The sequence below is a fragment of the Lepus europaeus genome, chromosome 1, assembly GCF_033115175.1.
Source record: "Lepus europaeus isolate LE1 chromosome 1, mLepTim1.pri, whole genome shotgun sequence".
Lineage (NCBI taxonomy): Eukaryota > Metazoa > Chordata > Mammalia > Lagomorpha > Leporidae > Lepus > Lepus europaeus.
In genome coordinates, this window is record NC_084827.1 from 116,879,994 (window position 1) to 117,150,117 (window position 270,124).

General features: G+C 40.6%; 1 protein-coding gene and 3 pseudogenes across 1 annotated transcript; 2 read left to right on the forward strand and 2 right to left on the reverse strand.

The window, feature by feature from the left end:
- Positions 1-46,433: 46,433 nt before the first annotated feature.
- Positions 46,434-230,623, reverse strand: OLA1 (Obg like ATPase 1). The gene is made up of 11 exons (XM_062187970.1): positions 230,492-230,623; positions 229,086-229,186; positions 211,070-211,213; positions 199,286-199,413; positions 121,444-121,619; positions 99,110-99,190; positions 98,688-98,785; positions 53,548-53,688; positions 52,772-52,868; positions 50,616-50,738; positions 46,434-46,936 (listed from the first exon to the last, which is right to left on the reverse strand). The coding sequence occupies exons 2-11, from the start codon at positions 229,184-229,186 to the stop codon at positions 46,835-46,837; spliced, it is 1,191 nt and encodes a 396-aa protein (XP_062043954.1). The 5' UTR covers positions 230,492-230,623; the 3' UTR covers positions 46,434-46,834.
- On the forward strand, positions 74,629-75,318 carry LOC133766766 (small ribosomal subunit protein uS3-like; annotated as a pseudogene).
- Positions 150,323-156,232, forward strand: LOC133750548 (large ribosomal subunit protein eL30-like; annotated as a pseudogene).
- An 11,213-nt stretch (positions 230,624-241,836) lies between the features above and the next one.
- LOC133766770 (S-formylglutathione hydrolase-like) lies at positions 241,837-242,652 on the reverse strand (annotated as a pseudogene).
- Positions 242,653-270,124: the final 27,472 nt, after the last annotated feature.

Below are 270,124 nucleotides of genomic sequence, written 5' to 3' on the forward strand. Positions count from 1 at the left end.
TCTCTCCCAGGGCACCTTCTCCTCCACCCCTCCATTTGGAATCCAGGCCCTGCTCCTTCACTGGCTGCCCTTGTGTGACCTTGGGCAGGCGGCTCAGGCAGCCTCGGCCCTTCTGGGAGATCTATGGCTCCCACAGGATGGGCGCCAGGGCTACTGGGTGTGGCCGAGTCCTGGACTCCAGCTTACCATCCCTTTCCGTGAGGGCGGCCTCATACCACACATGCCCAGCAGGACCTGGGGTTTCCCTCTGCCCCACTCCCCACGTGGCCCTGCTGCAGCACCAGCCAGGCCCTCCACCACCCCCATTTCTATGAGGGGCCTCTCCCCCCATTGCTCTTCCCCAGCCCTCTCTATCCACGTCTGTCCCTGTAGATGTCATCTCCGCCCCCATCATTTCCTGGTCCCTGGACGGTGTCCCCTGTGTTGGGGGGGGTGACTCCAGGACACTGTGGACACTAGGAGCCACAGCATCACCTGTCCCCCAGCGTCAATAGCGTAGTACTTGCATATCATCAAAGCACACCTGCCTACACGTTTGAGAGGGCCGTCGCTTACTTACATTACCCAATCCAATGTAAATGCTGTGCAGTCCTTATGCTGTATTACTGAGGGAACAGTGACAGACAAGGAAAGAAGCCTAGACATGTTCAGCGCACACTCAGTCATGGTAGCCCTAACTGCACACAACGTGAGGGAGATAAGCCAGGCCAGCCAGGACTGCAGAGAAACTAACATCCCAGAAATGCAGAGGCTGCCCAGCTACCCTACCACACTGCTTCCTTCACATGGACTCAGCACAGGACTCAGGGCACAGCAAATTCAAGTGTTGCTTTTTGGAACTTTCTAGAATGTTTTGTAAAACGACTTTTGCTTCATCCGTGGTTGAATTCAGAGATGTGGCACTTGCAGATCCAGAGGATCCACTGAACGGAACATCAGCCCCGTCTGCTCCCTCCAGTCCTTCCTTTCATCACCCTGGAATGTGGACAATGTTAAACAAAGATCTCCAGGATGCATCCCTCCCCTTGGGCTCTCCCAGGAGCAGAGGCAGATAATTACCATGCTAAGAAGAAAGTGGTTTGATAAAAGGAAGCCCCGGACTTAGGCTAGCAGGAAGGAGAGGGACTTACCTAGCCTGGAAGGCCATAGGGCTTCTCTTAAGGGAGCTTGAGGACCCAGGCAAGATCTTTGGAAGGTTGGGCCCAAATGTTTATTTTGAAGCAGAGGCAGGGTGGGGCTCATTGCCTCAGGAAAGAAATTAGGGTGTAGGACTTGCATGGCCTCCCGGCCCCAGGTGCTCTCCCTTGTAGATCCAACCACCAGCCAGGCCTTGAATGCACACCTATTCCACATCCAACCTAATTATGCAAGTCTTGCTGTTACTGTGAGAGCTGAGACTCTGCTTTTTAAAATTATTTGGCCATAAGATAAGTAATTTAGTATATACTGACTATGATTTCTCTCAAGGTCATGAATAGTCAGACACTTTTTTTTTTTTTTTAAGATTTACTTATTTATCTGAAAGAGTTACAGAGAGAGAGAGACAATCTTCCATCCACAGGTTCACTCCCCAGATGGCTGCCACAGCTGGGTCGGGCCAAAGCCAGGAGCCAAACAACTTCTTCTGGGTCTCCCATGTAGGTGCAGGGGCCCAAGCACTTTGGCCATCTTCCGCTGCTTTTCCCAGGTGCATTAGCAGGGAGCTGGATTGGAAGTGGAGCAGTTGGGACTTGAACTGGCACACATATGGGATGCAGGCAGCAGCTTTACCTTCTACATCACAGCACCAGCCCCTAGACACTCTTGTAAATGAGGAAAATCTAGCCTAGAAATTGCTCTCAAAAAGAATGCCAATTTTGTGAAATCAAAAGTTAACAAGGGAGTTGATAGAATTTACCTTTTGCAGTCTTTGTAATAAATATTTGGTAATTTTCATCTTGTCCTTTTCTCTCTGCATTCTGGAGCCAATACCCTCCATCTGTCGCCCAGGCTTGAGTGCACAGAGGACCCTGGCCAGCGTCAGGTCCTCGTGATGAGCTTAGGTAACTGAGTAGGTAACAGGGCCATCAGAGCCAAGCCTGTGTCCTGCAGGAAACAGAGGATGGGGGCATGGGAGAGATTCAGGAGACAGAAATGACAGGAATTAATGAAAGTTTGGGTGTTGGTGCCAGTGCGCAGTGGGTTAAGCTGCCGCCTGTGTGTGACGCCAGCATCCCATATGAGTTCTGGTCAGAGTCCAGCTGCTCCTCTTCTAATCCAGCTCCCTGCTAATGCACCTGGGAAAGCAATGGAGGATGGCATGAGTACTTGGGCTTCTGCCACCCATGTGAGAAAACCAGATGAAGCTCCTGGCTCCTGGCTTTGGCTTGGCCCAGGCTTAACCATTGTGGCCATTTGGGGGGCGAACCAGTGGATGGAAGCTCTCTCTGTCTCTCTCTCTCCCTCTCTCTGTAACTTTGCCTTTCAAATAAATTTATTAATTTCAATAAATAAATCTTAAAAAACAAAATCAGGTGCTTTGTAGACAGAGGACCCCTGGGTAGCTCTGAGAGTCCAGGCAGCCGTTGGGCCGTTCCCCAAAGACCAACCGAGGGGGATAGGAAAGTAAGCGTCGTTTGAGGCCCATGAACTCCAGGCACCCGGTGAGGACCTTCTGGTGGAGACAACCAAGGCTGGAACGAGAAGAGATCCAGGCTGGCCAGTAGCCATTACATTAATAGTGACACACACGAGGGCCCTTAAAAAGTTCATGAAAATGTGTCTTATGAAAAAATCGTGCCTGCATTACAATCACACCAAAATAAATGTAGATTTTAATTCCATGAACTTTTTGAAGTACCCTCATATTGCAACCAGAGGAAGGGCCAGTCGTTGCACAAAACATCTTGTCCTCTCATCAGGCCCAGGGGATAGGCGCTCCTGCCCTCTCAAGTGACAGATGAAATCGAGCCACAGGGAGGAGACGGTCTCGTGTGGCTGTAGGTGTCGGCACCTTGTCCATACCCTGAAACCCTGAACTTGGGAGGTGAGAGGAAGCAGGGGGCAACACGCTATGGGAACTGAGAGAGTGCTCAGGGAACACAGATAAAAAGCCTGCTTCCCAAGCCAAGGCCCACAATCCGCGAAGGGTCCATGGAGGAGAAGCAAAAAGATGAGGACGAGGAGACCCCGAGAGGGTTAAGCTCCCTATGTCTGTGCCTGGGGATTCTGGGAAGGAGAAGGCAGAGCCATGAGTGTGAGGGGCTGCCGAGGTGGAGTTGAAAACCCACTGGACAGGGGCTGGCGCTGTGGCACAGCGGGTTAAAGCCCTGGCCTGAAGCGCCAGCATCCCGTATGGGCACGGGTTCTAGTCCTGGCTGCTCCTTTTCCAATCCGGCTCTCTGCTATGGCCTGGGAGAGCAGTAGAAGATGGCCCAAGTCCCTGGGCCCCTGCAACCATGTGGGAGACCCAGAAGAGGCTCCTGGCTCCTGGATTCAGATCAACGCAGCTCTGGCTATTGTGGCCATCTGGGGAGTGAACCAGCAGATGGAAGACCTCTCTCTGTAGCTCTGTCTTTAAAAGGGAAGAAAGAAAAAGTAAACCCACTGGGCAAGCTGGATTAGCAGGGCTCCAGCAAGGGTTGTGGGAGTCCACGAAGGCATCTGATCGGAGTGGGGCTGAGGGCTAACATCTTGCCAGCACCAGCATCCCCGTTCCCAGGCGGGGCTCTGTTGTGGAGCTCTTGACCCACCCCCACCCACCCAAGTCCCACATGGGCCCGAGCAGCTCAGGCTCAGGGGCCCCACAGAGACAGGTTGGAGACAGGAGAGGGATTTTGAAGAAGTTTGTCAAAGAGTTGCCTTGCAAGTTGTTTGGCTGGGAGGAAAGAAGGAAGAAAGAGACACCTGGAGAGGGAAGCAGGTTTGCACGGGTGCTGTTGAGCTCGGAGGGCCGGCCCACAAGGAGAAAGAGAATGAATGAACTGGGCGCTCCTGGTCAGCCTGCAGGCACCTTCCCAGCGGAGGATTTGCTGCAAGCCACAAGAGGGAAAGCTCCATGGAGAACTCCCTGTGCCTTCTCCACTGTGAGCCCTGCAGGTGGCAGCTTGCAGTCAGCCCTGCAGGAAGAGGGAGGCCCTGCAAGCAGTTTGCTCCGGTGACCTTAGGCACCAAGGCACAGACTGCCCAGGGCGTGGGGGAGGCAAGGTTCACAGCTGTGGCTGACTCTCCTCTCCTCCACCAGCCCGATCCGGCCAAAAGCACAGGAAAGTGAATGAAAGGAAATAGATCACCCACAGCCCTGTTATCCAAACACAAGCATGTCTCACTGTTTCATCCTTTGGTGATTTGCTCCGCATAGCTGTCATCATGTCTACGATTTCATATCCTGCTTCTCCTACTATCGCCAGCTTCCCCCGGTCCTCGCTCACTGTAATGAGTGTCCAGTGAATGGATCTAAGTGTGCTTAGCCTTGGCCTTACAGCTGGGCATTTAGATTGCTTCCAATGTCCTGGTTTTGTAATTTTTTGTTATTACAAATTATCTTCCAATGCACACATGCACATAACCTTTTCTGGTATTCAGAGTTAGTTCTTAAGACATAGTCTCAGGAGTGAAATTATTGAGCAAACTATGAATGAACGCTTCTAAGAGTGTTGAGCTCATATTGCTAAAGGACCCCCAGAAGAGGGCTGTATTGATGTACCCTGTGACCATCAGCAGGTGAACATTTTCACTTTAGGACAACTTCAATTGCACAGGCTACTGTCCTAAAAAAAAAAAAAAAAACTCTTTATTTTTTGCTAACAATAGGTGGAAAGTGAGCTTGTTTATTTACAAATTTTTATTTATTTTTATGAAAGGCAGAGAAACAGACACAGGCAGGCAGACAAAGCTTCCATCCATTGATTTACTCCCCAACTCCTCAATATCAGGACCTCACCCCCCCCCCCCAGTCAAAGCTGGAAGCCAAAAACTCAACCCCAGTCTCCTCTGTGGATGGCAGGGAGCCAACTACTATTGCCTCCCGGGGATCTTGTTAGCCGGAAGCTGGAATCAGTAGTGGATCCAGGACTTGAACCCAGACACTGCAGTAGGGGACACCACTAGGCCTACCGCCCACCCCCTGGGCTTCCTTGTTTATGTCAACCTACAGTGAGGTTTACCTCACCTTCAGAAAAGTGCACAACTCAGAAATGAATTCTCTTGCAGGGAGCACCAGAGTAAGCAGCACCTAGATGAAGTAACGAAGCATCACCTGAACCCCGGAGGCACGGTCAGCCCTCTCTGCCTCCATGCCACCAGGGTGGCTGCTGTCCTGACCTCTTACCCACAGACTGGTTTTGGAAAGTGGCGTTGTGATCACTTTCAGGTCCTGGATTGCTAGGGAGCTAACCAGTTTTCCGTATCTTAGTCAACGAGTTGCAGTTCCTCTTTTGCAAATTATCTTTTCAAGTCCTTTGTCCAGGAAGTGGGTGATTCTGAAGCAATCTCCCAATGTGGGGTTTGACTCAAGTTGGGGGTAGCCGTCACGACACTGTTCAGAACTGGAGCAGAGCGTTGCTCGTGTGTCTGTGTGGGAGTGAGCGCTCCTGGCCTCCCCGGGACAGTCTGCCTCTTGCTTATGCCTCCCTGCTGCAAAGCAAGATGGTGCCTCTCTGGGCACCACCTGCCAGGGTTCGTTTTTCGGTGACAGAGCCGAGCCTAAATAGACTCTGCTGTTCTTTCGGTGTCTATGAGAATTACAGAAATAGGTCACTGAACCTTTTTAAAAATAGAACTGACACATCGGGGAAGGCGTTTTTTTTTCTGCTGAGATGGCACACAGGATAAGATGAAATGATCTCCAGAGAGTAGACGGATTTAGACATTTGGTGTTAAAAATAAATAAATATTCTTAGTGATAACGAATGACAGGAAATACACCATGTTAACTAAGAAAGGTCTCTACACTTGTTCCCTGGACAGCCCGCAGGAGGGTTTCTCCCTGCAGTTCTATGTGGGCTCTTTCGAGGTATGCATGGTTGCTTGTGAACCCCTGCCCAGCCACATCTCGCAACAGCTTTTGATGGATAGAGAACGAGCACCCTATTATGGGCCACATTTGCTCCCTCTCCAAAGCCAACATCGCCTGTCTCTCAGGGTGTGCTTCCTCCTCTCTTAATTTTCAACACAACACACCAGCTCACCCTTGGGCAGTAACAGGCAGGGACAAGATTATGTTGCCCTGGTGAGCAGCTCTGTTCTAGCTCTTTCGAGGTGGCCTGATTTGTGGCAGACTGGCCCCAGCATCTCTTCTCCAAGGCTCCCTGGGACCCCAAATCTGCTCTGTGCAGGGCCAGGTACAGGCTGCCCCTGAGTCTCCTCTCTCTGGCAGTTGCCCCAGGCCCTCCTTATGTGCCCACCCTGCAGTGCTGCCTTCAGAAACGTTAGCCTGGGGTGGGGACACTCCTGTCTCCACCTCCCTGTTGGCCTCCATGCCTGAGATGAGCCGGGGCCATGGGCTGGAAAAGCAGAGCCTCAGATCCCCGTGGGCAGACACTTTGATTCAGCCCCAGGAGTGGCAGGTGAAGCCACAGAGGGACCTGGCCATCCCAGGAGTGGGAGGTGAATAGGAGCACGGGTGGACCAGGGCTGGGGCAGGGCAAGCCGAGCTCTAGGAAGCCCTGACAGCCACGGAAAAGATACAGGTTGTCACTCCTTGGGCATCCGAGCAGCATCCTTGGGGAAGCACAGAGTAGGAGGGGCAGAGGGGCAGGTGCGAGACCTTCTGCAGTGCAATGGACTTGATCACTTGGTGATGTAAACATTGGCACCGAGGGGGAGAGAGAGAGAAAAAAAAAAAAAAAAAAACCTGAGGATGCTGACTCAGCACTTTCTGGCAAGCCATGGTCCCTTCCTCTCCACCCGTCTGTCCAGGGTACTCTAAAAAGTTGATTAAAAAAATGGAATTACAAGTTCATTTTGAAATTACACATACATTACATTACACTTTCATGGAAATGTGCATTTTGAAAACATGCATGAATTTAAGGAAATTTTGCACCAGAACAAACATGTCTTTTACTTCCACTCGTCCACGAATTTTTCAAGTGCCCTCATGGTGTGTGCTGGACACTTACTGTCGGAGACCCAGGCGGACTCGAGGAATAACACCATGGCTACTGCCCAAAGGGTATTTTCATTCTGTTGGGGGCAGGCAGCGTGCACCACATCCAAGGAGACAGAAAAGCTGATCTCCCATGGTACGAAGTGCTCTTGGAGGATAACAGGCTGGAGGGATGTCTCTGATCAGAGGGGATTTTTCTAAGGAAATGACATGGGGCTCAGACCTGATTAGAAGAGGCAAGAACATTCTAGATCAATAAAAGACCCTGCAAAAGGTCCGAGAGCAGGAGCACCCTGGGCACAGAACGGAGAGAAGGCGGTGATGTGCAAGCTGCAGAGGCTCCTCCTGGTTCCTGCAGCCCCCGCCCACATCTCCTTCTTCCCCTCCAGACCCACGTGGTGAGAAGTGAGACCCCAGCCATCAGACCACCTGCAGGGCTCAGGGAGGAACTAGAACCAGCAGCCCGGGGGCGGGGGTTTCTGGCCCTGCTGGGCTGCAGTCTCCTGGGCTGTGGTTCTCAGCCCCCTCTGAGCCATGAGCCCCTTGAGCAATCTGATACCAACTGTGAGACCCTCGCTGGCAGCCTCAGGGGCCCCGGGCAGCTCCTTGTAGATCCAGTCCATTTTCTCATTAAGGATGTGTCCTTTCCACAGAAGACAGAACACACAGACAAATCAGCTCACAACCAGCAAATCAGCCAATAAGTACAAGCACTTAGGATGACTGCGTCTCTCAGGGAGGGGGAGACCCACATGTGAGAACATAGGGCCCCCAGGAAGGGAGGAACGCATGGGCACAGGGGTCTGCACTGGGCAGCGGTGCACAGAGGTGGGTGGGGGAGGCTCCAGTGTCCCAGGCTGCAGATGACCTGAGGGAGAGTCTAACTGCTATGGCTGCAGCACGGGGGCAGGGACCACGGCCTTGCCACTCCTGGCCCGGCTCCTTCTGGAGCACAGGTTGGTGTAGTGGCCTCTCCGGGCCATCCTGTCGACTTCTCACGCCACATCAGAGACACTCCGGGCATCAGCCATCTGTGTACACACATACGGCCCACACCGCCTCCTGGTGGACGTGGGCACGGAGGCACTGATACTTTGTTACGTGGGGACAGCAGCACGGTCCTGCTAATGTCTACCCTAGGAGGCAGCAGATGATGGACATGGGTTCCTGCTGCCCACATGGAAGATCCAGATGGAATTGTTTTTACTATTTTTTGTTTATTCATTTGAAAGGCATAGCATCTGAGAGGGAGAGAATGAGAGAGACAGAGAGAGAGAGACGAGAGATCCTCCACCCACTACTTCGCTCCGTAAATGGCCACAACCATGACAGAATACACAGACAAATCACCAGGTGTGGGGGCCATGCCAAAGCCAGGAGCCAGGTACTTCATCCAGGTCTCCCACGTGGGTACAGGGGCCCAAGGACTTGGGCCATCTTCCACTGCCTTCCCAAGTGCAGTAGCAGGGAGCTGGAGAGGAAATGGAGCATCTGGGACTTGAACAGCACTGACAATGGGATGCCAGCGTGGTAAGCAGAAACTAAACTCGCTGCACCAAAAGACTGGCCCCTGGTTTAGAGTCTAGGCTCCAGCTTTGTTGTTGGCATTTGATGAGTGAATGGAAGATTCTTTCTCTTTTTCTCTTTCTCTTTCTCCTTTCTGTCACTCTGCCTTTAATATCAATAAATTCATCACTATATTTTTTAAAAGAAGTAATATCATATAACTTCTGAGTTATTCTTGTTTTGTGAAGCAAGTCACCAAAGTCTGGCCCACACACAAGAAGAGGGGCCTCTTTAAAAAGTGTTGATATCACAAAAAAGAAAGGAAAAAAGGGTTTGAGGTTACAGAAGACTAAAGAGACAAGCAAACTCAATGAAATGTGTGCTTTTTATGGGATCCTGGATCAAACACGGTAAAGAGCTATAAAGGACATTCCTGGACCAATTAGGGGCTTTGAATATAGGCTGTGTTTTAAACTATACAGTGCACGTTGAATTTGTTGGGTGTGATAATGGAATAGTTACTAGGGAGGGAAGTCCCTTTCTCCTAAAAGAAATATCCTGAAATATTTGGGTGCCAAGGACTATGACATCTACCTATTATTTTCAGTATGCATGTTGGGCAGGGGGCGTCTCAATATATAAATCCATATATAAACATATATATTTGCAAGAGTGAAGGATATAGTCTTATTCCTCTACCTTTGCAACTTTCCTCTAAGTTTAAAGTTTTCCAAATGAAAGGTTGTAGAGTTAGAGGGAGAGAGTGAGGTTCAGGAACTCAACCAAATTTCCCTGGGAAAGACCCCTTAGTATTTGCTGGGCTGGCTTGAAGATTCCAGGGAATTCCTTGATGGTCCCTGGTGACCTGTATGTGCGTGGGGACTCTTTGAACCAGCCCCATTCCGTCAGGTCAGGTAAATAGCAGGTGTCTTTGTCCATTTGGGCTTCTGTAACAGAACCCTCCAGACGGGGTAAACCATAAAGAACAGCTGCGCATTGGGTCACAGTTCCGGAAGCCGGGGAATCCAAGATCAAGATGCCAGCCGTTGGCAAGGGACTTCTTGCTGTGTCATCACATGATAGGACACAGAAGGGCAAGAGGCAAAGGGGCTGAACTTACCCTTTTATAACGGCATTCACCCCAAAAGGGCTCTGCCTATCACTGACCAAAGGTCATCACCATGGCAACAAAATCTCAACAGGGGTTTTGGAGGGCACAAACATTTGAACCACAACAGGTGCTTTGAGGAATCAACACCTAGATTCTAACGCTGGCTCTGACCCTTCCTAACCACTTTGGGCAAGTTACTAAACCTCTCTGACCTTCAGTTTCCTCATGTGTAAAATAAAACAGATGATGCCTAAGCTGCAGGATTGTTGTAGCGCATTAAAGAAATAGTGCTTCCCTTGTCTTCCTCTCTGTCCCACTTCCCGTTCTGCCAATTCATTCATCCATTGCCCATTCATCATTTTTCTATGCAATGGACAAGGACTGCAAACATGAATGGAGCTGCTTCAGAGCACTTATGACCAAATTGGGGAAATCCAGCGTGGTCCGTGCTAAAAGAGGATTTCATAGGGGGCAGCCGGGAGGAGTCTGGAATGGGGCAGGTGGCTCTGGTGTCAGGGGAGGGGACTCTGGAAGAGTGGGTAGGACCAGGTCAGGAAATGGGCTCATTTTCCTTGCAGACAACTGCGGGTCATAGGCCAGGATGGCTGTGTGTCTCTGAAGGAGGCATCTCCAAAGGCCATTGGCTCCTGTCCTTGGCAGCCTTTGACGTGTGGCTCAGTGAACAGTGCCGGTGGAGCCAGCCATATCGAACTGTCACAGTGGGTCAGCCAGGCACCTAACCTTTTCCTTGGGACCCTTCTCCCAGCTTTCCTCCTGGAAGAGGAGGTGGGAGCCTGGGTCCGGGACAACAGGGCCTATTTCTAGGAAAGCAGATGGTGCTGGCAAAGAGTAAATCTCACCTGTCACCTGTTGCCACCTGATCCAGTCTCTGTCCCCTGGCTTCTAAAGCCCCACCACTACTCCACACCGCAGAGACTAGCACTTTCTCAGTCACACAGTTTTGTAACGCTTCGATTTTATCTTGTGGCAGGTGAATGATTTTGTAATCTGAAAAACAGAAAGTTATGAGACAGAGCCCCCAGCACCTACTTGGCACACTGATCTCCGTGTGCCTAAGATCTGCTTCTGCTAGGAGCCCTGCCCTCCCCCCTTCTTCTAGGTGGCATGGAAGTAAGAGAGGGAGAGGGTCTGGCCTCTCGCGGGGAAACACAAGGACCACGGCCGGATCCCTGCTCCTGCCGGCATCTCCGTGCCTCCACAGGGACCTGGCGGGGCGGCCCCCACCCCAAGCCCAGCCCGCCGCACGCAAGCAGAAAGGAGCTTCTCGCCTCGTTCCAAATCATTTTTCTAAGAACAAAAACTATGTACAAATGAATATTTCCATCTTTATTTCAAATTCTAGGTTTCAACTGCAATATTAATGCTACTCCACAGTGTAATTTACTTGTAATAATATATCATTATTTCTATTTTACAGTTCTGTTCTTAAAGTAGTAAAGCAAATGTTTAAAACAGCACAGATCTGCAGCCCCACAATTCTCCATTCAGGCTCAGAATTTGTGCTCCTTTCAGAATTGCACATAATTGAAAACAATGAAAACCCCCGATGTGCTAAATGCCGGAGTCATTAAAGCCTGTTTTTAACGCTGGAATAAAAGACCGTTCTTGTGGTCGTGGTTATTATTTATTTATTTATTTTGAGACGCCCCAAACACGCTGGCTTCCTGTTCCCAGACTGACATCTGCTGGGGACGCCGGGCTGACCGGCTTCACCGCGGGCCCTCAGCCGGCTGCCAGTCGGCGGAGCGACCCCCCGGGGGACCAGGGCTGGCCAGGGCCCGCCCAGGGGCCTCTGCTGGCTGCTTTCCCTGCTGTCGGGATCCAGGGGCAGCGGGCGGCCTCCGGGCCCCCGGCAGCTGGGCTCGGCTCCGGACTACACCGGCACAGTGGCTCGGGTCAGGGGCTTAGGGTCCCGCAAGAGTTCCTGCGATCCCGGCCTGCTCGATGCCCCGGGGCAGCGCGGCCAGGCCCGTGGGCTGGCGCCAGGCCCGCGCGGATTCTGTGCTTGCCCCAGGACACCTGCGGGTGCGCGGCTCCCGCTCTCTGTACCGGCTCCTGGGCCTCTGATAGAGCAACTCCCGGCACAGACAGCCCTGGACATGGCTGGGTCCTCGAGGGAGGCTCTCCGACGTCTTCTCCTTTAAGAGCCACGCTTCCTTCTCCAGCTAGAATGAGGGAGAATGCGGGGCCCTCTGCCTGTTTCCCAATTTGTAGGAAGCCCGGGTTGGATGTGAGGGCCGGGGGAGGGCGGGTGTTCCCTCCCTCTGCTGATGCTCTGAATCCAGCACAGTCCACAGTCCGCGTCGCGGGTCTCCTGCTCACCCCCAGCCGCCTGGTCTGCCCACCGTTCTTTCCCTTCCCTCCCTGGCCAAACTGCCCCTCTCTACCTCTAAACAAGGTCCTCCAAGCTCTCCCCAAACCATTTAAATCCCTCTGGGGAAGCTCACTGCCAGGGCTGGAGCCCAGGCCCTGGTACATGGAGCAGTGTGGTCCAGGCCAGCAGAGCCAAGGTTTCTCAAAGTCTGGGAGCCTCCCCTGGGGGCGGGGCGGTCCACCAGCGATTTCAGGGGTAAAGAGAAGGCATTAAAAATGGAGTAAATGAGGGGCAGGCACTGTGGCACAGCAAGTCTGGAGTCCCGGCTCCTCAGTTTCCAGTCCAGCTCCCTGGTAATGGCCTAGGAAGGCAGCAGAAGATGGTCCAAGTGCTTGCACCCACGTGGGTCCCTGCACCCACGTGGGAGACCCATTTGGCCTGCTTGGCTCTGGGGTCAGCTTGGCCCAGCCCTGGCTGTTTTGGGCATTTGGGGAGTGAACCAGTGGTTCTCTCTCTCTCTCTCTCTCTGTGTGTGTGTGTGTGTTTCTCTCTCAAATAAGTAAATAAATAATAAATGAATCCTGCACAGCGTCCCTGGATGTCCACACCCTGTGCCATCGCTAACACTGCTGGGGGAGGCCTGGTCTGCCCAGCAGCATGGCGGTGTCAGGGCCGGCCCTCGAGAACTGGACTCGGCCCTGCTGCTTTGCATGTGGACAAGGCATTCTCCCTGCTTTCCAGTGTCAGCAGCGATGCCACTCAGCTGCCTTCGAAAATCCCCAAAGCTCGGGGAAATGACGGGTTTTCTGTAAGTTTGAAGCCAAAGCTCATTTGAGGCAAGCTATCTATAGCCTTTACCTCCATGGTATAAATGTTCCTACGTCTCCTGGAGGATTAACCTTTAGGAGTGGTCATGTCAGGTACATGCTCTGTACCATCTTCTTAAATCGAGAGAGAGAGAGAGAGAGAGAGAGAGAGCCAGCATTGTGTAGTGGGGTAAGCTGACACCTGTGGTGCCGGCATCCCATATAGGCACCGGTTCAAGTCCCAGCTGTTCCACTTCAAATCCAGGTCCTTGCCATTGTGGCCATCTGAGGAGTAAACCAACAGATGGAAGATCTCTCCCTCTGTCTCTCCTCTGTAACTCCACTTTTCAAATAAAATAAATAAATCTTAAAGAAAAAAAAAGATAGACTGTGCACCTCAATACACATCTGACATTCTGAGCTTTCCGTGTATGCTTGTGATATAAATATATTTTTAAAGATTTATTTATTTATTTGAAAGTCAGACTTATACAGAGAGAGAAGGAGAGGCAGAGAGAGAGAGAGAGAGAGAGAGAGAGAGGTCTTCCAATCCGCTGGTTCACTCCCCTGTTGGTGGCAACAGCCGGAGCTGTGCTGATCCAAAGGCAGGAGCCAGGAGCTTCCTCCGGGTCTCCCATGTGGGTGCAGGGGCCCAAGGACTTGGGCCATCTTCTACTGCTTTCCCAGGTCATGTGAGAGAGAGCTGGATAGGAAGAGGAGCAACTGGGACTTGAACTGGTGCCCACATAGGATGCCGGCACTTCAGGCGGCAGCTTTACCCATTACGCCACAGCACCAGCCCCTGATAAAAATATTTTTTAAACTTGTTCAAACGTTTTAGTGAAACACAATATACACACCAAGACATGCACAGCAGTGTACAGATAAATGAGTTTTTGGTCCTCTGAGCACTCAGAACAAACACCCAAATTAAGGACAAACATTACTACTGTTCTAATATTCCTCACTATGGAAAGTTTCTTTTAGAATTAAATTTAAGTAAAAAATAAACAAAGACAAAAAAGAAAATAATAAGTGAATTGAAAGGACAGTTGGCATACATCTTTGAATTTCTCTTCCATTTTTCCCCCAACCTTCCTATAAGCACACAAATAATTGATACCAGAAACAAATATCTGCATTGCCTCCAGGAGCCCGCCCAAATTCTCAGCAGTATGCTCCTCTGTACTTTGGACATCCAGCCATACCTCGGCAGCGTCACCTACCCACCCCCGGATACAGCTCCCCAGCCCCGAATACAGCAAGGCTTGTTCAAGCTTCAGGCAAAGGCCGTCTGTCCCCTCCCCTTTCCCTGTGTTTCTCTGGCAGATTCCTGGGCCCTTCCCCGAGATTCAGCTCAGATGCCACCTCCTGCAGGAAGTCCCTCCACCCCTGATTGTATCCAGCTTTGGTTAAGTGGTTATCCTGTGTAGTCCTAAAGTATCCTGCACATAGTAGTGCAGTTAAGGAAGTGAGTTGACCCCTAACTTCACCCCTTTTGTGCTGGGTGATTTGGGTCACTTACTTATGCTCATTAAGCTTATTTGGTGAGATTAGTGATGACAGCTGCTGTTCACTGAATTCATGCACCATTCTAAGTGCTTTACAGGTGTAAATTCATTTGATGCTCCCATGACGCCTGAAATTGTTGGAATCCCATTGAACACATGAGGACACTAAGGCCTACGGAGAGTTACTCCTTCCTGCAGATCAGAGTAGGCAGAGGCGGCCAGGACTTCTTTCCTCACTCTTGCTCCCCACTGTAGAGCCATGAGGAGAGTTCCCACTTGTCAGGGCTACGGGAGTCGAGTACTGAGCCTCATCTCTGCCACTTGCTGCCCGCAAGTGGGTGCTCAGTACCCCAGACTTGGCAGGCGCTTGCTTCTTGGCTTCTGAGGTCGGCTCCGCTGGGGACTTGCGAGTGGCTGTTCTCTGCTGTTCATCTGTGCTCTATCGTCTCCTCATCCGCTCGGGCCAAGCTGGTGCGCTCTGCCCACGGTGCTCGCCGCTGTAGCAGGATTTACAACTGTGGCCTCTCCCTTTGAGCTCAGCAGAAAGAAATGTGCACAGCTCATGTTTGTCTTTCATCGAGCACTCTGCCCAAGGTCTGAACCAAAAGAGCTTGGTAAACATGAGAAAGCTAAGTGATGAACTAAAAGCAGGAATGGCTAAATGGATTGTGTGTGTGCGTGCATGTGTGTGCGCGCGTACGCGTGTGTGTGTGTGTGTGTATAGGGATGGATGGATGAACTAACACGAAATGGACACATTTTTGTCCTTGGAATTTCTAGCATATTTGACCTGCCATGACTGAAAGAGAGTGAAAACTAACATTTTCCAGATAACACTTTCCTAGCCAGATGTTCAGAGATTGAACAAAAAAGAAGGAAGCCAGCTCTTCCCAGTGCGCTGTCTGCTTTCTAGCTCTGGTGGCTACATCAGCCTTTCTGACCTGCACTTGCTGTGGAAGCTGGAAAAGGAACAGTTGACATTCAGGAGAAAGTTGAGACACATTAACCAGCGTGGAATGCCTCTGCCTGGATAAGGGTCTCGGTGAGTGAGTGGGAGGCACGGGCTAAGTGGCAGCCCTGATGCCTGGGGACAAGGTGTCAGACGGGGCAAGGCAGCTGAGTCTGGATGTGAACACTGGCGGGCACACTGGAGCACTGGGAGGGTAGTGCCTTATGGGAAAACTGTGTCGATGACCCCAAAATGGTCCGAGATGGAGAGACTGTGCAGGCCGTCCTCTGGATCCAGGGGTTCTGCATCTGTGGATTCAACCAACCATAGATCAAAAATAACTGAGAGGAAAAAAAATCACATCTGGACTGAACATGTGCATTTTTTCCCCTTGTCATTAGTTTCTAAACATTACAGCACAGCAACGACTTACATAGGACTTACACTGGATTAGGTCTGATAATTCATCTAGAGATGATTTAAAATAGAGGAGGCTATGCACAGGTTACATGCCAGTTCTGTACCGTTTTGTGTAAGGGACTGGAGCATTAGCATGCTCGGGGGTCCCAAAGCCAATCCCCTGCAGACACTGAGGGGAACCATATCTCAGCGCTTGCAAGGGAAGAAATGCCACTGCCACTTAGTTTACGAGAATACTGTTGGGTATCTTTGTCCCTCTTTTATTTAAAATTTGGCAGTAGAAGAATAACATGTTCATTGCTAAGTGCGGTTTTTAGAGGTAAACATGTCTAATTATAGGAGAAGAGGAAATTATTTTGCTGGGGAGTACAGACCAGTCCCTGAGTCTGGGAATGGCAGCCCCAGGCACTGCTGTTTAATTTATAGGCTGTTTATTTCTTACCGACAGTTAGCACTTGGTTTCTCTTTTTTTAATTTTTATTTTATTTTATTTTATTTTATTTTATTTGAAAGAGTTACAGAGAGGGAGAGAGAGAGAGGGTTAGGGAGAGAGAGAGAGAGAGAGAGAGAGAGAGAGAGAGAGAGAGAAAGTCTTCCATTCACTAGTTCACTCCCCAAGTGGCCGCAATGGCCAGAGTTGTGCCAATCCAAAGCCAGGATCCAGGAGCATCTTCCGGGTCTCCCATGTGGGTGCAAGGGCCCAAGCACTTGAGCCATCTTCTACTGCTTTCCCAGACTAAAGCACAGAGCTGGATGGGAAGAGGACCAACTGGGAATCGAACTGGCACGCATGTGAGATGCTGGCACTGCAAACTGCGGCTTTACACCACAGTGCTGGCCCCAGCACTTGGTTTCTGTTGATTTCGTGAATAACCTAGGCTGTGTTATCACAGGTGCCACCACTGTTAGCGCTATACCATGTCAATAAGCAGTTTAGAACAGGCTAGCTGTTAAGTCATGTCCATTTAATTGATCTTCATCTGGTAGAGTCTTCACATTTTGACGTCATTTCTGAATCAAGGCATTCATTTTTTGATGGATTTTAAGATACTTTCAGAGCTGTGTGTCATCACAAGGGGGATCAGAGACTCTTTTTCAAGAGACCAGGTCCCTCAGAGAGCAGAGCCCGTGGAGCTGCAAGCACAAGGGGGAGGACAAAGACACATTCTTGTAAAAGGTTTTCAGCTCTCTGTCACTCCCCCTTTAAGTAAATGAAAGGAAGTGTGAAAAAAACCCACAATTTTTTAAAGGGAGCAGGTGTGGTGGTGAGGCAGATTAAACTGCCGCTTGGGACACTCACATCCCACGTCAAAGTGCCTGGTTCGAGTCCCAGCTACTCCACACTTCCTATGCAGCTTCCTGATAATGCCTTCTGGAGGGCAGCTGACAACGGTTCAAGTGCTTGGGTACCTACCAACCTCGTGGGAGACCTGGATGGAGTTCCAGATTCCTGACTTTGGCTCGTCTAGCCTGGCTGCTGCAGGCATTTGAGGAGTGAACCAGTGGATGGACTACTTATGCCTTTCAAGTAGATGAAAATGAACATCAAAAATGTTTTCAGGAAGTCACCAAGAACAGCACTGTCTCTATCCCTTTCAAATAAATAAAACAAATTTAAAGGAATCAGCTTTCTAGTTCATTCCAGTATTTCTACCTAGTTGGGTTCTTTTAACTGATCATATCTGTGCCAAAATCTATCATCTACAAGGCATAACATAGAGGATGAAGCCCAGGCAGGCCCCCTTCGTGGCCAGTCTCTAAGATGACCCCAGATGATCCCAGCCTCCTGGTATTGATGGCCTTGTGGAGGGCGGATCCATGTAACCAACAGGATGTTCTGGAAATGACAGCATGTGACTTCTGAGCCTGTGTCACAAAAGACATGGCTTTTGCCAGGCTCTTTGTTGGAACAGATGCCCATCAGGAAGACTCTCCAGTAGCTCAGTTGGAGCAGCTCCATGGCAGGGTCCACATGATGAGAACCCAGCATTGATTTCCTAGCCAGGAGCTGTCTCCAAAGCACAGCTTCCAGCTCTAATCAAGCTCTTGGACGAATGCAGCATAGCTGAGCTACTCTGACTCTCTGGCTTGCAGGATCTGTGCTAGATAGCAAATGTCATTGTTGTTTTCAGATGCTTCATTTGGGGTAAATGCTACACAACACTACAGAACTCATTCAGGATCTAATCTACAGGAGCCTTCTAATTTAGCAGGCAAGAAAAGATGGATAGTACATGCAGTAGGAGTGAGAGGCAGGCCGCACAATCAAAAAACAAGGAGTAGGAGATTGGATTAAGATGGCATGATGGAGCAGGGAGGGGGCTTACTGCTCTAGTTTAGACGATAGTTTAAAAAAAGTCGAGAGTGCAGTCTCAGGGAAGAGTTAGGGAGAAAACAGCAGACAAAACTCTATGCAAATTTGAGGGACACAGTGGACCTACGTGGAGGGCATGAACACGCAGAAGTCAGGATCCCAGCAGCTGAGAGCCTCCACACCAGCATTGGGGAGTGAGGTGAGACCAGACTGCAGCGGCCCAAGCCACTGGTGAAAAAGCTGCAGGAAGAGCCTAGAGGGAATCTGGCTTGGATCTCCATGGGAGATAGTGTACCCACCAAACCACAGGGGAAAAAATAAAGTGGAAGGGGGCACGTTTTCTCCCTCCCAGATCACTCTGCAACAGCATCCTGTAACAAGCTGATAGAGAGCAGGTGCCATTTTGGACATACATAACAGCTGCATCAGCTCATGTCCATGCCCAACAACCAGCCAAGCAGAGACTCCTGAGTCTGGTGGGGAGAAGAGACAGGGGATTCGGTGCTCGTGACAGTGGTAGACTTGTGTGCCAGGTCTGTGGCTTTGTGGGAGGATTCACAGTGTGGCTGGGACTTTGGGCAGAAACTGTGGGAGCCTCCATGCATTCAAGGCTCCCTGGTTACCTGGTGAGGGACAGTGCTTGGGAATCTGAGCTTACACTGAAGACTGCACAGATCCTTTGTGTGGTCCTTGTGGCAGAACAGAAGAATAATATACCCACTGGGGCTAGAGCCCAGGCACTGGTCTCCTTTGAGAGGAGCTCAGCTGAGTCTATGCCAACAGACAAGAACAAACTTCTCCTCTGATAAAGAAAAAAAGAGAGAGAGAGATTTACCACGCCAAACCTGGGTGTGTCACCTCAGATATGCCCTTCACCCTGGAGAACTGAACAGAGCTCCCTGGCCACATTCACCACACACCTCTAGATATTTACTGAAAGCAGACACTCCACTTATCTGCATAGGCAGAGTCCAAAGATAAAAGCCACCACAGCAAAAAAACAAAAGAGAAACCAACGAATATCTCCGCAATGCTGAATAGCAAACACACCAATTCAAGAAACAAGAATAAGGAAGACAACATGGCACCCTCAAAAGAACACAATACTTCAATACTAGACTGTGAAGATGATGTGATTGAAGAAATACCAGAAATGGAATTCAAAATATTGATCATGGGATTACTTAGAAGTAATCAGAAGAAAATGCATGAACTAATGAAATTTGTACATGACATGAAAGAAAATTACTCCCACAAAATTGAGATCTTAAAGAGAAATCAAAATGAAATCTTGGAAATGAGGAATTCAATAGAAAAAATAAAAAATGCAGTACAAAGCCTTAACAACAGAATCAGTGAAGCAGAAGAAAGACTATCCAACTTAGAAGACAAAGCACAGGAAATTATATGGTCAGACCAAACACAAGAAAAAGAAATTAGAAAACTAAAAAACACTGTTGGTAATCTACGAGATACTATCAAACAACCCAACATATGGGTTCTAGGAGTTCCTGGAAGGCATGGAAAGAGAGAAAGGATCAGAAAGCCTTTTTAGTGAAATAATAACAGAAATTTCTCCAACTTGTAGGAAGGGACATCCAAGTACAGGAAGCACATATATCTCCTAATAGACACGACCAGAAAAGATCTTCACCACGACACACTGTAGTCAAAGTCTCCACAGCAAAACATAAAGAAAAGATTCTAAAGTGTGCATGAGATAAATGCCAGATTACTTTCAGAGGATCTCCAATTAGACTCATAGCAGACTTCTCATCAGAAACTCTACAGGTTAGGAGAGAATGGTGAGATATATTCCAAGTCTTAAGAGAAAAGAACTGTCAACCCAGAACACTATACCCTGCAAAGCTCTCATTTATGAATGAAGGTGAAAGAAAGATCTTCCATAACAAACAGAAATTGAAAGAATTTGTCACCACCCATATAGCCCTGAAAAAAATGCTTAGGGATGTGCTGCACACAAAACCAGAGAAACATGGCCATCACTATGAAAGAAGGTTAAAGGAAGAAAATCTCCCAGTAAAAGTACAAAGGAAATCCAAAGAGAAAAATAGGAATATTTATGGAAAAATGGCAGGACAAAGTTGTTACTTATCAATAGTCACCTCAAATGTAAATGGTCTCAACTATCCAGTTAAAAGACACAGACTGGCTGAAATGATTCAAAAACAAAACCTGTCTATTTGTTGCCTACAAGAAACACATCTCACCAAAAAAGATCCACAAAGACTGAAAGTGAAAGGATGGAAAAAGATATTCCATGCTAACAAAAGCCGAAAAAAAGCTGGTGTAGTCATCCTAATATCAGATAAAATGGTCTTTAACACAAAAACTGTTAAAAGAGACAAAGAAGGGCACTATATAATGATTAAGGGGTCAATTCAACAGGAAGATGTGACTATCAAAAATGAATTTGCACCTGGCTGGCACCGTGGCTCACTTGGCTAATCCTCCGCCTGCGGCTCTGGCACCCCGGGTTCTAGTTCCAGTTGGGGCTCCGGGTACTAGTCCTGGTTGCTCCTCTTCCAGTCCAGTTCTCTGCTGTGCCCTCTGCTGAGGGCAGAGGAGGATGGCCCAAGTACTTGGGTCCCTGCACCCACATGGGAGACTGGGAGGAAGTACCCAGCTCCTGGCTTTGGATCGGCACAGCGCCAGCTTTAGTGGCCATTAGGGGAGTGAACCAATGGAAGGTAGACCTTTCTCTCTCTGTCTCTCTCTCTCACTGTCTATTTCTGCCTGGCAAAAAATTTTTAAAAAATGAAAAAATGAATATGCACCTAATTAAAGGCACCTGGCTATTTAAAAGAAATATTAAGGGATAAAGGGAGACATAGACTCAAATACAATAGTAATGAGGGATTTCAGTACCCCACTTTCAGCAATGGACAGATCAACCAGACAGAAAATCAACAAGAAAACAACAGAGTTAATCAACACTATAGACCTAACAGATATCTACGGAACTTTTGATCCTATAGTTGCAGAATACACATTCTTCTCACCTGTGCATGGAACCTTCTCCAGGATTGATGATATGCTAGACCCTAAAACAAGTCTCAGCAAATTCAAAAAAATCAAAATCATACCATGCATCTTCTTGGACCACAATGCAATAAAACTGGAAATCAGCAACTCAGGAATCTCCAGAACATATATAAACACATGGAGACTTAGCAAAATGCTCCTGAATAAACAGTAGGTCATAGAAGAAATCAAAAGAGAAATCAAAAGATTTCTGGAAACAAATGAAGATGACAAAACAACGTATCAAAACGTATGGGATATAGCAAAAACAGTGTTAAGAGGTAAGTTTATAGCAATTAGTGCCTACATAAAGAAATTGGAAAGGCACCAAATAAATGAGCTACCAATGCATCTCAAGGATCTAGAAAAACAACAGCAAATCAAACCCAAAACTAGTAGAAGAAAGGAAATAATTAAACTTAGAGAAGAAATGAAATCAGCAAAATTGAAACAAGAAAAATACAAAAGATCAGCAAAATGAAGAGCTGGTTTTTTGAAAAAATAAACAAAATTGACACACCATTGGCCCAACTAACCAAAAAAAATGAGAGAAGACCCAAATCAATAACATTAGAGATGAAAAGGGAAATGTAACAACAGACACCACAAAATAAAAAGAATCATCAGAAATTAATACAAAGAGCTGTGTGCTAACAAACTGGGAAACCTGGTAGAAATGGATAGATTCCTAGACACATACAGCCTATGAAATTGAGCCATGAAAACATAGAAAACCTAAACAGACCCATAAACAAGATGAAAATTGAAACAGTAATAAAGACCCTCCCCCCAAAAAAAGAAAAGCCCAGGACCAGATGGCTTCACTGCTGAATTCTATCAGACATTTAAAGAAGAACTAACTCAAATTCTTCTCAAGTTATTCAAAACGATTCAAAGGGAGGAAATCCTCCCAAATTCTTTCTATTAAGCCAGCATCACCTTAATTCCTAAACCCAAAAATGACACAACAGAGAAAGAGAACTACAGACCAATTTCCCTGATGAACATGGACGCAAAAATCCTCTGCAAAATTCTAGCCAATTGAATCCAACAACACATCAGAAAAATCATCCACCCAGACCAAGTGTGATTTATTCCTGGTATGCAGGAATAGTTCAACATTTGCAAATAAATCAATGTGATACATCACATTAACAAACTACAGAACCAAAACCATATGATTATCTCAATAGGTGCAGAGAAAGCATTTGATAAAATACAACACCCTTTCATGATGAAAACTCTGAGCAAACTGGGTATAGAAGGAACATTTCTCAACACAATCAAGGCAATTTATGACAAACCAATGGCCAGAATCCTATTGAATGGAGAAATGAGATCTGGAACCAAACAAGGATGCCTACTTTTACCATTGCTATTCAATATAGTACTGGAAGTTTTAGCCAGAGCCATTAGGCAAGAAAAAGAAATCAAAGGGATACAAATTGGGAAAGAGGAAGTCAAACTATACCCATTTGCAGATGACATGATGATAAATATAGGCAATCCAAAAGACTCCATCAAGAAACTTTTGGGACTCATAGAAGAGGTTGATAAAGTGGCAGGATATAAAAGCAATACACAGAAATCAACAGCCTTTGTATACACAGACAATACCACATCTGAGAAAGAAGTTCTAAGATCAATCCCATTCACAATAGCTACAAAAAAAAATTAAATACCTTGGAATAAATTTAACCAAGGATGTCAAAGATCCCTATGGTGAGAATTACAAAACATTAAAGAAAGAAATAGAAGAAGACACAAAATTGGAAAAATATTCCATGTTCATGGATTGGAAGAATCAATATCATCAAAATGTCCATTCTTCTGAAAACAATGTGATACTAATCAAAATACTAAAGGCATTCTTCTCATATCTAGAAAACATGATGCTGAAATTCATATGGAAATACAGGAGAACTTGAACAGCAAAAGTAATCTTATACAACAAAAACAAAGCTGGAGGCATCCAGATTTCAAGACACACTACAAGGCAGTTACAATCAAAACAGCCTGGTACAAAAACAGATGGATAGACCAGTGGAACAGAACAGAAACACCAGAAATCAATCCAAACATCTACAACCAACTTATATTTGACCAAAGAGCCAAAACCAATCCCTGGAGCAAGGACAGTCTCTTCAACAAACGGTGCTGGGAAAACTGAATTTCCACATACAGAAATATGAAGCAAGACCCCCCACTTTATACCTTATACACCTATTCAAAATGGATTAAAGACCTAAATCTATGACCTGATACCATCAAATTATTAGGGAACATTGGGGAAACCCTGCAAGACATTGGCACAGGCAAAAAGTTATTGGAAAGTATCCCAGAGGCACAAGCAATCAAAGCCAAAATTGACAAATGGGATTACGTCAAGCAGAGAAGCTTTTGTACTGCAAAAGAAACACTCAGGGAAGTGAAGAGGCAACCAACAGAATGGGAGAGATTATTTGCAAACTATGCAACTGATAAAGGATTAATAACCAGAATATATAAAGTAATTCAGAAACTCAACAACAAAACAAACATCCCAGTGAAGAAATGGGCAAAGGACTTAAACAGACATTTTTCAAAAAAGGAAATCCAAATGGCCAACAGACACACGAAAAAATGTTCGTGATCATTAGCCATCAGGGAAATGCAAATCAAAACCACAGTGAGGTTTCGCCTCACACCAGTTAGAATGGCTCTCATACACAAATCAACAAACAACAAATTCTGGCAAGGATGTGGGGAAAAAGGTACCCTAGTCCACTGTTGATGCGAATGTAAACTGGTAAAACCACTATGAAAGACAGCATGGAGATATCTCAGAAATCTGAATACAGACCTACCATATGACCCAGCCATCCCACTCCTGGGAATTTACCCAAGGTAAATTAAATCAGTAAATAAAAGAGTTATTTGCATCCCCCTGTTTATTGCAGCTCAATTCACAATAGCTAAGAGATGAAATCAACTTAAATGTCACCAACTGAAGATAGACAAACTATGGGGTATGTACTCTATGGAATAATACACAGTGGTAATAAAAAATTAAGTCCAGTCATTTGCAACAAAAAGATGGATGAATCTGGAAAACACCATACTCAGTGAAATAAATATCATATGTGTATGAAGTCAATTGAAAATAGATCTCAGTAAAACATAAGAGTGGGAATAAAAGAGGGAGGAGGAAGTTTGAACTGTAAAGCTGTACAGTTTTGCATACATTCCTACAGACTTACTTCTAAGGGTACAGTTTAAAAACTTGCCATGGGACCCCAAATTCCATTAAGCTGGGTGGTAAAAATACCATTTTAATTGTTAAAGTGATCATATTAAGTGTTAAAGTGATCATATAGATAGGATAAAGTTTTAAAGGCATCATATAAACCAGATCAAGTGTCTGGCAATAATAATAGATAAAATTAAAAAGGAGAGAATGTTCCAACATGGGAAGCAGTCCACATAGCAGACTCATAGAATGACAATTGCTTTAAATAGCACTGTGACTTCGCAGTCATTCCTGAAGGCATTCTGGTCTGACTGAAAAGTCCATGAGAGCATTTCAGGCATGGAAAGCCAAGGCACTATGGTAAAACATGTTCTATGTGAAGGATCTCTGAGTGAGACCCCAGTGGAAAGAAATGGCCGTCAAAGTAGGATGTACTTTTCTCTGAAGGGAGGGGAGAACTTCCACTTTGTTTATGGCCTTGTCTAAATACTGATGGAGATTGTGGACTCAAAAGGCTTCCATAGCCTGGGCTGCTCATGTCAAGAACCTCGGGTGATCATTGATGTCATACAAAAAAGTGTTAATTGTTAAATTAACAACAGGAGTCACTGTGCACTTACTTCCCATGCAGGAGCTCTATCCTCAATGAGTTGTACTGTGAGAATTAACCGTAAAATTGTTATCAGTTTGTATATGTGTGCGCAAATTGTTGAAATCTTTACTTAGTATAGAGTTGATCTTCTGTGTACAAATTTAATTGAAAATGGATCTTAATGGAGAAAGGGACTGGGAATGGGAGAGGGAGGAGGAGGTGGGGTGGGACTGGGGTGGGAGGGTGGGTATGGTGGGAAGAATCACTATATTCCTAAAGTTGTACAAATTATGAAATTTGTACTCCTTAAATAAAAGGTTTCTTTGGGAAAAAAAGAAAAAGAAGGAGCCTCATTTAGGAAGCTTTCAAGAAGTCAATTTTGGGGGTGGGAGGGTGAGGCTACAAAAAGCCAGTTAGGTTCGCCCCTTTTTGGAGAAATCAGATTCTTGAGGAGTTTATACAAATATTCTTTGAAAAATGTGAAATTTACCATAAAATCACAAATACATCTTTAGAACAATATATGAATTGACCTATATTTAGCAAAGTAGGCCAGCCTTACATAAAGTGCAAAATGTTCACTAATACACAGATGTGGTTGCCAGCCCACTCTCTACCACCATGTATGCTGGGCTGAGAAATGACAGGATGCTTATCTATTAGATGGGTTTAAGTGGAAGAATAGAAAGATTCTGTTCTGGGTGGGCTGGTTCTCGTGCTGGAGAAATGGATATACGCTGAAATAAAGGGAATGATTTCTATTTAGTTGAGAGGAATAAACAAACAAACAAAAGCCCCACAATCAACCAGAGAAAATTAGTACCTCTTCCCAGTCTTCATTGTTTCCCATTTTGCTTCGCTTTGTTTTTTTTAAGGAAGTTTCAAACCATCGAAGTCATGATGTTATGGAAATGCTGGCTGGGAGAGCTTCTTGGAATCTTCTCATTTTCCTGATTCTCACTTGAGATACCAGTTTCGGATGACATGGCTAAGTTTGTTAAATAAAATAGAAAATTAAAGCACATTTATAAATGTCTGGAAGAAAAAGTTCTCTCACTAGAAAAAATGTATATATAAAAAAGATGGTCAATCACTCAAATAATGAAAGAAATGCCAACTAACCTACAAGACTGAATTTTAAATAACCTGTCAGTTTGGTAAAGGCTAAAAGGTCTGATAATGCCCGGGAGCTGGGAGTAGAGCAACCAGGCATATCATAGGCTAGGGGCAGGGATTTAAGTTGGCACAACCATTTTAGAGAGCAAATCGCACCACGCAGCAAGATGTTAAACACACGTGCCCTTTGACCTGGCAAGTCCATCCCTAGGAATTCATCCTAGATGCGAATGCATATGTGCAAGCTCAAGGATATTCCTTGGAGACTTGGGAATAAATGGAAGAACAAAAATCTCAAAATGTACACCACTGAGGGCTGGCTAAACAACAAGGAAGTCATAACAGACACCTGTGATGGCTGCTTATTCCGTGCCAGCACTATGCTAAGAGCTCTATGTATGTGAAATCATGAGACCTCACAAGACCCCTTAGCCTCGGGTTCTTGGCATATGATAGCTTAGCCACAAACAAACACCCCTAAACCCAAGAAAGCTCAGGGGGAGGCAGGCTTTGGCCAGCAGTTAGGACTCCCAGATCCCTCATCTGAGTTCCTGCGTTGGATCCTTGGCTGTGGCTCCTGACCCCCGCTTCCTGCTAATGAGGACCCTGAGAGGCAGCAGTGATGGCAAAGACACGGGGTTCCTGACACGTGGGGGAGACCTGGATTGGATTTCAGGCGCTCAGCTTTGGCCCACCCCAGTTCCGGCCATGGTAAGCATTTGAAGACTGAACCAGCGGGTCGGGTGGGAGGTATCTGTCTCTCTGCTTCTCAGATACATTAATTAATTGATTATTTTTTAAAGTTCAGAGGTAGATCCAGATGTACTGACACAAAGAATACTCATGAAATAGAAGTGATAAAAGGAAGTTTCCAAGCAGACTATAGAGCATAATTTCATTTTTTAAAAATTTACTTATTATTTGAAAGGCAGAGTTACAGAGAGGCAGAGGTAGAGAGAGGTCTTTCATCTGCTGACTCACTCCCCAGATGGCCGAAACAGCTGGAGCTGGGCCAGTCCGAAGTCAGGGGCCAGGAGCTGCTGCTTCTTTTTCTTCTTTTTCTTTTTCTTCTCCTCCTCCTCCTCCTTCTTCTTTTCTTTTTTTTTTTTTTTAAGATTTATTTATTTATTTATTTGAAAGTCAGAGTTACAGAGAGGCAGAGGCAGAGAGAGAGAGAGAGAGAGAGAGAGAGAGAGAGAGAGGTCTACCATCTGCTGGTCCACTCCCCAGATGACTGCAATGGCTGGAGCTCTGCTGATCCGAAGCCTGGAGCCAGGAGCTTCTTCCAGGTCTCCCATGTGGGTACAGGGGCCCAAGGACTTGGGCTATCTTCTACTGCTCTCCCAAGCCATAGCAGAGAGCTGGACTGGAAGTGGAGCAGCTGAGACTTGAACTGGCGGCCATATGGGATGCCGGCACTGCAGGCGGCAGCTTTACTGCTAAGCCACAGCGCTGGCATAATCTCATTTAAGACTTAAAAAATAATTGTGCATTATAGTAAGGGTGTATATATTTTCATATTTATGTAGAAAATGTCGGTTAAGATAAACAAGAAAGCAAGAGTTGCTAGGGAGATCCTCCAAAGAAAGCCAAGGAAGAGAAAAGAAACTACCACTTTTTACTTAATATTTTATTTTGGGTTCAGAGTCAGCCAAATTACAAAAGTTGAGGTCGCAGTCCCCAAGCCTCCCTTCACTTCTGACATCAACCGAGCATTTGGGGGATTCCCCAAACCACCCTCAGATTGGATATCTCAGGAGCAGACTCACAGGACCCACAGAAGCTCTGACACTCACGGTGCAGTTAGTGCAGGGAATGGCCCAGATCAGAGCCAGCAGCAGGCAGAGATGCACGGCACAGAGCCTGGGAGGGTTCCCGGCACGCAGCTTCAGTCGACCTCTCCTCGGGAGGGAACTCCCTCCTCTCTCCAAGTCTTCATGTGTCAGCAGCATGGAGCACTACTGCTCACCAGGGAAACTCATCCAGGTTTCAGTGGTCGGAGCTTTTACTAGGGCTTCATATTGTAGGCATGATGGATTGGTTGATTGACTGCTCTCATGGGGGATCTCATTTGAAGGCAACTGATACCCTAAGACCAAAGCCTTACCCTAAATCACATGGCTGAGTCTTTCTCTGACATGGCCCAACCCTACTCCGAGACCCAGAATGGTCTTCCCCAACCAGGTGTCATGTAGCTGAATTCCAGAGCTGGGGTCAAAGGCCAGGCCTTTCTTTGGGCAAACCCCAATTCTACACTACACACTCGTAATTCAACCCTAGGACTGCCCTTTAGTGCCCAATGTAGTTTCTCTGCTGTATTTTTAAGTATTCTAAGAGTATTGATGTGCAAGGAGACTTCTAATCATGCCAACTTCTGTCCTCACAGTGTTTCCTCCCTCCCTCCCTCCCTTCCTCCCTCCCTCCCTCCCTCTCTTTTTTTTTTCTTTTCTTTCTTTGTTTTTTTTTTTTTTTTTAAGATTTATTTGAAAGTCAGAGTTACACAGAGTCAGAAGGAGAGAGAGAGAGAGAGAGAGAGAGAGAGAGAGAGAGGTCTTCCAGCTGTTGGTTCTGTCCCCTAGTGGGCTGCAACAGCCAGAGCTGCGCTGATCTGAAGTCAGGAGCCAGGAGCTCCCTGCCAGTCTTCCTACACGGGTGCAGGGGCCCAAGGATTTGTGCATTCCTCTCACAGTGCTTTATGAAATTCTATAGTTGTTGGGGCTGGTGCTGTGGCGCAGTGGGTTAAAACTTTGGCCTGACCAGCTCTCTGCTGTGGCCAGGGAGTACAGTGGAGGATGGCCCAAGCCCTTGGGTCCTGCACCCTATGGGAGACCAGGATAAACACCTGGCTCCTGCCATCGGATCAGCGCGGTGCGCCGGCCGCAGCGCGCTACCGCGGCGGCCATTGGAGGGTGAACCAACGGCAAAAGGAAGACCTTTCTCTCTGTCTCTGTCTCTCACTGTCCACTCTGCCTGTCAAAAATAATAATAAAAAAAAAAAAAAAAAAAAAAAAACTTTGGCCTGAAGCGCCGGCATCCCGCATGGGCACCGGTTCTAGTCCCTGCTGTTCCTCTTCCAATCTAGCTCTCTGCTATGGCCTGGGATAGCAGTAGAAGATGGCCCAAGTCTTTGGGCTCCCGTACCCACACGGGAGACCCGGAAGAAGCTCCTGGCACCTGGCTTCAGGTCGGCGCAGCTCCAGATGTTGCGGCCATCTGGGGAGTGAACCAGCAGATGGAAGACCCCTCTCTATCTGTCTCTACCTCTCTGTAACTCTGTCCTTCAAATAAATAAAATAAATCCTTAAAAAAAAATTCTATAGTTGTCTATGTAGTATCCATTAGTTACAAGGCTAAACTACCTGGCAAATTTGTTTGTATCTCTCGGGCAATCCAGTTTTCAAGGATGCACAAAAATCAAACTACAAACTCCCAACCAATCCTGAGTCCATACCCCCAACCACGTCCTAAGCTAACTCACACTCTACTCACCCAGCGCCTCCCCTGCCCTACAGCCACCCAGGGCCTGGTAACAGGGCACTGGTGACCACCGACCGCCCACAGCCTCCAGAAATGATTCACAGCAGCCAGCCCTCCACTGTAGGCCCTACCTTGAGCTGTCTTTCCCAGGGAACACACAGTAAGGGCTCCGGCCCAGGCTTCCTCTCATTCTGTCTGCCTCCTGACCAAACCTGGTGCTTCCCCACGTGGCCCTCTGTGGTGTGTGAGTCTTGATTTTTTGGGAAATGTAGGTGATACATTCTTCTGTCAATGGTATTGAGCTCTCCAACTTGTCACTCTATCACCTCCATAAACTAGACTCCTGTGGGTAAAACCGGGACAGGGTGGAGCCCCTTCTGCACTGGGAGAGTTGGCAAGGGGCAGCAGCCTCCCTCCTGCAGGGGGCGCAGGCCGGGCTCACACCTGCTGGCCAGATTTTAACGACTGGATTTTCTCACTACCAGTTTTTGCTTCAGTGGTGCAGGAGATGAATTATCCAGCTTGCTTGACACAATCAGGGCTCTACATGAATTCAAAAATAAGTTCAACAAACCACACACAGAAATGCTCTTTGGCCTACCAATCTACACCGACTGAATTTACTGGAGGTGGTTCTGTCCTAACTTGATCAGTGCTCTCTTGCCACCCTCCCTCTTCCTTCTCCATCCTCCCCACACTGCACTCATTCCTTTAGTTAAGCAAAGTCTATATCTCCCACCAATAACTAAATCTGCCTTGGGCATCTTAAGGAAAACCATAACCAATGGGTCAGCGTTGTGTTATAGTGAGTTGAGCTGCTGTCTGTAATACCCACATCCCATATGGGTCAGTTCGTGTCCTGGATGCTCCATTCTGATCCAGATCCCTCCCTGCTAACGAGCCTGGAAAAGCAGTAGAAGATGGCCCAAGTCCTTGGCACCCTGCACCCATGTGGGAGACCCGGGAGAAGCTCCTGGCTGTTGGCTTTGGCCTGGCTCTGCCCCAGCCATTGTGGCCATTTGGGGAGTGACTCAGAGGGTAGAATATTTCTGTCTCTCTCTTTAAAGATTTTATTCATTTATTTGAGAGGTAGAGTTACAGACACTGAGAGGGAGAGGGAGAGAGAGAGAGAGACAGAAAGAAAGGTCTTCTGTCCGCTGGTTCATTCCCCAATTGGCCACAACAGCTGGAGCTGAGCCGATCTGAAGCCAGGAGCCAGGAGCTTCTTTCAGGTCTCCCACGCAGGTACAGGGGCCCAAGAGCTTGGGCCATCTTCCACTGCTTTTCCAGGCCATAGCAGAGAGCAGGATCAGAAGTGGAGCAGCCAGGACTATAACCGGTGCCCACATGGGATGCCGGCACTGCAGGTGGAGGATTAACCTACTATGTCACAGCACCAACCCCTCTCTCTCTCTCTCTCTCTTTAAAAATTTATTTGTTTACTTGAAAGGCAGAGTTACAGAGAGAGAAAGAGAGAAAGAGGGAGGGAGAGAGAGAATCTTCCATTTAGTGGGTCACACCCCAAATGACCAAAACAGCAGGAGCTGGGAGGATCTGAAGCCAGAGGCCAGGAGCTCCTCCTGGGTCTTCGATGTGGGTGTCGAGGACCCAAGCACTAGGGCCATCTTCTGCTGCTTTCCCAGGTGCATTAGCAGGGAATTGTGTTGGAAATGGAGCAGCAAGGACTTGAACCAATGCCCTTATGGGATCCTGGTGCTCCAGGTGGGGCTTTACCCACTACGCCACAGCGCCGGCCCTGGGGAAGATCTCTTTCTTGCTATCTCTGCCTTTCAGATAAATAAATCTTTTAAAAAATTATTTAAAACCAAACCATTATCCAGAATAAAGGAAAAGCTGTGCTTCTTTCCTTTAGACTTGTAGCGTGTCTTATTTTAGGCTCCGAGCAAGTTGTTAGCTTATGATTGCTTTTATTACAAAATATCATTGATTTCCAGGAGCTGATTTTAACCTAACCATCTTAATTGTACTCTCAGGCAAATATATTAAAAGCAGAAAACCTGGTAAACCAGAGATGCACATTTGGTACAGATTCTAGAAATGGCCACCATGTTGTCACCTACCTGGTTGATCCAGCAGTCCCCAGATGGGGTTTGACTCTGGTCACACATTTCCAGGAACAAAAGGTATAAAGATATGAAGGACTGGAAAGGAGAAAAGCTGTGCTAAAAATATCAACTCCTGAAGAAATTTAAGGCTCTGATGCTAACACTGGGCAGAACGCTGAAGTTATCGACAAATAAAGTTAACAAATGCCCAACCATAAAGAATGAGGACTATCTGGGGTTTTAATAATGCAGGTGAGCTTTTACAGCAATTAAAAACTAAAACCAAGCACGCAAATGCCTCAGGCAATAGCAAAGGCTGTTTACAGTGGGTTTCCAATAATTTCCACAGGCTGACTCAATTAAGGACTGAAATTCTGAACAAGAAAGGTTCAAAAACATTCTTAAAGAAGCAAATTCTAAAATGGCTATTTAGGAACATTGACATATTCTCTCATATAGATCAGTTATTGAAAAATCACTGCACACATTCTATCCCACTGAGCCAATGTGCCCTGGAGAGCCAGAAGAACTAAAACCCTTTGTTTTATAATACTCTTGGATATTTAACAGTATTTAACAAGCCTATTAAAGAACCATGGCTTAGCAGCCAAGTTCGGGCGGGGGCTGTCCCTGTTGGGCCAGGCAGCAAGCTGTGTGAAGTCGGGCGTATCTGGAGGCGGTTTGCTGCAAGGAATATGTTACTCAAGTAAAAGCGGCTAAAAGAGGAGGGCATTTAATTCCATACCAAACAAGAAGTTTGGTGGGAGGCTGATCCAGCCAGGCTAACGAAGTCCCTCTCTGGCTTTCCCTCTCCATTGCTCCAAATGCAGCTTTCTGTGAAGTCTGTTTTCAAATTTAAAAAAAGCAATATTGTCCAGAGGGCACCCAGAAAAGAACAGGTGTTTCGGTGTTTCTTCTCTCTCTCTCTCTCTTTGTATCAGGAAAATTTTTAAAAATATGTTTTAAATTTATTTGAGAGGGAGAGAGAGAGAGAGAGAGAGAATGCTTGCATCTACTGGTTTACTCCCCAAATGCCTGTATCAGCCCTGGCTGGGCCAGGTTGAAGCTGGAAGCCAGGAACTCCAGCCAGGTCTCCCACATGACTGGCAGGGTGGCAGGGACCCGAGTGCTATGCCATCCTAGCTGCCTCTCAGGGTGAGCATTAACAGGAAACTGGAATTAAGGAGCAGAGCTGGGATTTATTTATTTATTGAGAGACAGAATTATAGACAGAGAGAGGTAGATAGAGTCATCCATCTGCAATGGCCAGAGCTGGGCTGATCCAAAGCCAGGAGCCAGGAGCTTCTTCTAGGTCTCCCATGGGTGCAAATGCCCAAGAACTTGGGCCATCTTCTACTGCTTTCCCAGGCCATAGCAGAGAGCTGGATAGGAAGTGGAGCAGGCGGGACATGAACTGCGCCCATATGAGATACTGGTGCTGCAGGTGGAGGTATGCCACAGTGCCCAGAGCTGGGACTTGAACCCAGGTGTTCTGATGGGACTCTGGGTGTCTCAAGGGTCATCTTAACTACTTCACCAAACATCTGCCCCAGGGAGTTTTTTTTCCCCCTTGAAGTCCCCTCCCCAGGCCTCCTGGTATTTCCCAGGCCAGAAAGAGCTGGCTCACCTGCCTGGCCCTATTGTTGGCAAAGTAGAGGCAGGCATCATGCTGAATTTAGACCAGTAGTGACTCATTTCCTGGGTACACTTGCTCTCAAACAAAATTGAGATTTGTGTTAGCAGGGACAAAGGGATGAGTACATGAGATGGTTATGAGTAAACAGTTGGCCCTGTTTGCGATATTTGGAGGCATTAGCAGGTGGAAGGTGGCACATTGGGCCGGATGCCTGTGATGATCATCACCACTGAAACGGTGCCTAACAAGGAAACGCAGCTTTCCTGTGTTGTACGGTTTGAAACAGATAAGGATCTCAGTGAAACCGGGCACCAGGTGTGGCTCATTCCTTAGAAATAAACTTGGACAAGCCCACTCCTTAGAAATGCAGAGCAGCACTGTGACCCAGCACCAGCATCCCACATAGGCACCGGTTGGTGTCTCAGCTGCTCCACTTCCCATCCAGCTCCTGCTAATGCGCCTGGGAAAGCAGCAGAAGATGGCTCAAGTCCTTGGGCCCCTACACCCACATGGGAGACCCAGAAGAAGCTCCCCTGGCTCAGTCCCTGGACGGCAGTTGCGGCCATTGAGGAGTGAACCAGCTGATGGAGGATCTCTGTCTCTTGCCTGTGCCTCTCTGTAACTCTTTCAAATAAAAAATAAAAATAAAAAAAGAAAAAAGAAAAGAAATAAGAAAAAGAAATGCAGTTCTTCATTACGTCTATTTTCACATAAAAAAAGGAGTGATGTCCCCGCGTCCCTGGAATTCACCCCCAAATGACACAAATACAATACACCTGACAACGGAAACCACACCAAAGCCAATAAGCTTGCTCTCCCGCTGTGATCAGAAGGGCAGCAAACTGGAAGCTTTGTTGGAGCACAGAGCACACTGCATGCAAAGACGCGGGTCCTCAGGGGGGCAGAGACAGAGCAGTAAATGGGGGTGGTGGGGTGGTTAATTCACTCAGGTGAGTGCCTCGGAAGTGCAAGAGGTTGCCGCCCATGGGCACGTTCAGGGGGTTTCAAAGGCTCCCAGCGAGGGGTTGGCAGGCGTGCCCACCCCGCCCCTCGGCACCACGCTGCTTTCCGCTGCTTTCCGGAGGAGACCGGAACTTCGCCACAGGCCCTTGAGAGCCTGTGGGATACTGACCAAACAGCCCCCCACGCCGCCTGGGCCTCTCCCCATCTCCCTCGTCCACACCGACTTGGCCACCCAGCACAGCACAGCACAGCACAGCTTCAGCCTCCGTGGCGGGAATCACAGCAGCGTGGGCTTCCTCTGCTGGCTTCTCCTGACGGCCCCTCTTCCTTTCCCCAACCTCCACATCGGGCTCCTTCCTGGGCCCTGGCCTCTTCTAGACTCTAGCTCTGTCTAGATGATCTCTGCTCCCCAGGATTTTATTATTTTTTCATTTGAAAGGCAGATTTTGGCGGGGGGGGGGGGGTGGGAGGGAGAGGGGAGACATTGATTCCACCCACTGGTTCACTTCCCAGGTGGCCACAACAGCCAGGCTGAAGCCAGGAACCAGGAGCTTCATCCAGGTCTCTCACGTGGGTGCATGGGCCTAAGGACTTGGGCCATCTTCCTCTGCTTTCCCAGGTGCACTAGCAGAGTTGGATGGGAAGCGGAGCAGCTGGGACTCGAACCAGCGCCCAAATGGGATGTTGGTGTCACAGGTGGTGGCTTTACCCACAATGCCACAATGCCAGGCCCCAGTCCCCAGGTTTTAAATAGTCATATGTTCATGATTCTAAATCTCCACACCCACATTCTCAAACTTTGAGCACCAGACACATGCTATCTAGCGGACAACTTGCTATCTACTGAAGGGTGTTTAATGGCCGTCTCGAACTTACATTCAAAACACTTTTTAATCTGAATTGTTCATTTTCTTGTTCAGCTTTAAGAATTCTCTGTACATTTTGAATAACAGTTGTGTTTTCACATATGTCCTTTGCAAATATCTCCTCCCTATGTCTTGTCTTCTCATTCTTGAAAAGTCTCTTCCACGGAAAAGTTTTTCATTTTAGTGCAGTCTAGCTCATCAATTCTTTCTTTGAAAGAGCCTGCCTTTGATATTTTATCTATAAATCATCACCAAACTTAAGGTCATTTAGGTTTCCTAGGATTACCTTCTAGGAGTTTTATAGTTTTGTGTTTCATATTCAGGTCTATCATCTATAGTGAGTTACTTTTGGGTAGGCTTGTGTCTATACACTTTTTTCTTTTCTTTCTTTTTCTTTTTTTGCATGACAATGTCTAATAATTCCTATTTCAACACCATTTGTTGAAAACAGTATCTACGGGGCTGACGCTGTGGCATAACTGGTACAGCTGCCACCTGTGGGGCCGACATCCCATATGAGCGCCGGATGGAGTCCCATCTGCTCCATTTCAGATCCAGCCCCTGTTAATGTGCCTGGGAAAGCAGTGGAAGATGGGCCAAGTGCTTGTGCCCCTGCACCCACGTGGGAGACCCAGAAGAAGCTCCTGGCTCAGATTGCTCTAGTTCCGGCCATTGCAGCCATTTGGGGAGTGAACCAGTGGATGGAAGTCCTTTCTGTCTCTCCTTCTCTCTAGCTCTGCCCTTCAAATAAATAAATAGATCTAGGGGCTGGTGCTGTGGCATAGTGGGTTAAAACCTAGACCTGTAGTGCCATCATTTCATGTGGGCACTGGTTCAAGTCCCGGCTTCTCTCTTCCGATCCTGCTCTCTGCCATGGCCTGGGAAAGCAGCAGAAGATGGCCCAAGTCCTTGGGCCCCTGTACCCGTGTGGGAGACCTGGAAGAAGCTTCTGGCTCCTGGCTTCGGATTGGTGCAGCTCCTTGGGAGCTGAACCTGCGAATGGAAGGCCTCTGTCTCTCTCTGTAACTCTTTCCAATAAAATAAAGCTTAAAAAAGATGCTTTTTAATAAATAAATAGATCTAAAAAAACCTGGCAATTTTGCTCCACAGTATTGTCTTTGCTCCTTTGTCAGCAGCCAGTTGACTATATTTATGTGGCTCTACTCTGGGCTCTCCATTTTGTCGTGTTTATTTTTTCACTAATACTGCACTGTCTTGAAAGGAAGATTTATAATTTTTAAAAATTTAGTTATTTTTTTTGTGGGGGAGATGGCAGGGTATTTTCATTTGCTGGTTCCCTCCCCAAATGCCTGCAATAGCTAAGGCTAGGCTGGGACCTGCGAATGCAGTCCAGGTCTCCCACATGGGAGGCAAAAACCCAATTACTTGAGCCACCACCACTGCTCCCCAAGGTCTGCATTGGCAGGAAGCTGGAGTCAGGAGCTGGACCCGGGAGTTGAACCCAGGCACTCTGATGTGGCATGTGATTATTTTAACTCCTAGGCTAAACAACATCTTTAGGGGCCAGCGATGTAGCTTATCCGGTAAAGCCGCCGCCTGCAGTGCCAGTATCCCATATGGGTGCTGGTTCAAGTCCCAGCTTCTCCAGTTTTGATCCAGGTCTCTGCTATGGCCTGGGAAGGCAGTAGAAGATGGCCCAAGTCCTTGGGCCCCTGTACCCATGTGGGAGACCTGGAAGAAGCTCCTGGCTCCTGGCATTGTATCAGCTCAGCTCCAGCCGTTGCAGCCATCTGGGGAGTGAATCAGTGGGTGAAAGACCTCTCTCTCTCTGCCTGTGCCTCTCTGTAACTCTGACTTTCAAATAAATAAGTAAATCTTAAAAAAGAAAAAAAAATTAGCAGGAGGGATTCAGAACACATTTCAAAAAAAGTCTTCATCCTATACTTATTTACCCTTAAATGGAAATGAGCAAAGTTGTTTTTTTGTTTTGTTTTGTTTTATTTTAATGAGATGTTGAAATCACATGGGGGCGAGAGTTGAGGCTAACTTCTCTTAGCAGAAAAGGTGATGCCCTGGCCGTGGCCTGTCCATTATGTAGCCAGAAGCCTTCCAAGCACAGCCAATGTGGCTGGTTTGAACTGAGATGTGCTCTGAGTATAAAATACACCCTAGATTTTTAGGACTTTAGTATGAAAGAAAGTAGTCTAAAATATAAGTAATTTTTAGGTTGATCAAATTCTGGGTTTATTGGGTTAAATCACACATGGCTAATAGTAATATTTTAATGACAGGCATGGCCTCCAACATATTTCTACTGGACAGTGCTGCCTTGGAGAGGAATTGTATTAGTCAGTTCTTTGTTACTATTACAAAATACCCAAGGAAGGTTAACTTTTAAAGTAAAGAGGTCTATTTTCACTCATAGTTCTGGAGGTTCACAGTTTACCATCAGGCGGGCCTCATTGATTTGGCTTCCAGCAATGGTCTTCTCACTGGCAGAGTCCCAGGTAGCATAGGGCAATCCACAGCAAGAGATAGGGAGTGCACATACCTGTCTCTATCTTTGTTTCTTTATAAACCCACCGGTATTCAGCCACGGGGGCTCCACCCTAATGACCTAATCAGATCTAATCACTCCCCAAAGGCCCCACCTGTCAACACCATAATGGATTGAATTTCCACCCTCTCAGTACTATTAACTTTGGGACTGAACCCTGAGTTCGGGGGGACAAATATTCAAGCCATAATTGTCACGCACGTCTGTCACAGTTCTCTGCCTCTCCTCCATCTCTTGTCCACTCAGCCAGCACAGTGTCGGGAGGACTGGCTCACGTGGTGGGTGGGCCAGGATGCCTGCTGATCATCCAACTATCAATCAGATGCTCGGCCGGCGCCGCGGCTCACTAGGCTAATCCTCCGCCTGCAGCACCGACACACCAGGTTCTAGTCCCGGTCGGGACACCGATCCTGTCCCAGTTGCCCCTCTTCCAGGCCAGCTCTCTGCTGTGGCCAGGGAGTGCAGTGGAGGATGGCCCAAGTGCTTGGGCCCTGCACCCCATGGGAGACCAGGAGAAGCACCTGGCTCCTGCCATCGGATCAGCGCGGTGCGCCGGCCGCAGCGGCCATTGGAGGGTGAACCAATGGCAAAAGGAAGACCTTTCTCTCTGTCTCTCTCTCTCACTGTCCACTCTGCCTGTCAAAAAATAATAATAATAATAATAAAAAATAAAAAAAAAATCAGGTGCTCTTCCATGTAATGGCTACTCCTTTCCATGAGAATAAAACCCAAGCTCTTTTCCACACACGGTGCTGCACGCCCTAGAACCAGTCTCCTTCCTTCAGGCCTCCCGTCTGTTCCTCCAGCCTTGTGGCCTCTGCATGGGCAGCCCCTTCTGCCTGGGATGCTCCTGCTATCTTGGTTTACTGCCTGGCTCCTCCTTTTCACTGCTTAACTCTTGGCTTACATGGATAAATGTAAATTCTCAGATATGACATAATTATAGAAGAAGTAATAGAGTGCCTTCAAATCTTTAGTTCAGTTCCTAAGAGAAAAAATTCACACTATGTACAGGATGACCCATTTATGGGAAAATTTATGAAGAAATATCCATACATGTATATACACTGATAGCTATTCAAAAGCACACAACTGAAGTTACCTGTGGAATCATATGCTATTTATTGTTTTGCAACTTTTGCACAAAGCAATATGAATAGGAAATCTTTCTATGCTAGTTCATACAGATGTACTTCTTTTTAACGGCTGGCGGTCTTTGTATGAATGCGTTATAATTCGTTTCACTATTTTCTTATATTGATGGCTATTTAAATTGTTTCCAATTGTTTTTGCTATTACAATGGAATCTTATTACAGTTGATATGGATTTCAATCCGTTGGAACATAGAAAATAATTTACCTTCCCATCTATGGCAGCTAGTTTTTTATCACAGTCTCTGAAATGATTTCTCCTGTTTGGCTGTGAAATGTGGCCATTTTAAGCATTACAAATTTTTTTATATGCAGTTTATATATTGATATAAACTACTTAACCAACATCTTTAAAATTTTAATGCACCAAAGAGCACTTTGTGAAGATTCAAATTGCCAGTAATGAGTGGATAGGGATTCTACCAACCACACGCCTAACTGAGTGAAGGGTACATTTTTTCTTTTCTTTCTTACACTGAGGTATAACTTATATGCCGTAAGGTGCAATCTTGATTGTTTAGGCTGATGACGTTTTTACATCTGTAGACATCTGAGTAACTGCTCCCTAGAGAGAAACAGCTGGCATTTCCTGCACCAGCAGGCTGAGGGGCAGCACATTTTGGGCAGGATGCTTTGAAAGTCTTTCTTTTCCCCAAATTTCCACAATCCTCATTCCTTCAGAATGAATACACTATTATGATTTTTACGGTGCCAACGAGTTGAATAAACTGAACCACAAGAGTCTGTTTAGGTATTTTCTCATCCCTATTTATCTTTTTTTTTTTTTTTTAAAGAAACTGTTCATGGGTGTACTAGGCTGGACTTAATGGGGAAATCACGGATTGCTGAACCTTTCAAATTTATTTAAGGCTAATGGAATTTTCATTTCCAAAATGTTTACATTCAGAAGACCAATATGAGTCATTTAACGCAAATAATGCTACTCCCTACTGATTTTAAAATTATAGACAATCATTTTATTTGTTTTTTTGGGTAGACGCAGGAAATAATGAACTGTGATTTTGGTTAAGAAATTTAATGTTTCTATATCTCTACAAGAAAAGGAATAATGGGAGAGGAAACCAGAGAAGGCTGGGCCAGATCCCTTATGAGTGGCTTCCAACGTGTAGCCGAGATGTTTGTACTTTCTTAGCTTTTTTTTTAGTCTCGTATTTCAAGGTTGCCAAAGAACCAAGTGCTAAATAGGATGTCGTGGCTACTTTGAAAGTGTAATCAGAACTTTTTTGTGAGAAAATTACTTCCAACTTCCAAATAATTAATTCATAAATCAATTACTTGTCCTTCTGGTTAGCATTACTTAATCTGTGTGATCTCAGGTAAGCCATTTGTCTTTCTGGTCTTCAGTGACTTCTGATGTAGAGAGAATAAGTAAATTAAGCAAGATATTCTCAAATAACATTTTCAATCTAAAATACATCAAGTCCTGGCATGTTATTAGAAAGATGTCAACATCTGTAAATGCAAAATTTTCCTTCCAGAATATTGACATTAAAAATTTACAATTCTTCTGTAAGCTACATCTTTTAGTAACCACAGAAAAACATGCTCTGTGATTTTCCTGTGCATAGTATTCAAAGGTTGGGCCTGTTAATGGTGCTCACTTCTAGATGTTAAAGGAACTCCATGGGTATTGACATTTATTGAGTAACTATCATATATGTGGAAAGTTCCTTAGTCCTTTCATACCAAACGATTTAATCTGTGCATCTTCATTACACGTATGAAGACTCTAAGGCTAGAAGAGTTACTTGCACAAGGTGACATCTAAGTAGAATCTACACCTGATCAAAAGCTCTTTGCACTCTATAAAGCTGTGCTCCTAACTCAGAACAGGAGCTATAAACTCCAATAAGGTATAACGGAAACAAGCACAGAACATGTATTTGCTGGGATAAAAGCTAAGCGGTTTGACAGAAATATGGTAGCTCAAATGTACTTAGCTTACGGGAACATTCAAGCTGACTTGCCCTTCATGTACCAATCTCAAGGAAAGCTGTCAGCTCACTGGGTAGCTGTGCTCCCCAGAGTCATTCCAAGGTGCAGGTTCTGGCCATACAGTTGCTCCACTGTCCCTAGGGTGTTGTCCTTACATGCACGGTTAACGCTGAGTTGTCTGAAAGAAATAGCACAAGAGGGAAGCATCCGAGTTTTTAAGGCCCACTCTGGAATTGGCTCAGCTCGGCTCACTCTGTTCACACAACACGGACAAGACTTTGGTCACGCGGCTTCGATCTAACTAGCTATATGGAGGCTGGCTAAGAGTGTGCAGCAGGAGACCCATGCTCCCAGCTCTCCTCTATTTAAATTGAGAAGAATTCCTTCTGATAAACAGCAGCACATTCTCACATAACGTCCTTTTGTCAGCTTTAAATCGACACAGAATGGATAACGTAACCTGCAAACATCGCCCTTAAACAGACAGGCGTTTATTGTCATCATCTCAAGAGTAATGTTTTGTTCTAGGAAAATATGAACGTAATGTAATTAAATGAAGATGTGACTCATTCCGCGAACTATAAGGCAATCAAGATGGGGTTTCACCAGAGGGGAAAAAAAGGCAATTTGCATGAGGATCAGGAAAGTAAAAAAATATGACATGTCACTATTTACCCATCTTCCCCACATTCTGCAGTATGGTATACACAGACTTGACTGGCTGCGTTCCGTGGGCTCCACGTGCAGGCCAGATATACAGGCACAAAGCTTATGAAGGTTTCTTCCCTCACAGCTGCTTGTCAGAGTGTGAAAGCTACCACAGTGCCCATAAGATAGATGGTAACAGAAATGCTCCCTAGGCTGGCATCAAAATAAGCCATTCTCCGGTTTGGGAAGCATAAGCTAAGGTAAGCCATGAGATGTAAGAGATGGATCTGAGAGCCCCAACACCAATCAGTGTCAAGAGCCAAAGGTTGCTTATCCTCTAGCTGCTGGCCAGTGATGCTGAACGGGCAAACGGCTAACCCCTGTTGCCATGTCCTTAGAAGAAACCCCATCACTAGTGATGCCCGTCTTTCACAGTGACCTTACAGAGGCAAGCCTAACAAAGTGACTCACTGATAAAGTAGACAGAAGGGTGTCTGGTGCTGTGGTGCAACAGGTAAAGCCACTGCCTGTGATACTGGCATCCCATATAGGCACTGGTTTGAGTCCTGGCTGCTTCACTTCCCATCGAGCTCCCTGCTAATGGCTTGGGAAAAGCGGTGGAAAATAGTCCAAGTGTTTGGGCCCCTGGAAGAAGCTCCTGGCTCCTGACTTCGGCCTGCTCAGCCCTGGCACTGCAGCCATCTGGGGAGTGAACCAGAGGATGGAAGATCTCTCACCGCCTCTGCCTCTCTTTCTCTGTAACTCTTTCAAGGTAGATCAATACATCATGGAAAAAAAAAAAAAAAAAAAAAGGTAAGAAGTATCCTCAGTGGAGGACATCCATCATTATCTATCCCTGCAAGTGACTGCGTACAGAACGTTTATGTTTCTGTCTTCTAATTTTACACTCCCCAAGCAGCTTTCTGCTCTATAATCTTGGCTCTTGAGTGGACACAAAGAGCCCTCCAAACACATTCAAGGCATCACTGACACTGAGTACTTACTAGATGCTAAGCAGCTTTGGCATTTTGTGTGTATAAATTCATCCCCACAAAAATCCTATGAAGAAGTCCTATACAGATTCAGAGTGGTTAAGTAATTTGCCTAAACAAGGTCACAGAAATTAGGAAGTGGAAGTTAGGATGCAAACCCTGGCCTCCTGACTCCTGAGTATGGCTGGGCCATAAGCCCCATTAGGAATCCTCATGTGAATAGGAGCATCTTTTACAGTAAATGAAGAATCTGGCTTTCTAGTTCAAATGAGGGGACTTCAAAAGGTCCACAGAAAAATGGAATTAGAAGTATCAGTTTATTTTGGTGCAAAAGAAATTTTTGGTACAAAATCCTCCCCCATTCAGTATGTGGAAAATGTGTATAATGAAAAAACTATGAGTGAGTGGCTTAATTTATTTTTTGGCAGGGACATAAACTCATACTTTTAATTCCATTTTCCCACAAACTTAAAATTTTAGTAGTTTTATTTATTTGCAAGAAAGAGAACAACAGAGAGAGCTCCCATCTGTTGATTGGCTAGGCTGAAGCCAGAAGCGAAAAACAATCTTTGTCTCCATGTCAGTGGCAGGGACCCAAGTAATTGACTCTTTTTTAAAAATCTCCACCCACCACCACTCCACCCCATTTTAAAATTGTTTATTTATTTGAAAAGCAGAGTTAGAGGGAGAGACACAAAGAGAAAGATATCTCCCATCTGCTGGTTCACTTCTCAAATGACCATGACCATTGGGGCTGGGCCAGGAAGAAGCCAGGAGACTGGAAATACATCTGCATCTCCCATGTGGGGTCTGGGGCCTGAGCACTTGGCTTATCTTCCACTGCTTTTCCAGGGATATGAAGAGGGAACTGGATCATAAGTGGAGCAGCTGGGATGGGAACTGGAGCTCAAATGGAATGCTGGTGGCACAACTTTGCTGGGAGCAGAGCTGGGACTCGAACCCAGGTACTCCAATATGGGATATGGGTATCCCCAGCAGTACATTAACCACTGAACCAAACATCCTCCCCTCCACAAACTTCTTGTAAAGTGCTCTTATAAATCATTCTGAGAAATGTGGACCTGCCAAGACAAAGATCAGATGTGAGGTTTGAGAACTCTGGAAAGTGCTGCCCAAGTGGCCAAGCAATTGCATTTTTTCATATTCCCCAGTTGCAACATAAGGCTTTTGACTGAGGAGCTAATTCACAAAGGGTCAGGATATTCACAGTCCATGAAGACAATTCAAGAACTGTCCATTTTTATAAGGGTTCCCAAACCAATTAGGAAAAATTTTAAAAAGTCACTCAAAAGTCAAATCTAGCTCTTTTATTCTGTTGCCATAATGCATCTATTTTCACGAGCTTAAAATAAATTGAGATCAATTTTCCCAGCTAAAGCAGTTTGCCTATAGAAATAACCAACATTCCTGAAGTCTCTGGAAAAATAAAGACAGCATTATGTGAAAGATGTTAAGAAGCAGCCAAGGAAATTCTCCGTTTCTCACTGTGAATGAGAGGAGACGGTGGTTACGAAGGCTCCTTGGGAATATCAAGAGAGGGGTGACAAGGGCCGAGTGTCCATTTGGAACTGTCACACAGGAACACTGAGTAATCCCGAGCGCTGAACTTCACCATGGAGCTGGCAAATTACACGTCACAGAGCTTCCCTCGTAACGAAGTTCAAGAAGTGTTCATGCTTTCCTGGGAGATGTGACCTGGTCCGAGCCATGCCCAAAGTGCAAGTCATAAATGTGATAAAACTCAACTAAATGCTATCACAAAATTTTTCAAGCCTTGGCCACAAATATAATCTCTTTTTATTTTAATAATTTTTTTATTCAAAAGGCAGAGTTACAGAGAGAGAGAGAGGGAGAGACAGAGTCTGAGAGAGAGCTTCCATCTACTAGTTTACTCACCAAATGGCTGTATCAGCCAGGGCTAGGCCAGACCAAAACCAGAAGCCAGGAGCTTCATCTGGGTCTCCCATGTGGGTGGCAGGGACCCAAGGACTTGGGCCATCTTCCACTACTTTCCCAGGCGCATTAGCAGGGAGCTGGATCGGAAGTGGAGCAGCTGGGACTGAAACCGGTGCCCATATGGAATGCCAACACTGCAGGCAGAGGTTTAACCTGCTGTGCCACAGCACTGGCCCCTGGAATCTCTTCTAACTACAAATCTGATTAAGATGGACCTACAGATAAGTGTTAAAACCATAATCCTAAAAATACATGAATTATCATTGATATTAAAGGAGGGAAAAACACTCAGATACAGACACATACTTCTTGGTTATTTATATCCAATAGTGCTTGGAATTGGAATTCTGAAAACACAACTTTATATATGAAATAAAATGTTGCAGAGCTTCTAACCAAATTAAACATTTTTAACATTTAATTTCAGCCCCTAATGAATGCAATTACCTCAAACCAATTTCTTTCTCTAATTAGTGGTTCTGTTCTGCCCTGTACAATTGTCACATTAGAAATTAGAGAAAAATCACACCATCTTAAAGGTTTTCTAATGAAATCTCAAATATTTTCAAGATGTCTATGTACTTTGGAGAAGACTCAAAAGCAAGATTTATTTGATTTCTTCATATATTGCTGAACTCCCTAACAATCATTTGTATACACATTATTCCAACACAGAAATTTAACAAGAATTTTTCACAGCAAACTTGGTCAACTACACCTATAACTTAAATTATATTTTTATTTAGTTATTTTTTAATCCTTCCTTTATTTCTGTGCTACAGTTTAATCATTTTTATGTTAACATAAAAGATCACTTTTTGATACTCAAAAAGATCATATGTGCCAGAGAACTTCTAAATTATATTCACCACTCAATGGAGTGCTTAACATTTCTTAGGTACAGCCAAATCTCCTTTAGAAGTCACCTATTTTCTTGTCTTTTGTACTACAATAGGTAACTTTCAGTATTAGGTTTATTTGTTTCTTTAATATTTCCTCATTGTTATTTATTTGCTATTTATTTATTTGAGAGGCAGAAAGATAGATAAGAGTTCTCATCCATTGGTTCACTCCCCAAATGCCTACAATAGTCAGGGTTGGGCTGGGAACTCAGTCTAGGTACCTCCCAGGTAGGTGGCAGGGACCCAAGTTCCTGAGCCATCATCACATGCGAGTTCCCACAGTCTGCACTGGCAGGAAGGTGGAACTGACAGCCAGAGCTGGGACTCAAACCTAGGTATCCTGATACGATGCGGGCATCCTCATCAGCATCTAACCATCACGTCAAACGCCCACCCTGCTTCCTCAATTTTAATGGGACAGTAATACAGCAGAGGCAGAAGCCGGCCTGGGCATGAACGTGCATCCCATGGAAATGGTCCTCCACTGGTAGAGGAGGAGCATGAAAGGGTGGTGGTGGTGGACGGGGACAAGGGAGGTCTCGCTGGAGTAAGAACATGGGGAGAAAAGGAGAGCCTATGGGATGAGCGACTCTCAGCTCGACAGGAGAGAAGAAGGCTAAGCAGCAAATGGTCTCCAAACAACTAATTTATCATTGTTCTTCCTTTCAGAATTTTCTGCTGCAATTTTAACAAGTGCTTAACTTATATATCTAAAATTTCAACTGGCTCCAAATATTTGAATAGCAAGTATGAATACAAGTTTTAAAAATTTTCAGTCTAATCAAAACCAGTATATGGGCTTTTGCTGGCATTGCTGAACTGACACAAAAATATAATCCACCAGGCACCAGTGGTTCACTTTTCACAATTTAATATTTTCAAAGGAAGATTAAAAACATTCTTTTTTTCAATATGATCAGTACAACAATAACAAACAGAATTCCTTAATTTTGGAAACAGATTTTTTTCCTTTCTGGTCAGAGTTACCTATTTGATATCCTTTGTAATATCACTGCTATCATCTTTCAATACATGTCCATCTACAAATTAATTAACTTTTCTGAGACAAATCCCTGGTATACTATTCTTCCGATTCCCATGAAAGACTCACTTTTAAGATAGGATTGCAGCTGCCCCACACTGCCAGTTTCTGTGTCACCCACACGCCTTCAAATTCTGTAATCAGCAGCCACCAGGTGCCGTATCGCACTCAGCACACCACAGCCCGTCAATACAGACATCCCCAAACACACCAAGGCTGGTTTTGTCAAATGTTTTATTGAGTGTAGACATCTGGAGTACTGTAAAACATGCATTATCTGTAGATTCAAAAAGGAGCAAGCCACATTGTCCTCACTGTCAAATGTGTCAGGCTTGGCGTACATGATGGAGATTAATGAAGTATCATGAGAGTGATATGGTTCCTGAAAAGCTTCTACAATTTGGAGTAGGGTCTTAATCATGTGAAAAGCAAAGCTGTTCACATTTAGTGAACTCCCATTTTACTGGAGCTACACAGTATTAATTTTAAAACAAATAAAAATAATTTGTTTGTAGAAGATTCCCATCACCCAACTTTATTTGTCCCTTCAGTTTCCAGAGAATTTAATTTAAAAAATGCTTTTGGAAGTTGTATGTTTATCAGAGCAATAGCAAAAATTTATTTTTTCTTCGGTTGTTGAGGCGTATTAAATTTGAAGAAGATAATATCTCCATCTTCAACAATATAATTTCTGCCTTGTTGTCTGTATTTCCCAGCAGCCTGCAAGCAGGAAATACAGAGGAATGAGTTATTATTTTACAATTAAATTCACAAGGTAAAGTAAATGGAAAGAGCAAATGTTAAAAGCATTATGCTACTGGGTTATACTAAAAAACAACAACAACAAAAGGAAAACAAAACCCAGGAAGGTATACAAGTTCAAAACCAGACTTGGAGAGAAGCAAAGTGTTCCTGATTTGGGCAGAACTAGATTTTCCATATATACATAATCATAATGTATTCTCCACTAAATTGTTGGTACATAAATGTAATTATACCAATATCATTAAGTTTCATTACATGCTGTTTATGGTACATTTCTGATGTGTCTGCAAACATCCGGCAAGTCACTGTAATAAAACAGATCAAACCAGGCAGAAAAGAAGACTACATAACTAGTTAAAAGCTGCTTTACTGGTTTAAAGAAATTCTTTCCTGACACTGGTGATGGCAAAAAGATAGCTGGCTTTAAGGAAAACTATGATCAGTTGTAGTGCACAGATTTTGAACTATTTTTCTATGCTTTTTTACTGATTCTCAACAATGACTCTATGTTGCAGAATCCACAGTGAGGAAGTTTACTAATGGCTCTGGTTATAAGCACATTCTAACAGGTTGGAATGCAAAGACAGATAATTTTTTCTACTTGTAGATCAGTGAGAAAAGCAACTGATTCCCCCTGCTGGTATGCACACCGAGACACGTGATCTGCTATAATTTTAATACAAACAAAAGGCAGTTTCAGAAAATGAGGTTCACCCAAAGGCACAGCACACACCATCCACCCTAAGCACAATGGGCTCTTTGGCACCCATGTTTAACACTGTACACATGACACAGTCCCATATGATCCTACTATCAACTGCTCAACAATGAGAACTTGAGGATCTTCTGGAAAAATTCTCAAAAGTGATTTCTTTCTATTAGAATTTATTGAGAACATAAGATGTTTGCCCAGAAAGATTAGTATCTGGCTTTGCAAACAATGATAGTAATGTTCAAAGTCAAAAAATTATACTAAATTAGCCGGCGCCCCGGCTCACTAGGCTAATCCTCCGCCTTGCGGCGCCGGCACACCGGGTTCTAGTCCAGGTCGGGGCACCGATCCTGTCCCGGTTGCCCCTCTTCCAGGCCAGCTCTCTGCTGTGGCCCGGGAGTGCAGTGGAGGATGGCCCAAGTCCTTGGGCCCTGCACCCGCAAGGGAGACCAGGAGAAGCACCTGGCTCCTGCCATCGGATCAGCGCGGTGCGCCGGCCGCAGCGCGCTACTGCGGTGGCCATTGGAGGGTGAACCAAGGGCAAAAGGAAGACCTTTCTCTCTGTCTCTCCCTCTCTCACTGTCCACTCTGCCTGTCAAAAAAAAAAAAAAATTATACTAAATTAGTAACAAAAACATTCTCAAAGATCATGGATCTCAGTTTACAATCAACAAACCAGATCCCAGAGCCCTAATAAGTGTACTGTCAATTATCTATACAACATATAAAATAGCCTAAGAAGATACTAGAAAGCAGCTTAATTTTAAAAAGTCAACATAGCCTACCACTGTAAAAAGTATAAACATATATGTAATCATTCATATGATTTTTGCAAGAACACGTGATGTACTGAGGGCCAAATGCTACTCATTTCTAGATTCCAGAGCCCACTGTTATAAAACTAAGACAATCTAAATCAAATACATATTGACATGACATATTAGTATAAGTTTATATACTTTGTTACCATTCAAGTTTACTATTAATAGTGACAGTATTCCTTTAAATTCTCTAGAGACCATTTAATCCATTTCCACTGCTATCAGAAACACTGGTTGAAAAAAAAATCAATACCCATTTGTGAATCTTGAGTATGTATTAAACAAGACACGTCTAACCAGTTCATTTGCACTTGAAAGCAGCCATCTGTAGAAGCCAGCTTTGCCTAAGCAGATATGATTGCTAATAATGTGATATCCCTGTAGACTACAAAGCCCACACAGAGCTATTCAGTATATAGTTCACAGCACCGGCATTAAATTAGTTATGCTGCACTGATGTTAGAAATACATATACACACATACACACACATATACAGAATCTTGCTCTCAAATCTAAAACCTGCTTGGTAGTAACACACAAGTAAACATTTATTGAATAAAGGAGCAAAGAACAATTCATAAATGCTTCCTTTTACTTGGAGTTCAAATTTGAAATGCTAGTTTTGGAGGTTAAAAAACACATAATATTTACTGATATTCTAGGCTAAAAAAGCCAGAGGCTAATCTTTTCCAATTTATAATATAAAAGCTCCCTTAGTGTTAAATATTCTTACAAGCAAGAAATATTATTTTATTGTATGTTAATGTTTCTCTGAATTGTTAGAGGAAGTATTCCTAATTCATGTATCTTTCAAGTTTATTACAACACACAATCATTAAGGATTGGTAAAACAAGCATAAAACATCTAAGAGCAGAAAAAAGTATCTAATTTCTGAATTCTAGTAATAGAAAATATCCTCATTTTTATCTTCTTTACCCTGAAAAAACACATATACTAACACGATGTAGCATATTGACAAGTAATTTGAGATTTTTTAAGTCTAATTCATATTCTTGACAAAGTTCTACCTCAATATTTGCATATCTATTTATAGATCCAGATGACACCATGGAAACATTAATGACTTTGTATAGTTTTAAACTGTAACTTCTTCTGCTCTTTTTAAAAAACAACATGGCTCTCATTCAACATCAAGCCAACAACACCAAGTACACTTCCGGGATACTTCTCTCTCCTCTTCCTGGGGGCCCAACAGTTTTATGAAAGCCACACAGCTCAACATGATGTTTCCAATGATACCAATGAGAACAAACTCAACTTGAAATAAATGTTTTTTGCATTTCATCCACATGATGAAATACTAAACACAAGAGAATCTTCTTTAAGTTCTGTAACAGTCTATGATAGTCTTCAAATACTAAATTACACTAAAGAATCCTTCCTACCATGTCAAATTTTATATGCTGACCTATCTATTCATTGGGAATTACTGAATTTCTCTAAATAAAATCATATAAGCCAAACAAAATTAATTTTTGAACAAAATTTACATTTAAAAATAACTTACTACTTATGTATAACACTGCTTCACTATTAGTGTCTACAAATCAAATTATCCTTATTAGCTAAAATAAAGCAGAATTTTGGACCTGCCCTCTAGTGTTGAGAAAGCAAATCAAATTCTCTAAGATCTTTGAACAAAAAAAAGTAAAACCCTGAAGTATCAGCAGGGACGGGTTTCCTTTAACTGAGTTCTATCCCTTTCTTTGAATTAAATATAAGAATATACTATTTCTATTTCAGATATTCAAATGTAAAATGCACAATTTTTCACTGGCCATCAGTCAACAAGTTCTTTGAAATTATTTGCAGTTACTTCAAACTACTTTATTTTTATGTTCAGTTATAGAAAAAAACCCTACAAAACTCCTCACAACAATTCACACATTTAAAAAAATTATCTAAAAGCATATAAACATCTATAGCTTTTTAATCAGTTGATTGTAACACTAAACTCTGATAACATGACTATTTTATTTTGGGCTGATGGCTCAAAAGGTAACTATCATCATTTTGATCATGAATATCTTCACATCAGAGCAGGCATTGTGAAATGAGTATAAAAAATAATTTCTTACCTTGACTGCATTTTCAGAACCTTCCTCTTTAAAATCTTCATATTTCATTACTTCAGCCATAATGAATCCCTTTTCAAAATCTGTATGGATCTTTCCTGCAGCCTGAGGAGCCTTCGTCCCTTTCTTTGAAAAGAAAGACCAGAGAAAACTAATTGCATGTAAGATGATTGATGGCAGTAAGCATAGAGTTTCTTTTCTCTGATCTGTAGTTGGGTTCAACTAAAACTTAGTTTAGTACCAGTGAAGATGTCGGATATACAATTAGCACATTTTCAACACGAGGCACTATCTGTGCAGCAGATTTAGCACAGACAGATCAGTAGATATTAAAGAAGCATGGCTTTGTTTTTCCTAACAGTCTTCCATGGTTTTATTGATTTAGATGCAGTGGTCTCGTTTTGGTGTAGGTTTCATTTCGATTTTCTATTCTTTACAGTGGTAAAAAAAATAAAGATTTTTAAGTAACTTTCAAGCTGAATTATCAAAGGTTTAAAAAAGATAAAAAGCTCTCAAAATTTCAGCTCATTTAAAGAACATATAAAAATCAATTTATGAAAGGACATTTAAAAGGTATTTCCAACAAATCTTACAATCTATGTTCAGCAAATAATTTTGAAATTTTAATACAATTTTTGAACATTTTGCATAATACTCCCTGCCTCTAATAATTCTGAAGGAAATTCAGTGGACATAAGAAGAGAAATGTCTCATAATTACCCCATATGTTAAATTACAAGCACATACATTCCAGACACACACAACCACAGAACGAAATTTGAGAAATAATGGTGACCTAAAGGCTGCTTAATAAAGCATGTTAAAGTGATAAGAAGTCTGACACTATAAAGCACAGTTTTTACAATAAAAGATGTATTGGGTTAATATGGCTACTCACTGATGCTTACCTGACTAAATATCTGAGCACATTAAATCACAGATACTTACAATCAGTCTTAAGATAAACCAGCTTTCACATTTTCAAGCCCAGAACATGCTATCTTTCTCTTTTCACACACTTAATTTTGGAGTTTAAAGATTTTAAAATACATCTTTAAAATATATAGCAAATCAACACCAGCAATTTGTTTAGCACCTTGGACTTGCTTTGACATTATTTTCAAAGACTTCTGGTTAGAAGTCAATCAAAAAATTTTGTTTTACAAAGAGGAGAGGAGATAACAGAGTGTATCTTACATTCACACAAGCATTTAACATTATGTTGAACTGCCTCCATGTTTCTATCCATATAAATTAAAATAAATGTACCAATAAATTACAGTAGTCACTGAAAACAGAAATCAAAGCAGCATTAAAATTTCTCATGCAGCATATTTCTAAAAAGCACAACAAAAGACTGAACAAGACACTGAGTCTAAAAGTTCTGGTATTATTTTCACATTCTGTAACACTCTATTTAGGGCTATATATATTTCAAAATATTTTCCAGTAGTAACTGTGTATTATAATATATTTACATTTAAAAGAAAACCATTACAGTTCACTTTCTATTGTCCTCTGGGAAATAAATTAGTCATTCTCTCTGGTTGTATTTAATATACACCAATATTTAAAAGACATATCACAGTTTAAAAGAAGACTGAACATATAACATTAAAAATAAATATTATTTCCATGAATTCAAATAAAAAAGAGCATGAATTATTACACATTGACTTCAGCTTTTTGAGCTCAACTGTGTATCTATGAAGAGCATAATGATGTCATATTGCTTTTATTGCTGAAAATGTAATCCGAGCAAAGCAAAGGAGGAAAGAACCACCCGCAACCCAAACAAACTTAGTGAATGCAAAATGAAAAGCAACATCAATTTCACTGCAGACAAACCCAGTCACACAGATTAAGCAAGCACAATACTGGTGCGTCTTATCTCTGACCACAGGAGGAGGGTAGACAGATTCTACAGGATGAAGAAATTCAGACTATGTAATAGGCAGAATCAATTGTTACCTGCCTCAATCAATGCCGCTCCACTTTCACTGTTCAGCAGCTCACAAATAATTAAAGTTATCCTGGACAAAAACCTCATCTGTAATGACTAGCTAACCGCCACCATGACAAACTTCAAAGTCAGTGATATCAATCTGAATTCAATAGTGTGGAACTGGATATAGCTGATGAATAAGTATGAATCTTACCCTGATGGTCCATGCACGCACTTCATCTGGGCCTGCAGTGAAGAAGTATTCTAGTTGGAGTGCTGCAAACCCAGCCTTAATGATCTTTGGCAAAGCACTGAAATAAAATGAAACAAATTCACTCAATACTTACATGAGGTGACTGTGGCCAAAGATCGATATAGAGCTAAAATTATTCATTTCATGCGGGACATGTTAAAGATATGAGTAAATGATCATTCATCTTTCATTAAAAACAAAGAGGTCGGAGAGCAAGTCAGAGCTCTTCTAAAATTGGTTTTAATTGTATTAGCCTGAGGACAGCATTCTGAATTGTTTACTATAAAAAAAGAAAAATTAGATCTACCCACCCTATGGCTATTTTCATTCAATATTAATTATACCTAGGATGTGGGCCATGAAAGCAAAATTATTTGACTGAAATCCAATATTTAAACAATATGTTACTGTTACTCAGAAAAAATTATGGCAACTGATTCACCCTTTACCCTCCCCCACTCAACATGACGAAAGAGTTTTGGCGATCATCCCTCCGCAAAAATATACATAACTAATACCTATGTTATAATTAAAACACTGTACGGAGATGACAGATGACAGTTAAAAACTTAATTTAAAATAAATCTTTTCACTCTGTCTCATGGTAAAGAAAGGAGAAGATTCCCTCTTTATAATGGTAATTACTCTGTCATTTATTATTCTATCAGCGCAAGCAATTAAATTACTGCAAGGAAATAGTTGATAATAAAGTGTAGGGAAAATGAATGCTAATTAACCTTTGTGTCATGTTCGCTTCCAAATACTTCTGTCTCTCCTCAGCACTCAATTCTTGCAACTTGAGTTCCAAGGCCCCACTAAAAGGAATGACCAAGGCACCTGGGTCATACTTGTCCACCCACTCTTTAATTTTTATCAACCTGTAGACAAAAAAGGGCACAACATTATCTTGTAGTGCATGCATGACTGTACCACATTCATTATTATCAAGTAGCACATACATATTCATAAGAATTGCACGGTTTTATGATGCCATCTTTTTGTGTATAGCTTTCCAAGGTCAAGGCATTAACAGGCAGCAATTGCTTCAGGTACACGCCATAATATTTTACTGTAATCTAGTTTTACTTTAGCACATTATGTATAGGAACTATTATACAAATATTTTATAACTTTTTTAGTTACACTAAATTTGTTCAGCACTAACACTTAGATCCTTGAATAAAGCCTCTATTTTATAATTTCTTATCTTCCTTATTTACAAGGCAGATCTGAAAATGGAAAAAAACACAAAGTTCAATTTGCATAGGAGTCATGTTTAAAGCCACCAGCTAGTTTTGAAAAGTCTTTGACAAATAAATATAATTTGTTCCACCCAGATATCTATATGCCAGGTTTAGTTCCTTCTCGGACTAAAAGAAGTTGTAGTTGTCACTGGTTTTTAGGGAGATTTTTGCTAATCAAAACAGATGTGCAGGAATACAGATTTACAAATATGGCCAATCCTATACACACTGTTCTGATGCACCTGACTTTTGCAGTATATGATGAATGACAGAACAAATTTCCTTTCATCACAAAGGATCTGGAAAGTCACATCAGTTGGGAAATTGATATTAGTTGCAACCTGAAAAGATATTATTGAGTCTTTTTTTTTTCTTACTTCAAAGCATGGAGTAATTTGGCAAAGCAGTAATTAGAATATAAGTGAAATAAGCGTGGAGGGTATACTGAATAGGTTCCAATCCTACTTCCCAGTTTTTCCTTCCCAGGCAGGTTACTGACCCTTTCTAAATCTTAGTTTTTTCATCTGTAAAAATGGAGCAACAATAATACATGCTACATTGTCAATTAATAATAGAAAAATAATGCCTGTAGAAAGGAAACAAATTATTAATTTTCATTCTCAAATAATCAGAGCATATACTCATGCGATTCCAGAACTGAATTTAGTACAGGATTGACAATAGATTTATATTACAAATTTTAATGTATGCCATAGCCTTACATAAATACTAGCCTGCTAGATTTACATCAAGGTTTAAAGCTATTATAGCAAAATATTCTGGCACAAATTCCTTAAACAATAAATGTATGGGGGCCGGTACTGTGGCATAGTGGGTAATGCTGCCACCTGCAGTGCCGGCATCCCATATGGGGGCTAGTTCATGTCCTGGCTGCTCCACTTCTAATCCAGCTCTCTGCTATGGCCTGGGAAGGCAGTAGAAGGTAGCCCAAGTCCTTGGGCACCTGCACCCACGTGGGAGATTCTAAGGAAGCTCCTGGCTCATGGGTTTGGATCGGCACAACTCTGGCCATTGCAGTCAAATGGGGAGTGAACCAGCAGATGGAAGACTTCCCCCCACCCTCCTCTCTCTGTGTAAGTCTAAATTACAAATAAATAAATAAATCTTTAAAAAATGTAAATGCCACTTTAGGGGAAAAGAAACCAGAACAAAGTCACAAATCTATCAATACTCAACTAAAAGATGTAAGCAAATCACAGTTACTAGAAAATTAAGAATATGGCCCACTGAACAGGATTTAGGATAAGAGAAAGGAATGAAAAACTCACACAATAGTTTGTACATGTTTGCCACATAGGGGTAACTACTTATTTAAATGTTCTTAGTGGGTTTTGATTTTCATAATAGCATTTCCTCATTTTGTTCACATTCTAAAAATCGGACCAACTACCAAGATTTATTTTGGAATAAAGTTTGTAGACTTTAAAATGTGATTCAAACCAGCCAAAATAAGGAGAACAGGTCAAAATATAAAGAAAATTTAAATTGGCACTTCTGCCCACAAAAATATCATGAGAGTCTAAGTTACCTTATAGACTTAAGCATCAATGGTTTAGTAATATACTTTTATAAGTTAGAATCAAATATGTAATTTCAAAAAGCAGATCACATATCAAATACAGATTCAATGAAAGCGAAATAAAACATGTAAAAGGATAACATAAAAATATCATACACACATTTTGTTTCATAAATATGGTCAACATAACTAATATGACTAGCATTGTCTTAAAGCAAGATAAGAAATAATTACTTTGGTTAAAATATCAATTCAGAATAACAATAGTTCTACCCTGTGATTTTAACAGCCTCTCCTGCAGAGTCCTCAGAGGGATTATTTGCATTCCTCAGGTGTTCTATTGTACAATTCAGATGAATAAAGACTTACAAATCATTCCTCTACCGCCAATGTGAGACTTTGATCTGGTGAATACACCATTGTACCTTAACTATAATTGGCAAAAAACCTGACAGTGTAGAGCATCACAAGCTTAATAACAAAGGAGAATATCTCAAAGTGTTGACAGATGATCTTCATAATGCAGAAGCAGAGCTGGTACATTTTAGCAGTAAATGAGCACTGAGGTCTAAAGGTCTCTAAAGTGACTGACATCAGACCTGCTATAGCCTCACTAAAAGAAAAAGGTGCCGTAGCACTCTCCGTCAAGTGAGTTAGGCTCTCTGCCGGCAAGCTTCACTTTTGTGACTTTCACTGTCACAGAAAACACAGGGAAGATGAAAAGTGCGTTAGGTTCTTTGGCTGTCTGCTTTACTTTTGTGACTTTTACTATCAAACAAAAGTGAGAAATGTCCTGAAGTGATTTTTAATTACAGATTTTGAAGTAAGCCTTGGGTGATTAAAAAAGCATGCCTCAATTTAAAGATTACAGACTGAGATATATACAACATATCTGTTAGGTCTGATTATCAAAAGTGTGATAATGAGGGAAAGATCACAAGTTTGAACCCCATAGGGACCAGTTACCTTTTGCAGAAAATGTCTATTCTCTTACTACAAACCATACCCCAAACTCTAGAGCTAGTCATCTAAAAAATGTGTGCCATTGGCATATGAAGGATATGGGAAATTCAAGTTGAGCTCGGTACCACTACTAGAGAACAATTCTAGGCATACTCCATCAAAGTGACTGATTAACAATCTCCATGTATAAATGTTAACAAATGTGTAAAGAGAGCCATCCATCCAATTGCTAGTGACCAAAATAAGGAGCTGAAGCCACATTTGATTCCCTCAAACTCTTAGGAGTGATGAATGCGACCAACAGCTGCTATTCGCTGTAGTTTCCCTCCTTGGCAATGATGCCAAAGCAAAGGAACAAAGCAGGACAACCAATTTTAAGACTAAAAGGGTGATGTTTTGAGAAACACTGGCAGGTTATAATTTGTTGTATTCTTTGGCAGAATGAGTTCTTTAACATTAAATCACAAAAAAAAAAAAAAAGCCTCAAATTCATCTTTAGTCTTTTAATCTGATCTTCTTTGCCTGACTTGAAATTCCAGATTCCAAAATTTGTTTTTATTAGGGTTAGTTTCCACTACTAATATTTCTTTTTCTAGTTCCTAATATTACCACTAAAATTTTAATTATTTCTTTTTCAAAACTAACCATCTCTTTTTTGGTAATATTTTACTCTTATTTAATGACTTCTTCATCTCTTTCAACATTAACTTCAGAGTTGCTTTCAGACTTTCTTTTTTTTTTTCTTTTAACTTCTAGTTTCTTGAGTATAACCACCCCCCATGCCCCTATTTGTCACCTGCTGAAAACCTCTCTGAACTGCTGGCTCCTGTGTATGTGCTTTGTGTGTGTGTACAGTTGGTCATTTTGGCAGAAGTTTACCAGTTATGTTCCAAGGCAATCTAGTGGTCCCCTGGGATGGGATGTGTTGTGGGCTAGTTTGTGGTTGCTTCTTTCAGGGAGTGTTCTATGGAGGGTCCCAGGTCTACATCAGCTTTTAAAAAATTTTATTATTTAAGGAATACAAATTTCATAAGTACAACTTTAGGAATATAGTGATTCTTCCCACCATACCTACTCTCCCACCCACACTCTCACTCCTCCTTCTCCTCCCTCTCCCCTTGCCAGTCCCATTCTCCATTAAGATTCATTTTCAATTAACTTTGTACACAGAAGACCAACTCTATACTAAGCAAAGATTTCAACAATTTGCACACATACACACACACACAGGAACTGTTTGAGAACTAGTTTTACAGTTAACTCTCATAATACAACTCATTGAGGACAGAGGTCCTGCATGGGAAGTTAGTGCACAGTGACTCCTGTGTTAACAATTAACAGTCTTATGTATGATGTCAGTGACCACCCAAGACTTTTGACATGACCTGCTTAGGCTACGGAAGCTTTTCGAGTCCACAATCTCCATCAGTATTTGGATAGTATTTGGCCATAAGCAAAGTAGAAGTTTTCTTCTCCCTTTAGAGAAGAGTGCATCCTTCTTCGATGGCCACTTCTTTCAGCTGGGGTCTCACTCAGAGATCCTTCATGTAGAACAGTTTTTGCCATAGTGTCTTGGCTTTCCATGCCTGAAATGCTCTCAAGGGCTTTTCAGCCAGACCAGTAAGCCTTAAGGGCTGATTCAGAGGTCAGAGTGTTACTTAAAGTGATTGTTATTCTATAAATCTGCTGTGTGGACCTACATCAGCTTTTTGTTTTCAGACTTAAAACATGTGTTTTTCCACTAGCCTATGGGCAATACCTCTCACAGCGCAGGCCTTGTCCAGACAATAAGTTACCTCCCTTATCTGGAAGGGTGGCTATGGTTTGGACATGGTTCATCCCCCAGTGTGGTGGTATTATGAGGTGTGGCCAAGTTAAAGCAAATTAGGTCATGGGGGCATTGAGCTCAAAAAGTGCTGGTTTTGTGAGCCAGACACATATTTCCACTAAGAAGCCACCTTCTATGTTGTGATGTGGCCAGAGTAGCCTCACCAGAGCTGAGGAGATGTAGCTGCCCAATCTTGAACAATTTCTAAGCTTTCTGATGAGCTTAGTTCCAGTAGCTATATCTTGGAGCCCACATCTTGACCATTATTCCTATATGGACGCTAAGGTCTCTAAACCACATACCAAACCAGTTTCCCCCAAGACCCATGCATTGTCAATTCTATTATGTACCGTCATTGCATTTCTTCCTTCTTATTGAAAGTTACAGAGTGCCTTTTTTTGCCTTTAAGTCCTGTTGTGTGTTCGAAAACGACTACACCACCATCAATGCCACCCATTTTTGGCTATTTTATCTGGTGTTTATATATATTAGGAAGATGAAGGAAGCTTTTCATATTGGCTCAGTCCACTTTCTTAACAGGAAGCTCTCCATACCAGAGTTAAATCCTCATTTTACAGTGTTCTACTGCAACATTTTTCAAACTTTTTCTGCCCAACACCCACTATAATACATTTTTTGCTTTGACTCAAACTACATTGTACAGATATACTATTTTCAGATACATATCCAAATTGAGACATGTTTCACAAACAATAGTTGGCTTTGCAAAGGGAAAATGGTACCATTCGACATTTTGCATAAACACCACATCCTTGAAATAGTTTTCTCTAGCATGCTTTTGATAAGAATCTTCCAGAGTTCTTTTGTATATCTCAGGCACTTTGAGCCTTTCAACTCAAATTCTGATTGTATTTTTTGAGAATCTTTTAAAGATGGGTCAATCCAACACTAAAGCCAAGTTACACTAACATTTATGAATCTTTGTTGAACATTAGAGCCTCTCAAATTTGCATTGTTCTATTTTGCAACATTCAAGCATATAAAAAGTCTTTAAAAAATGTAACATTGGGGCCAGCATAGTGTGCACAGGGTTAAGCTGTGACATCTCAAATGGGCACCAGTTGAAGACCTGACTGTTCCACTTCTGATCCTGCTAGTGCACCGGGGAAAGCAGCAGAGGATGGCCCAAGTGTTTGGGCCCCTGCACTCACGTGGGAGACCTGGATGAAGTTCCTGGCTCTTGGATTTAGCCTGGCCCAGGTCAGACCATTGCTTCCATTTGGGGAATGAACCAGAAGATGGAGGATCTCTCTCTGACTCTCCCTCTCTCATTTAATAATAAATAAATAAATCTTTATATATATAAAAAGAAACGTATGGTATTACTAGAGCCTCATATAAATCTTATATTGTTTCTTGTGTAAACTTACATAGTCTCACTTTTTAAAAAATCAGCACTGACATCTTTCCTTTTTTTTTTTTTTTCTTTTAAAGATTCATTTATTTGAATGGCAGTTACAGAGAGAGAGAGAAAGAGAGAGGGGGGGGGTCTTCCAATTGCTGGTTCACTCCCCCAATGACTACAATGGCCAAGGTTGTGCCAGGTGGAAGCCAGGAGCCAGGAGCTTCTTCCAGGTCTCCCATGTGGGTTCAGGGGCCCAAACACCTGGGTCATCCTTTGCTGCCTTCCCAGGTGCATCAGCAGGGAGCTGGATCAGAAGTGGAGAAGCCGGGACTTGAACCTATGCCCATATGGGATGCTGGCCTTGCAGGTGGCAGCTTTACCCGCTATGCCACAATACCAGCCTCTGTATCTTGCTTCTGACTGTACATAACTTGTAGAAAGAATCAGATGTCAACATTAAGCATATACTACCACTTACACAAAGGAGGCCCCAAGGCTGGTTAATTCAGTGATATAACATTATTCAATTAATGGCATTGAGGACTCGGCCTTTACTTGGCTAGCTTCTCTCATGTTGCCCATGGTTTAAGTATCCCATTAATCCAGGGGGCACTGCTAAACACGCAGCTCACTTCTATTCTTCTCCCTTGCAAGTTTACTTCGATTTCTGTTATAACTGCTCAGAGTCCTGAAGAATGACTTCAGGATATCAAGTTCTCTTTTCCATTTTCTAAGCATCATGACTGGAAATAAACATCAGTTCACAGTATTCTAAAAACAAAAGGCATGATTCATGGAAAGTAATGGTGTGTTCTAAAGAAGACATGCGTTGTTTAATTGTTCCACAAACAATATAAAACTGAAATACATGTCACAAATAATGTTCTTTCAAAGCAAAAAAAAATAAAATAGCTCTAGAAAATCTGGTGTGGTTCATTGTGACAAAGATATGAATATGAGATCTTAAGACAAATGGGATGAGGGGTATATGAGAACTCTCTGTATTGCCATCTCACAATTTTTTTTTGGTAAAATTAAAACCATTCTTAAACAAAATGTTAATAAATAAAATTACTAAAATGCACCTTTACTTTCATATTATTTCTTCTTGTAAACATTTGCTAACAGAGGTTATTAAGGAAGTTTGTGGTTAAAACCAAAAAACGAACAAACAAAAAACCAAAAACAACCGAACCTAAATTCTAGTCTAATTGATTAATATCTTGAAATAGAATCTCTCTTCAAAAGAACACATCTCTAATAAATGTAAGAGACTTCAAATTTCAGTGTTGTGGTTTGACAGCAGGGAGTTGTGTGGAATGAAGATATATCATATCACTTGAATGTTTGCAAGAAATCCAATCTTAGGTTCTACCCCAAATCCAAATCTGCATTTTAACAAGATCCCCAGGAAATTCATATGTCTATTAAACTTTCAGAAGCATGGAACTAAAAAGACTTTGGAAATAATAGCACATTAACAGAAAGCATGACATCCAAGATAACTGTATTAGCAACATTTTCATCACTACAACAATTACATGAGAAGAACAAATCATGAAGAAAAAAAGGTTTGTTGTGGCTCATAGTTTTGGAGTTTGTAGTGTGAGATCAGGCATCCACAAGGTCTGGAGTCTGATGAGGGCAGAGGCTGGCTATTGTGGAATGTGTAGGGAGGAGGGATCACTCCAGGAAGCAGAGGGGGACAGGGAGCACATCTGTCCATGTGGCCCCTCTTTTTAAAGCCATCATGACTCAATCATGAGCTCCACTTGGCAACCTGGTGCAATCCTTGTTCCAAAGCCCCACTTTCAAATACTGTGGCTACAGTTAGTTTCTATGCTCTCAGCACCGATCATGTAAGACATTGGGAGTTAAATGTCTGCAGAGTTGGGGAGCCAAATCATACTCAATCTATAACAATGACTATGTACACCAACTCTCAGCTAAGCAGATGGTGGCTGCCTATTCCACAGACATAGGAATAGAACAAGCATGTTGGACAAATTCCTGCTTACATTCCCCTGGTACAAAACCAGAGAAGGAAAAAGTCACCAAAATTTCAGCAAGTTAAGAAAAATATTTGTGGGGCCAGTGCTGTGGTGTAGGAGGTAAAGCCATCACCTTTAGTGCCAGCATCTCATGTGGGTACTGGCTTGAGTCCCAGCTGCTCTACTTCTGATCCAGCTCCCTGATATGGCCTGGGAAAGCAGTAAAGGATGGCCCAAGTCCTTGGGCCCCTGTGCCCACATGGGAGATCTGGAAGAAGTTCCTGGCTCCTGGCCCATTTTGGCCATCTGGGGAGTGAACCAGTGGATGAAAGACCTATCTTTCTCTACCTCTCTGTAACTCTGCGGAAGGAAGGAAGGGAGGAAAGAAGGAAGGAAGGAAGGAAGGGAGGGAGGGAGGGAGGGAGGGAGGGAGGGAGGGAGGGAGGGAGGGAGGAAAAGAGAAAGAGAAAGAGAAAGAGAAAGAGAGAGAGAGAGAGAAAGAAAAGAAAAGAAAGAAAAAAAGAAAAAACACATTTACTCTGAATCCTCTACAATGTCAAAGTTTCAGATCACAGTAAAAATTTATTTAGACAGAATTACTATGGTCAACCTTTTTTTTACTTTATAAGACATAATCATGTCTCTTTTATTCTTTTTTTTTAAACTTTTATTTAATGAATATAAATTTCCAAAGTATAACTTATGGATTACAATGGCTTTCCCCCTCCCATAACGTCCCTCCCACCCGCAACCCTCCCCTTTCCCGCTCCCTCTCCCCTTCCATTCATATCAAGATTCATTTTCAATTCTCTTTATATACAGAGGATCAGTTCAGTATATATTAAGAAAAGATTTCAACAGTTTGCCCCCACATAGCAACACAAAGTGATAAAATACTGTTGGAATACTAGTTATAGCATTAAATAACAGTGTACAGCACATTAAAGACAGAGATCCTACATGATATTTTTTTAAAATTAATTAATTTTCTATGCCATTTCCAATTTAACACCAGGTTTTTTTTTTTTCATTTCCAATTATCTTTATATACAGAAGATCGATTCTGCATATACTTAGTAAAGATTTCATCAGTTTGCACCCACACAGAAACACAAAGTGTAAAAATACTGTTTCAGTACTAGTTATAGCATCACTGCACATTAGACAACACATTAAGGACAGATTTCACATGGGATGTAAGTACACAGTGACTCCTGTTGCTGACTTAACAATTTGACACTCTTGTTTATGGCGTCAGTAATCTCCCTAGGCTCTAGTCATGAGTTGCCAAGGCTATGGAAGCCTTTAGAGTTCGCCGACTTTGATCTTATTCCGATAGGGTCATAGTCAAAGTGGAAGTTCTCTCCTCCCTTTGGAGAAAGGTATCTCCATCTTTGATGGCCCCGTTCTTTCCACTGGGATATCACTTGCAGACACCTTTCATTTAGGTCTTCTTTTTTTTCTTTTCCATGGTGTCTTGGCTTTCCATGCCTACAATACTCTCATGGGCTCTTCAGCCAGATCCGAATGCCATAATGTCTCTTTTATTAAAATAGAATTCAATATCTGGAGAAACATCTGTAGTGGTTTCCCTTCAGAGTTTAGATTATTTTGTTTAGATTTAATTTGAAAAAGAGAAAGATTGATCTTCCATTCTCTGGTTCAATCCCCCAATGCCTGTAATATCTAGGCCAAGCCAGAAGTCCAGAATGCAATCTAGGTCTCCCACATGAGTGGCAGGGACCCAACCATCCAAGTCAAAACCTGTTATCTAGCAGAATGCATACCAGCAGGAAGCTGGAACAGGGACCTGAGACAAACCCAAACCCAAGAACTCCAATATGGCATGTAGGAGCCCTAGGTAGTGACCTAGCCGCTGTGACAAACACCTGCCCTTCGGAGTCAGCAGAGAGGACTTTGTGAAGTCTGAAGTCATATCAAGTGGAAGAAATATTATCACAAATTGTTCCCTATTAGGACCTCACAGAACCACTGTCTGAAAAGTCATATTCATTTTGTAATCACTGTAATAAGGCAGGGTGTATGTGTGTGTATGCACACACATGCAAAGAAATAAACTCTACAGAAATGGGCATTTCTGGTGTAGCAAATGAAAATCCGATTTCACACTTTCTCTTTAAAAGATCAACCAAGGCCGGCGCCGCGGCTCAGTAGGCTAATCCTCCACCTGCGGCGCCGGCACTCCGGGTTCTAGTCCCAGTCGGGGCACCGATCCTGTCCCGGTTGCCCCTCTTCCAGGCCAGCTCTCTGCTGTGGCCAGGGAGTGCAGTGGAGGATGGCCCAAGTGCTTGGGCCCTGCACCCCATGGGAGACCAGGAGAAGCACCTGGCTCCTGCCATCGGATCAGCGCGGTGCGCCGGCCGCAGCGCGCCTACCGCGGCAGCCATTGGAGGGTGAACCAAGGGCAAAAGGAAGACCTTTCTCTCTGTCTCCCTCTACTGTCCACTCTGCCTGTCAAAAATAAAAAAATAAAATAAAAAAATAAATAAAAAATAAATAAAAAATTCTAAAAAAAAAATAAAATTCTAAAAAAAAAAAAAAAGATCAACCAAGTTTCTGACTACTGGTAAATGGAAGGCTATCACAAAACTGAAATAACAGATGTTATGATAGGCAGACAACTTCAAAAGAAAGTTAGAAAAACTGGACTACAATCCCAACATTTTGGGCTCTCTGTGACTTTGAGATTTCTTTAGTCCTCAATATGCTTTAGAAAAGAAAATGTGTACAATTCATTTCTATGTGATGACTGTGTAATAACCATATGAAAACTATGTTTATGTTTAGCAAAAAGGTTTTATTTTTTAAAAAAGTTATCTGCAATGAATGACCACACGGAAAGGAAACATCAGAGTAAATCCTACTTAATTTGAGCTAGACATAGTGCTCCATTTTTCAGTTGGCAAACAGTTTCAAAGTGGGCATGTGAAATAGTTCTGGCTCAACAGAGACAATGAGGGGGTGGAAGAAGCTTGCTTGGGGCTTTAGGAAAAGGTTTCAAAAGGTGCCTCTAGCTCTTAAAAAGAAAAGAGAATCTCTGTTAGACATTATTGTGGCTCATAAAACTCTTGCAGCCATTCTGAGACTATGAGAATAGGAACAGGGGAGTGGGCATTTAGCCCAATGGCTAAGATGCTGGAGTCTCACTTCGGAGTACCTGGATTCAGGTTCCTGGCTCTGGTGCCTGACTCCAGATTCCTGCTAATACAGATACTGGAAGGAAGCAGTGACAGCTCAAGTAACTGGGTTCCTGCTACCCACATGGGAGACTGAATTGCACCCCTAGCTCTTGGGCTTCAGCCTGGCCCAGCACTGGTTGCTGCAAGCATTTGGAGAGTTAACCAGCAGACGGGAGCATTCTGTTTCTCAAATAAATAATTTTTTGTGTGTGAAAAGAGAACATTAGTGAGGAAAACCTTTATTTTTTTAGGAAGATATTATTTTAAAAGAATCATTCATTGAATTGAAAGGCAGAGTGACATAGATGGAGGGAAAGAGAAAGCGAGACAGACTTCCATCCACTGGTTTATTCCCCAAATGCCTGAAACAGCCAGGCTTAGAACAGGTTAAAGCCAAGAGCCCAGAACTGCTTCCAGGTCTTGCATGTGGGTAGCAGGAACCCAAGTACTTGGGCCATCACCTGCTGAGTTCTCAAGTACATTAACAGGAAGTTGAATTGCAAGCAAGGAGTAGCTAGGATTTGAACCAGGTACTCTGATATGGGATGTAAGTATCCCAAGTGGTGGCTTAACTCCAACCCCACTGCACCACAACACCCACTCCAAAACCATTTCGATATTGATGAAATCACACTGGAACACTGGAAAAAACATGGGAAAAAAATACATTGAGTCTTATTATGTATAGGAATTGTCTTTGCTATTTGTAGCTGAAAGCATCCTAATACCGATAATGACATTTTAGGGGTTATTCTCACTTTATTGTAGCTCCTCTTAACTAGTATAACTCCAATTTGTTCTTTAAGGCACAGTTTTTTCTAAAGCTGTCCTTGAGTTCTCAAATTGTTAGGCACTATGACCACATTCTGCTGGACACTATAAACTGCCTGGCACACAGTGGATGGTCAGGTTTTTCTGTATAGGTCTGAATTGGGTAGAAAGAGTTTTAGCTAATACAAGCTGACCATCCCTAAATCGGAAAATTTAAACCTAAAACACCATACAATCTGAAACTTATGAATGTTATGACATGTTATGTATGTTATGACATGTTATGACAGAAGACTTTTTGAGCACAGAACATGACATTCATGTCAAGTCAGATTTTCAAGCATTTTGGGTTTTCAATTTACGGATGAAAATCTACAAAATTTATCAAATATTCTAAAATCCAAACAACTTCAAAAGTTGAAACACTTCTGGTCCTGAGCACTTCAGATAAGGGGTATTCAATCTGTAAACCGCTGTATGACTCCAGTTGGTTATTTAAAATCTCTTAGCTTTAATTTACTCATCTGTAAATAGATCTTGACTAGTAGTTTTCTGACTCTAATGGATTTCCCAACATGGCAGGAGGAGAAAGGGTGGAAGAGCAATGGGGGAACAAATGGTGAGGCTTTGGACCCTCCACTCTTGTATTTCAAACAGAGTGGTTTCATTTTTTAAAAAAAGACTTAATTTATTTGAAAGAGTGACAGAGAGTGGGACGCACACACACACACACACACAATCTTCTATCCACTGGCTCACTCCCCAGATTCCAGCAACAGCGCAGGCTGGACCAAGCCAAAGGCAGGAGCCAGGAACTCCATCAGGGTCTCCCACATGGGTGGCAGGAGTTGTTATTGCTGCCTCCCAGGGTCTGCCCTAGCAGAAGCTGGATCAGAAACATGGAGCAGGGGCTGGCATTGTGGCGTAGTGGGTAAAGATACCTGAGTCCTGGCTGCTCCATTCTGATCCAGCTCTCTGCTATGGCCTGGGAAAAGCAGTAGAAGATGGCTCAAGTCCTTGGCACCCTGCACCTGCATGGGAGATCAGGAAGAGGATCCTGGTTCCTGGCTCCGGATCAGCACAGTTCTGGCCATTGTGGCCAACTGGGGAGTCAACCATGAAGCAGCTCAGACTTGAACCAATCACTCTGATATGGAAATGTGGGCATCCCAAGTGGCAGCTACATCCACTGTGCTACAACATCTACTCCTACTTTATTTTTATATGTTGGTCTTCTGCAGGAGAATTCACTGTAAGGCAGAGTTTTGTTATTTTTATGCACTCTGAAGTTCACTCACTGAATGGTCCTCTTCAGATGGAAAATTCTATCACTTTATGGCATATGCCAGAAATTGAACAACTACAAGTGCTAAAATCTTCAGGCACTTCATTCAGACCTCTCCCTAAAAGCTACTTTCCAACACCTTTATACAAAACAGCCTCTACCTTCCCATTCTCTGTCACTCTTTTCCTTTACCTTGACTCATTTTTCTTCACAGCACTTACTGCATTACATACTTCATGTTTATTTTTTCCACACAGCACAGGTTGACCCTATTGACTAGTTCCTAGAACAAGGAATTTTTGAATATTTTGTTCACTGCAGGATCTCTAGCACCATCTATATAATAGGCTGGCATAAGCAGATGCTCAATGAATGTTGGGTGGATCAATGAATATGAATTAATTCAGTTGAAATTTACTCTAAAAATATGAAGTAAAAAAGAACATTCAAAAACATATGTGACCCTTACAGACCCTATCTACCTGTGTTTTGCCAAACTCAACATTTAGAAAACAATAAGCTATAGTTGCCTTGGCTACTAGAGCCCACCTGTTTTTGAACTAGAATGGAAAATTACAACAGAACCTAGGAGGAGTATACTTAACAGCAGTAAGGCTACAAAAATTCATTGTACAGTGGGGTTATTTTCATTTTCCAGTTGTATCTGTGATATGAACTACTACAATTCATCTCTAAACCATCAAACTACTAACATCTCAAGGTTCACTGTGAATGTTCCAAAATGAGTACCTCCAACTTTTAGATGTTCTCTGAATCTGAGGCTGTTTACCTCTTTCACTCTTTTCCACTCCATCTCAAGGCTGCCAAGTTAAGATTTGTGTTCTTGCTATGTGGCCCCAAGAAGGGTACATTTTTGAGATTTTAGAGTAGCATTTCTCAAAATATAGCTTGTGGGTAACCTGTGGATCTATCACTTTACCAAAAACCCTGAATTTATAATCTCTGGATGTGGGAAATTACACATAACCATTGTTAACATTTTGCACTCAGATTCCTGAGAGTCACTATTTTGAACACATACCAACTTTTTGTAATGCTACATTCTGGTCTTAAGCATTATACATAGAAATATTCTGTAATTACAGTTATCTTCAGGTTTGAAGTCAATATTTGTATCTTGAGACTATGAAATTTTGTTAGCTGTAAGAAAATTTCCCAACTATGTTATGAACCTATACACAAGATGAAAATATTTCTGGCCAAGTGGCCCCAGGATAAACTCTTTCTTTTCTGTTTTTGTTCAAAAACAACAATACCAGGTTGATGCAATCTATAATCAAAACATAAATTTATCTGGAGAGCCACAAATCTTGATTTAACATTAACAGACATTATTTTACAAGAATGTACTGTATCAGACATGGGACTTCCATATCCAGACTATGAAAAAAAGAGACGCAGAGAAGATAATGCCAATGCGTAGGGCAGAGAGCATGTACCGCAGTACGTGCATCATAGCTATAGTATGCTAAAGAAACAACATAAAAAATGATGAAAACATCAATACCTAGTGTTTTGGAAATTGGCCGAAATTTATGCAGGGCTTAGAGATGATAAAAAAACCAGACCTGAGATAGAAATATACTTAATAAAGTAAGTGTAAGACTTGTACAAGGACAACTACAAAGCAATATTGAAAGAAATTAAAGACCTAAGTAAATGGAAAGACATCCTGTGTTAGACAATTGGAAGATTTAATATTGTGAAAATGGCAATATTACCCCAACTGTACTACAGATTCAATACAATCCATATGAAAATCCTGGCTACTTTTTTTTTTTGCAGAAATTGATAAGCAGATCTGAAAATTAGTATGAAAAGTGCAAGGATCAAGAATAGCCAAAACAATCTTAAAAAAGAACAAAGTTGTGAGACTCACCCTTCCTGCTTTTAAAACTTATCTTTTTGGGATCCTTTCAATTCTCTTGGATGACTACTCATAAGTGAGACTACGGGATCATAAGGTAATTCTGTTCAGCCTTTTGAGGAACCACCAAACTGTTTTCCACAGTAGCTCCACTATTTTACATTCCCATCAATGCACAGGTTTAGGATTTTTCCACATCTCTGTCAGCACTTGTTATTTGCTGTTTTTTTGATAGTGGACATGCTAATGGCTGTGAGATAATACATCACTGTAGTTTTGCTTTGTATTTCTCTAGGATTAGTGATGTTGAGTATCTGTTCATAAGCTTGTTAGTCATTTGTATATCTTATTTGGAGAAATATCTTTTCAAGTCCTCTATCCACTTTTTAATTGAATTGTTTGTTTTGTTGTTGAATTTTACTTATTTATTTTTTTATTTTTGATAGGCAGAGTGGACAGTGAGAGAGAGAGAGAGAGAGAGAGAAAGGTCTTCCTTTGCCGTTGTTTCACCCTCCAATGGCCACCGCAGCCGGCGCACACCGCGCTGATCCGATGGCAGGAGCCAGGTGCTTCTCCTGGTCTCCCATGGGGTGCAGGGCCCAAGCACTTGGGCCATCCTCCACTGCACAGGGAAGCTGGCCTGAAGGGGGGGCAACCGGGACAGAATCCGGTGCCCCAACCGGGACTAGAACCCAGTGTGCCGGCACCGCTAGGCAGAGGATTAGCCTGTTGAGCCACGGCGCCAGCCTTGTTGTTGAATTTATGGTTGTTTTTTAACAAGGTACCAAAATAATTCAATGGGTAAAAAAATGGTGCTTAAACAATTGGATATTCACACATAAAAATTAAAATGGGCCAAAGATCTAAATGTGTTAAAAATCTAAAATTTAGGGCTGGCGCCGTGGCTCACTTGGTTAATCCTCCACCTGCAGCGCTGGCATCCCATGTGGGTGCCGGTTCTAGTCCCAGTTGCTCCTCTTCTGGTCCAGCTCCCTGCTGTGGACCGGGAATGCAGTGGAGGATGGCCCAGGTGCTTGGGCCCCTGTACCTGCATAGGAGACCAGGAGGAAGCACCTGGCTCCTGGCTTCAGATCGGCGTAGCTCCAGTTGTAGCGGCCATTGTGGGGAGGGGGGGTGAACCAACAGAAGGAAGACCTTTCTCTTTGTGTCTCTCTCTCACTGTAATTCTATCTGTCAAATAATTTTTTTTTTTTTTGACAGGCAGAGTGGACAGTGAGAGAGAGACAGAGAGAAAGGTCTTCCTTTTGCCGTTGGTTCACCCTCCAATGGCTGCCACAGCTGGCGCGCTGCAGCCGGCGCATTGCACTGATCCGATGGCAGGAGCCAGGTGCTTCTCCTGGTCTCCCATGGGGTGCAGGGCCCAAGCACTTGGGCCATCCTCCACTGCACTCCCTGGCCACAGCAGAGAGCTGGCCTGGAAGAGGGGTAACCGTGACAGAATCCGGCGCCCCGACCGGGACTAGAACCCGGAGTGCCGGTGCCGCAAGGCGGAGGATTAGCCTAGTGAGCCGTGGTGCCAGCTTGTCAAATAAATTTTTTTTAAAAATCTAAAATTTTGTGTACCACAAGACATTATCAAGAAAGTGAAAAGATAATCCAAAAAATGGGAGGAAATATTTGGAAATCATATATCTGATAGAATGCCAGCGTCCAGAACTTTTAAAGAACTCTCATAACTTAAGAATAAAAAGAAATTAAAGGATTTGGAGACATTTTCCTCTGGAGGATATACAAATGACAATAACATATGAAAAGATACTAATCATTAGTCATTATCAGAATGAAAATCAAATACCACAGCTAGATACCATTACACATGCAATCAGAATGGTTATATTAGAAAGACAATGATAAGTGGCAAACCACACCAACAAGTACTATTCAGTCATAAAAAGAAATAAAATACTGAGGAATGCTTAAACATGGATGATCATTAAAAACATTACGCCAAGTAAAAGAAACATGCAAAAGGCCACATACTATAAGACTCAATTTATATAAAATAGCCTCAACAGGTAACTCCACAGAGATAGAAATCCACAGAGATAGCTTAGTTAGAGGCAATGAGTGCTTGTTAAAGAGCACGGGCTTCCTTTCCTAGTGGTGAAAATGTTCTGGAGTTAGAGGTGATAGTAATGCAACACTGTGAATATACTAAAAGCCACTCAACTGTGCCCTTTAAAAGGGAGAATTTTATGTATGTGAATTGTATTTTAAGAAAAAAAAAAAAAACCTAAAACTAAACTGAGAAATAACCTAGAGATAAAAAATAGAAATAATGATATTACGCACATTATTATCCTATAATGTCCGATCTTGTGGAGACAGGGCGGGCCAGTAGAAAAACCAGAGGTTTTAGAGCAGGACACACATCAATTCAAATTGCAGCTCCTTTGTGTACTAGCAATAAGGTCCTGGGAAAGCCATTTAAGTTTCTCAAGCCTTAGTTTAATCAGGTTGGTGTTAGGATTAAAGGGCCTTGAATACAGGAGGTCTTCAAATGTGACTCCAGTTTTGGTCATCTCCTGTCACTTACTGGGTCATTCTCAATAGTTACTGTAGAGTTAAAAAATACTGTGAAATGACCTGGGAGTAAAGAATGGTGGCTCTTTATAAAAATCAGGTCTCCATTTCTAGGAGGAACTCTTGCCTAAGTGAATCTTTACAGATAGGGAGGTAACGGGAAAGGAAAGAAGTCAAACCTAAATATGTATGAAGCAACCTTTTGTATTAATGGCATTATGCTAGATCCTGGGGATGCATCTCTGAAAAAGTAGTGCAGAGACTGGGGAAAGAAATAGTCAACATATTATTGCAAGGGAGGGTGGAGTGCAGTGCCCCAGGCATAATGGTGGGTGCTTCCCATATCCAGTCTCAATATAAGATTTTGGCTGCATTAAAATGAGGAAATTTTTATCTTTTCAATTACATACTTATTTAGTACAAACAAGAAAAGCAGGAAAGGAAATGTTTGTCTTCAAAAGAGCTGGAATTTTGTGGGGCTAGTGAGAAAGCAAGAAATTCCTGAGGAAAAGACTGATGCAGGCGTGAGCACCAGAAGCCACCTGCAGGGACACCCTCTCCTGAGGGACCTTGTTGTAAAAGTTGTTCTTAATGTAGCCCCTGGAGGGTGCATTCTTATTCTGACAAGATCCATGATCCCATTTATCCATTGTGGGGTATAAGTGAGTTTCACATAGGAGCAGACACAGAAAGGTACAAAATCAAGGAGTCACTATAAAAGAGGGAAAGTCACTTCTTCTGTGGTTTTGAGAAAAGGAATCTGAGATAGAGGAGGAACAAGAAGTGCTATAATGGAGTGTGGCTCTTCCCCAAAGTTACAAGAAGGGACACAGAACTATTCTTATTAACAAGTATTTCCAGAGAAGCTAAACGGAAACATGTTAGATAACAGATGAGATATCTTGAAAAAAAAACTGTGCACAGCCTATGGCAAAATTTTCAGGTGCTTCTGAAAGATTTATTCTCTCTTCCACAGAACTCTGTAGTTGATTTCATAGCTCGCAGCTTGTCCTAGCAATTGGTAATGAGCCAGAACATATTTTACTGAAAAAAAAAATTGTATGTAGGGTAGATATTTGGCCTAGTGGTTAAGAAACCTGTGTCCCATATCAGAGTACCTGAATTTGATCTCCAGCTCCAACTTCTGACTCCAGCCTTGTGTTAATGCAGACCCTCAGACAGAGTGGTAATAGTCAAGTAGCTGGGCCCCTGCTACCCATGTGGAAATGCTGGATTGAGTTTCTGGCTCCTGGTTTCAGCTTGGTCCAACCCAGACTGTTGCAGTCATTTGGGGGTGAATCAACAGAGGGGAACTAGCAAGTGCTCCCCCCAAATAATTATGTACATTAAAAAAAATTAAATACACTGCATGCAAAATGGAACTTTTATTTTAATTAAAGTGGTCTTATAATTAAAGGACTCCCTCAGGCAATATGTTTGCAAAGGAGGCAGAACATAGGAAGTTTACAGAACACTGGGACCAGACAAAGGGTCCTGGGCACAACATGGAACTTTCTAAAGTCTGTTTCTCACCTATAACTGAAGAGAATAACAGTACCTTCTTCATATGGCCACTGTGAATATTAAATAAGAAAGTATAAGTAAAATGCTTAGCATGGTATTTCATACAACGTAAGTGCTCAACATATATTAGTTACTATTATTATTTATTAAGTGAAGAAACAACTCAAGGTTCAGACCACAATTTCCTTTTTTTTTCTTTATTCTTATTTGAAAGGCAGAGTTAGAGAGAAGAGGAGGAGGAGGAGAGAACAGAGGGAGGGAGGGGAAGAGAGGGGGAGAGAGGGGGAGAGAGAGGGAGAGAGAAAGTCGAGAGAGAGAGAGAGAGAGAGAGAGAGAGAGATATCTTATATCATCAGTTGGTTCACTCCCTAAAAGGCTGCAATGCCCTAAAAGGCTGCAACGGCCAGGGCTTGGCCAGGCCAAAGCAGGGAGCCTGGTGCTTCTTCTGTGTCTTTCATGTAGGTGCCCAAGTACTTGGATCATCTTCTGCTGCTTTCCTAGGGGCATTATCAGGGAGTTGGATGGGAAGTGGAGCAGCAGGGACTTGAACCTGCACCCATATGGGATGCCAGTATCGCAGGTAGAGGCTTAACTTGCTATGCCACAATGCCGGCCCCCAGACCACATTTTATAAACAAAATTATGTTATATTTACCTGTGATCTGCATATTAATCAGATGTATCTGAGAAGCCAGGTCTAAGTATTAGTCAATTCACTGATATTTCTTTTCTTCCTTTTCCTCCTTACATTGTTCGATGTATAGAGAAAGGGCAAAGTTTGTTACTCATTAAAAATCAATGCTGATTAATATTCCTGCAGTTTCCAAGAAGGGGCAAAGAACCATTTAGGATTACAAATATCATACAAGAAATGTATCAGTAAGGTAGACCAGTATAACTATAGCTATTCTAGGAATCATATGTCACTTGGCTCTGGGTATGAAGAGCAGTTTCACACACACCAGATTCATACACACTACACTGGGAGAGATGAAAATCAACCAAACACTTATTCCTTTGTTCCCTCCCCCAGTGAAAGTGTCTCTCTACTATCCTGGCAAATTGCCTATTACTGTTTTCAAATTAATCAATTCACTAACAAAAAAAATTTTTTTATTAATGACATACCACAGCTAAATGAAGTCTCTTGAGTGGTTATTGTTTTGCTGTACTATAAGATTTCTGCCCTTAGCATACATCAAAACAATAATTATAAATGGGAAATCAAATTCTTTTTTTTAAAAATATTTTATTTACTTGAAAGGCAGAGTTACAGAGAAAGGGAGAAACAGAGATCTTCTATTTGCTGGTTCACTCCCCAAATGGCTGAATGGCTGGGGCTGGGTCAGGCCAAAGCCAGGATCCAGGAACTCCATCCAGATCTTCCATGTGGATACAGGGGTCCAAGTACTTGGGCCAACCTCCACTGCTTTCCTAGGATCATTAGCAGGGAGCTGGATAGGAAGTAGAACAGCCAGGACTTGAAGAACCACTCACATGGGATGCTGGCATCACAGGTGGCTTTGGCTTAACCAAGGTGCCACAGCACTGGCCCCTGGGAAATCAACTTCTATACAACTGACTTAAGCCTACTTTTAATTTTGTTCCCAGTGGAGATACAAGTTTTCATCTTCTAATAATCAGTCTAAAAGTCATTAAATGCACGGCGGCAAGATGGCAGTGCAAATTTCCAAGAGGAAGTTTGTTGCTAAAGGCATCTTCAAAGCTGAGCTAAATGAGTTTCTCACCCAGCAACTGGCTGAAGATGGCTACTCTGGAGTTGAGGATCAAGTTACAGCAACCAGGACAGAAATCATCACCTTAGTCACCAGGGTACAGAATGTCCTCACTGAGAAGGGTCAGCAAATCGGTGAACTGACTGCAGCTGTTCGGAGCTTTGGCTTCCCAGAGGGCAGCACAGAGCTTTACCTTGAACAGGTAGCCACAAGGGGTCTGTGTGTCATCACCCAGGCAGAGAGTCTGTGTTACAAACTCCTAGGAGGGCTTGCTGTATGGAGAACCTGCTATGGTATGCTGTGCTTCTTCACGGAGAGCAGAGCTAAGGGCTGCAAGGTTGTGGTGTCTAGGAAGCTCTGAGAACAGAAGGTAAATCCATGAAGTCTGTGTGACTAGATTGACACTGCAGTGCGTCAAGTGCTACTCAGACAGGGTGTGTTAGGCATCAAAGTGAAGATCATGCCGCTCTGGGACCCAAGTCAAAAGACTGACCCAAGGAAGCCCCTGCCTGTTCACGTGAGTATCGGGGAACTTAACGATGAGATCCTGACCACCACCCCTATCTCAGAGCAGAAGCGAGGGAAGCCAGAGCCACCTGCCATGCCCCAGCCAGTACCCACAGCTTAACAGGGTCTCCTTGGCAGCTGTTCGGAATCTGCATGTTACTTTGTAAAGATCTTTAATAAAATCTTGTACAAAGAAAAAAGTCATTAAGTATAACTTACTTTTTCATTGTAATCAAATAAATTAATTTTTTTAAATTTTTTTTTCTTTTTTTTTTTTTTGACAGGCAGAGTGGATATTGAGAGAGAGAGAGACAGAGAGAAAGGTCTTCCTTTTTGCCGTTGGTTCACCCTCCAATGGCCGCTGCGGCTGGCGCATCGCACTGATCCGAAGCCAGGAGCCAGGTGCTTCTCCTGGTCTCCCATGCGGGTGCAGGGCCCAAGGACTTGGGCCATCCTCCACTGCATTCCTGGGCTATAGCAGAGAGCTGGCCTGGAAGAGAGGCAACCGGGATAGAATCCGGCGCCCCAACCGGGACTAGAACCTGGTATGCCGGCACCACAAGGCGGAGGATTAGCCTGTTAAGCCACAGCGCCGGCCTCAAATAAATTAACATAAAAATAAAGATGAAAACAACAGTAATGGGACAGGCTCACATTGTGACACTGAGTTAAGCCCCTACTTATTGGAGTACCAGTTTGAGTTTTGCCTATTCAGCCTTCAAACCAGTTCTTTGTTAGTGCACCTGGGAGGCCAGGAATGAAGACTCAAGCACTTCGGTTCTTGCCACCTCTGTGGGAGATGCAGATGGGGTTTCTGGCTACTGGCTTCAGCCTGGCCCATGCCTGGGCCACTATGCCCATTTGGAGAGTGAACCAGTGGATAGAAGATATCTCCTGCCCCAACTCTGTTACTCTGCCTTTCAAATAAATAGAATAAATAAATCTTAAAAACAAGCCAACAAACCAACAGTAATGCCCAGTGTTGGCTGAGATTAAGGCAAATGCTCTTTCTCGAATGGCTGCATAGAAACTCAATTGTACTTTGTTTAAAAAAAAAAAGTGAAATAATCAAAATAAAAAACTTTGGGGAACATGGTAAATAAATATCAATATAGTAATATATCATCCCATGATTAGAAACAGTACTATAAAATTTGCTGAGATGGGGACCAGCGCTGTGGCGCAGTGGGTTAACACCCTGGCCTGAAGCGCTGGCATCCCATATGGGCGCTGGTTTGAGACCCGGCTGTTCCTCTTCCGATCCAGCTCTCTGCTGTGGCCTGGGAAAGCAGTAGAAGATGGCCCAGATCCTTGGGCCCCTGTACCTGCGTGGGAGACCCGGAGGAGGCTCCTGGCTCCTGGCTTCGGATCAGCACAGCTCTGGCTGTTGCAGCCAATAGGGGAGTGAACCATCGGATGGAAGACCTCTCTCTCTCTCTCTCTCTGCCTCTCCTCTTTCTGTGTAACTCTTTCTAATAAATTAAAAAAAAAAAATTTGTGGAGAAAACATAGTGAATAGAGAATATAGATTCATCCCAGAAGTATTTATTTATTAAATAAATACTCATTGTCTGTCAGACACTATGCTACTTAAGTGCTGAGCTGGTAGGAATAAATGAAGACTGACACTGTTTTTGTCTCCATAAAGATCCAGGTCCTCTTGTTGATCTTTCTAGTTTCTCTCTCTCTCTCTCTCTCTCTCTCTCTCTTTCTCTCTCTCTCTCTCACACACACACACACACACACACACCCCTGCATACATCTGACAGGAAACAAGAATCTATTGATAGTTTTTGTAAATTATTTTTTATTGAGGTAGAATCAACAAAGAATTAAAACGCACATACCTTACATGTTCATTTTGATGAATTTTGAAAATTTTATGCACACATTACCACTATCCGCAAAAAGACATGCAACATTTCCATTTTCATATTCCCAGAAAGTTGCCTTTACCCCTTTCTAGTCAATCCTCACCTCCTCTCTATGTTGCTCCGTGGATTTTATTGGTAAAATGTATGACTTCCATAGTCATACTACAATTTATTTGCCCATTTGTTTCCAGGTCTGGGCTATTACACTATCACAAGGAAGTTTGCTATTAAAATTTTTGTATAATAATATATATAGACATGTTTTCATTTCTTTTGAGTAAATATTCAAAGTTAGAACTTTGGGATCCTAATGTAGATAGATGTATGCTTAACTTAAAAAAAAACCGGCCAGCTCTCCAAAGTGGTTGGACAGATTCGTCCTGCTTCCCCATCTACATTCAGTGGCATGAGTTATTTTGATTTTAGCCATTCTAATGAGTATTAAAAGCATATTTAATTACAGTTTTAATTTGCCTTTCCATGATGACTAAAATGTGCCATGTACCCGTGCATGTTTATTCATGTTCCCTCTTTTGCAAAGTGTACAAGCCCTTTGCTCACCTTTAAAGCTAAAGACATTTATCTTTATACTGCTCCTGTGTGGTGATTTTATTTTATTTTCATGTACAGTAATTTTAAACACAGACTCTGAGTATAAGTTCTCTGCCAGATATATACCGTGAATGGCCTTTTCCAGTAGGGCTGGTCTCCACTTTCTTAATACTGTTTTTTGATGATCAGAGGTTTCTCATATTAGGTCCATTTTCCCCGCTTGTAGAGTTAGTACCTTTTGTGACTGACCCAGGAGCTCTTTGCATAATCTAAGTTGTGAAGCTGTTCTCTTATATTTCATCAAAGGATTATAGAATGAGAAGATGGCAGAGCTAAAATACTTAAAATGAAATCAGAGTGAACTTTAGACAGCAAGTTCAGGAGGCCGCTACCTAACTCAAACATGAAGAGAGAAGGTTTTAGTCTTGGTTGATGAACAGTGTAATTGAAGAGAAAGGGAAGAACAAAGCCCAGATTTCCAAGAAAATAAGATGAAATTTGGTGATTAAACAAATATAGTACACAAAATAAAAAACATGGGGCTGGCACTATGGCAAGAGGGTCAAGCCACCACCTGTGGTGCCAGCATCCCATATAGCATCCCTCACTCTTTGTAACTCTTTCTTCCTCATTTTTTTTTTTTTAAGATTTTATTTATTTATTTATTTGAAAGGCAGAAATACAGAGAGAGAAGGTGAGGGGGAGAGTGAGAGTAAATGAGAGAGAGATCTTCCATCTGCTGGTTCACTCCCTAAATGGTCATATGGCTAGGGTTGGGCCAGGCTGAAGGGAGCCAGGAGCTTCGTCCAGGTCTCCCATCTGGGCTCAGGTGCCCAAGCACCTGGGCCATCCTATACTGTTCTCCCAGTTGCACCAGCAGGGAGCTGGATCAGAAGTGGAACAATCAGGACTTGCACATTGCCCATATGGAATGCTGGCACCACAGGTGGCGGCTTAACCCTCTATACCATAGCACAGGCCCCTGTAACTCTTTCAAATAAGTAAATTAATTAATTAATTTAAAAAAAACAAAAATAAAAAATAAGTAAAAATAGTTTGGAAAACTTAGGCCTAAATGATTCAGAGTATTGACGTTACTGATAGGATAGGAAATTCTGAAAGTAGATTCCCTTGTGGATATTATATAAAAAAAGTAGGAAGTTTAGTGTAGATGGAAATTCTTTCTTGTTGACAGTTAGGAACAATGAACTTTGAGGGGGGCAAAGAGGGACACTAAAGCTGTAGACTTATGAACCATTAGCAGAGACAGCAGAGCTTCTCAAAGTAGCATACACGAACCAGCAGCATCAGTGTTACCTGGGAACCTGCAGGACAGGACAATTCTCAGGCCCTGCCCCAGACTTAAATCACAAATTCTGGAGGTGAGACCCAGAGATTTGTGTTTCTCAGATGATTCTCATGCACACTAAAGTCTGAGACCCACTGGCATGTAGACTGGAGTGAGGCTAAAGTATGGAGGGTCAGTGACAAGCATTAACAGAGTACCTCAATGACTAATCCCTGGATAAGCATCATGGCAAGTAGAGAGAAATCAGCAGAGTGGAAGTGAAAGGCTAGGAATCAGCACTGTGGCACAGCAGGTGAAACTGCTGCCTGCAACACCAGCATCTCATAGGAGCACCAGTTCAGGTCTGGCTGCTGCATTTCTTATCCTGCCCTCCGTTAATGTACCTGGGAAAGCAGTGGGAGAGGGCCCAAGTGGGAGACTTGGATGGAGTTCCAGGCTCCTGGATTTGACCTAGCCCAGCCCCAGCAATTGTGGCCATTTGGGATGTAAACCAACGGATGGAAATTCTCTGTGTCTCTCCCTCTCTCTCTGTAATTCTGCCTTTCAAATAAAATCTTAAAAAAAAAAAAAAAAAAAAAAAAAAAAGGCTAGAGAGAGAGAAAGAGAGAGAGAAACACAGAGATAAGTACATAGTGTAGAAGTGCCCTTTCATCCATTACAGACTTCTTCCCATTCCCATCCCCAAAAATGGAGCCCTGTTGTTTTGAGGAAGAATATTATTCATGTTTTATTTTTCATACTAGCTATCTTGTGAGAAACATCTGCAATGCAATAACAAAGGATATGTTGCTAGAAGACATTGCTTGTGATGCCATCATCCCATATCAGATGACCCATTTGAGTCCTGGCTGCTCCACTTCCAATACAGCTCCCTGATAATGCACCTGGGAAACACTGGATGACTCAAGTACAAGAGTTCTTGCCACCCATGTGAAAGACCCAAACAGAGTTCCATGCTCCTGTCTTCAGCCTGGCCCAGCTTTGGCTACTGTGACCATCTGGGAAGTGAACCAACAGATGGAAGATCTCCCTCTGTTGTTCTTCCTTTCAAATAAATTTTATAAAGATATGACATTTCTTTGAAGGAAAAATTGACAAGCGTTTCACATTGTAATATGTAACTTCATTTAACAGTTGTATAGTTTCTGCTCTTTTCACTACATAATGACTTTATTTTCAAAAACTCAAGTTATAGGTTGAGCTTTACTTTTCAAATGAAATTTACTTATTTGTACACAGAAAACTGCTGAATTTTCTGCTGCTCTGGGGATTAGCTGTAGGACCCCAATACCAAAATCCAAGGACACTCAAGTCCCTAATGCAAAACAGCGTAGTATTTGTATATAACCTGCCCACATCTCCCATATATTTTAAATCATCTTTACATTATTTATAATACCTAATGCAATGTAAATAGTTATTAAACTCTGTTGTTTAGGAATAATGACAAGGAAAAAAAGTCTGTACATGTTCAGGACAGGTGCATTTAAAAAAATGTTTCAAAGCTGTGGTTAGTAGAATGTATAGATATAGAACCTGAGAACACTATACAAGTATATACTTTCAAGGAGGAATGAAAGAAATGAGCTGTAGTACAAAGGGGGGGGGTGTCAAAAGAGTGGAAAAATAATATCATGCTTACATACCACTGGGAAACATCAACTAGGTGAGAAAAAACTGATTATGTAGGAGAGGAGAGAGGGAAATACTTCAGTAGAAGAATGGGGCTATACAACTACATGTCCAGCAACAGAAGGCCTGTTTTGGTTAAGCATAACCTGGGGCTGGCAAATCATTACATGCATTTGGGGGAGTGGAGATAAGGTCTGCAAACAGAATGGTTTTTACATTTTTAAATGATTTCTTTAAAAACAAAAGAAGAATAATATTTTATGCTAATGAAATTCACTCAAATTTCAGTGTCCATAAAAGACATTTTATTGGAACAATGACTTGTCTATTTGCTTTGCTGCTTGCCATATTACAATGGCAAAGTTAAGTAACTGCAACACGGATTGTGCAGTCCTCAAAGCCGAAAATATTTACCATTTAACCTGTTACAGAAAACCTTTGCTGATGCCTGGCATGGACAGCTCATCCATCTGTGTTCTGAATCAAAGGTGTATCTAAGCAGAACAAACTGACATCAAACGATCTAGATATTTCATTAATGAAGACTAAAAGTCAGTGCTGAAACAAAGGGTTATGATAAATTCAATGGATTTCATCCAGCCAGCTATTTGATCAATCAACAATATTTACTGAGGCCAGTGCCAAGTACTGGAGATATAAAACAAACAAGACAGGCATGTTCCTTATTCTCACAGAATTTAAATTCCCATGAGATGAAAAACAGGAGATGAACACGTGAGCTTATTTAGCTTGTGATAAGGACTGGAAGGAAATACACATGATACTGATACAGAGAACAAAAGAGAGTCTGGGGCATCACCCTAGATAAGGTAGTTTTGAGGAGGCACTAGGCAACCACAGTGGGGGACAATTAAATAGTTTTAGATTTCCAGGGATGTAAAAACAGGCGAGGATGGAGAAATTTATACATTCCAAGTAGCATATGCATGAGCTACTTTCCTAATGAATTTTCCAAAGTATTTTTACTACAAAGTACACAAAGTATAATTATATAATGGTCCAAATGGTTCAGAAACAAAATACAAATTTAAAAAAAAAACAAAAAACCAAACACTGTATAATTACTTAATTACCCGAGGGACAGGAGTGATTACAGAAAGCCATTTCCGCTTATCAGGTATATACAGTAACGATTATTTTTTTTTTCCATGGGGGAGAAACATCCCACACAATGTGAGTTTTATGGGATACTGGCAAAAGAAAACATGCCAACAAAAGCACAAATGGTAGGCACTGCTTAAACTAAAAAAAAAAGCTTTTCCTACTTCTCTGTACTATGAACACATTACTACAATGAAATATCAAAAATGATCACAAAAGGGTAAATAATACTAGAAACAATAGAATGTTCTTGGATTATAATTCATACATAGCTAATGCAGCATAACATAGCAGTCGAAGCTTGATAAATGATAAGCTATGAACTTTGGGAAAGAGCTGGTATCATTTGGTTCTTAATACAACGTCCTCCTTGGCACACACCAAGACAACTATTTAAAATGTGACCTGTCCATTCTGTGGATTGGCTAGGTAGTTTGTTCCATGTCTTAAAGTAATTTTTATTATCATGTTTCTAGAGTACAACCAACTTTCTACTTAAAATCCAAGCAGGTTGAAGAAACACAAAATAAACTATTCAGTAATCTTTTAGATATTTATAAAACAACTAAGCAATTTAGTTTATTTCTTCTTATGAAAATGATGAAATATATGATTTTCAACCATTTGAAGAGCCAGAAACAGGTCCATCAAAATGTAAGGTACAATTCAATATAATGATTCATAGTGTCTCTAATAGAAAGATTCAGCAGTTCTCAATCGAGACCTTTATTCTTTCTCTGAATAAATGATGCCTGAAATTTTTATTCTTGTTCTAATGGAATTTCAATGGCCTTCACTGCAAATCTACTGGAAATTTTTGCATATTAAGTGGAAAAAATTAAATGATGTTAACCACATTTTAATGTGATTAGGCTGACAGGGTCATTATTTCTGCTAATCACTCAGTTTAAAAAGCTCAAACAAAACTTTATAACAGACAAGGTTTTTAATTTTATGTATATCTCATTGAAATTAAAAAAAAAACTGTGGAAGAAAAAGAAGAGAAAAAACCATACTACAGTCCTTGACAAAACCGATGAGTAGTTCCTACAATTTGCAGATGGGTTTCATTATACTTAATCTGGTGATGTAAAAACAAAAATGCAAAACAATCTTACACTGCACATGCTCCTCTGGTTTCTTTCCTTTTAAACACGAAGAGGGCAAGAAAATGTACTTTGTAGAATTTTGAGTTCTGTGTTTCCTATTTGCTGCTAAATGGAAACAAATATAGTTTTTTCTTTAGATCTTACAGCAAACTAAAAACAGAATTAATGCATAATACCGCCTCAAACAATTCTTCAGTGTTCTAGCTTTTAGATTAATCTATGCCATACAACAACGAATATTTCAAATATATCGGGATAAACTAAGACTCTTCACTGATAAAAATCTCAAAAAAGAATGACACTAATTGCTATCAAAAACAGGAATTCTAATGATTAGCAGTACTTATAATTTGTCTTTACTGTTTTCTGATAAGATATTTTGCTCACTGGTTCTTCTAAGCTAAAGGCTTAATATTAATTGTTTTAAGCTCACAGATGTATTTGAGATAATTTTGGTGCTTTAGTTGCAAAAAAATTTTTTAAAGGTACAGCATTGCAATATTATTGCAGCAAAAATGAGTAAGAAATTAGTCAAGCGCCTTCTCTTAATTATCTAAGTATTTCAATATTTTCCACAAAAAACAAAATTAGGCTAGGTACATATACACAACCATGCAAGAATGAATCAAATACCTCATTGCCTCATTTTGTTGACTGTAAACTACTTAGCCAATACTGATTGTTGAAAATTATTTTTATCTTTCAGCTACTAAAATGATAATTTAAAACAATGAAGTGAAGACTGTAATTCATTTTGACACATGAAGGGAATATGACTATTCCTAATCTAGTAGTTGTAGTTTATACAGAAACAAAATTAATTAGCTTTTAGGAAAATATGACGAGCAAATGATTTTTGTAAAGAAACACACACCTGAAGGTCAGACAGTCTAATTCATATAGACTCCCCCCAATCTAGTAAACTAAAACCGAATTCATTCACTGAAAACAAAACATCTCATACATAAAAAAAGATTAAGTAAATATACTTTGCATTGTAGTTTTCTAAAGCAGAAACAAACTATGATCACTGCAAATAATCGTCAAAGTAACAATTATAAAACTTAAGCTACAGGTGCAGTACCTTTATCCCAAAACCAATCATCCTTTTCATGGCAAATTACTCAATTGCATGCAAATAGATAAATGAGTTTACCTCACAGATCACAATCTAAGCAGCTAACAAAAGCAGAGCACCTGGCCATAAACAAGTCCTTTGAAATGCAATTTAGTACTAAAGTTTGAGAAATTGCTGTTCTGCTTTCATATTAAAAATCATAGCCAAACTCCTTTTCAGCAAGAAACTCAGCCTTTTGTGAAGAGAAAGTAATTAGAGTCTGTGGTAGATTATATAAATATCAAGAAAAGATGTCAATATTAATGCTCCATTGTGGCCATAATCTTTGGTGTCCATAGAAAGAATTAATATTGCTGAACTTCTTTTTTTTTTTTAGTGTGATGCTATGCACTGGTGCATCAACTAATAACTCTCCAGAATTTCTATGCTCATCTAAAAAGAGACCCTGCTGAATGTTCTAATGCATCTTATTGTGAATCTTCAGCAAATAAAACTTCATGTATGAGCTCATGATGTGCTTTGCTGCCGGAAAGTCACAGACTCTGTGGGAAGCTCTTTATCTTCCCAGCAGTCAGTTCTCTGAGAACATCAGTGCAGCTACTGTAGTTACCTGTAGATTACTTGTATTTTCTCACATCTGTGTCCAGCAATCTAAACCATGATGATAAAGGGTCATTAGGTTTTGAGTGAGGAAGGGGATGGACTAGACAATTTGCTCTGATAAGCTCCTTGTTGGGAGCTCCAGTTTAGAATGTGAAATGCCAGATATGTACAGCTTTATACTAAAAGGTAAAAAGAATTTCACTTTTCTGCACTAACAATTAAAAATGATGCACTTTAATGTCTCACTATAGCCTACGGATTCACATTGCATTTGGAGGCTTTATAATTAAATGTACTTAAGAGAAATAATTTTCTGCTTGTAAAATGGACGTCCACGCTCTATTAGCCACAACGAATTCAGGTACAATTACTAAGATAACTGCTGTTTGGAGCACAGCAAAGCAATTTCCCACAGTGGGACTTACAGTTCAATTTACCAGTTGGGCAAATATTTTGTGCTCTGTAGTGGCCTAGAGAGTTAAAAGCTATAGGTAACATTCGAGTAGTGTTATACTTTGAGAAAAGTTTTTTTCAATCCAAATAAACAGTTTAGATTTCAAAGTGCAGATAGCATCCTAAAAACATTCCTTCAAATTAACATGATATATTTAAAAACTAATACAAAACACAGTTGTCACAGAAATCCTGAATGGCCTCTTGTCTCCCTAAAACAGAGACTTGGAACTCCACAGTTATTTTATTTTCCCATTTGTTAAATGCTAAACCATTTTAATACTTAATCACATTTTCCCACTAATCAGCTGATAGAATATGTTATATTCTTGATGGGAATACTAATTAAAGTTAAATGGCTTAGAATAATGGTGTCACAATATGAAATTTGGGGAGGAGGCATCCTTCACACATTATACACCTTATGGAGAGGATGAAAAGAAATGGTCCTGCTAGTGAAGGAGAGGCTTAAAAATGTTCTTCAAGTTTATATTCATAATTTACTTCTTTGTTTAGGTTTGCTTACTCTAGTAAATTATTATGTCTTTTCAAAATACCTATCTACCTTCCTGTGAAAGGAAATTTTAATAGAAAATAGTGACTGGTACAAATAAAATACTGCCCTGCCTCAAAGATCAATATTAAAATAACAAAAGGATGTGAATAAAAGCATACAATATTTTAAAATGAAACATCAAGCAGTGATTTGGTTTTTTGGGAAATAGTTTTAAAATGGTATTCATTTTGACTGTTTGAAGGCTTTCCAATGTTGCTGAAGAAAAATAAAAATACTTATCTACAAAGTTGTTTGCTAGCACTAAACACAAGCAAATGCTATTTTACAAAAGATTAAAGTAAGCACTTAAAACCTCCTGTTCCTCCTTTCAAATACATGAACTGTCTAAAATCCTTTTATGAAAGTCTGTAAAATGGAAGATGTGTCACTATTATCAGTGTAGAGACATTTCTTAAAATAAAAATTATCATAAAATATAACATTTTGCTAACTAGTATTAACATCCTAAGGCAACATGAGAACACAAATCCATAATAATTATTCATACACCAAGCCACTGTAAACCTAAATCATTTCTGAAGACCTGAATGTGTCAAGAACTTTGACAATTATGACTGGAGCCAGGAAACTGTAGCAGTACAGAATTTCTTATGAATTTCTCCAGTTACTTTTTATAAATGCTGTCTTGGATGACAGCTTAATGTGTACCACATGCAATATTTATTCTTCTTCAGTGTCAGACTGTCTAGCCATCCAAGGGAATACAAAGAATGTCACTTATTAGGATAAAAGCACAAGGAAGGTAATCAAGGACATATGTAACATCAGCCAATCATGCCCTATTTCAACATCCTATTCCATTCATAACAGTTCAACAATTATTTGCTTACTGATAACTTGCTTTCAGGCTGTTTGTGTTCACCATAATGGTGGTTTGCATTTATTTTGCTCTTTAGAATTGGACACTTGCTGTGCCATATGTGTTTGTCAAAACTTTATATCTTTTGTCAGAAATAGCTTAGACTATCAAATAATTTATATTTGTCACCAACTACTAATACAACAATCAGTAACCCTTGATGTCAATAGGACACTGAAATAACTACAAAACAGCAAATGCATAGCTATTAAATACTTCATAGCAAAAAAAAAAAAAAAAAACCTTAAAAACAAAAGAAAAAAATACTCATAAGTGATATACCATAGGAAACTAGGTATCATTAGCCAAGTCACACTCATGAACCTTCTCCTGAATATGACTAGGAATATTTGATAAGCATTGCTTTTTCTTTTGTTTCAGTTTCCAAGACTATGAAGCAGACAGAACTTCCAAGTCTAATCTGGTGGTCTTAAAGCTCTATATCCGAAATGTCCAAGAAATCGCAAGTCACATTAACACACAGACTTGACCATCCATATACATTTCACTTAACAACTGATTTAAAATTAAACAATGTCCCGTCACACACCATAATCATGCACTGTGTAATTGAAAGGAACATAATGACTTCATCATACATGGTTGAAAACCTTTAACAACATATTCTAGTATATTTAAAAACTTTTAAGAGTACTAAATTTCAAGAGATCCAGACAACTAAGATGTTTACCTCTAAATATAGAAAATGAAACAAATGGTTAGTATTCTCCATATTCTTTCTCAGTCTCTTTTTTCTCTTCTGTCTGTCTCAGATTTGGTCTGAAGTAGAATAAATTCTACATCCCAAGAAATATTCCATATAAACTATTCTATATAATTTCTTAAAATATGGAAAAACACTTTAAGTAATGAAAGCATTATCTCAGATTTTTCTTTTCTATTCTACATTCTAAAAACTATCTTATAAACCAGTGATTTTTCAAGTTTTAGGATATAACTTATGATTATGAATCATTTAATATATTAAGTGATTTTCTTGGTTACATAGTATTACAGTGTAGTTGCTGACTTAAAAAGTAAGCAATCCATTTGGATAGTATTGGAAATATAGGCACTAGTCATGATTAATGAAAAAAGAAACAGTAAGATTTTCTAAGTGCTGGTGTTCTGTTTAAAAGTCTTGAGTATCTCTAAAACAGTAAAATATAATTGTGATGTTTAATATAAGCAAGACTCAAGTTCATTAACAGAATTTATTATGTAATTACAAGTGCCAGGCACTGACCAATTAACTTTTGATCCATCTATGTTTATACACAGAAATACATCTTTTTTATATAATTAAGTGAATTAAATAAAATTTCAAGCTAAATGGATCAATTTGTCACAAAATAATTTCATTTATTTCATGCAAAATATTTTGATTCTCACAATTAAATGAGAAAACTGTTCTTTCTATCTCTCTGACAAGTGAGGAAACCAAGGGCTATCAAAAAACTACCAAACAATCTTGAATTATACATAAAACACCGCAATGCTTGTTCTCCATAAGGTATGAGTTTCTGTTTAATTTTTATTAGAATACAAACCACACAGAAAACTCTGTACTTTTTGCTGCATGAAAAACATACTACACGTGCAATAAAGTGTTTTCTATCTTTTTTTCTCAAGAGTTTGAGCTAAGTCTTTCATTTATTTTTTTTTAAAGGTTTATTTATTTATTGAAAGGCAGAGTTACAAAGAGGCAGAGGGAGGAGAGGAGAGGAGAGGAGAGGAGAGGAGAGGAGAGGAGAGGAGAGGAGAGGAGAGGAGAGGAGAGGAAAGAGAGAGAGTCTTCCATCTGCTGTTTCACTCCCCAGTTGGCCGCAACGGCTGGAGCTGCGCCAATCCGAAGCCAGGAGTTTCTTCCAGATCTCCCACGTGGGTGCAGGGGTCCAAGGACTTGAGCCTTCTTCTGCTTTCCCAGGTCATAGCAGAGAGCTGGATTGAAAGTGGAGCAGCCAGGACTTGAACAGGTGCCCATATGGAATGCCGGTACTTGCTTTCCCTTTCTCAAAATGTAGGTAATAAATGTACCTACTTTACAAAGCTGTTGAGAGGTGTGCATATTACTGGCATATAGTAAGTGTTGATGAACATAACTAATGTTATGTTATGTTGTATTAACACAACATGAGGTTTACAAAAGGTTCAAATTCTATCTTATTAATTAATAAAAACTGATGTGTGGTTACAGCTATTTTTTTCGGGGGGTGTCTATTCTGTAGCACTATTTCATATGTAACTTGGCAATTAGAATTCTTCATTTTGGCCAGCGCCGTGGCTTAACAGGCTAATCCTCCACCTTGCGGCGCCGGCACACCAGGTTCTAGTCCCGGTCGGGGCACCAGATTCTGTCCCCATTGCCCCTCTTCCAGGCCAGCTCTCTGCTGTGGCCCAGGAGTGCAGTGGAGGATGGCCCAAGTCCTTGGGCCTTGCACCCGCATAGGAGACCAGGAGAAGCACCTGGGTCCTGGCTTCTGATCAGCATAATGCGCCGGCGGTGGCAGCCATTGAAGGGTGAACCAACGGCAAAAAGGAAGACCTTTCTCTCTCTCACTATCCACTCTGCCTGTAAAAAAAAAAAAAATTCTTCATTTTGGTTTCACTAGGTGCCATTGTATTTTCTCTAACCAAATTTTTTTTCCATAGCATATGTTTACAAATGGATGCTTAAGAGAGTGCTAAAGTACATAGTGGTTGTCTTTTAATGATAAAGTATTATATAGTTAACAAACTTACATGATATAGCAAAAATAGCAGTAGCAAAAGCTTATTATCCTAAGAAAACCTCAACTATCTTGAAAATGGTCCTTTTACAAACTAAAATCTTACACAACTGGATGCAGATTGAAATTTTCTGAGATAAAACATAGCAAAATGCAAAAGTTGCTAAAACAAATATATCTTGTGCAGAACAGGCAGAAACAATCAAGTGAAATGGATCTATTTCTACCAACTACCTGCCATAAGAACTTGGGCATATTTTTGCAATCTCTCCAACTGCCCTCTCTGTACTATGCACAGTAATATTTGTTGCACATGGGACCAATGCTGTGGCATAGTATGTTAAGCCTCCACCTGTGGCACTGGCATCCCACATGGGTGTTGATTTGAGTCCCAGCTGCTCCACTTCGGATCTAACTCCCTGCTAATGGCCTGGGAAAGCAGTGGAAGATGGCCCAAGTGCTGTGCCCCTGCACCCATGTGGGAGACCCAGAAGCAGCTCCTGGATCCTAGCTTCAGATCGACCCTGCTTTGACTGTTGCAGACATCTGGGGAGTGAACCAGTAAGTGGAGGTCCCCTCTCCCTCTGTCTCTCCCTCTGTCTGTAACTCTGCCTCACAAATAAATACATCTTTTAAAAACAATTTGTTGCATAAAAATTCCCATCATAAAACCTACACTCTTAAAAGTTTCACTCATTATTATATTAACATTTCTGGGATTTCTAAGTTCAGAAGTTTGTCAATAGCAGAGTCAACAACAAGCAATGTTTGCTATGTATATATTTTGATTTGGTACAGTAAAAGCTAAATTTATGAAGTTAAATAGGCGGCATGAGGGAAGCAGGACAGACAAAAGATATATCACAATTTTAAAGGTAACAATTTAAAACATACACTATGGAACAGGTGCTTGGGCTTTGCTTAAGATGCTATTTGGGGGGGCTGGCACTGTGGTGCAATGGGATAGCACTCTGGCCTGAAGCGCCGCCATCCCATATGGGCTCCGGTTCAGGTCCCAGCTGCTTCGCTTCCCATCCAGCTCTCTGCTATGGCCTGGGAAAGCAGTGGAAGATGGCCCAAGTCCTTGGGTCCCTGCACCCACGTGGGGGACCTGGAGGAGGCTCCTGGCTCTGGATTGGCACAGCTCCGGCCATTGAGGCCATCTGGGGAGTGAACCATCGGATGGAAGACCTCTCTGTCTCTACCTCTCTCTAACTCTGTCTTTCAAATAAATAAAAATAAATCTTTAAAAAAAAAAAAAAAAGATGCTATTTGGGATGAATGCATCCCATATTGGAGTGCCTGGGTTCGAGTCCTGACTCAGCTCTCAATTCCAGCTTTCTGCTAATATGAACCATGGGATACACTGATAACATCTTAAGTAGTTGAGTCTCTACTGCCCATACTCACATAGGAGACCTGGATGGAGTTCCTTGCTCCTGGTTTTAAAAAAAAAAGATTTTTCCCAAACATATTTGGATGCTTGACATCAAGATCACTAGTAGTTTTATTTATTTATTAACTCATTCATTGATTCATTCATTCACAGGAGAAAGCTCCTGGCTCCTGGCTTCGGATCAGTGCAGCACGCAGGCTATGGCGGCCATTTTGGGGGTAAACCAATGGAAGGAAGACCTTTCTGTCTCTCTCTCACTGTCTAACTCTGCCTGTCAAAAAAGGAAAAAAAAAAAAAAAAGATTTCATTTACCTGTTTGAGAGGTAGAATAACAGACAGAGAGAGGGAAAGGCAGAGAAAAAGGTCTTCCATCCACTGGTTCACTCCCTAAATGGCCATAACACTTGGAGCCAAGCCAATCTGAAGCCAGGAGCCAGGAGCCAGGAGCTTCTTCCAGGTCTCCCACGTGGGTGCAGGAGTCCAAGTTCTCATAGCATCTTCCACTGCTTTCCTGGTCACACTAGCAGGGAGCTGCATCAGAAGTGGAGCATCCAGGATTTGAACTGGCACTCATTTGGTATGCCAGCTCGCAGGCGGCAACTTAGCCAGCCACACCACAACACTAGCTCCATGACAACTATTTGAAGTATTGAAAATGCATTCCTGGATCTTTAAATAGTTGTTATAGCTCAATAAATAATAATAATTTGTTAATAAATAATAAAGTTCAATATATTTCTTTGAGGTTGTATATCAAGGAAAATAAAAAATACTTCATGAAATTAAAAATAAATCTGATATGATCTGCAAATACTATGTAAAGTTTGTTTAAAAAACTTAGTAATTGAAAATAATTCTGGACTCAAAGAAATCAAGTATAGCAACTAGAAAAATAAAGGACTGTTACTTTTAATATCCCAAATTAAATTGTAGAACACATTTAACATCCACTTAAAATCTCTTTAAATGCAATGTACTGGAGTAAGAATGTGGAAGTTCTTTGGAAGTGGTTGTCTTCACACTTATGATAAAACTCCAGGTCTGTGTGAAGGCCTATGAAGCTTGCCATGAACTGACCCATATCCCCTTTCCTACCCTCTTCCCTAGTCACTTCATGCTGACTCCACCCGGCTGCTACAGAGTCTTTGCACTTGCTGCTCCATCTCTCTGGACTGAAGTCTTCCGTAGATTCTCTCATTTCTTAACATTATGTTAAAAATGCATTGGATAGGCCGGCACCGTGGCTCAACAGGCTAATCCTCTGCCTGCGGCACCGGCACACGGGGTTCTAGTCCCGGTCAGGGCGCCGGATTCTGTCCCAGTTGCCCCCCTTCCAGGCTAGCTCTCTGCTGTGGCCCGGGAGTGCAGTGGAGGATGGCCCAAGTCCTTGGGCCTTGCACCCCATGGGAGACCAGGAGAAGCACCTGGCTCCTGGTCGGATCAGCGCAGTGCGCCGGCCACGGTGGCCATTGGAGGGTGAACCAATGGCAAAGGAAGACCTTTCTCTCTGTCTCTCTCTCTCTCACTGTCCACTCTTCCTGTCAAAACAAAACAAAACAAAAACTTACAAATAAAAAATGACATAAAATTTTTAAAAAATGCATTGGATGTCAATTATTGTGTGAGACCTGAAGCCCCATGGGAGGAGGAGCTTCTTCTGTTCACCACCTAGACTGGTTCAAGGCACAGAAAAGGGCTCAATGCTTATTTGCTTAAAGGAAAAAGACAACATAGTACCCTCCATAAGAAATATAAACTTGCAATTTATATTCACAATGAGTTTCTATGAATTTCTTTTCTTTAGGTAAGGAATTAAACATACTGAACAGGTACCTATGTGCTATCCCAATCTTGAAACTGGGATGAGGTCAATGTTCATGTAAGTCATTCATTTTAGAAGATATTTTTAAGCAGAATTTAAGAATCGATGATAAAAACTATCACAAATACCAAAAGATGTCTCACCCAAAGTATCATATTGTGAATTAAATAAGCTTCTGAGAGTGATTCTCAAAATCTAATTTTTTTACTGGAGAATGCTTTTTAGGTCAATTTAGAATAAGGGAACATAGAGGCCAGCTGTGGCTCAGCAGGTTAAGCCATTGCCTGAAACTTAAGCATCCCATATGAATGCTGGGTAGCAGTCCCGGCTGCCTCCACTTCTCATCCAGCTCTCTGCTAATGTGTCTGAAAAAGCAGCAGAAAATGGCCCAAGTGTTTGGGCCCCTGCCACTGAAGAGGGAGACCCAGATGGAGTTCCTGGCTTCTGTTTTTGGCTTGGCCCAGCCCTGGCTGTTGTGGCCATTTGGGGAGTGAACCAGCGATGAAGATCTCTGTCGTTTCTTCTCTTTCTGTAACTCTTTCAAATACATAAATACATTTTTTTAAAAAAGGAAACGTAATAGTATGAGTCATGTTACTAACATCAATAACCAAGTCTACAAATAGATTAATTTTCACTTTGTTCTCATTCTAGCTAGACTAACAGTTTGCCCATGATGAGGAAAGATGGGAAGGAACATATCGAGAATCAGAAAGGACTTACTTTCAAGAAGTCAAAACATGGGAGAGAGAATGAGAATAGAGAATAGACCAGTTCTTATCTCTATCCCAGTCTAGAATCTTGAATTGTGCATTTGCAGCCTTGGGAATGTTCTGTACAGTAAACAGAAAAATCCCTAACACAACAAACCTACACATACAGGTCACAAAAATACTAGATATTTACATGGGATCTTTTCTTTGTGAAGCTGCTATAGTTCAATTCATTAAAATCATAAAATTCTAGCACTGGAAGGGAATCTTACAGATAACCATTAATTTTTTTTTTTTTCTGACAGGCAGAGTGGACAGTGAGAGAGAGAGACAGAGAAAAAGGTCTTCCTTTGCCGTTGGTTCACCCTCCAATGGCCGCCACGCTGATCCGAAGCCAGGAGCCAGGTGCTTCTCCTAGTCTCCCATGAGGTGCAGGGCGCAAGCACTTGGGCCATCCTCCACTGCACTCCCAGGCCACAGCAGAGAGCTGGCCTGGAAGAGGGGCAAACGGGACAGAATCCGGCGCCCCGATCGGGACTAGAACTGGGTGTGCTGGCGCCACTAGGCAGAGGATTAGCCTATTGAGCCATGGCGCCAGCCATCATTAATTCTTTACTTTCACTGCCTTATCTCCAACACACACATACATATATTTAAAAAAAAACAAGAATTCAGATAATGGAGGTCTCAATGGAACTGCTCTAAAAAGCTTTTTAGGGAATATCTGTTTTTAAAAATTATACATTATAAAAATTAAACGCCAATCTACTTTCTTCAACGTTTCTTTTATTTTTTATTTCATTTATTTGAAAGGCAAAGAGAGAGAAATCTTCCATCTGCTGATTTACTCTCCAAATGCCCTCCGCAGCCTGGGCTGGGACAAGCCAAAGGCAGGTGCCCAAAACTCAATCCACTCTAATCCCTTACAAGACCCTGCTCTCTATCTTCTACTCCCATCAGTCCAACAATTTCTGAGCTTCCAAATTCTCTTCTACCTCCACCAACTGTAGTCACAACTGTGACAACCCCTAATCTATGAGTGTAGCTCATCCCAACTTACAGTTTTGAAAACAAAATCTGACTCAGGCCCTTAGTCTATGGCACATGGATTTTGAAGAAGATTGTCCCTGAATCATTCACCCAAGTGAGCAGGGTAGTGAGGCAGTTTCATTTGTACCTTGGAGAACACTGTATACCTAGAAGCCAAACTTTGTGTTTCATTTTCTAGATCATGGGTGTGTATGCATGTATGGGGAATATGTATTACTTTAAAAACTGAAGTTTTTTAGTCTGTTGAAGCTAGAAAATTTACAAAACTTTTCCTATTTATATAGAGTGAAATTCTTTGGCTGGATTAAAAAAGAAGAAAGTCCTGCCCTATTTGATAAAGTATATCAATCACAAATCAGTAAGTCGATAAATGATACTAATGAAGATTAATAACTTATGTTCCCAATTTAGTGAACCATCTTGTAAATAGAAATCATTGGCTATAAACAGCATAAGACAAAATGCAAACAGGCCAGGGGAAATTCCTAATATGCTTGTATAAATATTGTGGCTCAACAGCACTTCGGGTACATAAAAAGATGTACTCTTTTCCGTAATTATTTTTTTTACAATGTGAAGTCAGAAGTGCATGAGTGCACCAGTGTCTCTTGATAAGTAGATGAAACATTAGAAAGAGTAAACAAAAACCATTTCATGATAACAAAATGGAAGTTCAAAATTAGTATTGCACAGTAAAGTATGTTCAAATGTAAAAATACATTTAAAAATATTCAAGAAAGCATGGCCGGCGCCGCAGTTCAATAGGCTAATCCTCCACCTGTGGCGCCGGCACACCGGGTTCTAGTCCCAGTCGGGGCGCCAGATTTTGTCCCCGTTGAGCCTCTTCCAGGCCAGCTCTCTGCTATGGCCCGGGAGTGCAGTGGAGGATGGCTCAAGTGCTTGGGCCCTGTACCCACATGGGAGACCAGGAGAAGCACCTGGCTCCTGGCTTCGGATCAGCACAGTGCGCTGGCCGCAGTGTGCTGGCCGCGGTGGCCATTGGAGGGTGAACCAACGGCAAAAAGGAAGACCTTTCTCTCTGTCTCTCTCTCTCACTGTCCACTCTGCCTGTCAAAAAAAAAAAATATTCAAGAAAGCAAGAAAATATTAAATCTACTGCATGACTCTCCTGTTAACCAGGCACACAATGTACAGTGTCCCCAAATTATTTTCAGTATATTTTTAAATTATGTGGAAAACAGAGAGGTAAATGAAAAAATTGAACCATGGTTTAATATTAATAAAACCTTTTCCTATTTAAAATTCATTTATTGAACTTGATACATTGCCCCTGATTATACAACAGCGTGAACGATTTTCCAAATATTTGTCTACCTACCATGAATCAGTTTCATCACTCAGATTAACTGACTTATATTACATTGGTGAAATGGCAATATTCTGCCCACCTAGGCATATGCAAATGTGCGTGCAAAGACACATATAGAAACAGATACACATACAGTGAAAAGTCTTAATGCCTTAAATTTTGGTTACATTTTTCCAGTTGAATATGGATATGTAGTAAAGTAATAAAATATAACTATATTTTATCAACAGTTTTCAGAAAACTGGGGTCAAGAGAATAAATGAAACATAACTGTAGCTATTAATTATACCAAATATCTAAAATTAGTTTGTTCGACTGATTTCATAATTGGACATCATATTCTACTAACAGAGCAGCAAAAGTGCAAGGATTGAAATTTAAACCCCTAATTAAGCAATGGCACAAGAGTTCCAATGTCCTATACCTGCTTGACACCATGACTCAGGAGGAAATCTCAAATGAAAATTAATACTTCATGTAGTATAGTCTTAGTTGTTAAATAATAAGTGATCATATTTAGGAAATGAAAACTTCAAGTATTCAACAATCATTAGCACTCACCAAAAACAACAAAAAGTTCTAAATAGTCTTATCCATCCAAGAAATAGCCATCTGTAATAATAAATATCCCCCCAAATATCTTCATTACTGTCATCTGGATCATCACACAACTGCAACCAACCTGGCTACTACATCAGCTTCTCTTCTGGGGCTAGATCTTAATGATAAATCAACAAAATGACTAATTTAACACTATTAAAACTAGTGAGTAGATGCTTGGAGTCAAACTGCTTTTTCTATCTGTCAAAAGATAGAAAATGAAAGCATACTCAATAACACAAAAGACATCTTTCAGAAAGCTTCTTTTTATTTTTTTAACCTGGGATTACAAAATAATGTATTACCATTTAAATTTAAAGTTAACTTTAATAATTAAAATGGTCACTACTTCTGAAATGGTGACCTGCCAAAATAAAGATAGTTTAGTCTTCCTCTCCAGGCCAAAATCACAAACTTCTCTTCCTTTTTCCTTTCTTGACTATTTCAAGTAATTTTCTAGATCTAAAAGACATATGAAACTATGACTGCTTCATGAGTCAGTCTTAATTTATCACAGTAACATTACATTTAACCTTTAAAAAAAAAAAAAACTTTTTCTTTGGTTAAAGGAGTAGCTAATGTAAATGGAGTTTAAATATAAACATTACCAAAAAATAAGATGCTAACACAATTAAAAGGACTTAATAGTTAAAATGAATTTTAACTCTTTACATTTGCTTATAGCATTACAAATGATGAAAACCCAGTGTTCGTATCCTTCATAATACAGATTTATTCTTCACTTTAATACAAAAGCTATGTTGCATAAACAGAGGATTTACAGCTGAAGCAGAGTGGCTGAATGAAAGGAAAATGGCAATCTTTCTGGCTCCAGTAGATGCCATTCCCTATCACACAATGTTTCCCACTCATAAATACATGACAAATACTTCCTCAATCATTTTTTACGAGCAGGGATGCACAGGGGGTAGTCAATGGCTAGCTTGAGGGAAAATAGGAACAGCAGGCGGCAGAAACTGTACAGAAAATGGCTATGTGGTAAATTCTCTTCTGGAACATCACTCAGTTACCCAGTCTTTGATCTTTCAGCTACAATTACACTAACTTCCACAAGATCTGGATCCACCTCCCCCCCTTCAAAACACACACACACCAACCTCACACCAGATCATTAGGTATACATAAAATCTACCAAAATTTGGTTTTATAAAATACAGTCATTCATACCTCTTCATTGTTATAAATTAAAATTTGCTATTTAGACAAGAATTTACTTTCAATTGGCTATAACCATATCATCATCACAACTGGTCTCACAAAAAACATGGGGTGTCTGGCGACAGCTAAATCACAGACTGGCGTCTCCTAAGAAGTCTGTCTACCATTAGGGTCTGGGAAATGGTATTTACTATACAATTAGAGCCAGGGAGTTCTACCTGTAATCATCCAAATACAGGTGTGAGAAGCCCCTTTGGGCAAGGAAACTGACTCATCCTTTTTCATGTAAACTTTGATGTCTGTATTGTTTCACCAAGCTTCAGGAAAGCTTACCATTCATACTAGGAGGAGAAGATTTATTAATTGAGGTCAAATGATAGATGTTAAAATTCCTTCCCCAAGGTAACGATTTTTAACATATTAATCATCGAATTTATAAGAATTTGAAACAAGACAGAACTGATTATTTTCAAGTTAATTACCTGCTGAAGAACAGTGATCAGTCTGAACTAAATTTTTTAGTTAAATGTATGCTTTCTAGAATACTACCAATAAAGAAGATAGATGCAGCTTCCTATCAGGAACAAAAAATGTCTTAGAGCAATATCAACAGGGCATTTTTAGTTGCAGCAATTTCACAGAATTTATTCTAATGATTTATTGGAGTTAACCATCTGACATTAATTATTGTTTTGGCTTCCAGTCTATGAATGTTTATTTTTCAGTTTAAAGCCTTCTCACTCTTTGATATCATATGGAAATGAGAATTTTTAATGGAAAATTGAAACCATGTGCATCTAAGTACTTAATGAAGTACAGGGAGAAACCGACAATATATTTTAGGAGAATTCAGATATTTTGCTTTGGATAGTTTTGTTTATATGACTCAACAGTATAAAATGCTGAGGGACCAGTGAGGCAAACCAAATGTGAACATGCCAACACATACATGAACATATAAGTTTTTGAGGTTATTAGTGAAAGAGAACAATTTTTACACTTTAGTTACATGTCAAAAATGCAAATCAATACATGAACGCATAATTTTCACCTTAGTTTACTTTTAGAGTATTAAAAACAAGTATCTGGATTTCGCTCCCCCCATAGGTTTTCTTTTTAAAGCATTCAATCTGGACTTCAAAATTGTAACACTGAGTGAACATTCTTAAGTCAGAAATTCATAGCTTAAAAAGTTTTTTGCTCCAATTATGCTTATTCTCATTTTGCAACAGAAACAAATGATTATGCCTAATAAACTTAAAGTTGATAAGCAAATATGAATAATTTAAAATTGCCTTATTTAATTCTGTTTTAAAAATAGTTTTCTCAGCATAAATCAGTCAAGAGACTGACGGCAAACAACAGGCAAAGCTTTCTCATTCAACTTCAACTTTTCAATAATAAGGAGGAAAATATTAATGTGTCATGCATGGTATGGATATATTTATGCATTTTTGTCTGTGTACAGATATGTCTGAGTATATGTGGGGAAGAAAAACTTACCATTTGTTTTTCTTTCTAATGTAGTCTTTCTCAGAAAGATTAACCAAGTAGACCATTGGTTTTGAAGTCAAAAATAAATGTTTATTCAACACTTCAATCTAAAGTGGGAAATGGAGAGAGAACACCTTTAAAAGTTGAGTAAATATGGAATCACTCATTGAATAATTTGAAAGTAAACTTTCTTTAAAACAAGTATGCCTTTTCATTTTCCTAATTCTTGCTTCCAAAGGATTAGTTGTCATGAAATATCCAGGGGAGCAAAGGCACAGAAAAAAATAACAACCCTAGAAATAAACAATCACGGACAGAAATAAAAGTTGAACTAGATTATAACAAGAAGTATACCATAACGACAACTCTAACTTGTTCTCTAGGAAATCAAAGCACAAGCAGTGATAGATGGTATGACATTTACAACTTACCTCTTTGTCATTCCAATCATGATAGAAGCGAACAGGTTTCTTTTGATCTATAACCCAGGATTTGACTTTGCACATTATGTCCTATAAGTAAATACAAGATGAACAGTAAATATTTAGATACTAAAAATTAAAACTTAAAGTTCTCTAATTTTAAAAAAACTAAAATTTTTTAGTGAAAAAGGATTAAGGCATACAAATAATTATTTTCAATATATCATTAAAAAAAACCCAAGTACTAATAAAACATTGTTGTGGTGTTAAAACACCACCACATAAAATGGTTAATATTGGCAAAATTAGTAACAGTATGAATAATGGTAAGACAGCTCAATCACACCAAGAACTAAATATAAAAGTAATAATATTTCCACATTACCTAGTGATGCCACATGTAAGACAAATATGCTACTAGGAAATGGAGTGTGTGTGTATGTGTGTGTGTGTGATGGGGAGGATATATCAGGACAGTAAATTGTATTTTTTCCTTAAAAAGAAAAACAAACAAAATAGATGAAATTGAGCCTATCATTGATGATCTACCCTTCAAAATATTAAATCAACTGACCAAAACCCTTTTTATTCTGAATTAATTTTTTGTCAACACCTTCTCCATGCCCACTTCTCCCACACACACACTGCCCCCCTCAACCTGCCAAAGCCTCCATTACACAATGGCAAGAGCCCTGCACTGGTGACCTCCAACCAGCTGCATTCACTTTCAGAACATCTCTCTCTGCTGGAAATCTAAAGGCCTTTTAGTTAGCAAGCTAGTGTGCATTCAGAAGGAGTAACTGCAGGAAGAGCCCAATGTGCTTTGTTTCTCTGGCCTTTCTTCACAGAAAGATTAATCATCTGTGAAATGGAAACGGCAAACAGCAAGTGACACAAACTGAACCCTTCAAGCCTTCCCTCATCAGTTTTGTGGTTCTGAATCTGAAAGCTGCGTGTGGCAAGGTTCTCCTTACAGGCAGGTGTTAATAAAAGGCTCTCAGGTCTGAAAGGTCAAACTTAGCTCTTCCAGAAGAAGTGCATTCGAGAGTCATCTGGTTTTCCTTTTTTTTTCCTGGTTAAAGATAATTTATGGATGCTTTAAATATGCATTTCTCAAAAATTTATTCCAATACACAATTATTAGTAATAGATTTCTTGGATTTTCATCAATGTACTTTATCATAATCAGTTACTCTCTTATAAATATCCACTTGAATAAATTATCTCAATATTTAGTATACCTTCCTTACAAATCTTGCCATTACCAACAGGAAAAATAAGGAAAAAGCCTTATATCCTTAGATCCTGATTTGAAACTCTCCAGGAAAAGGACTTCCCACAGATTTTAACAAGGAAGGGGGCAAGCTGAAAACTTTTAATGAAATCTAACATGTTCTGCTTAAGAATAATCACTTTTACTCTTCTATAACTGAATTTCACTCATAAATGTTTAAAAGTGGCTAATGTAACACCATTTCCTACAAGGAGAAGATCAAAGTGCTATATTACAAATGCATTATGATTAAAAAAGCCCTGTGCAGCCTTGCTATTAACTGTTCTTTAAACCCTAAAAGGCTTCCCATAGATCTCACTTGGCACTGCATATACAACCTTTGACAAGTAATGTAGACCATTTTTATTCATTGCCTAAAATTGTAGGCAATTATGTGCGTCACACTGGCCACCTGCAAATTCTGAATGCCTGCTCCAGTTGTCAGTGCAAAAAACTAATGTCGGAGGGGATTAATCTAGGGGGAGAGAGTCCTCTTTAATGGCTCCAGCAGGTGAAATGGCCCAGCTGGTTACTATGATGAGTGGCCAGAACAGCTTATGTAGAGACACGCAACAAGATTATACAAAAGAAGGAGAAAACAGTGGTACCATCTTATATTTGGTTCTATTCGTTTTTTTTTTTTCCAATTAAAGGAAGAAAAAGACAAAAGAAAGCCAAACCAAAAATAAGGAATTAAATTTTAATCATATAAAAAGTCTAAAATACTTCCATAATGATAAATATTTTTACAAAACGCAAGGGCCTCAATAAAAGCAGATCACTACTGAAGGAATTTCAGTATTTCTCCTTCATTTTAAATTAACGACAATTATTACTTCAGACACAGAAATTTTATTATAAAAGCACTCTAGCATTAGATTTTTTTTCTTTTTCACATCAATATGTAAGAGTATTTCAATTTTAAAATGAAAGGGAATTAACTCATAATTAAAGTTCTCAAACAGTATAAAGTACTTATTGCTATGTTCAAATATTTTCAGAAAAACTTACAAATTATAGTATGGGTTTTGAACTGTTGAAAGTAAAATCTTTTGTATCCAATGTTCTCCTAGTTATCCTCACAAAAGATTAACAGCCAAGAAAAAATACTTTAGATTTACTAAAAGATGTCAATTTTACTTAAGACAAACCAAAACTATTGCTCTCAGATAAGATTATTTTATATAATTCATCAGTATATGGTGTAGTTTCAATGTGCTCTTTACCTTACATGAAAAAAATAAAAAGTAATACTAATTTTAGCAAAACCTTGAAAGAGGTTATATTGCTTATTTGAAAAACTTCTGAACAGATGAAAGAAAACATCTGGGCTCACTTGGATATAATGCTTAGTGGGTTGTTTGAATTTTCCCTGTATGCTCAATATGTATGAACACATACCTGTATATTATTAATGATGGTTAGAACATTAAAAGGTTTTCAATTCAATGAACTGCATTTGGTTAACTGAAAAAAATAATCTAACATATACTTAATCCACTTTAAACAAATCAGACTTTAATAAAAACATAAATAATACTTTAACCCTTGATGTATTTAGATGTTACTTCAAGAGTTCACATTTCTCTACTATCATATGGAAATCATTTGGTCTGTTTGGAGAACTTTAACAAATTCCTCATTTTGAAAAATTCTGTGTGGTAAGAAGATACACAAAAATACCTGGTCATTTGAACTCTTTGGTTAGATGATAGTTCTCTAAGTGTGCTAATTCACCGTAATACTTGTGTGGAAATAAACCCTAGTCTGCCACTGACCAGGACTGATTACTACATTGACAAAATGCAGGTGATGATATCTACCTCCTGGTGGGTGTTGTGAAGATCAAAAGAAATTGTGCACATAAAGTGTTTAGCACAGTTATTAGCACAGAGTAAGTTCTCAATGTGAGTAGTTGCTATTGTGGGAAGATAAATACCAGTGGTCTACAAAATGGTAATTTCACTGGGTACTCCCTTAGAGCATATATACAATTTCTCCAACCTGTATAATTTGTCATTTATATGTCTCTTCAAGTTCCTGAGTTATTAACATATTGGCTTTCTTTGTGAAATTTCAACTCAGATTTCTAATCCTAATATTCTCATAAACTTGCTTTTGTTGAACAATTACCTTTCTATTGCAAAGAAACTTAATCCAAACTCATCGTAAACACCACACTCTTCTGCTTTTGAGTCTGTATTGAGAGCTTCACACTTAACTTTTAAAATGTTCTATTTTCAGGGCCAACATGGTGGCACAGCAGGTTAAACTATCACATGGAATGCCTGTAGCCCATATGAGTGCAGGTTCAAGTGCTGGCTGCTTCACTTCCAATCTAGCTTCCTGCTAATGCACCTGGGAAAGCAGGGGAAGATGACCTAAGTGTTTGGGCCCCTGCACACATGTAGGAGACTGGATGGAATTCCAGGCTGCTGGCTTTGGCCAAGACCAGCCAGGTTGTTCTATCATTTGGAGAATGAACCAGCAGATGGAAAATCTTTGTCTCTTTAAGATTTACTTATTAGAAAGACTGACAGAGACTGAAGGAGAGACACAGACAGAAAGAGATCTGCCATCCACTGGTTCATCTCCTAAATAGCCATTGGCTGGGTCAGTCCCCAGACCACAGGAAATCCAGCTGGGTCTCCCATGTGGAAGACAGGGGCCCAAGCACTCAGGCCGTCTTCTGTTCTTCCATTAACAGGGAACTGGACCAGAAGGCAGAACAACCAGAACTAGACCCAGCGCTCCGATACTGGATGCTAGATTGCAGGTGGTGGGTAAACCCACAGTACTGCAATGCTGGCCCTGTTCCATTTTCTTGATGCACAGCAGTCCTCTTTTAGCCATAGTTTCAGTTACTTGCAATCATCTGTGGTATAAAAATATTAAACAAAAACTCCAGAAATAAACAATTCCCAAGTTCTAAGTAACCCTTATGATAGTATATTGCTGTAAGAGTTCTATTTTATTATTAGCTATTGCTATTAATCTCTTACTGTACCTAATTTATAAACCTTATTGTAAATAATACAATTTATCATAAGTATGTAAATATAGGGAAAAATACTGTTAAAAGGTCTGTACTATTTTTTTGGTTTCGGGCACCCATTGGGGGTTTTGGAATGCATCACCCATGTATAAAGGGGAATTACTGTATTTTAGTATTGCTGTTAATAGCAACGATAATGTATTTAGACCTGGTGAATCTGTGTGACTTGCTCAGATTCCCATAGCTACTGAGTGGCAGAGCTCAGATCAAGTTTACGTCTGTGTGACTCCAAAGTCTATGTTTTGTCCAACACCTGGGCCTGCTTATCTTCCTAATGCTTTTCTAACAGCTCCTTGTTTAGCCTACACATTTCCAAGGTTGTTATTCAAAGTCTTTTTCTCATTTAGATCATCAAAGAAATTTAATATTGTCATTATTTAGGCAAAATATCTGATTGTCAATTCATGTATCACAAAATAGTAATATTCTTTCTTTGCATAAGTAACATAATAAATAACCCAGTCATGTACTAGACTTCCCTAGACTATTTACTAGACTTCTCTATTTTGGTACTGTTCTGTTCCCAGGGCAAAAAAAATTATTAAACTATGATCCACAAGTAGATATCAGAAGTTTCCTAATACTCTGAAATTGTATGATATACATTATATGTGAAGTTCTATGGTTATGTGTTTTTGATGGAAGTCGGCACATATCTTCCAAATGCTTTTCAAAAGGATCCATGATCCAAAAATTCAAGAACCATGGTTTTAGTGACCCTATGGCAATACTGAAATATCCCAATAACAGACAATCATGTAAATGCTCCAGCTCCATGGATTCCCAGACCAATGGTAGAAACCCTGAGCCAAAATTTGCTTTCTGTCAGACGCTATACTCAAGATTTATGTATTCTGATCAATATACTGTGTTAATAAAAATTCTATCACATTTACCTAATATTGTAGAGTATATCATTATTCTAAAAGAATTAATTTCTTGAGTGTAAAAAAAATGTTTAGAGAGAAAAAAAATATAGCCTAAAATGTGGGGTCTTCAAACAGTTTATGGAAAATGAATATCATGAAAAAACCATGCATGATTTCAAACATTTTTTTGCACTAAAATAAACTTGTATTTTAATTCCATTTTCCATGAACTTCCTGAAGTGCCCTCATTTATACTAAAATAAACCACAAAACTACAGTACTTAGAATAGTGTGAAATATAGATTAAAGACAATATAAAAAGCAATTAATCAGAGATTTACTAATAAGTTACAGGATAGCAACATAACAAAATACTTCGTATGTATTAAGACAAAATAAAATCTGTATGTACATTTGTATGGGAAAATGTCCAAAAATATAATGTTAAATTAAAAGAAAAAGCAGGTTGTAAACAATGGAATAAGGTTAAGAATACTATTTTGGCATCAGATTTGAGTTTAAGTCCTGGCTCTATTACTTTCTAAGTGTTTAACCTTGGGGAAGTCACACAATCATTGTAATTTTTTTGTGTGTGAAACTGGGATAATTCCAATTGAATGCAATAACAATTGTGAGGATTAAATGAGAAAACATATGTAAAATAACTGGCACAGTTCCAGGTACATAATACTCAACAGATAATAATATTTATAGTAGAATGCATAATCTGATCCCACTGGAGATTTTGAAGCTATATATAATATATATAAATGGATATACTTAAGCAATAAAACTGGATATACTAAATTACAGCTACAGAAATTTCTAGAAGGTTAGATTCTAGAAAGCTTTTCCTTTTCTTTTTCTTTAAAACCACTACATTATTTTTAAAAATTTTAACCAATAAATATTTTTATAATAGAAAAAATATAAAGTTTTATTTACAGGGTGAGGGGGAAGAGGAAACTTCACCTTTTCTCTACACACTATGTATAATCATAAAATCTGATGGCTGAATGGATAGACAAAGCATTTATCAAAGTTATTCACTCACATTCTGTAATATTATAACTTCCAAGCCTGACACTTCCCTCTAGCCAAATCCACCAACCTAATATCTGATGCTGATACTCCATGAGCTGACTTATGTTGGTTAGGTAGCTTTAATACAGCCAATAATGCATTCAGACCAAAAAAATTAGGTCGTGGCTTCTAGCTCAAAATAATTTTGTAGAAGTTCACTATGGCAATTTCCTCCAATTGTTCCAATTATTCCTTTTTAGTGCCCCAAAATGAGAAAACTAAACTATGCTTTCTCTCATAAATTAGATCTCAACGGTATAGTCTGACTTGGCATTCAGAATCTGTCTGAATCCCATTATGATGCATTTGTTGCTCTATGAATGCTATTGTTTATGGAGGTCAGAGTACTAACACTTACCAGCTTTCTACATAGTTCAGTCACTGAAACTCCCAGGAGAGAAAAAGGCAGGAAAGGACAGAATTAAGACAGCTAGCAGCAATGTTATACATAATTTTGTGTGTAGATGCAGGAGAGGTAGGGAGGGAGCTATCCCCTAAGACTTAAGATAATAGGTTAATTCCAGCAATAACCTGGGTAGAATTATGTGGACAGTGGTGATTTTTCTGTTACATGATCCACTGAAGCAGGTAGTGAGAAGAACATCACAACACAATAAGGCTCCTGGACTCTAACTGCTATAAAATGGCAACCAGAATGGATACCGATTTCTATGGCAATTACTAAAGAAAAGAAAGTAACTGTTCCTGTGATCTCTGGAAGTAAGTCTGAATAGATTTCTCTATTTCCAAGGAAGGGGACAGGGCAGACCAATTAAATTCTGATTTAAATGCTTTATTTATTTATTTGAAAGGCAGAGCAACAGACAGACAGACACACACACACACTCACACACATGAAGAAAAAGAGAGCAAGATTTAACATTCATTGGTTCATTCCTCAGATGCCTTCAATAGCTGAGCCAGGCCAAATCCAAGACACAGAAAATCCATCTGGATCCCTCACATATGTGGCAGGAACCCAAGTATCTGAGTCATTACTTGCTGCCTCCCCAGTTGCACATTAGTAGGAAGCTAGATTGGAAGTGGATCAGGGACCTGAACCCACTCTGATATGGGAAGCAGGAGTCCCAAGCAGTGTCTTAACCACTGCACCACAATACCTGCCTCTAAAATCCGATTCTAATAAAAGTGTTAAATAAGGAGTCATAAAGGAAGAATACATTTTTGGAAATTATCAAGGAAAAAAAAAACCCTTGAGTTACTTGGTAGAATGAAAAAAGATACAGCTTCTATGAAAGAAGAGCATGAGGGTATGAAGAACAGAGTGAGGTCAGAAAAAAATGGATGTAAAGAGAGTTGCTAAAATAAAAGTTGTTTGTTCATTTTAAGGAAATCATAATTAAAGTAGAAAAAATAAATCTTAACTAGAAACAGTAGGTATGGCAGAAGATAATCATTTGTCTGTAGGCTAAACTGAAGAAGGGGGATATACTAAAGTTTAACATACACTTAGTATACCATACATGAGCTCAGTGAATCATCACAGAATGAACATAAATCTGCAATTACCACCTTGATCAACACACAGACTATTATTAGCATGCAGCTGCAATGTTCCACTACTCTAAAAAAGTAATCACTATCTTGGTTTTGTACCATAAATTATTCTGTTATTGAAATTTACAGAAATGGAAACACACAATGGGGATTTTGTATTTGGCTTTGTTTTCTCAACACTGTGAAATTCAGCCATGTCATTACATGTAGTACTAGTATGTTTTCTCTGCTGTATACTATTTCACTGCAGGAGTATTTCACAATTTAATCATTCTACTGCTGAAAATACCCAAGCTGTTTATACACTTTTAAAAAGACTTATTTATTTGAATGGCAATTAGAGAGAAAGAAGGAGAGACAGAGAGATCTTCTACCAGCTAGTTCACTCCCCAAATGGCTGCAATGGCTGGGGCTGGGGCTGGTCTGTACTGTACACCTAAAATATTCTTAGATCTTTGCATTTCCATGTATTTTCTTCCCCATAAGGATACCCATTTACCCAACATCATTTCCTGAAAAAAGCACTCCTTTTTCCATTATGCTACAGGACCATCTTTATCACTTCTCAAATTATACAAGGAGACTTCAAAAAGTTCATGGAAAATAGAATTAAAACTATTTGGGCACAAAAATGTTTTTTGAAATTCATGCATACAAGAGACTTCAAAAAAAAAAACTGTGGAAAATGTGTATTATAAAAAACTAGTTTTTCGGGTTCAATGCTGTAGCATAGTGTAAAGCTGCTGCCTGCAGTGCTGGCATCCCTTGTGGGTGCCGGTTTAAGTCCTGCCTGCTCCATTTCCTATCAAGTTCTCTGCTAAGGCCTGGGAGGGCAGGGGAAGATGGAGCAAGTGTTTGGGCCCCTGCACCCACATATGAGATCCAGAAAAAGCTCCTGGCTTCAGATCGGTGCAGCTCCGGTTGTTGTGGCCATCTGGGGAGTGAACCAGTGTATGGAAGATTTTTCTCTCTCGCTCTCTGCTCTCTGTAACTCTGCCTTTCAAATAAATAAGTAAACCGCTGAGGGGAAAAATGTTTTTTGGGGGCCAGCACTGTGGTGAAGTGGGCTAAACCTTTGCCTGTGACGCCAGTGTCCCATATGGGCACCAGTTTGATTCCTGGCTTTTCTTCTGATCCAGCTCTCTGCTATAGCCTGGGAAAGCAGCAGAAGATGTTCAAGTGCTTAGGCCCCTGCACCTATGTGGGAGACCTGGAAGAAGGTCCTAGTTCCTGGCTTTGGATTGGTTCAGCTCCAGCTGTTATAGCCACTTGGTGAGCAAACCAGTGGATGGAAGACTCTTCTATCTGTCTCTCCCTCTGTCTGTAACTCTACCTCTCAAATAAATAATCTTTTTTTTAAAGAAAAACTAGTTTTTCATAAATATTTTAAAGTTAACTTTTTTGTTTTATATTAAATTTCTTTCAATTGTATTTGATTTTTTTTTTAATTAGAAAGTCAGAGAAACAAATACCCACAACAGCCAGGAGCCCAAAACTCCATCTGGGTCTCCTAGATTGGTGGCAGGGGCCCAAGTGTTTCAGTCATCTATCTGCTGCCTTCTGAGGGTGTGCATTAGCAGGGGTTGGAATGAAGGGTGAGTTCAGGCACTCTGATACAGTATGCAAGCATCCCAAGCAGTGGCTTTGACCACAGTGTTGAAGGTCCACCTCTCCAAACTTTTTGAAGTATTCTTATATATTGTGTCTGTGTATTCATTCTGTTCCAATGGCTAGAGTTGCTGTCTATCCTTGACTGTCTATTTTTTTTTATGATTTATTTATTATTTGAAAGTCAGAATTATACAGAGAGAGAAGGAGAGGCAGAGAGAGAGAGAGAGATCTTCCATCACTGGTTCACTCCCCAAATGGCCGCAACGGCTGGAGCTGTGCTGATCCTAAGCCAGTAGCCAGGAGCTTCCTCTGGGTTTCCCACATGGTTGCAGGGGCCCAAGGACTTGGGCCATCTTCTACTGCTTTCCCAGGCCATAGCAGAGAGCTGGATCAGAAGTGGAGCAGCCAGGACTCGAACCGGTGCCCATATGGGATGCCAGCACTGCAGGAGGAAGTTTTATCTACTATGCCACAGCACCGGCCCCCCTTGACTGTCTTAACCACAGCTTTACTTAAGCCTGATATGTGATTACTGTGCCACCTTTTTTTTTTTTTTTTTAATTCTTTGAGGCCTTCTTACCTATTTTTGGACTTTTGTCTTTCCATGTAAAATTTAGACTCAGTTTGTCAACTTCTTTTTTTTTTTTTTTTTTTTTTTGAGAGGCAGAGTTAGACAGTGAGAGAGAGACAGAGAGAAAGGTCTTCCTTCTGTTGGTTCACCCCTCAAATGGCCGCCACAGGCTGCATGCTGCTCCGATCCGAAGCCAGGCACCAGGTGCTTCTCCTGGTCTCCCATGCGGTTGCAGGGCCCAAGCCCTTGGGCCATCCTCCACTGCTTTCCTGGGTTACAGCAGAGAGCTGAACTGGAAGAGGAGCAACCGGGACAGAATCCGGTGTCCATATGGGATGCCGGCACTGCAGGTGGAGGATTAACCAAGTGAGCCACGTGTTGGCCTCACAAGTTTCTTTTCAATATTTGATTGGTATTCACTCTCATCTTCATTGTATGTTTCCAACTCCTTTCTCTGGGTTCTTTTTATTGTTCTTTTCTTTTCTAACTCCTTCAGATAGATCAGGGGTTCCGAGAAAACTTTTCCAATATGGGATGCATGCATTATCAAGTGGCAGTTTAACTTACTGCATCACAAAGCCTGCCCCTAGCTCTCACTTTCTCCTTTATGCATTTTGAGGTTATATTAGTGGTATATACAAATTTTAAAAGCTATTCCCTGGGTTCAAGTCTCAGCTGTGTATTTGATTCAGCTTCTTGCTAATGTACTCCCCGAGAAGCAGCAAATGGCTCAAGTACTTGGATCTCTATCACCCAAGTGAGAGACCTGAAATGAGTTTTTGGCTCCTGGCTTTGACCTGGCACAGTCCTGGCTGTAGTAGGCATTTGGGGAGGAAACTAGAGGGTGGAAACCAATCTCTCTCTTTCACCTTCTCTCCTTCCACCTTTCAAATAACAATACAAATAAATAAAAATTTTTAAATGGCTAAGATGATACAATGGGAAAAATTAGCATTATGAAATGCCACTATTAGCTCCTTTCAAGCCTACTTTGATATCAGCATACCATGTCAACTTTTTAGCTGTTTTTGTTAGGGCTTGCACAGTATGTATTTCTCTATTTTTTATTTTCACATTTTCTGTATTCTAATATTTAAGGTGTGTGTTCTTTAAATAATTTATTAATTTATTTGAAAAGCAGAGAGACAGAGAACCAGCTTCCATCTGCTGGTTCACTCCCCAAATGCCCAGAACTGGGTCAGATCAAAGCAGAGGGCTGGGAACTCAATGCAAATCTTGCAAGTGAATAAGTGGTAAGGATCCATCGACTTGAGTCATCAACCCATTTCCCAGGTATGCACTAAAAGGAAGGTAGAATTGGGTGTACAGAGCTGGAACTCAAACCCAGGCATTTCAATACAGGGTGAGGTGTCCCAACCAATGTCCTAACTGCTATGCCAAAACCCACCTCAAGATACATATCTCTGTAAACAGCAAAGAGGTGAGCTAAATTTATGAAGTTATTAACATGTCCTCTTTTTAATTTTCGATCTGTGTTTGGTTGCCTGTACAGAAGAAGAAAGCAGACAGGTGGAAATGTCAAGGAAAATATTCCTGTTTATATGTTTATATGAGTTTATTCTTTTTCCTCTGGAGCGTTTATAAATTGATGATTTTAAAGTAGTTTGGTCGAGTCTAATACTCTTGACTCTTGCTTCAAACACAACACATTCCTCAGTGTTATTCCGGAAGTCTTAAACAGCTTTGTCCTTCCTAACTGAAGTCCTCAACTAAACAACAGCACCGAGGACCTTTGAGATGCTAAGTCTCAACACCATATTACACAGACACTACCCAAACACGGCTCTATTCCTCTATTCGCAGTCCTTTCCCAAACAAATGTAACTCAGCCCACAGCTTCTGCTTAGAATACAATCCAATTTAGGGCACAGTCTCCTGAGCAGAACTGCTAGGCACTTGACCTTTGAAACAATCTTGCACAAAAAAAACACGCTGCCAAAATGGGAATTAAATGAGACAATGGTGCTTCCTCTCAGAAATCTGAATTAGGAAATACCTTAGAGAACAGAACTGGAGACTTAAGTTAAAAGCAGGAGACAGTAAACTATATAAAGTTATAAGTAACATAACTCTAAGGAGAAATTATGAAGCAGAAGTCAAGAGTAAAAAATAAAATGTATAAAACAGAAGATGAATTTTAGTGACAACAGAAAGAAAAGGAAGAACTCTAGTGAAGCAGAAAAAGCAGATCTGAAAGACATGAATGGCGGAGCGCCGGAGGGAAGCAGCACAAGCATGCTGAACTATCCAGTGCTGTCTTGGGTTGATTTACAATTCAACTTCTGCTCTGTATTTTTGGACTTCCATTTCCTTTGCTGCTTTATATCTTAAAAAATAAATGAAACTCCATTTCTTAAAATAGCCTAAATTAAATTTCTGTTCCTTGCAGCAAGAGACTCCAATTTAAAAATGCAAAACTTCTGAGTTTAGTTAAATGATTCTGAAGTTTTTCATCCTTAGCATTTTTTTTAAAGGTTTATTTTATTTATTTGAAAGGCACAGTTACAGAGAGAAAGGAGAAAGAGATCTTCCATTGCTGGTTCATCCCCAAAATGGCAGCAACAGCTAGGACTGGGCTCGGTGGAAACTAGGAGCCAGGAGCATCTTCCAAGTCTGCCACGTGGGTACAGGGGCCCAAGCACCTGCGCCAACCTCTGTTACCTTCCCAGGCACATTAGCAGGGAGCTGGATCAGAAGCAAAGCAGCCAGGACTCGAACTGGCACCCATATAAGATGCTAGCATTGCAGGCCGTGGCTTAACCCACACTGCCTCTTCTAGCAGTTTTGACCAATTTGTTCAAACATTGTACTACCAAATCAGAGATAAAAAATTTTTTCCTAAAACATTAAAAGAAAAATAATTATTTGCTTAAATATCAGCTATAAACTAAGAAAGCAGAATGTACAGTGTTAAGATGGCCATTAGATTAATTCTGGTTAATTACACTCACATTCTCATTCTTCTCATCCCAGTTCAAGAAAAAGGAAAAGCTTTACCACAAGCCTTCCCACTGCTGCATCACTGTCAACATCCCTCTTCAATACTTATAATAATAATTACAACAATCATGGCTGATGCTGCAGCTCATTAGGCTAATCCTCCACCTGTAGCACCTGCACCCCAGGTTCGAGTCCCAGTCGGGGCACCGGATTCTGTCCCAGTTGCTCCTCTTCCAGTCCAGCTCTCTGCTGCGGCCCAGGAGGGCAGTGGAGGATGGCCCAGGTGCTTGGGCCCTGCACCCACACAGGAGATCAGGAGAAGCACCTGGCTCCTGGCTTCGGATCAGTGTAGTGCACTGGCCGCAACACATCAGCTGCAGCGGCCACTTGGGGGGTGAACCAATGGAAAAAGGAAGACCTTTCTCTCTGTCTCTCTCTCTCTCTCACTATCTAACTCTGCCAGTCATAAAAACAAAAACAAAAATAATTACAACAATCATTTCTCCTAGACCTATGAAGTAATTCTACCTACCATAGCTTCACTCTTACAGTGACGTTGCCACATCAAATTAAGCAACCTGGCATTTGCATGTTGAAAATGTACAACCCTTTTCCTAGCTTTGGGATATGTGTCTTATGTGGACTCAAATAATGAAGTTTGTCAATTTCTAATCATATCCTTGCTTAATATTCTTTTAAATGAGCTCTTCTATTTTAAGTACTTTTAACGTTGGAGTTCAATTTCCCTAAATTTATTGTTTGAAAGCAATAACGTAGAAAAAAATTTAAGGAATAGGTATTCATAACTCCATCTCCCTACCTTTATTTACTCAGATATATAAAAACAGTAAGACTCATTCATTACAATTTCTGATGGCCTTCTTTATTTAATTAGGTAAGTATTAGTTCTATGAATATTTTATAAGTATGATGCTTCCCATATAATTGGTCTGTACAAATAGAGTGTTCACAAAAGCTTTCTAACTTCATTTTCCAAAGTTTGCCTTCCCAAATGGGAACGTATAAACCTAAACAGATTGAAAATTAACTATAATTGTGTTCTTCTGAAAGATACACTGAAGTCCTAAACCCTGGTCCTCAGAAAGTGACTTCATTTGGAAATTAGTTAAGATGAAGCCATTCTAATTATCAGGTAAATACCTAGCGAACAAAATGAGTTACTATCTTTCTCAAAACTATTTCAAGTAACTCTCTCCTTTATAACATCCCATTTTTATATAATTATGACATTCATTAGAGAACATAGGAAGTGGGTTTTTTTTTAATAATTTATTTATTTATTTGCAAGTCAGAGTTACACAGAGAGAGGAGAGAAAGAGAGAGAGAGAGAGAGAGAGGTCTTCCATCTGCTGGTTCACTCCCCAATTGGCCGCAACGACCAGAGCTGAAGCCAAAAGCCAGGAGCTTCTTCCGGGTCTCCCATGTCAGGGCAGGGGCCCAAGGACTTGGGCCATCTTCTACTGCTTTCTCGTAGCACAGAGCTGAATCAGAAGCAGAGCAGCCAGGACTCAAACCGGCATCCATATGGGATCCCAGCACTGCAGGCGGCACCTTTACCTGCTATGCCACAGCACCGGCCATAAGGAAGCATTTTTTAACACAAACTCCACTACAATAACTACTTGATATCATCACAGTCATATAAACTTCTTATTTGGTGAAGTATTAAGCCTTTTTACTGTAATATAGATCTAAAATGTGTTATCTCAACAACTAAAACAAAAGAGAGAGAGACAAAAGGAGAAGGAAGGAGGATGGGAGGGAGAGAGGAGGAGAGAGGAAGAGAATATCATTATGTTCTTAGAATCTTATCTACATAGGCGGGCCCTGTGGCGTAGTGGGTAAAGCCACTGCCTGCAGTGCCGTCATCCTAAATGGGTGTCTGTCTGAATCCTGGATGCTCCACTTCTGATCCAGCTCTCTGATGTGGCCTGGAAAAGCAGTGGAAGATGGTCCAAATCCTTGTTCCCCTGCATCCACATGGGTGACTGGGAGGAAGCTCCTGGCTTCGGATCAGCCCAGCTCTTGCCATTGCAGCCATTTGGGTAGTGAACCAGCAGATGGAAGACCTCTCTCTCTTTCTCTTTCTCTCTCTCTCTCTCAGCCTCTCTGTAGCTCTGCCTTTCAAATAAATAAATAAATCTTTAAAAAAAAGATATTCGGAAGTCACACAAAAAGTTATTTTTAATTATTTGAAAGAGACAAAGAGATATTCCATCCACTGGTTCACTACCCAAAATGCCTAGAACAATCAGGGCTGAACCAGGCCAAAGCCAGGAACCAGGAATTCAATCTGAGTCTTCCACATAGGAGGCAGAGATCCTAGGATCTGAGTTACTGCTGACTGTTTCCCAGGGTACGAGTTAGGCAGGGGTGGGGAACATGTAGCCTGCAGGCCATATAAAGCAGGCAAAATCATTTAGTCTGGCCCTACAAGCAGGAATCAAAATTCAATAAATCTATAGTGGGCTAATTTTTAAGTTGATAATATTGTATGGCCCATGAATGATATTATAAATGTCCAATGGTGCTTGGCAGAAAAAAGGTTCCCCAGACATGCATTAGCAGGTAGCTAAAATTGGAAGTGGAGCCGGGACTTGGACCCCGCATTTGGTGTCCTAAATGACATCTTTTTTAAAAAAATATATTTATTTTATGTATTTGAAAGTCAGAGTTACACAGAAAGAGAAGGAGAAGCAGAGAGAGAGTGGTCTTCCACCCACTGGTTCACTCCCCAATTGGCCACAATGGCTGGGGCTGTGCCGATCCAAAGCCAGGAGCCAGGAGCCAGGATCTTTTTGCAGGTCTCCCACTGTGTGCAGGGGCCCAAGGACTCAGGCCATCTTCTACTGCTTTCCCAGGCCATAGCAGAGAGCTGGATCAGAAGTAGAGCAGCCGAGATATGAACCAGAACCCATATGGGATGCTGGCACTGCAGGTGGTAGCTTAATCTGCTACACCACAGCTCTGACCCCTAAATGACATCTTAACCACTGTGCCAATGTCTACCCCTAGATACTCTCTTCTATTGAGAAAAGTAAAGATAAATCAGAAACAAGTAAAAATACAAAACATCACAAAATTAAAGCTGTGACCCAAAAAAGCCAATCATAAATAAGTAGAATGATAAGGGCAGGGGGCTGTATTGTGACACATCTGGTAAAACTACACTGGCATCCCATACAGGTTCTGGTTCGTGTCTCGGCTGCTCTGCTTCCAATCCAGCTCCCTGCTAGTGGACTGGGAAAAGCAGCAGCAGATGGCCCAAGTGCTTGGACCCCTGCTACCCATGTGGGAGACCTGGAAAAAGCTGCTGGCTCCTGGCTTTGGCTCCTGGCATTGGCCTGGCCAGGTGCTGGCCACTGAAGCCATCTGGAGATGGATAATCTCTGTGTGTGTGTCTCTCCCTCTCTGTAGCTCTTTCAAATAAATAGACCAATTTCTTAAAATATATATATATGTACATATGTGTGTGTATATATACTGGGTAAAGAAATGTAAAGTGGAGATTGTCCATCTGCCCAGTACATGCTGGCCCAGTACACGCTGATGGCTTCTTAAAGTAAACACCTGTAACTCGGTTTAAGTGCTGTGCTCAGGCCACACACACATTAGGCAGAGGATTAAAACTCTCCTGGGAGTAGCCCATAAGCAATAGCTGAGGGAAATGGCTGATAATTATGCCAGCCTCTTCATCCTTTTTATTTTATTATTTTTTTTTTATTTTTATTTTTGACAGGCAGAGTGGACACTGAGAGAGAGAGAGAGAGAAAGGTCTTCCTTTGCCGTTGGTTTGCCTCCAATGACCGCCGTGGCTGGCGCGCTGCGGCCGGTGCACCGCGCTGATCCAAAGCCAGGAGCCAGGTGCTTCTCCTGGTCTCCCATGGGGTGCAGGGCCCAAGGACTTGGGCCATCCTCCATTGCACTCCCGGGCCACAGCAGAGAGCTGGCCTGGAAGAGGGGCAACCGGGACAGAATCCAGCGCCCCGATCGGACTAGAACCGGGTGTGCTGGCGCTACAAGGCGGAGGATTAGCCTATTGAGCCACGGCGCCAGCCTTCTTCATCCTTCTAGTATAAAACTACAGGCCACTTTCTACACTGTTTCCCAGAAAGCTCCAGTGGCCAATGTGATAACCTCTTCATTCACATACTTTGTTTAGTTTCTTTCCTTTCCCAATCTCGGTTCTATGAAATAGCTCCCAGAAAGACTCTCTGCCCTCCAATCCTTGCCCTAAGGTCTGCTCCTAAGGAAAGCCATCCTAAGATATCTGGTCTAGATGAAAAGGTAACGAGTCTTATGTGTGCTCACTGGCTTTGCCACTCAAAAGGGCTGTCTTGGGAAAACTCTTAAGGAGTTTCTTCATCTTTACTTACAAATTATCCTGCCTGTCTATGTTCTAAGTTAGTGAAGACAGAATGGCTCCTAAAGCTTATAACTTCTTTGAGAATTGATCAGAGAGCCTATGTCTGTGTCCCATCCAGCTTCACACTCCTACCCCATCATTTCCTCCAAATTTAATGAGATACTCCAGAACTCTTTCTCTGACTGATAACCTAATGTTATCAGTCAGAAATAGGTAAGGGCAATGTATATAGCTTCTAACTCTTTTTGGAGGCCAATTAAAAGTAATAATTTCCTTAGACTGTTTCCCTAAGTAAAAATATTTCAATATAAAAATAATATACTGCAATGAAAAAAAAAAAACAAGTTTCAGAGGTATAGGGAGTAAACACTCACTCTCACATCTCCTTCCCTTTCTAAGTAAATTTATGAGTGCATTTCTTTGTCTTTTGTGGTACATACACACTGGTTCCTACCCCCATCAATTGTCATATAGTAGTCTTATAATGATATTAAGCAAGTGTTGTTAAAATTATACCTAGGAGATCTCTGCTTTTAGCAATGACTGAGTGATACTGCATTAACTCTCTTCTCTAAAGAAAACAACAATACAAAAACAGGTATAGGGACTGGTGCTGAGACTTAGTAGATTAAGCCTCCACCTGCAGCACGGGCATCCATATTGGTGCCAGTTCAAGTCTCAGATACTCCTCTTCTGATCCAGCTCCCTGCTAATGGCCTGGGAAAGCAGTGGAAGACAGCCCAAGTGGTTGGGCCCCTGCACACAGTGGGAGAGCTGGAAGATGCTCCTGGCTCCAGGCTTTGGTTTGGCACAGCTCTGGCCGTTGTGGCTATTTGGGGAGTGAACCAGTGGATAGAAGACCTCTCTCTGTCTACAACTCTGCCTCTCAAATAATTTTGTTTTTTTTTTTAAAAAGGGTCTAAGTACAGAAAATATAGTACCAAAGACCCAGTAAGATAATGAGACAGACCAAGAAGGGGCTGGGGGTAAGAAGACCTAAACCACTTATACCCTCAGTGGGGTCTGGCTGCTCTACAGCAGTGACCCGTAAGCTTTAGTTTTACTTGGAAAGCTTACTAAACATATTTCGAGAATCTGAATTGGTAGATGTATTGCTTGCATTTCTTACACGCTCCAGGGTGATAGGAATGCTGCTAGTCTAAGGACCACACCTAAAGTATACCTGATCTACACTAGAGTCTGGGGATAATCAGGGATGAGGCAAGTATAGAAATGATATGGGGAAGAGATCTGCTGGCAAAGACTGTGGAGTATCAACCCCTCATTTCATCCTTCCCTCATCTACCCTCCCAGCAGGGTTGGGACTCCACCACTGCTTCAGGCCACTTTTATCCCAGGGTCCTCAGTCAACCTTCACAGAGATCTAAGATACCACAGCTCCTCCACTTATGATAGGGGTGATATTTTCTCAGAGTAGGAAAAGGACAGAGTTTCTAATAAACGGTGCTGAAACAACAGGCTTTCCATATGGGGACTATAAATAAACTTGGATGCCTACCTCAACACTGTTAACAACCAGTTCCAAGTGGGTTATGACTTAACTGTAAAAGGTAAAACAATAAAGCTTTTTTGAGAAGATGGGAAATTATCTTGATGACTTTAAGGTAGGAAAGATTCCTTAAGACACAGAAAACATTAACCTTAAAATTAAGACTTGCTCATCAAAAGATTCCACAAAAAAGAGCAAAGAAGAAAAGCAACAGAGTAGAAGATGTTTGCAATGTATTTATAACAAAGGATTAAGTATCCAGAATATATAAGCAAACTTCACAAATTAACGAGAAAAAGACATTAACCCAATAGAATAATGAGCAAAAGAATTAGAATGGGCTCTTCAACTTCACAAGAGAAATCACAAAGCGATATTCAACCTTAAATGGTTAGGGAATTACAAACTAAAACCTAGTTGCAAAAATGAAAAAACAATTCTGGTTGTACCAAGTATTTATAACAAGATAAACTACCACACATGAGGCAAAGAATATTTCTAACACAGCTGAAGATACTCTGACCTCTAGGTGGTCATCTTAGACTACCCTTGTGTGTACCAGAATATAAAAGAATATTCACAGCAGTACTGTTCATAATTACTAAAAACATGGGGGGAAATTCAAATGTTAATGAGCAGTAAAAATACATGTTTTGAAATGCTGTATATCCTTTCAATGAAATATTTTACAGCAAGAAAAATGAAAGAATAGGAACATAATATAAATGAATTGTACAGAATGAGTGAAAAATGTGCACACAAATATATACAGTATGATACCATCTGTATCAAGTTCAAAATCAGGCAAAATGTTTACATATTTTTGAGGTAGTATGCACACCAGTAATATTAAAAAAGAAACATTGTTACTATAGAAGTCAGAATACTGTTCATTGTAGGAAGATGGAGAAAGTTACAACTATTAATTGCTGGGAAATTTGGGGGGGCTATAATGTTTTACTTCTTGATATGCAAGAAGGTTTTACTACTGTTTGCCTTACAACTATGTGTAAACTATACATGAGATAAATGTATATTTTGCATGTCAAATTTTATAATTTAAAAAGAAAATGTCTGAAAAAAAGAGAGAAAGCATACTGGTCCTGTAGCCAAGGAAACCTAGTTCATAAAATTTATATATATTTAAGTATAAAATCTTGAAAAATTAGAATGAACACTTAAAATTTGGGTCTCCTCACTTGTAACATGGAGATAATAGTGTTGTGTGGTTTAAATAAAATATCTAACATATTTTAAAACTGTCCAAAACTGCCTAGCTTCAATAAAAATACAGAAATTTGTTTGTGCATTGAAATATTCAACATTACAAAAGTTAACTCTCAAACTGAGTTACTGATAATCAAAATCATGTTTCTAATACCATTTTTTAAAAATTCTAAAAAGCCATCAATTTTATCCTAAGTATTGGTATTGCCACAAGATAACTTATAGCATGCATTCTCGAGGGGTAACATCTACCCTGGGTGTGGGAGTCTTAGTACTTAAAATAGTTCGCAGTCCTTGAAAGCTCAACCCTTCCTGAAAAAAAATTTTACTCATTAATTTTTAATTTCACTAAGTAGGAATTAAATACATCTAAATTCAGTTTTATTTTTTTCCTTTGGGGTGGTAATAATGACAGAGGGTTTCAGAAACCTTGATTTATAATCTGTTATGAAGCATCTGAATCTAATATGAAGAAAGAAAAAGTAGAATAATCATAGTTTTTGAAAATGGGTGAAATTAGGTTACGATGTTTTCCATTTAGTCAGAAGAGCTTTTATGGTAAAGGGAAAAATGAATGGGGAAAAGGTGTTTGTGGATTTTTTTCTGTAAATACAAGTCCAAGCAATAAATAAATACAAGTTTGCAAGTCTTATACAGGAATTTTAGGAAAATAGAAATGAGAAGAAAATGTTGTTACAAGGAGTAATAACACACTATTGTGGTTTTCTTTGAGAGAAAAAGTAACGACATGGTGGCCCAAGAATTTCAGAAGAGCCTGAAGTCTCTTTCTCGTATTCGAGTAAAAGCAAGACTGAGAAATTTATCTCTAAGTCAGTTAATGTTTCTGAAAAATCTATGGATGTCAGAAAATTTTAATGAACAAAGGGGTGACAGTATAAAGATTTATTTTAATCAAACCATGTTGTTTAAGGGCAAATACTGACATTTTCTTTTCCCCTTTTCCAAAACGAATGTTCTTTGTTCATTCTAAACCTTGTGTAATTTCCTCAGACAAATCTGTCTCCCGTTCTCTCTTCTACTTGAATAGGAAATAACCACAATGTGAAGAGAAGTCAGTTAACCCAGGTCTGCTCCAGAACAACAAGGTAATCAGAAGCATAACCAAGTCCAGGCACTTTTGATCATAACTCATTGATTAACTAATTAATTTAGTGTGCCTAAATTTAGAGGTTAATTCTGTAATTGATGTCTTCCTTAATCCTACAGAGCTTTCCAAATTTATTAAAAATGAAAGGGAGGGGTAGGCATTTAGGCTAGCGCTTAAGACATGGGTTAAGACGTCTGTTATGACATATCCAAGTCTCATTTTGGAGTACCTAGGTTAATGTCTGGTTCAGATTCCACACTCCAGCTTCCTGCTCAAGCAGGCAGTGTAACTGGGTTCCTGCCACCTATGTGGAAGACTCTTGAGAGTTCCAACCAGCTGCGGGAACTGGGGGAGTAAACCAGGGAATGGAGTGCTGTCTCTCTCTCTCTCTCTCTCTCTCTGGCTCTCAAGTAAACACAGTAAGCTAATTTTAAATAAGTAAACGAGGAAGCGAAAAGCAACAGTTTCTCAAAATGAGAGGATTTAACACACAAATTAAAAATACCTAAATTTTTTTTTAAAAATCTCTCCTATGACAAAGATGCACAAAAACTGAGTACAACTTCTAGAAGATGTTAATGAGAAAATGTAGTTAAGGCATCGCTTTTTAATGTAAAAGACAATTCAGTCATACTTAACCTAATGTTTCAAAATTGATTTTAAAACATTTATTATAATCTTTCTAATATCCACTAATAATGTGATAGAAAACACATCTGAATATTAAGAACAATGCAGGTTTCTATTCCATAAATATTAAAATTGTCTAAAGAGTGATTTAACAGTCAACCCTGATGAAATAACAATTCTTTGTGTAAACTGCTTCTTCAAATCAATGAAATTCATATATTCAGTAATTCCTCCAAGTCCACTTTTTCATCACAAAACCATACTTCCTTAACACTTAAACATGAAGATCTACAGCAGCCAAAGAAACAATCAACATTACTGCTAATTATGGCTGCCAAAGACACCTTAAGTAGCCTATCAACTTGACCCTCGTTTGCCCCTCCCTCCAAAAAAGATGTTTCTGAAAAATTTAACAGAAATAACCTTTGGAATCTAAATTTCCATAATAATATTAAATAGTTTATGTGTTTTATTTTGAATAAATTTAATCAAGAAAAACCAACTCTTCAGAATTTAAAGAAGCTATAAATTTTTACTTACATATTCAGGTTTTAGTTTTTTATCGCCTCCTCTCACAGCCACCTTTTCTAGTTTATCTATAATGGGCCCAATCATTTCCTCATCTTTAAGCTGAAGCTCTTCATGTATTATTTCTATATCTCGAATAGGATCTACACTTCCTTCAACATGCGTGATATCATCATCTTCAAAAGCACCTAAAATGAATTAAAGGGAAGCAATTCAATAAACAAATAATACAGAGGGCCATTATGATTAGAGTGAGTAGGATGAAAAATTCCTAGAAGGTTAACAAATAGCTATAATGAATAAATTATTATGAATTCTACACAAGTAGGACATGGTATCTTTTTTCTCATTTAGTAATACTTAAGGTACTAGCAAGAAAACAGTACTTCAAGAGCCTCAACATTTCAAAAATTGATTGAAACAAATACAATTATGGTCTTTACAGGAAGTAAATTATATTCCACAACTACTGGCATTTCCAAGTTTGGTACATTAAAAGATAGAGAATGCCAGGCATGAAAGCCTGAAGTTCTAAACTGCATTATTAGGGTTTCCAAGGGAAACCAGATTTGGGGGGGGAAGCCTGAAATCATCTGGCAGACCTCTTCCCTGCTTCAATCTACTTTATCACTGTGGTTCTGACGGTGATTAGATAATGAACCACTCAGACACACAATTTACACAGCAGCTAATTTCATCGGCCTGATTTGAGGGTATGGTTTTTAGGGGGCTATCAAAGAAGCAGATGAAGGTGCATTTGTCATATATGAGTGACAACCATTCACACTATCTGAACAAAATGGTGCTGGCCCTTATTAGAAACACATGCTATTATCACATATTTAAAGTGCAGTTGAAGCCATAATTTCAAATTGCCAACTGGAAACATAAGGGTAAAACAACCAGATATTACTGAAGCATGTGTACTGACTTCATGCCCTTTTGAAGACATAATGTGGCAACATAATTCAACTGGGATTTACTCAAATTACCAGATAAAGAAGAGTATCACACACAAAAAAATGAACAAATCCTAAGAAATATTATAAGCAGAAAGCAATGACATGCCGCAAAACAATAAACACATTTACAAACAAATTAATTCCATCAAAATTACTAATTAGATTATAATCCCAAAATGAGATGTTTCCAAACATAAAACATCAATTGTTTTAGATAGAGGTATAGAAATCATGAGACAGTTTGCTTGAGTCTGATAAGAGAAATAGTGAATACAGCTCATTCTTAGCTACAAAAGAAGACATTCTTGTTTCAGCATACAAGGAAGTTTTTAAATATAATTTTCCAGAATTAAAAATTAAGTTTATATCTTAGTGAAGATTTCTCAGTAATAATAACAAACATAAGTATATGATTGCAATTAAAATATAAATAATATTTAGGTATTTTGGCATAACATGCTATAACATCAAATTTATATGAAAAAATTATCAATAAATAATGATATATTTTACTAATAAATGACAGTAATTTCAGTAAATATTTTAAGAAGCAGTTATTTATTTCCTGAGAGCCAAAGAGACAGAGCTCCCACCCACCAGTTCCCTCCTCAAATGCTAGCAACAGCTCTGGGTGGCCCAAACAAAGCTGGAAGGCAGGAACTCAATACAGGTCTCCCACGTAGGCAATGACAGGAACTCAATCACTTGAGTTACAACTGCAGTCTCCCAGGGTGTTCATAGGCAAAAAGCCGGAGTCAGGAGCTGCAGCCAGGGGTGTCTTAAACAGCATCTTAACTTCTAAGCTAAATGCCAACCTCTAGATCATGGTTTTTAGCTTTTCAAAAGATTCATTTAAAAGGTGAAGTGACAGAAAGAGGGAGAGCCTGAAGGCAGGGCGAAATCTTCCATCCCCTGGTTCACTCCCCAAATGCCCACAACAGCAAGAGCCAGGACAGGCTGTAGCCAAGAGCCAGGAACTCCATGCTGGTCTCTCACATGGATGGCAAGGGCCACAAGACTGCCTTCCCAGGCGCATTACCAGGAAGTTGGATAAGAAGAGCAACAGGAATTCAAATGGGTGCTCTGATACAGGACCTCTGGTGGGCTTAACCTGCCATGTCACAACGCCAGACCCTAGGTAAATTTTTTTGAATCTTATGAAAATATGAAAGAAGTACCCCTGGAGAAATGACATTGTTTACTTTTTGTTATGATTCTATACATCTTGCACAAATGACACAATAAAATAGGAAAGTGAAGATAATTTCTTCACATCAAAACAATACAACATGCTCACTTATGGAAGTAACTAAGCTTTCTTTGACACTCAGATTGAAAAATATCCTATGTATTTTCTTTCCATAGGAAGCAAAGTAATCTCATCAACAACATCCTTACAGTAAATGTATCAGCAGTTTTTAAATGGCAATTTTTTCATTAAAACTGTCAGATAAACCCAGGGAATAACAAAGAACCTAGTAACTCTTAATTCTTCTAGAAGCAAAGAAAACAAAGCATTCTGATTATCTGAGCTAATCCAAAGGCAAAACCTGGAATAAAGACGGAAGGAAGAGGAAATCACCTCCCTATCTTACAACCTTACAATTGTTTTCTAGATTGTATTTTGCCTAGATTCTGCCAAGATGTATTCTAAGAAAGGAGTTTTATGGCTGTATCATTGCTACTGTTAACATCCCCCTACCCCAACCCCACCAAATCCCAAGGGAAAAACTTAATAAAACACAGACTTGTACATACTCTGGATGACACTGTTGTTTACTTGCCCTTCAAGCTTAGTTTTACGTAATTTGTACTGTGTAGTGTAACTTACTATGGGAAGAATCTAAATTTATTTTTGAAAATAAGTATTGCCCAAGTATTTTTTTTTTAAACCAAAGTGGGGGCCGGCATTGTGGCGTAGTGGGTAAAGCCAGCGCCTGCATTGCCAGCATCGCATATGGCCAACTAGGGAGTGAACCAGCACAAAAGATTCTCTCTCTCTCTGCCTCTCCTCTCTGTGTGTAACTCTGACTTTCAAGTAAATTAATAAATCTTTAAAAAAAAAAAAAAAAAAAAAAAAAACTGGGGCCAGTGCTGTGGTGTAACAGGTAAAGCAGCCACCTGCAGTGCCAACACCCCATATGGGCACCGGTTCGAGTCCCCAGCTCCTCCACTTCCAATCCAGCTCTCTGTTATGGCCTGGGAAAGCAGTGGAAGATTGTCCTAGGCCTTGGACCCCTGCACCCGCATGGTAGACCTGGGAGAAGCTCCTGGCTCCTGCCTTCACAATGGCGCAGCTCCAACCGTTGCGGACAATTGGGGAGTGAACCAGTGGATGGAAGACCTCTCTCTCTTTCTCTCTGCCTCTGCTTCTTTCTCTGTGTAACTCTGACTTTCAAATAAATAAATAAATCTTTAAAAAAACAAACAAACAAAACTGAGAGAGAGTACAGATTTGCCTCCCGCCACCACAATCACCAGCCCCTGCTGGCCATGGAATTATTACCAATTCACTAGCACAATTTTATCCTGCTCCATGGCCAAAATGATTTATTTCAATTTGACTGAACTAACTAAAAGTGTCTAGCTCTAATGCACATGTAAGTTCAAAAGACACAGATTACAGGACACTATGCTGAATCACTTAGTGGGCTTTTTTTTTTTAAATTTATTAGAGAGGTAGAGTTATAGACAGAGAGAGGGAGATACAGAGAGAAAAGTCTTCCACACACTGGTTCACTCTCCAAATGGCCGCAATGGCCAGAGCTGGGCAGACCCAAGCTGGGAGCCAGGGGCTTTTTCTTGGTCTTCCCAACAGGTACAGGGGCCCAAGCACTTGGGCCATCTTCTACTGTTTTCCTAGACTATAGCAGAGGGCTAGATCAGAAGAGGAGCAATGGGGACATGAATCAACACCTGTAAGTGCAGCAGGCAGAGGCTTAGCCTATTAAGTCACAGCGCCAGCCCCCTATTACAAGTTTTTTTCAATCCTTTGGACCATGTGAAAGAGAGAGTTTCAGTTTGATTCAGTGTGGTCTTTAATGTCTAATTATAAATCTATTTTTTACTTTAAAAACATTATTTATTTTGGAAGAGTTACAGAGAGAATCTTCCATCTGCTGGTTCACTCCCCAGATGGCTGCAACAGCCAGAGCTGGTCTAGGACAAAGCCAGGAGCCAGGAGCTTCATCTGACTCTCCCACAAGGTGGCAGGGACCCAGGCACTTGGACCATCTCCTGCTGTTCTCCCAGGCACATTAGCAGAGAGCTGGATCGGAAGTGGAACAGCTGGGACTCAAACCAGTGCTCATATGGAATGCCAGCATCGAAGGTGGTGGCTTTACCTACTATGCCACAGTGCTGGCTCCTAAGACCTAGCCTCAGGGTACAAAATTTAGAGTTCAAAATTTAATAAGATTGTAGTTTTAATTTTTATAATTTTCCACCTATATGAGTGCCAGCTTCTTGTTTAAATTAATATAGCCAAAATGTAAGTTACTATGTATAAGGATTAAATTTGGATTCCATTTTTTGGTAAAATTACTTCTAGCAGGAGAATGTCTAAAAAGATTGACTAACTTGGCTCAATAGGCTAATCCTCCACCTGTGGCGCTGGCACACTGGGTTCTAGTCCCGGTTGGGGTGCCGGATTCTGTCCCGGTTGCCCCTCTTCTTTGCTGTGGCCCGGGAGTGCAGTGGAGGATGGCCCAAGTGCTTGGGCCCTGCACCTGCATGGGAGACCAGGAGAAGCACCTGGCTCCTGGCTTCGGATCAGTGCGATGCGCCGGCCGCAGAGCACCAGCCGGAGTGGCCATTGGGGGGTGAACCAACAGAAAAGGAAGACCTTTCTCTCTGTCTTTCAATCTCACTGTCCACTCTGCCTGTCCAAAAAAAAAAAAAAAAAAAGATTGACTAACCATTTTCACAGTGGGGGAAGTAAGGTGATTTGTTTAAATCTGCATCTCCTTGTGTGCTGGCGAGGTGGGCGCTGTTGTGCTGTAATCCACTGACAGGACAGGGGGCTTTTCTGAGGAGATGGCATTTATTTGAGCTGAGGCCAGATTGGCTAGATGGAAGTAGGAATGTAAAGATCTGATGGAAGAAGGTTCTAAGAAGTATCAAAGCTCTAACATGGGAACAAGCTTGAAGTGTTTCAGAAACAGAAATAAGGTCAGCATAATGACTACAGTAGAGGATGGTAAATATGGCAGGTTTAAGATGGAGAGGTAGTTCATACACGCTCATAAACCATGAGAGTTTTGATTTTATTCTACCTGGATGGGAAGCCACTGACTGGAGACTTTTTTTAAAAGATTCATTTATTTACTTGAAAGTCAGAGTTAGAGAGAGGAGGCAGAGCAAAAGAGAGAGGTCTTCCATCCACTGGTTCATTCCCCAATAGGCCGATCCGAAACCAGGAGCCAGGAGCTTCTTCCAGGTCTTCCAAAAGGGTGCAGGGACCCAAGAACTTGGGCCATCTTCCCCTACTTTCCCAGACCACAGCAGAGAGCTGGATCAGAAGTGGAGCAGCCGCGACTTGAACCGGAAGCCATATTGGATGCCAGCACTACAGGCAGCCGCTTTACCCGCTACACACAGCACCAGCCCCTGGAGACTTTTAAATAAAGGGGAAATAGGGTGATACAGCATAGTTTATGACTTAAAGAGGCTACTTGAACTACTTTAAAAATAACAGATTCAGGACTTGTGCTGTGGCATAGTGGGAAAAGTCACTACCTGCAATGCTGCCAGAATTCCATATGGGTGCCGGTTTGAGTCCCAGCTGCTCCGTTTCCAATTCAGCTCCCTGTTAATGGCCCTGGAAAGCAGTGGAGAATGGCCCAAGTGCTTGGGTCCCTGCACCCACATGGGAGACCCAGAAGAAACTAAGAGAGGGGACAAGAGTGACTTCAGAACGTCAGGGGCATGTAGTGATGACCAGGTGAGCAGTAACCTGGGGTAAGAGTATAGAGAACACAAGAAGTGTTTATACTGGGAATATAATTGAGAGCTGGACTAGATGTAGGATGTAAGGTCATGATTAGAGACATAAAATCGAGAACTATCAGATGTGTTTAAAGTTAACGAGTCTGGATGACAAGACAGCTCACTAACATTCAGATGCCTAATGAGGGAGAAAAATTTGGCAAAAGAGACTGAGAATAGGCAAAGTCCAGTCAGGAGAAAACTAGCAGTATGCTCTTTTATGGGAGTGAGAAAGAAAATGTTTCAAGAATAAAGAGATACTCAATTGTGTAGGACTCTGTAGAGGTGAAGAATGGCAAATATAAGTAATTGATCATTGTCTTTGGCTAAAAAGAGGTTCTTTGAGAAATACTTTAATACTTCTTTTTCTGTATCATTTCTTGCACACATCAGAGATGAAGGTTCTATGACTCAAGGATGTAAACATGGACCGATCTTATTTCCTGTGACTCAAGAATATAAAACAGCCAAATTTTAGCACTTTTTTTTTATACTTTTATTTAGTAAATATAAATTTCCAAAATACAGTTTATGGATTACAATGGCTTTCCCCTCCCCATAACTTCCCTCCCATCTCCCACTCCCTCTCCCATTCCATTCACATCAAGATTCATTTTCAATTATCTTTATATACAGATCGATTTAGTATATATTAATTAAAGGTTTCATTAGTTTGTACCCACACAGAATATAAAGTGTAAAATACTGTTTCAGTACTAGTTATAGCATTAATTCACATTGAACAACACATTAAGGACAGAGATCCTACATGAGGAGTAAGTACACAGTGACTCCTGTTGTTGACTTAACAATTTGACAGCACTTCTAAATTCTTTCATTTTTTGAGAATATCCCTCTCTATATTCTGTAAGTAAACCAGCTACATAAAGGAAAACATAAAACACCCTAAGACTTCACAGTCCTTACAAGGTATCCTATCAGTCAAGAAGGGGGCCTACTTTAGAAGTCAGAGCCACTTTCAAAGTTTCATATTTCAAATAAGCTGGCATAAATAAACATCAAAACAAAAATTAAGGGGCCAGAGCTGTGTCACAGTGGGTAAAGCCAGTGCCTGCAGTGCCAGCATCCCATATGGGTGCCGGTTGGAGTCTTAGCTGCTCCAATTCTGATCCAGCTCTCTGCTATGGCCTGGGAAAGCAGTGGAAGATGGCCCAAGTCCTTGGGCATCTGCACCCGAGTGAGAGACTGGAAGAAGCTCCTGGCTCCTGGCTTCAGATCAGCGCAGCTCTGGCCCTTGCTGCCAATTCGAGAGTGAACCAGCGGATGGAAGACCTCTCTCTCTCTCTCTACCTCTCTCTCCCAGTGCAACTCTGACTTTCAAGCAAATAAATAAAAAAAAATTAAACTTCAACAACTGCAGGTTGTTGAATCTTCAATACTATACAAAACACCAAGAATGAATGAAGATTACTACATTCATATAAGTATTAAAATCAAGTCACACAAAAGCCTTTCAGAAATCTCCTAGGTAATTCTATGCCTAATGGCCATGGAAGGTCTTCAGAGTTCTCAGGAAAGAAAATGTGACTCAAAAATTTTATATACAGGGGTGAGATTTAGCCTAGCTATATCAGAGTACCTAGGTTCAATAACTAGCTCTGGCCCCCTTACTCCAGCTTCCTGCTAAAGCAGACCCTGGGTGGCAGTGTTGAGGGCTCACATAATTGTGTTCCTGCCACCCATGTGGAAGATCTGGATGATGTATGGATTTTGGGAGTAAACCAGCAGATGGAAGTAAACCAATAGATGGGAGCTCAAATGAGCACTCTTTGGCTTTGCGTGCGTGTCTTATCTTGTCTCTCTGGCTCTCAAAGAAAAGTTAAGAATTTGTATCCAGCCAAGCAGTTCTTCCTTGTCAGGAATAAAGGTCAATGGTGAATACACTGTGCACTTTATGTACTCTCCATATAATTTAAGATTAAACAACTTCAGGAATTATGTTAGTAAACTGGAACATATAAACTATGAAAAATTAATAAAAAGGAAGATTGGGAGAGGTAAAGTAATGCACTCATTTAATCAGCTAAGGGAACTACAGATGCTGTTAAAGATAAAAAAGTTGGGGCCAGCGCTGTGGCATAGTAGGATAAGCCTCCGCCTGCAGCGCTGGCATCCCATATGGGTGCCAGTTCCTGTCCTAGATGCTCCTCTTCTGATCCAACTCTCTGTTATGGCCTAGGAAAACAGTGGAAAATAGCCCAAGCCCTTGGGCTCCTATACCCATGTGGGAGACCCAGAAGAAGCTCCTGGTCCCTGGCTCCTAGCTTCGGATTGGCCCAACTCCAGCCGTTGCAGTCATCTGGGGAGTGAACCAGCAAAAGGAAGACCTTTCTTTCTGTTTCTCCCTCATGGTCTATAACTCTACCTCTCAAATAAATAAATAAATAAATCTTCCATTAAAATATAAACACATTATTAAAAATATTCTCTACAACTTTTTAGTGTTTTTATGATCCTTTTTCTGAACTCTACATGATAATTTAGGAACATCTCTTTTGTAAAAACATACTTGAAGTTCAGTAATTTCATAACTTCAGGTTATGAAACTCAAAATAAAATTTAGTATTCTACTTAAAATAGTCCATTCACTATATGAGCACTTCTATTTAAAATTGCATCTCTCTTTTCATGACACCAACCAAACACCAATGAAATTAATTTCTGGGCATCAAGCTATTGAGTAATTAGTTATTTTTGAAGACATACTTATTTATTTGAAAGAGTAAATGTGTGAGTGAGAGAGAGATCGATCTTACAACAGGTCTCCCACAAGGGCAGCAAGGGGCCCAAGCACTTGGGCCATCTTCTGCTGCTTTCCCAGGCACATCAGCAGGAAACTGGATCAGAAGTAGAGCAGTTGGCTATTTAATATGGGATGCTGGTGTTGCAAGTCACAGCTTAACCCATTGTGCCACAATGCCAGCTTGGGTCATTTTTTAAGCTTCTTCATCATGTTTGTCTTACTTAAAATTTTTAAATGAACATGTGTTGCTTTTGTAAACATGAGACAATCTGACATTCTTTTTTAAACACAATAAACACGTTTAACTTGCAAAAAAATCTGCACAAATTTTAGTTAAAATTTCCTTTCACAACAGAGGATGTACTCTTTTCAGAGTAGTATGTACTCTTTTTGAGGTCTCCAACATTTTCATTGCTTTCCCCTTATCTCCCACTACCTAGGGGATGACCTACAAATTTTCTTCCTTCACAGGGAAAATGTTTGCTATTTTTGGAGAATCAAACCACTTCTTTGTTTTTATCCTGCTTTTATACTATTTCTGATCAATTCTCTATCACCTCTCTTTCTTCCTTTTAAATATTTATTTGAAAGGTAGAGTTACAGGGAGAGGGAGGGAGAGACACGATAATCTTCTATCCGCTGGTTTAATGGTCTGGGCTGGGCCAGGCCAAAGCCAGGAGCCAGGAGCTTCATCCAGGTCTCCCATGTGGATGACACTTGCACCACCTTTGGCTGCTTTTCCAGACCATTATCAGGGAGCTGGATCAGAAGTGGAGCAGCTGGGACTCAAATCAGCACCCATATGGAATGCCCATGTCGCAGGCAGCAGCTTTACCCATTATACCACAACACTGGCCCAAATTTCTCTACCATATCTGTTCTAGATCTCTTATTCTTTCCTAAGGAAATGTGCTCTATAGATGGTTTGATTTCCTGAGACCTCAATCTAGTATTCCTCTCTCGCCCATACTCTTTGTATTACCTCTATTTCCACTAATAGTTTCCCATCAACATGCAAGTAAGCTTAAGATGTTATATTGAACCAATCATTTCAGTCACCCCTGGACTTCAATTCCCACTCCAGCTATGGTTTTCGTCAGTTCAGATTCAGGCTTTCTAAAAGTGCTTTCTGTACCTGCTCTTTCCATTTCTTTACATCCTATTTATAACTCAACCCACTGTATCTGGCATACGACTATAATAAGCTGCCAGAAACTGATCTTATAAAGGACACCAGTGACTTGCCTTCATGATGCTGGATCCAACAACCATTCTTCAGGAATGGCTGCTCAGTAGATCTAACTTCAGAGCACTGAAATAGTTTCTTCCATTGCTTCTTTCTATTCATAATTTCTTGGTTTTCTTCTATTTTATCTAGTCACTTTTCAGGTCATTCATTTTCTTGTTGTAATTTCCCCCATAAATGTTGATGTCTCTTTTAGCTCTGTTCTCTTCTACCTCGTTACACTCTAACAAAATCTTCAGTCCAGACCTCCCCTGAGTAGTTCCAGTATATGCTGGGTTAATATCAAATAAAATAAAACCCCAAATAGCTTTTTTTTTTTTGGTAGATATATAAATAATTTCTTTTTTAAAGAGGATTTTTAAAAATATTTTATTTATTTGAGAGGTAGAGTTACAGACAGTGAGAGGTACAGACAGAGAGAAAGGTCTTCCATCCACTGGCTCACTCCCCAGATGGCTGCAACTGCTGGCGCTGGGCCACACTGAAGGACCTGAAACTTCCTCCAGGTCTCCCACAAGGGTGAGGGGCCCAAGCCGTTGGGCCATCCTCCACTGCTTTCCCAGGCCATAGCAGAGAGCTGGATCTGAAGAGGAGGAGCCAGGAATCAAACAGGCACCCATAAGGGATGCTGGCACTACAGGCGGAGGATTAACCTAATGTGCCCCAGCACTGGCCCCCTATAAGTAATTTCTTCCTTTTTTTTTTTAAAGATTTTATTTATTTATTTGAGAAATAGAGTTACAGACAGTGAGAGGGAGAGACAGAAAGGTCTTCCTTCCGCTGGTTCACTCCCCAAATGGCCTAAACAGCCGCAGCTGCGCAGATCCAAAGCCAGGAGCCAGGTGCTTCTTCCCGGTCTCCCATGCAGGTGCAGGGGCCCAAGCACTTGGGCCATCTTCTACTGCTTTCCTAGACCACAACAGAGAGCTACTGGAAGAGGAGGAGCCAGGACTAGAACCGGCAAATATGGGATGTCAGCGCCGCAGGCGGAAGATTAACCTACTGTACCATGGCGCCGCCCCCCCCATAAGTAATTTCTAACATAATTTTCCATCACTTGCAAATTGCCAATATTTATACTAAAATTATGACTTTTAAAAATTTATTTAACAGACAGACTTACAAAGAGAGAGGGAGATGGAGAGACAGAAAGATCTTCCATCTGTCGGTGCATTTGTTATTTGGTATTTGTGGAGTTACTTGTTGGTTTCTTCTTTGTTTTTTCACTTGGCAGCTTTTATCTTTGGACTATGAGTGGTTTAGTGGAGTGTCTGCTTTCGGGGAATACCTAGAGGCGTGTGGTGAGTGTGCCCAGGGAGCTCTGTTCAGTTGTCCAGGGTGAGTTGTGTGTCTGAGGTGACACACCCAGGTTTGGCAAATCCCTCTTTTATTTTGGTAAATCTTTTTTTTTTTTTTTTTTAATCAGAGGAGAGGTTTCTTCTTGTCTGTTGGGAAAGACTCAGCTGAGCTCCTCTCCTTGAAGGAGACCAGTGACTGGGTGCTAGCCACTTGTGTATATTATTTGTCTGCTTTGCTACAAAAACCACACAAAGGATCTGTGCAGTCCTCAAGCTCCAATTCCCCAGTAACGTCCCTCACCAGGTAAGCAGGAAGCCCTGATCATGTAGAGCCTCCCACAATGCCTTCCCAATATCCCAGCCACACCCTGAGCCTTCTCACACAGCCTTGTTCCACCAAGTCTCCCACAGTCACGAGCACCCAGCCCCATGTCTGTTCTCACCTGACTCAGCAGTCTGCTTGGGTTGCTGCAGTGCGCAAACATAAGCAGGTGCAGCTGTTACATATGTCCAAAATGGTGCCTGCTCTCAGTCAGCTTCTTACAGGATGCTGTTGCAGGGTGATCAGGGAGAGAGAAAACATGCCCCCTCCCTTTGTTTTTTCTCCTTTAGTTTGGCAGATACACTGTCCCCCGTGGGACTCCAAGCTGTATTCCCTGTAGGCTCTTCCTGCAACTTTTTTTCAGTGGCTTAGGCTGCTGCAGTCTGGCTTCCAACGCTGGTGCAGAGATTGTCAGCTGCTGGGGCCCTAAGTTGTGGCAATTTGAGCCAAAACACAGTTGAACTTCAAGGCTTGTAGGACTTGTTTCTGCGTTAAATAAGATGTCTCGTTTTTAAACACTTTCCTTAAGATAGGAGGAGAGCATCTATACTTCAAAACCAATCTGCCTGGGGCCAGTGCTGTGGCATAGCAGGTTAAACTGCTGCCTGCAGCACCAGCATCCCATATGTGCACTGGTTCAAGTACCATCTGCTCTACTTCCTGTCCAGCTCCCTGCTAATGTGCCTTGGAAAGCAGTGGAAGATGGTCCAAATTCTTGGGTCCCTGCCACCTACATGAGAGATCAGGAAGAATCTCCTGGCTCCTTGCTGTTGTGGCCATTTGGGGAGTGAACCAGAGGATGGAAGATCTGTCTGTCTGTCTCTCCTCTCTTTCTGTAAATCTGCCTTTCAAATAAATAAATAAAATAAATCTTTAAAAAATGAAAACAATTCACCTTCTATAACAATACAGGTTGAGCATCCTTTCTCCAGGGCCAGAAGTGTTTTGGATCTGTTTCTGATTTTGAAATATTTGCACAGACATAATGAGATATGTTAGGAGTGTGACCAAATCCTAAACATAAAATGCATTTATATTTCAAATGTAATTTATATACAGAAACTCAAGGCAATTTTATATAATATTTTTAATAATTTTGAGCATTAAAACAAAGTTTGCATGTCTCAACGAAAGGGACTGGGAAGATCTTTTTCTTTTTGAGAGCACTGAATAAACTATATGTTGTATGCCTGCCTTTTGATTGTGACCCATCACAAAAGATCAGGTGTGGAATTTTTCACTTGTGGAATCAAGTCAGCACCCAAAACGTTTTGGATCTCACATTTCGAATTTGGGATGCTTAACCTGCATCATGGAACAAGGCAAATTTTGGAACACAAAAAAGAAAAAATTTATCACTAAAGTAACAAAATTCTGCTAAAAGGATGTAGTCTTAAGTCTCTACTGAGTTTGAAGTAAATGAAAAAAATTGTATCAATCAAATTATAATTACTTGAAGTGGATATATTTATAGAGCTTAGGAGAAACACAATACTTCTTAAACATATAAAGTAGGAATAATTGGTCTAGTAATGTAAACTGTTAATTATTTGATGCAAAAGCATAGATGAAATAGCATAACTGGACCTGGTGTGTTATATTTATTTAAAATAACAAATCAATCAAAGAGAGTCTTTAGAATCTTCAACCTTCATTTTTCAGGGATAAGCCTACTATTTGAAAAACAGTGAAGCCCCTAAGATAACCCAGTCTATGCTGCAGCCTGAGCATTTAATGTTAGAATAGAAAACAGAACATGAATTCTCTGTCTTCTCATCTTCCTTCCTACTCTCCAATCACAGGAAAAGACTCTAACACTAAATCTTGGCCAAGAAGAATACCACCATTCCTTTAACATATTCAAATTGATGAAGGTTTTCAAAAAGATTACTAAAATAAAATACACATGTGGCTGACTTGGAGGGAGCAATCTAAAGTTAAGAAAATTATAAGAGGCCAATGCTATGGTGTAGTGGCTAAGGCTGCTATTTGCTCCACTTCTAATCCAACTCCCTGCTAATGCGCCTGGGAAAGCAATACAAACTGATTCAGGTACTTAGGCCTCTACACCTACATGGGAGACCTAGAAGAAGCTCCTGGCTCCTGGCTTTGGATTGGCACAGCTCTGGCCGTTGCAGCCATTTGGGGAGTGAACCAGTGGATACAAGATCTCTTTTTCTCTCTCTCCTTCTCTCTCTCTGTAACTCTGCCTTTCAAATAAATAAATCTTTTAAAAAATAAATTATAAATTCTCATTAATGCAGGACTTATGCACAAAGCAAGTGACTTATATGGAAGCAATCAACTAATGCTGCAAGTAAAAATAATTCTAAATCTTGACAAGATAATTAGTATAGTAGAAAATACAATAGTAAGTAGTCAGGTTCTTTAAAAACCTTACAATGTTCTTTATTTTTATTTTGTAAAAATATTTATTTGAAAGTTAAAGTGACAGAACACGGTAGGACACACACACCTTCCATCTGCTGGTTCACTCCCCAAATGGCCCCAAAGGCCAGGCTGAAGCCAGGATCCCAGAACTTCATCTGGGTTTACCACATGTGTGGCAAGGGTTCTAAGTACTTTGGCCATCTTCCACTGCCTTCCCAGGTGCATTAGCAGGCAGCTGGATTGGAAGCAGAGCAGTTGGGACCCAAACCAGAGCTCCAGAATGGGATGCCAGTGTCACAAGTAGAAGCTTAACCTGTTGTGCCATGGCACTGGCCCCTTTCCCTAATTTTAAGAGTTCATTTAAGTTAAAAATAATAGGCAAGCATTTCAAAGTGGCCATGGAAATCTAATTAAAAAATAAGTTTTCTTTGGTGTTAAACTTAACCAGAAGTTTCCAAAAGTTTATGAAAAACATATATTATGAAAAACCTATGCATGAATTTCCAAAAAAAAAATTTGCGCCAAAATCAACATCTTTTAGTTTCACTTTCCCACAAGTTTTCTGAAGTATCCTTGTATATATATTTTTTTATTTAAAGATTCATTTTATTGATTGGAAAGGCAAAGAGAGAGAGAGAGAGAGAGAGAGAGAGAGAGAGAGACAACTTCCATCCACTGGTTTACTCCCCAGATGGCTGTAACAGCCTGGGCTGCAGCAGGCGGCAGTAAGGAGGCAGCACCTCAGTCAGGTCTTTCATGTGGGTGGCAGGGGCCCACACACTTGTGACATTCTCCTTTGCCTTCCAGAAGCCATAGTCAGAGGTTGGATGGGAGGCAGATGGAGGACTTCATCCCAGGAATTCCAATACAGGATGTGGGCAAAAGCAAGCTTGTACATTTTTAAATGAGTGAAAAACAAATATTGAGTAGGAAGGATGAGGTAAATAGAAAAAAACAAGCAGATAGGAAGACATGGAAAGTGATAAAAACAGAGGTTAAATTAGTGAGGTAGCAAGTAAAAAGCCTTTGGTTATGACTGACTGACACACCTAAGAAACAACATATTCAAACATTATTCAATTAATTCTTTTAAATATACAGAAACCAGAAAATCCTAATAGTTACTTATATTCTAGATAATTAGACATTCGTACCATTAAGGAATCCTTAACATCACTTAAAGTTATGAATTATAATCCAGAGTCAACATCTGTACTTAATTATACTCAATTGCTCAATGATTTTAGATTTTTAGTTGCTGCAATATTACAACTGTTTCCAAAGAAGTAGTCAGAAAAGAAGTACCTTAATGAGAACTAGCATTCATCTCTCAGTAAGGTTCTTACTTCTTATATAATACATACTTTAAATGTGTAAAGGAAAATTTAATCAATGATACTATGAATTAATATTAATTGAGATTCTGTTCTGCTTCAGTGTTGAACTAGATGCTATGCAATTTTACTTACATTTCCCAATAACCATTTTACTAACTTATTAACTTCTAAAAAATCATTTAGCTCTCTGCCAGCAGAGAAAGCCCTGTATAAACTGGCCTTGCCTCAATTTTTCAACCTCACCACCAAATCCTCAGCTCAAGCCAAATTCATGTGCTAACTTATTAAGCCCTGTAAGTTCCTGCTGCTTAACTGTCACTCTGTTTTTACTCTCCCCCTTTCTTGGGTCTCAAAGATGCAACTGTGTATCCTTTCTTTCATTAATTAATCCATCCTTAAAATGCATAACTCTATTTCCCAATTAGCTATGAGAATAAGGCAGTTTCGGAGAAATTCAATTCTAAGAGATCTCTATCATCCCCGAGTCAAGGAAGAATCACAGACTTGTTTCCAGAAAGTATAATAAAACTGATAATTAAATATATTACCCTAAATGTGGGTCCCGTGCTAAACATATGGCTAACTATGGATTCTAAGAAAATCCACACTTAGACCTTTCCCAGGAATAAGCTTTTAAGGAGAGAAAAATGCAAGGAGAGAAATAACAAACTAGAATTGTGTTTACTATCAGTTCTAAAGCAAAGAATATGGGGTCATGTAAAGTCTCTGCCATTCAAGAAATAAACTAAAACAACAAATCAGAATTTTACTTCTAAATGTTGGTTCCCATAATATTCCATAACCCTCCACTTGGAAACAAACTGAACTCTCAATGCTTTCCTTTATTCCTGTTTCATTCTATTACTCATCCCTTTGCTTGGAATAGTCTTCCTCCCCCATTTATTTTTTTAAAAAATTACATAAAATATCTTTCATGGACTTAATTAAATGTCACTGAAATATCTCCACAACATTGCCTTCCTAACCATAGCTGATATTTGAATTGCTACAATAATCTGTCCATTCTATTCACAGGACATGTGGCTTTATATTAAGTGTTAGAATATTGTATTCCACTCCTAGTTACCTAAGCTTAGGGATTATGTCTTAAATACTTTTCTAGTTCCCCACTAGTGCCTTGATCAGAGCTGATACACAATTGGTTAAAAGGTAAAGTGATGAATAAAGGAATCAATGTATGAATGAATTCTCAAGCACTAATTAGCACTAGGAATGAAAAATGGTTAGAGGGAACTATAGATTCTAGATGAAGCTAAATGTACAGCACAACAGTCAAGGAGTAATTTCACAGCACACAATAAGATACTTAGCAAGTATTTTAAAAGGGCTAAGCACATCAATCACGTAACAGAGAAGGGAAGCTTGAAGCACTGCGAGCAATAGACTGCACTAACAGATGTGTGAGGTTTCTTCAGTCTTATCCTTTCACCTTCAAAAGGTTATACAATTCCTGCGCAGATTTCTCAAAGTGTTATGATCTTTCTTTTGTTCACATTCTCTTTAAGTGATTAACAGTTATGAACAAGAAGATATAACAGCTTGGAGAGAGACTGTCACAAAACAGTTAACTGCTGAATATTAGTTATAAGAATGATACGAAAGTGGTAAATATTAAAGCAAAAAGAAAACAAAGCAGACCTTACAAAGTTTTTTTGTCTAGTGGGTAGAAAGAATGATAACAAATTGAGAAAAAATGAAAATGTGGCCAGTCACCAAGTTGGAGATGTATAATAGCTAAAGATACACATTTTATTAGACACATTTAAGAAACATATACTGAATGTGAATCATGAGAATGAACTAGATAGCAAATTTCAGAGAAAAAAAAACCTGAATAAATGGTTTCTGCTTTCCAAAGCGTTTATTTACAATATAAAAAGGGAGACAGACCAGTACATAAAAATACAAGCCAGGAAGTGGAGCATGAAAGGCAATAGTCATTATTCAGTACAAGGTAATAGGAAGCCTCATGGTTTCAAATTGGGACACTGGTGTTACGTGGATGATTTAAAATTCACATAAAGATTCATGGTACAGGTTTGGGTAGAAGCACAAATTATTTTTTCATTCCATATTTAAGCATATTGATGTTGGGAGAAGAGATAAAAATATTGCCTCTAGTATTAGAGTTTGAAAATGTTGTTTGAATGCCTAAAAAATGTAAACTTGTAACAGGTGTTAATCAGTCAAGTAAATTGCTGACTATTAATTGTAAAAGAACTATGCTGATGCCTTTATTCATAATATAAGCGGATTCTGACTTTTACCTAGTTTTTCTAACATACAGAAGAACAAACAGAAGGCATGAAAGAGAAAATTCACCAAGAACATCTGGTATTAGAACAGGAAGATGAAGTTTAGGCTCAATCCACATTACATGATAAGGATCCCATTCTTGGATCCAAACAGAAAATATAAATCCTAAAACCAGATAACACCCCTCACAAGTTAATTACACCCTATAAACAATAATCCACCACTATAAAATGAGATGTGGAGGGAAGAATAAAGCTTAGTGAGATTAAGGAAAGGTTAGCAAGCATGCCCTTTGGGAGTTGGCTGTGGAAGGCAGGTCACTGCATCCCCAGTAGCTTTCTGACACAATCACCTCTAACTGATCCAACAAAATGACTGACCAACTGTCTGAGAGAGTTCTAGATTTTCTACTGCAGTCCCAAAATCCTTGTCCATCCACAAAAGCTAGTCATTACCAGATAATTAAACCAGAGCAAACAATCACCACCAGGTGGTGCCAAATCAAAGCCAGTACCAGGACAGATTTGAATGGGCCTGGACCTTGTGACAACACTTGCCCAGCTAGAGTCAGCTGTGCAGGCTCACTTACCTCCAGTTACTTGATTCATCTACAAACAGTGACTTCATTTTTTATGCAACTGAAACTTTTGGACCCACACAGTATATTAATATAATGAGAAGGGGGTGATATTTGCATTATTTACTTTGGTTGGGGGTCAGGATTTACAACTGGGTTTATTTAAGAAGATTAGCTACAAATGAATTAATTTTAAAAAAAAAAAAACTTTTTTGCTTTATACCATACTTTATGGATAGAGACTCATACAGTCTTAAAAATAATCAGGAAGGGGCCAGTGCCGTGGCTCACTTGGTTGACCCTCCGCCTGCAGCGCCGGCATCCCATATGGGTGCCGGGTTCTAGTCCCAGTTGCTCCTCTTCCAGGCCAGCTCTCTGCTGTGGCCCAGGAAGGCAGTGGAAGATGGTCCAGGTGCTTGGGCCCCAGCACCAGCATGTGAGACCAGGAGGAAGCACCTGGTTCCTGGCTTCAGATCAGCGCAGTGCGCCGGCCGTGGCGGCCATTTGGGGAGTGAACCAACGGAAGGAAGACCTTTGTCTCTGTCTCTCTCTCACTGTCTAACTCTGCCTGTCCAAAAAAAAAAAAAAAAAAAAAAAAAAAAAAAAAAATCAGGACATTATAAATAAGAATGTAGTATGCAAAAAAGTTCTCACATAATCAAAACTTTAAATAAATATGTGTACAATTAATGTTTCTAGGTTCTACTATCAAACCATGATCTTCATCAAAAATGAAAAGATACATTATCACTGATGCCCCTGGAAAAAGTTAAATGATCCCATTAGTTCATTTGTCTTAAGAGTTGTTTTATTTTCAGGGCAAAAAGCAAGGAGACTATTTGGGCTGACAAAGAGGTACAGTGGGTTAAACTGCAATTACGATGCTCACATCCTATATGGAGTGCTGGTTCAAATCCCGGTTACTCCACTTCTGATCCATCTTCCTGCTAATCTGCTTGGGAAGGCAGTGGAAGATGACCCAAGTACTTCATCCTTCAAGACTCACAAAGGAGTCCAGAATGGAGTTCCTGGCTCCTGGTTTCAACCTGGCCCAGACCTGGCTGTTGCAGCCATTTCAGAAGTGAATCAACAGATATAAGATCTCTCTTTCTCTCTCTCCCTCTCTCTGTCACTCAGCTTTTCAAATAAATAAAATTTTTAAAAAAGGTACTATGGTAAAACATAAGACAAATCCCCCGTACTCATGCACTCCAATGCAAAATGAAAATAAAAATGAGTGATCTTTTAAATTCCTCTTAAAGTCATCGCAAATTTTCCAGTGAAAGACTTGATGGCAAACTTCCTACCCTCCATATCCATTTTGTCTTCCCCACACCAGATTTTAGCACTGCTTATATGTTATACCTGTCAAACTCTGATGACTGTATGTTATGTATTCATCTGAACAGAACCACTACACTTAGTTACAGGCTATCATCAACCAATTCATTCTCTTGCTAAAATCAAGTCATCCAATTACTCCTTGACTAATCAAGGCTGTTTTGGCTTTTTCTTTTTTCAAAAGGTACTCAACAGCATAAACAGTTCACTTACAAGAAATGGAAAGGGGCTAATCAGCAGAATTATTGTTTTGCTGCTACAATTTGCAGTATTTAAATTTAGTTGCTGATTGGACTGAAAGTTTTATGATATAGCATATGAAAGTAGTTTAATACAACTGTGAAGCTGTGTAGCTGTATTGTCTTGCCATGGCTATATTGATCTACTTTGCAGGGAGACAGACTACTTTCTTTAAAATAAATATATTTAAAAATAATACATCTCAGTGTACTTTCCCATAAACACTGGTTTTATAAACAAAGGTACACAAGTTATTAATTCCTGAGCATTAAAGTTAGCAACTGTGTGCACACATGCATACATGTGCTTGTTATATGTACATAAAAACCACAATCACTTGGATTTTTCATCTGATATTATTTTGATTTCTAAGTAACAATAAACTAAGAAAGACATTATTGAATCATTTAAAGATAATAAGGCTTATCTAAAACAGATACATGCTTGAAATAGATACATGTTACCTCTCATGCAATAGAATGACAGACATTACATTTCTTAGAATGGGTGGTATTTCAATTAGAATAATTCTGAGAATACACAACAAAATTACTATACAACAGTATTGCTACTCTTATCCATATAGAATTTTTGAGAATAGTTAATCAAATGACTAGAGTCAAAACACTAAGCTAAAATATTACATTATATTTCATATTTATATATTTTATGAGTATTATAAACTATTTAAAGAAAATATATTTATTCATTAAACACTGACTGAAATCTTCAAAAAAATTTCAAAAGGAAATGGTACCCAGTCTTTAAATTGAGATTTACTTTTTAAAATATAGATATATTAACCAAAATCATAAACTTTACTTAAGGAGAAAAATTTTTATAAAATTATGAAATATTGATATATTAAAATGAACAAGTTTGTTTTATAAAAATGTTGAATCATAAACAAATGATTTGTACATTAAGACATATATGCACTATCAACCAGAACTCACATCATAGAAAGGCAAATAAATACAAACAATTAAAACAATCTCTGAATCTCCATAAATATGTGCACATACAAGCACTTAAATTATGTATAAGTAATTTTCTATTGGCTTATATTTTGTATATTAAGACCTATCTAGAAGTGAAATTCTATGCAGAATTATAAAACTATACTTCCATCAAATGTATGGGATCATTCAGCATATAAGTAAACATTTCAGAAAAAGCATGAATTTCACAAATGCATTGACAAGGGCATATAAATGCCAGTGCATTTCAAATGAACTGTCCTTCATCCCTCCCCACAAACTATTACCATTTTAATATATTTTTTAAAGGAGTCAACCTGGTTATCTATGCTGAAATTCAAGAAAGCAAATAAATCAAAAACCAAGACAAATTAACAACACAGAACAATATTATTTAAATATGAATATTTTTCAGAGTGGCACACCTGCCAATATATTAAAAATAAGTAAAATCAACTACAAAAGTGATAAATCAAATGCCATGGCAGACTTGACTTCTGGAGACAGCATTTTCAGCCATCTTTTGTGGCTTTGTTTGGCGCCATAGTCCTTTAAGTTTTGTCTTCATAAAGCCCTAACTAGTTGTAATCATTTGCAGCCTAATTGTGGACATTTATCTGCTTTTCTTATGCATAGAACATAGCTATTAAAGCTGAATGGTGATGGTGTGAAGTATAGGTTAAATTGGGTGAAATTAAAGCAAATTACTCTGGGATGTGGAAATCTGAAAATAGAAACCACCAATGATTTGCAACCCTCTTGATGATCAGCTTCACAGAACCCTAAACGACAAGAAAACTTACATATTTTAAAGTTAACTAGGTTTTTTAAAAATAATATGTATAAATGTATTTTTAACCACATGCACCTCTTAGTAACGGTGGAAAAATTATTTGTTTAACTCAGCTGCAATGTTATAAAGATCTCAGTTTTCTATTTTAAATAGTGCAGTTCATTTTTTACATAACATTTCCTTTACTTCATAGAGATTTTTGCCAGTAAGAATGCACCCAACTATATCATGAACAAGTTAAACACAATATTGTAAGTTATTTTGATAATTTTTAACCCTTAAAAAAGCACTAATACAAGAGACAATAGTGAAGTAACAGTAATAAATGAAAATTAATAATGTAAATAAATATAAATGTGTTCTATCTCTAGACCTAACTATAGACACTAGCATAAAGAAAAATATAAAAAGGCCTAACAATAAATGTAAATCATTAAAATACAAAAAATTTATTTTCATTTATCTAAAATCTTACTGCTTGATTAATAGATATGTATTAAGATAATAAAAACATGTATCCAAGTAAAGTAGTGTTAAAAAAAAAAAAAAAACCCACCAGATCACAACCGTAGACCAGCTTAGCTAAAGCAGGAAAAATTTCCTGCAATAAAGTTGATAGACTTTCTTATTTTATTGGCAGCTATGTTAAAGGCATATTTTAAGTATCTGGGGAGAGATGAAATTATGATATAGCCCCTACCTTCAAGGAGCTTATAGTCTAGTAGGAAAAATGACAAGTATATGTAACTAAACCGTAGATGCATGAAATGATACCTACATAAAAAGGGATCGTGATCTTTTTTTTTCTTTTTTTTTTTTTTGGACAGGCAGAGTGGACAGTGAAAGAGAGAGACAGAGAGAAAAGTCTTCCTTTTCCGTTGGTTCACTCTCCAATGGCCGCAGTGGCCAGCGCGCTGCAGCCAGCACATCGCGCTGATCCGATTGCAGGAGCCAGGTGCTTCTCCTGGTCTCCCATGCGGGTGCAGGGCCCAAGCACTTGGGCCATCCTCCACTGCACTCCCTGGCCACAGCAGAGAGCTGGCCTGGAAGAGGGGCAACCGGGACAGAATCTGGCGCCCCGACCAGGAATAGAACCCAGTGTGCCGAGTGAGCAGCAGCGCCGGCTAGGGATCTTGATCTTAGAGGTAGGGAACAAAAAGCAAAAGGAGGATAAAAGGAGGAGGCTTAATAACGATACTGAGCTTAAGAGAATTAAACTTAGCTAGAGGCACAGCAATAAGGGTAGACTGTATTGACATTCAGGATACCAAAAGTAAATCTATTATCTAGAACAGGAAAGAACATGGTAGGAAATATAACATGGTAGGAAACATACTGATGACTGACAATGAAGAACCTTGAGTACCAGGCAGAAAATGGAATTCCCAAGAAAACATGAGGCAATATCATAATGAAATGCACTCTCAAGCAGAGATACATCTAATATATACATCACAATTAAAGGTGATATGCTAAAGAAGAGTATTAGCAATTCCAGGACCCTACATATTCTGGTCTCCTGGCATCATACCAGGCTATGGAGGCACCGGTTCCTGTTTAATAACTGCATGCTATGTAGTATCTTTGTGTTTTACATCTACCATAGTATAAACCTTAATATTCACTGCAATCTTCAGCTACTGGTAATTTTTATTTGTGTATACATAAAGCCATATCAATTTATATACTTCTAAATAATATTGTAATGTTAAAAAATTAGAACTTTAACAAATTAGAACTTTAACAAAATGCACATAATTATTTCCACTTTTATGAAAAACAGACTTTTTCTCCCTCTATGGTGTGGGATTAAAATTCTTGGAGAGAGTTACTGAGGGATATAAGAATGGTTAAGACCTGCTGCTCTTGAACTAAGTAAAGTAAGAGGAGACAAGAACAGTGATCCTTAAGCTTTCTAGAGTACAGATGATTCCCAGCTCTCTCTTTAATTCTGGATTACTAATGTGCTACCTGAGATTCTGCATTTTAAATAAAACACATAACTGAGCCAAGTGGTCCAGGGTCATACTTATCAGAAAAAGAGAGCTCCAGCAATAATTTATTAAGGTCAGGTAAGAGGAAGTAGAAATTGAATGAAGCAACAAGGTAAAATACTTCCAGAAAAGACGAACAGAACTTGATGACAGATTATTGAAGTACTATAAAACAAACCAATATTATTTCTAAATAAAAGTGTGGATACCTGACCTAAAAAAAAAAAAAAAGTTTTCTCATTTGGAACACAGACTATTTAGCCAAACAAATAAAGATTATTTAAAAATAAAAATAAAACTTTCAAAATACGGCATTTAAAGTTGTTTTAAATATAAATTTATCTTTTTCCACATAGACAAGCTAGGAATTGGCATTGACTCAATACAAAGAACTAACAAGAGGACCAAATACATTTGGTGATGCCACCAAGAAATATATTAGTGCCATTTACATGAACAATAAACTTCACCATATAGTTAATGAAGACAAAACATTTTATTACAACTCTAGCAATGAAATTTCATCAGAATTATACTGCTTTGACTGTCATAACAATGTGATGTTTTAAACCAGTAATGTGAGGTATTACCATAACAAGAAAGATGATACTTTTTAGTCAAGAATCAAAGGAAGTTAATTCCTAAATTTTAAGATTAATTTATGTATTTGAAATGCAGAGAGAGAGAGCACATGCTGGAAGCCAGGAACTTCCTCAGCAGCTCTTACATGGGTGGCAGTACTTGGGCCATCATCTGCTGCCTCCCAGGCACATTAGCAGGGAGCTGGATCTGAAGCAGAGTAGCCCAGATTCAAATCAGGCACTTCAATATGAGATACAGACATCCCAAGTGGTAGCTTAACCTTCTATGCCATGTCTGTTTGTAGTTACCTGTTTTAACAGGCATTTCTTTCCCTCTCCAAATCAACAGAATTGCAAACAAGTGTTCAAGTTTGACAGTGATAACACTGTTATCTTCTCAACACTGATCTACACTCTCTCTGACCTCTAACTTTGTCTCAGGAACTTAGGTGGTTTCAGGGTACAGCAGCATTTCCTCTGCCTACAGTGACCAGCCAAGGACTGGGCATGTGACCTAAGCTGGCCAAGTGGAATAAATCTCAAAATGTGTTTATTGTAAGGATGGAACCAATCACACTTTCTTCCCTGATGGTTGTTTTATGGCCAGTGAGATGCTAGAAGCCATCTTAATACCATGAGAATAACTAGTCGAAGGAAAAAGCTGGTCAAGGCAGAGTACAGACAGACAGAAAGAAATTTAGCTCTCAAGGAGTAGCTTGGTATTTTTGTTTATTTTTTAAAGATTTATTCATTTACTTAAAAGGCAGAGAGAGAGAAAGAGAGGGGCGGGGGGAGCGAGAGAGATCTTCTATTCACTGGCTCACTCCTTAAATGGCCGCAACAGCCAGGACTGGGCCAGCCTGAAGCCAGGAACCAGTAATCTCATTCCAGTTTCCCACGTAGGTTCAGAGATCCAAGCATCTGAGCCATCCTCTGTTGCTCTCCCAGGCACACCAGCAGGGAGCTGGTTCAGAAGTGGAGCAGCCAAGACTCAAACCAGCATCCACCCAGGATCAGCTACAATATAGTGCCCACCCCAAGAGCAGTTTTGAGTCAGTGGATTAAGTACTGCCTGAAACAACTTATCTTGTCTCTTCAGTAACGTGACTCAACAGACTACCTTTACTTTTAAAGTCATACTGAAGTAGATGTTTTAGTAACACAATTCATACACAATGCTTCCTACCATAAGTTTAATAATGAGGATCGAGTACCCCATGTTTTGGATAAAGACAAAGGTCCTGACTTCGAAAATTATGAGTTCAGCCATGAACTTGCCCAAGATCATGTGGCTAAAAACAATCTTTCCGACCTCAAGTTTCTTCATCTCCAAATACAGATAATATGCACTAAAAAAAAAGAATTACGGGGTAAAATCTCTGGCAAAAGAAGGTACAAAACTCATGTTGGTCCTATCTCACCTTTTCTAGAGATTCCAAGCCTAGTAAATTTTTGCTCCCTTACACCTAAACCTAAAGTTGTCCAACTCGAGTTTTATTTCTTTCTCAAATATAGAATGGCTAAAATAATGTTCAAGCCCTTATCATATGCAAGAGTATCACCAAAGGAATTATATTGACTTATCAAAGTAAACAATCTCATTAACAGAGACAAACTGAAACACAATGTATAAGATAATGAGAATTTTTCCATTTTTCAATGTCATTTCCTAACATCAGATAGATAGTATCTGAAAAGTTTTTTAAAAAATACCTGATGAACATCTTATTTTTTAAACAATTTAAGAAATTTTTATTTATACCTTAAAAGTACTCTAATTCATTGACAAGTGGGACCTAAATTCATATCTTGTGGAGCAGAAAGATGTAACAAAGCCCCTGAAAAGTAGTTTCCTAGGCAAACTAAGAGCAGCCATCAGTGATGAGCAAGCAGACACAGAAGACTAGCAATCTCTTCCAGAAACCCAGCAATGAAAGTGGCAGTGTAGGTTCACACAGCAGGGAACATGAACTAGAACTCTCAACAACCAAAAAAGAAAAGATTAGCAGCCAACTCAAATTCTCTGAGTATATCATAGATCTAGCTAAGCATTTGCTTGAGTGAGGTTCTGATCCCAAGAGGAAAGTCATTTCTGCTGCAACTATTGCCAAGTATAAGAGTGCTTCCTTTATCATTTTGCCAAGTATCGCCATCTATGCAGTGTAAATATCTGCAAAATTTTGTTCTGTAATAATACAGAGAACTACAAAATTTCTGTTAGTGACAATCATCAGTATTATCTTTAAAATAATGGAGCATAAAATGTGGCAAAATATATTTCTTGTACTGCTGGTTTATCTAGCTACTCCAATTTATGGCCCCAAATTACCATGCTTAAAGATTTTATTAACTTTGACCTTCTTTCATGTAAAAGTATTGCTTTCTTCTTCTATAACACCTGTTGAGAATTCACTTTAAATCTTCTATAAGTTGTGTATCCTTAATTTGAAAATCCAAACCCAACATGCTGCAAAATCTGAAACTTTTTGAGTGTCATATCAGCATTCAAAAAAATTTGGATTTTCAGTGTCAGCATAATGCACAGTGAGTTAAGCTGCCACTTGCGATGCAGGCATCCCATATCGGAATGCTCGTTCAAGTCCTAGATGCTCTATTTCTAATTCAGTTCCCTACTAAATGGGACTGGAAAAGCAGAAGTACTTAGTACTTGGGTTTAGAAGGACTAAGTACTTGTGCTCCTTCCACCCACATGGGGGATCTGGACGGAGTTCCTGGATCCTGGATTGTGCCTGACCCAGCTCCAGCTGTTATAACCATTTGGGGAGTAAACCAGGGCATGGAGATCTGTGTCTGTCCATCTCTGTCTTTCAAATAAATAAATAATTATAAAAGATTTTTGGACTTTGGAGTATTTCAGATTTTAGTTCTTCTGATTGGGGTACTCAACATGTAAAGTCTACATAAACATGAAATCTTGTACTGTTGTACATCCCCTCCCCTCAATTTTAAATAAGGAAGTCAACCAATGGTTGAGCAATAATTATTATGCAATTAAAGATTAAGTCACCTTATGAGGAATTTACAATTGTATCTTAGATAAGGCATCTTGAGTAAATTCAAAAAGAAAGGGAACGAACCCAGAAGTCAATACATTTTGCCTTTTTCCAGGGGGGGGAATATTCTCCATTAGATTATTGGTAAATATAAACTGCAACAGTTTCATCATTAGCACACTAGACTGAATCATTTCCATCTTCTTCAACTTGCCCCTAAAGACTACATGAGATAGAAGGAATCTAGCATAAGTAAATTCACAATATTTAGAAATGTATTCTTTATAATTATCAATTATTCATTCAACAAAATTTATTATATAATAATTGAGATAGGATAGTAACACATTAATACTGAAAAATACTACAACAATCAGTATAAATTATATTTTGGTAATAAGTTAAACTATAAATCTCAAATACATTTTTCCTAAGATTTAAAACTCACTGCTTTAATAATGCATGCATGCCATTACATAGTAAGTAAAATACTAGAATATGATTGTGATAGGAAAAATTGTATTCCAGTTTTGTTTTGCCATTGAGTTATTAGGTAGCCTAAATTCTACCCAAAGAGTTCTATTTTCAATAATGGCATAGTAAAATATCACTAGAAAACTACTAGTCCCTATCCTGGGAGGGAAAAAGCACCATGAAACATGGATAGGATATAAAAGGGAGCTACTAAATGCACTGGGGAGCAAAGGAAATCAGACTGATTGCAAGTACATGCTCAAAGGAGGGGAATTACACAAGAAGTGAATTCTGCTTTTCAAGCTGTTCAGCTCCAGGCCAGGTGTTGGCAGGGCAGCTCAGGAAGCAGACAAACCATAGTCTTTCTGGCCTGAAGAATCAGAAAACTAAAGTCAGAGAACTATGGTGATGAAACAGTGAAAGGGAAGGGAAAAGAATCAGAAAAACAGGAAGAATCCCACAAATCTGTATATATACCACTTCGATCAACACCAGAACTATGCACAGGAAGGGTGGATTCACAGCAGACCAGCTAAAGGCAAATACCTTAATTGAGACTAGAGTTACCATGTAAGAAACAGACTGCAGTTCAAGTTCAAATGCCTACTAATGCAAAACAAATACCACTTCTTAGAGAAAAACAATGGAATTCAAAATCACTACAACTTACAATCTACAATTACTAAAGATAAAATCGAGCATATTGCTAACAGAAATAAAACAGGTAAGGCTGTGCTTGAGGATAACCAAGATATTAAAGTAGCTGAGAAAAATGTTAAGGTGCCTATATAACTGCTTCCAATAAATAAAAGTAAATACTACACATCATTAGCAAACAGACAGGCTTCTCCAGAAAAGAAACAGAAATGGTGACAGGCAAGTACAGAGGGAGGGAGGGGGGAAAGAATAGATTTAGAATGATAAATACCTATCTTTAAGGGGGGGGGGGGAAACTATATGGACATAACAGCCAAACTGAGATAAGTAAGGAAAGAGTACAAAGCTAAGTCAATACAAACTGTCTAGTCCAAACAGCACAAAGAAATAAGACTGAACAAAAACAGCCTCAGGGACCTATTAGCTAATTAGAAATGATCCAACATGCATGTAATTGGGGTCGTAGAAGCAGAAGGAAAAGAGATGAAGAAAAAAAACATATTTAAAGAATTAATGAATAAAAATTTACCCAACTTATTGGAAATGGAAATTTATAGACTGGAGTTCAATGACCACCAAGGAGGGTAAACTAAAAATTACTACACAAGGCAGGCAGCTGTTCTTACTTAGGGGCCATGTAGTACCTAGGACATGAAGATGGTAGCTGCACAGAAGATGAAAAAGTCACTGCAGTTGATCAACTTTAGGCTCCAATCTGTTATGAAAAGTGGAAAACACGTGCTGGGGTACAAGCAGAATCTGAAGTTGATCAGATGAGGTAAAGCAAAATGGGTCATCCTTGCCAACAACTACTCAGTCTGAGGAAATCAGAAACAGAGTACTATACCATGGTGATCAAAACTGGTTTCTGTTATTACAGTGGCAGTAATATTGAATTGGGCACAGCATAAAGGAAACCCTGGAGTATGCCCACTGGCTATCATTGATCCAGGTAATTATGATGTCATTAGCAGCATTCCAGAATAGATTGGTAAAAGGAAAAACATACAGGTTTTTTCTATAATAAAACTTGCCATAACTTGTTTTATTAAAAAAAAAAAAAAAAAGTATGGGGCAGGCATTTGGCACAGCAGTTAAGACCTAACTAGGAGCGCTAGATTCAAATCCTGGCCCTGCTTCAGATTTCAGTTTCCTGTTAATGTGCACCCTGGGAGGCAGCAGGCAATGGTCCAGATACTTGAGTCCCTGCCAATAATGTAGGAGACTTGGGCCAAGTTCTACACTCCTGGTTGTGGCCTGGTCCACCCTCAGCTGTTGCAGGCATTTGGGGAATGAATCAGTGAATAAAGATCCCTCTCTCTGTGTGCACCTTTCAAATAAATAAAAAATGTTTACAAAAGAAGTACATGCTGAGTCACATCCAATGGCAGAACAGAATAGCAGAAGTATAACACAAACATTAAAGGTAAAAAGTACAGGACAGGTATTGTGGCACAGCAGGGTAAACCATTGCTTGGGATACCTGCATCCCATTTTAGAGTTCAAGTTGTAGCTACTCCACTTCCAACCCAGCTCACTGCTAATGCGTCTGGGAGAACAATGGATGATAGCTCAAGTACTTCAAACCTGGAAAGAGTTCGTGGTTCCTGGTTTCATCCTTGCCCAGCCCTGGCTATTGCCAGCATGCCACCATTTGGAGAGTGAACCATTGTCTGAAAGATCCCTCTTTGTCAGTCTGTGTAGCAAAGTGACTATTAATATAAAATTTGAAGCAACAATGAGATAATAAAAAAAATGCACAGGAAGACAAACAAAGGAAGAGTAGCAGTAAGAAAGAGAACACAAACACAAATCCAAGTCTATCAATAAATCTTTCAGATAATAGACTAAGTAGTTTCAAAGGTATTGACAGAATTCATGATAAAATAGAGCACCATCCTCTGTTATGTATTAGAATTGTACTTCAAATATAAAGACATGGATAAATTGAAAGTAAATGGAGCCGGCGCCATGGCTTAACAGGCTAATCCTCCGCCTGCAGTGCCGGCACACTGGGTTCTAGTCCCGGTAAGGGCACCGGATTCTGTCCTGGTTGCCCCTCTTCCAGGCCAGCTCTCTGCTATGGCCCGGAAAGGCAGTGGAAGATGACCCAAGTGACCCAAGTGCTTGGGCCCTGCACCCGCATGGGAGACCAGGAGAAGCACCTGGCTCCTGGCTTCGGATCAGCGAGATGCACTGGCCGCAGCGGCCATTGGAGGGTGAACCAACGGCAAAAAGGAAGACCTTTCTCTCTCTCTCTCTCTCACTATCCACTCTGCCTGTCAAAAAAAAAAAAAAGTAAATGGATGGAAAATAATAAGCATATAGATATAAAATAGCTACATTAATAAATAGAAATATATAAATATACTATAATAGCTACATTAACAACATATAAAACTGTTTTCAAAATAAAAGTATCAGTAGAGATAGAGATTTTATAATGAGAAAAAAATACAGTAGTCCCTCTTTATCCATGACTTAACTTTCCATGGTTTCATTCAATTAGACCCAGAAAATATACTAAATAGAAAATTTCAGAAATTAATAGTTCCTGGGTTTTAAATCGCACACCATTCTGAGTAGTATGATAAAATTTTGTGCCGACTCATGCTGTCCTTACTTGGTCGTGAATCATCCCCTCTGTCTTATAGCCACACTGTATATGCTAGCTGCTCTTAGTCACCTCCTAGCCATCTAGGCTGTCAGATCAACTGTTGAACAATCACAGTATTTGTGTTCAGGTAATGTTTATTTTACTTAATACTGGCCCCAAAGCACTACAACAATGATGCTGGCAATTCAGATATGCCAGACCTAATATACCTTCTTTAAATGAAAAAGTAAAAGCTCTTGACTTAATAGGAAAAAACATAGCAAATATAGAATGTATAATCTGTAGTTTCACGTACTTTCTAGAGGTCTTGGAACATCCCCCTGGTATAAGGAGAAACTACTGTAAAAATTCACTCAGAAGGCACAATATGCATATAATGTATATGTGCCTTATAACAGCTTTACAATATAGGAAGCCAAAATTCACAGAATTAAAAATGAAATGGATCCCTCCATAACCAGAAGTAGAAATCTTATACCCTTCTCTGAATTAAGTTGTTGGAATGACAACAAAAAATAATCAGTAAAGACAAAAAGATCCAAACAAGATTCAAAAATGTTACCAATCATTCTATTTACTTACTTGAAAGGCAGAAAGAGATTGACTGACAGAGGGACAAATAGAGATCTCCTATTGGCTGGTTCATTCTCCCAAATGCACACAACAATCAGGGCTGGGTCAGGCAAAACCAGGAGCTGGGAATGCTGTGCAGGTCTCCATATGGTATAGGTGGCAGAGACCCAACTACTTGCTGCCTCCCAGGATATGCATTAGCATTAAATTTAAACGAGGAAGGAGTGGAGACTTGAATTTAGGTACTTTACTATAGGATACAAGTGTCCCAGGAGGTGGCTTAACTGCTATGCCAAACGCCCACCCCATTACCAATCATCTTGACTTAAATATTAACATTACATCCAATAAAAAGAAAACTTTCTTTTCATGAGTACACAGTTCTTAGGGCTTAGACTACATACTGAACCAAATATCAAATCTCAATAAATTGAATTTTATTTATTTTCATTTTCTCTGAAAGAGAGAGAGGGGAGAAAGAGGAAGAGACAGGATTGTCTGGTTTACTCCCCAAATATCTGCAACAGCCACAGCTGAGCCAGGATAAAGCCAAGAATTGGGAAGACAATCTTGGTCTCCCACATGTGTAGCTAAGATCCAACTACTTGATCCTCAATAAATTTAAAAAGACTGAAACCATACAGATGATGATTCATTTCTATAAAGGGATTACATTAGTAATCAAGATGTAAGTATTTAATACAACAGGTAGGTCATAACATGGGATGCCCACATCCCTTATGAGAGTGCCTGGGTTTGGGTCCTGCCTCTGCTTCCAATCCAGCTTCTTGCTGCTATGAAGCAGCAGGTAACGTTCAAGTAGACCTAGATTGGGGTACAGGCTCCTGGTTTCAGCATGGCCCAGCCCTGGCCACTGTGGGCATTTGGGAGAGTGAACCAACACATAAAAGATCTCTTTATGTCTCTGTGTGTATGCATGTAAAGACTTGTATTCTGTAATCGAAAAATATTACTGAGAAAAAACCTAAATAAATTTATCATATTCATGAATTGGTACTCTCCATAGGCAGTTTCAATACATATAGTCAAAAGTCAATGAAATTTCAGTGGATATTTTTACAAGAAAATGACAAGCTGAATAAAATTTCTCAAACATATGAAAGAGCTAGAAAAACTAAAACAAATTTGAAAAAGAACAGAGTCAGAAAATCTATAATTCCTGATTTCAAGACTCACTATAAAGTTAAATAACCAAGACAGTGTGGTATTGGCAGAAGAATAAACCAAGACAGAATAGACCCACATTTGATCCCCCAGATTAGTTAATTGATTTTTGACAAGGTGCCAAATGCATTCAGTGAGAGAAAAGATATCCTTTCTAACAAATGATTCTGGTACAACTAGTTATCTGTATGGAAGAAAATTAACTTCAACTCCCTACCTCATGCTATATGCAAAATTAACTAGAAATCAATGTAAGGGCTAAAATTATTATTAATAAAAGAAAATCTCTGGGGCCGGCGCCGTGGCTTAACAGGCTAATCCTCCGCCTTGTGGCACTGGCACACCAGGTTCTAGTCCCGGTTGGGGCGCCAGATTCTATCCTGGTTGCCCCTCTTCCAGGCCAGCTCTCTGCTATGGCCCGGGAAGGCAGTGGAGGATTGCCCAAGTCCTTGGGCTCTGCACCCGCATGGGAGACCAGGAGAAGCACCTGGCTCCTGGCTTCGGATCAGCGAGATACGCTGGCCGCAGCGGCCATTGGAGGGTGAACCAACAGCAAAAAGGAAGACCTTTCTCTCTGTCTCTCTCTCTCACTATCCACTCTGCCTCTAAAAATAAATAAATAAATAAATAAATAAAAGAAAATCTCTGGGACACTGGATTGGGTAAAGATTTCTTTTAAAGGACACAAAAAGTACAAACCATTGGGGGGATTGATAAAATTAATATCCTAGTGAAAAGCATGTTAAAAAAAACAAAAAGACAAGCCACTGAGTGAGTAGGAGAAAATTTCACAAAACATGTATTTGCAAAAGTACTTATATCCACACAATAAAAAGGTCTCTTCTGGCTCAGAATATTACAATCTCCCAGTTAAAAACTGGCAAAAGATTTATACTGATACTTCATCAAAGGTAAGTAGCACATGAAAAGATGCTTATCACTAATCACTTGGAAAATAAAAGCTAAAGTCATAATGAAATAGTCACTAAAATGTCTGAAATTTAAACTACTGATAATGTCAAGAGATAAAGAGTTCATGGAGGAACTGGAACTCTTATATTGCTGATAAGAAATCAAAATGTTGGGGCCGGTACTGTGGCTTAGCGAGCACCCATATGGGATGCTGGCAGCTTAACCTGCTGTGCCACAATTCCAATCCGTAAATCAATCTCAAAAATTATTCTAGAAGCTGATGCTATGGCATCCCATGTGGGCACAGGTTCAAGTCCTAGCTGCTCCACTTCCCATCCAGTTTCCTGTGAATGCACTTAGGAAAGCAGAAGAAAATGGCTGAGGTCCTTGGGTTCCTGCACCCATGTGGGTGACCAAGATAAAGTTCCAAAATTCCTGACTTCAGCCTGGCCCAACCCAGGTATTTATGGTCATCTGGGGATTGAATCAGTGGATGGAAGATTCTCTCTCTCTCTCTCTCTCTCTCTGTCTGCCTCTTCTCTGTAGCTCTTTCAAATAAATAAATCTTTAAAAAATTATTGTGGTCTCAGGTTTCTAGAAATAAAAGTAAAAATTAACTTTTTAAATTTAATAAAAACAGAAAAGTTTGAATATGTATCCATTTAAAATATATGTTGTCACAAATATGTATAATGAAAAACTTGTGGGAAACAATTTACTACAGAGGAGACTCACTCTCAGTGGTTTGGGGGCATTTCTAAACTTCTTAGGTGATCCTGTGATTGTGCAAGAAGAGTCTTAAGATAGTACTTAGGATATTTAAAGCTGAACATTTCTCTGTGGCTTGGACCTACAGAGAGAAAGAGCTTCTTATCGCTAAACTGTATGTGTGTCTGGAGGTGGGATGGGAGGAATGGATTAAAACAAAGAAAATAAAGCACATGTCTGCAAAAACTTTACTTTCAAAAGGAACCATTTTATTTTAGGTGTCAAACTCATCGATGCAAAATTTTGTTTTCAAAAGATTTCTTCAATAAAGTAGTTCATTTCTGTGCAATTTAGTTTGCTGTATTTTTACAAGCACCAGACTGAGCAAACCATGATTGAGAGAAGCCATCTTATGCACATTGCTGTTGTCCCACATCATTCAGAACAAACCTTTTTAGATCGTTAACTACCACAGGAGTGCTGATTACACAGGCACCAGCAATTTCCTAACCAATGACCACCTGAACAATGATGTGTTCAGCTTCTCAGACCCTGCAGCCTTTCAAAGGTGAATCATTTCACAGTTTGGAACTAGATCTCCATAGCAACTTCCCTTTGAGGGTTTTAGAATCACCATCCAGTAATTCTATGATCATCAAGCTCAACCATTCCCAATGGTTCTTTTCACAGCAGATGGAAAAAGAAGCCTTGAAATTTTACAGTCTATTTCAAGCAATTCATCTGGCAGCCTATTAGAATTCAAAATATTTCGACCTTCAATCACAAAGCATGTTATCTGAAGCTGTGGTGATCTCAAGTCAAGACAAGCAGACGTTTTAGTCTAATCATCCATGATGAGAAGAGACTGACAAAAACTCTTAATTCAACCACCATCAAAATGCTTATTTTAACTGCATGAAAGTCTTTCAACAGGCAATGAAAACACACCATGTACCATTTTATCACAACCTTCTGCTCAAGGAAAATATGAATTCTGAATATTGACATGGATCTCTGCACTTCTTGGACTGCTTGGAACAGATATTTTTTTTAAAGTTAGCACAAACCCAATTTTAAAGCACTGCTATTCTCTGCCACAAAAGCCAGAAACTATAAGCAAATGGCAATGAACTTTTGAAGTCAGTCAATTTAATAAAATCAAGTACACTGGATTGCTTACATTTTTTTTCAGGCACACTGAAAGTGACTGACCAGAAAGTTTGTATTTATTCCTCAAGAAACTAATACCAATTAAAACAGAAGATAGATCCAAAAAAAATTACAAAAAAATTGATGACTTAATGCTGGCTCAACTAATTCTCCGATGATCTGAAACATACGAACCCTCCTATTTTAAAAACATCTGCTAGAACCACATAAAAAAGCTGTATATATCAAACTGATACTGAAGTTAACAAGTCATTATTTATCCAAGGTTCAACTGTATGTAATAATTTCATTAAATAAGTTTCAGAATGTATTATAGGTTCTAACCAAATATAGGCATTTATTTAAATATTTATTATAGATGCTTACATGCAAAAATTAACAAAACACATTCCTTAAGTGCTAACTAAATCAAAACACAGTTTCCTATAAAAAACTGAATTAATTTTAAGAAGTGCATAAAAAAATGCTGATAAAGCAAAACAATTTGAGTTTATGAACCTATCTTCTTCCACAAAGCAATGCTATAAACATCAGTTTTAACACCTCAATGATTTGGAAAAATAAAATTTAAATTTAATTATTTCATAAGCAAAGAAAATTTTAATACACTTTAAGAGAAACACTTGAGTCACAGACATACATACATTTCATATGATAAAATTGTTACTACTTTCTGCAAAAATTGCATCAACTAACTCATCTCTACATGGGCCTACAAACTAAGTATATTTCATTTTCCAATCAAATAAATATATGTTTTTATATATATAAATATACTATTCTCTGTTTAGTATCTTTAACCTAAACTTTACATGTGGCATAAATATCTAATCAAAATTAATAAATATCTAATCAAATAAATATCTAATCAAAATAAATATCTAAGCAAAATTATTTCACGTTGCAGACTGGTTCCCAAAAACTTGTGCAAACCAAATAAACTCCTGATTTTTGAAAATTAAGTACCAGTTTTGAAAGGATGACTAAGTAAGCTTAACAATTATTTCAATGAGACCAACATTAAATTTTGCCTCTAAGTAGTATTCTCTCTTGTTTTCAAAAGCTCCACATCCACCAGAAAGGAATGAACACAGCAAGAAAGTTGCCATAACATCATTATGGCAACTACTGTCCTATTCTGAATTGGGCTGGTTTATGGTCTGAGCGATGTAACTGAAGGTTAATATATTTGAAATCATTGGGGGCTGGAGCTGTAGCGTAGTAGGCTGAGCTTCAGCCTGCAGCATCAGCATCCCATGGATGCCAGCTCAGGTCCCACTGTTCCTCTTTTGATCCAGCTCTCTGCTATGGCCTGGGAAAGCAGTAGAAGATGGCCAAAGCACTTGGGACCCTACACCCATGTGCGAGACCCAGAAGAAGTGTGCGAGACCCAGAAGAAGTTCCTGGCTCCTTGCTTCAGATGGGCCCAGCTCCGGCCGTTGTAGCCATTCAGAGAGTGAATCAATGGATAGAAGATCTTTCTGACTCTCCCTCTCTGTATGCAACTCTGCCTCTCAAATAAATGAATAAAATATTAATATATATATGAAAGTATTGGAGAATTAGTTGAACTGGGGAAAAGTCATCAATTTTTTTGTAGATTTTTTTTTTTTAGGATCTACCTTCCTGTTTTAATTGATATTAATTTTCTGAGGCCCAAGAAAAGTGAAAGTGCAGAAAGCCAGGTCAATATTCAGAATTCATATTTTCTTGAACAGAAAGTTTAAAACTATCTTAAGATATAAAAGAAAAGCAAATGTGAATCCAAGAACAATGCTTAAGTTAAAAAGATAATGAACAGAAAAGTATATATACACACAGAAGCATTTTAATTTTACAACCAGAGGAATGAGAAAAACACTAATGAAATTCTCTACTACTTAAAATTCTAAAAGTGTAATTTTATAGTTTGACAACAATGTGGGAAATTACTACCTAATAATGTCATGCATACATTGAGACAGAAAAGTCTCAAAATAGTTATACAGAACATTCTTTCAAAATATGAGTTCAGTTTATTGGACAGCCCAAACTTCAGGTCTCTATGCTGCATATTCAAATACATATCCTTGCTGGAGTAAAGGCTCACATCTAGGAATCCTAGATTAACACAAGAATACTTAAAAACTCTTTGAGTTTTTAAAGATTTATTTATTTATTTGAAAGGCAGAGTTAGTGAGAGAGAGAATCTTCTAGTCTCCCACATAGGTGCAGGAACGAGGGACTTAGGTCATCTTCGGCTGCTTTTCCAGGCATTAATAGGGAGCTGGATGGAAGTGGAGAAGCCTGTACTGCAGGTTGCGGCCTAAGCTGCTGCGCCACAGTGCAGGCCTCAAAACTCAACATCAGCGATTATGGAACCCAAAATATTTTTTCTCAACTATCTGAGAAACACAGAGAGACTCATATGGGGTAAACATATAAAGGCTCATAGACATATTTATTGGTTGTGACAATATGTACTATAATAAGCTTCTTAAAAATATGCCTCTTGTAGCCGGCGCTGTGGTGCAGCAGGTTAAGGTCCTGGCCTGAAGCGCCGGCATCCCATATGGCCACAGGTTTGAGACCCAGTTGCTCCACTTCTGGTCCAGCTCTCTGCTATGGCCTGGGAAAGCAGAAGATGGCCCAAGTCCTTGGGCCCCTGCACCTGTGTGGGAGAGCTGGAAGAATCTCCTGGCCCTTGCTTTGGATCAGCGCAGCTCCAGCCGTTGTGGCCATCTGGGAAGTGAACCAGTGGATGGAAGACCTCTCTCTCTCTCTCTCTCTCTCTCTCTCTCTGTGTAACTCTGACTTACAAATAAATAAATAAATCTTTAAAAAAAAAATAAGAAACTATATCTCTTACAATGTAAAGCAGACTCATTTATTAACTAATTCTGAGTTACACTGACTTCATCATTTGTCTTTAGACTTTCATTTGCCTATTATTTTTATAAGGACAGATATGCTACAAATTTTACTGACCCAGACTTTAAGGTTTTACATATGACAGTATGGATACTTAGTAAATGTTTACTATCAATTATTCTATAGCAGTGATGGCTACAATTGAAAACTCCATGTTCCTGAAAAATTCTAGGCTGCTAACTAACTTTTCACTTGCCAGTCACAAAAACAAGAACCAGAAATATAGACAGATTAATTGAAAAAATATAATGAAATCAACAATCCCAATATATGCTCATATTTTTATTTGTATCTCCCCTTTTCCCACCTAATTTATAAGAAACCTGCTCCTAATATTAAGTTAACATACAACTTCTTAGAGTAGCAGCCTAGGGTATCCTTAAGTTTATTTTATAACATATAATCAAGCAACATACTATAATTGAAGCACACTGAAAACAGCAGCTACTAGCTAATTAACATTAGCAGAAACATTTCTCTCAATGAAGATAAAAAAAAAAAAAACCAAGGTACCATCATAAAATAGAGTTTGTTATAAATATTGTATTTAAGTTATATGGAAAACACTGCTACATTCAGTCTAACACCAAGACACTTATAATACAAATGCAGCCATTTTTTTTCTTATCATAGTTTTATCTCCATCTTGACTACAAAATTCTGGGAACAGGTAAGTTCAATTTTAAGGACAGCATCACAAATGCAGACATATAATCAGAGTACAAATTTGTTGTGTATACAGAAGTGTTTTACTGCTCTATTTCTTCAACCAATATAGTAAAAGCATAGTTCCCACAGTACTTGACCTCTGACTGGGGCAGCAATCTAAAGGAAAAGCACCTCTAACAAATGTGTTATTCCTCAGACAAGACAGCAGGATGCAGTATAATGGCTGAAACCTTTTTGGTAAAGACAGTCATACTGCTTCACTGATACTGAGTCTCCGCTAACTGCCTTCTGATCACAAAACTTGGGGAAAATCCTTTTCTATTAGATCAACTAGCCCTACTAGAATATTTAAGTATGAAAAGGTAAGCTACATTAGGATTTTAGCATATATCACTTAACCCTAAATACGTGAGAAGAAATATAAATCAAAAGTCATAAAAGTATTTGTTTTAAGAAGCATTCATGATAAATGCCAAAGCCTTAAAAATAAACAAAAACTGGGGCTGTCACTATGGCGAAGCAGATAAAGCCATTGTCTGCAGTGCCAGCATCCCATATGGGTGCCGACATCCCATATGGGTGCCAACTTGAGCCCAGGCTGCTCCACTTCCGATCAAGCTCCCTGCTGATGGCCTGAGAAAGCAGTGGAGGATGGCCCAAGTGCTTGGGCCCCTGCATCCACGTGGGAGACCTGGAAGAAGTTGCTGGCTCCTGGATCCCAGTTTTGGATTAATTCAGCTTCAGCTGTTGCAGCCATTCGGGGAGTGAACCAGCGGATGGGAGATCTCTCAGTTTTTGTCTCTCCCTCTCTCTGTAACTGCTGCCTTTAGAAAAAAATCTATCTTTTTTTTTTTTTTTTTTTTTTTTTAAGAAAAACAAGTTTCCTTGAAAAGAAGAAGGGGGGAGATGCATGCATGAGGGCCAAGGGGAGTTTTGCTTTGGTTTGTCTGGTTTTTCTCTTTTTAAAAAGATGAGTGAGATTACAGAATGCTCCCATGTTCATGGGAAGAAATCAATAAAGAGAAATATAATACAGAAAAGGCACGACAGCAAGATCCAGTCCTATATGCCAGAAAGAGCAGCAGATTTAATGTGCAAGTGGAGGGGCTGGCCTTGGCAGGGACAATTCCTTTACCTGTTATGAAGAAAGGTGCAGGTGGATGAAGGATGACAGACTTGAAAGATACTGGACCCTACTCTGATCCAGAGCACTAGCATTTGCTGTTGCCCCTGTTCATAGATATTTACAAGCTTTGTTCCCGTACATACATCAACTCTTACTCAAATGTCAATCTCTCAGTGAGTACTACCCTTCTAGTCGTTAAAACTGCAAATCCCACAGAAAGACTGTACTATCCCGCTTTCCTACTTTATTTTTCACTTCTGTATTCATTTCTATCTAATATACAATGTATCTTAAGCAATTTGTTTAGTATATATCTATTCCTTGAGAATTTAAACACTTTGAAAGCACAGACTTTTGTCTTTTGTTCCTATCATATCCCTGAGTGAATGAATTATGGAAAAGGGGACAGGTAATTCTATTTCTGCTTTCTTAACAAAATCAAGAACTTGGAGAGCAAGAAGATGTTAAATATCTGAAGAACTGAATATTAGAAACAAACTAAATATCTATCACTGGCATATTGCAGTACGGTCCTATGATGGAATGCTACACAATCATTAAAAAGAAAAAGGGGGAGTAAGTATTTGGTTAGCACTTAAGACACCACTGGGACCCCTACATTCCACATCAGAGTGCCTGGGTTCAAGTCCTAGATTCACTCTCATTTCCAGTTCCCTGCTAATATGCACCCTGGGAGATAGCAAAGATGGCTGCTCATATATCCTTATATGCTATACTGGAAACCCAGATTGAGTTCCCAGCTCTGGTTTTGGTCTGGCCCAGCCCTGATTGTTGCAAGTGTTTTTTGTTTGTTTGTTTGTTTGTTTGTTGTTAAATATTTACTTATTTGAAAGGTGGAGTTACAGAAAGAAAGAGGGAGAGGGAGAGAAAGACAGAGATCTTCAATCCACTGGTCCACTCGCCAAATGGCTGCAATGGCTGGAGCTGGACCGATCTGAAACCAGGAGCCAGGAGCTTCCTCCAGGTCCCCCACATGGGTACAGGGGCCCAGGGACTTGAGCCATCCTCTGCTGCTTTCCCAGGCACATCAGCAAGGAGATGGATCAGAAGTGGAACAGCTAGGACTCCAACCGGCACCCATATGGGATGCTGGTGCTGTAGGCAGCAGCTTTACATGCTATGCCATAGTGCCAGCCCCAGTTGGCAAATATTTGGGGGAATGAACCCACAGATGAGAGCTCTCTCTGTTTCTATGTCTCTCAAATAAATATAAATAAGTAAAATAATTTTTTAAAAATAAAAGATTTATATGTACTATATGTACATGAAACTATTCAGTTTTTTACAAAAACACACTATAAAATAGAATACAACATAATAAGTTATCCTTTGTGATTTAAAATAAAATATCTGAATGTGAACTTTGTGCTAAGCAATACTCTAAGGGTTCTGTATCCTATCAACAACCTATTATAATCACCTTTCTACAATGAGGAAACAGGAAAGCTAAAGTTGATGTCTTATTTTTAGGTGTGTGTATATATAGACATGGATGTGCACACAACACAAAAATTTAAATTTTGAAAGGATAGCCACCAAAAAGTTAGCAGTTCATCTACTTCCGTGAGGTATAAACAAGTGTTGAAGAGGGTGAAAGCATGGCAGAGGTGGTCACTCATCTATAGCACAAATTTATTTCTGTGGTCAATTATCAGATGCAACATAATTCTTATTTCTCTCAAATGAAAAAATTCCACTGTTGCCACTCTCCCTACTTCAGCATGTTGTCAACAACTTTCACAAAAAGGTTTCTCCAGGGTAGGGCTATATGTCTTTGTGTAAGATGCCCTGCAATGTGTGAGACATTCTGAGTTCACTTAACAGTGACAAGAATACTGTCTACTCCTCCATCCCCAATTACCCTCTAGGGGATAAACTAAAACTTTTCTACAAATGCTGGTATCTCCTGTTTGTCAAAATTTAACTCTACAAAGTACGCGTGTGCAGCTTCAGTCAGCAAAATGTTAAAGACAGCTTCACTCTTAGATGGCTCCACATGTGCACAAACCTCTAAAGACACCACGAAAGAAAACTCCAACATTTCTTTAACAAGATGAAGAAAAAGTCAATCTTTGCTATTATGATTTCTGTGTCTGCCTGTAACTTATTACTAGAAAAATTATAAGACGTTTACTTCACTGTTACTAACTGTAACACACTGGCATATTAAGACTCCAAGTTAGCAAAAAGCAAAAAAGCAGGCCACTGGCATCAGAGCGAACTAACCAGCAACAAAGTCAAACTTGACAATCCAACCATCAGCTATGCACTGGTGGACCAAATTGAGACCAAAAGAATTCCTTCCATCTCTCAGAGATTTCTTCAGATACCACTAGGGGCAAAGACAACGAGGGAGGAAAAGGAGCTCAAGATCGAGATTGGGACAGAGAATTGTGGTGCCAGCACTGTAATGCAGCGGGTAGACACTGTCTGCAGTGCCAGCATCCCATTCTGCTGCCAGTTTGAGTCAAAGCTGCTCCACTTCCAATCCAGCTCCCTGCTAATATGCTCAGAAAAGCAGTGGAATATGGCCCAAGTCCTTGGAACTCTGCCACCCAAGTGGGAGACATGGATAAAACTCCTGATTCCTGGCTTCAGCCTGGCCCAACCCTGTCCATTGCAGCCACTTGGAGAGTGAGCCAGTGGTTGGAAGATCTGTCTCTCTGACTCTCCCACTCTGTAACTCTTTCAAATAAAATAAATAAGTAAATCTGAGAGAGAGAGAGAATGAGAATATCTGAGATGGAAAATGTGATTGCATTATATAGCATTAATGCTCTTTCTCTCTCCTGTTACCTGTGAATACACCCAATAGCTACCATATCCAATGACAATTAGGTTATTCGCATTGACATGGAACTAGCAGCACTGTGATGTACAAGAGGATAAACAGAAAGAAAAAAAATTTATTTTGAGCTGGATACTACCATTTACAAGTTGAATGATGTTAAGCAACTCAAAATCTAAGTCTCAGTCTCCTTTGTAAAATATAGATAATAGTAGTATTTCCTCTTAGGATTGTTCTAATGATTAAATGAGATGATCAGCACAGTCCCAACCCAAAATGGGATACAATAAATGGTACTTAATGTATCTTCCTTCCATTAATAACATCAGAAATGTTCAGGCCTTCAGAGATAAGAAATTTAACTTTGGTGGCCGGTACTGTGGCGTAGTAGGTTAAGCATCTTCCTGCAATGCAGGATCCCATATGTGTGCTGGTTTGAGTGCTGGCTGCTCTACTGATCCAGCTCCCTGCTGATGGCCTGGGAAAGCAGAAGAAAGTGACCCTAATGCTTGGATCCCTGCACCTGCATGAGAGACCCAAAGAACCTCTAAGTTCCTGGCTTCAGATGGGCCCAGCTCTGGCCGTTGCAGCCATTTGGGAAGTGAACCAGTGGATGGAAAACCTCTCTCTGTCTCTCCTTCTCTCTCTCTGTAACTCTGCCTCTCAAGTTAGTAAGTAAGTAAGTAAGTAAATAAAAGAAATTTAACTTTGACTTCCAGATTAAGATGCCAATAGAAAAAGAAATAGGGCTTTAGGAGGGCACAGATCTTGACCTCATTTCTTTTTCTCTTGGTCTCAACTAGTGAACTATACTCTGTGCAACTAAAGAATGAAAAATTCCAGCCAGGCTCCAAACTGGAAAATAACCATAAGGAACAAGAAAATAAATGTAATGTGGTATGCTAGAGTGGAACTTGGAAAAGTAAAGAGATGTTAATGGAAATCAGATCCAAAGAGTTTAGATTTTAGTTAGTACAGGTTAAACATGCCTTATTTGAAATGATTGTGTTTTGTATTTCATATACTTTCCATATTTGGGAATATCTGTGTAAATATAATGAGATATCTTGGGGATAAGATTCGAATCTAAGCACAGATTCATTTATATTTCTCACATACCATATATAATAGCCTGAACATAAGTCTACACAATATTTTATGCTCCTGCACTTTGAATACAATCTACCACATGAAGTCAAGTGCAGAATTTTCTACTTGTGGTGTCATGCCAACACTCAAACATTCTGCTTCAGATTTTGAAGCAGTTCAAATTTTGAATTTTTAGATTAAAGATGCTCAACCTATAGTAGAACAACATTCACTCCTTAGGTTTGACCAATGTACCACAGTAAAATAAAGTAAAATAAGTGACAACTGAAACTGGATAAGAGGTATCTAAAAGCTCTCAGTATTATTCTGAAACTTTTCTGTAAATTTGGTGTTATTCCAAAATAAACCATTTATTTAAAAAAAAATGGGCACTAATGATATGGCAAGATATTCAGGAGAGATTAAATGAGAAAGGCAAGTTTCAGTATCATGTGCATAATATACTCAAGTAATGGCTGAAAAATGGCTTTCTTTTTAACTTTTTTTAAAACTTTTATTTAATGAATATAAATTTCCAATTCTTTTTAATATTAAAGTTTGTGTTCAGGGCTGGCGCAGTGGCTCACTTGGTTAATCCTCCACCTGTGGCGCTGGCATCCCATGTGGGCACCGATTCTAGTCTCGGTTGCTCCTCTTCCAGTCCAGCTCTCTGTTGCAGCCTTGGAGGGCAGTGGAGGATGGCCCAAGTGCTTGGGCTCCTGCACCCACATGGGATACCAGGAGGAAGCACCTGGCTCCTGGCTTCGGATTGGCACAGTGCGCCAGCCGTGGCGGCCATTTGGGGAGTGAACCAACGGAAGGAAGACCTTTCTCTCTGTCTTTCTCTCTCACTGTCTATAACTCTACCTGTTAAATAAATTAATTAAATTTTTAAAAAAAAGTTAGTGTTCATGTTAAGAAAAGACAAGTACACTCATATTAACAATAATAAAACTAGACTGCTGAAGTAAAGGGACCCCAAATATAGAGTGGCTTAACAAACAAAAGGCTTACTTCTTTTTAATTCCAATCTTAAGATAAATAGTCCAGTGTAGGGGGGTAGTTCTGTTCCTTTTAGCCATTCACAGATCCGGGTTCCTTCCAAGTCATAGTTCTGCTATATTGTAAGGCACTGCAAACTTCCAATTAAGCTGGCATAAAAGGAAAACAGTAATACTAGAGTAGGCACAATGTCTTGAGATAGAGCCCAAAAGTGTCACATCTCATTCCTTTCATAATCATCTGCTTTAAACACAGACATATCTATTCTCAAGGTAGACTAGAAAATGTAGTAAAGATGAGCAACCATGTACTAAGAAGAAGAGCATGGATTCTGGTTGACAACTAGTAATCACCATTAAGCAGGTAGACAAAAAGAAGTAGTTATCTAGAAATACACAAATAACCATTGTTAACATTTGATTACATATTTTTGAGACTCCCCCAGAGTACTGTGATATAGACATTGCTTTGTATAACCTGCGTTTTAAATTTAAGTGTCACAGATAGCCCTCCATTTTAATGCAGATTGCAGTATTCCATTGAGTTAATGCACTATATCTAATTTTCTCTAATATGTATTTTATTTTGAGAACCTCTTCAAAATCTGCCTCACTTAGGAAGGCTTCCCTATGTTGTTTATAAATTCACTCTGCCAATGCTGAGTTACCATTAACTCAAGTTATAGTCTGAAATATATAATTTATTTTTTTAAAGTCTGGACATGTTCGATACAGACTCAGTTTGTTTTCAAATATTTTTAAATTTTTTTTCTTTCTTTTTTTTTTGAGAGACACAAAGAAGCTATGTAGTTGGCTGGGACTCAACTATCTGCTCCCAGGATTGTCAGGAAGCCAGAGTTAGGAGCAGAGCCAGGACTCAAACCCAGATGCTCCAATAAGGGATGTGGTTGTTCCAAACAGCATCTTAACCACCAGGCCAAAGGCCTGTTCCTGTCAAATGCAAATTAAAAAGCAGCCTGGAGGGGCAGTCCTTGTGGTATAGAGGGTAAGGCCGCAGCCTGTAGTGCCAGCATCCCATATGGACACTGGTTCGAGTCCTAGCTGCTCCACTTCTTATCCAGCTCTCTGCTATGGCCTGGGAAAACAGTAGAAGATGACCCAAACCCTTAGGCTCCTGCACCCGCATGAGAGACCTGGAAGAAGCTCCTGGCTCCTGGCTTTGGATTGGCGCAGCTCCAGCCGTTGTGGCCATCTGGGGAGTGTACCAGTGGATGGAAGAACTCTCTCTCTCTCTGCCTCTCCTTCTCTCTCTGTTTAACGTTTAACTCTGACTTTCAAGTAAATAAATAAAGCTTAAAAAAAAAAAAAAAGCAGCCTGGGAATTTCAGCTATGTAAGTCTTAAACATCCAACTTATTTATTAGCCACTCAAGAACACAGAAAACTGTTCACATTTTCCTTGAGCAATCCCTACAATACAACAACTAGGCAAATGGATCTTTATAAACATTTTAATATATAAGTAATATTCAGAAACTATAAGGCAAGAGAATAACACATTTACAATACCAAGGGAAAAAATTGACAAAATCTTTATAAATAAATCTTACAAGAAATGTGAAAAGCCCACTTACAGTAGACCTTTATGTTTCCAAACGCATTGAAATGGTCTGCATATGGTTTGTGCCCCCAGAAGTTCATGTGCTGGAGGTGTGATCCTTGATGTAATGGTATTGAGAGGTGGTGGGGTGTGATTAGAGACCTGGGACACCACCCTTGGAAGATTAATTCAGGGGAATTACTTTATAAACTCAGGCTGGTGAAGGCTTTTTTAATAACTCAGTTCAACAAAACAAATATTTGAAGAACATAATATACCCTAAATAAATATAAGCTTGGGAGATACTCGCAACTCACATAATGCCTGTTTTACAAGTTAGGGTGGTTATAAAACTACTTCAGCTTTCTTGGCCCATTCTCTTGCTTCTTCATTTGCCATGGTACCTCTCTCTTATACATGTTCCTGTCACATGATGCTATACAACATGAGCCCTTACCAGAAGTCAATGCCAGTGTCGTGTTCTTGGGCCTCGAGAACTAAATAAATCTCTTTATTTAATAAACCTTCTTTGTAAAGTACACACTCTTGGGTATTTTGTTGCAGCAACACAAAACTAACTAAAATATACTCCAAAAGTAGAACTGAACAAATCAAAGAACATACCAGATTTTTGAATGGGAAGATCCTAATAAAGGGCAGGGATTAAGAAAAAAACACAACTTGGCCGGCGCCGCGGCTCAATAGGCTAATCCTCCGCCATGAGGCTCTGGCACACCGGGTTCCAGTCCTGGTCGGGGCACCGGATTCTGTCCCGGTTGCCCCTCTTCCAGGCCAGCTCTCTGCTATGGCCCGGGAGTGCAGTGGAGGATGGCCCAAGTCCTTGGGCGCTGCACCCCATGGGAGACCAGGAGAAGCACCTGGCTCCTGCCATCGGATCAGCACGGTGCGCCGGCCGCAGCGCGCCTACCACAGCGGCCATTGGAGGGTGAACCAACGGTAAAGGAAGACCTTTCTCTCTGTCTCTCTCTCACTGTCCACTCTGCCTGTCAAAAATAAAAAAAAGAAAAAAAAAAAAAGAAAGAAAAGAAAAAACACAACTGAATGAGAAAATCAGTAAGGAACAGGATCAAAAAATTAATGGAAAAATACAAATAATTCTTAAACATATGATGAGATGTTCAACCTTTCTCACAATAAGAAAAGCAAAAAAAAAAAAAAAAAAGGACACCAATGTACAATTATCTTCTAGTAAACCACAAAAATCCATAAGTTTAGCACATATCCAGCTGGCAAGATTATGGAGAAATGGATATCCTCATACACTGATAACAGTAGTACAAAATGGAACAACTCCTAAGAGGAAAATTTGGCAGTGTCTACCATAATTACCAATGTACTTTCCCGTTGACCTACTGAATCCATTATTGGAAATATAACTCCTAATCAGTTATACACATATGCAAGAACATATGTACTAGATTACGAACTTTGGCATTACAATATAATTAGAGAAAAAAACTGGAAAGAACCCAAGTACCATGAAATGAAAATTATTTCTTGAAGAAAATCACCACTAAACTGATGAATATCATCTAGCATTATTTGATGCTGGATATATTCATAAACTCATGAATGTATATGAAAAACTAAATACTAAATGGATTATAAGTCCAAGAACTCTCAGGATCACAGGATATTTGTGCACACAATTGAAACTACCTCTCAGGATCACAGAATATATGTGCAAACAATTGAAACTAGCTGGCAGTTATCCACATTTAATATCATTGATATGACTAGACTAAAACCTACCATCTTGCTAGCCATTTTTTGTTTCTTATATATATGTGTGTGTATATATATATATATATATATTTCTTTCTTCATCTTTCTTTGACTTCTTCTGTACCAAGTTTTTTGTATGATACCATTTTATCTCTTATACAAACTTATTATCTATGCCTCCATTTCTTTTTTTTTAATTTTTTTATTTTTGACAGGCAGAGTGGACAGTGAGAGAGAGAGAGAGAGAGAGAGAGAGAGAAAGGTCTTCCTTTACCGTTGGTTCACCCTCCAATGGCTGCTATGGCCGGCGCACTGTGGCCAGTGCACCGCGCTGATCCGAAGCCAGGAGCCAGGTGCTTCTCCTGGTCTCCCATGGGGTGCAGCGCCCAAGGACTTGGGCCATCCTCCACTGCACTCCCGGGCCACAGCAGAGAGCTGGCCTGGAAGAGGGGCAACCGGGACAGAATCCGGTGCCCTGTCCGGGACTAGAACCCGGTGTGCCAGCGCTGCAGGCGGAGGATTAGCCTATTGAGCCGCGGTGCCAGCCATCTATGCCTCCATTTCAAAATTAGGTCTCTGGGCTTTGAAGGTATAGCTTTTAATTTATTTTTCTCCCTTCTCTAAATCCACAGGTGCAGTCTCTGCATAGCTGGTACAATACCAGCTCCTTCCCTCATCCTCTTTTCCTCAGCTACAATGACTTTCACCAATGCCCTAAGGCCCATTACTCCATCCCAATCCTTTTTTTTTTTTTAATTCCAACCCAATCCTAATCCCATAGTTCACAGATTAGGACTTTTGCTTTGCAGTGGACAGACAGGCAGGAGAAGTAATGCATACTTTCAGGAGCTTTTTCCTAGCTCCCATTTTTTGAGGTTCTTATCCCACTCGATAGGATTCCCCAATTTCTGCCAGCTTTCACTAATTTCACAAATTCCTGCCAACCTGTACTTCACTAATTGGTCATAATTCGAGTTGAACTGTATGTCCAGCTGTCTACCCCAGGTTGAATGTGTCTCCATTTCACCAAAGGCACTATATGTCCTCAGATTTCTGAAATTAGTCAGGCTCTTTTTTATTGTTAGGGAGGGAATAATACTCTATCCAGTTCTCTGCATCCCAGGGCAGAAACTGGAAGTCCTTACAAATTTTAAAAACTCTCTTTTTTGAGGCCGACACTATGGCATAGCTGCCGCCCGCAGTGCCAGCATCCCATGTGGGTGCTGGTTCGAGTTCCGGCTGCTCCACTTCCAATCTAGCTCTCTGCTATGGCCTGGGAAAGCAGTGGAAGATGGCCCAAGAGCTTGGATCCCACCCAAGTGGGAGACCCAGAAGAAGCTCCTAGATCCTGGCTTTGGATTGGCCCAGCTCCAACCATTGTGGCCATTTGGGGAGTGAACCAGCAGATGGAAGACTATTCTCTGTCTCTCGCTCTCACTGTTTGTAACTCTGCCTCTCAAGTAAATAAATAAAATCTTTAAAAAAAAAATAAATTACAGGAGAGTTTCAGTTTATCAGGAAACCAAATATAATCTTCTCTTTCAGTTAAATATCCTACCTGAATCTTTCTGTAATTCAGCCTTCCATCTGGATTTCTCTCCTATTGTAATACCAGTATTTGCATGAACATTTCCTCTGATAAAAATTAAAACCATTGAATCTATAAGATAAAATTCTACCTTAAATAACCATTTTAAGACATGTAAAAGTTAGTTTATGCACTTACTACTACCCTTTACTTATTATAATGCTCAAAAATCATCACTGTAATTTTTTTATTCAGATGTCACAAGGACAAATTTTCTAGTTGCATGCAGGAAAAAAATTTTTTTAATATGCTGTCTTCATATAGCAACTAATCCAAAATAGAAAACTATCCTTGTACCAACTGGAGTCTCAGGGACAGATGTACTGATTGCAGATTTCAACAACATAGCTCATGCTGTCTGAAAGGCTTTCTGAGGCAGATGTCCCATTTTATGACTCATCTAATCATTTACTTATGTACTAATGTCCACTATATTACACATCAAAGCAACCAAGCAATGAAAAACCCTAAATTTTGTTCCTGTAAATGTAAAGTTCCCATTTAGATTCAGATTGTTTCTAAAAGGGACAAAAAAGTCTTACTTGTAAGTAGTTTTCTGCCTTTTAATCACTGAATTCATATAGAATTTCTGTATACAAACGATTGTTGAGGTTTAGCAAACCAATTACATTACAGAGGCATACCACTGGCTACCCTGGAAAATGACCTTTTACTATACTTCTTACCTATTATTAAAATAAAAAATGACATTCCAAAAGCTTTTTATAAGGCACAAGCCATTAGTTCTGAAACTTGTTCACTGAAATAATTACCTGAAGAAAATACTTGTCAATTTAAATAATGTCAACACACTACTGCTAACTTACTTACATAAATTATAATCAGAACTATTTAACAAGACATCAAAGGAAAAAATTCAGATTACTCAGAATCCTTTGGTAAAAGTTCTCTAAGCATCTAGATTGCTGTGTAGAGCTAATGCTGGCACAAATATAAAAGAAGTTATCTAACAGTCTAAATATTTATTCCAGTATCAATCTTAAGTCTTAATCAAACAGCTATATTCTGTTCCTTTTAACAGAAGAATATGAACAAAAATGACTATAAAACACTTTTAACCAAGAATTTAAAAATTAGAACAATACTCTTAAAAGTGATCGGGAATGTATCATATCAGGAGCATTAAATTTCATTTGAAAATCAAATTATATAATTGAAGGATTTTTCACACACACAGGATTTTCTACATTTTATCTCTTAATGCAATATTTATTGAAAGTAAATTTTAAAATTAAGAAAAACCTTTAATAATATTTCCACCTTCTTATTTGCTACCAAAATAAGGGAGACATTTTTATGAAACTGTCATGTTAAATAGTAGTCAATAGCCGCTTACAATCAGTAAACAAATTCAGTTCAAGGCAAGAACTACATTACCATTTAGTGGATGCAATTTAGATTATTCTAGCGTGTAATACTTTAATTGTATAAAACAAAGCTGATGTCACAAATACAAAAGAACTTCTTACAAAGCAAGTACCACAAGTAATTTCTATCCTGCCACTGATGGCTGACAAGTGATGAGCACTTTGTTCAAATGTATATGCTATGCACATAAGACAACAGGTGGTTTATAAAAAAGAAAATATTGAAGAGAAGTTTTTGAAATTTTCATAACCAACATTTTTATAATATGCCTTGTCAGGGTGTCTGACATACTCTTTGAAGAGCTAAAAGATTTCTTTCACAGGAAAATACAGTATTCACAACATAAAAAAAAAAAAAAAAGAGAGAAGCTGAATCAGAAGAACTAGGATTAATACTGGGCTAAAAAATGTTTATATGAGAAAATGTATTGATATATTGCAAATCCATTGCTATATTTCCAATATATCCAACAGATTTATAATTTAGGTTGTAATATTTTCATATTTTTTTTAAAATCTGTCCTTATTAGTTGATATCCAAGTACTGTTTATTCAATGCTAAAGAAAACTTTCCTATAAAAGCAAACAAAAAAATAAACACCTAACCTTTAGGCCTAATTAAACAGCAGTGTTCAAGATGTTTTCTCTCTGATGGAAAAAAATTAAAACAGAGGCAGTATCCAAAATGACTAGTACTCCCCACTATTACCACTATCTAAGTATTTAACCTTTCAATACGGCTCTGGAAATTATGTTGCTTTGATGATGTTGGGTTTTTTATTCTCTTAAAAGATTTTATTTCTTTATTTGAGAGGCTGAGCTACAGAGAGAAAGAGAGAGACAGACAGACAGACAGACAAAGGTCTTCCATCCTTTGGTTCATTCTCCAAATGGTCACAATGGCAGGAGCTGAGTGGATCTGAAGCCAGAAGCCAGGAGCTTCTTCTGGGTCTCCTACACAGGTGCAGTGGCCCAAGGACTTGGGCCATCTTTTACTGCTTTCCCAGGCCACAGCAGAGAGCTAGATCAGAAGTGGAGCAGCCGAGAATAGAACTGGTGCCCATATAGGATGCTGACACTGCAGGTGGCAGCTTTATCCACTACAACACAGCAGCAGCCCCAGATGTCATTTTTAAACGTGCTAAGTTAGAATGAAATAAAACTTCAAAAACTTGAGGCTTCCATACTTATCCCATTCCCCACTCCTATGACTCTCAGGAGGAAAAACACGAATCAGGAACAGATTATACTACAGAGAATGCCTCCCACTTTCCTACCTCCAAATATTCCTATATATAAAAGAGCCTTCTTTTCCTGAAATGATTTTAGCTGTTCTAGTTCAAAGGACAAGAGCTGGGATGAAAAGGGAAGAAATTAAGCCACTAAAAATAAACAGGACAGTTTGATATACGGATAGTCTTATAGTCACACTAATACAACCAAAGCATACTAAATTATCCCCCAAAACTCAAATTAAAACTATATATATAAATATATATATATATATATATATCTCACCCAATTTTTAATACAATCTAGCCAAATATTCACTTGTAAGCATAGGACTTGAAACACATACAATATCTATTTCAAGTCTTTTTAAATGTCTGTATTGGGCGCCGCAGCTCACTTGGCTAATCCTTTGCCTGCGGCACTGGCACCCTGGGTTCTAGTCCCGGTTGGGGTGCCGGATTCTGTCCCAGTTGCTCCTCTTCCAGCCCAGCTCTCTTCTGTGGCCCAGGAAGGCAGTGGAGGATGGCCCAAGGGCTTGGGCCCTGCACCCGCATGGGAGACCAGGAGAAGCACCTGGCTCCTGGCTTCGGATCAGCACAGCGCGCCAGCTGCAGCACACCAGCTGCAGCGGCCATTTGGGGGATGAACCAACGGAAAAAAGAAGACCCTTCTCTCTCTCTCTCTCTCTCTCTCTCTAACTATGCCTGTCAAAAAATAAAAAAAAATAATAAAATAAATGTCTGTATTGCTGAAAGCTCTACACATCTGCAGTAAAATTTTGTACGTAATTCTTGAAAAACAAAAATTATAAAATTGAGTAATAAATTAATTTACTTTATCTGCAATAGTGAAAATTGAAAATCTAAATTGAAGATAAAAAAGGTAGACAGATTCATAAAGACTAACAAATAATAAAGGCTACTGGCTGTTTTCAAGTAATTTTTGAGCTGTGGTTCTCAAACTATAAGACATGGACCCCTGGGGGCCTGTAAGGGTACATTCTTAATAATAATATTAAGAATGTCATTTGTTTTCTTCATTGTGTTCATACTTGCAGTCACAGCACAAAAGCAATGGTGGGGGGGGGGACCAGTGCTGTGGCGTAGTAGGTAAAGCCGTTGCCTGCAGTGCTGGCATCCCATATGGGCGCCAGTTCGAGTCCCAGCTGCTCCACTTCTGCTCCAGTTCTCTGCTATGGTCTGGGAAAGCAGTGGAAGAAGGCCCAAGCCCTTGGGCCCCTGCACCCACATGGGAGACCCAGAAGAAGCTCCTGGCTCCTGGCTTCTGATTGGTGCAACTCCGGCAGTTGCAGCCAACTGGGGAGTGAACCAGTGGATAGAAGACCTCTCTCTCCCTCTGCCCCTGCCTCTCTCTGTGTGTAACTGACTTTCAAGTAAAATAAATAAATCTTTAAAAAAAAAAAATCAATGGTGGGAGAAACTGCTAGCATTTCATTTCAAAACATATTTTAGGGCCTTGAGGCCCAGTGGGTAACCCCCAGCATCCCATATGGGTGCCCACTTGTGTCCCAGCTGTTCCATTTCCAATCCAGCTCCCTACTAATGTGCCTGGGAAAGCAGTGGAAGATGGCCCAAATTTTTAGGCCCTGTACACACATGGGAGACCCTGAAGAAGCTCCTGGTTTCTGGCTTCAGTCTTGCCCAGCCCTGACTGTTGTAGCCATTTGGGGAGTGGGCTAGCAGATGGAAGATTTTTCTCTCTGTTTCTCCCTCTGTCTACCTGTGCCTTTCAAATACATAAAAATAAATCTTAAAAAAACAAAAATACGTATTTCTGCCTTTCTACAGGAGTGCAGGTGACTGAAGAGTTGTATCCTTTTATATGAAAATGAATTTCTCTTGGAGAAATAAAGGATAGTTAAGTGAGAATAATGATAGCAGTTCAAAAGAAGAATCAAGACTCTAGGACACTTGGCTATTCCCAAACCTAGCAAAGGATATGGCACATCACTCATGACATACCACACAGCAAGAAAGCCATCAAGTGGTAATGAAAATGCTCAGGAGCCAAGCTGAAGCTACTCCCTCGAATAACTGGAATATCAATATGGATGATAACTACAATGGACTGAAACATTTATGGAAATTTATAATGATTTAAAAATACCATTATTCACCTTTGGAAGATGACAATGAACTGATTCATTATTTTGGTAATCTTTTCCTTAGAAAATATCAACATAATACCATTTTTTGTATCCCACCCACATCCCAAAGAAGAAAGCATGCAAAGCATTTCAATGGAATCCTGATGCCACTAAAATGAGCTCTTGCAGGGCAAGCATTTGGCCTACCTGTTAAAATGCAAGTTAAGATGCTCACACATCCCATATCAGGATACCTGGGTTGGAGTTCCAGCTTTGTTCCTGATTCAAGCTTCCTGCTAATACAGACTCTGGGAGGCAGCAGTGGTGGCTCAAAGAATTGGGTTCCTGTCATCCACCTGGGAGACCTTGATTGATTTATTGGCTCCTTGCTCAGCAAAGCCCAATCCCAGACATTCTAGACATTTGGGGAGTAAACTAGCAAATGGGACAGCATTCTTTCTCTGCTTCTCAAGTTTAAAAAAAAAAAAAAAAAAAAACCACGAAACTTCTTACAATCCCTTACATAAAAATTTTAAAATCTCAGATAAAATGCTGATACGCTGATGCTAATTAACAGTAAGCACCCACTTCAAAAGATGTATTCTCCTTTCCACAAATAAATTTGCCTTCAAAGAAATCCACACAAAACATTTATCTTTAAGAATCAAAGTTACTTCACTGATGATAGATCATCTCTCTTTCGTGCCTATATCCCAAGAACTGCTTGTTGACATCAACAACAAGTATGCTTGTTGCATACTTCAGGTACAAAAATAAATGTGTATATTTATTTGTAAACCATACAAATAAGGTTGTAAGATAGAAGAGAATAAAGACTTAAAACATTTGAATATGATGGCTATAGTCAATTAGCTATATATATATATACACACACCACATAACATGAGATAGGGGTTAAAAGGATAAAGACCTTGGGTTCAAAGGCCTGGATTCAGCTCCCGTGCTGCCCTTTACTAACTTAAACAAGTTATTTAATCTAATTATTGGGTAAACAAAATGTAAGTAGTGCATGCTTCACATGACTCCTGTGAAAAAGTCAACGATGTAAAGATGAAATAATAAAGGCTCAGTACACTGCCTCTAACGTACTGATCCTCATAAGTACAGCATCTGGTAATAGTACATTGTTATCACTCATGTGATACAAAGGGAAAAAGAAATAACAGGAGAATGTTGGGTACAACAACTGATTCCTTTCACCAACTGTCAGGGATATCATTATTGGCCCAATGAAGGTTCATTACCATTTTGCCTTTAGCCAGTATGGGAAAGTTATCAAAAGTGTTACAGCAATATAATACATAGATGTGCACATATTTTTAAAGAACCCAGGTCTGGGGCCAGCACTGTGGCTCACTTGGTTAACCCTCCACCTGCAGCGCCAGCATCCCATATGGGCACCGGTTCTAGTCCCGGTTGCTCCTCTTCCAATCCAGCTCTGCTGTGGCCCAGGAGGGCAGTGGAGGATGGCCCAAGTGCTTGGGCTCCTGCACCCGCATGGCAGACCAGGAGGAAGCACCTGGCTCCTGGCTTCAGATCTGCGTAGCTCCGGCCGTAGCAGCCATTGTGGGGGGGGGGGGGGTGCGGTGAACCAACAGAAGGAAGACCTTTCTCTCTAACTCTATCTGTCAAATAAAAAAATCAATCAATAAATAAAAAATTAAAAGAACCCAGGTCTAAGAATACTATCTGAAATGACATTAACTTTGTCTCCTTTTCTAAATTTCCTAATGAAATACTATCTGTCAAGTCATTTAGTGAAAAAAAACAAGAAAGGACATTTATAACATAATCCTTAAATACTCAGTAAAAACCTTCTACTTGCAAGTAAAATAGTCATAATGCTCCTCAAATCAAATGAAGTAAACTTTTAAATTCTCAATGTTAGCAAAGAAATTACAATGTTAGCAAAGAAAGGCTGATGAAATTAAGAGAAGGGGATTATAACAAAGATTAAAATTCAAACTATAGTCTGGTCTTCATTTGTAATAAATTCAACTCAAGAGACATTAACTACAAAACCCTGACAATTACAGCAAACCAGGTACAAACTATCACTCTAATCATTTCCAGGGCATTCTCTCCCAATAACTGTCTAGTTATCAGTGTCAGGAACAAGTCTACTCTCAGCCTTCTCCCAAATATTTCCTTACAGTGGTACCTCAGCTCTTTCAAAGGGTAAATACTTACTATATTATTTTATTTCATTCAGGTATGTGCAATTTAAGCTGTTTTCAATGTATAGCATTGTACAATCTTTCATTTATAATTGACTAAATGCACAGAGCATGGTAATTTGTACAAAAAGTAAATTCAAGAAATCCTTTTGGAAATCAACATAGCATTGAATAGCAAAGGCCACTAAGAGAAGAAGGGTTTTGATTCATTAATTTCTCTTCAATGATTATTTTACAGAGAAGTAATTCAATATAGGCAAAAGGATACATGGATAAAGTCACTCACCAAAGAGTTATCTATAATAGTAAAATAATTGAAAATGACAAAAGACCATTGACAGTGAAATTTTATTACTTCACTAAATTTATTAATGTTATAATTATTCTAAAATAAAAAAATATGATCAAATAAATAAAATATCTTTAGAATATAACATGGGATAGCAGGCTCGGTTAAAAATCCTGCTTCTACCATTTAATAGCTGTATGACTTGGGGCACATTTTTTAAACTCTCAGATACATAGTTTTCTCATCTCTAAAATGGGGTAACAATAACAAATTCACAAGGTTCCTAGGAGAATCACTGTAAAGTTCTGGCCCCTCAATTCAATGAATTTCTCTTTTACTCAACTGGTTACTGTCCATTTTTTCAACCGTGTATTCATAAAACAAGTAATATCCTTTTTTGAAAAAAAATTTTATTTATTTATTTGAAAGGCAGAGATACAGAGAGACGGAGGCAGCGAGAGAGAGAGGTCTTCCATCCACTGGTTCAGTCCCCAGATGGCCACAATGGCCCACCAGCTGGTGCTATGCCAGAAGCCAGGAGCTTCTTCCGTGTCTCCAACATGGGTGCAGGGGCTCAAGCACTTGGGCCATCTTTCGCTGCTTTCCCAGGCTACAGCAGAGCTGGATCGGAAGTGGAGCAGCCAGGACTCGAACCAATACCCATATGGGATGCCAGCACTGCAGGTGGCAGCCCTACCTGCTATGCCACAGCACTGGCCCCAACAAGTCATATCTAAAATGGTGTTAAGGTTGCAGTTCTGGGGCCGGTGCTGTAGCATAGTGGGTAAAGCAACTGTGTGGGAGACCTGGAAGAAGATCTTGGCTCCTGGCTTCAGATCAGCACAACTCTGGCCATTGTAGCCATTTGGGGAGTGAATCAAAGAATGAAAGATCTCTCCCTCTCTGCCTCTGCCTCTCTGTGAGTCTGCCTTTCAAATAAATAAATAAATATTAAAAAAAATTGCAGTTGTATAGTTAAAATGATCACCTACAGTAAATTTATTAGTTATATTTTCCTTGTTTCCTTAAAAGTAAAACATTTGCACTGGGTGAAACTGTAACCCACCATATACAATTCTTGTAATTGTTTTAATAAGCATATTCATAGGTAATTTCAATTTATAGTCCTTTCCTAAACAAAATTATTAGCCACAAATCACAAAGCAGAATTCAGTTCATATACATAAAAATGGGGGTGGGAGGGTTGGGAAAATGGGTAGACCACATGTAGTCCCTTGCATTTTCACACCTAATACTTCATTAATATTTGAATATTAACTTTGACTGAGGGAGAAGACTAGGCTCAAAACACTCTAAAGTAATATACACATACACTCCATAGTTTTCATCTGGCAACCTATAATGCAAAAGAAGGCCTTCACAACTGGCCTGAGAAGGAGGTGGATACAGTTGTCCTTTCATCTCAGGGACTAGGGAAGAGGAACAAGACCATCTTCTTTCATCTGACCTCTTACCTGTGGGAAGTGAAAAATATCTAAAGTGCTGGCAGTACAATGGAGTCTTCTTAAGTGCTATGGCAAGAGCTGAGTCAGTCAAATTCAGAACAGCCAGGTAATGCTCTTTCTTCCCTCCTACAGATGGAGCAAGGGCAGCAAAGACAGAGTTGGGGTGGGAGGAGACTATGGACCAGCCAAGAGGACATCATGATCCTGGATAAGCAATGTCAGGCTCCTGGACAGAATTCGGGGGTTCTCAGGGCACACCTTGACCTCACTAATGTAAAAATAAAACTTGATTCTAAAGGAATAGTGCTGCTACAGAGCATATGTACCTACAGCACTGCCTTTCCTTCAACTGCCAGGGGCAGTAAATGCCACTACCAAGACATAAGCTCAAAATTTTAAGGCAATGATGTAGGAAAATTGTATCTGGCACACAATGGGTGGTTTAAGTATGCCAATATAAAATCTGCAAAAGGACAGGTTAAAAGAAAATTGAACACTCACTATAAAAAAAAGCTTCACTCATCTAAGTTTAACAATAAATATCTCAATACTTAGATGTTTAAGCTACATAACAATAATGATCAAACAATTAAGAAAATATAGTTCAAAATTTGATGCTTAGAGATCTAGAGACTCTCCAGGACTTTACTAGATGCCCTCACAATCCTGAATGGTTTTTACTTATTAGTGATATAAGAATTAAGAAAAGAACAAAACAGCTGGCTACTTGGGATGGAAAGGATAGGAAACAAGGTCTCTAAAATGTCAGAAAAGACATTCAAGAAAAAAAATAATGCCTCAATTACCTAAGCAAATAGATAAAAGACCACCATGGATATGTGCAAACAATTAAACTGTAAATAGCTGGCAGATTAAATAGCTCCATACAATATTATAATGCAAAGTAGATGGAACTGTTTCCTAGTGCTACAGTATGTTCCACACTAAACAGAAGTTGGTTGGTAGAATGCATTGTACCTTAGTTGAGAACCACTGCATAATTACTTAACCCACTGAATTTACACTGAAGAAACAAAGAAAACATATGTTTTTTGGTCAGACTGTTTATGGCAATCCAATACTAGGTTAATTTAATAAATACTGCTGAAAAAGAAAATTACAGGACCTAAGGAAAAAACTTCATTATTTTAGGATACAATCAAAGACAGCTTTATCTTGGCAATTTGTGTCTAGGCAAAAATGTGTGACTCATTTGAAAGTTTTAAGTGTCCGGCTTATGGGGAGGGGGGAAGGTGGATTCTAGAAAACAGCAATTTATGTTCATGGTAATTAAATGTGATTTACAAAACATATAAACACCTAACTTAACCTAGGGGGGTGGGGCAATTAAAGGTATTTTTACCTTCTTATTTAGCAGTTCAATAATGTAGGAATGCCTTGAGGGCTATAATTCCATACGAACTAACAACTTAAAAACTATTTTTTCCATCAGTGCAACCATCATCTCTTCCAGCCAAACATCCGCAACAAAACTAAAGGAGCTTTCTGGAATTACTGTTAAAGCTCTAACTAAACAATTAAACATATGAAATTCAAACAAATACAGAAGGATAGTAATATAAAACAGGATGAAGACACATGTGCCATTAGTAACAAAGGAGAAAGGATAAGGGTTTTTATTTCTCCAAGCCCAAAATTCTAACCATCTGCACAGAAACATCTACACAGATTAATCTTAGCTCTATTTCCATTAGAACTTGTCTGATCAGCCTAGGAGAGGTAAAGGTCAAGAGAAAAATACAGTCAAGAGCTTAAAATCATATCTGGGAGAAATGGATTTTCTAGAAATTATAAAAGTATGTAGGTCTTTCAAAATTAAAATAAATGGCAACAAAATCAGAAGGTATAACTAGCAGTCATTCCAAAAACTGAAATGTGCCACTTACTAAAGTAGACTCTCTTTTTAGGAAAATAAATATTAAAGAATAAAATCAAATAGAAACTAAATTGTTGGCTAAAAGACTTAGTTTAATATTACACATGTTGGGGCCAGAGTTGTGGCTTAGTGGGTAAAGCTGTGGCCTGCAATCTGGCATCCCATATGGGTGCCAGTTCAATGCCGTGTTGCTCCACTTCTGATCAAGCTCCCTGCTGGTGTGCCTGGGAAAGCTTCAGAAAATGGTCCCTTGAATTTACATGGGAGACCCAGGAGAAGTTCTTGACTCCTGGTTTCAGCCTGGCACAGCCCTGGCCATTATAGCCATTTGGGGAGTAAATCAGCAGATAGAAGATGTCTCTTTCTCTTTCAAATAAATAAATCTTTTTAAAAAAAATTACCTATATCATTATGAAAGAAAATAATGTATTTCTGTGTTCTAAAACTGGCATAATTTAGGTTTGCAAAGGATATTAATTATAAGTAGTTAACCCCCAACCTTTGTCGTTCATCACTTTACAAATAATATACAAAAAATGGATGTTATTGCTAAGAGAAGGATGAATATAAAATAAAATAATCATCTATGATTACTTGTTTATCAGCTCCCCATCTTCAACGATTCAAATTAATGGGTCAGCAAAATTAAAAGTAAATGTAATATATTATGTTCTATGTCTTAAGGAATGCTTGAAAATAGCTCAACTCGTTAATATTAAATTAGAAAATGTCAAAGGTCTACTATAATGCCTATGCTTCTACTCTTGCCTATCTTCATTGCCCCAAAAAGGGAAAAAAATATGAATTTTCCACTCTGGTTTTCAAACCTCTGAAAATGTGCCTCCCTAACTAACTATACAACACATCACAGAGCAATTTTCTTTGCTATTCACGACCCTCCTCCCCCCATCACAAAAGAACATAGGGTGCATGACCACAAGGTTTCAAAACAGAATTCAGTGTGAGTTTTATTATGGTTACCCATACCAAACTACTATGCAAATAGAGCAAAGAGTATCAGCCAAGTCCAAAAGTTAAAAAGCAGAAAGTAGATTATATATTTCCCTCTTCTCATTCAAAACTCTCCCACCAAACCTGAAGTTCACCAATGCTACTATTGGCATGGGGTTTCTTCTGATCACTCTGTCTGCATTTCCTCTTCCATGCACACCCACCAGCCCCTCCACATACAGAATTTACTCCCTTAGCTATGTTTTTTCCTCAGGGCATTCGCAGATGAAGACAATGGCTTTAACATCTTGGCACATCGTGGACAACACTCCAAACTGTCACAAAATTAGTAAATACTCTACCGTCAATTCTATACCAGTCCCTTTCTTTTCATTCAAAGGCCTCTAACCCAGACTGTTAAAACAATAATCACCAAGTGTAATATAGTCTGACCTAGTATATTTACATTCCCTGAAATACTGATGAGGTAATGCATGTTCCTGCACAGAAATCACTAATACATCCTACTACATTATAAATTTGTCTGCATTTTTTATCATCATATCCATATAACCTGACTTAGCCTATCCCTAGAACTCCTTTCCCTTCTTTGATATTCTGTATCAGTACAATTTTATGTAACATTCACTTGGCACTTACTGCATACCGCTTTTCATATCCTGGGTCTATGTAATTTCCAATTTCCTTCCAAGGCAAATGAAAGAAACCAAAATCCTGAGCCAGGTTAGGTTTCCTGGACATATACAAAGTGAGCAGGTTAAATTAGCTTCCAGATCAAGGGCAAGCAAGAAATATCAAATCCAAAGGAGTAGGGAGAGTTTAAAAACTCAGTCTGAAGTACAAGTGAACAATTCCACAGGGCTGGGGAACCTTTTTTCTGCCAAGGGCCATTTGGATATTTATAACATCATTCACAGGCCATACAACATTATCAACTTAAAAAATTAGCCTGCCAGGGCCAACACTATGGCATAGAAGGCTAAGCCTCTACCTGTGGTGCTGGCATCCTATATGGGCACCAGTTCGTGTCTCGGCTGCTCCTCTCCCAATCCAGCTCTCTGCTATGGCTTAGGAAAGCAGTGGAAAATGGCCCAAGTGCTTGTGCCCCTGAACCCACCTGGGAGACCCAGAAGAAGCTCCTGGCTTCAGATTGGCCCAGCTCTGGCCATTGCAGCCATTTGGAGAGTGAAACAGCAGATGGAAGACCTCTTTCTCTCTCTCTGCCATTTGGGGAGTGAACCAGTGAATGAAGACCTGTCTGTAACTCTATCTCTCAAATCAAAAAAAAAAAAAAAAAAAAAGAAAGAAAGAAAAAAGATCACCTTATGGCAGAACACAGTGTACAGACATAATGCTATGGGAACAACCAAGGGAGATACTGCTCTAATACAGCATCCACTAATTTGTTATCAGAGTAAACTTCCTAACTAAATCATCCTGGTATAACCATCATGATCAGCCCTGCTTGAAAACATTTTGCAGACATAGAAATAGATTACTGATGTTTACTCCAGACATCACAGCATTCTAAGCAAAGGTCATCCTTCCATTGTTTTAACCCACAACTCTTAAGAATTTTATTTGAATCATTTGTGAATATCTAAATCTTGCATTTAAAATGGAAAATTCCTCATGCTAATACTAGTCCAGAATAATAAAAACTCACTTTTTAAAAAGCCACCCCAATTTTATTCCCCAGAAATCTATAGACAATTTGATAGATCTTCTTCACATGTTTTTCTGTGTATATAGTAGAGTTTGACTATATAGTACTGCGTGGAGATGGCTACATCCAATACATGTAGCCATTAGCTACAGGTTATTAAGTATTACTTAACTGATTAAGTAATTAAGCTTAATTTATTAAGCTACTAAGTACTAGAAATGTGGCTATGTGTGTGGACTAAATGTAGTTCAAATGGAGTTGTTCTCTAAATATAAAATACATATCAAACTTCAAATACATAGTACAAAAAAGTAAAATTTGTCAAGTGTCTGACTACATTCAGAAATATTTTTATTAAATATATTATGAATATCTTTAAATAAATTATGAAAGTTCATTCTGCCTTTTCTTTTTACTTCTTTCAATGTTGATACTAGAAAAATTTTAATTATATAGTAGCTCACATTTATGGTCCATTTCCATTGCTCAGTGCTAGTACAGTGGAAGTTTGAGTCAGACTTGCTTTACTGGTATTACTCTCAACACCTCATCCACCAGCTGTGAATCTTGCTATAAGCAGTGAGCAAGTTTCCTAACTGCTCTGTATCCCCTCTGCTTGTCCTGAGAATTAAATTCTCCATTTAAAGCACTTAGCATAGAGTATGGCAGACAGTAAGTACCCATTAAACACTTGATGGCAATAAATATATGAATGAAGTCTGTAGCTTAATTCTTTTAAAATCACTATATGGGGGGTGGCAATGGCCTAGCAATTAAGTTACTAGTTGAAACATTTACATCCCACATCACAATGCCTAAGTTCAATACCTGGCTCAGGCTCCCATATCCAGTTTCCTACTGGTGTAGAACCCAGGAGGCAGCTCTGATGGCTCAAGGATTTGAGTTCTTTCCACTCACCTGAGAGACCTGGTCAAGTTATAGGCTTTGGCTTTTTGGGGGGGTGGGGGGGGTGGACAATATATAGGACCTGTCTCTTCAGAAAAGCCTCCTGATATGTCTGTAGGTCACTAACATGCAGAACAGCACACCAAAGATTCTCTCTCTCTCTCTTTCTCTCTCATACACACACACACACAAATACACACACAGTGTGTCAAACATTCAGATCTAAAACCTCTCACTCTCAATTTCCTCATCTGTACAACTGGGATAACACCAATCCTGCAGAACTACTAAGATTAAACAGAATAACATATTAGATCCCAGCATAGTACCTAATAATAACCAGTGCTTGACAATCATTTCCCTTCTTCTGGCAATCATGTAAAATGCCAACAATTTAGACATGTACTAATGATCTTAATACTGAATTGCCTGCTATGCCACAATTGCCAAAGCCTGTAAATACTCCAAAGAGACAATTTAAAACCATACTAACATTATAGTCCTTGCAATTCCCCAGATTTTATCCCTTGCATGAGCTCAAACCACAAGCCAATACTACTGTATAACAGAATATGTAAATACTCCAGAAAAGATACATACTTCAGGAAAAACAAACCTACCTCTATGCATTCTGTTTTTCTCAAGGGATCAGAGGGATAGAAGCAGCTTTCAAATTACTGCCTCCATTGCAAGCTAACAGAAGACACAAAGCACTGGGATGGCATTCAGTCTCATCTACAAAGATGCAATACAATTCAATTTAGAGCTAGGAAAGGGGTTCTTTTCTAATACATATCTCAGATACATATGAAATTGCAAAACTCATCATTTTTCTCCTTGCCATGGCTGCCACAATGCTCATCAGTAGGATTTAGCCTCAATTTCCATACCGTATTTGGCATGGGTTATATCTTACCATGTGGCTGGGCTCCTGAAACTGCCTCTTTCTCTCTAATCCTCACTCTGCATGAATCAGTTATCATCATTTTCCTCTTGTTAGAAGACAGTCAAAATTTCTTTTAGCAGTCAACAGAGGATGATAATAAATTTAAATTCACATAAAAAGCTCAAAATAAAGCCATAAAATTTAACTAAACAAACTGGTGAAAAGAACTCAGGAAAGAATGGGCACCTTACCCCTCCTCCACCATCACATATCCCCCACACACCAACTTAGCTGAAAATGATCAAATTTTAAATTTTCTTTTCTACAACTCTAACTATATACTTCATAATTAAAAATTCATCATATCAGAACTAACTATATGTGTTTCTAATTTGGGAAATATAAGAAACTGTCCCACAGCTCAGAATGAACTCTTGCTTCTAGCCTACCAGGACATGTCTCTTAAAAATCTGTTGAGAAACTTTAACAAGTTTTATCTATAAATAGCCTGACAGTAGGTACAGCGATGCTGCCAAAGGTGCTGTCCTTCAGATAACACACACATGCCATAGCTTCCTGGGGAAATACAACTTCTAATACCAGCTTTAAAAAGCTAAGGATTCAGTGAAATCAATAGCCTTACCATGTTCAAAGCTTTAAAAATCTAACAATAGGAAGCTAAACTGCTTCTGAAAATTGGTGAAAACAAGTTACATTGGTTCACTAAATCCTACCAAAAAAAAAAAAAAACCATCTTTCTAAATAAGACATAACACATGTGTTTTCAGAGAATTGACTACATATATAAATTTAAAAATAATCTAATTCCCATAATATGGTTGCTGTTACCCTACTCTGTATAAAATCTTTGGCAAACAGTCTTCCCTGAGGAGAACCCTGTTTGTTTTGAGATAAAGGAGCCTATCATTGAATCACATTTCTTCTTCACAAAGTCTCTAAAATTTGCTCTTTCCCTCAACTACTACTCATAGTGTTCTGAAATTGAGCTTTCATTATTTTATCTATAAAATACCACAAAAACTTTCTGGTAATTCTTTCTGCCCTAAACTTCTTCCCACTCAAATCAAATCACAACATGTTGATGGAAGCAACTACAACTTTGTAGAGAGTGATATAATCTGTAATACTGGCCTCAAAAGTGGATGAAATCCAAATTTCTAACTTAACAAAATTATAAATTATTAATAACAATAGACAATAGAGATGAATCTCAGAAGCATTTTTTTCAGAGAAAGGACTAGGCATAATAGAACACAGAATGTGTGATTACATTTATACCAAGTTTAAGGAGAAACAAAACTAAGGATGACACAAGTCAGAATAGCAATTACCCTAGGAAATATGACAGAAGTGGTCTACAATTAGATCCACATAGTGGTTACACAGTGTAAAACATGTTTACAAATACATCCAAACGTATACTTTAGATTTTGCATTTTGTGTACTTTTACTAATATACTTCACGTATCAATTTTTTAAAAAGGAAAATAAACTAGGAGGAAACATCTGGTATTATTGACCTAAGTACAAAATTAGTAGAAGAAATCAAATGAAAAGAATGAGAAAATATTTCTGAGGCTGGTGTTGTGGTGCAGTGGGTTAAAGCCCCGGCCTGCAGTACTGGCATCCCAAATAGCACCAGTTAGCATCCTAGCTGCTCCACTGCTGATCCAGCTCCCTGCTAACGTGCCTGGAAAAGCAGCAGAGGATGATGGTCCAAGCCTGTGGGCCCCTGTACCCACGTGGGAGACCTGGAAGAATATCCTGGCTCCTGGCTTTGGTTCGGCTCAGCTCCAGCTGTTGTAGCCATCTGGGGAGTGAACCAGTGGATGGAAGACCTCCCTCTGTCTCTCTCTCCCTCTCTCTCTCTCTGCCTCTACCTCTACCTCTCTCTGTAACTTTTTTCAAATAAAATAAATATTTTAAAAAATTTTTCAACAAGGATGATATATATATATGTATATGTATACACATACACACACACACATACACACACATAGCTATATTAAATGAAGAAACACAAAAGCAGGAGTGAGCAAGTTAGGCTCGGGCCCCTCTTTGTATGGTCAGAGTCAAGACAAATCCTTACATTTATAAAATACTGCAAATCACACACACAAAGACCATGCAACAGAGCAAGAAATTTACTATCTAATCCATTAAAGAAAAAGCTCCCTAATACTTGCTCTAGAAGAAAACTGACTGAAATATCATCCCTTATGAAGACAAAATAAATAGATGACACAGAATACAGGCAGGAATTTTCTTCTACTAATTTTGTACTTAGGTCAATAATACCAGATGTTTCCTCCTAGTTTATTTTCCTTTTTAAAAAATTGATACGTGAAGTATATTAGTAAAAGTACACAAAATGCAAAATCTAAAGTATACGTTTGGATGTATTTGTAAACATGTTTTACACTGTGTAACCACTATGTGGATCTAATTGTAGACCACTTCTGTCATATTTCCCAGGGTAATTGCTATTCTGACTTGTGTCATCCTTAGTTTTGTTTCTCCTTAAACTTGGTATAAATGTAATCACACATTCTGTGTTCTATTATGCCTAGTCCTTTCTCTGAAAAAAATGCTTCTGAGATTCATCTCTATTGTCTATTGTTATTAATAATTTATAATTTTGTTAAGTTAGAAATTTGGATTTCATCCACTTTTGAGGCCAGTATTACAGATTATGTCACTCTCTACAAAGTTGTAGTTGCTTCCATCAACATGTTGTGATTTGATTTGAGTGGGAAGAAGTTTAGGGCATCAATTTTCTTTAAAAACTTAGGCTTTTCTCTATTCAAGGTATGACCTACTCTTTTTTTAAAGACATTTATTTATTTGAGAGGCAGAGTCACAGAGAGAGAGAGGGAGAGACAGAGAGGTCTTCCCTCTGCTGGTTCACACACCAAATGGCCGTAACAACCAGAGCTGAGCTGATCCAAAGCCAGGAGCCAGGAGCTTCTTCAAGGTCTCCCATGTGCGTGCAGGGGCCCAGGGACTTGGCCAATCTTCCACTACTTTCCCATGCCATAAGCAGAGAGCTGAACAGGAAAAAGAGCAGCCGGGACACGAACTGGTGACCATATGGGATGCCATCACCGCAGCAGGAGGCTTAAACTGCTACACCACAGAGCCGACCTGCCTACCTATTTTAAAGTTTGTAGCACCATGGGGATACAGGGAGAAGATGAGATGTATGAGAAATAATTCAAATGTATACAATACACCTTTTTCCCTAGTAATTCCATTTCTAGGGATAGCTCTTAGTGATATACCCAGACGTGCCAAAAAAAAGAGGCTATATATGAACATTCATTAGTAACATTGTTATTATTTCAAAATTTAGAAATAGTGAATTCCCATAAACTGAAAGCAGTTCAATAAAGTTGTACTTCTATACTATGGATGATGGCATAGTAGTTAAATAAAAATGGAGTATGAAATAAGCCAATCACAAACAGACAAATACTATATGATGCCACACATATGAGGTACCTAGAGTAGTTAAATTCATAGACAGGAGTTGAGGGAGGAAGGAATGGAGAGCTACTGTTTAGGGTACACAGTTCCCATTTGGAATGATGGAAAGATATGGAAAGTGATGGTTGTAAAACAATGTGAATGTACTTTATGCCACTGAACTCTATACTTAAAAATGGTTAAAATTAGCTTTCATATTACATATAGGTTACCATAATCTTTAAAAATCTAAAAAGTAGAAAAAATATTGAAATTTAAAATTTATATCCCAAAAAAACAGCTGTAAGGCAGCATTGAAATAATAAAGTCTATGTCTATATGCAACAATATAAAAGGATTCTCTTATTTAACCTTCAAAATAATTCCATGAGTACTACAGTTTTATTATCCCCATTTTACCTGAGAAAGCTGAGGCTCAGAGACCACTTTCACAGTCACATAGCTAGTGGGTGCAGGGGCCCAAGCACTTGGGCCCTCTTCTGCTGCTTTCCCAGGCACATTAGCAAATAGCTGGATCAGAAGTGGAGCAGCCAGAACTCAAATCGGTGGCACCCATGTAGGATGCCAGTGTGCTATGCCATAACACCAGTCCCAAAATAGAACTAAATTTTCAGAGCCCGCTATGAAAAACACACACTACACCTGCATTTCTGCTTGAAATGAATGAAGGTTTAGGCATTTTTTTTTATTTTAAAAAGCTGCCTCAGTTCATGTAAATAACTAATCTAATGAGGAAATGTGGATAGTTAGATTCAAAACATTACCCAAAAAACCACAAAATACATGGTATGTTGCTTTTAACAACATATGTTTATAACAATACATTCTTCCATAGAAGTAACACATACTGGCCGGCTCCACGGCTCACTAGGCTAATCCTCCGCCTTGCGATGCCGGCACACCGGGTTCTAGTCCCGGTCGGGGCGCCGATCCTGTCCCGGTTGCCCCTCTTCCAGGCCAGCTCTCTGCTGTGGCCAGGGAGTGCAGTGGAGGATGGCCCAAGTGCTTGGGCCCTGCACCCCATGGGAGACCAGGAGAGGCACCTGGCTCCTGCCATCGGATCAGCGCGGTGCGCCGGCCGCAGCGCGCCTACCGCGGCGGCCATTGGAGGGTGAACCAACGGCGGGGGGAGGACCTTTCTCTCTGTCTCTCTCTCACTGTCCACTCTGCCTGTCAGGGGAAAAAAAAAAAAAAAAAGAAGTAACACATACTAACAATAAAGGATATTTAGTTTTCAACAGCAGTTAACACATTAAATAATTTTTATAATATTAATCCTAAAGTCCATTTTAAAAACACCAGAACTGCTATTTTTCCTACTCAATAGCAAGATCCAGTGATAAAAACCAAAAGCAAAATTCAAAAATCCAAGAATTAATATAGAATTTCTGTACAAAGTCATTATTACATAATTAGCTATTCTGAGTTGTTTATCCAAAATTATAAGCACCATTTATGCCAGAAATATAGAGAAATAGTTAACTTTTTAAAAAGTTTTTATGGGAATGTAAACTGGTGCAGCCATGGTAGAAGACAATATGAAGATACCTCAGAAATCTAAATATAGACCTACCGTCCAGCCATCCCACTCCTGGGAATTTACACAAATCAAAAGAAATCAGCGTACAAAAGAGTTATCTGTACCCTCCATATTCACTGCAGGGCAATTTACAATAGCTAAGATATGGAATCAACCCAGATGTCCATCAACTATTGACTGGATAAAGAAATTATGGTACACTATGGAGTTCTACTGAGCTGTTAAAAAAAAAAAAGAGTGAAATCCTGCCTTTTGCAACAAGATGGACACAACTGGAAACCATTATATTTAGTGAAATAAGCCAGTCCCAAAAAGACAGATACCATGTTTTTCCTGATCCAAGGTAACTAATAGAGTACCTGAAATGTAATTTATTGGAGTGAAATAGACATTTTGAGATTTGAGTCCTTGTCTCTTCTGTTGAGGAACAGTGTTTCTTTTCTTCATACTATTTGTTGAACTCTTTTACTTAGTGTAAGATTAACTTTAAGATCATTAAGTAAACTTAAAGTAGGTTTTTGTAAAAATTAGGAGTGTGAATGGGAGAGGGAGGTGGAAGAAAGGCTAGAGTATGGGCAGGAGGAAGGGAGGGGGGAAAGTATCACTCGGCTCCTATATCTGTATATATGAATCATATGAAACTTGTATAACTTAAGTAAAATTTAAAAAAATTTTAAATCATGCAAGCCATTAAAAGTTGCCACGTATAATTCCAAAATAACTGAAAAATATGACAACTAAAGAAAAATATACCAGGGCCAGCGCTGTGACATAGTAGGTAAAGCTGCCACCTGCACTGCCAGCATCCCATATGGGTGCTGGTTCAACGCCAATCCAATTTGAAGTTTCACTTCCAATCCAGCTCTCTCCTATAGCCTGGGAAAGCAGTAGAGGATGGCCCAAGTCCTTGGGGCCCTGCACCCAGAGGGGAGACCCGGAGGAGGCTCCTGGCTCCTGCCTTTGGATCAGCACAGCTCTGGCCACTGCGGCCAATTAGGGAGTGAACCATAGAATGAAGGACCTCTCTCTCTGCCTCTCCTCTCTGTGTAACTCTGCCTTTCAAATAAATAAATCAATCATTAATAATAATAATAATAATATAACCTAGTCCAAAAAATAATTTGTTAAAAATTTCAAGCACTCAAGATATTTGGGGGGGGAGTGGTATTTAAGTGGGTAAATGATTATTTAGAACACGAACATTGAAAAATAGTTCAAAACTAGGCTGGCGCCGCGGCTCAGTAGGCTAATCCTCCGCCTTGTGGCGCCGGCACACCGGGTTCTAGTCCCGGTCGGGGCACCGATCCTGTCCCGATTGCCCCTCTTCCAGGCCAGCTCTCTGCTGTGGCCCGGGAGTGCAGTGGAGGATGGCCCAAGTTCTTGGGCCCTGCACCCCATGGGAGACCAGGATAAGCACCTGGCTCCTGCCATCGGAACAGTGCGGTGCGCTGGCCGCAGCGCGCCTACCGCGGCGGCCATTGGAGGGTGAACCAACAGCAAAAAGGAAGACCTTTCTCTCTGTCTCTCTCTCACTGTCCACTCTGCCTGTCAAAAATAAAAAAAAAAGAAAAGAAAAATAGACCAAAGAATACAAATACACACACACACACACACACCTGTCCACATACATTCTGAGATACATTTATACGAGATACAGGCATACATTCTTCAGATGCACTAGCCAACTGCTCTAGTTTTTAAGCACTAACAGGTCCAGGCACATCTAAAATGTCAGATATGAATTTGAATTATAACTCTGATGCTTCTTAGTTATGTAAATTACTATCCAGCTCCTTAGCTTCTCAATTTTCTCATTTTAAAGTAAATATATTCCCTCCTTTCACATTATTATTATGAACAAAGTAGACATTCACTCATATCATGTCAAGTTGCCAGTCCCTACACCACTAAAAAGAAGTTACCATCTAAAAGATTCATGGGAACTGTGATGGTTACTCTCAGGACCTGGGCTGCTGATCATTTCTCTCCCATTTATTCCCTTCATCAATTAAAGTGAAAATATCAGAAAAGGGAATTATGCGCCAGTATATGTGATGCATTCTCACTCTTCTTTTTAACCTGTTTTGCCTTCTTTGTTTGCAAAAAGCACTTAAGAGTTTCCAACATGAAGAAACAGCCTACCAATGACACAAATCTGTTTTAATCCAAATAAAGACATCCCTTACCCTTTAGGAATTCATAAAATTAGTAGTTTTTCACTGCCCTTTTAGTATAAAATCTGGATATCATTTAAAAAGCTTGACATAGAGACCAGCGCTGAGCTGTAGTGGGTAAAACAGCCACCTGTGGTGCTGGCATCCTCTCAGCTGCTCCTCTTTCAATCAAGCTCCCTGCTAACATGCCTGAAAAAGCAGAAGACGGTCCAAGTCCTTGTGCTCCTTCACTCATGAAAAACCCACAGGAAGTTCCTGGCTTTGGATCAGCCTAGCACCAGTGAACCAGTGGATGACAGATCTGTCTCTCCCTCTCTATGCCTTTCAATTAAGTAAATAAATCTTAAAAAAAAAAAAAAAAAAACACAACGAAACTTGACCTAGAACTGATAATCCTCAATATAACTTCTCTGGAGTTTAGAGAATTGTTTTCCAAACTGAGATCACAGACTAAGACTTAAGAATTCTCAAGATTAATAAAAATTTTTGTGATTAAAAAAGATAACAAGTGGGACAGACATTTAGCACATTGGTTAAGATGCCCCTTGGGAGCCGGCGCCATGGCTCACTTGGTTAATCCTCCACTTGTGGCACCAGCATCCGTATGGGCACCAGTTCTAGTCCCAGTTGCTCCTCTTCCAGTCCAGCTCTCTGCTGTGGCCTGGGAGTGCAGTGGAGGATGGCCCAAATCCTTGGGCCCTGCACCCGCATGGGAGACCAGGAGAAGCACCTGGCTCCTGGCTTCGGATCAGCATGGTGTGCCAGCCACAGCACACCAGCAACAGCGGCCACTGAGGGGTGAACCAACGGAAAAGGAAGACCTATCTCTCTGTCTCTCTCCCTCACTGTCCACTCTGCCTGTCCAAAAAAAAAAAAAAAAAAAAAGAACTGAGAAGTATTTTGGAAACACGGCTTTGCTAACTAAAATTATGAACTTCAAGCTCTTACCAAATCCACTCTCAGGTAAACTCTGATAGCAACAGGTACAGCCAAGCATCCCCTGCCTGCCTCCTTCCTTACTCCACAACCCATCAACTCATATTCACTCGGCTGCTGAAACTGCTTTAAATCTTCTCCTACCCTCATTGAAACACTCAAATCAGATATTGTATCTTAAGTACATTCAAGTAATTGGCATGAAGAAACAACTGAAGACAGTAAGAGGGTTTTCATAATCCAGCTAAAATTTGTCAATAAAGTTTGCAATACTATTCTTTATTGAAGTTAACTTTAACATTGTCTGAGTCTATATGATACTTATCACCTCTTAAAATGTCACCCACTGTAAAAATCATCTATATTACTGTGTTATCTCTAATATATTACATTTTGGTTCCCTCACCTGGTAATTTATATATTAAACTTATAAAAACTTTAATACCTCAAACTTTCTCCATCCCCAGTATCCCATGTTTTCAGGAAAAAAACAATTATTCCAGTTAATATAAATCTTTTTAAGAAGTCTATTTTGGCCAGTGCCGCGGCTCAATAGGCTAATCCTCCGCCTGCGGCACCAGCACACCGGGTTCTAGTCCCAGTCAGGGCGCCGGATTCTGTCCCAGTTGCCCCTCTTCCAGGCCAGCTCTCTGCTGTGGCCCGGGAGTGCAGTGGAGGATGGCCCAAGTGCTTTGGCCCTGCACCCACATGGGAGACCAGGAGAAGCACCTGGTTTCTGGCTTCAGATCAGCGTGGTGCGCCGGCAGCAGAGGCCATTGGAGGGTGAACCAACGGCAAAAGGAAGACCTTTCTCTCTATCTCTCTTTCTCACTGTCCACTCTGCCTGTCAAAAAAAAAAAAAAAAAAAGGAAAGAAAAGAAAAAAAAATCTATTGCATTATTAATAGCAACTTTCAAATTAAGACCTTTTTTGCAAAACTTAACACAAGCAGATTTTATATTAGATTTTACAGAAGTACACATGTCCTTTCCTCCATTGATAGAACTAACAGATGATTTTGCATTCTACTACTTTGAACTATTAATGAGTTCTTAAGGACCCAATATCTTCTCTGGTGAACACATACCAAACAGAAATGGACATTCCCAACGCAAGGGGAAGACAAGATATCTAATGACAGCAAACACCTCAAAATCCTTTACAGACAAAAGAAAGGACTGGAGTCACACAAAGTAAGTCAAAGGCACTGTCACCTTTACTGACATGACTCAAGCAAATGATTTTACCTCTTGAACCTCTAGTTTTCTCACCTAGAAATGAGAATAACAATAAGCTTACATATTCTGATGGGCTCTACATAAGAAGAGCAAACAATCCAAAAAGCGCTAAGTAAAGAAAATGCTAAAGATATTTGTTACTTAGTCGCTTGGTCAGATATCTAATTTATAATCTCGCCTCTCAAATTGGGGACTTTGTAGCTGAAGAATAGAAGATAGGAAACCATGGGATGTCACACAGTTTTCCTCCAAGTAAAGCATTTGATGCTACACTATGTTCCCAAAGCCCCTGTGTTACTCCTTTTTTGTGGTCAGGAGTCTTGGGTAGAAAAATCTGACAAATACAGGAATCTCACTATTTTCATTACACTTTATATTTCCCAGGCATTTCACTTAGTTTAGAAATAGCTCTGCCCATTAGTTCAAGACTCAGCCTGGTATAAGACAAAATTTTGTTAGAGATTTTAAAAAGCTAAACTTTGGAAGAAAAAAAGAACAGTATTTCCAAAAACACTGAGAATAAAAAGAACATTCTGGTACTTAAAGATATATAAAAGATCAATAGAAGAATGGGATCAAAGAAAACTGAGAAGGTAAAATATATTCATAATATCAATCTCCTCTGAGTTAACCTCATACCCTCCTAGGTTCCAGAAACATGTCTGATGAAAAGGCCCAGAGGATCTGCTAATAACACCATCAGCTTTCATCTGTAAACATCTTTTCAAAATACAACAAAAAAATGCACATTCTTATCATTTCATTTATGTAACATTCTCAAAAAGAAAAAAAAACTATAGTAATGGAGAAGAGATCAGTAGTCTATCCAAGGTTAGGTGTGGAAGAATGTGACTAAAAGGATGGCATTCAGGAGTTTTTTGCAGTGATGAAAGTGTTTTGTATCCCGATTATTGGGGTAGTTTCAAAAATCTGTACAAATTTAAGACATAGAATTACATACTCAAAATAGTCAATTTTATTGTCTCAAAATTTTAAAACTAAAACATGTACTTTTCTGAACTTCACAAATGATTTTTCTTTTATTTATTTATGAGAAAGAGAGATACAGAGAAAGAGCAGGCTTCTATTGCTGGTTTACTCCTCAAATGCCCACAACAGCCAGAGCTGAAGCTAATGTTGGGAATTCAATCCAGGGCTCTCAGATGTGTGACAGAAACCAGGGTTTGCATTAGCAAGAAGCTGAAGTCAGGAACTAGAGATAGACATAGAATCCAGGCACTCCAATACGAAACACAGACATCTTAACTGAGGTCTTAACTGCTACATTAAACTCCCACTGCTACAAATATATTTTTAAAAGCTGTTTTGCCCAACAATTTATGAACCTGCCAATAAACAATTTTGAAAGTTTAAAGAACTCAACATGAATATTTTCTGTACTTAACAAATTGATGTATGATAGACAGATAATTTCATCATAATTGTACTGAAACCCAAGGAAAGAATAGCTACACCAACCTCCTAGTTATTTTCTGGAAATATGACATCACCTCTGATGCACACCATCCTGAAATTATCTAGGTAAACAGTATAATCAAAACTCCTCCATGGGGCTGGCGCTGTAGCGCAGCGGGTTAATGCCCTGGCCTGAAGCGCCGGCATCCCATATGGGCACCGGTTCTAGTCCCAGCTGCTCCACTTCCGATCCAGCTCTCTGCTGTGGCCTGGGAAAACAGTAGAAGATGGCCCAAGTCCTTGGGCCCCTGCACCCACGTGGGAGACCCGGAAGAAGTTCCTGGCTCCTGGCTTTGGATCGGCACAGCTCCGGCCGTTGCAGCCAATTGGGGAGTGAACCATCGGATGGAAGACCTCTCTCTCTCTGCCTCTCCTCTCTCTATATAACTCTGACTTGCAAATAATAAATAAATCTTTAAAAACAAAAACAAAAAAAAAACTCCTTAACAGGCAGGTGTTTGGTGTAGTAATTACATCACTTGGGACACCTGCATCTCTAATCAGAGTACCTGTACTCAATACCCAGCCCTGGTTTTCAATTCCAGCTCCCTCCTAATAGTATTTAAGGAGTGAACCTGTGGGAAGGAGCAATCTCTCTGTCTCTCAAATAAAGAAAAAGAAACACAGAATGTGTATATCAAATTTGCTTTTGTCCAGAAGGGTTAGAAAAACAGAAACTAAATTCATTTTTTTCTCTATTGGTTAGTAAAGCTTATCAGATAAATAATGTAACAAACAGCAACAAAGACATTTTTATTGCTATTATTTATTGATTTTTAGACCATCAACAAGACATTACAATCAGCTAAACTGCCCAAACTCTGAAGATTTTACACAAATATCTCTCCCTAACCACACAACACAACCCCCTTTATACCCAACAAACTGGTTTTGAAACCTCATTAGCAAACCAGCTTCATGAGCCTTTCATTTTCCAGTCCTGCCTTGGTTTCACACTTGACTCTACCCCTGTCTTCAAAATAATCACATTAAGTCACCAGAACCAACAGAAAAATCACCAGGAAAACATAGAGGCTCTTAAGAACACAAAGGTTTCAGGCTAATACTTTTCTCCATTACTGAATCCTTCCTCCCTGTCCTCCCCACTCCACATAACACATTCCTTGACTACCACAAACCCTCTAGAAGGTCTCTATCTACTCAAACTAAGCTAACTCAGATCACTATTTCTCAAATGATCTGGGGTGGACTTTTGTAAAATACCATAAAATGAGTTACTAAGCAAATAAACTTTTTAAAAGACATACAAAATATGTCAGCAAAATGTTTTATTTGATTCCAAGGACAAAATAATTGGCCAGTATTATCACTGTAATATTTTTTAAATGCTCATTCTAGTCAAGGACTATTAAACTATCTAGTCAAGGACTAGTACAAATGAAAGCACTGAACCATAGCAGGTCCCCACTTCTAACTTGTGCTTTCTTTGCTTGTTTTAATTTGCTCATTATAATATTATAACCATAAAATGCAGTCTTGACCTGAGCTTTAACATAAACTCTTCTATTTTGTTGGAGAATTATTACATTCTTGGCTCACTTTTGTAGTCAAAAGAAGCCAGACCAACCCACAGTTCTATGTGTTTCCTTCCTGATCTTGGTTCCTTCTTTATCCCATCATCCAATTCTGTCATCTCTAATAGATAACCTGGATGCATTTTCTTCCTCTGAAATAACCATAATCACCTCCTCTATCATTGTCTTCTCAACACATGGAAAAGCAAGAATGCAGAAAAGTCTCATAACTTGAGGAAATTTCAAAATGCCTTTATAACCAACACAGTTAATTTCTTCATACAGAAACACTTCTCAATGGCTCTAACCCAGATCAGGGAAAAAAATTCAACTAGAATATCAACACAGCATATATGTGCTATGAAATAAGCCTTCACATACAGCCATGGTACTAAATGACACTGAAGCCACAATTAACAAATTCATCACTCATATTGTGAACCAAAGCAATCTATTAATCAGTCATTTCTAATTTTATTTGAGCACCAATAGAAAGAAAACACCAACCTTAATGAAATTAATTACTAAAAAAACTGTACTTACGTGTTAGGTGGAAGATCCCATCACAAGCACTAATATGAGATAAAAAGGCATTCCCCAGGCCCTGTCCATTGTGAGCTCCTTTCACAAGACCAGCAATATCCACCACATTTAGAAAGGCAGGAATTTTGCTGAAAAACAAATGACAGTTTCATTATGAAATAGTACTAAGAAACTGTTCATTAATCAAATGAACTCCTCAAACATTCCACAAAAATATAATTCTTTCTTTTCTAGAACACTGTTTAGAAGGTACTCACTACTGACTTTAAATTAATATCTCCCTAAAATAAATACAACATTTTTAATGTTAAGACTTTCTTAAGCAGGAAAATGAAAGAGAACACTAAAGTAGAGTAGATGTTTTTATTGTGCCTCTAAGATTTAAACTCCTATCACTAATTTTATAACAGTTTAACTACTATTGGCGTACATACATACACACTTATACAAAGCAGTGGAGATGTTTAGAGTCTACTGATGCAAATCAAGGTAATCATTATAAAATGAGCCAACTTATTGTGCATCAGCACTAGATTAAGTACTTTACATTGTACTATCTTATTTCCAAGTTCAGAGTATCTCCTAAGGCAGGTGTTATTTATTAAACCCAGTTTACAAGTGAGGAAATTTTGCCTAAGAGAGTTAAGAAATCTACTTCAGAGATAGCATTCTGGCCTAGCAATTAAAATATTAGTTGGGATGCCCACATGCCACATTGGAATGCCTTAGGTTCAGGTCCCACTTCTGTGTCCAAACCTGGCTTCCTTTTAGTGTGCACACTAAGAGGCAGCAGGTAATGGCTCAAGTGGTTGGGATGCTGCTTCCCACATAGGAGAGCTGGATTGAGTTCTGGCTCTTGGGTTCAGAGTGAACTAGCCTTGGCCATTGCAAGCATTTGGGAAGTGAACCAGCAGATGGAAACTCAGTGTGTCTGTCTGTCTCTGCCTTTTAACTTTTTAAATAAAATGTTTAAAAAAAAAATCAAAATCATAGCACACACAGGATCACTCAGTTAACAGTGACAATACATGAGATTCAAAACCAGGCTGCAAGGGTTTTCATTTAATCCTACACAAGTTATACAGACAAAAAAAAAAAATGCATGCAATAATGAGAACCATGAGCTGCCAAAGTAGCACAAGAGGTTAAGCCTCCAGTTGGGATGCCGCAGCTCACATCAGAGTGCTAGTTGTAGTCACAGCCACTCCACTTTCAATCTAGTCCCTGCTGATACGCTAGGAAGCCAAGCAGCGTATCAGCTCCCATGTGGGAGACCCAGATAGAGTTCCAGGCTCCTGGCTTTTGCTTGGCCCAGCCCAACTGTTGTGGACATTTAAGAAGGAAGATCTTTCTCTCTGTCTCTCTCTTTCACTGTCTAACTCTGCCTGTCAAAAAAAAATAATAATAATAAAATAAAATTTAAAAAGTGAACCAATGGATGAAAGATTGATCTCTCTCTCTCTCTCTCTCTCTCTCTGTACCTGCCTTTCAAATAAAAATAAACAAATAAAATCTTTTTAAAAAAATAAAGAAAAAGTATCAAGGCATCCTTCCAAGAAAACTCTCTCCTGTGAGAAGGACCCAGAACAAGATTAAAAAAAAAAAAAAAAAAGAGGAACCCTTATAAGCATAGTATTAACCTAGCTGCTAATAACAGCAACAGAAATAGACAGTTTGATACAAAACAACAATTATACACAAAAGAACTTTGGCTTTGCTAAGTAAAGAAACAGCTAACACAAGCAAGAAACTAAATTAGGAAAATCACTCTGCTATGCAAAAATGGTGATTTAATATATGAGCAACTAAAGACTACTTTCCATTTTATATGACAAAGATACAGGATATAATCTTGCATCCACTGTCAATTTGAATGTCAATTTCACCATCTAATAAATTATAACATAAAAGAATTCCCTATTATCTGTATGGAAAATGAGTCTTTTCAAAATAATGTTCTTTAAACAAATATTCTAATAGAAATTAGGATAATCATTACCAGTAAATCCAGTGGACACACATAAATGTGGTCAGTTGTCTGTTGTTAGATATTGTGATGGCCTCCCTATCACACCCACTGACCCTTCTCTAGGTAGCTGCACTGATTTTCATGTGGCGAGCCATACCTCCCCAGTGGTGACCAGAGCTTTGGAGAAGTTACTATACTTCTCACTACAGAAGTGGGGCATTCAGCATGGGCTGTTATTCTCACCCCTAGGTACAATATTTCATTCTAGGACCTTCACTTTGCCCTTTTACCTTAAAGAACTTAAGAGGAGGCTTGATGGTGTGGGTGAGGGAGGTTCTTGAATAGAAGTTTTTTCAGAAGACTCTGAACATGGATGATAAATATCTTGTGATCACAAGGGGAGACAACCATGCTAACAGGCTGATGATGCAAGGAAAGTAGAGAGGGGAAAGCAGCCAGGTCCTTGATGACACCACTGAGCTAAACCCTGTACCATCTGTAACTTAATGTTTAAGCCAATATGCAAAGTGCAACCAGACTCATCATAAATTATACCACTGTTAACAATTAAAATCACCTATGTGATAAATATGAAGAGCAGTAGTATGTACATGGGTGGGAGGACTCTGATTTGAAATAAGTAGACTTGAGTTCTATTCCTAGTTGACACTAATTGTAAATGTGACAAACCATTTCATTTCATGCATACCCTATTGCCTAATATTTCTGATCCTGATTCTTTATTTAAGATAAAGGTTTGGCCGGCGCCGCGGCTCACTAGGCTAATCCTCCGCCTTGCGGCGCCGGCACACCGGTTCTAATCCCGGTCGGGGCACCGATCCTGTCCCGGATGCCCCTCTTCCAGGCCAGCTCTCTGCTGTGACCAGGGAGTGCAGTGGAGGATGGCCCAAGTCCTTGGGCCCTGCACCCCATGGGAGACCAGGAGAAGCACCTGGCTCCTGCCATCGGATCGGCGCGGTGCGCCGGCCGCAGCGCGCTACCGCGGCGGCCATTGGAGGGTGAACCAACGGCAAAAGGAAGACCTTTCTCTCTGTCTCTCTCCCACTGTCCACTCTGCCTGTCAAAAAAAAAAAAAAAAAAAAAAAGATAAAGCTTTAAACTAATATATTATCTCAAAGAAATAAACATGTGAGCCTTAAATCAAAAATTTCTGAAATATTATACTAATGATTTCATGATTACTTGAGCAAAGTATTTTTAGGCCTTATAAAACTCCATTGTATAGGCCTATAAAACTCTGTGCTGTGGCGCAGTGGGTTAACACCCTGGCCTGAAGCGCTGGCATCCCATATGGGCACCGGTTCTAGTCCCAGCTGCTCCTCTTCTGATCCAGCTCTCTGCTGTGACCTGGGAAAACAGTAGAAGATGGCCCAAGTCCTTGGGCCCCTGCACCCACTTGGGAGACCCGGAACAAGCTCCTGGCTCCTGGCTTTGGATCGATGCAGCTCTGGCCGTTGGCAGCCAATTGGGGAGTGAACTATTGGATGGAAGACCTCTCTCTCTCTCTCTCTCTCTCTCTGCCTTTCCTCTCTCTGTGTGTAATTCTGACTTTCAAATAAATAAATAAATATTTTTTTTAAAAAAACTTTATTTTAGGGGCTGGCACTGTGACACAGTAGGTTTAAGCCCCGGCCAGCGGCGCCAGCATCCCCTATGGGCACCAGTTCGAGTCCCGGCTGCTCCACTTCTGATCCAGCTCTCTGCTATGGCCCAGGAAAGCAGTGGAAGATGGCCAAAGCCCTTGGGCCCCTGCACCCACATGGGATACCCAGAAGAAGCTCCTGGCGCCTGGCTACAGGTGGGCCCATCTCTAGCCATTACAGCCATTTGGGGAGTGAACCTGTGGATGGAAGACCTCTCTGTCTCTCCCCCTCACTGTCTGTAACTCTACCTCTTATATAAATAAATTAAAATCTTAAAAAAAAAAAAAAAAAAAAAACACTGAAGGGGCTAGTGCTGTGGTATAGCAGGTAAAAGCCATTACCTATAGTGTCAGCATCTCATATGGGTACCGGTTCGAGTCCCAGCTGCTCCACTTTCAATCCAGCTCTATGCTATGGCCTGGGATAGCAGTAGAAGATGGCCAAAGCCCTTGGGCCCCTGTACCCACATGGGAGACCTGGAAGAAGCTCCTGGCTTCTGACTTTAGATCAGCGCAGCTCTAGCCATTGCAGCCATCTGGGGAGTATACCAGCAGATGGAAAACCTCTCTCTCTCCCTCTCTGCCTCTCTGTAACTCTGCCTTTCAAATAAATAAATAAATAAATCTTAAAAAAAAAAAAAAAAACTATTGAAGATAGTTTGAGGCACCAAGAAAAAAGTGCTATGAATTTCCCATTCTCCTTTTTATATACTTGGGCACAAAGAGGTCACAACTGAGCTAAACAAACAAAAAAAAAGCTCTCAATCTGTTATGAATTGAGTAGGATTTGTCTTCCCCAAACTCACGTTACTGTTTAAGCTCTGATGGTCTTAATGTTAACAGCTGATTGATTATGAGTGGAAGTGTGATCTAATGATGGTATCTGATAGATGGGACCCATTAGTTGTCCTTAGAGGGTGGTTTTCAGCAGAAGTTTGATTAGCTCAGTTCAAGTTCAGCCTACATGCTCGCTCATGCTCTCCTTCCTGGCTCACTAAGTGACCACTGCCACCACACCCACCATAAACAGTCTCCCTTAGATGCCGGATTATGGGGCTGCCCAATCCTATAATCTCCAGGGTTAAAAAAAAACTTTTCTTTCCCAAAAAGCTTCTCTCAGGTATTTTAGTGAAAGTAACAAAAAGTAGACTAGTTTACAACTTTTTTATTTCCAAAAGAACATTTAACAAATGTTTCCTAGTATAGAAAAAACAAAGGAAATTCTAAGAATTTAATTTCCTCACTGCCTAAAATTTCAGCAAATTTGAAGTCCAACGGTCTTATTTTTTATTTTTGTTGTGTTCTTCTCATGTCTTTGAAAAATTTCAGCAATGTTATGTGACCACACTGTCCAGCAGTGACAAGGGTCCACAAGTGGGGAGACAAAGCAGCAGCTGGGCACTGTCCAGGGAAGGCACATTGAATAGGAGAGCAAACCAGTGGAGCTGGGGCCCAAAGCAGCAATTACGCGCAATTACACGCAGTGAAGAAATTGACTACATATTGAGAAACTGAGCAAAGGAATAAACATATTGAGGATAACAAGAGCTAGGATTCTCAGTGTTGGAAAAGATAGGGGCAAATAAAGAAAGAGTAAAAGCTAGAATGAACACTATATTATTGGACTGGAATTGGAAGCGAACTCATTGTTTTTAATACAAATACAGAAATAAATAAAGATGTATTTGTAAGTATGTACTATATATTTAAATACATGTATAACCACATGCATTTCTTTCCTACTCTGTCCACTAAGAAGGCACAGGAACAGCAACACTCCAGCAGCAAAAAGCAAAATTATATCTAGACTCTTTGTTGCTAAATAACACTGTCCTCTAAAAGGAACCAAGGCTCTTTGCAGAAATCACTAACAAAGAGGCTGAGGCAAAGAAAATACAAGATGAGCCTGAAAAATCTTGTTGCACCAGAAACAAGAATATACTCAAAGAATGACGAGGACAAGTCAAAAAAAAAGGGGATGGGGATAGGGTGGGGCAGCAGGGTGGGGAGGAGCTGGCATTGTACCACAATTGGTTATTAAGCCACTGCCAGCAATGCAGGCATCCTATATCAGAGTACCAGTTCGAGTCCCAGCTGCTCTGCTTTCCAATCAGCTCCCTGCTAATGTGCCTGGGAAAGCAATGGAAGATGGCCCAAATGCTTGGACCCCTAGCACTCAAGTGGGAAACCTAGATGGAGTTACTGGCTCTTGGATTTGCCTGGTCCAGCCCTGACCACTTCAGCCACTTGGAGAGTACACTAGCAGATGGAAGACCTCTCCCTCTCCCCTCTTCTATCATTCTGCCTTTCAAATAAAAAAAAAAAAAAAAAAAAAAAGGTGTGGGAGCAAGCCATTGTGAAAATAAATAATTACATTAACAATCAGTAATTCTGAGTAAAGCCATAAAGCCATGAGTCTATAATGATATAAATATACAAGTGAACAAATAAATAAACAGGACATAAGCAATTGGTTCTATAGTAGAATACCCATTAATAAATCTGCAAATAATGATAAAATTAGAAAATCACCTTTTGGAAATCATATTCTTTTTCTTCTTTTTATGTTTTAACTTACTATTTTATTATTTTTGAGGCAATATATTTTTAAAGGTTTTATTTTATTTGAGAGGTAGAGTTACAGACAGCAAGAGGGAGAGACAGAGAGAAAGGTCTTCCATCTGCTGGTTCACTTCTCAAATAGGCACAACAGCCGGAACTGTGCCAATCCAAAGCCAGGAGCCAGGAGCTTCTTCCTAGTCTCCCACATGGGTGCAAGTGCCGAAGTATTCAGGCCATCTTTCACTGCTTTCCCAGGCCATAGCAGAGAGCTGGACAGGAAGTAGAGCAGCCAGGACTTGAAACGGCGCCCATATGGGACGATGGCACTGCAGGTGGCGGCTTTACCTGCTACACCACAGTGCCAGTGCCAAGACAATGTATTTTTAATTTATGTTATAATCAAAGGCTTAATGCTCCACTAAATAAAGAAGTGACCAAATAAAATAAGACTATAGTTAAGCAGGAAAATAGAAAAGGGCTATAAACAATGAAACAAAATGATATTCAACTTTAGTGTATACAAATTTTAAAAGTCACAAAATAATTAAAACTATAGAATTCATAACAATTTGTTTGATAAAGATTTAAAACAAAGCTTGACAAAACACTGTAATGCAGCAAAATTGACATACATGAACATCTCTTTCTTTACAATTTTAGTTCCCACAAACAAGGAAGAACATGTGGTATTTGCCTTTCTGTGTCTGATTTCATTCAACACCATGTCCTCCAGTTCCAACCATTTTGATGCAAATGACAGAATTTCACTCTTTTTTGATAACTGAATAATATTCCATTGTAGCATATATATTTTTTTCTTTATTCATTCATCTAATACTGGACACTTTGGCTGATTCCATATTTTGGCTATTTGGCAGTGTTGCTATAAACATTGTGGTCTAGGTATCACCTTGATACTAGGTGTTCATGTCTTTTTGGTATATATATATATATACATATAACCTCTGGAAATCAGCATCTTAATAATCAACTCAGAAAACAATGCTCAATCTAGCGTATGAAGGTTCATGAAGAAAATGTTGTTCATAGAATTTTAAAATATGTCCTGATATAATCAGGCAGATAATTAGACATAAGTGACTGGGGAAGAGCTACAAGACTCTCCTCCAGGGGTGGAGAATTGCTTTCTGCTGGGACCCTCCTAAGACTTCCCTCTTCACAGTTTAACTTGTGGTTAAAGTATACTGATAAAATGTGAGCTCAGCCACACAAGGAGAGTCTAGTTTATAGCTACGTATACAGTAAGTCCAAAGGTATGCAACTGCCAGATGTCAATCACAAATGTCAATCATGAATGTCATGGCTACATCACAAGTCAACACCCTTAAATTTTAGTGATAAAAGCCCCAAACGAGGAATAAAGAATGTCACACTTTCTCTTGACTGGCCTGTTCCTCCCTTCGAATTTACTTTAATAAACTTTGCTTTCCCTACTTTCATCTCTCTGAACTGTAATTCATTACTCTGTCAGTGACAAAGAATCAAGTCATGCCAGCTGCCAATGGTGACAATCTTAATAAGTACAATTAATCATTAATGCATACAATATAATCATTAATAAACTGTACAGTGGAGAAACGCAGGAAATACCCATCAGACAAGTAATCCAAGTTATTTTCAGTAATAATAGGACAGATCAACATTATATACCTTCAGATATGATGTACTAAGGAATAAAGCATCACTTCTATATTACACCAAAAATGTGAAAATCATGAAGAAGTATTAGATATACCCAATTTGAGGGATATTCTACAAAATAATTAGCTTATATTCTCCAAAAAATGACAAAGTTGAGGCAGGCATTTGGTGTAGCAGTTAAGATACTGCTTGAGATGCCACATCCCATACTGGAGTGTCTGGGTTTGAGTCCTGGCTCTATTCCCAATTCCAATTTCCTGCTAATGCACACCATGGGAGGCGGAAGGTTACGGCTCAAGTGGTTGGGTCCCTGTCACCCACGTGACAGAATTGGATTGAGTTCTAAGCTCCCGGTTTCAGCCTGGCTCAGCTGTGGCCATTGTTGGGATTTGGGGAATGAACCATTAATAGGAAGTATGTGTATCTCAGTCTCTCTCTGTCTGCTTCTATATCCTCACCCCCCCGCCCCCAGAAAGGGAAGAAGTGAAGGGGTTGGAGTGTGGGTGGGAGGGCAGGTATGGTGGGAAGAGTCACTGTATTCCTAGAGTTGTATTTATGAAATGCATGAAGTTTGTATTCCTTAAACAAAAGGTTTCTTTGGGGAAATATATTGTTTTTCACAAAAGCAACAAAGTCTTTAAAGAAAAGACTAAGTAACTTTCAGACTGAAGATGACTGAAGAAATGCAAGTGAATAAGCATATGATCTTGGTTTGTATCTTGGCTTTTTATATATGCATACTTTTGCACAAATGCAGAAATTTAAATGGAGTCCGTGAATTAAATGGTTAATATTGGACCAGTGTTAATGTCTTATTTTGATGGTTTAATATGGTTATATAGGAAAGTGCACTTGTATTCAGTAAATACAAACTGGAGAACTGAAGTGCAATGTGGCATCATGTATACCACTTACTCTGAAAAGTTCAAACAGTCTAGGTATCTATCAGTATACAAGCACTCTATATGTCATTTTGCTTTTACACAAATTTGAAATTATTTAAAATGAAAAGTTTTCTTTTTAAAAGGACACTGAAAAAGCTTGAGGAGCCAATTTGAGGGATATAATTTAAGCATCAGATTAACAGCTGTGACAGATTATAACCAACCAAGTCACACTGATCTGAATAAATATAGGGATAAATAAATGAAGACAAGAAAGCTTTCCCTTGCAGGAGAATGCCAACTAACAAATGAAGAAGAAATGGTGGAATTACAAAAATCATCATGTGAGGATCACCATAGTAACAATTCATCAAAAAAAAAAAATCAATGGATGCTACAACTAGTAGATCTAAGTGGAAAAAACACAATAAATCTGGTAGATATTTTAGACAGAACTCAGAAGAATACTAATATAGTAGATGTGGGACAAGGGGTGAGAAGAACCAATGATTAATCTTGAACACTGACTTAAGCAACTGAGAAAATGATAGTGTTATTCATTGAATTAGGAAAGCATTCTGGAAGAACAAATTTGGTGAAAGATGATGAAATTAAGAAGTCCATTTTGGACACATCAAGTCTAAGGTACTTATCAACATCCAGTAGACAGATATAAGTCTGAAATTCAGCAAGGTTCATGGTTAGAAAAGAACTTGGTATTTATCAGTACATTCCAAATAGTAAAACATTGGAAACAAACTAAATTCCCAGTAAGAGTAAATAAATTGTGATACATTCATATAACACAGTACTAAATCTAAGCAATATATTAGAAATGATTATTTTAAATTATGTTGTTAATCTAGAAAGGTATTAACAATACCCCAAGTGTACCAAATATAAATATATGGATGAATAAATAAAGACCAGAGGGACCAGTGCTGTGACACAGCAGGTGAGGCCACAACTTGCAGCCCCGGCATCCCATATGGGTGCCAGTTCAAGTCCCAACTGCTCCACTTCTGATCCAGCTCCCTGCTAATGCACCCAAGAAAGCAGCTGAAAATGGCCCAGGTCTCTGGGCCCCTGAACTCATGTGGGAGACCCAGAAGAAGCTCTAGGTTCCTGGCTTCAGATAAGCCCAGCTCCAGCTGTTGTGGACATTTGAGAGGTAAACCAGCAAATGAAAGACCTCTCTCTCTCTGGCCTCTGCCTCTGCCTCTCTGTAACTCTTTCAAATAAATAATCTTTAAAAAATAAATATAGACAAGAAAAACTTTTCCATATAGGAAAATGCCAACTAACAAATGAAGAACGAATAAGGGAATCATAAAATCACCATGTGAACATCACCATAGCAACAACTCATCATTTCTGTAAGTAAGGTGTATATCTTCAGGGGAAAGTATGGAAGATATACTGGCTGAAGCAGCCACACCTGCTTTGTGAAGGCAGAGGAATTAGTAGTGGTTTTCATTCTTCTGACTATACATTTCTTTATTATTTGGACTTCCCACAAGGATCTGTATTATTTTTTCCCTAATAAAAGTTTGTGGGTTTTTTTTTTTTTTTTTTTTTTTTTTTTTTTTTTTTTGATAGAGTGGATAGTGAAAGAGAGAGACAGAGAGAAAGGTCTTCCTTTTTGCCGTTGCTTCACCCTCCAATGGCCACTGTGGCTGGCGCATCTCGCTGGTCCGAAGCCAGGAGCCAGGTGCTTCTCCTGGTCTCCCATGCGGGTGCAAGGCCCAAGGACTTGGGCCATCCTCCACTGCCTTCCCGGGCCACAGCAGAGAGCTGGCCTGGAAGAGGGGCAACCGGGATAGAATCCGGCACCCCAACTGGGACTAGAACCCAGTGTGCCGGCGCCACAAGGCGGAGGATTAGCCTGTTAAGCCACGGCGCCGGCCACCTAATAAAAATTTTAATGATTTTTACCAATTAGAAGATATAATATATGTTTATTGGAAAAAAACTAATATACTATACGAATATATTAATTCAGTGAGCTCTCTGCATCTGTGGGTTCTGCATCGAAGGATTCACCCAATCACAGATTGAAAATATTCAGGGGAAAAAATTTGAGTCTGTACTATACATGTACAGACCATTTTCTCCTATCATTATCCCCTAAACAACAGAATAACTCTTTACACAGCATCCACATTGTATTAGGTATTATAAGTGATCTAGAGACAATTTAAAGTACAGAGAAGGATATTGATCGTTTATATGGAAATAGTATAGCACTTTACATAAAAGATTTTTGGTATCCACAAAGGTCCTGGAACCAATTCCTCTCAGATATCAAGAGATAACTGTCAAGTAAAAATTGCCTAAAATTTTCACTATTCAGAGATAACCATCAATTACTTTATGATCTTCATTTCATACATTTTCCTACATATATATATGTACGAAGTCATGTAATTTTACATGAATGAGATCATTTAATACAGACTACTCCCTCTACTTCACAGTACCCAGAAAAAAAAATAACTGCAATACCAACAACTGTGTATAACCTTCCTTTCCTTTCTCCATAGTCTACCTTTTTTTTTTTTTTTTTTTTTTTTTTTGACAGGCAGAGTGGACAGTGAGAGAGAGAGAGAGACAGAGAGAAAGGTCTTCCTTTTCCGTTGGTTCACCCTCCAATGGCCGCCACAGCCAGCGCACCGCACTGATCCAATGCCAGGAGCCAAGTGCTTCTCCTGGTCTCCTATGCAGGTGCAGGGCCCAAGCACTTGGGCCATTCTCCACTGCACTCCCGGGCCACAGCAGAGAGCTGGCCTGGAAGAGGGGCAACCGGGACAGAATCCGGCGCCCTGACCGGGACTAGAACCAGGTGTGCCGGCGCCGCAGGCAGAGGATTAGCCTATTGAGCCACGGCGCCGACCTCCATAGTCTACCTTTACAATCACTCCAAGCAATAATGCTATAATAACTTTAAAAGAAAAGTCTTTCTACATGACTTTCAACCTAACACATAGTTACACGAGTCTATACAGAGCCACCAAATAAACAACTGTACAAAGTGTGTGTCTTACCTTGCTGGCTTGTGGTACTGGCAAAGAAAATCAAACCTTTCATCAGGCACAGGAACTCTGCTCTCATTAGGGTCAATAGTACAGAATGGGAAGTTTTCTGCTGAAGCCTGACTGTTAGTTAACACATTGAAGAAGGTAGATTTCCTAAAATGAATGAAAGCAATTTCAATCAATTCATGGGCCAATGCCAAGAAAAATTTATCTCACTCTAATTTCAATGTTCAAATAAGATCTATAATATGAAATATAAAACACATCTGGGAAGGGGGTAAGGAATAATACATTTTTTACTAGCAGAAATTAACATTTATAACAATGCAGTCAGTGCATGATTTATAATCAGGTTATGGCCCTATGTTATAAATGATAGCCAGAGTCTTATGTCATACCATAAAACCTATGTTTTTCAAAGTACAGTATCATCTCACCTGTATCTAACATAACCTTCTCTAGCATGAAATATAGAAAGGTGTGCAACTAGTTAGGGCAATCTCATCCCATGAATTTTGAATTGGGAAAGGCATGCTGTCTCAAAGAAAATGGTAAGATGGAGCTCAGACTCCTTTCTAATTGTTAAGTACATAGCATTACCATTAAGCCTAGAATTACAAATTGTAAATTACAAAAGCCAAAATGTAATTTTTTCAAGGTATGACTTAAATCAAAAATCTATTATTATAGAATAAATATGTCACTAATTTTCTACTTATCTGAGTCTTACCAGATAATATGTGGTATAATAAATGCCAATCCACAGTAACTTCAGCAACATTTTTAAAAATATAATTACAGTGCAAAATTCATAGAGTAAAATTCAAGGCAAGATGGGATCTTTAATGGTTTGCTGATTTGTTTCAATTCCATCACTACATTCAATTCCATCACTAATAAAGACAGCAGAGGATTCATCATAGTGAATTTTCCTTGCTCCAGATATAGGCTACATGAGAAATTTAAAATAAAAATTACTGTCACATAATCATTTTAACTAGAAACTAGAAGAACTGAGGAAGCAGTTAAACATTACTTAGTAACTGTGAGACTGGTGCTTGCTAATCATGGCTAGATGTATTTTTTTTTAAGATTTAATTTTTATTTATTTGAAAGGCAGAGTTATAGAGAGAGGAAAGGAGAAAGAGAGAGAGAGTGATCTTGTATCTGCTGGTTTACTCCCCAAATGGCTGCAATAGCCGGTGCTGGGCCAGGCCAAAGCCAGGAGCTTCGTCCAGGTTTCTTGTGTAGGTGCAAGAGCCCAAGCATTTGGGGCATCTTCTACTGCTTTTCCAGGTGCATTCACAGGGAGCTGGATCAGAAATAGAGCAAGCAGTCAGGTCTCAAACTGGAACCCATATGGGATGCCAGCATCACAGGCAGAGGCTTAACCAGCCACAATACCAGTCCCAAGATGTATTAATGTAAGAATGTTTACACATTGTCCAAATTTGCTAACAAAGGAATACCTAAAATGTATAATGGCTTTGTGAGCTTATGAGTGATTATTTTTCTCTTTTCCAAAAAAACAAATGAAGGTAAACATTTCTAAACAGGAGCCAGCATCGTGGCACAGACGGTTAAGCCACTGCCTGCAACACCAGTATCCCATATGAACAACTTGTTCCAGTCCCAGCTGCTCCACTTCCAAAGCAGCTCCCTGGGAAAGCAGTGGAAGATAGCCCAAATGCTTGGGCCCCTGACACCCACATGGGAGACCCAGATGGACTTCCAGGCTCCTAGTTTCAGCTTGGACCAGCCCTGACTGTTATACCATTTGGACAGTGAACCAGCAGATGAAAGATCTCTAAAAGTGACAGAGAGAGGAGAGAAAGAAAAAGAGATCTGCCATCTACTGATTCACCTCCTAAATAGCCATTGGCTGGGCCAGGCCCAAGCACAGTCACAAGAAATCCTTCTCTCTGTCACTCTGCCTTTCAAATAAATAAAACAAATTTTTAAAATAATAACGATTCTTAAGAAAACTTACTGGCCACCTTTTGAGTATGCTAGATGATTACTTTTAAAGACTATCAAAGCACTTATCATGTAATAACTGTACTTTCAGAGTAACCAAAGAATTGATAAAGATTATTTTACAGATATATTCTAGCAAATAAATGAGGAAAGAACAATTACATGAAATAGCATTATTCTAATATCCTTAATAAATTCTGGATCTGGGTAATGATCACCAACAACAATTCAATACTGCAAAAAGTGGGAAAACAAATTACCTCCTCACAGAAGTATACCTCATCTTTCAGCCTAATCTGATCAAGGCTTTAGAAATAAGACAAGGGGCCAGCACTGCAGCACAACAAATTAAGCCAAGTGACAATGACAGCAGCATCCTCTATGGCTATGGATACACAGGTTTTGAGTCCTGGCTGTTTCACTGCTGATCCAACTTCCTGCAAATATGCCTGGGAAATCAGGGGAAGACAGTCCAAGTGCATGGACTCCTGCCACCCATGTTGAAGACCAGGCTCCAGGCTACAGCCTGGCCCAGCCCCAGATGTTGCAGGCATTTGCAGAGTGAACCAGTGGATGGAAGAGATCTCTCTCTCTCTCTCTCTCTCTCTCTCTCTCTCTCTCCATTTCAAATAAGTCTTAAAATATATATATGTACATACATACATAAATATATACATACAGATATATACACATAGACATGAATAACCAAATTTCTTAAGCCAGTTAATTGGGAGGGTAGAGGTGGTGAAAAAACGGTTTCTGGGCAAAAGCTAAAACTTGACCAGAGATCTCAACTCAAAGTAGAAAAGCTATATATAAAATGTAGAATACAGGTGCAAGGTGTTTAGCCCAGCAGTAAAGAGCAAGTTAAAATGCCTAAGTTCCTATTAGAGTTCCTAGGTTTGATACCCACCCACTTCCAATTCTTGGCTCCAGCTTCCTGGTAACACAGACCTTAAGAGGTACTAATACTAGCCCAAGTGATCAGCTCCTGTCACCCACATAGAAGACTTGGATTGAGTCCCCAGGTGGTAGCTTCTTGGCCTGGCCCATCCCCGACTGTCCTGGCCACTTGGGGAGTGAATCAGCAGATAAGAGTTCTTCTTTGTCTCTCTAGCTCTCAAATGAATAAATAAATTTTAAGATGTACAATACAGAGAGCACCTGAAGGGGCTAGGATTCTGGAAATGGTAAGAAATTTGGAAGTGTCCTCTACAGCTATATTTACACTATAGACATTTGCCCATTCTGGGGAGAACAAGGTACAGAATCCAGGCTTTACAGCCATGGCAAGCTGATGCAAGAGCACAAAACCAACACTTGGTGGACACTTTGAGGACCTTATTAATACGCCCTTGGCCAGTTTTCTCCTCAGGGCATTTCCTCATCAGGGAAAATTTAACAAAAATGTTTTCAAGTAACTGTTAATACAGATTGATTCCTTCTTGATATTTTCTCCCCACCCCACAAAAAGGTAAAAAATAAAAAGTGATAAGTTTGCAGATCAGTCCCAGAGTCCTTATTTATCAAAAATACAACAAAAATAAGGGGCTAGCGTTTGGCACAGAGATTAGGATGCCCCCTGGGACACCCACATCCTATATTGGTATGCCTGGGTTGGAGACTCAGCTTAGCTTCCAGTTGCAGCTTCCTGGTAATGTGCACCTTGGGAGGTAGCAGGTGATGCCTCAAGAACTTGGGTCCCAAGCCAGTGTTGTGGCATAGCCATCACCTGCAGCACCAGCATCCCACATGAATGACAGTTCAGGTCCTGGTTGCTCCACTTCCTTTTTTTTTTTTTTTTTTTTTTTTTTTAAGATTTATTTACTTATTTGAAAGTCAAAGTTACACAGAGAGAGAAGGAAAGGGGGAGAGAGAACCATTTGCTGGTTCACTCCCCAGTTGGTCACAATGGACAGAGCTGTGCTGATCTGATGTCAGGGACCAGGAGATTCTTCTGGGTCTCTCACACAGGGCCAGGGGCCCAAGGACTTGGCCCATCTTCTACTGCTTTCCCAGGCCATAGCAGAGAGCTTGAACTAGTGCCCATATGGGATGCTGGCACTGCAGGCAGCAGCTTTACCTGCTCCACTTCTGATCCAGTTCCCTGCTGATGGCCTGGGAAAGCAGCAAAAGGTGGCCCAAGTGCTTCAGTCTCTGCCATCCACATGGGAGACCTGGAAGAGGCTCCTGGCTTTGGCCTGGCCCAGCCCTGGCCATTGTGGCCATTTGGGAAGTGAACCAGCAAATGGAAGATTCTCTCTCTCCCTCCCTCCCTCCCTTTTTCTCCCTGTATCCCTGCCCCCCCCCCTCCCTGCCAACTCTACCTTTCAAATAAGTGAATAAATCAGGATAGAGAAGGAAGAGGAGGAGGTGAGGAAGAAGGAAAAGGGGGAGAAGTAGAACAACAACAACAACTTGGGTCCCTGCTATCAACATGAGGGACCTAGATGAAGTGTGGGCTCCTGGCAGCAGTCTGGCCCAGTTCCAGCTATTGTTAGCATCTGGGGAATGAACCAACAGATGAAATAGCTCTCTCTGTGTGTCATTCTGCCTTTCAAAAAAAAAAAAAAAACTTTTAAAAAAAGCTGCTTAATGCTATTAAAAGTCAGTTGCAATTCCAGAAAAGCCAGAAACAGTTTGTGGGGGCATTTTCAGATTTATGGCTATTCCTAAGTATAGTTCTTTTTATTGTCTACCTGAATAAAAGTAAGTATGTTTTATAATAAAAGAAAAAAGTTTAGCCCCTAAAACATATCATATGGTAAAATATAGTAAAAGAAAGTTCCATTATTTCTTAGGAAAAAAAAAAATCTTATATACATTTAAAACTAAACTCAGAAAAGATTTTATATTTCATGAAGCCCAAATCATCTGTATTTTCCAATAGCTTCAATGGTATAAAAGACATAGAAAGAAATAGGAAAGAAGGGAAAAAATTTTCTAAGGATTATTACTATAGACTTCAGTGGCAACGTAAGACATTTTGATCTATTCAAATCTATTAAAGAAAAGCCTTGCAAAAGCAAAGAATCTGAAACTTTTGGCCTAAGCCTGAACTGTTAAAACCCATAAGCATCGTGTAAAATGAGAATTTCTCTTTCTCACTCACTCTCTCACTCTCTCTCTCTCTCTCTCTCTCACACACACACACACACACACACACACACACACATTTGGAACCCTTGAGGTTATTGTTAAAGCTTCAAGACAGGAGAAAGACTCAATTGTAGGAACCTCTCTCATGCAAGAATGGGTTTTCATGAATACTGCAGCAATAAGAGCATTTTTTTAAGTGGCTAGATTTAATATATGCCTCCTCCACTTAGAACCTTAACACTTTATTTTGGAAATAAAATACTGTATTATATTATGCAATTTTAGAAATTAAATACTTTGTTAACTAAATCTGACTGAATAGATGTCTTACCTAAAACCTTATGCAGGGGCCTGAGCTGTGGTATAGCAGGTTAAGCCACTACCTGCAGCATCAGCATCCCACATGGACACCAGTTTGACCAAGCTGCTCCACTTCCAATTCAGCTCCCTGCTAATGTGCCCAAGAAGGCAGTGGTGGATGGCCCAAGTGCTTGGGTCCCTGCATCCGTGTGGGCTGCCCAGAGGAAGCACCTGGCTTCAGCCTGGCCCAGCTCCAACCCTTGAAGCCATCTGGGGAATGAACCAGTGGATAAAGGACCTCTCTCTGTGTGTCTCTCCCTCTCTCTCTCTCTGTAACTGTGTCTTTCAAATAAATAAAAAAATCTTCAAAACCTTATGCAAAAGGGCAATATGTAATAGGAAGTCAGATGTCAAGGCAAACCTCCAGAGTAATCTGAATTAAACATTTATGAAACACACATCCAAAATAGAAAAAAGGAGAATGTCCTTTCAAAATATTTCAAGATTACATATAACTAGACTGTTGAAAATATATGATAAAGAGATAAGTACAGGAAACAGAAATAAAAACCAATGCAAGCATACATGGGTTACCATGACTGCATATATTTCCTAACTCTGTCAGGTAATTTGATTTTGCAGTTCAGCTGCCAGTCAGGACACTTGCATCCCACACAGAACACCTGAGTTCAATTCCCATCCCTAATTCTAGCTCTAGCTTCCTGCTAATACATATTCTGGGAGGTAGCAAGTTATGGATCAAGTGACCGAATCCTTGTCACGAATCTGGGAAACTTAAGTTGATTTCCTGGCTCTGGCAACTGTGGGCATCCCTGCAGATGGGAGCCCTCTCCCCAGTTCCTGCCCCCTGCCTCTGCTGTAATACCCCAGTAGCAACAAACATACCCAAAAGCCGTATTCCTATTTTCTTTTTTGTTGTTGTTGTTTTTTAAAGATTGATTGGTTGGTTGGTTGCTCAATTTGAAATGTAGAGATCATCCATCATCTGTTTCACTCCCCAAATGGTCCCAACAGCCAGGGCTGGGCCAGGCCAAAGCCGGGAGCCAGGAACTCCATCCTGGTCTCCCAAAGGGTAGCAGGGGTTCAAGTACTGGGCCATCATCCACTGCCTTTCCAAGCACATTAATCAGAAGCTGGATCAAAAGTAGAGCAGTCAGGACTTGAACCAGCACTCTGATATGGGATGCTGGCATTGGAAGCAGAGACTTAACCTGCTGGGCCACATACTGCCATACCAACCAGCGCACTCCCCATGCTCCAAATCCTAGTTTCTAAATATCATTCTCCAGTGAAAGAAACCAGAGCTCCCTGGAGACAAAGGCTATAGAAGGAAAAATGTAAGAGTCAAAATGACTTATTTGCATCCTTTTTAAGCACTTCCATAATTCTCTGAAAAAAAGAGATGTCAAAAATACACAGTAGGCAACTTGAAAGAGCTTCTCAATTTCCAAAACTGAAAAATTTGAGCAGCAAAATAAATACTGGTAGCCCAAAGAATAAAATAAATCTCAATGAGTCCAAATAGAACTATACAAGTGACTGAATAAATGTGAAGGAAAAACACAAATCTTACAGACTCATTCTAAACAATAAATACAGAAGGAATAAGCGAAGTAGAAAATCACCACTTGAATACTACCCTAATAATTGCTGCAGGCAAGATGCACTGAGGATTGATAAAATTAGTCAACAAAACTTCAGGTAAAGCCACCACCTTCAGTGCTGGCATCCCATATGGGCTCCAGTTTGAGTCCTGGCTGCTTCACTTCTGATCCAGCTCCCTGCTAATGTGCCCAGGAAAGCAGCAGGAGATGGCCGAAGTCCTTAGGCCCCTGCACCCACATGAGAGACCCAGAAGAAGCTCCATGCTGCTGGTCATTGTGGCCATTTGGGAAGTGAATCAGAGAATGGAAGACCTCTCTCTGCCTCTGCCTCTCTGTAACGCTGCCTTTCAAATAAATAAATAAATCTTAAAGGGGAGAGGGGGGGACAGAGTATCTGAACAGCCACAAAGTCTCCTTTCCTCAAAAATAATTGTTTATTACCGTGGTAGTTTTAACCAATGTCAGAAATTTCCACCAGGAAGTGGACTATAATTCCCCTCCCCTTGAGTGTGGACTGGACTTAGTGACTTGGCTTTCAAAGAACACAGTATGGAAACAGAAAAGGGCCAGCACCATGGCTCAATAGGCTAATCCTCCACCTGCGGCTACAGCACACCAGGGTTCTAGTCTTGGTCGGGGCACTGGATTCTGTCCCGGTTGCCCCTCTTCCAGGCCAGCTCTCTGCTGTGGCCCGGGAGTGCAGTGGAGAATGGCCCAAGTGCTTGGGCCCTGCACCTGCATAGGAGACCAGGAGAAGCACCTGGCTCCTGGCTTCAGATCAGCGTAGCGCGCCGGTTGCAGCGCACCGGCTGCGGCGGCCATTGGAAGGTGAACCAATGGCAAAGGAAGACCTTTCTCTCTGTCTCTCTCTGTCCACTCTGCCTGTCAAAAAAAAGAAAAGAAAAAAAAAAAAGGAAACAGAAAAAGGATAACTTCACAGTGGAGAAATCTGGCAGAAGCCATCTGAATCAGGTGAACAAGGTTAATATCACCAGTAATAAAGCGTGTTGATATCATGTATCCCTTGATGCAATACAATGAGAATGGCACTTCACCTCCATAGTATTTTACTCAGATATCCGTTGCTTGATTCCTGAATTTGAAGCATAACATAGTACTGCCATAAAGACCGACAAACAGATCAACGGAACAGAAAACAGTTCCAAGAAATACATCCTTGCATGCATGGTCCAAAGATCTTTGTTGCGGGTGCCAAGACTATACAATGAGAAAAAGACATTCTCTTCAACAAATGACAACAGGAAAGCTACATATCCACATTCAGAAGAATGTAGGTGGGCCCTTACCTTGTACCATATACAAAATTTAACTCAAAATGGACTAAAGACATAAAACTAAGACCTGAAACTACAGAATGACTAGAAAATATTGGAGAAAACCTTCTTTTGAAAGATTATCTGGGGCCAGCGCTGTGGCACAGGTTAATCCTCTGCCCGCGTTGCCTGCATCCCATATGGGTGCAGGTTCTAGTCCCAGCTACCCCTCTTCCAATCCAGCTCTCTGCTATGGCCTGGGAAAGCAGTGGAAGATGACTCAAGTGCTTGGGCCCCTATGCACACATGGGAGACTGGGAAGAAGCACCTGGCTCCTGCCTTTGGATCAGCGCAGCTCTGGCCATTGCAGCCATCTGGGCAATGAACCAATGGAAGGAGGACCTTTCTCTCTGTCTCTCTCCCTCTCATTGTCTGTAACTCTACCTCTCAAGTAAATAAATAAATAAAATCTTGAGAAGAGAAGGGGAGGGGAGGGGAGGCGAGGGGGGATTATCTTTGGGGCCGGCACCATGGCATAGCAAGTAAAGCCACCACCTGCAGTGTCAGTATCCCATGTGGGTGCCAGTTCAAGTCCCGGCTGCTCCACTTCCAATCAAGCTCCCTGTTAATGTGCCTGGGAAAGTAGCAGAGGATGGACCAAGTCCTTGGCTCCTGCACCAATATGGGAGACAGGGAAGAAGCTCCTGGCTCCAGGCTTGGCCTGGCCCAGCTTATGACCATCTGGGGAGTAACCAGCAGGTGCAAGATCTCTCTCTGCATAACTCTGCCTTTCAAATAAATGAAGAAAATCTTAAAAGCAAAGAAAAGCTTCTTGACACAGCAAACAGGAGGACAAATTTTGTCTAAAAGGTCATTCAGAACATATTAAAAAGGGAAAGCAGGCCGGCGCCGTGGCTTAACAGGCTAATCCTCCGCCTTGTGGCGCCGGCACACTGGGTTCTAGTCCCGGTTGGGGCGCCGGATTCTATCCCGGTTGCCCCTCTTCCAGGCCAGCTCTCTGCTGTGGCCCGGGAAGGCAGTGGAGGATGGCCCAAGTCCTTGGGCCCTGCACCCGCATGGGAGACCAGGAGAAGGACCTGGCTCCTGGCTCCGGATCAGCGAGATGCGCCGGCCGCAGTGGCCATTGGAGGGTGAAGCAACGGCAAAAAGGAAGACCTTTCTCTCTGTCTCTCTATCTACTCTGCCTGTCAAAAAAAAAAAGGGAAAGCAAATAATTCCCAAATCACATACTCCCATGAAACAGCAGGTACTCTGGAATGTTAGCTGATGAATAAACAGTAAGATTCACATTCATTTAAAATGGTAATGAGGAGTTTTGTTTCCCATTCTGCTATGGGAACTGCCCTCCTGCCATAAACAGCTAGGTAACCAGACAATATACATAAAACCAGTTTTCAGAGAGACAGGCAGCACAGAACTGTTCTCCCTGAGAGAAGAACAAATGAACTAAGCACTACAATTGCCCCAGCTTACTGCTGGAAGGTGATTTCTTTTTTTTTTTTTTTTTTTAAGATTTATTTATTTACTTGAAAATCAGAGGTACACAGAGAGAGAAGGAGAGGCGAAGAGAGAGAGAGAGGTCTTCCATCTGTTTGTTCACTCCCCAGTTGGCCGCAAAGGCCGGAGCTGTGCCAATCTAAAGCCAGGAGACAGGAGCTTCTTCTGGGTCCCTACCTGAGTGCAGGGGCCCAAGGACTTGGGCCCACTTCTATTGCTTTCTCAGGCTATAGCACAGAGGTGGATCAGAAGTAGAGCAGCCGGAACTAGAACCGGCACCCATAAGAGCAGCTATACCTGCTACGCCACAGCGCCAGCCCCTGAAAGGTGAGTTCAAATTCACAGTACAAGGAAAAGGAACCAACAGAACCCAGCCACCATGCCATGGAGGAGATGGGGAAGAGAATGAGAGCAGCTGGAATTTATAGGAGAGTGTACTAAAAAGGCAGAAGCTAAACAGAGAGGGCTCTAAAGAGTTTCAGAGGGTCCCCCTCAAAACTGTGGCTAAGCACTAATTTTGCAAATGAGTATATTCAACCCCTACAGGGAAGGAAAAGAACCACTCAGTAGCAGTGAGGTGAGCAATCCTCAGATTCACACTGAACTTGAATTAGTTGACATTTTTAGCAGCCAGAGCGGAAAGATCTTGTAATATGAGGAAATTTGGGGTAAAGTCCTCAATACGGTCACATCTTAGTACTAGGGCTTAATGTAGTACCATAGCAAAAAAATCTTATGAACTCATCATAAGTAAATATAACAGGAAGGCTCAAAACAATACATAAACACCTAAATGCCAAACCAAAGTCCAACACTCTCTTTTTTTTTTTTTTTTTTTGACAGGCAGAGTAGACAGTGAGAGCGAGAGAGACAGAGAGAAAAGTCTTCCTTTTGCCATTGGTTCATCCTCCAATGGCCACCGCGGCTGGCACGCTGCGACTGACGCATCGCGCTGATCCGAAGCCAGGAGCCAGGTGCTTCTCCTGGTCTCCCATGGGGTGCAGGGCCCAAGCACTTGGGCCATCCTCCACTGCACTCCTGGGCCATAGCAAAGGAATACAACCAAACTCAGTATTCGGTGTAAAAGCCACAGTATCTGGAATCCAATAAAAATTACAAGCCATGCAAACAAAGCAGGAAAATATATACCAAAATTAGGATAAAAGTCAACAAATACAAACAAATACAGTAATGACAGAAAAGACAGAATTAGTAGAAAATGATCTTAAAATAAATGTAATAAATTTAAAGTTTTCCAGGGTGGGTGTTTAGCCTAGCAATTAAGATGCTGACTGAGATACCCATAACCTATACCAGAGTGCCTGTATTCAATGCCTACCCCCAGTTTCTGACTTCAGCACATCCTGGGTGGCAGCAGTGATGGCTCAAATTGATTGGGCTCCTGCCACCAAATAGGAGAACTGGACTGAGCTGTGGGCTCTCCAACCCTTAACCCCATCTCACCCATCTTGACCCTACTCTCCCCAACCCCAGGCCTGACCCAGGGACCACTGCAGGCATTTGAGGAGAGGATCAGTGGATGGGAACATTCCTCCCCCCGCCCCCCCCCCCCACTCTCCTCTTTCCACTTTTGTCTCTTTTGAATTAAATAAATACAACAGGGTAGAGGTGGCAGTGCTTTCCCAGGCAATAGCAGAGATCTGAATCGGAAGAGAAGCAGCTGGGTCTCAAACTGGCGCCCATATGGGATGCCAGCGCTTCAGGCCAGGGAGTTAAGCCACTGCGCCACAGCGCCAGCCCCAAGAATGGCTTTGTGGTGCTCAAAGCCTGGCCATCTAGATCATCAAGATGTCTACCTTCAAAGACTGGCAAGCATAGCCGTGCCAAGATCCACCTTGATATGAAATATCAATATGAAAACATCTGCTTGGCAACTCATAATACGGATGTCCCCAACATCAAAAAGAATGAATTCCAGCTGACTGGCATTCAGGATAGGTACCTATCACTGTTCCAGGACAGCAGGGAGGTGCAAGAGAACCTCTGTCTGCCTTACATTGCTGGCTGGAATGTAAAACAATAGTCACTCTGGAAAACAGATTGGCAGTTCCCGAGAGTCACTTTTTGACTCAGCAATACATACCTCCTCAGTACATATCTAAAAGAAATGAAAATATAAACATATACAACAATTTTTGTATTCTATAACTGAGGCAAAGAAAGTATAAATAAGCCTAAAACCTGCTCTGGTACCAGAAAGAAGAAAGTAGTCAAAAAAATAAAGGGATGTATCAAAAGGAATATGGGTACTGTGGCATAGTGGTTAAGCCACGGCCTGCGGTGCGAGTATCCCATATGGGTGCCAGTTCTAGTCTAGGCTGCCCCTCTTCCAATCCTGCTCTCTGCTATGGCCTGGGAAAGCAGCAGAAGATGGCCCAAGTCCTTGGGCCCCTGCACCCAAGTGGGAGACCCAGAAGCAGCTCCTTGTTCCTGCCTGCGAATCAGCCCAGCTCTGACCGTTGTGGTCATTTGGGGAGTGAACCAGTGGATGGAAGACCTTTCTCTCTCTTTCCCTCCTCTGTCTATAACTCTACCTCTCAAGTAATAAATAAAAAAACTTAGGAAAAAAAAAATCCCACAGGATGCTAATTAATTACAATGGGAAAAACAGTAACTCTTTCAGTGAAGAAATCTATCAGAAACCTCCTCAGACGAGTAACCAAAGTTAACATCACCAGTAATGAGGCAAATCAGCATCACGAGCTCCCTGACATATTTCTGTGCCCAAACACATATAACATGAAATTAATCATAAGGATACACAAACTCCAAATGAGGGCTCTATACAATAACTGGTCAGTACTCTTCAAAAGTGTCAAGGACAGGAAAGACAAAAAGAGATTGAGTAACTGTTACAAATTAAAATAAACTAAGGAGACAATAACTAACTAAATGTAACAGATACCTTTGGATTGGATCTTAGACTTAGGGGGGAAAAAACATTCACAGGACAACCGGTAAGTCAATGTTCATATCTTAATTTTGATAACTATATTATGCTTATAGAAGATGCTAACATTAGGGAATATAAATACAAGTTGCATAGACATTTTTTAAAACTGTTTTTTGAGGCCGGTGCCGCGGCTCACTAGGCTAATCCTCCGCCTTGTGGCGCCAGCACACTGGGTTCTAGTCCCGGTCGGGGCACCAATCCTGTCCCGGTTGCCCCTCTTCCAGGCCAGCTCTCTGCTGTGGCCAGGGAGTGCAGTGGAGGATGGCCCAAGTCCTTGGGCCCTGCACCCCATGGGAGACCAGGAGAAGCACCTGGCTCCTGCCATCGGATCAGCGCGGTGCGCCGCCCACAGCGCACTACCGCGGCGGCCATTGGAGGGTGAACCAACGGCAAAAGGAAGACCTTTCTCTCTGTCTCTCTCTCACTGTCCACTCTGCCTGTCAAAAATAAAAAAAATAAAAAATAATAAAAAATAAAAAAACTGTTTTTTGCAAGTATCAAATGTTTTAAGCATGAAATTATTTTAAAATGTTTTAATTTAATCAAAAAGTGAAACATACTGAGGAGAGTTGCAATACTTATTCCAAGTTGAATTCATATCCTGAATTTAAAAAAAAAAGTCTAGTAATTAAGGGAAAAAAATCAGACCTTTCACAAAAGACATATAATAAACATATGAAAAGTACTCAAAATCATTAGCTTCTGAGAGAGGCAAAAAGAAAATGAGATATCACTAGACATAAGTATAGCCAAAACAAAACTAACAAAAAAACAGGAGCCAGTATCATGGTGCAATGGGTTAAAGCTGTCACCTGTAACTCAGGCATCCCGTTACTGAAGTGCTAGCTCCAGTCTTAGCTGTTCCACTTTCGTTCAGCTCCTTGCTAATGTATCTGGGAAGGCAGCGGAAGATGTTCAAGTACTTGGGCCTCTGCCACCCATGTAAGACACCCAGATGGAGTTAAAAGTTCCCAGCTCCTGGCTTCAACTTAGCCCAGCATTAACTATTGTGGCCATTTGGGGAGTGATCCATTAAACCTCTTTCTCTCTGTTGCTCGCTCGCTCGCTCTCTCTCTCTGTCACTTTGCCTTTCAACTAAATAAAATATATTTTAAAAAAAACTAAACATCAAGCATGAGTGAAGATGCAGAACAATTAGAACTTGATTGCAGCACTGGCACTGTAAATTAGAAGAATCACACTGGAAAATTGTGTGGCAGTCCCTGTTGAAGCTGTTTAACTCCTGAAGGGGTAGAGAATGAGTATGTGCATTTGTGTACCCATTTACCCAAAAGAAATGACCAAAAGGCACATACATGAATATTCAAGGCAGCTTTAGTCATAATATCTGAAAAAGGGAAACAACCCAAATGCCCATGAATACCAGAATGGGTAAATTACAAACTCATGATGTTGGGCCAGCGCAGTGGCTTAGCAGGCTAATCCTCCGCCTGGCGGCGCCGGCACACTGGGTTCTAGTCCCGGTTGGGGCGCCGGATTCTATCCCGGTTGCCCCCTTCCAGGCCAGCTCTCTGCTGTGGCCCGGGAAGGCAGTGGAGGATGGCCCAAGTCCTTGGGCCCTGCACCCGCATGGGAGACCAGGAAAAGCACCTGGCTCCTGGCTTCTGATCAGCACAATGCGCTAGTGGCGGCAGCCATTGGAGGGTGAACCAACGGCAAAAAGGAAGACCTTTGTCTCTATCTCTCTCCCTCACTATCCACTCTGCCTATCAAAAAAAAAAACCAAAAAACAAAAAACTCATGATGTTCACTAAAAAGATTTATTAATTCTGATGCCATCTATGTCAGGCAAACTCATCTATGAGGGACTTAACTGGGAAGGGCACAGGAGTCTTCCATGGCACTGGACATGTCCATACCATGATGTGGGGTACTGCTTAAATGGGGGTACTCATATGTGAAAACTTGACATTTACATGCAAAGCTTGCATATTCTACCATATTTGTTATATCTCAATTAAATTTTTTAAAAATTTAAGATAATGCCCTAATAGTCTACTTCAGAAACCTCTGCAATAATTCAAGTAAGAAATGAGTGGAAGGGGGCCAGTGCAGTGGCGCACTAAGTTAATCCTCCGCCTGCGGCACCGGCATCCCATATGGGTGCCAGTTCTAGTTCCAGTTGCTCCTCTTCCAGTCTAGCTCTCTGCTGTGGCCTGGGATAGCAGTAAAAGATGGCCCAAGTGCTTGGGCCCCTGCACCCCCATGGCTTCAGATAAGCGCAGCTCCAGCTGTTGTGGCCATTTGGGAACATTTGGGGAGTGAACCAATAGAAGGAAGAACTTTCTCTCTGTTTCTCTCTCTCACTGTCTGTAACTCTACCTGTCAAGTAAATAAAAATCTTTAAAAAAAAAAGAAAAAGAAATGAGTGGAAATGAAGAAACTAGATCAGACAGCTATCTGGGCATCAAGTTTGATACCCTATGGAAAAATACAATTCAGAGAAAAGGATGCAAAGATAAATCAAGCCTCCAGCTTAAACACCTGGGTGGAAGTAGTACCGTTAGCAAAGACAGAAACATAAGAACTGAACTCAGTTTTGTTCATATCAAGGAGAGAGTTAACCAGAAATATTTAAGGCAGCTAGACAAATGAATCTGCAACTCAGAAACAACTGAGCAGCATTCAACAGATGATTAAAATCAGAAGAAGATGAGATTGCTCAAGAAGAAAGCACGAATGAAAAGAAGAGACAGCCAAGGACAGTAACCCAATATTAGGGAGCAAACACAGAAGTGTAGTAAGCATAAAAGACTAAAGTAATAGTAAAAGAAGTGGGCAATTACAGATAGTTACACTATTGTTCTCAATATCCATTCTCCCCTTCTTGCAGGATAATAGAATTTTTAACCAAACATATAACTGTCACAATAAAAACTACATTTCCTAGACTTTCTTGCAACTAAATTCTTATGACTAAATTCTGGACAAAGGGATGCTTTTGGCATTGCAGGTGACATCCTCCACTGCAATGACACAGCCCTGGCCCCTCTGACTTTCAAATAAACAAAAATAAATAATAAATAATTTTTTAAAAACTGAGTAAAGCAAGGATGTGGAACCCTTTTTTCTGTCAAGGTTCACTTGGATTTTTATAATATCATTCATAGGCCATAAATCAACTTTAAAATTAGCTTCCTATATATTTATTGTATTTCAAGTCCCACCTGTGGCAGGACCAGACCAAATTATTTCACAGAGTTTATGGCCTGTGGGTTGGACATTCTCTACCCCTGGCCTAAAAGAATAACAGCAGGACCAAAAAAGAGATACTTAAAAAAATAATAAAATAAAAAATGATCAGCATATTATAAGTATTCACTAAATATCAATTAGCTATAAAATATTACCTCTTCATTCCTAGTAAACAGTCTTAATGCATACCAAAAAGCAAGCCTTTTTGTCCCCCACCTGACTAAAAGAGATCCTTCAGATGGTTTCTGTTCTAAACGTCTTTATTTTTGATCAGCAGCCCATCCTTTAGAGAATTGGCCCCCTCCCCTGATCTGTTTCTTGTGGACCCATCCAGGGGTAGACAAGTCTATTTAGATTTCCTTTCCCAGGAATCTGAACCACAGGAGAGACAGCAGGAGATGAGAAACACCTGCGTTTCAGTGCTTCTGTGGCAGAGCTCCACGTGAACTCTGCCGGCACTTGCCTGGCTCCTTTCCCTCCAAGGGACTACCTGTTCAGCTCTTCTTTCACTTCTAACCTCCCAATAACCCTTTTTATTGCTAAGAATAGCCAGAATTTGTGTTGCTTACAAAGAACTCTACCTGACACAGTGGGTAAAGTAAGAATCACAAAAAAGAATGTTTATAACCAAACACAATTGCCAGAACTACAACTTTTAAAGGAGTGAACTGTACTGTTTGTAAAGTACACTTCAATAATTTGGGAGAGAGGTGTTTAATTTAAAAGCATAAGCAACACATTTATACTGAATAATAAAATATTTCAGGTTTTTTCATATTAATTAGTTTTATTGTCTTTGGCTAAAAAGCTTATATAGGAAACAATGAAGACAGATTTTAAAGCAGTTCCATTTGGATTGACTGTAGCAATCCTACAAGAGAAAACCATGTCTTCTTTACTAATGCAATAAAGCTCACAACATACATAATGATCATATCTTGCTTTCAAGTTTATTGACAGCACCCTACAGTACTTTGCTTAATTATTTGTTTTGCTTATATTTCCACTCTGTTTAGTATTACCTTCCAAGCAGACTATATCACAGCAGGAAACCCCTTCAAAATGCAAACCTCTCCAGCTCCAGGAAAGACTGAAATTAGGACAGCCACACTTGTTCTTGTTTTACATTACAAGAATTTAAGAACTGCCTTACTTGGTCATACCATGCTCAATTCACTGAACCAGGAACTACAAGGAAATGTGGAAGAACATGGTTGTCCTACTTGCGACCAATTTAAAAGCCCAAAGCACAGCCTGGAACACCCTCAGTCTCTCTTAGAAATCAATATTGGGTCTGTTAGTACACCCTAATACTTCTGAGACATTTTTTATATTTTAAGGTTAATAAAAAGTATAAAACAGAAGGGTAAATAATGGAAAAATCAGACTTTGAACATTTCAGCTGCATGTGTATAGATTTGACAAAGCCCATACATATTGTCTATCACTATCTGGAAAATAATTGATTCACTTCCATTTTTAACCATTACAAAACTCAATTATTTTACTCTCACAACTTTCAAATTTAGACACTTTTTAACAAGAATCCCTTTACTGGCAAGTCCCAATACTAAATTCAAAATTGTCACCTCCTTATCCAGTAAAAATTCCTGATCTCCCAAGAGACATCAAATTTACAATGAGGAAGTATTCTACTGCATGGAGGGCCAGCCTAGGTAGTTACTACACACAGCCACTCTGCCCAAAAATCAGTTTTAAATTACTCCAAGCCCAGTTAAACGCAGTACTGTGTCTCCCAACACTCTTTCAAGCCAATATAGCCCATTTGGTTCAACCTGATATTTTGACTGCCACTGATTTTTCCTGAGTTTAATAAAACAAACAAGAGAAATAACTGAAGCTTCAATACAGTATCTGTGCAGAAAATACAAAATAAAACACACCCAAAGCCCAGCTCTGCAATGTTAACACAGGAGCTTCCTAGCCTGTTCTCTCCAACTTAACTCAAGAGTTTCTGTTTCTACAACAGGATTCAAAATATTTACAAGATGAAAATAAAAAAAGCTTCACCATTTACCTACCCAACATTTGGCAATCCAACAATACCAATTTTCAGTGAGGTTCCAAATCTTCCAATGATTGGGGGTGGTTTAATGCCATCACCTCCCTTTTTGGGGGGCATCTAAAATATCAAAATAAATATGAATACAAATTGTTACGTTCTCCATGGGCCAAAAACACTCTTTCACACAAAATGTATTATTGAATAACAAATTAAGGATGAAACACACATTACATACATATATGTATGTATATGTATGTGTGTAAACATGTATCTATGCAATGCTGAGAGCTGTAATTCCGTTTTACTTTTTAACAGATCTGATCCTGACGGCTGTAAAAGGAGTCACCCCTGAGAAGTCCTGGAAAGATTCAGCTAAAACTCTGTAACACCAGGAATCAAAGATAAAATGTAGCCAGCAATCTTCCATCCAGAAGGCTCACAAAACAGTTTATTTCTTAGCATGATCTATGATTTGTGAACAAAAGCATTTGGTAAACAGATACAGAGATCAAAGTCCAAGAAAACCCATTCAAGACCCACTGGGAACCAAGTCATCTCTCACCAAACCACTCGTCTATTCTCTGGAACCTGTTTTTCCTCAGCCTCCCACAACCCCCATTTTTCGCACACACACCAGGTACCAGGGTCCATCTAGACCCGTCTCTTCTACCTTTGGCACCGCAAGTAGGATCACGGTCCTCATGAGCAACCTCCCAAATCTCCCAAACTGGAAGTAACCAGTTAGGCACTCTGGTGACTTCCCATCACTCAATGAACCCACTGAACCTCTTTATTCGCAAGTCCAAACTTTTTGTGTTCCTTGCTATTAGTTCTGACTCCACGTTCCCCCGTGCAGATTGAATCCCGATTTGCTCCTGCAAGCTGAACTCAGGAGGACTGCTACCCTCACATCTCAGAAGCTGGGAACGAACACTACCCCTGTCTGCTGACTGTGAGCTGTACCTACCAGGGCCATGCCAGGGCCCTGCTCCTCAAGTGACATTCCAGCCTCCGATTCCCCGACCCCGAGGGCCAGGGATCTCCCCTCCCAAGATCCTGACACCTGTTCCTGGACAAACCCCAGGCCTCTAAAGAACAGCTGCATAAGCAGAGCCTGTGCAGTCCTCTAGGCTACCGAGGGTGGCCGGCTGCCCAGTTAAAGCAGGCCCCCACCCCAGCCACGCTCTCCTCTGGACTGGGCCACAGGCCGTCCCCAGGGAGCGCCGGAGTGAAGCGCGGGCGGTTCTCCGGCCGCGCGGCCTAGTCCTAGAGCGCCTCATTCATCCACGACACCCCACGCCGCCCGCTGCCCTAGTCCCATCCCGGCCCCTCGGCGCGGGCCGGGCTCCAGCCTCAGAGGAACGGGTCGCGACGCGTAAGACCGGACGGAGAGCGCAATCGCGCGCCCCCTGAAATACTCACCGTGCTCAGAGCGGACGATGACACGGGGTCCCAACGACAGCGGGGGCCGAGTGGTGCCGGCAGCCGTAGGAAGGAGGAGAGAAGCAGGCCCGCCCCTCCGCCGAGCAGCACGCACGACGGCGGCGGCGGCAACGGCGGCGGCGGAACGGGCGGGCCGGGCGCCGGTCGGCACCTGCGCAGGCCGCGCGCCCCGCCCCGCCCCGCCCGCGCGCCCCGCCCATTGGCCCGACCGGCCGAGGAGGCGGGAGCAGGGTGAGGAGCCCGGGGCCCGCCCGGCTGCGCCGCGTGCGCGTCTTCCGCCCTCCGGTCCCCGTGCGGGCTTCTCGGTCCCTGGCTTCCTCCTGCGTCCGGCCATGTGCGCTCGGCAGCCTGAGCCCCGCTCCTGGCTCGCTGGGCCTCCTTGCGCCCTCGGCCCTGGCTGGCCGCCGTGCAGCGGGGTCGGCTGAGGTGAGGCGAGCAGCCGCGCCGCCCCCACGGGCTGCTCCTCCGAGACGCCGGCCCCAGCCCGCTTTCATTTTCCTACAACTTCCTTCAGTCAGTCCAGACGGTGAGGCGCTGTCAAGACGAACTTTCTTGCCGGAAAAACGGGCTAAGGGAAGCGTCTTGAGCCTAGAATTCCTTCCTCCCTGTACCCTTGAGAAGTCTCTCTCAGGCCCTGGCTCACAAAATAACGTTGGACAGAGCCAGTCTCCCACTCTGCTTTCCGTTCTGGGGGCTTTGGAGCAAGGGCCTGGAAAAGCTGGGAAGCAGCGTTTCCAACCTGGATTCCAGGACTCGTTTTAACTGTGTGACTCGGGAACATTAATTAATTTCCCCCTGATTCAAATAGGGCTATTGCGGTCTGCCTGGTGAGGTGTTTGTGAAGCCAAAATGAAGCAGTATGTGTGCCGCCTATGGCAACAGCGCCCAGCGCACACAGGCCGGGCTCACACATTGTAGCTGTTAGGAACCTTAGCATCTCATCCCATCCTGACTACACCAGGAGCTCCTCCGAAGAAGGAATTCTCTCGTTTAGGCCCTGGCTTTCAGTGGGCATCGAAATACTCATATTTGTTGCGATGAAATGTAAGGCCTGTCCCCAAATTGTGATAATAGAAGCTTCTTTAAAAAGACGAGATTGCTAATAAAAAGAAAGGCTATGACTTGGTTTTTCAGATGAGGGAGCCATATCAGAAACGTGAAGTAATTGGGATGAAGTTGCACAGCTAGTGAATGGCAGGTACCAGATTTTTAACCCCACTCTAACTGAAAAATCTCTTTCTTTTCAGCCAGAACTCTTTTGAATAGGGACTCCTTATAAGCAGCAACTGAGCCACTATATGTAATACTGTTGCATTACGGTTTTTCCTTAGCCTTATGAGAGTGATCTAGGAGGTAAGTTAAAAAGTTTTTCTGTGGTTTTGAAAATTCCCAAGGACACAGACAACTTGATTTGGTTTTAGTTTTGTATTGTTTTCCTCTAAATACCATTCATAAGTATGCACTATTTTACTCTCAAGTAAGTGCCCTCCTTACCAAAACCATGCATATACAAAACAGGTGTCAAGGTGTACTTAAGCTACAAAAAAGGGAGTAGCTAAGTAACTCACACTTTGTAGCCTCCAACCAAGCGACTCTCATGAACAGTGTAACAAAGTATTTCCTAAATGCTTTACTGCTGTTTTAGTAGTGAAGTTCTGTCTTTGGGTTCATGCTATTGCTTGGGGAAATAGTGGAACAGTTACTTAAAAAACTCAAGAATTCCAAAGAGCCCCCTTGGCCCAGCAACCAGCCACTCCAATACTAATTAAAAATGTTCTCCAGTCATGGAGTAGTAGAATCATCTTCAGTTTATCACTATCTTTTGACCAAAGCTGGCTGCTGCTTCAATTTCAGTATCTCACATCTACCCATTCCCTTAAATTCACATTACCAAGTCCTTGAATCAATCACCTATTTATTTGCAACTGTATCTTTCTTATCTGTACTTTTGACCACATTAAAGCAATTAGAAAAAGCAAGTCAGGCTCTGAGCTAGCAGTTCTAGGAACGGCCAATCGCTGCTACTAACAATTGCCTTTGTAATGGGACTCCATATCCAACTCACAGAAGATCAGATTTGCCCAGTTTAGGTAAAGTTCTAACAAGGGGCCAGTCAGCCATGGCCAGGTGGATGGAGGTCACATAATCAAAACACCTCGATGGGTGACCTCTCCCTACTTAAGATGCAGGCAGTTCTCAGCGAAGACCCTAATAGTAGGTAGTATTCTACATGATAAAGGAAAACTCAATGAAGTAAAAAGAATATTAAAAGTTAATGTCTGGGGCCCAGCATTGGAGCATAGTGGGTAAAGCTGCCGCCTGCAATGCAGGCATCCCAATTTGTGTCCTGGCTACTCCACTTCTGATCTAGCTACCTGTTAATTGGCCTGGCAAAAGCAGTAGAAGATGGCACAAGTGTTTGGGCCCCTGCCACCCATGTGAGAAACCCAGAAGAAGCTCCTGACTCCTGGCTTCATCCTGACCCAGCCCTTGCCATTGTGGCCATCTAGGGAGTGAACCAGAGGATGGAAGATCTCTCTCTTTTTGTTTGTGTCTCTAACTTTGACTTTCAAATAAATAAATCCTTAATAAAAAAAAAAATAACACTTGGGGCTAGCATTGTGGCACAGTGGGTTAAGCTGCCACTTGCAATGCTGGCATACCATATGAGACACAGTTTGAGTCCTAGCTGCTCCATTTCCCATCCAGCTCTCCCATGATGCATCTGGGAAGGCAGCAGAAGATGGCCCAGTTCAAGGCTTCTGGCTTTACCCTGGCCATTGTGGCCATTTGAGGAGTGAACCAGCACATGGAAGATTTTTTTTTTTTTCTCTCTCTCCTTCTCTCTGTAGCTCTGCCTTTCAAGTAAATAAATCTTTTAAAACAACAACAGGGGCCGTCACCGTGGCATAGCAGGTAAGGCTGCCACCTGCAGTGCCAGCATCCCATATGGGCACCAGTTCAACTGCAGGCGGCGGCCTTATCTGCTACACCATAGAGCCAGCCCCATGCTCCACTTCTGATCCTGCTCTTTGCTATGGTCTGGGAAAGCAGTGGAGGATGGCCCACATACTTGGGCCTCTGCACCCACGTGGGAGACCCGGAAGAAGCTCCTGGCTTCAGATCGGCACAGCTCTGGCTATTGCAGCCAATTGGGGAGTGAATCAGCAGATGGAAGACCTCTCTCCTTCTCTCTCTGCCTCTCTTTCTCTGTGTAACTTTGACTTTCAAATAAGTAAACAAATCTTTAAAAAAATAATCAACAACAACAAAAAGAGTTAACACTAATGCCAAGTCTAATAAAGTGACTGAATAAAGGAAAGCTCAGTATCCTTTTGCACCAAGGGAAGTCTCTTCAGTACTTGTTGGGCTCAGGGATAAGTGAAGACATAGAGGAAAGAATTAGAAGTGGTCTAGAGTGGAAATTGAGCAAAAGGATTCTATCAAAGGGGAATAAGAATAGACCATTGGGTCAGATCAACATAAGGTTACTACTGAAGAAAGATCAATTTGATGAAAAGAAATAGAGGCCATGTTTTCACTCTTTGCTGTCATTAACCTCTCTGGATTTTTCTTTCTTTCCAGGGCTTTAGCAAATAACCCTGGATCAAGCAAATTGCACTAAGGTCACAAAGGATCCAGAGAGTTGTTTAGGGTCAGTAATTTATCCGTCAATACAGAGTAGCTCAGTTGAAACTCCATAGATTTACTGCTCCTGTAAAGAAAGCTAGTGAGAGGGGACAGCAAGAGTGTATAGAAAGAAAAGGTAAGAAAGAAAGCAGGAGCAGCAACACGTTTACCATATGCTTGTGAGGGCTTCACTACACCTGTTGGTCAGCCCTGTCCACATCTGTTATGAATGTAACAGAAAATAAAATAATAGTAATAACTATCCTGAAAGGGAAATTGAGTCCTGATAAGTCCAGGGAAAAGGGACAGCTTGAACAAAAAAAGTGGCTGGCACCGCGGCTCACTTGGCTAATCCTCTGCTTGCAGCGCCAGCACCCCAGGTTCTAGGGTTCTAGTCCAGGTTGCTCCTCTTCCAGTCCAGCTCTCTGCTGTGGCCCAGGGAAGGCAGTGGAGGATGGCCCAAGTACTTGGGCCCTGCACCTGCATGGGAGACCAGGAGGAAGCACCTGGCTCCTGGCTTCGGATTGGCACGGCATGCCAGCCGTAGTGGCCATTTAGGGGGTGAACCAACCAATTCTGTCTTTCTCTCTCACTGTCTAACTCTGCCTGTCAAAAAATAAAAAATGAGGGCCGGCGCCGCGGCTCAATAGGTAATCCTCCACCTTGCGGCGCCTGCACACTGGGTTCTAGTCTCGGTCGGGGCACTGGATTCTGTCCCGGTTGCCCCTCTTCCAGGCCAGCTCTCTGCTGTGGCCAGGGAGTGCAGTGGAGGATGGCCCAAGTGCTTGGGCCCTGCACCCCATGGGAGACCAGAAGAAGCACCTGGCTCCTGCCATCGGATCAGCACGGTGCGCCGGCCGCAGTGCGCCTGCTGCGGTGGCCATTGGAGGGGGAACCAACGGCAAAGGAAGACCTTTCTCTCTGTCTCTCTCTCTCTCTCTCACTGTCCACTCTTCCTGTCAAAAAAATAAAATACAATAAAAATAAAAAATAAAATTAAAAAGTAAGTCCCCTAGGTTGGTTGAGTTATTAAATAGCACTTTTCTCTCTGTTCCCATATAAGATTTTTTTCTCTCCATATTAAGCTTTTGATCATGTCCAGTGCAAGAAAATAGTCCCATATATTTGGAATGTGCTTTTACATTTATTCTTTTAAAATTATGTTCTTGAGCACCTAGGTATTGTTCTAGGCTTTGGAACAATCGAGAACAAGATAGATTCTAATTTCATGGACTAAGCCATGCTTGGGCCTCAGCCCTTTCCCTGCTCCATTACCCGCAACACTCAGACCCTGTTACACATTAGCAAAGAAGCACATTTTCCATTTTACATCCTTTCTCTTGATAGACCATGATTTTTAAATTCTTAAATTTTGATTATGAATTACCAGTAAAGAAAAATATGTTAAATCAACAGTTTCCATTGTCGAATGGTTCACAGTATTTGAAAGAATGCAGATTAGAAACTACTAAAGTGTTGTAATCTAATACCTATTATAATTCATGGATAAAAATTTACGAATTCTTTTTATAAAGAATATTTATTTATTTGAAAGTAGGGTTATAGGGAGAAGTATAGCCAGAGAAGAGAGAATCTTCCATCTCTGGTTCATTCCCCAAATGGTCATAATGTATAGAGCTGGGTCAGGCTGAAATGAGGAACCTGGAACTCATTCTGATTTCCCACATGAGTACGGGGCCCAGGCAGTTGGGCCGTCCTCTGATTGCTTTCCTGGACACATCAGCAGAGAGCCAGGTGGAAAGTGGAGCTGCTGGGAATCAAACTGGCACCCACATGGGATGCTGGTGATACAGTGGTAGCTTAATCCACTGTACTACAAGGCAGGCCCCAGGAATTCTTAAAAGAAAAATTTCCGTACTTTTTTCCCAAAGGCAGCATAAAAAGGCAGATGCTCATCCAGAAAAGTAAATATATTGTCATTAGCTAGTTAATGCTCAATTCTCTCTTAAAAATGAAACATGTCTTGGAAGCCCTCCAGCAGACTTTGCTTTCATTTCACCGGGCAAAGTTGGGTCTCATGCCTGTACTGAACCAAACACTGTCAGGGAAAATGGAGTTACCCTTAGACCATCGAGTCCATCCTTCACCTGAAGGAGAGGTCAGCTTTCTCTGAGGCGTGTGGCAATGTGGAATATGGATAGATACCTGAGCAAACTCAGGGTTACACAAGAAAAAGATGCTAGCAGTGCCCACTATAATTCCTGAACCATTGTTTCAAGGAAGCATCTTGAGCATAGTATGGTAATTGTGAATGATGTCAGTGGCATTGGTGGTTATCCAATATAGTGTAGAAATATTATAATAAATATTGGCAGACCTAGTTCACTAAGAAAATCCTGAAGAAAATTAATCATCCTCTAACAATACTTAATGCTGTTAAAATGTGAGAGCATGTGAAAATAATATTTTTAATTAACGTCTTTAAGATACTAAAAATCATCATGGAAATGGAAAATTGCCTACCAAAATGTGTCATAAGGGTCCCATCAGTTGAACTGGAGGTTGGGAGATCTTGCCCATGTTCCAGGATCATCAAATTCATGCCTTTAATTTTGACATCCATTCAGCACAGTACTTCATTAGAATTCTGAGCCCTTGTTTTTGTTTTCAAAGAATATTTGTGCTAGTCAGAATAGGCTATCTTATAATAAAGTAATGGACAACTGCAAAATTTGAGGGGTTTAACAGCAAAAATGTACTTGTTTTAGTTCACTAGAGGTCTGCCAGCTGCCCACGAGTTGATTCAGCACTTTTAGGCATCTTCAGTCTCAAAAGCCTTCCACATTCAAGTGCTGCCATTCAAAGTGACATATCAATGGCCAAGTTAAGTTACGTGGCCATATCCAGTTTCAAGGGCCCAGGAATCCCTGTACACAGAAGTCAAAAAGCATTAGATATTGATAGTGAAAAATACCTAATAAAATAATCAGGTACAAATAGACTCTGTAAAGGGCATTCTTTCTAAATCAAAATGCTCTTGTCAAAATATGAAATACAGTGGTCTTCCCTTATCCACTGGGGATACATTCCAGACCTCAGTGGATGCCTGAATCCATGGAGAGTACCAAACCCTCAATGAGGGTACTTCAAAAATTCATGGAAACTGGAATTGAAAGTGAAATTTATTTTGGTGCAAAATATTTTAAAATCCACACATAGTTTTTTCATACTATGTATTTCCATGAACGCTTTTGCACTCTGTTGATGAAGTTTAATTTATAAATTAGGAACAGAGATTAACAATAATAGTTAAGATAGAGCAATTGTAGCAATATACTACAATAAAAGTTATTTCAACATGACCTCCTAAGACTCATATGCATGAATTTCAAAAATAAGTTATACCAAAATAAACCTAACTTTTTATTCCCTTTCCACAAACCTTTAAGGTACACACAGATCATATCATGTTATAGTCATTCGTCTTGTGATGTTGTAAAATGATACAATGCTTAAGTGATGAGGTGAATGTTATAGCCATTGTTACTGCCTTACTCTACTGCATGAAGATTGTTTCAGTGCAAGCACTTTGATACTAAGATGGCTACTAATTGATTAATAGGTAGTATATGCAATGGTGGATAGGATGGACAAAGGAGTGATTCCCATCCTTAGTGGGAGGGAGAAAGATGGCAAGAGACATCATGCTACTCAGAGCAGCATGCAATTTAGAACATGAATTATTTATTTCCCATTGAATATTTTTGGGCTACAATTGGTCACAAATCATAGAGAGCAAAACTTTGGGTGGGGGAACTCCTTTACTACAGAGAAGGCAGCCTTTCTTTCCAAATGATTGGTGGTTCCGACCTATCCCAGGGCCCCTTCACTCTAAGAAGAGTTCATTCCCATAACCCAACTGAGGTAGGTCTGAGCATTCCTGCTTATGGCACATGAACCCTCCTGCAGCCATAGTAGATTGGACTGGGGATGAGTGAAAACCTGGCCAATGTTAACCCAAGATACTTTTTCTGTCCAGAAGCTAGGAGTATAACAATGGTGATAAATAATAAAGGATGCTTAAAGGAGAACATAAAATCAGGGCTATGTCAGTTACTTTCTTGACAAGTAAAGCGAAAGCTATTCTAAAGAAACAATAATTAAATAGGCATAGAGGAAGAAGGGTAGAAATCAGCCATATATAAGAATGCATGGATTTGCCGGCGCCGCGGCTCAATAGGCTAATCCTCCGCTTTGCTGCGCCGGCACACCGGGTTCTAGTCCCGGTCGGGGCACCGGTCCTGTCCTGGTTGCCCCTCTTCCAGGCCAGCTCTCTGCTGTGGCCAGGGAGTGCAGTGGAGGATGGTCCAAGTGCTTGGGCCCTGCACCCCATGGGAGACCAGGAGAAGCACCTGGCTCCTGCCATCGGAACAGCGCGGTGCGCTGGCCGCAGCGCGCCTACCACGACGGCCATTGGAGGGTGAACCAACGGCAAAAAGGAAGACCTTTCTCTCTGTCTCTCTCACTGTCCACTCTGCCTGTCAAAAGAATAAATAAATAAATAAAAATTTTAAAAAAAAAGAATGCATGGATTTAAAGTTTTTATGCACCAAAAGAAACTTTTTTTCAACTTGATATTTTATCTATTATTTTTTGAAATAACATTTTAAAGTTACATTACAGTCAAAGGCTTAATGGCTCTACTAAATAGTTTGACAAATAAAAGCAGTAAGACCACACTCCAGCAGGAAAATGGGCAAGGGGTATACACAATAACCAACTGGAAAGACGTTTAGCCACTCAAACTTTAGAACAATCACAAAAATTATTAAAGCCATAGTAGCATATAATTCATATCAGTTTGTTTGACAAAGATTTTTTAAAAGTTTGGCTATATGCAGCAAAACTGGTACACAGGGGCATTTTTTCTATTTCTTTTTCTTTTTTTCTTTTCTTTTTTTCTTTTAGCTCCCACATATAAGAGAAAGCATATGTTATTTGTCTTTCTGTGTTTGGCTTCTTGCAACATGATAACCCCCAAGTTCCAACCATTCGGTCCTGGCCTGTGTCTGGCTGTCAGCACATGGGCAGTCTGGGGCCCTGTGATGAACAGTTTGACCAGGACCCCAGAGGTATTCCCCAAATCCAGAGGCTGCTGCTCCCAAAGCAGGGTGAAGGAAGTATTGTAACACCTCTGGACCCACTGACCAAGTGCATGGCTGGAGCCTACCCCCTTCCCAGCCACTGCCCTCCACTTCTCCCTCCTCTAAGTGCCCATGGATCCAAGCCTCCTCTCCCCCAGCTGCCGGGGAGACACAGCACTAAGGTCTTGTTCTGTGTTATGCTCGGCCACAGAATTCTTGTTTGCCTTCCCCTTCAAGTGCTGTTCTTTCACGGCTCCCCACCCCAAACACATGGGATGTTTTCCTAAACACATGAGCCCATTTTTTCCTTAGGAAAAACCTTTCTACCCTCTCAGAGCAGCAGTCTACATTGCAGCTTCTGAAATAGTGAGTTTCTCCTCCCTGCCCCATGCATATTTATGCATCAAAAACACAACTCACCCCAATATGGAATCAACCAAGGTGTCCATCATCAGATGAATGGATAAATAAAATGTGGCATATACACACACATACATAATAAAATATTATTCAGCCACAAAAAGAATGCAATTCTATCATTTGCAGCAAAATGGTTGGAAAATTTTTTAATTCCATTTTCCACAAATTTTTTGATATATACTCATATATAGCCCTGGGAAAATTGAGACAGGAGAGAATCACCAGTCTGAGTTTCCAGCTCCAGAGCATAGTCCTGACCTTTCTAGTCCTTTCTAACTTTGAGCTCTGTGAGATAATTCTGTGTTCTACCAAGAACTTTTGTTTCTACTTAAATCAGTTTGATCAGTTTGCAGTGATTTCTTTTTTTTTTTTAAGATTTATTTTATTTATCTGAAAGACAGAGTTACAGAGAGAGTAGAGACAGAGAGAGAGGTCTTCCATCCGCTGATTCACTTCCCAGATGGCTGCAACGGCCGGAGCTGCACCAATCCAAAGCCAGGATCCAGAAGCTTCCTCTGGGTCTCCCAGGTGGGTGCAGGGTCCCAAGGACTTGAGCCATCTTCCACTGCTATCCCAGGCCATAGCAGAGAGCTGGATTGGAAGAGGAGCAGCTGGGACTAGAACTGGCACCCATATGCGATGCGGGCACTTTAGGCCAGGGCTTTAACCAGCTGTACCACAGCGCCAGCCCCGATTTCTGTTTCTTACAGCCAAATAATGGTTGCAATGGCCAAATCAAGCAGGTACTTATACTCTCCTGAAAAATCTTTTCTTTAATATATGTATGTATTAATTTTTTATTTATTTAAAAAACAGAGAGACAGAGATCTTCCATTTACTGGTTCAATCTCCAAATGCCCACAACAACCAGAGTGAGCCTGGCCAAAACCAGGAGCCTAGAACTTAATCTGTATCTCCTACATGGGTAGCAGGGATCCAAGTACTTAAGCTCTTGCCTCCTGCCTTCTGGACTGCATGTTAGCAGGGAACTGGAATCAGAATGTAATCCATGCACTCCAGTGTGATGCAGGTGTCCAAGAGACATTCTAACTGCTATACCAAACATCCACCACCTGAAAACTCTTAGTCTACATTGGAAATATGTTGGTCCATTGTTCCTCTTACCTGTAGTATAAATTATAAATTGTTTCCTGTAATATATTCTGTGGAACAAAGATCCTCCAAGTTGCTCTGAGGAGTAAGAGATCTAGGATCAGGTAAGTTTGAGAAGGTTTTGCAATAAAAAGACCTGTTCTTCCAACATTACCAAATGCACATGTACTTTTTGACATAATACCCATTAAGATCTCTTGTAACTTGTGATTTGTGGAAAGCGGCTCTTTGAGAGTTGCTATTACAGTGATTTAGGGGGAGTATTTTATTTTGAAAAACAGAATGTGCCAAAGATTTTATTTAACTTATTTATTATTGAGGGAACTAGAAAAATGTTAGAACCACTTCAAAGGAAAATTTATTTATTTTTAATTAACACATAATTCTACATATTTATGGAATACTTTGTGATAATTTGCTACATATGTATAGCATGTAAAGATCAAATTGGGATAATTAGCATTCCCTATCTCCTTAAACATTTATCACTTCTTTGTGTTGGGAGCCTTTGACCTAAGAGGAACACTTTTTGTTGCAGTAAAAAAAAAAAAAATTAAATAATGCTCTCTTTCCTTTTTTTTAATCAAAAGTAAGTTTATTTATTTATTCAGAAGGTGATTCAATTGTAAAATGAAGCCATTTTAGCACTATAAAATCCAGTGTTTTGAAGTCTTTCTCCGCAATTCTCTTTATTAGAACTTTCATAACCCAGATTGATTTTTTTTTAAGATTTTAGTTATTTATTTAAGAGGCAGAGTTACAGACAGAGAAATGGACAGAACGGTCTTCCATCCGCCGATTCACTCTCCAAATGGCTGCAATGGCAGAGCTGAACTGATCTGAAGCCAGGAGTTTCTTCTGGTAGTCCCATGTGGGTTCAGGGGCACAAGCACTTGGTCATATTCTACTGCTTTCCCAGGCCATAACAGAGAGCTTGATCAGAAGTGGAACAGCTGGGTCTCGAACTGGCGCCCATATGGGATGCCAACACCACAGACAGAGGCTTAGCCCACTATACAGCATCGGTCCCCAGAAATGATTCTCATATGAAGCTTTTCATGCATTCAGGTATTTGGCATGATGTCTGATGTGCTCAGCAATAAAGGTTGCAATGAAGTAGTAGGCATGATCCTAACCCTCTTGAAATCTAAAAACAACAGGAAGCTATGAAGTTCTCAGGGAGTAACTGGTCATAAAACTCATCAGCTTTTCTTTGATCAATTAGTATGTCCAACTGAGGACCTGCATAGGATTTCACAAGATGGGTAGCATCATAAGCCTTCCATTTGTTTTGCTCTGGCCCCAAAAATTCACCAAAGGCTTTTTTGCTCCAAACACAGAGCATTGGGTTGCAAATTGGAGTGAATGCTGACACAGATTTGTATTTTCCAGGATTTTTCAGAGTACAGATCAGCACTCCGTGACTTCCTGTGGAGTGGCCAAAAATAGACGTCCTTTGGGGGTCCACTGGGAAATTGGCATTTACAAGTTGGGGGAGTTCCTCTGTTACATGAGAGTACATCCTGTAGTTGTTTTCCAGGGATCTTCACTGGCATCCAGATAGAATCCAGCACCAGTGCTGAAGTCTCAGCTGTCATCTTCTCATTTAATATTGCAGCCATGAGGACTGGTATCTGGAGCAATGACAATAAGGCCATGTTCTGAGGCAGCTTGCTGATAGTCAGATTTTGTTACAAAATTTTATTCTGTGCAAGTTAAACTAGATAAAAAATACAATACAGGGCACTTTGCAGATTCTGCCTTTGATGGCAAATAGACAGCAAATTCCATTTTGCATTTCAACACTGTCATGTTCAAAAACTTTCTGGAATCTCCCAAAGCTCTTGTGCTGGAAACCTGTTTCAATGCCATTCTCCTAATTACTCTTTTTCTGTCTGCAACATGGGCTGATGATCCTCTAGCAGAGGCAATGGTGCAGGGGGAATCAAGCCACAGGAAAGGGCTAGGGCTCAATCTTCTCTTCTCTCTTTAGCAAACAAGTGAAAAAAATGATATCTTAAGAAAAAAAAGCAGTGGCAACCCCAAGGAAAGCTTAGCTCCCACCAGATGTCTCACTATCAAGAAGAAATTTAGAATTAAGATTCTGGTGCTTCATTTCATCCTCTTTGCAAAAGTTCCTTTTCTGATGGACTAAAAGGTCACCAAACAATGGGATGAAAGTTGCAGCTTTTCTTGAGTTACCCTAGTAAATTATTTAGAGATCTTCCTCTAGAAATTGTCTTTAGGAACTCCTGTTTGACAGCCTGTAGGAGGTGCCCTGATTAGAGCAGCCCCTTTTTATATATTACTTCTGTGCCATATAAAAATTACCAGGATCAGCTGGCGCCGTGGCTCACTAGGCTAATCCTCCGCCTGTGGCACCAGCACCCCAGATTCTAGTCCCGGTTGGGGCACCGGATTCTGTCCCAGTTGCTCCTCTTCCAGTCCAGCTCTCTGTTGTGGCCCGGGAAGGCAGTGGAGAATGGCCCAAGTGCTTGGGGCCCTGCACCTGCATGGGAGACCAGGAGGAAGCACCTGGCTCCTGGCTTCGGATTGGCGCAGCACGCCGGCCGTAAGGGCCATTTTGGGGGTGAACCAACGGAAAAAGAAGACCTCTCTCTCTCTCTCTAGCTTTGCCTGTCAAAAAAAAAAAAAAGAAAAAAAAAAAAGAAAATTACCAGGATTAAAAAGACTACTCAATCAACTGACTTCCTAACTTACTGAGGTACTAAATAAAAGCTTAGTTTGGTATTTCTTTTAAAGAAGAGCTCTATTTCACAAAGTGACTAAGAAAGAGAGTTGATAGGCATTTTATCTGCCACTGCAGAGCCTGTGGAGGCCTGCTGGGGGCAGGAGTCGTAAAAGGTAAATACTAGAGTTTATGACACCAAATGGGACAACCACATCCCCTATCAGGGTGCCTGGTTCAAGTCCAAGCTCCATTTCTGATACCAGCTTCCTGTAACTGAACACCTGGGAGGCAGCAGGTGTTGGCCCAAGTGGTTGGGTCCCTGCTACCCTTATGGGAGACCCCAGATTGAATTCCCAGGCTTCAGCTTGGTCCAGCCCCTGCTGTTGGGAGCATTAAGGTAGTGAACCATCAGGTGAAACATCTCTGTCTCTCTTTCAAATAAAATGAAAATAGATTAATTTAAAAAAAAAAAAAAACCTCATCTGTGTATAAACAATAAAACTTTTTTGTTAAGAGGCAAATATGTCCAGAAGACTTGGGTAAGGCTGTTTTCGCTGGCTGTCAGCATCGTCTTCTGAACCAAAGGAAATACAGAGTTCTTGAAATTGAGGCTGTTTATATCTGCACTGAAATGAATTCTGTAGGATAAGAAATATGTGCATTTGTACAAAGCAGACAACAGCATAGTGACTTCTGGCAGGAACAAAATCCCAAGTAATCTGGGGAAAAGTAACTTGTGTCCATGGAAACAGTGGCATGGTTCCCCTCAGATTCCGAAGCAATCTTCCTGTGAAGGCCATTAGACAGATTCAATGTGGTGCTCTACTGCTCAGAGATTTAAATCATTGAAAAGTAAACAAATAAATAAATAAAAGTAGATTTGTTAGAGGACTAATAATCTTCTTCAAGATGAAACCATTTTTTCTGCTTCTGTTTATATTAAGAGGCTTTTAGGTTGAGAGAAAGATGATGGCTATTAAATCCCTATGCTTACCAGACACTATGCTAACCCACTTTATGTTTACAACCTAATTTATTGCTCAGGATAACTTTCTGTAAGTATGTATTATTATAACTGCAGTAAAACACTTCTGTCTTCTCCAAAGTTCTGGTACTTTCCCAGAGTAACCAAAGGATGTTTTATACTTAGTAATTTAGTTTGTCTAACAGTTTAGATGAAGAAGGAAGTGACTACATATATATTACAATAGCCAAAATTCAGAACACTGCAACTACCAAATGCTGACAAGGATGTGGAACAACAGAAACTATTTCTAAGATTTTTTTTTTTTTTTTTTTTTTTTTTTTTTTTACAGACAGAGTGGACAGTGAGAGAGACAGAGAGAAAGGTCTTCCTTTTTGCCGTTGCTTCACCCTCCAATGGCTGCCGCGGCCAGTGCGCTGCGGCCGGCGCACCGCGCTGATCCAAAGGCAGGAGCCAGGTGCTTCTCCTGGTCTCCCGTGCGGGTGCAGGGCCCAAGCACTTGGGCCATCCTCCACTGCACTCCCTGGCCACAGCAGAGAGCTGGCCTGGAAGAGGGGCAACCGGGATAGAATCCGGTGCCCTGACCGGGACTAGAACCTGGTGTGCCAGCGCCGCAAGGTGGAGGATTAGCCTATTGAGCCATGGCGCCGGCCCAGAAACTATTTCATTACTGGTGAGGATGCAAAATGGTACAGTTTGGAAAATACTTTGACAGTTTCTTACAGAAAGCAAAACAAAACCATAGCCTTGCCATAAGATCCCATAGTTGTGTTTGTCGGTATTTATTGGTATTTATTTGAAGCAGTTGAAAATTTTTTTTTTTTTTTTTTTTTTTGACAGGCAGAGTGGACAGTGAGAGAGAGAGACAGAGAGAAAGGTCTTCCTTTGCCGTTGGTTCACCCTCTAATGGCCGCCGCGGTAGCGCGCTGCGGCCGGCGCACCGCGCTGTTCCGATGGCAGGAGCCAGGTGCTTCTCCTGGTCTCCTGTGGGGTGCAGGGCCCAAGGACTTGGGCCATCCTCCACTGCACTCCCTGGCCACAGCAGAGAGCTGGCCTGGAAGAGGGGCAACCGGGACAGGATCGGTGCCCCGACCGGGACTAGAACCCGGTGTGCCGGCGCCGCAAGGCGGAGGATTAGCCTGTTGAGCTACGGCGCCGGCCAGCAGTTGAAAATTTAATGTCCACACAGAAACCTGTACCTGGGTGTTTAGAGCATCTTTAGTCATGATTACAAAACCTGGAAGCAACCAAGATGTCTTTCAATAGGTGACTCAATAACTGCCAGATAGCCAGACAGTGGAATATTCGTGCAAAAAAGAAAGAGCTATCAATTCGTGAGGAGACTTACAATGAAAAAAAAAAAAAAAAAACAAAACCCTATCTGAAAAGGCTACATGTTGTATGACTCAAACTATATGACATTCCAGAAAGGACAGTGAAAAGATCAATGGTTTCCAAAGGTTAGAAAGAAAGCTAGATGAGTAAGTTGAACACAGGATTATAAGGGCAATGAAACCACTGTATGATATTATAATGGCAAAAATGGGTCATCATACATCTGTCTGAACCCAATGTACAACACCAGGAGTGAACACTCCTGTGAAACATGTACTTGGCATGGTAATGTGTTAGTGTATGTTCATCAATTCTAATATACCACTCTGGAAGGGATGGTGATAGGGAAGCTAAGCGTGTGTGAGATAGGGGTTATATAGGAAATCTCTGTACCTTCCCCTCAGTTTTGCTGTGAACCTAAAACCACTCTAAAAAAATAGTCTGTTGGGCCAGTCTTGTGCAGTGGTTTAAGCTACCACTTTCGAAACCGAGGGTGCTGGTTAGAATCTCATTGCTCTCCTTTCAATCAGGCTAACTATTGATGCACCTGGAAATTCAGCGGAAGATGACCCAAGTGCTTAGTCCCCTGCTACCCAGGTGGGAGATCTAGATGGAGTTCCAGAGTCCTGGCTTCAGTATGGTCCAGCCCCAGCCAATGTGGCCATTTGAGGAGTGAACCAATGGATAGAAGATCTGTTTCTCTTTCTCTCTCTCCTCTCTGTCACTCTGCCTTTCAAATAAAATGTCTTTTAAAAATATATAAAAGCCTATTACAAAAAAAGATGTGTGTGCTTTTTAGTGGAGCAAAAAATTCATTCAAATGTTTCATGTAAAATGACCTCAAGCAGAATTTCTAGATGTCTTTTTTTTTTAATTATTTGAAAGGCAAAAACCAGGGAGATCTTCCACCCGTTAGCTCACTTCCGAATGCCCCCAACAGCTACGGCTGAGCCAGGGTGAATCCAGGAGTCCAGAGCCCCATCAAGGTTTCCCACATGGATGGCAGGGGCCCATGTCTTAGAGCAATCATCTACTGCTTCCCAGCAGGAAGCAGGATGGGACCTAAAGTAGCCAGGTTTCGAAGCAGGCACTCCAGTATGAGATGCAGGAGTCCCAAGCACGGTCTTGACTGCTATGCCAAGCACCTGTCCTGTGTTTCTTTTTTAATCATGACTTTCAGTTCAGTAAATTTGACTTTTAACAGTGTTGGGAGACATGTTGAGTATATTGGTAGGCTTTGATACTAGACAAGAACAAACAAGAGCTTAGAAACACTAAGACTTCAGTGTTTGAGAAAGGACCAGGATTATCTAAATTGAGGCAGTGATTAAAATGTTTTATCAGGAACAGTTTATTCAGGAATCTTGGGTGAATTGCTGTGAAGTCATTGATGACCTACTCAGTGATGCATGTAAGTAGGAATATGAGGTCCCAGAACGGTTTCTTCCCATGTCTGCTGTCTTTTAACATCAATTCTCGTTACATCTTGAAGACATATATTTTCTAATGATGCTTATAAAATAAAACAAAGATTATTGCCTAACAAAGTACCAAAAAGACTTCTAAAGCAAATGCATCTCACTGTTTATCAACTTGATGACAACCCAACAACAAAAAAAAACTATTTCAGTTCTTTTAGAACATAATTAGAACAAGATTTTTCCTATGATATGTTAGAAATGCACTGAACAAAAAGGCAAATTTTAAAAAAACATTGTATCATTTTGAAACTTTTGTAGATTTTATGCAGGAAATGAATATATTGATGTGTTATGAGATGAAAGACACAAATAGAAAAAAGGTAAAAGCTCTGTAATTATAAATTTTCTAAAAATTAAGTCCTATAATCTTTTATTTCCTAAAAAAGCTTAGACACAATGACAACCTTGTAGCAATGAACAGCCATTACATCCAGATTATCTCATTTTTATGACAGCTGGTTCCAAGTCTGGTACAAAAATGTGCAAAAAGCCTGGGACAACTTGAACTTGCAAGCAAAGAAGTTATCAAAGACTCTGACATATCAGCTGGCACCACGGCTCACTAGGCTAATCCTCCACCTGCAGCGCTGGCACCCTGGGTTCTAGTCCCAGCTGGGGCATTGGATTCTGTCCTGGTTGCTCCTCTTCCAGTCCAGCTCTCTGCTGTGGCCCGGGAAGGCAGTGGAGAATGGCCCAGGTGCTTGGGCCCTGCATCTGCATGGGAGACTTGGAGGAAGCACCTGGCACTTTGGCTTTGGATCAGCACGGCGCGCCGGCTGCAGCACGCCCGCCGTAGCGGCCATTTGGAGGGTAAACCAACAGAAGGAAGACCTTTCTCTCTGTCTGTCTCTCTCACTAACTCTGCCTGTCAAAAAATAAATAAATAAATACAAATTTTAAAAAAAGACTCTGACATATCAAAGTGACCAAACAGGAAAAATTAAAAATCCGAAAGAAAGGCCGGCGCCGTGGCTTAACAGGCTAATCCTCCACCTTGTGGTGCCGGCACACCGGGTTCTAGTCCCGGTTGGGGCACCGGATTCTATCCCGGTTGCCCCTCTTCCAGGCCAGCTCTCTGCTATGGCCTGGGAAGGCAGTGGAGGATGGCCTAAGTGCTTGGGCCCTGCACCCGCATGAGAGACCAGGAGAAGCACCTGGCTCCTGCCATCGGATCAGCACGGTGCGCCGGCCGCAGCGGCCATTGGAGGGTGAACCAACAGCAAAAAGGAAGACCTTTCTCTCTGTCTCTCTCTCTCACTGTCCACTCTGCCTGTCAAAAAAAAAAAAAATCCAAAAGAAAAAGGACTGAAATACTTTTAATGTATATAATTCATGAGTTCATAAAAAATATGAAAGAGAGAAATTAAAGAAAGTCACTTCACCATTTGAAATAACTTGGGCATTACATTTGTTTGCTGGAGCTTCCAGCAAACAAAAAAAAAGTACCATAGCCTACATAGCCTAAAGAAAAGAAATGTATATTGTCACAATTCTGGTGATTAGAAGCCCAAGATCAAGGAGTTTCTTCTGAGGTATCTGTCCTTGGCTTGTAGATGGCCATCTTCTCCAGTGTTATCACATTGAATTAGGACTCACCCTAATGACCTCATTTTGACTTAAGTACCTCTTTAAAGACACTGTACAAATACAGTACTGAGAGTTAGAACTTCAACCTATCAATTTGGAGCGATAATAAGACAGGCACCAAGTGCTTTGAAAATTAGAAATTGAAGGAAAAGAACAGAATTTATATTGCCTGTCCTGTACAAACTATTTTTAAATGACTAATTAAAAAGAGGAATCCAAGAGCAGTAGAGACGCACATCTTAGAGCGCCTTAGTTCAATTCCTGGCTCTACTCTAGGTTCCAGCTTCATGCAGACTCTTGGAAGCAGATGGTGATCGCCCAGGTGGTTGGGTCCGTGTCATTCTAATGGGAGATCTAGACTGAGTTCCTGGTCCCCGTGTTTGGCCTGGCCCAGCCCCAGCCTTTGTGGACATTTGGAGAGTGAACCAGTAGATGAAAGATAATGCCCTTTGTGTGTGTGTGTGTGTGTGTCTCAATTTTAAAAAAGAGAAATTTAGTTAATAAATATAAAGGGCATTATAATTTAGAAATTAAAATGGCCAACAGACACATGAAATAATGCTAGGTATATCTAGACATCAGGGAAATGCAAATGAAAACCACAATGAGATTTCACCTCACCAGTTAGAATGGCTCTCAAACAGAAATCACCAAAGAATAAATGCTAGTGAAGAAGTGGGGAAAAGGTACTCTAATCCACTATTGATGGGAATGTAATCTGGTGCAGCCATTGTGAAAGGCAGTATGGGGATACCTTAGATAGCTAAAGATAGTTCTACATATGACCCAGCAATCCCACTACAGGGAATTTACCCAAACAAAATAAATCAACAGATGAAAGAGTTACTGTACCTCCATGTTCATTACAGCTCAATTCGCAGTACCTAAGATATGGAATCAACCCAGATGTCCATCAACTAATGATTAGATAAAGTAATTATGGTACATATACACTATGGAATACTAGTCAGCATTAAAATAAATGAAATTCTGTCTTTTGCAATAAAATGGATGCAACTGGAAACCATTATACTTAGTGAAATTAGCCAGTCCAAAAAAATAAATACCATCTGTTTCCCCTTCCTTGATCTGTGGTAACTAATAGAGTATCTAAAATGTAATGTATTGGAGTGAAATTGACATTTTGATATTCAATGATTACTTACAGCCCTGTCTCTACTGTTGAGGAACAGTGTTTTGTTTTGTTTTCCCACTTAGTATTTGCTGAACTCTACTTAGAGTAGGGTTAATCTTATGAGCATAAAGTAAACTGAAAATAATCTTTGTAAAAATTATGAGTGGGAATAGGAGAGAGAGGAAGAAAGAGGGATGGAGCATGGGTAGGAGAGAGGGTATAGTGGAAATAATCACTATGTTCCTAAATCTGTATATATGAAATACATGAAATTTGTGTATTTTCAATTATATTTAATAAATAAATAAATACCCTAATAGGGTGGGCATTTAGCCTACCAGTTAAGACACAATTTAATGCCAACATGCCCTATTGGAGACCTTAGGTTCCATCCCCAGCCTGGCTCTGGATTCCAACTTACTGCTTCTGAGGACTCTGGCCATACACGCATCAAAGTGAGGGGCCAGCATTGTGGTGTGGTGGGTTAAGCCACAGCCTATAATGCTGGCATCCCATAAGAGAACCGGTTTGAGTCCCAGCTGCTCTACTTGCAATCCAGCTTTCTGCTTGGGCCCCTTCCTACCAATGTGGGAGACCTGGTGGAATACCAGCTCTTTGCTTTGGCCTGGTTCCAGCCTGGGTCATTGCAGCCACTTGCGGAATGAGCCAGTAGATAGATGATCTCTTTCTGCCTCCCTCCTCCTCTCCCTGTCCCTCTCTCTCTCTCTCTCTCTTTTTTTTGACAGGCAGAGTGGACAGTGAGAGAGAGAGAGACAGAGAGAAAGGTCTTCCTTTGCCATTGGTTCACCCTCCAGTGGCCGCCAAGGCCGGTGCACTGTGGCCGGTGCACCGCGCTGATCCGAAGCCAGGAGCCAGGTGCTTCTGGTCTCCCATGGGGTGCAGGGCCCAAGCACTTGGGCCATCCTCCACTGCACTCCCAGGCCACAGCAGAGAGCTGGCCTGGAAGAGGGGCAATCGGGACAGAATCCGGTGTGCCGGTGCCGCAAGGCGGAGGACTAGCCTATTGAGCTGCGGCACCAGCCATCCCTGTCCCTCTCTGTGTAACTCTGCCTTTCAAATAAAATAATAAGTAAATCTTTCTATAAAATACCGTGGTGAAAAAGGAAAAAGGTAACCACAATAGACACCTGCATTCAAAGGGGGAATGAAGGGAGGAATGGAAGGGATGTAGCAGCCACTAGAGTATAGCAGTTCAGAAATCCAGCCAGATACATAGTGCCATTTCCTCTGAGATCAGAGGAAATACCTTGATTAAGGACCAGTTCTGCTTGCTGAGGGTAGCTCTCTCAAATTCTGTAGGACCCTGGCTGTGTTCTCTGAGTCATTCTTCCTGTTCCATAAGAAATGGCTCATATTTGCAGCTGAGTAATTTTCTCAGCTTGCTTCTTGCCCAGAGGACAATGGGGGCTGAGAGGGCTCTTTTAAACTATCTCTATCCCTCAGTCCAGCTTGTATAATTCCATTTTTAAAAAACATTATGGGCTTTCTGTGTAGCAAACTATTTTCAACTTCATCAAATAAAAGCCAAACCTACAAATCTCTTTGAGACAGGACCATTGCCCTCCCTTTATCCAAGATTTAGAGTCAAGTGCTGCAGACAATGCCCTTATGATTCTTAGAAATACTTTTGTTTAGCAGACAGAATCTAAGAGATATGCCTTTTTTTTTTCATTTTTTTGTTATTTATTTGACAGGTAGAGTTATAGACAGTGAGAGAGAGTGAGACAGAGAGAAATGTCTTCACTCCCCAAATGGCTGCTATGGCTGGCATTGTGCCGATCCGAAGCCAGGAGCCAGGTGCTCCTCCCTAGTATTTCATGCAGATGCAGAGGATGAAGCACTTGGGCCATCCTCCACTGCCCTCCCAGGCCACAGCAGAGAGCTGGACTGGAAGAAGAGCAACCGGGACTAGAACCCGGTGCCCATGTGGGATACCAGCACTGCAGGCAGAGGACCAACCAAGTGAGCCACGGCGCCGGCCCCAAAATATGCCTTTAAAATGTCTCTCTAAGTCCTGTTGTCTAGCTGACAGCAGCTTGGATTTCATCTTAGCCAGCAAAGCCTTGGGTTGGGCTATTTATGTTAGTATTTCATCACGTGCAGTTAAAAGAAACCAATCGGTGCCTGCAACATTCTACCTGGAAATCTCCTTAGCCACATCCACAAGTTCATTAGGGATATTTTCTTTTGTGCACATTATCATGGTGAACATTGTTACCAACCACTCTACCATTACATAACTGAGGTTGCCTTTTCTCCGGCATCTGATAACAGTTTTGATCACCATCGTTATGCCCTCACCACAGTCTCCACAGACACTTAATTGCCTCTGCCCACTGGCTGATCCCCAGAACAAATGCCCCAGTCTTAGCTTTTTGTTATAGAGCACTCCACTTCCAAATGCCAATTTCTATATTAGATGTTATTGCTACATTATAAACATCCCAAAACTCAATGACTTAAAACATAAGTAAATAGCTTTATTCATGATTCTGTGGATTGCCAAAGGTTCAGCTGAGTCTTTCTAGTCTTGCTTGGAGCCTCTTACATAAATGCAGTCATGCATAGTGACTGAGTTTTGTTAATGGACTGAATGTGTCTCCCTAAAATTTTGGATTGAAATCCTACCCCCCTAGGTGTTGACATTAGGAAGGGGCCAGTGGGAAGGAATTAGGTCATGCAAGTAGTACCTTTCTAAAAGAGACCCCAGCATCCATGCTGGCATTCTGATCTCTGTCTTGTAACTCCAGGACTGTGAGAAATTAATTTCTGCTCTTTATTAGTCACCCAGTCTACGGTATCCTGTTACAGAAGCTAGAATGGGCCGGCGCCGTGGCTTAACAGGCTAATCCTCCGCCTTGCGGCGCCGGCACACCAGGTTCTAGTCCCGGTTGGGGCACCGATCCTGTCCCGGTTGCCCCTCTTCCGGGCCAGCTCTCTGCTATGGCCCGGGAAGGCAGTGGAGGATGGCCCAAGTCCTTGGGTCCTGCACCCCATGGGAGACCAGGAGAAGCACCTGGCTCCTGCCATCAGATCAGTGTGGTGTGCCGGCCACAGCGCGCCTACCGCAGCGGCCATTGGAGGGTGAACCAACGGCAAAAGGAAAACCTTTCTCTCTGTCTCTCTCTCACTGTCCACTCTGCCTGTCAAAAAAAAAAAAAAAGAAGAAGAAGCTAGAATGACGTTACAGATTCTTTCCTCATACATCTGGTGCTTCAGTGCTCCTCCTTGTGGCCTTTCTCTCCACAGGACGCCTCGTCCTCCAGAGTCTCCCCTGGTGGCCTCTCCCCAGAGGGATGTTCTTGACTTGTTACTATTTTAGGGCTTCAAAGGACAGGAAGAAGACTGTACTCTTAAGGCCTGTACATACAAGTTCCAGGCCACTTCTGCTGTGCTCTGATGGGTAAAGCAAGCCTCAAGACCAGTTCAGACCAAAGGGAAGAGGAAGTAAGCTCTACTTCTGAATATGAGAGGCAACATGTACTCTCAGGGAGGAGGGGGGTTGTTGGGGACCAATTTACAAAACTAGCTGTCACTACATCTGCCTTGTTTGGCAGAAGACTGAATTCAGACTCCCCTATTCTTCGTTCTTGGGAAACTTCCTGGAATGTGGGTATGGATGTCTGACTTGACCAAGCAACTCTATCTCAACTTCAAACCCTATTCCAAATCATCAGGGAATGGCAGGTCAGATACTGCAGGACAAAATGTTCCTTCACCCTTTTCCTCTTCCCTTTCTTCATTCTCTCCCTTTTTTAAAGAGGACATGAATACATTTCACTGGTCTTAGTGGAGAATAAAATCCTGCTTTTAAGCCAAGTAATAATGATACCCCCTTTGCCCTGACCACTCGCTTCACTTGAATTATAAAGTGATACCTCAACCAACTACCTTTGTGGTTTCCTCAGAACAGCAGGAGAGAGCATGTATCAAGTGGTATGGTACCTACCACCCATTGATCCTACTCTGGATGACTTATACACTGTAGGCCCAGAGTTACTTTTAAAGGTTTGACCTGCATGATAATGGTTTTCAAACTATGGGCATAACTAAGAAATGTTAATGAATGTAGAAATCTCAAATTCACACAGAAATAAATATGACCAACAGATTAAAAGATGTTAACTCCATTTTTAAACATCTTAAGTGAGAGGATGGGCATTGTAGTGCAGTGTCTTAAGCCACTGCTTGAGATACCCACATTTCATGTGGAGTGCCTCTGTGCTTCCCATCTGTTTTCCTCCTAATACTGCCTGGGAGGCAGTGGATGATGTCCCAAGTGCTTGAGCTCCTGCCATCCACTTGGGAGACATGGATGGAGTCCCTGGTTTCTGGCTTAGTCCCAGCTGTTGCAAGCATTTGGGGAATGAGCCGGTGGATGGAAGATCTCTTTCCTATTTCCCTTTCTCTGTCACTCTACCATTCAAATAAATTAAAATATTTTTTAAAAATTTAAGGGGTTGACATTGTGGTTAAGCCATGTCCTGCTCACTAGCATCCTGTATGGGCACTGGTTTGAGTCTCAGCTGCTCTACTTCCAAGCCAACTCCTTGCTAATGCATGCTGGGAAAGCAGCAGGAGATGACCCAAGTCCCTGGGCTCCTGCACTCATGTGGGAGATCTAGATGAAGCCCCTTGGATCCTGGCTTTGGCCTGGCCCAGACCTTTGCGACCATTTGGGGAGTGAATACAATGGATGAAATATTCTCTCTCTTTCTCTCTCTCTCTCTTCCTCTCTCTCTCTCTGTAACTCTACCTTTTAAATAAATAAATAAATATTTTTTAAAAAAGCTGAAGTCAGATAACTTAATGGTTAGTAGTGACAAACAAGTATAACAAGGTAAAATAAATTAGCCATAGGAACGTTAACTTGTAACAAATGCCTTATTGCTATGGAGCACGCCCTTTGTATCATATAGACCTTCCATAATCTCTAGGAGCTTCATTCTCTTTTCTTTTTATAAAGATATAACTGATATACCCTAAAATTTGCCACTTAATGTGTACAACTTTAGTGTTTATCAGAATATCCACAGTGTTGTACAATCATCACCACTACCTAATTAAAGAATATTTCTTTATCTCAAAAGTAAACCCTGTACCCATTAATAGCCATTCCCTATCCCTCTGCTCCTTCAGCCCCTAAAAACTAGTAATCTCTTTTATGTCTGTATGAATTTGCAGATCTGGACATTTCAGTAAATAGAATTATAAAAGAGGTGGATTTCTTTAAAAAAAAAATTTAGGGGCTGGCACTGTGGCATAGTGGGAAAAGCCACCTCCTGCAATGCCAGCATCCCACATAGGTACTAGTTTGAGTCCTGGCTGCTCCACTTCTGATCCAGCTCTCTGCTAAGGTCTGGGAAAGCAGTAGAATATGACCAAGGTGCTTGAGCCCCTGCAACTGCATGGGAGACCCAAAAGAAACTCCTGGCTCCTGGCTTCAGATCGGCCCAGCTCTGGCCATTGTGGCCAACTGGGGAGTGAACCAGTGGATGGAAGACTTCTCTCTCTGTCTCTGCTTCTGCCTCTCTGTAACTCTGCCTTTCAAATAAATAAAATAAATCTTTAAAAAAAAAAAGATGCCTACAGAATATCCCAAACAAGATTAATATTTGTTTTTATTTTAAGCTTAGAGCTTTTTTTTTTTTTTTAGTTTTTACTAATATTGTAGACAATATTTTGGAAAAGAAAGCTGTCGAAAAGAAAGCTGATTTCTGGAGGGAGAAATTAGGGCAATAATGAATACTTAGATAAAGTATACAGTGTGAAGTTGGAAATTACTGGTCCACTTTACTAATCAAACTCATAACCCCAGGAAGATGACAAGAACATAAAAGAGAATTCAAGCTGTTTTTCAGGGGCAGGGGGTATTTATATAACAAAACTTAAATAAAAGTTCTCTTGTTTCAAGATTTATGGGAAGTATAAGCCAAATAAAATTGCCTTATTATGAAGATTTGGGCAAAGAATTCTTTTCTAGCTAGTTATTTACCATAGCAAGAGTCAGAGTGCTTACCTCCCCTGTCCTGTTTCTTGTTTTGAGGGTGTTTTTGTTTTCACATATAATTAATGGTCCCCAGATGTACTTGCTTTTCTGAGCTTTATCTTCTCACTTTCATCTTCCTTAAGGAACAGAGGTTTCCAATATTTCCCCAAGCCCAAAGAAGACCAAACAATGGAGCCATGTTGTCAGAATTTTTAGGAAATGTTTCCTGTGAGTCTAATACAAATAAATCTGTCCTTTGTAAGCTCAGCACATATCTCCTCTTGTTTAATAGTGACTTGAAGACCTTGTCACTACCTAAAACTGCTTTTCCTCTGAAATCTTTCACCAGAAACCTCAGTTCTCTTCCTCCCTGTGCTCCTTCATTCCTCCTGTCCTCCCTGACATTAAACTTTCTCTCCAGCCTTGTCTCTACCTGCCCCCTCACTGCCCCCCCCCACCCCCAGCCCTGCCTTGTATCCTAGATTTTCAGACTTCTAGCCCCCTCCTGGTCCCTTTTCTTCCCCTCATTCCTAGATCCCAAATTGCCATGCCCCTCTCACCAGCCACCTCCATTCCCTCAGCTCAGCACTTTGGCCTCTGCAGTTCTATCAGCCAGGCAAACAGAAGTCAACCCAGCTCAGTCTCTCAGTTCCAGGACTACCACCCTCTGCCCTCTTCACTCGCTGATAAGAGCCCTAGCTGTGCCAGGCTTCACTGTGATCCAGAATTTGTTTCCTTCCCATCATGTTCATAGTGACTACAACAAATCTTTACTGTTCTCTTCAAGTTCCAGACTTTACCCACTGTCCTCTCAACAAGAAAAAGCAAACAAAGACCAAATGGGCAGAGCTGGCACTGTGGCCCAGAGGGTTGAGCTGTCACTTGGTATGCCTATAGCCCATATCAGAGTGCCTGAGATCAAGTCCTACCTCTGCTTCCCACTCAGCCTCCTGACTAATACACACCCTGGGAGGTAGCAGATGATAACTTAAGTTCTTGGGTCCCTGCCACCCATGGAGACCCAGATGAAGTCCTGGCTCCTGACTTTGGCCTGACCAGTCCTGACTGTTGCAGGCATTTTGGAATTAAAGCAGCTGATGGAAGATCTCTCCTCCCCCTCTTTCAAATAAAAAATAAGCATTTTTTAAAATACAAATTTGGTTGTATCATTTCCACAATTAACATTTTTCAATGTTTCCTCATAACCTCCAGGATAAGACCCAACCTCCTTAGCTTGGTGCACAGGACCTTCCGTCCTGTGAGTCCCGTCCTCTCCAGCCTCATCTCCTCACTTGCCAAGGAGCATCTTATACATTTGCTTCAACACTCAGTGACCATCATGTACTTTCACATCATCATTTCCCCACCTAGAATACTCTCTGCTATGGGCTGAATTGTGTCCCTTCAAAATTTATATCTTGAAATGTGACTCCACAGTACCTCAGAATGTGAACTTATTTGGAGATAGGGCCTCTAAAGAAATAATTAAGGTCAAATGACTTCCTGGGTGAGCCCTGACCTGACTGCTGTCGTTATGAAAGAGGAAGGAAGACCACATGGAGATGCAGGGAGAAGGTGGCCATCTTGCACTCAAGGAGAGAGGCCTCAGAAGAAACCAGCCCTGTTGACACCGTGGACTCCTAGCTTCCAGAACTGAGGAGCTGAATTTCTGTTGTTTAAGCCACCCCATTTGAGATGCTTTGTTATTGAAGCCCTGGCAAACTAACAGATTCCCTATATACTCCTGCAGAATCTGTTTACAAGCACCTACACCCCCGTCAAATGCTGTAAATCCCATCTCCTTTCTAGCATCCTTTTCCTGCTCACACACAACCCCTCCTTACCTTGAACTTGGTTCCTCCAGGGGCCCTGCACTACTTGTAGGCATCAATGTGTTATCCCTGTCATCTCTCATCAGGGTTCTGTATGCTCTTTCAACACAGAAACAGCAAAAGTATCATGTATGTTGTTGTAGGAAATCAGACTTGGTATGGACACCAAATGTCTAGGGGTATATATATTTTTTCCTGATAGAGATATCAGTAGGCTTAGAGGCTATTTCACATCTATATGAAATTTTCTCAGTATTTTTTAGTAAACCAACAACTTAATGTGGCTTGAATATATGTTTTGTTGCACACATGTTCAGTCAAGAAGTTTCTGTTGATTTTAGAGTCTTGCCAGGTACAAAAAATGTTTTTATAATTCTTAACATTGAGCTTTTCAAATCTTGTAGTATTTATGCTCCAACTTGTGTTTTTGAGCATTATGGTTAGGACACAGGGGAATTTTACATAAGAAAACAGGTAGTTACAGAGCCTTACTTTTGTAAAGACACCCCAAAATAAAGAGTTATAACCTTTGCCAGGGCAGCTGGAGCTCTTATAAGATTGCAAAAGGCATCTTCCTTTCAAGACAGCACTTTCTGCAGTAATGATGGAGACAGAATCTGGCTGCATGCTCTCCGAGGTCAGAGGAGTAAAGAGAAAGGAGCGGTGACATGGATCTGTACCCTCACTCATTAGAGCCAGAAAGAGCATCTTAGGCAGGCACACAACAAAAGAGACTCCAGGCAGATCAGCTCTGTCACGATGAAGGCATTGGGAGAACCATGCATTTGCCATACAGCCTGAGGTTGGAGTCATCTCACTAAAGCTTTGCTTCAGGCGTTTTCAGGATGACTGTACATCTCTCCAGCTTTCTTATAACTCAATTCTTAGATTTTGAAGGAAATAAGAATTTGGTACACACTTCAGCTGTGGAATTTAAGGAAAGAAATACCATTTTATAGGTGGAAGATAACCTCCAAAGACTAGTCTGTAAAAACAAATAAGAAAAAACCAGGAGTTTTGGAGGAAGAGTTTGCACAGAGAGTAATGCATGGGGGACTATTTGGACTCATTTACATTGCCGTAAAACACTCTGGAGCATTAAAGGCAGACAGTCCCATTTCCTATGCCATCTTCACTTACTGCTTAAGTCACTGTCCTCCTCATTTTCTAGCAAAAATTCACCATCTAGTTCCAATCTGGGCCTGTTTGCATTAGATATATTTCCTTGTCTGTTTCTGACTTTGTTTTTTATTATAATTTATTTATTTGAAAGTCAGAGTTACAGAGAGAGGGAGAGAAAGACAGATCTTCCATCTGCTGGTTCACTCCTCAGATGGCCGCAATGGTCAGGGCTGGACCAGGCCAAAGCCAGGAGCCAAGAGCTTCATCTGGATCTCCCACATGGATAACAGGGATCCAACACTTGGGCCACATTCTGTTGCTTTTTCTAAGCCATTAGCATGGAGCTGGATCAGAAGTGGAGTAGCTGGGACTCGCACTGGCTCCCATATGGAGATTGCAGGAGATGGCTTTACTCACTATATCACAAGGCTAGCCCCTGCTTTTTCCATCTACCATCCCGTATAATTTGCAATGTCCTGTAAGTACAGAGTAAGATGGTGTCTTGAGCAATGGAAGATTATGAGACAGTACTCCTTTTTCCTTTGTAGTAATTAATGTCAGTTTCTCTCTATTACTCCGTCTTGCTTTCACACACAATCAAAAGACAACTTCTCTCAGGAGCTGAAGATTCCATCTTTAACCCCTAATTGCCAAAGGCTTTGTAGCTAATTTTTAAGTGTGAAAGAAGAGAGGGTTTTGGGGCAAAGTAACCAAACTCCATGTGATCTTATGCTCTGCACGTTTTCCCTTTCTGTTGGTAATTTTATGTTGTGTCTGTGGAAAACCCCATACTAGTCTCCAAACCTTGAGCCACTAGTCTCCCAGTCTTGAGCCACCATCCACTACCTTCCCAGGCACATTGGCAGGAAGCTGTCCACAATGCCTGCCCCTATAAGACATTAACTGTGATTACTATGAAATGTAATAGATCATTAAAACCTATTTGTCCAGTCTTGTATGCTTTGATCAAAATCTCTCCTTTATCTGTCTCCCTTCCCCTCCAGTTTCTACTGTTTCTATAAGACTGATATTTTTTGATTCCACATGTTAAGTGAAATCACACAATATTTGTCTTTCTGTGGCTGTTTTTTTCACTTAGCATAATGTCCTCCAGATTTATCCCTACTGTCATTTTTGACAGAGTTTTGGGGCCACCGTTGTGGTCTAGAGGTAAAAAAACCACCTACACTGACAGAATCCCATATGGGCACTGGTTTGAGTCCTGGCTGCTCTATTTCCAATCCAGCTCCCTACTAGTGGCCTCGGAAAAGCAGTGGAAGATGGCTCAAGTGTTTGGGCCCCTGGCACCCATGGGGGAGACCTGGAAGAAGCTCCTGGCTCCTGGCTTCAGCCTGGGCCAAAGCTAGCTGTTGTTTCCATCTGGGGAAATGAACCAGCAGATGGAAGCTCACTCCTCCCTGTCTCTTCCTCTCTTTGTAACTCTGACTTTTAAAATAAAAAGTAAATAAATCACTTTTATAAAAGCAGTTTCTTGGAGCCAGTACTGTGGAGTAGAGGCTTGAGCCATTGACTGAAGTGCTGGCGTCCCATTTGGGTGCCAGTTAGAGTTCCAGCTGCTCCGCTTGTGATCCAGCTCCCTGTTAATGTGCCTGGGAAAGCAGCAGAAGATGGCCCAAGACTTTGGGGCCCTGCCACCTATGTGAGAGATCCGGAGGAAGCTCCTGGCTCCTAGCTTCAGCCTGGCCCAGCCCTCACCATTGTGGCCATTTGGGGAGTGAGCCAATGGATGGAAGATCTCTCTCTCCCTCTCTCTTTCTCTGCATCTCTGCCTTTCAAGTAAATCTTTAAAAAAGCAAAAAGCAAAGAAATAAAAATGAAATAGAAAAAAACACAATTACAGTGGATTTTTTTTAAAAGTCAGTTTCTTTTTCAAAACTATGTAGTATTCCATTGTGAACATATATAGCAAATTTTCTTTATCCCAGGGACACTAGGTTGTTTCCATGTCTTCGCTATTGTGAATAATGCTGAAATGAACATGGAAGTACAGATATGTCTTCAACAACTTCCTTTGGATATATACCCTTAAGTGGGATTGCTTTATCATTTGACAATTATATTTTTAGTTTGTTTCTTACCTAACCCAGTAAAGTAGGTATTGCTACTTATATTTGTATATAAGGAATTTGCAGTTACTATATGGCCCAAGACCTTATAACTTTTTTAATTTTCATTTGTAAGGCAGAGAGAGAGACAGACAGACAGATATAGACAGATCTTCCATTTGCTGGTTCACTCCCCAAATGCCTGCAATAGCCAGGGCTTGGTCACACCAAAGGCAAGAGTCCCAGTAGCCTAAATCTCAGCCCAAATCTAGTATTTGGGTGTCAGGGACCCACGTACTTGAACCACCATCTGCTTCTTCGCAAGATGCACATGAACAAGAAGCTGGAATCACAAGCAGAACCAGGACTCAACTCTAAGTACTCCAGTCTGGCATCCCAAGCAGCATCTTAACTGCTATACCAAAAGCCAGCTCAAGATCTTACTTTTAAATGGAAGAATTACTTCTCAGCTCAGGCTTATGGTTTTGTTTCGTTTTTACATTTGTGGTAATATATATGTAACATAATATCTACCATTTTAAACATTTTAAGTATGTAATTCAGTGGCATTAAGTATGTTGACATTGTTGTGCAAACATGCTACTACCTGTTGCAGTTGATTTCTCAACAATGTTGCAGTGGATACGTTTCTGAGAGGAGGATCACGTTGGGGGCAAGAGGTGCGGAGTCACCACACAGACCCCAGGAGTCGGGTGAAAGCGGGCTTGAGGCAAGCAGCCCACAGACTCGATTATTTCAGTTAGTACAACAGCTTATATAGCCAAGACCAGCCAATCCAGTCAAGGGGCGGTGTATGACCCAACCAATCACAGCCTGTTGCCAGGCAGTTTCCAAAGTCATCCAATCACAGCCTGTTGCTAGGCAGGCTCCGTTTCCCATGTGGGTTTCAAAGCCACCCAATCACAGCCTATTGCCAGGCAGGCTCCATTGCCAGGTGGGTTTCAAAGCCATCCAATCACAGCCTATTGCCAGGCAGGCTCCATTGCCAGGTGGGTTTCAAAGCCATTCCTGAGTAACTGATGCTCGTTTGCCAGCGGCCATCTTGGCATGGCCTTCTCATTCCACCACAACTACCCATTTCTAGAACTTTTTAATTAATCCAAACTGAAACTGTACTCATTAAGCAATTACTCCCCACTTTCCCTTCCCACCGGTTCCTGGTAACTGCTGTTCTACTTTCTGTCACTATGAATTTGACTATTCCGGATACTTCATATTAATAGAATCATATAATAAATGTCTTTTCATATCTGATTTATTTACATAACATAATTTTTAAGATTATTTATTTTAAAGATTTATTTATTAATTTTGTTTTGTTTTAAAGATTTATTTATTTTACTTGAAAGTCACAGTTACAGAGAGGGAGAAGCAGAGAGAGAGAGAGAAAGAGAGATCTTCCATCTGCTGCTTCGCTCCCCAATGGGCCGCAGTGGCCGGAGCTGCACCGATCCGAAGCCAGGAGCCAGGAGCTTCTTCCGGGTTTCCCACATGTGTGCAGGGGCCCAAGGACTTGGGCTATCTTCCACTGCTTTCCCAGACCACAGCAGAGAGCTGGAGCAGAAGTGGAGCAGCCAGGTCTCGAACCAGTGCCCATATGGGATGCAGGTGGCAGCTTTACCCACTACACCACAGCACCAGCCCCTACTTATTTATTTTGAAAGAGAGAGAGAGAGAGAAAAAAAAAAAGACAGATCTTCTATCTGCTGGTTCACTCACCAGATGGTTGCAATAGCCCAGGCTGGGCCAGCCCAAAGCCAGGAGCTAGGAACTTATTCGGGGTCTCACACGTGTGTGGTAGGGGCCATCTGCTGCTGCTTTTCCCAGGCCATTAGTAGGGAGCTGAATTGGAAGTGGAGCATCCAGAACACAAATTGGTTCCCATATGGGATGATGGCATCCCAGGCAGCACCTTTACCCACTACACATCAATACCAGCCCCAAGATTATTTGAAGGCAGAGAAACAGAGAGAAAGAGAAAGGAAGAGAGAGATTTTCCATCTGTTGGTTCACTCTCCAAATGTCCACAACAGCCAAGGCTGGGCCAGCCTGAAGCCAAGAGCCAGGAACTCTCTGTGGTTCTCTCACATGTGTGACAGGGTTCCCAAGTACTCGAGCCATCTTCTACTGCCTTCCCAGGCACGTTAGCCAGAAGGTGGATTGGAAATGGAGCATCTGGGGCTCAAACTAGCACTTTAAAATGGGACACTGGCATCATAATGGCAATTTAACCTGCTATACCACAATGCTAGTCCTTTAGCATATTTTAGATGTTCATCCATGTTGAAATGTGAAAAATCATTCTAAAGTCTAAAATAATATATCATTGAATGTATATACTGTATTTTGCTTATCTATTCATCATTCAATGGACATTTAGCCCAGAGGTTTTTTTTTTTTTTTTTTCTTGAGAGGCAGGAAGATAGACTGAAACAAAGTGAACTCACATTCATTGGTTCACTCTCCAAATGGCCACAATGGAATTCAATCCAGGTCTCCTATGTGTGGCAGGAAACAGATTACTACTTCCCAGTATCTGGGATGGGAAGCCAGAGCCAGGGGCAGTGTGAGACACTAGCATCTTAACCACTAAACAGTACCAGCCCACTCCTCAAGTCCCCCAGCTCTTTTGAATGACAAACCTCTTCACAACTAAACTAAGCTCAGCTGTTACTCTAATCACTTTTATGCAATCAGAATAAACTAAAGCCAAACTGCTGACCTTAGAGTTTTACTCAGGGTGATTCTAGGAATCATTTCATTTCCCTAGCATAATTAGACATTAAATTTAATAAGATTTCCAGCCTAATATAATAGTACAAACTCAGATTATCAAGGATAGCTGAGAAAAATATCTGGGTAACTATATCATTCTAAAAATCAGAATTTGCTTTGGAGAGTAACTTTTCTCATTTCAAAGTTAAAATCTATTATTAGCAAAAATGATCATTGGGGCCAGCGCCGCAGCTCACTTGGCTAATCCTCCGCCTGCGGCACCGGCACACTGGGTTCTAGTCCCAGTTGGGGCACCGGATTCTGTCCCGGTTGCTCCTCTCTCAGTCCAGCTCTCTGCTGTGGCCCAGGAGGGCAGTGGAGGATGGCCCAAGTGCTTGGGCCTTGCACCCCCATGGGAGACCAGGAGGAAGCATCTGGCTCCTGGCTCATATCAGCACAGTGCACCCGCCGTAGCGGCCATTTGGGGGGTGAACCAACGGAAGAAAGACCCTTCTCTCTGTCTCCTCTCTCACTGTCTAACTCTGCCTGTCAAAAACAAAAATGATCATTGGTTCTGATTACCAATTCTAATTGCATACAACAAGAGAATGTTATGTGTTCAAAAAAAGATACCCTAATAGTAACATCTAAACTTAGCCTGGAGGGGACACACCAAGGGAGAGAGTAGCCTTACAAATTCTGACCTCTGATTGTGGTTATTCATCCAAAGGAGCTCCTAAGCCAGATGACATTTCAATTGTGATTGGATGACTTCTGACAATATTGCCCAACAGTTTCCAGAAATCAGATATTTATATTTTTAATCAGCTAAATTAAAGTATAAATGACACACAATGAACTGTACATGTGTAAACTGTACAACTTGATAAGTGTCTACATATACATACTCCCATTTGTTTTACATGTGAATATCCAGCAATGTTCCAGTACCATTTGTTGGAAAGATTATCTTGAATTGCCTTCATCTCTGTCAAAAAACCAATTGTCCACATATGTGTGGACCTATTTCTGCACTCTCTATTCTATTCCTTTAATCTATCTTTGTCTCTTTTAACCAATATGCTTTACTATTTCAGAGACTGAAACTTTATAAAAACTTGAAATCAGACTGTGTAAGTCCTCCAACTTCTTTTTCATTTGCTTTGGCTATTCTTTTGCATCTCCATGTGACTTTTAGAATTAGTTCGTCAGTTTTTATAAAACAGGCTGGTGAGTCATTGATTGGAATTACGTTGAATCTATAGATCAAGTTGGGGGAAAATGGCTTCTTAGCAATATTGCATCTTTTTTTTTTTAAAGATTTATTTATATATTAAAAGAGAAAGAGAGAGAGAGAGAGAGAGAATCTTCTAACTGCTGGTTCACTGCCCAATGACTACAATGATTAGGACTTGGCCAGGCTAAAGCTGGAGCCCAGAACTCCATCAGGGTCTCCCACATAGATGGCTGGGCCAAATTACTTGGGCCATTATCTGCAGCCTTCCTAGGCACATTGGCAGGGAGCTGGATCAGAATTGGAGCAGCTACGACTGGAACCAACACTAGAGGGGGATGCTAGCATTGCAGGAGGAGGCTTAACCTGCAATGCTACAGCTGTGCCACAACACAACACCAGCCTCCAATATTGCATCTTTAACCCCAGGAAGAAAGTATAGCTGTCCTCCTACTTGGAGCTTTATGTTATTTCATTTTTAGTATAATTGTCTTATGTGTCTTTAATTCTAAAAGTTTTTTTTATATTTTGATACTATTATAAAATGCCTTTTTTCTTTTTTTTTTTTTTTTTGAAGATTTATTTTATTTATTTGAAAGAGTTACAGAGAGAGGTAGAGACAGAGAGAGAGAGAGAGATCTTCCATCCACTGGTTCACTCCCCAGATGACCGCAACGGCTGGTGCTGCACTGATCAGAAGCCAGGAGCCAGGAGCTTCTTCCGGGTCTTCCACGTGGGTGCAGGGGCTCAAGGACTTGGGCCATCTTGTACTGCTTTCTTAGGCCATAGCAGAGAGCTGGATCGGAAGAGGAGCAGCCGGGACTAGAACTGGCACCCATATGGGATGCCGGCGCTTCAGGCCAGGGCTTTAACACACTGCGCCACAGCACTGGCCCCAAAATGCCTTTTTTCTTAAAAACTCAGATCTTTAACTGTTTTTTTTTTTAAGATGTATTTATTGGGGCCGACGCCGTGGCTCACTTGGCTAATCCTCTGCTTCCTGCACCGGTATCCCATATGGGTGCCGGGTTCTAGTCCTGGTTGCTCCTCGTCCAGTCCAGCTCTCTGCTGTGGCCCAGAAAGGCATAAATAAATAAAAGATAAAATAAAAAAGATGTATTTATTTGAAAGTCAGAGTTACACAGAGAGAGAAGGAGAGGCAGAGAGAGAGAGGTTCTTCCATCTGCTGGTTCACTCCCCAATCGGCCACAATGGCTGGAGCTGCGCTGATCCAAAGCCAAGAGCCAGGAGTTTCTTCTGGGTCTCCCAAATGGGTGCAGGGGCCCAAATACTTGGGCCATCTTCTACTGCTTTCCTAGGCCATAGCAGAGAACTGTATCAGAAGTGGAGCAGCCAGGACTCGAACCAGCACCCATATGGCTATAACTCTGCTTTTCAAATAAATAATAAATAAATCTTTTTTTAAAAAAAGAAATTAGGGTGATGCTGGCTTCATAAAAGGAATTTGGGAGGATTCCCTCCCTTTCAATTGTTTTGAATAGCTTGAGAAGAATTGAAATTAGTTCTTTAAATGTCTGGTGGAATTCAGCACTGAAGCCATCCGGCTGGAGGTGGGCTGATCCAAAGCCAGGAGCCAGGAGCTTCTTCTGGGTCTCCCACGTGGGTGCAGAGGCCCAGGCACTTGGGCCATCTTCTGCTGCTTTCCCAAGCCATAAGCGGAGAACTGGATCAGAAGAGGAACAACCGGGACTAGAATCAGCACCCATATGGGATCTGGCACCACTGGCGGGGGCTTAGCACACTGTGTCACAGCACCACCCTCAGAGATGCTTTCTACAGTTGGAGGAGTCAGGATCTTTTATCAAAACTTTGCCTGGGTTTTATAATTTCCCTCAATTTAGTTGTACTCACTAGTTTGTATTTCAAAGAACCTTTAAAATGAAAGGCACTAAAAGATTATTAAATATCATGGGCAGGAACTAGTAGAGATGGAGTGGTTAAAGTTTAGAATAGACAGTAACGGTAACAGTTTACGTTCTCTGAGAAAACAGGAAAATGGATTCCTGGGCACAGATGGAGGGGTTGGACTTACACAGGAAGATGGTGTCTCATCCACCAGACTTGAAGGAATAGAGGTTATAGATGCATTGTAGGCTGCAAGCCTATGTTGCCAAAACATTGAAAGAGTTCTGGTCTAATGGCATCTGCTTTCCCTGAGAATGAGGGATAGGATGGCAAGTAGAACAAGAAGCTTTAGTAGAGAAAGACAGAATCATATTCTAGACTGTCATTAATTATATCAGTAGACTACAAAAGTATTGTTTTCTTTTCCCCACCACTGTCCTTCTCCAAATCTTTGCCAAAATGTTGGCCAGAGCTGCAGTCATGTGAAGGTTGCCTGGAGCTAGATGATGGCTCACTCACATGGTTCTTGATAGAAGGGCTCAGTTACTCCTGTTGGCTGTTCCTTACCAGGAGGGCCTCTCCAAAGGACTGCTTGGTTTTCCTCATGAAATGACAACTGCTTTCTCCAGAATGAGTAACTCAAGAGTGCAAGAAAGAAGTCTTAATGACTTTTATGTTCTAGTCTTCAAAGTGACAACCCATCATTTTCATCATATTCTACTTGTCTCTAAGTCTAGCCAATCATCAAGGAGAGAGGGTATAATTAAGTGCTACCTCCTGAGGGAGGAGTCTCAAAGAATTTGTGAACTTATTTTAAAATCACCACCATGGTTTCCTTGTGGTAGCATAGAGAGCAAAACGTTGTAAAAGGGCTCCTAGTTTAAGTCCTCTAGAAACATCCATAACTGCCATCTGTCTTTTATCGGGAGAGTAGTGAAGAACACTGGCCTTACAAGGAGTATTTTGTGTCAGACATGACTTGTTTTTCTAATGTGGATGGAAAGAGTGCCACACAATGTTGTTCCTTCCCCACCAAACAGGCTCAGCTAGTGGTTAAAATAACTCAACAACCTGCAATCATAAATGTTGTAGAGCTATAGGAACAGAGAAAAAGCTTGAAGTGGGTATTATTTTCTCCCTCTGTGGTACACATTGCGATGGAAATGCCAAGTGGGATTGCCACAGTACGTTGCAACACAGTCCCTGGACCGGTCCATCTGAGGTCAGCACTCCATACACCAGTGATAATATGATCATTTGCTTTTTGATAATAAATACTTAGTGTTTTTTTTTTAAAGTGGACTGTAAATTCCTCTAAGTAGCCATTTCTGTTAGCACATTTGAACTATTTATTTTAAAATTTAATTTATGGGATGTATTTGAAGTACATCTGCAGAACTCTAGGAGGCTCTCAAAGTTAAACAGCTTCCAAAAGCATCTAGTTTGCTACCAGTGACTGACTAAAGCAGTGAAAGCACTGGGCTGCTTCCAGGGCTGCCTGAGCTGACACTCTGAAGGGAATTGAGTGTAGTACAAGATGGAGTCAAATTATGATCTCTCTTCGAATGTCTATTGTGTGTTTATCAAAGACATTCGATATTGACACAGTGAATGCTATTGAATCTTAATAAAATCTATTCTTCACTTTCTTCCACCTCATCTGCAGACTGTTGACTTTTTCTTTTATTTCAATACTGATGTTTTTCTTTTACAATTGGAGATTTTAGCACTGATGTTCTAATTGCTTATCACACAGCTGGCCCTGTTATGATGTTCTTGTGAGTGTCCCTTCATTTTCCTGATGGTTCTGTGAGCCAATCTACAATCCATTTAAAAACAAAACATTTCGTGTGCCAATTTATGCTGTGGCTCTTTTGGAGTTCCATTTCAGCTTCATTAATATTGATGCTGTCTCTCTCCTTGCTTATTTCAGAAGATTCCTAGAAATTAATCTTCAGAATTTGCTGTGATTTGTTGCTGTTTTGTGCATCAGCCCCAGTACAGCTTGTCTCTCGTTAATTTTGTTTTTCTTTATTTTTATGCGTCTGCTATGACTGTTCTCCTACTTGTACTACTGGTGTGTGTCAGGTCCTTTATGGAATCCCGGTTTCGTTTCTGCCTTTCACTGTGATTTTCCATCATTAGGGACCTCTTGAATAAAAATGTAGCCCTTGTTTCTGACAGAGTCCATGTTCCTTTTCTTTTCTTTCTGTGTGATTTTCCATCATTATGGTTCTTAAATTTCTTGAATAATGATATATACTATGAACAAATGGACAGAGCAGTAATGGCTTCATCAGTGTTTTCTAAAATGTATCTGAAGCTTTGAGAGCACACAGTGCCACAGCAGAATCTACTATGTATGTAAAAGAATTTTTAAAATAGATTTTGTGGTCTGTTGGTGACAGTGCTATTGTGCATTAATAATTCACATTTTTGCTTACAGCATCTGCCTGTTAGAATGCCAGTTCCACAGCAGCCAGGTTAGGAAAATAGCCTTAGCTCTCAGTGTCTTTGAGGAATATAAGTACAGTGCTGTGAGTGCTGCTTTTTCCCCTACATTTTCAAAGACAGGCACTATTTCCTTGACCAGAAATGTACAGTTGGAAATTGTATTAATTTTTTAAAATGAAGTAGATGAAGCCAAACTTTCCAAGTTTGAGATATTGTATCTATTGGAATGAATAATTTCATTGACTACTTCTGAATAAAACAACTCCACACTTCTAGCTGCAAAAAAGCAAGGGAACATTACAGAGAATAGAAGAATAGAAGTATTTTTTAAAATATTTATTTATTTATTTAAGAGACAGAGTTACAGAGAGAGAGAGAGAGAGGTCTTCTGTCTGCTGGTTTACTCCCCAGATGGTCGCAGTGGCCGGAGCTGAGCCAATCTGAAGCCAGGAACCAGGAGCTTCCTCCGGGTCTTCCCATGCAGGTACAGGGTCCCAAGGACTTGGGCCATCTTCTACTGCTTTCCCAGGCCATAGCAGAGAGCTGGATCGGAAGTGGAGCAGCCAGGACTCAAATAGGCACCCATATGGGATGCCAGCACTGCAGGCGGTGGCTTTACCTGCTACACCACAGCGTCGGCCCCAGAATAGAAGTATTTAAGTCTGATAACTACAGTTGACTAAAATCAGGTCAATAAATTCCATGAAATAAGAATGTAAAGCTGAGGAGTAGGTGCTTTCCCTAGCCCTTAAGATGCTGGTTGGGGAGCTGGCACTGTGGCGTAGCAGGTAAAGCTGCCGCCTGCAGTG

Excerpts from the sequence above, each read along its gene's own strand:
- OLA1 (XM_062187970.1), bottom strand. The coding sequence starts at position 229,186 with ATGCCCCCCAAAAAGGGAGGTGATGGCATTAAACCACCCCCAATCATT. Across the intron at positions 98,786-99,109 it reads ATGATTGGAATGACAAAGAG|ATTGAAGTGTTGAATAAACA; the intron begins GTAAGTTGTAAA and ends TTCCCACTTTAG. Across the intron at positions 50,739-52,771 it reads TGCGTGCATGGACCATCAGG|AAAGGGACGAAGGCTCCTCA; the intron begins GTAAGATTCATA and ends TTCTTTTCAAAG.